This window comes from Diabrotica virgifera, chromosome 3 (assembly GCF_917563875.1).
Source record: "Diabrotica virgifera virgifera chromosome 3, PGI_DIABVI_V3a".
Taxonomy (NCBI): domain Eukaryota; kingdom Metazoa; phylum Arthropoda; class Insecta; order Coleoptera; family Chrysomelidae; genus Diabrotica; species Diabrotica virgifera.
Window position 1 is genome coordinate 175,432,795 of NC_065445.1, and position 210,858 is coordinate 175,643,652.

The window sequence follows — 210,858 nt, forward strand, 5'->3', positions numbered from 1 at the left end:
TACAGGGTGTAGATTTTGCTACGAAATTAACAAAAAAACGTAATTAACTTTTAAACTACCTCGTATAATATCACAAAAACATATATTTTAAGAAAGGAAACATCGAGGAGAATCCAAAAATGTAAAAATATACAGGGTGTTCCATTTAAAAAAACATAAGTTTGTGTCACCCTGTCAATACGGACGCCCCTGTATATTTAAAAATATTTTAAAAATCTGATACTATGTGTGCCCCAGCTTTTACCTAAATAACTTTTTTTCGTATCTCTTACGACAAACGAGTAATTGGACTTTGTCACACTAATGCCCCACCCTGTATTCAATTTTACGAGGGAATATTAAACCTTCACTACAACCACGGCCATTTCATTGATATAATAAAGCCGGGTCAAATAGCCAAGTTAATAGAAAGAGCAGGGAAGATACTACCACAAGGAGTGGAAATACGACGACAACCCATTATAGAAACGGAGGTTAGCCATGACGACAAATATATAAAGGTCATCGGCTACTTCATAGTGACAGGGAGAAATAATTACAACATGCTCAAGTTCACTGCGATACCACTTAAGGTCGAGGGGTCAGTGTTGCATTCATTTGTCGCCCCAAGAAATCTACTGATTGTAGATTATAACACTCTCCACTACTTCGAATTGACCGCAGAAGATAAAGCAAGATGCTTACAGTTGGCACGGGCACAGATAGCGTGCTCCCCAACGGCTGTAATGAACATGGATACCAAACCAAACTGTATACTGGAAGAAATTTATGAGCGATCTAAGAATAGCACATGTCCAGTGGTTACCCGGGCAATGCATCAAGCTCAGTGGAGTAAGATGGGTACACCCAACCTCTGGTTAATAATCACACCGATTCCGATACACCTGTCCATTATCTGTGATGGAAATCGAAACGAAAGAGTTCTGGAGCGAGTCACATTTCTGAAACTCTCGCCCCGATGCATCGCCCAAACGAAAAACATTACACTACTCCCAACTAGCAGTGGAGTGGAGACAGCGATAACCAGTTACCTAAAGACTCCGATCACTCCCGTAGCGCAGTTGCTGACGATGACACGACGTAGGTTAAGTACGACTCAACCCACACACATTATCACACAAGGAGATGAGTTCCGTACTATACTATTGGAAGAAGATAGTCTGGAGCAAGAAGTCGCGCATACGCCTTGGCGAAAGATACACGAATCACATTGGGCTTATTTAACGGCCACCGTGGTCATTACTTCGATAGTGGTGATTGGTCTGCTCATATTGTGGAAATACTGTCCTGTTACACGAAAATGTCGCTCAGTTAAAACACTTAGTCAGAAACCCGAACACGAGGTACCTACATTAGCTCGTAACCGGAAAGACGACTCCCCGTCGACTTCCAAAGCCGACATCCCTCTCAACACCTTTTCATCTAATAGTCCCAATTTTGATCTAAATATAGAGTCGGACGTTGAAAGCTAAGTTAACAGTTGGAGAAATATTGATTATTCTTAAACTATTTATTAATAAACTATTTATGTTGTAATATTAGAAATATACTTATTATATCTTATGTTTATGTTATACTTGTAAACTTCGAACACTGACACTTGGGACCGCTTTTCCGGCGGGCAGTATGTCCAATAACAAATATTCAGAATTCATATCCGATATTGAACAGAATAATTATACCACCCAGTAGATTGCACGAATTTATTTGTTTTTATATTCACACACGTAGATTATTAGTTTAGATCCAAATTGGTCAATTATCAACAATATAATTTGGAAATGACACGAAAGTGCTGACAAAAGTAGAATTATTTACCTTAATTAAATATACAAATCACGCGGGCATCGTGTCACCAATGACCCAATTTAAGCTTCTATAAAACCAAGATATCTGGCCTAGAGAAAGAGCATTCATCAGTCTACATCAGTCTTTAGCTAATCGCGTATCAGTAATTAGTCAGTGTTCGGAAGTACTCCCGGGGTAGAATTACCCTAGTGTCGGTTCTATCAATAAATACCTTTATCGCTATTCGGTGTTTATATCCTTAACTTTATACAAAATGCCTGGCAGCCCCCCGTAATATGTTGGATGGTTTCTTGGGCTTGACATCCATATCGGCATCTGTCGTTTTGAACCTGAGGGTCTTTGACGATATATTTCAGGTAATTTCTGGTTGGTATAACCTGATCCTGAATGGCCAGTAATGAACCCTCCGTTTCAGGGAACATCTTTCCTGATGTCAACCAATAGTTCGACGCTGTATTGTCGACATAGTCTTGGCTAACCTCATTGGGATGTCGCCCGTGCAGAGGTTTACCCATCCAGGTGCGCAGTTTTTCGTCCTTAGTAAGGTGGTTTATGCGCATTTCTGGTTCCCTCAGTTTGATCGGTGTTGTGTCATCTACTGCGCAAATTGCGCGGTGTAGAGTAGATGTCTCAGCCTGCATCTCAAAATAAGTTCTTAAATTAGCAATCTGTTTATCTAATTGCTCACCTATATCCATAAGTCCTCTTCCTCCTAAATACCGGGGTAATGTCGTTCGTTCTACGGCACTTTTAGGGTGGTGTTTTTGTGCCTTTGTGAGGTGTGTTCGTACTTTTCGCTGAAGATTTTCTATATCCGTTTTTGTCCACTTAACAATACCAAATGAATAGCTAAGCGCGAAACAAGCGTAGGTGTTCAGTGCCTTAAACAAATTTTTACTGTTAAGCTGTGAACGAAGCAGTTGTTTTACCCTTCTTATAAACTCAGTTGTTATCTCAGTTTTCATTTGCTTATGGTCAATTTTCCGCGCCTGCTTTACTCCAAGATATTTGTACATATCGTTATCGGCCATGGCCTCGATGTTCTGGCCATTTTGCATATCGAATCCACCGGGCTGTAACTTTCCTCTGACTATATTCAAAACACGGCACTTGTCTAGACCGAACTGCATACTAATATCATTAGAGAATGTTTCTACAGTTTTTAGCATCTCTTCTAGGTGTTCTCGAGTGGAAGCCATTAATTTCAAATCATCCATATACAACAGATGATTGAGCTTCGCTACTACAGTATTATTGCTTTTAATGCTAAAACCTGAGTCAGTGGAGTTTAATAGTTGGGAAAGGGGGTTCAAAGCTAAACAGAACCACAGTGGACTCAACGAGTCTCCTTGAAACAGGCCCGGTTGATTGCGATATTTTCGGTTTCGATATTGTTTTCACCAGGTATTTGGAGGTGAATTTTAGTCTTCCAATCTCTCATTATATACCTTAAAAAGGTCACTATGTTATCATCGACTTTGTATGTTTTCAATATATCTATTAGCCATTCATGCGGTACTGAATCAAAGGCCTTTTTATAGTCAATAAAAGCAGTAAAAAGGTTCCTTTTTTTAGTGAATGCCTGGTTAGAAATGACTGAGTCGATGATAAGCTGTTCTTTGCAACCCATGGAACCCTTAGCGCATCCTTTCTGTTGAGGCTCTATGATATTGTTTAGAGCACAATGTTGGTAGATACGCCGGGTTACACAGGATGTGACCAATTTATACAAAGTTGAAAGACAAGTAATTGGGCGGTACTTGGATGGATCTTGGGTGTTATTTTGATCTTTGGGTATTAAATAAGTAGTTCCCTGAGTTAGAAATGATGGTAATTCCTGCGGATTAGAAATAACATGATTAATTAATGTTGATAAGCACTCATGAATACTCCAAAACTTTTTAAGTCAAAAGTTCTGAACTCCGTCTGGTCCAGGAGATTTCCAGTTATGAAGCTCTTTGATGACATTTGAAACTTCTTCAGTCGTGAATGGTTCGTAGTTAGCAGTGACGTAGTGGTGACAGTTGTGCGTCGTATCTTCTATCCAGCCAGCATTGTTGTTAAGAGCAGCTGGTGTGGAAAGTTGATTTCCCCAAAACTCATGAATTTTTTCTTGGCTTGGGTAGACTTGTCGACACTTTCTACGGTGGAATTGAGTTTTCGGTAAAACGCCTTCTCAGAGTTCTCAAAAAGTGCATTGCCACATTTTCGGTTGTTACTAACTTTATACCTTCTTAATCGTCCTGAATAGACGGAGAGTTTTTGTTTTAATGTATCCAGACACTGTTGAGCTGTGTTATTTTCTGGATCGTATCTCGAGTGTCTTGCAGTGCTCCGCATTATTTCTTCAGCTCTCTTAATGACTTTTCTACTTGTTACACCTCTTATATATTGTGTGACTTCACCAATATCCCTACGCAGTAATTCAATTTTTCCGAGAAGTCTTTTTTCCCAGGGTGCAATTCTGTTACCAGTCCTTCCGTTATTAGTACCCCGTCGTGTTCTGATCTTAACGCCCATTACATTGGCAATTGCTGTTGCTGCACAGTAGATTAGCATATGCAGATATTCCAATGTGTGGGCTTCTACGACATAATTGGGTAGGACTTCAGTATTCACAATTTGTAACAGCGCACCTAGTTTCTTACAAGAGTTTATTCGTGGTAGCGGTGGTCTGCTAAGTGGATTTGTTCCATTAAACTCTTGTACGGCACGAGCCATTTCGCTTTCTAGACTATCGCGCAACTCGTTGTTTTCCTGCTGTGTATTGTCAGGTTGAGTTTCTGGTATGGGATTCTCAGGAATCTGCTCATCAAGGATTTCATTAGGGACTTGATCTAAAACTAGCTCTTGGTTATTAATCTCCCGTTCGACTTCGCTTTTGATCGTATTGCGTCTAGTCTCTGGGATAAGGTTGTTTCTTATGATTACCCGGTATTGATCTGATACTCTTTGCTCCGATACTTGAATATCTGGGTACTCCCTGCAAAATTCGGCATACAGCTGTTGTGTGTAGCCGATCGTTTCTTGACCGAAGTTGGTCACCTTATAATAGAAGCGCAAAATGCTTTCGTTGATGGACACAGTCCATTTCATGCGCTGCCTCGGTCGTCCCGCTTGAGTGAGCGCCGGCTGATGTTCCAGCGCAGCACCTTCAGCGAGTGGAGCTCTTGCTGTTGTTTGGCTCGCTTGTGGTTGTTGTTCTTGTTGTTGGGCTGTAGCTGTTTGTGTGACAGGAGCCCGCCTCCTCAACACCCTGCCACCGACGTCCCGCATGCTGTCACGTCCGGGGCCGGCTCCAGACGTGCCCTGGCGATCCCCAGGCAGCGATCCTAAACATAAACCATAATTCTCCATATCAATGGGTGTGCATTTTATACCTACTGCCAGGTGTCAGTTTTTGTTCCACGGCAAGTATTCCTGCTACTCTCTGGGTACTGGCGCTACGAATACCCAGAAAGTATCCCCCATTCGCAGGGGGCCGCGCCTGATAGAAGAACTGACAAAAAACTCCCACAGGAGGTTATTATTATTATTCAGATTTAGCCATACGGCTCACACTCCCTCTAAGGGGAAAATTGACTCATCCAAGATACCTACGGTATCAAAAGGATTGAGCTCTGGTGGGACTCTTTCCGTGTTATCGAGCCCTAGGTGACTTGGAATGCAGGTGTATCTCCCAAAAATTTTCGTACACTTCTGGCCGTCGCGAGTAGTACAGTAGTACAATGACTCCAGTAGTAGACATAATAATCGGTATCGTCTGGGTACTTTGCATTCTCCATTGCCTTCGTATTTGAATTTCTAGATCTCTGTACTTGGCGATCTTTTCAGTAAATTTACTACGTAGATTATTGTTGTTAGGTATCGCCACATCAATTAGTGTTGTTTGTCTTGTTAATTTATTAACTAGTACGAGATCTGGTCTATTATGTGCCACTGTTTGGTCTGTGAGCACAGTGCGGTCCCAGTATAGCTTGTAGTTGCCATCCTCAAGCATACTCTCAGGGACGTATTGCTAATACGGGAGATGGTCTGTTTGGAGAAGTCCCAGCTTGATAGCTATCTCCTGATGAAGGATTTTTCCCACTGCGTCATGCCGTTCCTTGTATTAAGTTGCAGCAAATGCCTGGCAACCCCCTGTAATATGTTGGATGGTTTCTTGGGCTTGACATCCATATCGGCATCTGTCGTTTTGAACCTGAGGGGTAATGAACCCTCCGTCTCAGAGAACATCTTTCCTGATGTCAACCAGTAGTTCGACGCTATGTTGTCGACATAATCTTGGCTGACCTCATTGGGATGTCGCCCGTGCAGAGGTTTACCCATCCAGGCGCGCACTTTTTCGTCCTTAGTAAGGTGGTTTATGCGAAGTTCTGCTTCCCTCAGTTTTATCGGTGTTGTGTCATCTACTGCGCAGATAGCGCGATGTAGAGTAGATGTTTCAGCCTGCATATGAAAATAAGATCTTAAATTAGCAATTTGTTTGTCTAATTGCTCACCTATATCCATAAGTCCTCTTCCTCCTAAATTCCGTGGTAATGTCGTTCTTTCTACTGCACTTTTTGGATGGTGTTTTTGTGCCTTTGTGAGGTGCGTTCTTACTTTTCGCTGAAGATTTTCTATGTCCGTTTTTGTCCACTTAACAATGCCAAATGAATAGCTAAGCGCGGAACATGCGTAGGTGTTTAGTGCCTTAAACAAATTTCTACTATTAAGGTGTGAGCGAAGCAGCTGTTTTACCCTTCGTATAAATTCAGTAGTTATCTCTGTTTTCATTTGTTTATGGTCAATTCTCCGCCCTTGCTTTACTCCAAGATATTTATACATATCGTATATTATTATCGTAATTATTATTATTATCCAGATTTAGCCATACGGCTCACACTCCCTCTAAGGGGAAAATTGACTCATCCCAGATACCTACGGTATCAAAAAGATTGAGCTCTGGTGGGACTCTTTCCGTGTTATCGAGCCCTAGGTGACTTGGTATGCAGGTGAATCTCCCAAAAATTTTCGTACACATCTGGCCGTTGCGAGTAGTACTGCTTTCTGCATTGTCTTATAAAGATGTTCATTAAGACCCAGCTTTTTTATGCTTTCGAGGAGGGTCCTCGGAATGACTCCAGTAGTAGACATAATAATCGGTATCGTCTGGGTACTTTGCATTCTCCATTGTCTCCGTATTTGAATTTCCAGATCTCTGTACTTGGCGATCTTTTCAGTAAATTTAGTACGTAGATTATTGTTGTTAGGAATCGCCACATCAATGAGGGTTGTTTGTCTCGTTAATTTATTGACTAATACGAGATCTGGTCTATTATGCGCCACTGTTTGGTCTGTGAGCACAGTGCGGTCCCAGTATAGCTTGTAGTTGCCATCCTCAAGCATACTCTCAGGGACGTATTGATAATATGGGAGATGGTCGGTTTGGAGAAGTCCCAGCTTGATAGCTATCTCCTGATGAAGGATTTTTCCCACTGCGTCATGCCGTTCCTTGTACTCAGTTGCAGCAAATGCCTGGCAGCCCCCTGTAAGATGTTGGATGGTTTCTTGGGCTTGACATCCATATCGGCATCTGTCGTTTTGAACATGAGGGTCTTTGATGATATATTTCAGGTAATTTCTGGTTGCTATAACCTGATCCTGAATGGCCAGTAATGAACCTTCCGTTTCAGGGAACACCTTTGCTGATGTCAACCAGTAGTTCGACGCTATATTGTCGACATAATCTTGGCTGACCTCATTGGGATGTCGCCCGTGCAGAGGTTTACCCATCCAGGCGCGCACTTTTTCGTCCTTAGTAAGGTGGTTTATGCGAAGTTCTGCTTCCCTCAGTTTTATCGGTGTTGTGGCATCTACTGCGCAGATAGCGCGATGTAGAGTAGATGTTTCAGCCTGCATATAAGATCTTAAATTAGCAATTTGTTTGTCTAATTGCTCACCTATATCCATAAGTCCTCTTCCTCCTAAATTCCGTGGTAATGTCGTTCTTTCTACTGCACTTTTTGGATGGTGTTTTTGTGCCTTTGTGAGGTGCGTTCTTACTTTTCGCTGAAGATTTTCTATGTTCGTTTTTGTTCACTTAACAATGCCAAATGAATAGCTAAGCGCGGAACATGCGTAGGTGTTTAGTGCCTTAAACAAATTTCTACTATTAAGGTGTGAGCGAAGCAGTTGTTTTACCCTTCGTATAAACTCAGTAGTTATCTCTGTTTTCATTTGTTTATGGTCAATTCTCCGCGCTTGCTTTACTCCAAGATATTTATACATATCGTTTTCACCCATGGCCTCGATGTTCTGACCATTTTGCATATCGAATCCTCCGGGCTGTACTTTTCCTCTGACTATATTTAAAATACGGCACTTGTCTAGTCCGAAGTGCATGCTAATATCATTAGAAAAAGTTTCTACAGTTTTTAGCATCTCATCGAGTTGGTTTCGAGTGGAAGCCATTAATTTCAAATCATCCATATACAATAAATGATTAAGCTTCGCCACCACATTGTTGTTATTTTTGATGCTAAAACCTGCGTCTGTAGAGTTCAATAGCTGAGATAATGGGTTCATAGCTAGACAGAACCACAGTGGACTCAACGAATCTCCTTGAAATAGGCCCCGGCTGATTGCGATATTTTCAGTTTCGATGTTATTTTCACCAGGTATTTGAAGGTGAATTCTAGTCTTCCACTCCGTAATTATATGCTCTAAAAAGCACTATATTATCATCGACTTAATATATTCTCAATATATCTATAAGCCATTCATGCGGCACTGAATCAAAGGCCTTCTTGTAATCAATGAAGGCAGTAAAAAGATTCCTCTTTTTTGAATATGCCTGGTTAGAAATGACTGAGTCGATGATGAGTTGTTCTTTGCAACCCATGGACCCCTTAGCGCATCCTTTCTGTTGAGGCTCTATGATATTGTTCAGAGCACAGTGTTGGTAGATACGCCGGGCTACACAGGATGTGACCAATTTGTACAAAGTTGGAAGACAAGTAATTGGGAGGTATTTGGCTGGATCTTGGGTGTTATTTTGATCCTTCGGAATTAAATAAGTGGTTCCCTGAGTTAGGAATGATGGTATATCCTGCGGATTAGAAATAACATGATTAATTAGTGTTGATAAGCATTCATGAACACTCCAAAACTTCTTGAGCCAAAAGTTTTGAACTCCGTCTGGCCCAGGAGATTTCCAGTTGTGAAGCTCTTTGATGGTATTTTAGACTTCTTCAGTAGTGAAGGGTTCGTAAAGGGTGGTAATGTAGTGTTGGCAGTTTTGTGTCGTTTCTTCTATCCATCCAGCATTGTTGTTAAGAGCAGCTGGCGTGGAAAGTTGATTTCCCCAAAACTCATGAATTTCTTCTTGGCTTGGGTAAGTCTTATCGACACGTTCTACAGTGGAATTGAGTTTTCGATAGAACGCCTTTTCAGAACTTTCAAAAAGAGCATTGTCGCTTTTGCGGTTGTTACTAACTTTGTACCTCCTTAGTCGTCCTGAATAAACGGAGAGCTTTTGTTTTAATGTGTCCAGACACTGATGGGCCGTGTTGTTTTCTGGATCATATCTTGAGTGTCTTGCGGTAGTCAGCATTATATCTTCAGCTCTTCTGATGACTTTTCTACTTGTTACACCTCGTATGTATTCTGTGACTATATCAATATCCTTGTGTAATAATTCGATCTTTCCGAACAGTCTTTTTTCCCAGGGTGCAATTCTGTTACCAGTTCTTTCGTTATTAGTAATCCGTCGTGTTCTGATCTTAACGCCCATTACATTAGCAATTGCTGTTGCTGCACAGTAGATTAGCATATGCAAATATTTTAACGTGTGAGCTTCTACGACATAGTTGGGTAGGACTTCAGTGTTCACAATTTGTAACAGCGCACCTAGTTTCTTACAAGAGTTTATTCGTGGTAGCGGTGGTCTGCTAAGTGGGTTTGTTCCATTAAACTCTTGTACGGCACGAGCCATTTCGTTTGTTAGACTATCGCGCAACTCGTTGTTTTCCTGCTGTGTACTATCAGGTTGAGTTTCTGGCATGGGAATCTCAGGAGTCTGCTCATCGAGGATTTCATTAGGGACTTGATCTAAAACTTGTTCTTGGTTATTAATCTCCCGTTCGACTTCGATTTTGATCGAATTGCGTCTAGTCTATGGGATAAGGTTGTTCCTTATGATTACCCGGTATTGATCTGATACTCTTTGCTCCGATACTTGAATATCTGGGTACGTCCTGCAAAATTCGGCATACAGCTGTTGTCGGTAGCCGATTGTTTCTTGACCGAGGTTTGTCACCTTGTAATAGAAGCGCAAAATGTTTTCATTAATGGACACAGTCCATTTCATGCGCTGCCTCGGTCGTCCCGCCTGAGTGAGCGCCGGCTGATGATCCAGCGCAGCACCTTCGGCGGGTGGAGCTCTTGTTGTTATTTGGCTCGCTTGTGGTTGTGGTTGGGCTGTAGCTGATTGTATGACAGGAGCCCGCCTCCTCAACACCCTGCCACCGACGTCCCGCATGCTGTCACGTCCAGCGCCGGCTCCAGACGTGCCCTGGCGATCCCCAGGCAGCGATCCTAAACATAAATTATTTATCTCCATTCTCATGGGTGTGCATTTTATACCTACTGCCAGGTGTCAGTTTTTGTTCCACGGCAAGTACCCCTGCTACTCTCTGGGTATTGGCGCTACGAATACCCAGAAAGCATCCCCCATTCGCAGGGGGCCGCGCCTGATAGAAGAACTGACAAAAAACTCCCACAGGATATTATTATCATATTTAGCCATACGGCTCACACTCCCTCTAAGGGGAAAATTGACTCGTCCCAGATACCTACGGTATCAAAAGGATTGAGCTCTGGTGGGACTCTTTCCGTGTTTTCGAGCCCTAGGTGACTTGGTATGCTGGAGTTTCTCCCAGAAATTTTCGTACGCATCTGGCTGTGGCAAGTAGTACAGCTTTCTGCATGGTCTTATAAAGGTGTTCATTTAGACCCAGCTTTTTTATGCTTTCGAGGAGGGTCTTCGGAATGACTCCAGTAGTAGACATAATAATCGGTATCGTCTGGGTACTTTGCATTCTCCATTGCCTTCGTATTTGAATTTCCACATCTCTGTACTTGGCGATCTTTTCAGTAAATTTACTACGTAGATTATTGTTGTTAGGTATCGCCACATCAATTAGTGTTGTTTGTCTTGTTAATTTATTAACTAGTACGAGATCTGGTCTATTATGTGCCACTGTTTGGTCTGTGAGCACACTGCGATCCCAGTATAGCTTGTAGTTGCCATCCTCAAGCATACTCTCAGGAACGTATTGATAATATGGGAGATGGTCCGTTTGGAGAAGTCCCAGCTTGTTAGCTATCTCTTGATGAAGGATTTTATCATTATTATTATTATTATTATTATTCTTTTTAATTATTAAACTTTTTATTATAAATTATTTATTATATTTTAAATAATTTAAACATTTTTAATTTTTAATAAAACCCCAGTTAAATTCAGCTTATCGTTATAGTCTAATTAAACACAATGAACAAGAAGTGGATAAGAATCAATATGTTTTGAATCAAATTAAAAATTTTATCTATATGGTTTTGTGGAGCTTTCCACAATAATAATTCCAAATAGAGGCATCTTTATGGAACTGTTCAATGTTAGCCGAATTAGGCAACGACTTAGGTTCATATTCAAAGTTCCAAATTTTTTAAAAGTATGTACCTCAAAACAACACAAAATGAACTCCTTCAGTGCATGTTAGATGTTTATCACGAGGAAATAAGGAAAGAAATTGAAAATTATCTTTGTGTTGCAGTGATTGCCGATGAAACGACAGACGTCGCGTCGCTGGTGAATTTCAGTTAGTTATAGTTTTCCGGTATTTGTGTAAAGGGCGACAAGTTGAGAGATTTTGGAGAATTTAATTGCTGGACGGACATGATGTCAAGTCAAATCCACTGAATGCATTTTAAATGTTTAAATTTTTTGACACCCCGGAAATGGTATAATATATACCTACATAATGTAAAAGTATCCGTACCTATTTTTTTAAATTTCTATCTTATACGTTTTTTGACAATATCGTGAACCCGCCACAAAAAATTTAGGCAGCTGCCCGAATTCTGGCACTACCGACTTAAGTGATACGAGCCGCCACTGTTTGGTCTACTATTTAAGTTATAGGCTCTTATCGTGCCTAAAATGATTAAGAAATTTCAACTACAATATAGCCGCTCTTTAAGTTCAAAAATTTTAAAATAATGAATCCTACTCCCCCACACATGGGACGTCACATGCGACATGAGATGCGCAGACCATGTGGAGTTTGCTTGCGTAAAATTTAAAACGTCAATTCCGACAATCGAATGAATTTCCTGTACAAGTACAATCGTACAGAATCGATCAGTCGACCACAAGATTTTGCAATGGCGGATGTAGTAGACGAGGTGATTATGGACTCTGATGAAAATGAGGAAATACTATCAAAAAGCCCAGAAGAGTGAGTACTTTTTATTTTTTCTTATAATGTTGCTTAAGAATAGCTCTAAGTAAAATACAAACCTCTTGTTATTCGCTGATATCCGTGAAAGTTCTAGAATAATGCTTTGTTTTGAAATTGTCTCTTTTTATGACCTATATTGAAATTTTGATAAAAATTAACTAAAACGTAAGTAATGTCGAATGTTGTCATTGATAATTATTATTCTCAATCACTTACCTGTTCCTAATTTTAAACTTTATTTATTTTTAAGGTCATGTACCCACAATCACGTTTTTGTTCCTCATTGTGAATGTTATGACAGTTGAACATGAACGTGAAAGGGGTTGGGGCAATAGCAATATAGAATTATTAATTTAAGACATGTTATATGCCACCATTGCATTTCTTCTTAAAGATTTTACAAATAAATCAGTTTACACCATAAATTTATAGTGAATATTTTTTATTTTCTTATTGACCTGCTCAGCTCAGTGTTTTTTCTGACTTGGATCCATTGAGTATGTGGTCATTGGCTCCTATGAATAAAAATGAGCATGTAGTTTATACTCCAAGTGTTGGAGTACATACTCCACTCTACAAGTTAGTAGATGAGTAGAAACTCATCAGATCAACATATTTTTATTCATATGAAATGGAGTATAAACTTACTTTATGCTCATACTTATGAGAACATACTCGGAGTTTATACTCCGTTTTTATTCATTTCACCCATTATTTTTCTAAAGGCTACTATTTGTTATATACTACTAATAAATTGAATTATATCAAATTAATTTTCTATTTTGTATAATGTCTAGAGATTTATGTACCATCTTTTTTTAGGTATAATAGTAAATACTGTCCTCTAATTCTGTCCCAATCTATGTTTTTGGTTTTTTATAATACATTGAGGTCATCGAGTTTTTTATTTTTTTGTGAATCCAATAGATTTATATTTCTTCATCTAAAAGTCTAATTTTGTCAAATATTGTCCTCTAATTTTCATATTTTGTTGGGTCTCAGTCTATGTTTTTGGCTTTTACAATGCATTGAGGTCATTAGTTTTCACTTTCAGTAGTTGTTCAATATATTTTTGTTTATACTTCAACATATTAGCCCATCTTCCATATTTTATCGGTATTTACATTTTGCTAATCTTTCCACATATCATTTTGTCTGCTCCTAGCAGAGGGAATTAACCATAATTATTTAGGCCTGGATCCCGCATACCAAAAAAAGTTGATTAATAGCAAGCTGAAAATTTGTTAATAGCTTAACAGTGTCTAGTCGGACAAACTTTGATATAGGGGAACACTGGAACAGGGGAAGTTTCAATTGTGGAACAGGTTAAAAATTTGAAACGTCAGACTACGAAAATGTCACATGTATTTTGTTGGACAGAACTTCCAATTGATTTGTTACCCTTTCATTAAAATTTCATGTAAAAATCAGACTGCTATTTATCACCAACATAATTTCTGTCATTTAACATGTTCTATGTGTCGGACTTATTAAAATGCCCAGTTGGTGATAAATACCAGTCTGCTTTTTGCATGAGAGTTTAATGAAAGGGTAACAAATCAATTGGAAGTTCTGTCCAACAAAATACATGTGACATTTTCGTAGTCTGATGTTTTAAATTTTTAACTTGTTCCACAATTAAAACTTCTCCTGTTTCAGTGTTCCCATACATCAAAGTTTGTCTGACTAGAAAACGTTAAACTATTAACAAATTTTCAGCTTGCTATTAATCACTTTTTTTTGGTACACAGGATCCAGGCCTAATTGTTTATAGTTATTTGAACAGTTCTTTTGACATACAGCATAATTATTTTTGATGCTATCAAATTTTTGAAAGCCAAATATTCAGATTCATAAATTTTGTTTCTATAGATGTTGCTTGATAACCTTAAGTACTTACAACGAATATAGACGCTAATATTAGCATCTATTTTAGTTGGTACTTATCTGGTAAATTTACATAGCCCAAAGTTCTTATTCCTCTTTACAACTTTCATCTAATTTTCTTTCTGTTTCTATAGTCTGTTGATAGCTTTTAGTTTTATTTTCTTGTCCTTTAACCTTCATAGGACAAACCTTAAAATTTTATGAAAAAGATGGACTGGGGTCCACATGGATTTTAGTGCTTAATAAGTGATATACTTACTACACAATTTCTCCAATTTATCATTCAAAAATAAGTTTTACGTTTTTATTATAATACATTAAAATCCAAATAAACAAATAATAAATGGCAATTAACTAAATAACTACAGTTATAAAGTTAAATCATAACAGATGGAACAGTGTCTAAACAGAACCTAACTTAAAGATATAAAGTTTGAACTCGAACCAGTTCTTAGACATTAATGTTTACTTTATGATTTATCAAAGAATTGAATAATTTGTAGATAGATGTGAGGGCAATGCTTAAAATTACACATATATGAGCCATTGCCGATAGTAAGTAGTATGGTATAGTTAGACCCAAACCCAGACATCCAAAGTGAAAGTTATCCTCCAACACCAAATTATTCTATATGGTCCACATAATGTTCAGAAAAAAGTCACACCATTTTGAGCGTCGGGTTTGGGGGGGGGCAGAGGGGGGAGAAATTTTCAAATTCGTAGTTTTTTACGTTTTTTGTCAATATTTCTAAAACTAAGTGGTTTAGCATGAACAACCTTCTGCACAAAATTGTTCTACATTAAATTTGAAATAAAAAAGGCCCTATGCATAACCCTTCTAAAATGAAGGGTTCCAAAGTTACGGAGGTAGTATAGTATAATTGGTCCAAAAAAAGGCCTAACCCAGACATCCAAAGTAAAAGTTTTCCTTCAACACCAAATTGTTTTATATGGTCCACATATTGTTCAGTAAAAAGTTACACCATTTTGAGCGTCCGGTTTGGAGGGGGGGGGAAAGATGGGGGAGAAATCGGTAAATTAGTAGTTTTTTTACGTTTTTCGTCAATATTTCTAGAACCATGCTTTAGCGTAAGGAATGTTCTATATAAAAATGTTCTACATGAAATTTAAAACAAAAAAGGTTCTATACATAATTGTTATAAAATCAACAGTTCCAGATTTACCAATTTCTCCCCCTCTCCCCCCCCCCCCAAACCCGACGCTCAAAATAGTGTGACTTTTTTCTGAACATTATGTGGACCATATAGAACAATTTGGTGTTGGAGGATAACTTTCACTTTGGATGTCTGGGTTTTTGGTATAGTTATATCATAAATATTGCCCAAAAAATATAAAAAGTATCGAAAACCTCGACTTTTCACCCTCCGTAACTCTGGAACCGTTGATTTTATAACAATTATGTGTAGAACATTTTTTGTTTTAAATTTCATGTAGAACATTTTTGTATATAACATTGTTTACGCCAAAGCATAGTTTTAGAAATATTGACGAAAACCGTAAAAAACCTACTAATTTACCGGCTTCTCTCCCATCTCCCTCCCAAACCGGACGCTCAAAATGGTGTAACTTTTTACTGAACAATATGTGGACCATATAGAACATTTTGGTGTTGGAGGAAAACTTTTACTTTGTATGTTTGGGTTAAGCCTTTTTTTGGACCTGTTATACTATACTACCTCCGTAACTTTGGAACCATTCATTTTAGAAAGATTATGCATAGGACCTTTTTTTATTTCAAATTTAATGTAGAACAATTTTGTATAGAGGGTTGTTCATGCTAAACCGCATAGTTTTAGAAATATTGGCGAAAAACTTAAAAAAACTATGAATTTACCGATTTCTGCCCCCTCTGCCCCCCAAACCCGACGCTCAAAATGGTGTGACTTTTTTCTGGACATTGTGTGGACCATATAGAACAATTTGGTGTTGAAGGATAACTTTCACTTTGGATGTCTGGGTTATGCCCTCTTTTGGATCAACTATACTATACTAAAGGGCGAACTCAACATTGGGTCAAAAAAAATTTTTTTGATGATACCATTTGAAATCAAATTTCCTACCTCATAGAACTGTCGAATTGTTGAGTTCGACCTTGTTTCGCTTTCAAAATAAACCTTCAAAACTTGTTTTTGTTGAGTTCGCCCTTACTATCCTCAACGACTCATATAGTAACTAATTATGTAGTGGTATCCGAAAGGACCCCTTTCAGTCCTATGAAGGTTAATAATAACTTTTTCTGGGACTAAATCTACTATATAGTTGCAGATTTATATTTAAACATAAAACTTTTAAAGTAAAAAATGGTTTTTGCTTGGTTTTGATTCAGAGGGATGCACAATCCCTGGACAACAGTTTCTGCCTTTCATGCTTCCTCAGCAGAGCTAGTGTGCACACATCTGAAGCGAAAACCAGCCAGCCCATCTACAGTCCGTCTAATTTACTTACTGTTGCACGTCATTATTTACGTTAGAGATCTAAGTTGACATTGTTGCCCAATTACAAAAAATTCTTGAATTCATTTTAAATCAAATACATCACACAATTTTTGCGGAAGTGGATTATACAGCAAAACAAATTAATATTCAATGTAAATAAATAAAATCTTTAGAAATAGAAAACAATAATTAAGTTATAATCTTACGTTAAAGTACATAATAAAAACAGTAAATATAATGAAACAAATACTTATAGTAAAGAATATAAACAAATATGAAGTGTCATCACCGCAACTGTCAAATCAAGGTTACCAATTTATGCAAAAATATCACCTTCGTTCAATTATAGTTACAGTGTATTCCGAACAAATGTGCTTCATAAAAACGCTTTATAATCCATTTATACAAATTAAATGAAACATATTGTGTATTTATTTAAGTTAACATTAATAGAAATTTTTGAATATTATTTCTACGCGTATATACTAAAATATGCCCAGTGGCTGTAACGCCAGTGTACTCGGCAAAGTGATTCTAAAAAAGAACACACCTACCGCCTAAATATTTCTTGTTGTTATCATGTGACGTCTCAGGCTATGACGCGGATGACGTGCAACGGTAAGTAAATTAGATGGAGTATAGTTAAGGTGAATTTTAAAGATCATTGAAAATGGTAAATAATAATTTAAATCTGAACCTTTTCTTTTTGGAAATTCTTTTTGGTCCTTCGTTAATCTGCGACTTTTACAATTTATAAGTAAAGTGGAACCCCGATAAGTCGGCCTCCAATAACCCGGACCGTTTTTCCTCAGACAGAACAAACATTTTTTCACTTTGAAAGTTTTTTATCAAGAAATGAACAATACTGTAGTATACAATTTACGTAATTTAAATGTACTGTGCATATGTATTTCATGTTTTTACAATTATAATGGAGTTTATCTCGAAGTAGGTATAGTGTATTTTATTAATTCTTAACATGTTCTCCGGCTAACCTGGATTTTAGATAACCCGGATCAGGCGCGGTCCCGTTTAATCCGACTTATCGAGGTTCCACTGTACATCCTTAATCTGTGTCTTTTACAATTTATAAGACCGCAGACGACGAATATAGAAAACAAAAAGGACTCCACTATATGCAGTCACATTCCATTTTCATTCGTCTAGGAAAAGGGCAGAAGTTACTAGGATGTTTCTTTCCTTCCATTTCCTAGCTAGACGAATGAAAACGGAATGTGACTGCATATATTGGAGTCCTTTTTGTTTTCTATTTTCATCGTCTGCGGTCTTATACATTGTAAATCTCTCAGATTAAGGATGTACCAGAAAGAATATCCAACAAGAAAAGTTTCAGATTTAAATTATTATTTACCATTTTAATTTTTATTAGAATGGTGGATTCTGTATCTGAGACTTTTCAGTTCATTCAGTTCATAAAACTTTTACTTCTTTTGTTTCTTTTAAGCTTCTTTACAGTCTATTTTTAACACACCAAAATCAAATTAGTATAAACAGTTAAAGAAAAATTAAATTGCACAATCTTGGCTGATGATCAACTAATGTTCTAATTTTGAACTGTATCTCATATTAATACTGTCTAGATAGAAACTTTCAATACATAATACTTTTCTTTTATTAATTCTCATATTGTTTTAAAAATATTTTTCATTATGAGAATGATCACTTAAAGTTGCCTTTAAAATATTAAAGGGAGAATTCAATAGATTCTTTATTGTATGCTTTTAGTATGGTATAACTAGACCCAAACCCAGACATCCAAAGTGAAAGTTATCCTCCAACACCAAATTGTTCTATATGGTCCACATAATGTTCAGAACAAAGTCACACCATTTTGAGCGTCGGGTTTGGGGGGTGAGGGGGAGAAATCGGTAAATTCGTAGTTTTTTACGTTTTTCGTAAATATTTCTAAAACTATACGATTTAGCATAAACAACCTTCTATACAAAAATGTTCTACATTAAATTTGAAATAAAAAAGGTCCTATGCATAATCCTTCTAAAATGAACGGTTTCACAATTACGGAGGTAGTATGGTATAATTGGTCCAAAAAAGGCCTAACCTAAACATCCAAAGTAAGTTTTCCTCCAACACCAAATTGTTCTATATGGTCCACATATTGTTCAGTAAAAAGTTACACCATTTTGAGCGTCCGGTTTTGGGGGGAGATGGGGGGAGAAATCGGTAAATCAGTAGTTATTTTACGTTTTTCGTCAATATTTCTAAAACTATGCTTTAGCGTAAACAATTTTCTATACAAAAATGTTTTACATAAAATTTAAAACAAAAAAGGTCCTATACATAATCGATATAAAATCAACGGTTCCAGAGTTACGGAGGGTGAAAAGTGGAGGTTTTTGATACTTTTTATATTTTTTGGGCAATTTCCTACTGATTTTCTTTAATAGGATTGGGTTTTATAAATCAAATTTGCTATTTCAGTGGCCGATAGTATTTTAGTGATAAGACCTTGAAGAAACGTCAACCTCACCACCCAAAATCATCAATTATCATCAATTTTTCAAAAAATATAAAAAGTATCGAAAACATCCACTTTTCACCCTCCGTAACTCTGGAACCGTTGATTTTATAACAATTATGTATAGGACCTTTTTTGTTTTAAATTTTATGTAGAACATTTTGGTATAGAATATTGTTTACGCTAAAGCATAGTTTTAGAAATATTGACGAAAAACGTAAAAATACTACTAATTTACCGACTTCTCCCCCATTTCCCCCCCAAACCGGACGCTCAAAATGGTGTAACTTTTTATTGAACCATATGTGGACCATATAGAACAATTTGGTGTTGGAGGAAAACTTTTATTTTTGATGTCTGTGTTAGGCCTTTTTTTGGACCAATTATAACTATACTACCTCTGTAACTTTGCAACCGTTCATTTTAGAAGGATTATGCATTGGACCTTTTTTTATTTCAAAGTTTTAGATTCTCTGGACCAAGCTGAGCAAAAAAGGTATCTTGTGATTTTACTATAAAATAGACTGTTGTCGAGTTACATGCAATTTCAAATTTGAAAAACGCGAAAATGGCCATTTTCAAGGCTTAATAACTCGATTAAAAATTATTATTATGAAAGTCATAAAGTGACCAACTCAAAGTTTAAAGCCCCCTGCAATAGCCTAAAGAAATTTTTGTCATTATTTTATTACTAACTATTATTTTTAATAATTAAAAATGAGCGCTAAGCATGTATTGAAGCGGCCGTCCGCGAGAGAGAGATGTACATGTACAATATCCATTGGACGTTTTAAAAAAATATCAATTGGAAGTCAAAAATACGTTTTAAAAATAAAATTTTTTTAAATTATTTGCAACTTTAAACAAAAAAAAAATAGAAAAATTGACGTTTTTGTGGGGTCATGTATTGTTGCCAGGTCCGATTTGTTTTTAATCGGTACATAAGCAAAAACAAATCGGGATTTAGGGTTGTAGATCGGGACAAATAAACAACAATAGCCCAGTAAATGACCGTTTTGGAGTGTAATTTTTAAAGTCAACTCCGAATTGCATGAAAATCTAGTTTTAGGTTCTACTTATACTTCAAAGTTGAATTTGTACTGTTGGTTGTTTTTCCCTGGGGGTGACAGTTACAGTTAACCCTTCTCGGGGGTAAAAAAAACGCACGTTTAAATAAGTCCCAAAATGTATCAACTGACTAACTCTTTTGTTCTATATAATTTTTAAACTAAGTTGATACTTTTCGAGTAATTTTATCGAAAAAAATTCTTAGCAAAAATGTAGCTTTAAAAAAAATTGTATGTTCAGAAAGTCTATAAAACCAGGTAAAGTTGTAGCTCATCAAAATTCAGGAGCGTCATTTGAAATTTTGGTGTAATTGATGTATTTTTTTTCAAAATTCCAAATCAAATTTTTCAACTTGAAATAACCAAAAAATTAAGCAATTTTCGGGCAAAACCTATTAAAATATTTAAAGTGTTAAAAAAAAATATTTAATTTTGTAAGTCTCTAGCATTAAAACTAAGCAAGTTACGCTCAAAATAAAGTTGGCTCTTTTTTGGTAAAAAAAAAATCGTGAAAATCTCTCCCTATTTAGCACCGTTAAATAAAATTAATCATTACCGCTTTATCATTTACTTTATTGTGTATTATTTATACGATCTGTAAGGTTTAGCGGTTGGGAGTGCTTAGTTTAAAAAAAATTGGTTTTATAGTAAAAACAGTTCTCCTAAAATATTGGAAAATGCCCATTTTTCAAAATAACTTAAAAAGTATTAGGGATACCTACTAAATATCTCAAGGAGTAAGGAGTAAGTAGGTAGGTTTTGTTTTTATAAATATGATAGATTTATTTTGTTTTTCTGTAAGAGAAAAATTGGTTAAAATATGGCTGTTCATATTTTGCATACACTTGTGATTAGTGACTCGTTCAGGCCCTTTCAATCGTAAAAAATACATAAGTAAAGTAAATTGTTTGTAAAGCGGCAACGATTAATTTCATCTGGAGTGCTAAGTAGGGGGAGATTTTCACGATTTTTTTACCAAAAAAAAAGGAGTCAGCTTGATTTTGAGCATAACTCGCTTAGCTTTGACGCTAGAAACATTTTTAAAAGATAAAAATAAAGCTTTATTAAAAAAGTTTTAATTGGTTTTTCCCGAAAAGTGCTTCATTTCTTGGTTATTTCACGTTGAAATATTTGATTTGGAACTTGACGAATAAGAACGTATTTTTCATGAGCTACAACTTTACTGGAAGACTTAAACGAAAACTTTTTATAGAATTTACAATTTTTTTCATTTTTTTATGTTACGTTACATTTTTGCTAAGAATATTTTTTTCGTTCAAATACTTACTTTTTCAGTTATTTGTGAAAATCGCCTGAAAACGTGATCGTTTTGTCGGAAAATAAACATTTTTCAATCGTAAATAACTCAACTAAGGTAAAATTCTATAGAACTAAAATTGCTTAGAATTAGTCAATTTATCCATCTCCTGACAGATATTTTAAACGCGCAGTTTTTCACCCCCACGTAGGGGTGACTGTCAACCCCCCCCTCCCCGAGTAAAAGCAGCGAACGGCACAAGCCCTCCAAATTTTCATGCAATTCGGAGTTGATCCTGAAAACTACACGGTATCGTCGTATTTCCCGTTTATTTACTGGACTACAAGGTGTGTCTATAATCTGTATTTAATCCTACATAATAATAATAATCAGACGAAATTACAAAAAAATCGTAGATTAAGTAAATTATTTATTTTTTATTAAAATTATATTTTTCATTAAATTTTGCCACTTTTAGGAGGGCCTGGTTTTTATAACATAGTTATAAAATTCACTGCAAGTCCTCCTGAAATTGGTTTTCGTGGGTGAAAATCGGGACATTTAGCGTCCCGATCAGGTACAAATCGGTACGCGTCCCCAGACCCCTGAAAATCGGGACGTCCCGCGCAAATCGGGACACCTGGTAACGCTAGGTCAGGGGGAGGGGGTGGTGGGCTAAAAATGCGATTAGTCTTATTTTTTTAATCACATATAACGTAAAAAAATGAAAAAAAATATTTAGGCTGTATCTATCTCAAAAAATATCATTAAGCCCGCAAAAACCCTTACATAACTTAAAAAAATATGGTTTTTGGGGGGTTTAAAGGTGTTTTGCCCAATTTTTGATAATCTTAAAATACTCATTTATTTCAAATTATACATAATCTATTAACAAAACCTTGAGTTGATCTATGTTGCAGTCTATAAAATGGAGAAAAACCCTAAAACCCCCCTAAAAAAAAAGTTTTCCGGATTTTTCAAGATGGCGCACCTGACGGAAAAATCTGAAAAAAATCAGAGAGATAGCTTTTGATAAAATACACAAAATCAAAAAAAATTGGACCTGCAGCCCCCTCCAAAAAAAAGTTATAGGTTTTAGAAAAGTAAAAAAAAAAATTTGAGGTTATGTACACTCGACCTAAGGGTCCATAAAAAATGGACATGTTTTGTAAAAGCCTCAGTTACACGTGGGAATTTTTTGAAATTTTTAGATCAATTGTAACCCAACTAAAAAAAATTAAATCTAAAAATCTACGTTTTTGCTGTGGGGGAGGGGTAAGGGGGTGGCGAGCTAAAAATCCGCGTTATCTCATTTTTTAATTGCACAGAACGTAAAAAAATTTAAAAAATTGAATTCTGAGAGTGAGGGCATTTTGCCTATCTTAACGGGGGGTACCCTTTAATGTAGAACATTTTTGTATAGAAGGTTGTTCATGCTAAACCGCATAGTTTTAGAAATATTGACGAAAAACGCAAAAAACTACGAATTTACCGATTTCTCCCCCCTCTCCCTCCCAAACCCGACGCTCAAATTGGTGTGACTTTTTTCTGAACATTATGTGGACCATATAGAACAATTTGGTGTTGGAGGAGAACTTTCACTTTGGATGTCTGGGTTATGCCATCTTTTGGGTCAATATTATCTTACTATTAATTTGTAAAAAATTGACTGCGAGAAGATTATAAACATGTAACAAATACATCATTTTATTGGGAGACAATTTAGTATTAACTCAACTTCACTTGTAAAAATTAGAGACGAATTCTGTTTCATATTTTAAAAGTTTTTAGTAGCAAAGCTTGTTTTATTTCCATACAATATTCATATTTTTGTGATGATTGGTAGTTGTCAGTATCTTGTATGTTAGTTGTTCCTATTTTGTTATATCAGATTATGACCTAATATGCTTAATCATATTTTATCCACTGCAATTCTAACCATTTCTTAATTACATTATTATTTTACCTTTCGACTTTTTATGAATTTTTCTATTGTTTCATGATTTTCTACCATTCTTTTTAGTTGACTTTGTTTTATTTTTCTGTTTTGGTTTGTTTTTAATTTATTTCCACCATCTTATAGTAATTAGATACAGAACTAAATTTTCTAGTATCATTTATGATCACACCTATTGTGGTTTCATATTATAATGTAGTTATTATGTATGGGCCATTCCACGAACATACGCCTGTTTTGGATTACTTCGACAACGAATATTTTACTGTGCAACATAAGAAGTACGAAAGTAAATGGCGCTAATAATTATTCCAATAAACAACAATGTAATTTGCAATTTACTTTCGTTCTTCTTATTTTGCACAGTGAAATATTCGTTGTCGAAGTAATCCAAAACAGGCGTATGTTCGTGGAATAGGGTATAGTATATAGTTTAGAGATGATGTTGCTGTTTATATTTCTGTGGCTTGGTTCTAAAAGGGTCAATGTCAATATTTCACTTTTTTGTACAGCTTTATTTAAAATTTAATATTGACAAAACAAAATGCAAAAAATTGACATTGGCCATTTTAACACAAAGTTACATACTGTGGCTTTTCTAAGAGGTTTTCTAAGATAACGATCATTAAGAACTGGGTCAATCCATGCCAAGTGGTCCAATATAAATTAAGTTTTTTGCTTGACTATTTTTAATATTTTTTATGTTTCTATCCTTTAAACTTCAGTCTATAGAGAGTACAAAATTGCATTCATTTTATTTTTAAAAAAATTATTTTGCCGATGACGGCCATTTTTGTTAAAGCGTATCGATCATTTTCATGGAAAACATGGCTTCGCTCTTTAGCCAATATTTTCATTGAGCTTTGTCCTAGAACAATAAATAAAAAACCAAACTTTTTAGAATAGTGTGTTCTAAAAAACGGCCTAAGTATAGAATTATTTAATTTCAAACTACCCTAAGGCCTTAAATGAACCTTAAATCAACTCCAAATTTTTACTCCTTATTCTACTTGCTAGGGGCTAACATTCATCCAAATTTCAAATTTTTTCATGCGTGCCCATCAGAGATATAAGGGATCAAACATTGATTATTTTTAAAAAATTACATTTTTGAGATTTTTTTTTGAAAAAATTTACTCAAGTCTCAAAGTTCAAACTTTTTTTATTTAAAGTACATATTTTTCCAGAACAAAATACAAACCATTATCGGCTTGCCTTATGCTGTTAACAAAATGCTGAAAATGGCCATAAGGGTAGTTTCAAATTAAATAATAGTAAATGCCGTTTTTTTATAACATACTTTTTTGAAAAGTTTGGTTTTTGATTTATTGTTCTAGGACAAACCTCAGTGAAAATATTGGCTAAAGAGAGAAGCTATGTTTTCCGTGAAAATGATCGATATGCTTTAACAGAAATGGCCGTCATTGGCAAAATAATTTTTTTAAAAATAAAATGAATACAATTTTGTACTCTCTATAGACTGAAGTTTAAGAGGTAGAAAAATACAAGATAATAAGAAACACAAATTGGTAAAGAGAACAGAGACAGAATATTGGGAGGCATGTACAAGAAGATTATAGATATTTATAACTTTTGAAAATGAAACGAAAATCCTTGCTGATAACACCACTATTAAAAAAGACCAAAAAATGCTTTGCCAGAAATACCAAGTATAACAGTAGATGAAATAACAGCTATCGCAGAACAAGGCATTAAGAAAAAAAAACTGGAAAAAACCTAAAAAACTGAAATTTACCAGGTGAAATAGAAATATTCATTAAACAACTTTAAAAAGTTGATACAGACAACATTATACAAAATAGAGTTGCTAATAAACGAAGAACACCAATAGTGTTAATGTTTTTTAAAAAAGAACACCACCTTAAAGCTAACAAACATACTAATAAATAAAATTAACAAAAGAAAAGAAAATATGGATAGGGGAACATTGAATTCTAAATTGTAATACCTTCCTTAACTAACATAGGGTTTCTGAACATTAAAGCTAACATTGGTCTAAGAGACCAACATAAAGAAATGTTTTCATTGATACACTTTCAAGCGTAGGATTTTGTTTACTCCTTGAAGGAGTAAGTTAAACAAGAATAATACCTAACTTTAATTTATTAAACCTTTTAATCATGAAGAAAACACCAAACAAAATAAAAACAATTAACCTAAAGTTTTTTTGTTATTGTAAACTGGCAATTGGATTACTACGAGTAAATTGTCAGCACAATTTCGTACGTTTTTACGTTGATCTAAATGTTTTTTCCATCGAGTGCCATCACGTCTAATGAAACAAGGTTCATGGGTCGTTTTCCTAACTGCTGAAATGGAGTCCACGTTATCGTCGGACATATCTTGTTCCGAATCACTATTCTCATTTTGAACTTCTAAGCAGTCGTCATCTAAGCTTGAATCACTATCCTCTGCTACATCAGATAAAACTTCGCCACTCTTGTTCAGATTCATAACCACACGTAGCTATTTTCTGAAGGAAAACTGTGAAATGAAGCAACTAAGCAATTTCGGCATAATTATTACATACAGAAAAAAAAGTAAATGAAAGAGCACGCCAAGAAAACCCATATAATGATTAAAAATACACAAACACTTTGCTTTTTATCAATAAAACAAATCCATCTTTCCCTGGTATCCAGACGAAATAACTAAAGATCAGGGGGCCAGCACCGATCCTTGAGGATGGCCATGGTTCAGTTTCATGTGGGTACTAGTCTTATCGCACATGATTACTTGGAAACATCTGTTGCATAGCATATTAATGTGATTTGATTTAAAGACAGACGTGAGATATAAAGATAGAAAGACCGCTTTTATTTCTAAGAAGTCCAAATGCTCAACAAAAGAGGCTGTGCTACCTACGAACATGACAGATCGCTTATTTTTTTCATTTTTGTCATCATCATTCTCTTTGCCTTATCCCTATGCGGGGTCGGCTTCCCTAATTGCATTTCTCCACACAACTCTATCTTGGGTCATAGCGATGTTAATCCCCTTTACCAACATGTCCTGCCTTATCGTCTCCCCCCAGGTCTTCTTTGGTCTTCCTCTTCTACTCCTTCCAGGAATCTGCACTTCAGCTATTCTTCATATTGGGTGATTAACGTCTCGACCTTGAACATAAGCAAACCATCTTAACCTATGCTCTCTCATTTTGGCATCAATTGGTGCCACACCTAGATTTCCCCTAATATACTTATTTCTAATTTTATCCTTCTTTGTCACTCCACTCACCCATCTAAGCATTCTCATTTCCGCCACATGCATTCGTTGTTCCTCGTTCTTCTTCACTGCCCAACATTCAGTTCCGTACATCATAGCCGGTCTTATGGCTGTTTTATAGACTTTTCCCTTCAGCTTCATTGGAATTTTTCTGTCACACAACACACCACTCGCTTCTTTCCACTTCATCCATCCAGCCCTAATTCTACTGCATGCATCTCCATTTATTTGTCCATTACTCTGTAGTACCGATCCTAAGTACTTAAAACTATTGCTTTTCACAATCATTTCACCATCCAAAGATACCATTTTATTGTTAGTAACTCCATCTTTAAATGAACATTCCAAATACTCTGTTTTTGTCCTACTAAGTTTTAAACCTTTATCCTCCAGAGCTTGTCTCCACTGTTCCAGTTTTTGTTCTAAGTCTCTTTCACTATTTCCTATTAACACTACATCATCAGCATACATTAGGCACCATGGAATACTACCCCGTAGTTTCGCTGTTATCTGGTCCCAAACTAATGAATAAATAAGGACTAAGCACCGAGCCTTGGTGCAATCCTACTTTCACCTGAAACTTATCAGTCTCTCCCACACCTGTCCTTACACTAGTCGTTACTTCCTCATACATATCTCTCACAATCTTTACATATTCGCCAGGGACTCATTTCTTATTGAGTGCCCACCACAGAATCTCTCGAGGAACTCTATCATATGCTTTCTCAAGATCAATGAATACCATATGAGCGTTGGTCTCTTTATTCCTGTATTTTTCCATCAGTTGCCTTACAATAAAAATTGCATCTGTTGTTGATTTGCCCTGCATAAAGCCAAATTGATTATCGGATATTTCGGTTTCTTCACGTATCCGTCTATCAATTACTCTCTCCCATATTTTCATGGTGTGGCTAAGTAGTTTTATAGCCCTGTAGTTTTGTATATCTCCCTTGTTTTTGTAGACAGGTACTAATATACTGCTTCTCCATTCGTCTGGCATTTGTCCAACTTCCATAATTCTATTAAATAGACCTGCTAGCCAACTTATTCCTGTCTCTCCCAATGCTCTCCATACTTCCCCAGGAATATCATCTGGTCCGACTGCTTTTCCTTTCTTTATTTTTTGAAGCGCTTGAGCCACTTCCTCGTTTGTTATTCTGGTAACCATTGCTGTTACTGTCTCCGTTAACTCCACAGGTTGTCTGTCAAATTCTTCATTAAATAAACTGTCAAAATACTTTCTCCATCTCTTTTTGACATCCTTTTCGTGAATTAGTATTTTATTATTTTCATCTCGGATACATCTAATCTGATTAAAATCTCTTGCTTTCTTTGCTCTCTGTTTTTTGCTCTCTCTTTGCTTCGCCTTCCCTGGTATCAAGTTGATCGTATAGGTTTGAATACGCTTCTGCTTTAGCTTTTGCTACTGCTACTTTCGCTTCCTTTTTGGCGACCATATAATTTTGAAGATATATTTTTTTTTTCATTTTTGTGTATTCCATAATTATGTTTATGATATCGTCATCAATTAAATGTTTTTACAAATTATACTGCGTCTTTTTGGCATAGTCTTTTGCATCAGATTATAAACCAGGAAGATGTATTACAATGCTATGACTTTATGTTCTACCAGTAGTTGGTGGATTTTTTGACTGTTTGTATCCATTTTTGCTATAAACGTACCTTGATAATTCTTAAGAACTGTCACATTCTTCATCCTCACTACTTACTAATGATACCATTAATGTAATGATAATGATGATGCTGCAGCTTGATGCATGAGCATTATTTGGGAGAACTCCCAAACGCTGTCGTTATTGGGCACTTGTGTGACCAAAATACGAAGAGAAATTTACTCAGTTGGATCCAAAATGAGCCGACGATACCATTTACGTGTTAAAATTGCAATATTTATAGTACAAAAAGTACACCCAACAATAATGGTAAAATATACAGGGTGTCCCGGAAAATAGTGCGTTCCTTTAAGGTATGGAGAGAATACACAATTTGGAACAAAAAAGTCCAATACCATTTTTTTCTAAAGTTAACCGTTTCCAAAAAAAAGTTAACATTGTTTTCCATATACCTGTATTTTAATATTTGGAAATTTTAATAAACTGGCAACATCGTACGCACTACGGAATAATAACAGATAATAAGAACTCGTTTGTGATTGTGATTAACAGTATTTAAAATAATCCAACCTAATAGTAGGTAATACTAATGTATTTACTATTTGTTTACTAAAATTATTTACTTTTGAAATGTATTGAAATACCTATTGCATAATTTTAAACGAATTACACATCTTTTAACATAAAAACACATCTTTTAACTGAACTAGTATTATGTATTTAGTAAGGTTTAAATGGGTTGAATGCTGAGTATTGCTGAGGGCTTTAACTGAATTACATAGTTTTAATAGTTTACAGTGGAACTTAAATACACCAGATAATGTCTCAGTAATTTGTTTACTTGTGAACTGAAATAACTAAGTTGTACTTACTTGAAAATAATTATTATACCGAATAGATGTTTCAAGTAACCTTTCACAAACACCATTCATAGGTAATAACATAATAGGTAATACACTCACTATTCGAAAACATTTTCGGCATTGACACTAAACAGGATTCTTTAAAACTATCTGTTTACTATATATCTTCTATCTATTTACATGGGATTGTCTATGCTTAAATTTGCGTACCGCACATAGTTGTCACATTTAAATTTGAATACCAAAATACATTTTAATTTTTTGGTCAAACGGTTGCATTTAGAAAAAAATGTTATAAGAGTTTTTTGTTCTACATGGTGCCTTCTACCTATACCTTTAAGGAACGCACTATTTTCCGGGACACCCTGTATATTATATTTAAAAAAAAACCTTTTTACCACATAGTAGTGTAAGGCAAATCATGTAACACATTGTAATTTAAGCAAGATTATAAAATTTATTCTGAAACAGCTTTCTCGTGGCATGTATTTAAGTATTATATTTATATGGGATTAAGCCAAGATTATTGGTGCAAAGAAAATTGCATTTTTAATTAACTAATATGTCATCATAAGTGACTCGACAATCCGTTGTGGATCTTGGCCTGCTCGCAAAGAAGTCACCACTTCTGTCGATTCCTGGTAAATTCCCTCTATCTTCTGACCCCTAGAATCTTTAGGTCTTCTTCCACATCATCAATCCATCTTCTTCGTGGTCGTCCTCTACTTCTTGTGCCCTCCGGTTTTGAAAAAGTTAATTTCTTAGTGTATTTGTGATCTGGCATTCTATCAATGTGTCCAGCTGATCTAAGTGTGACTTAGATGGGCTGGAGACACATTGCTAGAATGCCAGATCAAGAGTAGCACTTTAACGAATTTCACAATATCTAGATCAACTGATACAGTTCAAAGTTGTATCTTCGACGCCATAGCCCATTTTCATTTACGGCCCCAAAAATCTTTCTAAGAATTTTTTTCTCAAAAATACTTGAAAAAAGTCTTTTATCATTTTGAGATAAGGTCCACGTTTCAGCCCCATATATATCAAAACCAGTCTTATTAAGGTCTTGTATATATTGAGCACAAAAATTAACGAATGACATAACATCAACTACAAAAAAGATCTGTGGTAAAAAAATCCGAGAAAAACGAAACTTGAACAAACAACACTGGATTTAATGGAAGAAAGAAGAAGAACAGCTAAAGAATTACCAGAGTATAAGGCTATCAACAAAGTTAAAAAGAGCATAAGGTCAGACTTGCGGGCTTATAAAACAAAACAAATATTGTAAACCATCGAAAACAATAGAAACATGAGAGTATTGAAATCAAATTTAACTAAAAAGGAAAATCGAAGATAACTAAAATCAAAGACCAACAGGGGAATACGGTGACGGAAAAAACTCAAGGAAATACAAACGTTCTATAAGAATATAAGAATCTTTATACATCTACTATACAGAATAGTGATGTAACGAATGTCGTTTTTTGAACATTCGCGAATACGAATGCGAATATCTGCTACCGACATTCGCGAATGCGAATGCGAATATTCAGTTTTTATTAAATTTGTTTCTATTTTTGTAATGTTTCCTAAATTTGTAATGAAAAGTTAATTGATATTTAGTGTAAATCAATTTGAATCTTGAGCTTTATTACATAATACCAAATAATCAAAAAAAGTAAAGGCTGATAATGTGATTATACAAGGTTAAGTTCTATCTATCTATTGCCCTTCATTTGTCCAAAGTTGAACTTAGGCCTCCCCCTTATTTTTCCACTCTTCTCGGTTCAGTGCTAATGCTGTCTGGTCCTGTGTATCTTTTTAGGTCATCCGACCATCTCGTCTGTGGTCTGCCTCTTCCTCTTTTGTAGTCCTAAGGTCTTCAGTGAGTTATCGCTTCATTCCATTTTCCGTCTCTTTGTCTGCTATTGTGTCCTGCATATTTCCATTTGAGAGTAGCTGCATGCTTGAGGTTAAGTTATCTTTTCTTAATAAAAAAAGATGAGAAGTGAATAGATTTTGATTTTATTAACCTAATATTATCTTAAAATTATTTTTTTCTGGTTTTCATATTCGCAAAACATTCGCACAAATTTCGCGAATGCGGATGCGAATGCGAATATTCGCGAATGCGAATACGAATATTCGTTACATCACTAATACAGAACCCCGGACCAGACCATAGAACAATTCTAAACGTCGGTTCGGAAACTCTCCCTAAAATAAATTCTTCGGAAATTAGACATACCTTACAGCAAATGAAAAATAAAAAAGCTCCTGGCGAGGATCGCATAACGTCTGAAATGTTAAAAATGAGCGGCAACACCGTTGTAGAGGTTGTGGAAGTCTTGGTGAATAAGTGTCTAATAGAGAAAAAAATATCCAGTCTGTGGGAAAACGCCGAAATAATACTTTTACACAAGAAAGGGGACACTACTAATATTGAAAACAACATCTATAAGTTTGTTGTCACACTTATACAAATTGCTAACAAGAATAATAACCAACCGCATAACACAAAAACTTGATTTATATCAACCGGTTGAACAGGCGGGATTTAGAAAAGGGTTTGGTACTAACGATCACTTACAAACCATCAGAACATTGGTAGAAGAAACCACAGAATATAATGTACCTTTACATATGGCATTTATTGACTTTCACAAGGCTTTCGATAGTATTGAAACCTGGTCTTTTTTGTCAGCCCTAAGGGATGCTCGAAGACTCCACGGTACACTACACTAATTAAAATCATTTATGAACAGGCCACATTCCACATCAAAACCAATGAAGACGAAAAACCCGAAAAAATACGCCTTGGTAAAGGTATTAGACAAGGTGATACTATTTCACCAAAACTTTTTACCTTAACATTGGAAAATGTATTCAAACAGCTCGACTGGGAGGAAAAAGGTCTAAACATTGATGGTGTACGTATGAGTCATTTGAGGTTTGCGGACGACATAGTATTATTCAGTACAATATCAAGGAACTGGAGCAAATGATGAAGGAATTAAACCAGCAGACAAGTAAAATAGGTCTCAAAATGAATCTTCAGAAAACAAAAATAATGAGTAATTCACAAACTAATCTTGTTATTGACAACGTCAGTCTTGAAAGTGTAGACCACTATATATATCTTGGACATACCATTAAAATCAGCAAAGAAAACCAAATAGCCGAAATAAAAAGACGGATACAATTGTCTTGGGTAGCTTTCGGCAAGTTAAGCTTTACCTTGAAAAATAAAGATATACATACCAATGTGTCTAAAACGTAGAGTTTATGACAAATGTATCTTGCCTGTAACTACATATGGATTGGAGACCATGGCCTTTACAAAGAAAACCTTAGAACAGCTCAGTACAACCCAAAGAGCGATGGAGAGGGCCATGCTAGAGATTAGTTTGAGAGACAGAATTCGAAATATCGACATTCGTGAAAGAACAAAGATTACTGATGTTGCAGAACGTATAGCAAGGCTCTAGTGGCAATGGGTCGGACCTGTTGCCCGAGATAATCCCGAAAAATTAACGCAGACACTAACAAACTGGAGACCAAGAGAGAACAGGCAGACCGCAGAAGAGATGGGCAGATGATATCAAACAAGTCGCGATCAACCAGTGGATGAGAATTGCCAAGAGTAGAAATCGATGGAAGCAAATGGAAGAGGCCTATGTCCAGCAGTGGACGAACTCAGGCTAAAGAAGAAGAAAAAAGATATATTGAGCTTTACTGCACGTTTTATATTTTAAATTTTTAAATGTTTCTGGATACCGTGAACAGTTCTGTCTGCTATTGCTACGCATCTTTATTTCGTCGCTTGTCGTGTTTATTGAGTTTACTAGCGATCCAAGATATGTGAATTCCTTGACTTGCTCAAAGGTATGGTTGTTACTATGTTACTTTGAATTCTCTGTTGAATATTTTGGTAAACCAACATATATTTGGTTTTTTCCTCGTTTACCACAAGTCCTAATTTACTTGCCGCGTCCGCAAGCCTTGTAAAACACGTGTCTCTCATACTCCTGCCCACTATAACTGTATTGTCCGCGAATGCGAGAATTTGCGTCGATCTTTTAAAAATAGTGCCATTAATAGTCAAAAAAGTATTCATTAAAAAAATAACTAATTGATGTTTCAATTTCTACTTCAGAAATTGTTCTCAAATAAGATGATTTTAAGAAATTCTGAAAAGATGTATAAATCCAGTTTCATTAGGTTATGTATTTTCAAAAAAAGACATACAAAAAGACATAAAACTAATCTTTTTTTGAAAATGATTTCCGGATAGGAAATCAAAACAAACATTATTGAATTAAAAATGTAATTTTCATTAAACCAATAATTACACATAGTTTCAAAAGTTATGCATCACCCCTCGTATTCACGATGTTTACGCTTTTATAAATCCGTATCTTTATCACATATTTAATGGGCCTTTTTTATAAATAATATACTTTTTTGGTTTTTTATTTTATTTGATTACCCATTTAATTGACCTGGTTTGGCCAAGGTGTAAACATTTGAAAAATTTATTCTGGTGAAATTTTTGAAAACGTGGTTAAAAATGAATCGTACTTTAATTTCTGAGTCGGACCGTATAAGAGTTACCGATTTAGTTGAAGAAGGCCATTCACAGCGATTCGTGGAGGAAAGAGTAGGTGTTTCTCAGAGTGATGTCTCACGGATATGGAATAGGTCAGCGGTTCTCAATCTGTGGTACATGTACCACTGGTGGTACATTTCATTATTTGAGGTGGTACGCAAAACTCAAAACAGCCAAAATCAGCACCACCATTGGCACAATTACAGTTAATTAGATCACCTAGCTAGACAGGTATTTTAGTTAGGTGGTACCAAAAATAATAAAAAGTATTTGGTGGTACCTGACTCAAAAAGATTGAGAACCTCTGGAATAGGTTCCTGGAGACAAACTCGATACGGAATAGAGCTCGGTCTGGTAGACCCCGAGTTACCAACGATCGACAGAATAATATGTCAGAATTTCCATCTGTAGAAATTCTTCTATGTCTGTACCAGACCTCCAAAGAGAATTCAGGCATGCTACAGGAGTTAGAGTATCGTTGTCTACAATAAGAAGAAGAATTTTAGAATCAGGTTTGAGGAGACGCCGACCAAGAAGAGATCCTCAGCTACAACCTAGATATGTTTTGGACCGCCTCCAGTGGGCTCAAAAACACATACAGCTCCCCCAACAGTTTTGTAATTTTGTGCTTTTTTCAGACGAGATCAGAATCTGTTTAAATAGTGATAACCGGCGAATTCGTGTGTGGCGAGAGCCAACAAGAGCTGCACAACTAGCCACACACGAATTCTCCGGTTATTACTATTTAAACAGATTCCGGTCTCGTCTGAAAAAAGGACAAAATTCCAAAACTGTTGGGGGAGCTGTATGTGTTCTTGAGCCCACTGGAGGCGGTCCAAAACATGTCTAGATTGTAGCTGAGGAACTCTTATTGGTCGACGACTCCTCAAACCTGAGTCTCAAATTCTTCTTCTTATTGTAGCCAACGATACTCTGGCTCCTGTAGCATGCCTGAATTCTCTTTGGAGGTCTGGTATAGACATAGAAGAATTTCTACAGATGGAAATTCTTATATATCTATTCTGTCGATCATTGGTAACTCGGGATCTACCAGACCGAGCTCTATTCCGTATCGAATTTGTCTTCAGTGAGACATCACTCTGAGTTCTGAGAAACACCCACTCTTTCCGCCACGAATCGCTGTGAATGGCCTGCTTCAACAAAATCGATAACTCGTATACGGTCCAACTCAGAAATTAAAGAACGATTCATTTTTAATCACGTTTTCAAAAATTTCACCAGAATAAATTTTTCAAATGTTTACACCTTGGCAAAATCAGGTCAATTAAATGGGTAATCAAATAAAATAAAAAACCAAAAATGGAATATTTTTATAAAAAGGGCCCATTAAATATGTGATAAAGATACGGATTTATAAAAGCGTAAATATCGTGAATAGGAGAGGTGATGCATAACTTTGGAAACTATGTGTTTTATGGCTTAGTCCCATTTAAACATAATAATAATACTTAAAATTATAAAAGTTATCATACAATTTTAATACATATTTATGAGGTCAATGGCTTATATTATGGTGAAATATTGTGAATTGTTAAAAATATGATTCATATGAGACAATTATCATGTAAATGTAAGACCTGTAAGTAATGAAAAAGTAACGTTATACATACATGTTTATTTGGTCTGAATTGTTTTGCTAAGTATTTTTTTATTGCCTTTCATAAAATTACCTCTCATTCAGAAAAAATAATTCGTGAAACAAATTTGTTGGCCAATAATTATCCAATTCAAAGCGACGACTATGTTACTTGTACAAAAGTTTGTGGATCGAATTTTTTTTTAACTAGAATTGTATTAAGGTACTACATAGTACACTTTAGAAGACCAAAAATAAACATTTTTTCCTGAATTTTTTTCTCAGAACCTTTATTAAAAATGAACTTAAAACTTTTTTTCTACGAGCGTGCAAAAATGTCAACTTTCGCGCACGCATTTTAGTTTAGAAAGTTTCACTTTTCCGCACGCGTGTTACTTTTCCGCACGCGGTTTTTACTTTTCCGCACGCGTGTTAATTTAGATATGTTAATATGACCTTAATATATGACTATATGACCTTAAAGTAATTATAATACATGCAATAAACTAATATTTAGATATTATTTACTAATTTATTTCAAATATATCTTATTGTGTTCCTGTTTTATTAAAATTAACGCGACAATTCGATGAAATAAAGTTATTTTGGCATAATATTCGAAAGTCAAATCGGTAGACAATAACATTCGTTTTGAATCATCGTCATGGAAACCAAGATCGTCGTCATGTTAACTAATTATATTGAAAGTTTGGTTTTGACAACCTTGTCAAAGAATTAATTTGTGTATGTATTTTCATATTAATTTAATTAATTGATTAAGATTTGGTAATTTTTTAAAAACTCTTAGAAAAATTATTGTTCCTAACTCTTGCAGAAAGTCTCTTTTCCGCACTCGACTGCTTGCCGAACTCCCGCTTCGCGTCGTTCGGCAAACTGCAGTCGCGTGCGGAAAAGAATGACTTTCTGCACTTGTTAGGAAAATAACTATTGCATATTAATATCTAACCCTTAGAGAGTACAAAAAATATAAATTTTTTCATTTATGCACGTACACTAATACGAGGCCTCGAAAAAAAGTAGTTCCGATGGCGGACAGTTAATCTCAGGATTGGGATCTCTAAAACAAAAATATCGTACGGTATTTGAAAAAGGAAGGTCTCTTACGTGACAATTTACAACTGTTAGTGGAAAATTCCGCAAAAAAAATTTTTACGGAAATTTGAAAAATTTTTGTGAAAATATCGCCCTTTTTTCTTCAGTTTTTCATGGTTAAAAAATATTAATTTTTTATTTTTTGGCCAAATTGTGGTAAATTGTCACGTAAGAAACCTTCCTTTTTCAAATGCCGTACAATATTTTTGTTTCAGGGATCCCAATCCTGAGATTAACTGCCCGCCATCATTTTTCGAGGCCTCAACTTTGACGCCCTCTACAATATTTGTGTACGTGCATAAATAAAAAAAGATATATTTTTTGTACTCTCTAAGAGTTAGATATTAATATGAAAAAAGTTCTATGTTAATTTTTAATAAAGGTTCTGAGAAAAAAATTCTTGAAAAAATGCTTATTTTTGGTCTTCTAAAGTGTACTAGTACATACCTTAAATATTTGTGTGTACCGAACCCCTTTATTGGAAGAGTTCATTCAGAATTTTGATGGTAATCAGGTCATTACATATCCAGGGAACCATTTCGGATTCAGTTCTGTTTGTATACATTTTCCGACGTACTTGCTTGGCAGTAAACTTTTTGAAAGGTACGTTTGAAAGGTGAAAGTTGGTCTGGGGATTCTAAAACAGTTGGATTTCGTTTATATATCAAGCTGTTTATCCATTATTACCTACTTAAATAGGAGGGGTTAGCAGTGCCGGCGCTAGGGTATAAGGTGCCCGCCTGCAAAACTAGCACAGGCGCCCCCCCAACCCACACACAGATACTCGTACAACCCCAGCCTCGGGAACATTATGTGTGTTCAAATGGAATAGTGAGACCCACATGTCCGAAGATCAAACCGGTTACCAGTGTTCCCAGATGACTTTTTTGATAATCAGTAGGTGTCGCTTCAAAAGATCAGTAGATTTCAGTAGTATCAAGTCGCCTCAAAAATCTATCAGTTTATACATCAGTGAAAAATCAGTAGAATTCAGTAGAATTAGGGGGGAAGGCAACCAGATGCCTCAAAACATCGGTGGATTCAACCGATTTTTCGTTAAATTTACCGAATCCCTCTATTAAAATACGATGATTTTGAGTATTTTAGTAATTTTTAGTATTTCAGTAGGTTTAAGGATGCCATCCCCCAAGCCGGTTACACTGCGTAACCTGAGCCCCAAGCTGTACCACCACCCCTCCCCATCGCAGTACATAACGAATAAGAAGGCTTTGTACTGAACGTTACCCTAGATGCCCTGGGTAATGGAATATCCTCTGTATTACTTTATGTGTTAAACCCCCTGATTTTAGGGGTAGCTAGAAGAGCTTTTCTCCCTATTAATGACTTGATTTTGGACTTGTGTCCTAAAAATGTGTGTTCCGGGCAGCGACTTGAGTCGGTGTCCCGCTATTCGCAAATGTACCCGGTAAATAAAGTTCGGTAACAGTTTTATTGGACCCATCATCTGACACAACAACTTCACTTTAACTTTTTTAAGAAATTGGCTAACGGTCGGTTTTCATAATCAGTTAAAGTGGACTTTCAATTTTAAGTTGGTACCTTTATCAATGCAATTCATATGGGTAACTGTCAACTGTAAAGTGAACTTTAGTTAATGTTCACTTTAAGTTGATTATGAAACCGGGCGTAATAGAACTGACAATTACATAATTGAATGCTAATAGATTCTTTAACTGCAGAGTACAATTTACAAACTATTCTGTATTATATTCACATGAAATAATACTAAATCTAAAGAGCTCTAAACTAAATTTAAAGTAAAATCTTTTTAAATATTATGTTTATGGGATTAATACTTAACTTGATACCTATTAATAGGTACATTAAATTAGACAGGCGCGGGCGGCAAGAAAACAGTATCACAATCTTGTTTACTTTACTAGAAATTATTCATTTCCTCTCATAACTGATGATACAACACCAACAACTTGCAAGAAATTTGAAGAACATAAACAAAGCATTCTCATAGCAAAGTTGTTTGGTTGAAGTACGGTATCTTTGACCAATAAATTATATTACTACATGCTAAGAATTCTATGCGGCGTTGCATATTTTTGTATACTATTTGATATGCAAAACTAACAAACACAGATTAGGGTATTATGACGAAATTAAACCACATTAAAAAAATGATTTTTTTATTTTAGTATTTTACATAATATCAGCAGAAAAAATGCTCATTCTGGCGCCCCCCAAACAGGAGCGCCCGCCTGCAATGCATCCCTTGCAGGCCCGTCATCGCCGGCCCTAGGGGTTAGTAGTAACTGAGGTTGATTTAGCTTCTGCGTTGTCTTTCAAAATGTCTGTAATTTTCGTTGCTGATAAACGCAGGCACGTATTATATGCCATGTTTTCCCCTACTGTCGCCTTCCTTCGATTTTTTAAACTTTACTACTTATTTATTGTGGTTTGTTTACTATTGGTTTTGTTGGTGTTGACTGTCAAGTTTTTTCTACCTATTATTTTAAGAAATTGTTGTACGGCTTCATCAATGGCTTCATAATACGTGAATACTTTATCAATAATATGTGAAGAGCAAGACAGAAAATTATTTTAGAAGTTCCGAAAGTTGTAATGAGTTAAGCAGTACCGATGATGATTCTCTTCCAGTTCCTAAGAAATGAAACACCAACGAAACTGATTAAATTAAAATCATGGAAATATACGATAGTTTTTGTAACTGTTTTGAGGAAGTCGCTACAGACGACATGTAAAATGATGAGGATGCAGGGAAAAGTTGTGTTGCAAATGAGATTGATTTTTATTTGAAAATTGTTCTCCTAAATCGGACGACAGACAAGACAACATACACGTTGAATGGTAATGTTACAAGGAACACTCCCAAAAATTATGATTTACAATGTACACTAAGCGTCAAAATTATCGCTTAAAAATGGGACATTTTTAATGTCTCATATTTCCTAAACCTGTTGTTCGATTTTAGTGATTTTTTTAATATGTTATAGCTTTATTCTTCAAGAATATCGATGTAATAATATTGTTGCTAAACAGATAAGTGTCATTGTATACCGGGTATAACAATGATAGTGTGTTTTTTCCTCAAAGTTTGGAACACCCTGTGGAATATTCTAGCGTATATAAAATATTGAAATTAAAACTCAACTGTAACCTTAGGCCATCTAAACATTTTGCTTTTTGATTCATTCGGTTAGGTTGGATAATAAAAAAGTTAGGTGCTTTAACAACTAGCAACGTTCTTCATCAATACAGGGTGTTTCCAAATAAGTGCGACAAACTTTAAGGGGTAATTCTGCATGAAAAAATAATGACTGTTTACTTTATAAACATGTTTCCGCAAATGCTTCGTTTCCGAAACACGGAATGTTGAATTTTTTCCCGTATGTACGCCAATGGTGAATATAAAATTCTTATTTGTACGTCAAAAAATGCGCAATAACTACCTCTTAAAACCTACCAAACTTCATTTGCATATCTCAACCGGTTTTAGAGCAATAAATAAATCGTCAGTTTGTAAGAAAAAATTCAACATCCCGTATCTCGGAAACGAAGCATTTGCGGACATATGTGTATAAAGCAAACTGTCATTATTTTTTCATGCAGAATTGCCCCTTAAAGTTTGTCGCACTTATTTAGAAACACCCTGTATTAATGAAGAACGTTGCTAGTTGTTAAAGTACCTAACTTTTTTATTGTCCAACATAGGCGAACGAATCAAAAAGCAAAATTTTTAGATGGTCTAAGGTTACAGTTGAGTTTTAATTTCAATCTTTTATATACGTTAGAATATTCCACAGGGTGTTCCAAACTTTGAGGAAAAAACACACTATCATTGTTACACCCGGTATACAATGACACTTATCTGTTTAGCAACAATATTATTACATCGATATTCTTGAGGAATAAAGCTATAACATATTAAACATCACTAAAATCGAACAACAGGTTTAGGAAATATGAGGCATTAAAAATGTCACATTTTTAAGGTGATGCGATACTTTTTTGGCGGAGTTTGTAAATCCCAAATAATGATTTACAAATTTTATACATTGTAAATCATGATTCGGGAGTGCTCCTCGTAACATTTAACGTGTCTTGGTTTGTTTATTTCTATGCTTTGTTTTTAAACCAGGGATGTAAACTAAAAAAAATACAGATTCACATCCAAGAAAGTCACTAGAAAAATCACCAAATACATCTTCTTTTTTGATTGATCATGTAGGCCGTCAACGGTAATCCATAAATGTTATATTATACTAATACGTCGCTAAAGAGTTCTAAAAACAATTGTTTTTTTATATAAAATCAGACTAAAAATTAAAGGAATAACGCAGAAAACGCGAAAAATCACTGATATAACTTAAATAATCTATGGAATGCCAATAGTGTCAAAATTTCGTAAATATCATTAGTGTTAAACTTTCATAACAGTGGAGCAAACTTGCCTGAGGTTGGACCAATTACAAACAGACATTTAAAAGCAAACTTCTCCTAGTTTAAAAACATAGCATAGTGCATCTTTATTGTGATTTTATACACGAAGCAATAAAGCACTAAAATCGGCCTTACCTCCGAAAAAAAGGACAAGACGTATCTTAATAATTCTTTTTGCATTCGATTCGTGAATGCGCCAGGAAACTTTGTGAACCGGAGCCATATTGAAAAACTGCATACAAAAAATGCATTCTTAAGGTGCATTTCAAACAGACATAAAAAAAATTCAGAACTCGTCAATTATCGTCGGAAATGAGTTCAATGTTGTTACTCGGAGGGTTTTTGGGGTCGCTGAAAACGAATATGACGTCAAAAGTGATCTCCGGAGTACCTGGTGCCAAGGGTACCTACCGTTTACTTCGTCATTAAAATTCATTAAAAAATTAGTCAAAAATCATTACTCGGGGGTTTTTGGGGCCGCTAACGACGAATATGAAATCTGAAGTGATTTTCGAAGTACCTGGTGCCAAGGGTACCTACTGTTAAATTAGTAAAAAATAATTACTCGCTGGTTTTTGGGGTCGCTAACGACGAATATGATATCGGAAGCGATCTCCGAAATACCTGGTGCCCAGGGTACCTACTTCTTATGGAAATTTCGGCAAATTCGTTAAAAAATTACCAAAAATCATTACTCGGGGGGGGGGTTGGGTCGCTGACGACGAATATAACATCGGAAGTGATCTACGGAGTACCTGGTACCCAGGGTACCTACTGTTTACCTCGTTTTCTGGAATTTTCGGCAAATTCATTAAAGAATTAGTCAGACATCATTAGTTACGAGATAAACAGTAGGTACCCTGGCCCCAGGCATACCGGAGATCACTTCCGATGTCACATTCGTCGTCAGAGACCCCAAAAACCCCTGAGTAATGAATTTCAACTAATTTTTTAATGTATTTGCCAAAAACTCCAGAAAACGAGATAAACGGTAGGTACCCTGGATACCAGGTACTCTGTAGATCACTTCCCGATGTCATATTCGTCGTCAGCGACCCAAAAACCCCCGAGTAATGATTTTTGGCTAATTTTTTAATGAATTTGCCGAAACCTCCATAAGAAGTAGGTACCCTGGGCACCAGGTATTCCGGAGATCGCTTCCGATGTCATATTCGTCGTTAGCGACCCCAAAAACCCCCGAGTAAGTATTTTTGACTTATTTTTTTAATAAATTTTTTGCCGAAAACTCCACAAGAGAGCTAAACACCTTAGCACCAGGTACTCCGAAAATCACTTCCGATGTCATAATATTATTCGTCGTTAGCGGCCCCAAAAACCCCCCGAGTAATGATTTTTTACTAATTTTTTAATGATTTTAATGACGAGGTAAACAGTAGGTACCCTTGGCACCAGGTACTCCGGACTCCGGAGATCACTTTTAACGTCATATTCGTTTTCAGCTACCCCAAAAACCCCCGAGTAATAAAATTGAACTCATTTCCGCCGATAATTGACGAGTTCTGAATTTTTTTATTGTCTGTTTGAGATGCACTTTAAGAATGTATTTTTTGTATGCAGTTTTTCAATATATCATGGCTCCGGTTCACAAAGTTTCCTGGCGCATTCACGAATCGGATGCAAAAAGAATTATGTATTAAGATCCGTCTTGTCCTTTTTTTTCGGAGGTTCAGTGCTATTGCTTCGACTATTAGTATAGGTATTCGATTGCAAAATCAACAGTATCATGCCGATGGCCATTAGTTGTTCTCTAGGGCACTCTAGGCATTAAGCTAAATAAAAAAATTAAGAAGGAAGAGAATTAAAATGGAGACACAGCTCCATGTGTTCCGCGCTAAAGGAAGAGATATTATTTTCATACATTATTATTCGCTAACTTCCGTCGCCGGAGAGAAAGAGATATGAACAAAAATTTAAACAATAAATCCAGTACCAGTTTCTAGTAACCTTTCTACTTATTTTTTTTTAATAACAAGACATTTCGGATTTATCGACCGTTGTAAACATGTGTAGGCACAAGCCCACTTTCTTCAATTATAATTTTTAAGTTGAAGGTAATAATAGACATTGAGAAACGGTATTTTAATATTCGCAATGTCATTACAACTCATATTCATTTATACTAATAGTCCGGGAGGTAGAGTCAAGTTTGACCGGAGCATTTTAGCATGGCTGTTCTTTTTTATATAGCCAATTGTTCCAAAGCTTATTAACAAATATGATGTGTCAGCTGGCCCAAAACCGGGGATTTTAGGCAAGAAAAGATAAAATATGAAAAAACCCTACGACTTATAAATATGTCAAATAATTATCTCCGTGCCTTACATCAATAATGGCCTGGTGCTTTTAAATATCTGGCTCCTGGCTTTCACCCAGGTGAGTCGGGTTAGATTCCCGGCTACGAAAATCTTTTTTGTTTTTAAAATTGACATTTTGATTTGAAAAATAATTTTTTTTTATATGTTTTTAAATTGTGTCGTATTCGCCGGGTGCAAGTACTTGGAGGGGGTACGAGAAACGATCGTGCGCGAATAGCGGAGAAATCCTGCAACTTTCTTAAATAATTCATTGTCAATTGGAAGTGTCAAATTGACGTATATTTCATATCTACTGTTAATGAAGAAGAAAAATTATATGTTGCTCCACAATATTGATATGATATACAATTTTTATATAAAAGTAAATTTAATTAATTGTATTTTGCTTGTAGTAGTGCATTTTAATAATTAATTTTATTTACTACATACATTGTTTACCTTTTAATTACATAACCTTAATATTACTTTTTCTTCTTATAATTTTTTTGGGCTATGGCCTTGACATTTGTCCAGTAACCAGGACCAATATGATTGGCCAATATAATTAAAAGTGCGAAAAATGTTGCCGAGCTATGAAACCAGGTGTCGCTTTTCCGAACTTGCACGGTCCCAATAAATAATAAAAACTTGGTATTATAACAACAATTTTTTTTCAAATCAGAATGTCAATTTTAAAAACAAAAAGGATTTCCGTAGCCGGAAATCTAACCCGACTCGCCTGGGTGTAAACCAGGAGCTAGATATTTAAAAGCACTAGGCCATTATGGATGTAATGGCTTGATTACATGTAACGAGTACAGTGGCGAGACAGCAAACTGTTACTAGGCCGAGACAGTGGTAAGGGCGAGAGATGGTTTATGCGTATTTGGCAATTTTTGAATTTGGAGGCGGTCAGTTTAGTTTCGATTCATAAAAACAAGGAATAGTGTAAATACTTATGGATCGTAAAACTAACATTAAAAATATATCAAACGGCTATACCACTGCTTATACAAGAATTGACGGATATGTTATGAGAAGGAGATAAACGTCTTTGGACTATAGACAATGGATTTTAAGAAGACCAAATCCCGATTTCTTCGATTCATTGACTTTTTTATTTCTTGTCTATATGTCGAATTTAAATTTTGTGTTTTATTTGACTTCTTGAGTTTTAAAACCAACAATATTTATTTCTTCTACAATCGATACATATGCTGCATCACGTTTTTGTTTATTTTTATGCTCCAAATATTTGAAATTTCATAAGCACGGATGTGACTTATACAACTGAACTAAACTTTATTGTCCTATGTTAGTTCCATTTGTTAGCTATTTTTGAGAATCACAAATCACATATCACATTGATTAACACAAGTCGTCACTCTCTGATGAAGTGGTAATGTACACAGTTACACAGCGAGTGTTAAGTTGTTTACACATACTGAGTGGACTGGCGAGTACACGATTGAAGGGTGGGAGGTCGAAGACTCGGCCTAGTAAATAGGACAAGATCCGAGTGACTGTCTCGCCATATAACTGGGTCTAGTGCTCGGCCAAGTATTCGTTAGTATGTTTATACCAAACGAGCACTCGGCCGAGAACACTGTCTCGCTACAATACTCGTTACGTGTAATCAAGGTTTAAGGCACGGAGATAATTATTTTACGTATAAGTTGTAGTGTTTTTCCGTCTACTTTCATATTTTATCTTTTCTTGTCTAAAAGCCCTTGAGTCGCGCCAGCTGACAAACATTTCCGTTATCAAACAAGTACTATCTACCAAAATATATATATATATATATATATATATATATATATATATAAATTCGGGTTCAAAACGTCCTCCGACGTTGTCCGATGCCTTGTTGCCAATATCTTCTATCATTGCAGTTTTCATCTTCTAATCCTCGTACACTCATTGATCGTCTTACTCCTTGTATCCATGTCGTTCTTGGCCTTCCTCTTTTTCTGTTTTCTGTGGGTATCCATTTCATAATTTTCTTTGGCAGTCTTTCCTCCCCCATTCTCTGAACATGTCCGTACCACGTTAATTGTTTCTTCTCAATGCATTCTACAACCGTTTCTTGTAAATTCATTCTTCGCTTTACTTCCTCATTTCTAACCCGGTCCAATCTCGATGTTCCACTTGCTCTTCTTAGGGCGTCCATCTCAGTAGCTTCTAATTTTCGTTTTAGGTGTTCCTTTATTCTCCATGTTTCGGATCCGTATACCAATTAGTCCAGAGAAATAAGATTTTTCTCGTGACACATCCCCCTCCAGGCCGAAACCAAATTTTTTGAGTAGTATGGACATCTATATTATTAACCTATATGTTTCCTGCAGCCGATTTTGATGATATACATAGTTATAAACAAATGAAGATCGAAAAACGGTAAATTATGGCTTTTTTCGTCTATTACCAAAAAGTTAAGCACTTTAAACAAATTTGAGAGTAAGAAACTCATAAATCGTATAAAAAACTTCAATTTGGCATTCGCTGAATATGTCCATTAGGGTGGAGCGAAAAAATCAACTTTTAAAATTTAAAATGCCTGTATGCGGAAAAGTGGTCTGCATATTTGTTGTAATACCCTGCAAAATTTCAAATCGATCGGACTTCGTTTAGCGGTGCCCCCACTACTTCGAAATTTGAGGCTATTGGCCTCCCACTAAAGTAATGCGCCGATGCGCCCGCCTTCGTTAATACTTACTTGGTTAATTTTGGTAGTAGTTCGATTCGAGAGCAAACTGCGTTTCTTGTATTAGTATCAATTTAGATGCAATACAGTGAACCGTTGTTTTATTCTGTGTTGTTAAACTGTGTCCGTGAGATCCGTAAAAAAAGAAAACATGCCTAAAACACGAACAGACGTCGCTTGTTGTGTTTTTGGAGCACCAAGGAAGTTTAAAGACAATATGTTACCGACCTGTGCTGATGTTATCAGAAACTTTTTGTGTATTCGCCAGTTTATGAAAGAAGCTGCAGCAAATAATGCTGAACCAACTGTTAGTGACATTAATGAAATTCTTCTTGTTGAATTAAAATTGCTGTGGGTTAAAGCATCCATTCCGATAATATCCGATCAACAAATTAAATCTAAATTAAAGGAATTACATCAAAAATACAGAAATATTAAAAAACCTATGAAAAGTAGAAACTCAGCCAATATGCAAAGAAAGGTTAAAGATTTTAGAGATTTATTGGAAAAGAAATTGTTTGATATTGCATCATGCAAATGTTCTGACTATTTATTATGCAAATGCAAAAATAAAATACCGGCTCGAGAGCATGACTTCATTAAAGATCAGAGGCATGATAGAAAAATGGTAATTGGTTCGGTGGATAAAGTAATTACCAAAAAACTAGAACGCTCTATTTACCGGAAAATTGTGGAAACACAATCTCCAATAGCTACATCTTCTTCATCAAGATCCGAAACACATCTTCCAGTAGAACAAATTATAAGTGAGTCTTCAGATGAAAGTGCCACAAGTGTCTACGAGAAAAATACAAAAACCGGAACAAAAGACGATTTACCGAATACAAAAAAAACAAAACAAATGCGAATTAGTTTGCCAAACTTAGCTCAAGCATGCGATCGTACAGGAGTATCTGATAGAGTAGCATCCATAATAACAAACTCGGTGTTGCAAGATCTAAGTTTCATCTCGGTAGAAAGTCATGACAAAATCATAGATCGGAGTAAAATTAGGCGGGAGAGAAAAAAAAGGCGCAACCAGATTAAAATTGATGATACAAAAATTTTTAAATTTCTTCATGGAATCTATTTTGATGGTAGAAAAGATAGAACTCTACAAAATGAAATGAAGGATAATAAATACTACAAAACTACCATATCTGAAGAACATATTGTCTTAGTCTCTGAGCCCAAGTCAAAATATATAGGACATATTAGTGTATCGTCGGGTAGTGCAGAAGAAATCAGCAAGACAATGTTGGACTTTCTAAATAAAAATGTAGACCTTGATAATTTGGTAGCTGTTGGATGCGACGGAACTGCTGTCAATACAGGTATTCACAATGGTGTTATCCGTAAAGTAGAACTTGCAATTGGTCGATCAATGCAATGGTTTATTTGCATATTACATACCAATGAACTACCTCTGCGCCATCTAATAAAGCACTTGGATGGAGAAACTACCGGACCACGTGAGTTTTCAGGACAAATTGGAAAAGGACTACAAAACTGCGAGCATCTTCCTGTAGTTAAATTTGAGCAAATTCGATCAGTTTTACCCAAATATGATGCAAAGGAAATCGAGAAGCTTAGCACGGATCAGAAATATTTATTTGAAATTAGTAATTCAGTATCTAACGGTAAAATCTCGAGTGACTTAGCAAGAAGACAACCGGGAAAAATTTCACATGCTAGATGGCTAACAACTGCAAGCAGAATTCTTCGTCTTTACGTAGCAACAGATCCTCCTTCGGAAAACCTAAAATCTTTGGTATGCTATATACAAAACGTATATGCCCCACTGTGGTTCGAGATTAAAGCAAGACCATTTTGTTTTGATGGACCAGTACATTTATTTAATTTAGTAAAAAGGACGAGGTATTTGTCACCTGAACTGCAAAAAATAGTGGACAGGATAATACAAATTAATGGTTATTTTGCACATCCTGAAAATGTGTTGATAGCAATGCTTTGTGATGAACGGCAGCATATCAGAGAGTTAGGTTTGCGGCGAATCTTAAAATCCAGAAACTCCCATGAAATAAGAAAATTTAAAGTCCCAGAAATTAACTTTAACGCAAATGACTACATTGAAATGATTGACTGGCAACAATTAGTGATAAGCGAACCTCCAATGACAAAAAAAATTTCAACAGAAGATCTAAAACAGATGATTAAAGATGTTCCTGAAGAAATGGAGATACTACGTTTTCCCTGTCACTCCCAAGCTATAGAACGCTGCGTTAAGTTGGTAACAGAGGCATCCTTAAAAGTATGTGGGCCTGAAGCAAGAGATGGCTTCATAAGGTCCCAAATAGTTTCCCGACAAGCATTACCTAAATTTAACACAAAAGTTGAGTTTTTAGCTAATCTCAAGCATTAAATCATAAACGTTTTAAAGGTGGGTGGGTGGGTGGAACTCGAATTGCAGCCACCTCCTCGTGGTGAGTTCTGGGTTGTTTTCACGGAAAACAAGCGAAGAGCTGCAAAAAAAATCACTTTATTTTAATTTTTAGGTGGCTCGGGGCACCGGAAAAAATTATCGCATCAAATTCATTTTTTGCAAGCTACTTACACTACACGTGAGACCACTTTTCCACATACAGGCGAAAAAATTTGAGAAAAAAAAATTTTTGTTTTATTTTCACGTTATCTTAATTTTTAGGTGGCTTGGGGCACCGGAAAAAATTATCCCATCAAATTCATTTTTTGCAAGCTACTTACACTACACGTGAGACCACTTTTCCGCATACAGGCGAAAAAATTTGAGAAAAAAAAAAATTTTGTTTTATTTTCACTCCACCCTAATGTCCATCCTTATTGGTTGCTTAGAAAATTGCAAAATAAATCATAAATTTTGAGTTTTTATAAATATTCATAACTTAGGTAAAAATTAACTTAGAATCTTCTTATTACACGGAATGCCGAAACTTCTTGTACTAAAATTATATTTTAAATTTCAAAGCAATTGGTCAAATAGTTTAAAAGTTATTTAATTTGTTTATCCCAAATTCATTTTTTTTGCAACACTATAAGTCAGAAAATTACGAGGTTACAATAATACTTCAGACAGTTTATGAAAGAAGAACATTTATACTATTACCTTAATTAAAAATAAATGACAAAAAATAATTTTAAACGGTGTAAAATTATTTTGCAAAAACATGTCGATATTTTGCTTACTTATAAACAATTAGAATAACTTTTTAACCGTTACCCGTAGAAAAATTATTTTTTCATATTTAGAAAGACTGAATTTTTATACACATTTAGAAAGAAAAACAACTGTTCTAGGACATTTAGGGAAAAAGTTAGCCCCCCCATTTTTTTAATTCACATGTTTTTGCAAAATTATTTTGCAATGTTTATAATTATTTTTTGTCATTTTTTTTAAATTAAATAAATACTATAAATTTTCTTCTTTCATAAACTATCCAAAATATTACTGTAACTTCATCATTTTCTGACTTACAGTGTTGCAAAAAAAAATAATTTTGGAAAAACAAATTAAATAACTTTTAAACTATTTGACCAATTGCTTTGAAATTTAGGGTATGATTTAAGCACCATAAGTCTCAACATTCTGTGTAATAAGAAGGTTCTAAGTTAATTTTTACATAAGTTATGAATATTTATAAAAACTCAAAATTTATTATTTATTTTTACAATTTTCTAAGCAACCAATAAGGATAGACATATCCAGCGAACGCCATATTGAAGTTTTTTATACGGTTTATGAGTTTATTACTCTCAAATTTGTTTAAAATGCCCAATTTTTTAGTAATAGACGAAAAAAGCGAAAATTTACCGTTTTTTGATCTTCATTTGTTTATAACTATGTATATCATCAAAATCGGCTGCAGGAAACATATAGGTTATTATTATAGATGACCATATTACTCGAAAAATTTGGTTTTGGCCTGGAGGGGGTTGTGTCACCAACACGATATTTTTTTTCCTTATTTCTCTGAACTAAATGTGCTCTTAATCATGGTGTTGTATATTCGCATTTTTCTTTGTTTCCCTATCTCGGTACTCCATAAAACTCCGTTCAATGATTTAATTATCGTTCTTGCTTTATTTATTCTGCTCTTAATTTCTGCATCGTCAGTACCTTCCTTGTTGAAATTAATGCCCAAATACTTATATTTATCACAGCTAGTTATTTTCTGATTATTGTCCAATATCATATCAGTTGAATCTACCAAAATAACTTCATAGAATCCGTGCTAAAATCACCGTAATAATTTGACACTATCTCCCAGACTAGAACTGTTTTTCTAACAAAACAAAAGTTGATCCTGTTTTGTTTTGTTAGAAAATAGGTAATTTTTTTATCATATTTTTAAATATGTATAGTGTAAATATATTTTTATTAATATTTATATGTCTAATGGTTTGTTTGTGCGATTTGCAAATATTGACTAAATATAATGAATAAATTTCAGAAAGCGCAGTTGCTAAGAATACAATTAATATCATGTGACACAAATTAGGAAAATTATGTTATTGATAATAAACATGCACAATTTAACGTTTCACAGATCATTGTTTTGAAAGGTGATCAGAGTCTTCATAAGAAATTTGGACTTGTGCTTTAAGGGGAAAGGCGCAAAATGTCGCCGATCAAAATTTTCAATGTGTTTTAAATGTCTTCATTTTTTTCGAATCCTGAGAAAACTAACAATATTTTTGAAAAATTTAAACGCAAAATGAAAGATTACGTTACTACCGAGGGCCTTAAGTCCCTTAGAATAAATAAAAAGTTTTTTTTTAATGAAATATTTGCAATTATAAATCACACTAATTTTTTTTTATTTTCACCCCTGTAACTTATTAAAATAAACATTATAGAAGTTTTCAGGGACTTTCGGCCCTCAGTAATGATGTAATCTTTCATTCTGCGTTTAAATTTTTCAAAAATATCTATTAGTTTTCTCGGGATTCGAAAAAAATTATTCCATTTGAATTGACACATAAACACATTGAAAATTTTGACAGGCGACATTTTGCGCCTATGTCCTTAAAGCCATAAAACCGCGAAATGATAATGAATGTAACTTTTAATAGATATGTTAATTTAATTATGTATATGTAACAGATATGTTACTTTTTGTAGTAGTTACCCTCTAAAGTACATAATCAATAGCCTATTATCTTAATACATACCTCGTTTGCTGGTGTATATCCGTCTCATGTCACCAACCAAACAAATATTTCGCATTTGCAGATTATATTTTATAACAATTTGTTACTCAAAGTCTCCTGTTAATGTTGCTAATGATGTTCTTGTTTCATGTAGCCCTTCTAAATGGTATCATCGACGATTTCTATCAGTGCAAATACTTCGATCTTAAATTTTGTTGGAATTTCTTGTAAAGCAGGTAATTTCTCAGGATAAGCAGAAGATCTTAAATGTAAACCGGGATATTTAATGAGGATTTCCTCTACCTTTTTCTCTAGTTATCATCGTTCATCATCATCATAGTTTATCATCAAGCAGTTTTCTTTTAAATTGTCTTTTTCTTTATTTCTATTGCATATAATTTTTTGGTTGAAAAACTGATAAATCTTGTACACACTTGAATGAATCAATGAAGTTAAAAAAATAGTATGTCAAAGTGTGTAAAAAGTATTTATTCTAATCATGAGAGCTAGATTTACAAGCTATGGGAAAGTCAAATTTCCCCCAACCAGATCAGGTTCATAAATGGTGTTGGTACGAGAGAGGCTTTGTTTTCAATAAAAGTCTTATTCTAGAGATGCAGAGACGTCAATTGCGACGTATTCGCATATCTGCTTGATTACGAGAAAGCGTTTGATCGAGTACAGAACGCCAGGATGATGCAAATACTAAAAGAAGCAGGAATTAACAACCAAGATCTGAAAATAATTAGAAACCTTCACTGGAATCAGACTGCAACATAGGCGTAACCAGGATGATCCAAGGGGGGTTACAACTACCTGAAAGGGGGGGTTACAACTACTGGAAGGTCTCTGAGGGCTATGGTGTTAAGCGTATAGAGCTCAAAGTACATCCCAATGGGGGGGGGGGTTATAACCCCCAAACCCCCCCGGTTACGCCTATGGACTGCAAACCTCAGAGTTGAAGGTGGAAATACATGTTCGGATTATCCATGCTTTTCAATATACATGGTACAGTTCAAGTTGATTATCCAGTTAGAGAACATTTACTAGTAAAAGTAGACTCCAACTAGATATACTCTTCCTAATGCCATTTAGTAAAAGTTGATTCATACAAATAACCAATTATTCTAGAAATTAAATGTTACTGGTATTAGGCCAGGAAATTAAGCATTTTGGCTAGCAATTTTTTTATCCAGCGTGGGTTTACTTGAAATTTTCACGGAAGATACGGGGAATAGCCCAAGGATCCATTTCTATATCATGCCGCTGTACGCTAGGGATTTTTAAAGGGTTTTTTTTTGAGAATAACATTTGAAAAATATACATTTAATCAAAAAACTATAGCTTTCAAAATTGTATCTTTTAGAAACACGAACAAAATCGTTTTTTATAATTTTTCTACGACCAATACAAACTGAGATACGGCATGTTAAAGGTTAGCATTGTTCGTCAAATACATAATTTGAAATATTCAAAGCCAAATATCGGGAAAATTTGCATTTTTCGAGAAAAACTTACAAAATCTTTTTTCAAGTCTACAATTAGACTTTATTTTAACTATTTAGAATGGGAAATAAGCCACAATATTATTAAAAAATGATTTTTATTAACGTTTCGACGTCCAAATCGGGTGCCGTTGTCAAAATACAAAAAAAAAAAATTTTTGTATTTTGACAACGGCACCCGATTTGGGCGTCGAAACGTTAATAAAAATCATTTTTTAATAATATTGTGGCTTATTTCCCATTCTAAATAGTTAAAATGGTAAAAATGCCACAAGAAAATAGCTTCAGAACAACTACAATTAGACCTTCAAAAAAATGTCTAGCATAAAAATTGAGCGGCTTATGATCGAAATAAGGTCGGTATCTACTTTTTTCTACGAAAAAATCAGTGAAAACAATCCCCTAACTACCTTTTAAAATTGATCATTACCCTTCTGTAATTCTTTTTATATATGTATTATCAATACATCCAAGAAGTTTGACCTATTTAAAATTTAGAAAAATTGGAGTTTACAGATAAAATGATTTTTTGTAATTTCGTATTTTTCACCTTTTCTTCAAAATATCTCCGAAAATACTGAAGACACGAAAAAAATGACAGTACTAAATTGTAGTTTTTTTACTAGCTAAAAAATTAACCTATGCATAGATTTTCTTTACAGTGAATATTCCCCCGTAATTATTTTTTTTTTTTCATTTTTAGGTTAAAATTGGGATTTTGACAATGTTTCCCCACATAAAATTTAAAATAAACCTCATTTTCGTTTTCAGCACCATCCAAAACATAAAATAAGACCAAAATTGGCCATTCAGCCCCATGGTCGGTATCTCGAAAAATAAGCCTTATATTAGGGATGTATAAGGTCGATATTAAAAGTTGTACCATTTTTTTTTCTATAAAACATTTGATCTAAAACTTTCTAGAAAACTCTATTTTTTTAAATAAACGCAATTAAAAAGCTAAATTTTAAATTTCGGTACTCAACTTTTGCGATTAAACTTTGCAATTCACGAATCTGCACCTTTGACTTTAAAAAATTGATATAACTTTTACTAGAATAAAATTAAAAGCTTGAAACAGGTACCATTTGTCTTCAGAAAGTTGATTAATATACTGTACAAACTTTGTACTGTACAACAGAGTTGTAGCGAGTTAAAGGCAAAAAAACGTGATTTCATTTTTTTTTATTTTTATAGTAACATTGCGATTTTGACAATAACCTCCCACCTATAATTTAAAATATGTTTGATTTTCGTTTTCAGCACCATCAAAAACATAAAGTAAGACCAAAATTAGCCATTCACCACCCATTGTCTGTACTTTTACTAGAATAAAATTAAAAGCTTGAAACAGGTACCATTTGTCTTCAGAAAGTTGATTAATATACTGTACAAACTTTGTACTGTACAACAGAGTTGTAGCGAGTTAAAGGCAAAAAAACGTGATTTCATTTTTTTTTATTTTTATAGTAACATTGCGATTTTGACAATAACCTCCCACCTATAATTTAAAATATGTTTGATTTTCGTTTTCAGCACCATCAAAAACATAAAGTAAGACCAAAATTAGCCATTCACCACCCATTGTCTGTATCTCGAAAAATAAGCGTTATTTTGGGGATTTATTATGTCGATATTAAAAGTTCACTTTTTTTTCTATAAAACATTTTAATCTTAAACTTTCCAGAAAATTTCTTTGTACCCTATATTTTAACACAAGCTTGAAGCTTCACTTTTAGCTTGAAAAAATTCATATCGTTTATTAGCATAAAATACTGAAAGCTTGAAACAGGTACCATTGTCGTCAGAAAGGTGAGAACTACATACTGTAAAAATTTCAGAAAAATATATTAAAATTAAACAGAGTTGTAGCGAGGTAAACGCAAAAAAAAACGTGATTTTATTTTTTTTATATTCAGGGTAACATTGCAATTTTGACAACGATCAAAAACATAAAGTATGACTAAAATTAGCCATTCACCTCACCGTGGTCAGTACCTGGTCATTTTAGGGGTGCCTGCCGCTCGCCTATAATAAAAACCAAATGTTGATCATATTAAAGTTTAAAATATTATTTTATAATTTTTTACAATTAGGGGTAGTTTTCTTCCTTAAAAAACCAAAAGCGTACAACGGCTCAATATAGAAAATGAGCCTAATTCCAAATTTTTGTACAAATCGATGCTAGACAAAAAAATTGCGAGGTTTTGCCACTTTTCCAGCTTCATTTCCTGGTCTATATGTTCAAATCGTGATAAGTAGTTCAAACCATCACAACAAAGAGACGCACATTCATCAAAAAAGCACGTGAGATTATACGCCTATAATCAACATTTACTGAATCGATCCAGGAAGAGTCTACTTCAACTAGTAAAAGTTGAATTAAATTTTTCAAATCAACTTTTACTGCTCGTTTTAGTTGTTGACTCCAACTAGGAATAGCCAACTCTAACTGAGAATCAACTTGAACTGTAACCTGTAACATACATAATAAATACAACATGTTCGGATTGTCCGTGCCACGTGCCACCTCCGGTCCCGAGGAGCACGGATAATCGGGATTCTATATATAAGAGTGACGCACTACAACTACCTCGGCTCTATAATAAATGCAGAATGGACCAACAACCAAGATATAAGAGCGCTCATCGAAAAAGCTAGATCCACCTTCAACCGTATGGGAACTTTTTTCAAGAGCCACGACCTTTCTCTTGGTATGGTGCGATGTTACGTCTTCTCTGCCCTTTTTTATGGTGTTGAATCGTGGACCTTGAACGAAGATATTATGTGCAGAAAATTGGAAGGATTTGAGATGTGGCTATATCGGAGAATTCTTAAAATGCCGTGGACTGACCAGGTCACAGATGAATATTATGTAATTTCAATTACAGTCGGACCCGCTCATTGGAATAGTCTTAATGCCAAGCAAAAGTATTCCGATAACCGGAATATTCTAATAACCGATCATTGGTAGCTAGAAGAAACGTTTTGGTATCTTAAATTTCTATTCCTTAAATCGGGATATTCCTATAACCGGTATTGTAATAAGCGGGTTCGACTGTATTTCTTATTCGTCCTTTTCGTACTCGGTGCAATTTTGATTTTCCTAAAAATATTTTTTGTGTAATAGTTTCATGATTATATTCATCTGTAAAGAGTATTTCAACGACCGTTTTTGCTTATTTAATAATATTTTCCTATTCCTATTACAAACTAAGCTTTGTTTTTAAACCAAGAAGAGTAAACTAAAAAGACAGATTCGCACCCAAGAAAGTCACTAGAGATATCACCAAATACATTTTCTTTTTTGGTTGACCATATCGTCCTTTGACGGTAATCCATAAATATTATATTATACTAATACGTCGCTAAAGAGTTCTAAAAACAACTTTTTTTTTTATATAAAAACAGATTAAAAATCTGAAAATTAAAGAGGAAAAAGACGCAGGAATAACGCAGAAAATACAAACAATCGCTGATATAACTTAATTAACCTATGAAATGCCAATAGTGTCAAAATTTTATAAATGTCATTAGTGTCAAAATTTGATAACAGTGGAGTAAACTTGCCTGAGGTTGGACCAATTACAAACAAGCTTTACGGCGCGGGAAATTTGAAATACTCCTCCTCTTGGTTTAAAAACAGACTATAATTTTGGACGACACGGTCTTTTACCTTTTTTTATCTAATATGCTTACCGTTTCCCCAAAATGAAAAAAATTATATTACACACTGTAGTTATAGGAATATTAAATAAATCCATCACTTCACGGATTGTTTTATTGCGGAAATAATTTTTAATCACCAATTCAGAGTTTTTGCACAGATACCTACTACGCACCATTGTATCGATAATAATATTCAATAATACGGTGTATTATTGAAATAATACAGCGATTAACTCAATTTGACAGGATATTAACTGATTTTGTTTGGTTTTTAGAATGTTACTTCATACTATCCCACTATTTAGTTGCCACTAATTTTTGCATATTTTGATAATTCTTATGACATTAATAGGTTATATGAGTAAGAAATATTGATCACGTTCTGTGATTATTTATCATTTTTAAATATTACTTAGACAAAAGATATGATAAGAACCATATGCAGAATGAGATTTGACCACTGTCTTACTCCATCATATTTATTTAAAATTAATATAGCTGATAGTCCACAATGTATTTGTGGACAGTTGGGCAATCTACAACACAAAATTTTGACCTGTTCTCTTATCTCTAATAAAGTTAATATGTTTTTAAATTCACTGTATTCTTTGACTGATGTCCACCATCCCATTAATTTAAATTATTTATTAACATTAGAAAATAATGAGTTGGTATACCGACTATTGTATAAACATATTTTAGATATTAAGCTTAAATTGTAATTGTAAAATATAGAGTAAGTATTTCTTGTAAATTGTTATATGTTAAAAGAAAAAGAAAAGAAAAGAAAAAAAAAAGAAAAGAAATATAAAAAAATAATAATAAAATAAAAATAAAAAAAAATAAAAAAATAATAAAAAAAAAAAAAAAAGAAAGAAAAAATATAAAAAAAAAGATATATAAAAAAAAAATAGAAAAAAAAAATATAATAATTAAAAAAATATAAAAAAAATATGTAGATAAAAATGAATGACGAACTTGGACAGTCCATAGTAAAATAGCTTTCGAATTAAGTAGAGGGCTAAAGAAGAATGTTGCAGTTTTTACTGTGGAATTCTGAGAACATCATTTGGAAAAAAATTAATAAAAATATATATATATAAAAAATTATTAAAAAAAAATACAAAAATAATTATTTATTAGTAGAATTGTTTATTATATTAGTCTTAGTTTTAGGATAAGATACGAAAAAATGACTAATAAAATAAAAAATAGTAAAATTGGCGAATGGATTTAGTGTCCGCAGTCATATAAACCCAAACAAACAACAACAAATATTACTTATTTAGCAATATTATCATTATCATTATTGTTAAAAAATAAATAAACATTCAAATAGCTGGTTTTATTATACAGTCAAACCCGCTTATTGGAATAGCCTTCGTGTCAATCAGAAGTATTCCTATAACCGGGATATTCTAATAAACTAATAACAGATCATTAGTCGATAGTAGAAACGTTTCGGGACCTCAAATTTCTATTTCTTAAACCGGGATATTCCTTTAAGAGGTATTCTAATAAGCGGGTTTGACTGTATATTTTACTTTGTCCCAATATATACAGTAGAACCCCGTAAATCCGAACCCCGCGAATCCGAACTTTCGGCAAATCCGAACCAACGGAAAGTGAAAAAAATTGAAAAATTCAAGACAAAAACTTAAAAACATGTTTATTATACAGAGTAAAGCCAGAAAATTGGACAATGTAGGATTACTAGGACTTTGACATTTAAAATTTCTTAAAAATAAATATTATAGTTTAATATATAGGTTTATAAAGTGTTTATAAAGGTTAAACACAAACTTACTTTGGCTCTCTCATAGTCAACTTGAGTCCAAAAATATTGTCCACACTCTTGCGAGAACGTTTGGCTACTCAAAATCACAATGAAAGCTTTGAACTACTAGTTAAGGCTAACTTTCGGATAATCCGAACTTTTCGGAATCCGAACAGGCTGTCCCCCCAATTAGTTCGGATTTGCGGGGTTCTACTGTAGTTTTCAGAGCTCGTATGGTCACATCTAATCTTACCACTATTTTATATAAAAACAACAGATGTCCTTTTAGAACACATTTAACAGTTATACATACTTTGGTTAAACTCCTTGATATGAATAAACACACACTTGACCTTTCAGCCTGATAATGACAATACGCTTAATATATGGCGCACATTTCAAAAATGTTTGATAATACATACATAATATCAAATAAATCTAATGATAAAAATGCCACGATAGCAATGTTTTCATATTTTTCTTTCGGCAAACAAAATGAAAAAATAATCTATTTACTCACGGTTTTTGTTCCAAATTTTAACGTACCGATTAGCTTGACATGAAATTTGGCATTTACACATAGCTAACATGTCAAAGAAAAAAGTGATAGTGTGCCGATGTGTGCTTTTGCCCTGGTAGTGAGTATCAGCTCTTCTCGGGGGTGAAAAAATACATTTAAGATAAGTCCGGAATGGATGAAATGACTAATTCTAAGCAACTTTTGTTCAAAGTTTTTTCACCAAGTCAATACTTTTCGAGTTATTTGCGGGTGAATTTGTTCATTTTTCAACAAAAAGACCACATTTTTAGACAGGTTTTCGAAAATAACTCAAAAAGTAAGTATTTTATCGACAAAAGCACTCTTAGCAAAAATATAGCCTATAAAAAGTGAAAAAATGGTTACGGTATATGAATAAAGTGTCTAGACTAGACAGACCCAGTAGAAGCAGAGTTGTAGCTAATGAAAAATAAGCTCTTATTCACCAAATTCCAGATCGAATATTTCAACTTGAAATAACCAAAAAACGAAACACTTTCGGGGAAAACATCACAACTTTTTAAAGTGATTAGGAGAAACTTTATTTTTGTTTTTTAAAAAAGTTTCTAGCATCAACTGTAAGCAAGTTATGCTCAAAATAAAGTTGGCCCCTTTTTTTGTTAAAAATATCGTGAAGATCACCCCCTATTTAACATCCCAAATGAAATCAATCGTTACTGCTTCACTAGTTACTTTATTTATTGTATTGTTTAATATACAGGGTGTAACAAAAATACAGGTCATAAATTAAAGTACATATTCTGGGACCAAAAATAGTTCGAATGAACCTAACTTACCTTAGTACAAATATGCACATAAAAAAGTTACAGCCCTTTGAAGTTACAAAATGAAAATCGATTTTCTCGAGTATATCGAAAACTTAGATTTTTTATTGAAAATGGACATGTGGCATTCTTATGACAGGAACATCTTAAAGAAAAATTATAGTGAAATTTGTGCACCCCCTAAAAATTTAATGGGGTTTTGTTCCCTTAAACCCCCCAAACTTTTGTGTACGTGCCAATTAAATTATTATTGTGATACCATTAATTAAATTCAATATTTTCAAAACTTGTTTGCCTCTTAGTCTTTTTTCGATAAGGCAGTTTTATAGAGATGCGTTTTTTTTTATCTTTTTTAATATGTTTACGTAAAAAATTATGGGAGTTTTGTGCCTTTAAACCCCCCAAATATTTGTGCACGTTCCAATTAAACTATTACTGCGATACCATTAGTTAAACACAGTGTTTTTAAAAAATTTTTGCCTCTTTGTATTTTTTCGAAAGGTACCTTTTATCGAGATGTGGCTTCTTTTTTAATATGGTTCAAAATATACCTAAAAATGTAAATCATAAATAAATTTTCATATTACATATTACCAAGTCTCCATAATCGTACTAACTATACAAATATGTGGTGGATTTGACAAATATTCTAAATATCGTGATAAAAACTGACTTTTCGAAAAAGTACTGAGGCAAAAAAGTTTCTAAAACAACATGTTTAACTAATGGTACTACAATAATAATTAAATTGGAACGTACACAAAAGTTTGGGGGGGGGGGAGTTTAAAGGAACAAAACCCCCATAAAAATAAAGGGGTGTCCAAATTTCACTGTTTTCTTAAGATACTGCTGCCATAAGAATGCCACATGTCAATTTTCAATAAAAAATAGTTTTCGATATTATTGGAAAAAATCGATTTTCATTTTGTAACTTCAAATGGTTGTAACTTTTTTTATGTGCACATTTTTTGTACTAAGGTAAGTTAGGTTCGATCGAACTATTTTTGGTCCCAGAATATGTGATTAAATTTATGACCTGTATTTTTGTTACACCCTGTATATATGATCTGTAAGTTTCATGAGTTAAAGTGCTTATTTTTGAAAAAAAAATTGTTTAAAGTAATTTTTTTTAATTTTGAAAAAAAATGCATTTATTTCAAAATAACTGAAAAATTATTAGTGATACCAAAAATATTAAAGAGTAAACAAATGTAGGTTTTGCTTTTTTGAATATTTTGAATTTTTAATTTTTCTGGAAGACAGATGATATTTCTGTTCAAAATTGTCATACACTCGTGACTCATTCAAGCCCTTTCAATTAGAGTTCCTTCAAAAAGAAGTAATTTGACCAGACGAAACGTACGAACTTACAGATCATATAAACAACCAGGCAAATTGTTAAGCGGAAACGATTAATTCCATTTGGGATGCTAAACAAGGGGTAATTTTCACGATTTTTTTGCCAATAAAAGGGACCAACTTTATTTTGAGCGAACTTGCTTACTTTTGATACTAGAAACTAAAAAAAAAGTAAAGATTTTTTTAAACACTTTAAAAAAATTTGTGATGAGTTTTCCCCGAAAAGTGCTTCGTTTTTTGGTTATTTCACGTTGAAATATTCCCTATATGAAATATAACCTATTTTTCATTAGCTACAACTCTTCTTATACTGGGTCTACAAACCACACACATACACCGTTTTTTTCACTTTTTTAAAAGCTACATATATACAGGGTGATCAACTTCTGTGACAAAGTCCAATATATCTGTTATTATAAAATATATGAAAAAAAGTTGTTAATAAAAGTTATAGACACCTTTAATGTACACATTTTAAAATTAGTGAGAAATATACAGGGTCCTCCATATCACGGTGCCAAACCAAAGTTATGTTTTTTAAATGGAACACCCTGTATTTTATTCAAAATCTGGTTTCTCTATATTTTTCTGATTAAAAAGATATAACACTTGCCTAGGGTTATACTGAGTGTTTCAAAGTTATGGGCACTTTTATCAAAAAATCATACTGATTTGATCGCCCTGTATGATTCTAACAGTATAATATAAACTTATTTTTTTACTGCTGTTGACTGTCAATATTAAAGTAGTTTTGCAAAAACGTACAATTTTTTTTATATCTACGCAAATTGTATACAGGGTAAGTCAAAATGCAAATAAAAGATTTTCTTCATATTTTTAAATGGAACACCCTGTATTTTATACTACCATCGAAAAGTTTGTTCAATATACTTGCATATCTTTTAAAAATTCCCTATACCTAAAGTTATTAGTTTTCGAGATATTTTAGTTTTATTGCAGATACCTCATAGATACGTTTATTACAGTAAATTAATTACCCTTAATATTAGAAACCTCCAATGAGTTTGTTAATGATAATTAAAATTAGACTGCATTTCATTTTTTCTCCAAGTTTATGGTAAATTCTATACAATAACGACAATTTTATATTTACTAACAAAATGATATTAATTTTCCGAGAAGAAATGGGAACTATAAATTGCTGCAAGTTCTTGTTTAAGGTGGCTTTGAGATAATTGACACAAGAACTGTCAGATGTAAGATTTTAATTATCTGTACGTTTTTATTTTTGTTATTGATTATAATTGTTTGCCATATTGTTATAATTGTTGCCTAACAATGAATTTTAGTCGCGAAGAAATGACAGACATAATATGGATTTTAGGAGAGTGTTTCAAAAACTCATTAGTTGCCACAAGAATTTATAACGAACGGTGTCCATAGCGTCAACAACCAAATAAGAGAGCATTTGGCAACTTATTAAACAGGTTAATCGTACTGGTTCTGTTTATGTAGCAAAGGAAAAAACAAAAATCATTATTACGGATGAAAATGAATTAAATATTTTACTGCCTATTACAGAAAATCCTCATACAAGTATTCACACTGTTACAAGAGAGCAAGATATAAGTTATGGACCTATCCAAAACATACTCAAGAAAAACAACATGCACCCATATCATATACAATTACATCAGGAACTTGTTGGGGAAGATTTAGAACGAAGAGTACAATTTTGTCAATGGTCACAACAACAAATAGTTATACAGAGAGATTTTTTTGAGTTTGTTCTTTTTTTTTGGAGACGAGGCAACATTCCACAAAAATGGTAGTGTAAACAGACACAATTTTCATTATTATTCCGCAACCAATCCGTACTGTGATCAGACACATAGTCAAACTTGATGGTCCTTAAATGTTTGGGGTGGAATCATAGGCAATTACGTTATAGGTCCTTTTTTCTTTGAGGAATCGGTAAATGGTGAGGTTTATTTAAATTTTCTAGTGAATCATTTACCTATTCTACTTGAAAATGTTCCATTAAACATCCGCCAACATATGTGGTACCTTCAACGGAGCCCCTGCTCACCACAACGCACTTGTCAACGGTGAACTCGATGAAATATTTCCTGAAAGATTGATAGGAAGAGATGGGCCAGTTCACTGGCCACCCAGATCACCAGAATTAAACGAAGTTAACTTCTTTTTTTTGGGGTTATATTAAATACATAGTGTATAGGCCACCTCCAACAATAGTTGAGGATATGAAAATAAGGATTTAAAAGGCCTTTCAAAGTGTCACACAACAAATGCTTACAAACATCAGTAGGTCTTTCCAAACTCGTCTCCAGGCTTGTGTAGACGTTATGAAAGGTCATTTTAAACACCTTTTATAACATAAGAAATACGTTGGACATTTTTTTTTATTTAATTTAGTTTTTTAATAAATTTTAATAAAATAAAGTATTGTTATTAATAACTAATATAAGTACATAATACATGTTGTTATCGACAATAAAACAATAAAATATCTCGAAAACTAATAACTTTAGGTATAGGGAATATTTAAAAGGTATGTAAGTATAGTGATAGAACTTTTCGATAATAATATAAAATACAGGGTGTTCCATTTAAAATATGAAGAAAATCTTGTATTTACATTTTGACTTACTCTGTATACAATATTGTAGTTATAAAAAAATTGTACATTGTTACAAAACTACTTTAATATTGACAGTCAAAAGCATTAAAAAAATAAGTTTATATTACACCGTTAGGAACATACAAGGCGATCAAATCAGTATACTTTTTTAATAAAAGTGCTCGTACCTTTGAAACACTCAGTATAACCCTAGACAAGTGTTATATCTCTAGAAGCAGAAAAATGTACAGAAACCAGATTTTCAATAAAATACAGGGTGTTCCATTTAAAAAAACATAACTTTGGTTTGGCACCGTGATATGGAGGACCCTGTATCTTTCTCACTAATTTTAAAGTGTGTACATTAAAGGTATCTATAACTTTTATTAACAACTTTTTTTCATATATTTTATAATAACAGATATATTGGACTTTGTCACAGAAGTTGATCACCCTGTATATTATTGCTAGGAATTTTTTTTGATAAAATACTACTTACTTTTTGAGTTATTTGCGAAATACCGTCTAAAAGGTGGTTTTTTTGTTGAAAAATAAACATATTCACTCGCAAATATCTCGAAAAGTATTGATTTATAGTGAAAAAACTTTAATAGGATATAAATTATTACGCGAGTGAGTTTAGTTTAACCCTGACTGAAGGGTTAAATGAAAGTGGCTGTTATTTACTTCTTCGATCTGCTAATATCTCAACAAAATTTTATTGATCTTGAGGTTTTCGTAATTTTTCGATTTAAACATTCGAATTAGAATATGTATGTAGAATATATTGTTTATGTGACCTATTGTGTTGGATCCCGTTGTTGGAACTATAAAAATACGTAATAAAGTTTATGCAACTGTATTTTTGTCTTATGATATCTAGATAAAAAGTGAGCAAATATAATATTTAAAAATGTTGAATATATTCTTTTGATAAGTAATTTTATGCTAAAATTTCATTGAAACTAATATTAGAAACACAGTTTGCACTATACTATAATAATGCATGTATAATTTACGTCTACGTCTGATTCAATGTTTTACTTATTACTCATTATTTTCGGAATTGGCAACATTTATAATAATCGTCCTAGCCTTGTCGACATTTAAAAATAATAATTGTATAAAAAAATGAATATTCCCAACTTCCTTAATAACTGGAGATAAATTTACGTGCACAATAAAATTAGCTTCTCAGTTATTGACTAAATCCTATTTACGTCATTAACCTTGAGACATTCATTCGTTTTCGATTCAGCAAAAAAAATTTCTGCCACGCACTGTATTTACATTGCATTAATGGTTTTGAGACAAACGACAAAAAGAAACGGGATTTGAGATGTACGTGGGAGTCGTGGGATCTTAATTCCGGATGAATCAGCTAGTTGCTAGTTCCCAGTTATAAGACATGGTCAGCGACTTTATTCTTTCATTTGGTTCATTTAATACATCATATCATACATCGCCAAAATAAAAAAGTTGAAAAACATTACGAGCTTACCGAAATGATTGCATCAAATTTGTAATCAGTAATCACTTAAAATAAAGTCAGTGTGTGTCGTATTTGTATATTTAACGAATATAAAGAAAATATGTATTGTTGAAGTGTAAGTGTGTAAAATATTTTTTTAAGAATTTATAACTTAGCGCTTCTGGTCATAATACACTCACCGACACAATTAACCACCCACTTTTTATTTCTTTCAATTTGCAGAAATTATCAATCTTGGATCACATTTAAATGAAAAATACGGTGAAAATTACCTTTAAGGAAAAGAAAACAATAAATTTATTAAAAAAAGTCATTTATCAAGGGATGCTTCAAAAGTCCAATGTTTAACCCTGGAAGATCACACCTATTTTTTTTAAATAAACCGCACACATGGGTATCAGATACCCAATGATTTTTTGTCAAGAAATAAAAAAAAGTGAATATTTTATGGTTTGCAGAGACTCTCTCTCATTTTATTAAAATAAATCATTTTATTTTCTCTCTCTTAATTGTATTAACACAAAAGAATATTAAAAATACCTAAAAATAATTAACAAACATTTTCTAAAAAACCGGAAATATAATTCAAAATATTTTAATTTAATTTAACAACAAAATGGTCTTTCTAACTAAAATATAACACCTTTTGATTATAGAACTCATATTCATTATTAGCCAGGTATTTCAGTTTCACTCATTTTAGTGACTACATTCATAAGACAGTGTGGCTCTATGCTCCATTCCCATTCCACATCCATGCATTATGCTTTATAGCAAGGCGAGAATGCACGCTTTGCTTTTCCATCTTTGCCTTTGCAGAAATAACACCTAGTTTGTTTTACTAAATTTGTGGGATGTTGTATTGTTAGGTCATTAACTTGAACGCACACTTGGTCGCAAACCTCACACATGGGTGCTACATACTCTAGCCTGTATTCAATAAATTTTCGTGATTGGAAATATTGCTCAAATGAGACCGCAACTACACACCCGTCCTTGGCAGACTAGAGACTGAATTTACATAAAGCAGCATTGCCATTGAAATGCAGCTGCGCAAGCTACATGCAGTTAAGTGGCGCGATGGGTATCTCACACCCAGGTGTGAGCTTCCAGGGTTAAAGATCTTCGAAGAAAATTCAAACAAACAATTTTGAAATTTATAGTCTAATTAAAAAATTAAGACTTCTTGGAGCCGGTTTCAGCAATCCATTCATGATATCCTGGATATCCGATTGTCGGATATTGTGCCACTCCTCTATCGCAACCGTCTTAGCTCTGGCTAGTTAAAATCAGGACTGCGGGCCGGCCTTCACTCTGCAATTTGAGATGACCGCTCCATTCTCAGCATCTTGTTGAGAAATCGCTTTTGCACCGCTCCTGAAGCTAGTACTCATCTTTTAGAGTTAGAGGATAAATATTTTGTGAAATTTTATAATAAGAAAAGGTACTAAAATTTTATTGAAAAGAGAAATAGGACACTAAAACAACATAAAAAATTAACATAATAAACTCGTGGACGCACTGGGAAAATCACGAAAGTAAAGTTTTGAGAAAAACGCATTTAAACATTATTATACCTTATGGCTTACCTCTTAAGAGGCAACAGTAGCGATCAACAGGTAGCAACAAACGCGGTCCAAGATTGCGGCTGTAATTTTGAATATTTTGTCGAGATATTTCGCACACATATTCGTAATATGGTAAAGAATGGCGGTACAGAGCCCAATTTGAGAAATATGTTAGTATGTGGAAATTACTCTATAACTAAATAAAATATTGTAAAAAGTAGCCTGTACCGCCACTAAGAAGAAGAAGAAGAAAATAAACTTTCTTCAAATAAACTTTTTTATCCCATGCCTAGATTTTGTGTCATATTGGCCCTAGTAAAAATTTTTATCTCTAACAAGAAATCGAACATATATTATAACTAAATAACTGATTAGTCAATATAAAGAAAGTGTCACTGTCATTTTGACAATCCTGCGTCAGATTTCTGTTCTGTTAACATGGCGGATACGATTCGTATCGAGTGTTCGTAATTCCTTTGCAGGTAACAAAACAGAAATCTGACGCAGGTTTGTCAAAATGACAGTGACACTTTCTCTATGTTGACTAATCAGATATTCTGTTGTAATATGTTCGATTTCTTGTTAGAGATAAAAAATTTTACTAGGTCCAATATAACACAAAATCTAGGTATGGGATAAAAAAGTTTATTTGAAGAAAGTTTATTTTTTTGTTCTTCTTAATGGCGGTACAGGCTCCTTTTTGCAATATTTTATTTAGTTATAGAGTAATTTCTACATACTAACATATTTCTCAAATTGGGCTCTGTACCGCCATTCTTTATATTACGAATATGTGTGCCAAATATCTCGACAAAATATTCAAAATTACAGCCGCAATCTTGGACCGCGTTTGTTGCGGTACCTGAATATGATTTTGAACGATGTTAACCACAGGTGGTGTGCACATACATGTACATACAAATATTTGGAAAAACATTATTTTATTCATGAAAACTTAGAAAAAGATGGAGTTAGTTGATTTTCTTTGTCATTGAATGTAGCAATTTAAACACAGTGAATGGCGAATTTCGAGATATACGGTTTTTCCTATTAACATATTGATGTTTGTGGATTTAATGGTATTAGAATGTCAAAATTGAAAAAAAATGGAGTTAGTGGATTTTCCCAGTACGCCCACGAACTAATGTAATTCTAGCCAAAGTTTAGTCACCCTCTTTCATTGAGTATAAAATTTTCAACGAAAATTTTGTTTTCGTTTATAAATTCGCAAAATCCGTTCGTTAGTTCGTGCGTCGCCGTCCCTGCAATACTTGGAGCCAACCGGATACGAATGTATTCCTATGTAGTTTTATCTCCTGAATCCAAATCTGAAAACGGCATTTCGATATATCAAACCATCTTCGAGATAAACGACCTCAAAGTTAACTTGTATCTCAGGACAGCAATTTAGGGTCCTTTAGCAAATTTAGATATTGAGAGAATCCTACAATACAGACACTGCTAGAAACGCATTAAACCTAATAATGTACGTAAAAATGCAAATGAAAAATATACCACAAAAAAAAGTATAGCACATGACTTCGACTGACATTGGCTATAAACACTTGTGATCAAGATCCTAAATTGCTGTCCCGAGATGCAAGTATTTGTTTGGTTTGACACGTAAACCGTAAACGTCAAGTTCAAATGTCAAATAAATAAATTTTATTTATAGGGCTTTTAATTCACAGTCATTTGTTTCGAGCTTCTGTCATGTGTCGTATAGATATCTACGTCATACGTCTTTGGTTTGTACCATTTGGAATACCATTGGAATATACCTTTAACGTATGACGTATATAGGGTAAGGCAGATAACTGGCCTATTAGAAATATCTCGAGAACTAAAGGCAACAGAATCATAAAAATTGGAATAAAGGGATTTTGAAGGATGATCTATTAAATGAAAATATTTTCATCTCTTTGCAACTTCCGGTTATACCGGAAGTTGCTTATAACTTCGTTTTTTTAAATGGGACACCCTGTATATTTTTACATTTTTGGATTCTCTTCGATGTCTTCTTTCTTAAAATATGAGGTTTTTTAATATTATACAGGGTATTTTAAAAGATAATTACGTTTTTTTATTAATTTCATAGCAACATTCACACCCTGCAGAATTGTAGTAGTTTGACATCTAAAACTCTACTTAGTTCAAATGATTTTTAATATACTCTACTATTGTTAAGAATCATTAGTATAGCTAAATTTTTAATTTTAGTATACCGGGTTGGTCGAAAATCGGAATGAGTATTTTCTGAGCTTTCTTAAATAGAACACCCTGTATTTTTGTATTGTAATGAAATGATATTTTATAGTACTTTTTTATTTCTTAAGCATTCCCTATACCTAACTGCTTTAATTTGTGAGTTATTGGTGATAACTAGCTAAACAATAATTGCAACAAAAAATACGTAAAATTTTATTAGGTTGGCCGTGAAAAAACTCAATCCCAAATAATTTTTCAGAAATAAATACATATTAATCCAGACTGGTCCTTAAAATTACCAATAATTGTTTAGCTATCAAAATACCTACGTAGTTAAGATTGTTGGTGCGACCAACAATTAAGCACAAATTAAAGCAGTTAGGTATAGGGAATGCTTAAGAAACAAAAAAGTACCATACAATATCATTTCATTACAATACTAAAATACAGGGTGTTCCATTTAAGAAAACTCAGAAAATACTCATTCCGAGTTTCGACCAACCCTGTATACTAAAATTAAAAATTTAGCTATACTTATGATTCTTAACAATAGTAGAGTATATTAAAAATCATTTGAACGTAAGTAGAGTTTTATATGTCAAACTACTACAATTCTACAGGGTGTTAATTTTGCTACGAAATTAATAAAAAAACGTAATTATCTTTTAAAATACCCTGTATAATATTACAAAACCTCATATTTTAAGAAAGAAGACATCGAAGAGAATCCAAAAATATAAAAATATACAGGGTGTCCCATTAAAAAAACGAAGTTATAATTACGAAGTTATTCCGGTATAACCGGAAGTTGCAAAGAGATGAAAATATTTTCATTTAATAGGTCATCCTTCAAAACCCCTTTATTCAAATTTTCATGATTCTGTTGCCTTTAGTTCTCGAGATATTTCTAATAGGCCCTTTATTTGCCTCACCCTGTATATATAATATATATTAATATTAGACGACAAATGACAATCGAGGAAAAGCCCTATTAATGTGATGTACAATGTTAAATGGCAGCTTACGTACGTAATGTTAAATGGCAGCTTATTATTTTTTTATTTGAGCTGTTTATCCAATGATATGTATTATATTATTATTATATTATGTTATATACGGCGTGTCTGGGTTTCATAAGTTGGATACGTAATTTATTATGGGTAACTTTTTCAACGAAAACTTTTCGTTTATAAATTTGCAAAAGTCTGTGTGTTATTGCGTTGCCGCTCCTGCAATAGTTAGAGCAGATGTATCGATGGATTCTTATGTAGTTTTGTCTTCTGAATCCAAATCTGAAAACGGCATTTCGATATTTCTAACCGTCTTCGAGATAATCGACCTCAAAAACTAAAATGTGACATCACAATCCGGTTATTTCCTACCAGGCACTAAACGTCAGCTGAAATCTTTGATTAGGAAGTAGGCTACTTTTTTAATCTGAATTTGTTAAGCAAAGCAAATGTTATTATTTACATTTGAGTTTGACACTTCGTGAATGTCAAACTAAATTTTAAATTATTTAGCTATTAATAAAATATAAATGACATTTTATAGTGAATTTAATTATTATATAAAATAGTATGTGTAATAAATGTATAAAAATACAATTTGAGTATATTTTGAAAGCAATAATGTATTAATAACTTTCAAAAGGTTTGTACGAGTAAGTGTACGGCGTCCCCTTTAATGATAAATATACTGTTCCATAAGTACCTACTACTACAGTTCATCAGTAAAAAGTATCTTTATGTATTATATTATGTATTTCACAATATTTGAAAATTGTTCTTAAAATGTTGTTTGGAATAAAAAATTATAATATTTGACGAATTTTCTCAAATTAAGGATACCATACATCATTTTCATATGATGCAACTATCACGAATCAAATTTTATTAATTTTATACGAGGTATATAAAAAATATGAATTTCGAGTAAAGTATCTTTATACACTGCGCGTCATAGAAAACGGGCACCCCAAAAAATGGGTCATGTTTGATGTCAAGTGTCTCCTAAACCTGTCGGCCGATTTAAGTAATTTTTTCAATATCTTATAGCTTTATTCTCTAACAATATCGCTGCAATAATATTGTTGCTAAACACGTAAATTTTGATTGTATACCGGGTGTACGAATCAAACTGTGTTTTTTCCTCAAAGTTTGCAACACCCTGTGGCATATTCTAGCATTTATAAAATACTGAAATTAAAATACAACTATAGCCTCAGGTTCTCTTAAAATTCTGTTTATTGATACATTCGCTTATATTGGATAATACAAAAGTTAGGTACTTTAACAACAAGCCACGTTCTTCATCAGTACAGGGTGTTTCTAAATAAGTACGACAAACTTTAAGGGGTAATTCTGCATGAAAAAATAATGACCATTTGCTTTATAAACATATGTCCGCAAGTGCTTCGCCTCTGAGATACAGGATGTTGAATTTTTTCTTACAAACCGACTATTTATTTATTGTATTAAAACCGGTTGAGATATGCAAATGAAATTTGGTGGATTTTAAGAAATAGTTATTGCGCATTTTTTGACATGCAATTAAGAATTTTATATTCACGTATGCACGCCAATGGTGAATATAAAATTTTTAATTGTATGTCAAAAAATGTGCAATAACTACGTCATGAAACCCACCAAATTTTATTTGTATATCTCAACCAATTTTTAAGCAATAAATAAATCGTCAGTTTGTAAGAAAAAATTCAACATCCCGTATCTCGGCAACGAAGCATTTGCGGGCATACGATTGCAGAGCAAACTGTCATTATTTTTTAATGCAGAATTACCAGAAAGTTTGTCGCACTGGTTCTCGCATTTAGAAACACCCTGTACTGATAAAGACCATGTCTAATTATTAAAGTACCTAATAACTTTTGTACTATCCAACATAAACGAATGAATCATGAAACAGAATGTTAAGAAAACCTGAGGCTATTGTAGGGCTTTAATTTCAGTGTTTTATAAATACTAGAATATTTCACAGGGTGTTGCAAACTTTAAGGAAAAAACACAGTTTGATCGGTACACCCGGTAGGTATATAATGAAAATTTACTTGTTTAGCAACAACATTATTACTATTCGCGGTGTGCAAGTACTTGGAAAGGGAAACGAGAAACGACCCTGCGCGAGTCGCGGAGAAATATTGCAACTATCTTAAATAATTCATATTGTCAATTGAAATTGTCAAATTGACGTATATTTCATACCTTCTGTCAATGAAGCAGAAAAATTACATATTGCTCCACAATATTGATATGATATGCAATTATTATATAAAGGTAAATTTAATTAATTGTATTTTGCTTGCAGTACTGCATTTTAATAACTAATTTTATTTACTACATACAATTGTTGATGTTTTCATAACATAACCTGAATCTTATTTTTTCTTCTTATTATTTTTTTTGGACTATGGCCTTGACAATTATCCAGTAACCAGGACTAATATAATTGGCCAATATAATTAAAAGTGCGAATAATAGTACAGAGCGTAGAAATAGGGGTCGCTTTGCCGAACTTGCACGGTCCCAATATACAGCGATACTGTTAAAGAATAAAGCTGTAAGATATTGAAAAAATTAATTAAAGCGGACCGCAGGTTTACGAGATACGAGACATGAAAAATGACCCATTTTTGGGGTGCCCGTTTTCTATGACGCGGAGTGTAGTTCACAACATTTAAATTAGAATGATTATTTGCACATTAAGAGGATCGGTACGTATTTTCGGCTGCAATGCTATTCAAATGGGGATTCATTTTTTTCGAATCCTGAGAAAACTAATAAGTATTTTTGAAAAATTTAAATGCAGAATGAAAGATTACGTTATTAGCGAGGGCCGAAAGTCCCTGAGAACTTCTATAATGTTTATTTTAATAAGTTACAGGGGTGAAAAACTAAGGGAAAATTTAGTGTGATTTTTATTTTCAAATATCGCATTCAAAATTAACTTTTTATTTATTCTAAGGGACTTTCGGCCCTCGGTAATAATTTAGTCTTTCATTCTGCGTTTAAATTTTTCAAAAATATTTATTGGTTTTTTCAGGATTCGAAAAAAATGAACACAATGCCGTGGTAATATTTTCCAAATCTGTCTTTTGTCTTACAACGCACTCAGCCGAATATAATATTGTCAGCATATATTGTCAGTCACACATAGTGATGTGAGTTGTAAAATTACATAACTTACGTTACATAAATTACACGTAACTTACGGTAATATTACATGATACCCGTAACTTAATGTAATTTATGTAATTTTTGGAATTTACGTAATTTATGAAATTTAACGTAACTTATGATAAATTTACATAAATTACCGTAATTTATGTAATTACTGGTAAAATTACATATATTATGGCAACTTATGCGCGCGCAATTGTCGTAAGTGCGGTGCGCCGGTGCCGGCGCGCGCGAACCAGTGGGTGCTATTACGCTCGTCGCTCGTTAGTCGTTCCTTAGTCTGAGTCAGGCAGGTTATGTTTACATTTCTGTTATTGTATGTGTAATGTGTATGTATAAGTTAGTTTTCGACTGTTCTTTCTCTATTCATTCACGCAGCGTTGGTTACTTTACATTTATTTATAAGGAAGCACAGAAACTATAAGGTAAGAAATATATTATTTCTACAAACAGCAAAACACGTGCCGGTGATGTCCATAGCAACCTTAGATTGGGAAACACAGGGGCGGGCCTATCGCATATCGACTGTACGTTAAATCTAACGCGCGTCATTTTATATGTGGCTACAGTACTTAATTCTGAATTCGGTTTACCAAGTTTTATTCGATTTTTTAGATTAGTTTACTGTACAATAACTATAAGAATGATAGGAGCAACGGGGTACTTGTGCATGTAGCATGTGTAATTGAATTACACTGACATAACTTACTAAATAAAAAATTTTGATAACGTTGAGGGCAAAATAATGTAGTTGTCCGATCCAGTATTCTGCTTATTCGAATTTCATTAAATTGTTACACAGATTCAATTTTAATCTTTCTTCTATTTAAGGATGCCTAACAATTTTTTATGCCCTCGTGCCCATCAAATACTTTGAAAAATAATGTTTTTTCCCTTCTTAATGTTTAAGTCTACCTGAATATTTTTTTTAGGTCATAAAACATGGTGAAACGTAAGACAGATATCTGGCTTTATTTTGAAGTGTTACCTGCGGGTTCTTCTAATCAAAAGACCATAAATGTGAGGTGTAAATTTTGCAAGAGTGTACATGCAAAAAATGCTACAAGAATGAAATCTCATCTTCAACAATGCACTTATGTGCCGCATATGATAAAACTTAAATTCAATATTTTAACTCCAAAGTCAAAGGGGAATCACTCTAAATTTCCATTTGAAACATCCATGAAAAAGATCACATCGGCAAAATTGGATAACGATAACACTGATGCTGCTTGTACATCATCAACGGTTTCCACAGCATCAACATCTGCTTCTGATAACATTCATGTGGAAACACCTGTTTGCACAAAAATCAACAGAATACAATCATTTTGTGATCGAATGACACACGAACAAAATAACGAATTGAATATTTTGCTTGCTAGAGCTATTTACACCAGTTCAGCACCACATTCAATTACCGAGAATGAAGATTGGAAATTGTTTTTTAAAAAAATTAGACCTTCATACACCTTACCATCGAGATATATGTTATCAAATCGTCTCCTGACCGAAGAGTACGAGCGAGTTGAAGTTCAAGTTAATGATAAAATTAAGCAAGCTGACAATTTATCATTGCAATGCGATGGTTGGTCCAACTTGCGAAATGAAAGTGTAATTAATTTCATTGTTACAACACCCGAACCGTTATTTGTCAAATCAGTACTAACAAAAGCAGAGAAGCATACCGCAGAATATATAACAAAATTAATGGTTGAAGTTCTGGAGGAGTATGGACCTAAAAAATTTTTCGCTATTGTGACTGATAACGCAAAGAATATGAGGAAGGCTGTGAGACAATGTGAAGAGATGTATCCCCATCTTGTATCATACGGCTGTTTAGCGCACACATTACATTTATTGTGCAGCGATATTTTGAAATTATCTTCAATAGAGACACATTTGTCACATATTATACATATCGTTAAAACTATTAACCAGTGTCAAGTACTGAGAGCTCAATTCACAGAAATAAGAAATGAGATGAAGTGTGGAGTGTCTCTTAGCCTACCTGTAAAAACAAGATGGGGTTCACATGTAAAATGTCTTCAAGATCTGACTAAATGCAAGTCCGTCCTACAACGTCTAGCAATATCTCCAGATAAAACAATTCAAGATAGAATACGCAGCGCAAAAGCAAATTTACTTGATGAAGGATTCTGGATAAATTCTAGCGCTCTTGTTGAATTGCTTAAGCCAATTACTGAAGCAATAACACGTCTTGAAGGAGATTCTTCGTCAATTCATTTGGTTTGTGAAACTTTCGCGAAAATCGGTAGTAACATATCTACTCATTTAGAATGCGTGAAACTAACGGATTGCGAAAAAACAGAAGCGATGGATAAATTTATATCAAGGAAGGAATACGCCCTTCAACCGATCCATTTTGCCGCAGACTTACTAAACCCTCGGTCTGTTGGTGCAAATTTATCATCAGCCGAAAGGATTGAAGCGATGAAATACATTACTACTATGTCAACCACGACCACGATAGAGATTGGTGATGAAGGAGTGTCAAAGATTACTGAGGATTTAGGAAACTATTTAGCTAAAACAGACTTTTTTGGCGAAACATTTTTATGGAACATACTCGATAATGTCTCTTTGGTTACATGGTGGAAAGGATTTTGTGGACATTCATGCCTCTCCAAAGTTGCAGTCAGGATATTGACAATGCCGTGCACTTCTGCGGCAACAGAGAGAAGCTTTAGCTCCCAGAGCAGCATTCATACGAAGAGAAGAAATCGCCTAACAACTCAAAGGGCAGCAAATTTAAATTATATACAATATAATTCAAAATTGCTGAAACGTTCACGACAACATCACATACAAAGTCAATATCCTATAGAAGAGACTGTACAGAACAACGTTTCGATAGAAGGTAGAAACTTACAGAAGGAGATAGAAGTAATTGAAAACCATATTTCCGAAGAGGAAGAATTAGACGAGGTAATTTTAAATTTAGGCATTTTTTAGATATGTGATATGTGCATGTGATATATGCAGTTTGCTTCTTTTCCGATTTTCCAATGCATTCCACCGTTTTCGAATAAAAAATTATAAATCTTATGTTTTCAGACAATATCATCATGGCATTCAAATACAACAGGAAATGGAAATTCCGACGATGATTTTAATTTTGCTGACTTTGCAATGACCGATGATGAAATTGATCAAAGAATGGAAACTAGGGAACAGAGACCAGCACGCATTTTGAGACAAAGCAAAGTGAACATTTTAGAAAACGTCTTAATGAAATCGGTAAATTAGTGTAAACACATACATATTTATTGTTTATATTCCAAAATTATCAATTTCAGGGTAAAGGCACAGAACAACCCCAAAAAAAAACGGAAGTCGAGAAGGATACTTCAGATGCCGAAAACAAGGTAGTTAGATCTGTATATATTATATTATAAACCCATTATTTTTACTCTCTATGTTTACACTTTCCTATTTAATTTCAGGATGCAGTTCTGGATTTGCCGGAGATAAAAAAAATTACACAAGGCTCATTGGAAGAGCAAACAATTGAAACTTCGACGTTTTATAACAAGAAGGTCTCCAGTTGTCTGCGAAAAAGGAAGTTGTGATTTATAAAAGCCGCTTAAAACAAAACTAAAGAACCTATGTTTTCATTTCTTTATTATTTGTATGTATTTCTTATCCACTTTTCTTTATTTCATAAGTATGTAGTTACTTTGTGTTTATTATATTCAATATGAATGCAAACAATTGATTTTTTAATACAATGAACATAAATTACATAAGTTACATAAATTACATCTGGTTTGTAATTTTTGGGTAATTTTACACGTGTAACTTACAATTTCTGAAATTACACGTAATTTCACATCGCTAGTCACACACTGACAATCAGTGACAATTTTAAATATTTGACATTGCATCGGGAATATTTTGAGAAATTGATTAAATATTATTGATATATAGTGTATTTGATAAATACTTGATTAAAGACGTGAACTTAATAAAAAGTTATTTATTGTGTATTATTTGGGGAAGATCCAAGCAGAGAATACATCAGATATATCCTGTGATCCAAGTATTTTGTTGTTAGAGATGTTCAAAATTGTAAGCGTTCCATAATAACAATATATTATTAAAAAATCACTTTAACACTTTTCCTCTTTTCTCGATTGATTATTAGTTTTTGTTGTACAAATAAATTATTACAATCACTGAAAACATAGTTAGTGAAAAAATTATCACATTTATTAACTGAATTAATAATTTGCAATTATAAAAATAACAGTTATCCAAGAACATTCAAAAGCCATCTTTTTAAATTAATTATGACATTTTTCAAGTAGAATGACATTCTAGTAATGTTTACATATCCATACCAGTGTGAATTTTACTACACGCATTTGCCGTGTAAAGACAGAAAAAGTAGGGATACACGTAAAATATTTGCGAATTATGTACCCATAGCCTTAAAACATAATTTTTAATTCTAAACAACTTTTCGTAATAGCAATTTTCCATATTATGGATTTAAATACGTATATAAACAAAGTTTTCGTTATGATAATGCTCGCATTTTCAGCTTGTTATTTTTAATTTTATGAAAAAAGTTTATCTTCATAAAAAGTTTTGCATGTTCTAAAATCTAGGATTCAACCATTAGATATCAAATTGTATCTATTTTATACGAGGTATGTCAATAAATAAATATGAATTTCGCTTAAGAATAAAGCACCTTTATTTCTCACAATATTGAAAATTGTTATTATGAAAAGTTGTTTTAAATTAAAATTATGTTCTAATATATGTAATTACATCCTTCTAATGAAAAAAAAATATTTTAAAATGTTTCAACAAATTACGGTTAACTTAAATCATTTTCATTTATAACTCTTTTATTATCAATTTGACGAAGAACAGTTATTCTTCATAAAAAGCTCTTCGTGGTCTAAAACCCAAGATACAACTATCACATATGAGATATCAAATTTTATCAATTTTGTACGAGGTATGTAAAAAAATATGAATTTCGATCAAAAGTAAAGTAACTTTATAGTTTACATTATTGCAATTACAAGGATATAATTGCACAATAAAACGTAGTTTTTAATTCTAAACAACTGTTCATAAAAGCAATTTTCCGTATTATAAATTTAAATACCCAAATAAACAAATTTTTCGTTATGATAATGCTCGTATTTTCAGCTTGTTTTCTGTAAATTGGACAACGACCAGATGTGACATATCTTTCTTTACAAGACTCCAAGTAAAGTTATACATTTTGAAGATGCTTACGGTTGTATCTAAATATTGACGATTACTAGATTTTCTAACATAATGAGGAAGCATTCGAGGAAAACTCTCAATATGTTCTTTGTCAGTTTAATATTTTCTTCACTTGTTGCGTTGTCGCATTCTCTGGAAGATAAATAAGCATACCAGTTTTCGTTTTTCTAAATAGAAGCGTTCTGGAGGTACTCAAAAAAATTGATTACAAGACGTCATCTTCAAAGAACTCTAGCTCTCTTAGGAAGAATTTTCGGACTAACGGTTACGTAATATTTTGATCCCAGGAATTTGCAGTTAACATATTTCCAATTATTAATGAAATATCCTGTATCTGTCCAATGTGCTTTATAACCTCATCAATATTTTATTATTAAAATTAAGAATACTTTTATGGATAATCATAATGAAAATAATTAAGATATCGAAAGAATTTCTGTTTTTTTCGACAACATTATTTATTGGTTTGAACAGTTATTAAAAACTATATCTTGAAATGAAATATATTATGATTATATCTTACAAAAATAACTTGTTCCAGGATGGCTGAACTCAAAAAGGAAAACGGTAACCAGTTATACAAAACCAAACAGTACAGATCTGCACTCCCTCTCTATAGCGAAGCCATCAATCTTTGTCCAAATGTAGCCCCTTATTATGGAAATAGAGCTGCCTGCTACATGATGCTTTACAGGTAAGTTGTTTTAGTATGATTTAATGCAAACATTGTATCCTTTACGTGTCATTTATCCGATGCAGGTTGCAGGTTGGCAATGGTCATGGCTATCACCAATATGACATGGCCATGGTTGGCAATGATATGGTCCAATCACCATTCCCCCAAGTTAGACAGCCATTAGTTTCTTCTGCTTCCTATACTTTTGTTGATCTGGAACTTTTTTCATATATAAGAAATAACAAATTTTATATTATTTACTTCATTATTTCGAATATTTTCTCTCATACCTCATACCCCGACTATAATACTGGGCATAGACGCCATCCCCCACCGGCACCTTTAGAATCTGTGCAATGTAATCTTGTAAAAATGAGAAATAAATATTTTTAATATCACCAGGTTTACAGAAGCTTTGGAAGATGTCAGGAAAAGTGTGCAGCTGGATCCAGAATTCGTTAAAGGATACATCAGAATGTTAAAGTGTGCTATAGCAATGGGTGACACCACTACAGCTGATTTTGCCATTAAGAAGCTTCAGGACTTGAAAGTTGACCAACAAAGTAAGTACAGACTTATTGTTAAGGGATTTTTGGTATATCATCATCTTAAACTGATTAGCCCCGAATGTGGTCATTACTTATATCTTGGTTAAGTTTACGCATAAAAACTTCATCCCAGTATTTACAGTTTGCGCAGCGTGTTTCTGGTGGCCTATTCGTGGTTTCTATTACTTGTAAACCAAGCGAATGATAAATAAAAGAAGACACGGGGAGGCCTAAAAGTTGCACCTCACTACCTGCCTATACATCAAGGCCAAATTCCAATAAAAACTTGGGCCCGATACTCAGTTAGAATTAACTATTCTAATTGGGAAATAAGCCACAATTTAACTTGAAAAAATAATCTTATTAACGTTTCGAAAATATAATTTTGTATTTTGACTACGATGTCCGAAGTGGAAGTCGAAACATTAATAAAATTATTTTTTCAAGTTAAATTGTGGCTTATTTCCCAATTAGGATAGTTAATTACAAAAATGCCACAACGAAATAGCTTCAGAACATTATCAAGAAACTCAGTTAGAAGTAATACTAATACAAAAAATTCGCTGCAAAATGAAATCAAGAGACGTCTTATATTTCAGTTCGTTCATAAACGCCCTTACGTACGTTTCACTCTCATTCGAGATCCTCGAGGTAAATCTTCGGAGTGGTTAAAGAATTTAAATATCTAATAGGAGCAACAATCGCAAATGACAACAAAATAGAGCGAGAAGTTGAAACGCGAATAATGGCAGGAAACAGATCTTTCGTTGCAATGCAACATCTAATGAAGTCAAAACCTATGTCACGAGGTGCAAAAATTCAGATATACAGGGTGTTTGGTAAAGAAGTTAATAATATATAGCTTAATCTTAGATTCCTGAGGTTAAAATAGGTCGATTTAAGCTAACTTACCTTAGTACGAAAGTTGATAATAACCGAAATACAGGGTGTCATAGTTAAACTTTTATTTTATTTATTCTTGAATATTTCCTAACAGGCATAAGACATCATCATCATTATCTTTGCCTTATCCCTATGCGGGGTCGGCTTCCCTAATTGCATTTCTCCACACAATTCTATCTTGGGTCATATCAATGTTAATCCCCTTTACCAACATGTCCTGCCTTATCGTCTCCCCCAGGTCTTCTTTGGTCTTCCTCTCCTACTCCTTCCAGGAATCTGCACTTCAGCTATTCTTCGTATTGGGTGATTAACGTCTCGACGTTGAACATGACCAAACCATCTTAACCTATGCTCTCATTTTGGCATCATTTGGTGCCACGCCTAGACTTCCCCTAATATACTCATTTCTAATTGTATCCTTCTTTGTCACTCCACTCATCCATCTAAGCATTCTCATTTCCGCCACATGCATTCGTTGTTCCTCTTTGTTTTTCACTGCCCAACATTCAGTTCCGTGCATCATAGCCGGTCTTATGGCTGTTTTATAGAATTTTCCCTTCAGCTTCATTGGAATTTTTCTCACACAACACACCACTCGCTTCTTTCCACTTCATCCATCCAGCCCTAATTCTACTGCATGCATCTCCATCTATTTCTCCATTACTCTGTAATACCGATCCTAGGTACTTAAAACTATTACTTTTCACAATCATTTCACCATCCAAGGATACCATTTTATTTGTAGTAACTCCATCTTTAAATGAACATTCTAAATACTCTGTTTTTGTCCTACTAAGTTTTAAACCTTTTTCCTCCAGAGCTTGTCTCCACTGTTCCAGTTTTTGTTCTAAATCTCTTTCACTATTTCCTAGTAACACTACATCATCAGCATACATTAGGCACCATGGAATACTACAGGTTTCTCTGTTATCTGGTCCAAAACTAATGAGAATAAATAAGGACTAAGCACCGAGCCTTGGTGCAATCCTACTTTCACCTGAAATTTATCAGTCTCTCCCACACCTGTCCTAACACTAGTTGTTACTCCCTCATACATATCTCTCACAATCTTTACATATTCGCCAGGGACTCCTTTCTTATTGAGTGCCCACCACAGAATCTCTCGAGGAACTCTATCATATGCTTTCTCAAGATCAATGAATACCATTATGAGCGTTGGTCTCTTTATTCCTGTATTTTTCCATCAGTTGCCTTACAATGAAAATTACATCTGTTGTTGATCTGCCCTGCATAAAGCCAAATTGATTATCGGATATTTCGGTTTCTTCACGTATCCGTCTATCAATTACTCTCTCCCATATTTTCATGGAGTGGCTAAGTAGTTTTATAGCCCTGTAGTTTGTGCATTGTTGTATGTCTGCCTTGTTTTTGTAGACAGGTACTAATATACTGCTTCTCCATTCGTCCGGCATTTGTCCAACTTCCATCATAATTCTATTAAATAGACCTGCTAGCCAACTTGTTCCTGTCTCTTCCAATGCTCTCCATACTTCCCCAGGAATATCATCTGGTCCGACTGCTTTTCCTTTATTTATTTTTTGAAGCGCTTGAGCCACTTCCTCGTTTGTTATTCTGGTAACCATTGCTGTTACTGTCTCCGTTAACTCCACGGGCTGTCTGTCAAATTCTTCATTTGTCTAGACTGTCAAAATAATTTCTCCATCTCTTTTTGACATCCTTTTCGTGAGGGCATAAGACAATAACAGGCATGAGACAATAACACGAAATTTGGTAAGCGGAGGTTTTTTGGGACGAGAAATCTAAGTTCACCACCAAAAATGATGTATTACCCAGAGGGCGCCACATACGCTTTTCAGCGCTCATTTATTAGGTTCAATTTTTTTTTATTACCCACTCGTACATACTTTTTGAATCAAAACTTTTATTCTCTTAATGTTTTTACTTAAAAAAGGTATACTACATTCATCTTGCTAAACTTACCGATTTCGAGATAAACGCATTTAAAATCTGCGAGGCAACATCATTGTTTACATAGTATCATTGTAGTTACACCCGAAAACTAACTTAAAACCATAAAAATTTACAAAAATGTATCGCAAATTTATTCAAATGGAATTTGCGATGCACTGACATAAAATGAGAACTGTACAATTATTATGGTTTAAGTTTATTTTTCGGGTCTAACTACAATGATATTATGCAAAAAGTTATGCTGTATCGCAGATTTAAAATGCGTTTATCTCGAAAACAGTTGAGTTTAGCGAGATGAATGTAGTGTACCTTTTATAAGTAAAAATATTAAGAGAATAAAAAATTTGATTCAAAAAGTATGTAGAGTGGGGGATAAAAAAATGAACGTAATAAATAAGCGCTGAAAGACGTATGACGTAGCCCTCTGCGTAATACATCATTTCTGTTAGCGAATTTAGATTTCTCATCCGAAAAAAACCCCGCTTACCAAATTTCGTGTTGTTATCCCATGCCTGTCAGGAAATATTCGAGGATAAATAAAATAAAAGTTTAGCTTTGACACCCTGTATTTCGGTTATTATCAACTTTCGTACTAAGGTATGTTAGCTTAAATCAACCTATTTAAAGCTCAAGGTTAAGCTATGGCCCATTCTTTACCAAACACCCTGTATAAGACCATAATACGACCAGCAGTCGCGTATGGAAGCGAAATATGGACGCTAACAAAAAGAGAAGTAAATCAATTGCTGGTGTGGGAACGTAAAATCCTTCGAATGATATATGGCCTTTGCAGAGACAGCGTGACAAACGAATGGAGGCGCAGATACAATAACGAGTTAGAGTCTCTAACTCGTTATGAGTCTCTAACTAAAATACGGTAAAAATGTGCAATTTTATGTCGGTTCCCACGTCTATGATAACTAGTTTTTAAGTGATTCATTTTAGATAAATGATATTGTTCGGAAGCTCATTATTAACCGCATCTGTGTTTTTAAATCCATTATTTAGACAAGGCGGAAACGGCGGGTTCGTTGGGAAAAATATTCCCATGAGATATTTTTGCATAATCACATTCGTGAGACATCCCAGAATAAGGTTCAAGAAGTCGCCCAAGTGAAAAGTGGGCCAATTTTTTTTTTAATCAAATTGCAAAAATCAATATTTTTGGCCCGGACTAATTTTTTTTAGGTTTTTTGGACCATATTGGACAAAAAAGGTCTTATAATTTTTCTCTAGAGTTGATTTTTTTCGAGTTATAAGCAATTTCTTCTTTCTCGAAACTCCTTATGCCCCTTAGGGGCGTCGGAGGTTTTATTCATCTTCTATCCATCTCTTCCATTTCTTGCGGTCCTTTGCTAACTCTTTCATTTGTTGATGTGTTTTTCCTTTTTCTTGTCCAATTTCTATAATCTGATCGATCCATCTCTTCCTTGGCCTCCCTTTCCTTCTTTTACCATATCTTTTCGATTCCATCACCTGCTTTGGTAGTCTTCCCTGGTCCATTCTGTTAATGTGTCCATACCATTTTAATTTTCTTTTTTGTATCTTGGTTATTATCGATTCCTGTTTCAGTCTTTGTCTAATATCTTCATTTCTTATTCTGTCCAATTTCGTTTTTCCTGCTATTTTTCTTAGCTGCTTCAGCTCCGCTGCGTTTATGGTACTGTCTATTTTTGCATTGTTTACCCATGTCTCACTTGCATATATTAAAGTTGGCACAGAGATTGCGTTGTATACCTTCAGTTTTATTTCTTTATCTATTTCTTCCTTTCCAAATATTGTTTTATTTAGTGCATAGTAGATCTTATTTGCTTTTTTCGCTCTGTATGAGATTTCTTGATCTATCTTTCCATCCTCTGATATTATTACTCCAAGGTATTCAAACGTCGAGACTGTTTCTATTATTTCGTTTTTGCACCTAAATATCGTTTGGTTTATTTCTTCCCTTTTCTTTTGGGTTACTATCATGGTCTTCGTTTTCTTTAAATTTACCTCCATTTTCAAATTTTCTATTTCCTCCACCCATATATTGATTAATTTTTGCATTTTCTCTTTATTGTCTGTGGTGTGAGTTTTTATTGAATCTCACCCCACCGTGACAAAAGGGGTTTAACTTTACCTTTTGCCTAATTGGACATACGTAAATATTTTTGGACCATACGCATGTCCCCAAAGTAATGTAATTGTCCTTCGATTGTACAAAACAGTGAACTATTAGGAGAACTGGTTCGAATATTTAATTTGGTTTGGTTTTAAAGTTACTAATTAATACGACAGTAAGGGTTGTGTTTTAGCGAGAAATACAGGTATTCAGCGAACAAAACATTTATTAACAAAAAACCAACGAGTTTAACAAATAAGCGGCTTAACGATAAATTATAGTCTTAATAGCGAACGAGAGAACGTAAGAGTCTTTTTAATCTATTAATTATTGCGGAGAGAGTATTTTTACGGCGAAAAGAGACGCACAAGCGAACAGAGTGTTCATCTCTGAGAGCAGAAAGAGACTACTGAAATTCTATTCAAATCTCTGCATTATTATCTTTGATAGTTTTCCACTATTCGCCCTAAAAAGGGCCACACACATGTTACACTTCTTTGGCAAAAATGACCTGCTTACGCCGAAACGATAAAAATGCAGCCATATGTCTATTTTATGAAACACACAACGCTACACTCAAGTTTTTCAGAGAATTAAATATTTTAAACACAATACAGATTGTCCCAACAGATTTACAGAGAGATATTTTTATAAAAGCAAATTAATGTAAATAACTGTTGTTTTCACAACATACTCCCCCGCGTTGAAGCACTGGCTTTAACATAAACCTAACCTAACATAAATCAACTTACAACGTTCTTAAGCGAAAACACTAAACTTAACTTAATTTTAACAGTCATTTGGTAGAGGACACAATTTATTAATAGAGCGCTTGAAGACTCTCCATCTTTAGTTTTGACCGATGCAACTCTTACTCGGCCATCCCTTCCGGGAAAGACATCAATCACTCTTGCTAGAGCCCAGTAAAGAGGAGGAGTGTTATCTTCAATCAACAAGACGAGATCGTTGGGCTCTAGGTTCTTATGAGGAAGAAACCATTTAGGGCGATTTTGGAGTCGGTTCAAGTAGTCAATTGACCATTTTTTCCAAAACATTTGTTGGAGTTTAGAGAGATGTTGCCATAAACTTGGGAATGTGGATCACATCCCTTTCAGGAAATGACGTAAGAGATTGTCCAATCAAGAAATGTCCAGGGGTCAGATAGGTTAGATCAGAGGGATCATTTGAGAGGGAGCAGAGCGGTCGAGAGTTGAGCACAGCTTCAATTTGAGTCAGAACAGTGGTAAATTCTTCAAAAGTGAGCTTAATATCACCCATGAGTCTACGGATATGATGCTTTGCGCTCTTTATAGCGCTTTCCCAGATGCCACCATGATGAGGGGCTCGAGGAACTATGGTCTTCCAGCGAATATGCGATGATGTCAAAAAATCATTAATAGAGCGAGAGTGCTCTTTATCTTTTAAAAACTTATAAAGTTCAAACAACTGATTACGAGCTCCCAAAAAGTTCGTAGCGTTGTCACTGAATATAGTCTGAGGGAGGCCTCTACGGCTAATAAAACGTTTTAGAGCGAGAAGAAACGTCTCTGTAGAAAGGCCGGACACGACTTCGATGTGAACAGTTTGAGTCGATAGACAAACGAAAAGAGCAATATAAGATTTTATCAAGGGAGCTTTGCGGAGTTTGGAAGCTTTAATCTGAAAGGGGCCAGCAAAATCTAATCCGACATGAGCGAATACTCGAGAGGATTGCAAACGTTCCTTTGGTAAATCTGCCATAATCTGAATAGCGGGGTTGGCATTAAATCTAAAACAAACCATACATTGGTGTATGACCTTTTTAACTTCACGTAGTCCATTTAAAGGCCAATATTTAAGTCGAATTTGAGATAAAGTATTTTGAGGACCAGAGTGACAAAGTCTGATATGTTCTCTCTGAAGAATGAGACGTACTACACGATTTTTTGAGGGAAGGAGAAGAGGATATTTTTGATCAAATGTAACGTCTGAGTTACCAAGGCGACCTCCTACACGCAGCATTTCATTTTCATCCAAAAAGGGGTTTAAGCGTAAAAGAGACTTATTGGATAGAGTTTTACCTTTTTTAATCTCAGAAAGCTCAAGCGAGAAAGAAGAATACTGAAGCATCTTAACAATCTTCAGTTCGGCGTTTTGAAGTTCGCTTACTTCAAGAGAATTTGATAACTTGCGAGAAGGCAATTTGGCATTATTGGCAAACCTGAATATAAATGCTAAAGTTCTTACAAACCTTGAAAAATTAGAGAACCTATCAGAAAGAGAGGTGAAAAAATCTATTTGATCATTTCGAACGTGAAGAGTTACTTTTCTTTCTTCGGGCAACTTAGAGGTATAAACTTTTGGATTGTATTTCAACAAATCCAACCGAGATTGATTCAAAAATTAAGGACCATGAAACCACAAAGAAGATTTAAGTATTTCAGCGGGTAGCATTCCTCGGGAGAGTATGTCGGCAGGATTCTCTTTGGATCGTACGTGCCTCCAATGAGCGCTAGGAGAATTATCTAAAATTTGTGCAACCCTATTTGCTACAAATTGAGTCCAACGAGAGGGATGCGAACGAAGCCAAGCGAGAACAATTTCTGAATCCGACCACATATTTATAGAGTCTAAGCGAGAGAGTTTTTCTTCAATAATATTAGCAATCCTTGCTGTGAGCTTACTACACAATAGCGCACCCATGAGTTCCAATCTTGGGAGAGTCAAGGGTTTTAGCGGAGCGACACGACTCTTAGATGCTAAAAGTGAACAAGATACTTGTTCAGATCTATAAATCACACGTAGGTAGATGCAAGCTCCATAAGCCTTTAAACTTGCATCCGAGAATGCATGAATCTCAACACTAGTGATTTCTTGACTTGAAAAGAGACACCGAGGTATATTTAAATCCTTAAAATGAGAGAGACTGCGAACAAAATTTAGCCACTCATGCAACGTATCTGCGTCTATGATATCGTTCCAATTAATTTTAGAAATCCAAATTTTTTGCATGATTAATTTAGCGACAACTGTAACTGGGTTAATTAGGCCTTGAGGATCAAATATTTGAGCAATCATTGACAGTACTTCTCTCTTGGTGTATGAATCCTTTAGGGTAAAATTTGGGAGAGAGATTGAGAAGGTGTCAAGAATAGGATTCCAACATAAACCTAAAACCTTATTGGAGCCATTATCTGGAGCTATTACATAAGTAGTGTTCGAAGAGAGAGAAGAGATATTTTTTAAAAACAAGTCTGAGTTAGAACACCATTTATGGAGAGAGATACAAGCGGTTTCAAGCAAACTAGTTATTTCCTTATGAGCTTTAAGGAGAATCTGTACATCATTAGCGCCATAGAGAATGTCATCAATGTAACAACTATTTTGAAGAGCATCACTGGCGAGAGGATACTCAATCTGATGAGTTTGTGCCAGTTCCATTAAACAGCGAGTACTCTGAAAGCTAGCGCTTTTAGTTCCATACGTGACGGTTTGCAATTCAAGACACTCAATGTCTTTTTCAGGGGAGTCACGCCACAGAATATTTAAAAGAGAGGTTTGAGCAGGATTTATTCTAACTTGTCTATACATTTTTTGTATATCCGTTGTAAAAACGAAGGAATACAATCTAAACCGTAGCAAAATGTCAAAAAGTTCCGGTTGAAGAGTAGGACCTTTGAGTAAAATATCATTGAGCGAATAACCACTAGAGCTTTTCATCGAACCATCAAAAACAACCCTAAGCTTTGTTGTTAAAGATTCTTCCTTAAACACACAGTGATGCGGTAGAAAATATTTATTTTCTAACTTTTCGTTGGTTAGAGAGAGAGGCACTATTTTCGCATGTTCGAGAAGAAGATATTCATTAATGAAAGATTTATATTGAGCGTATGTACTTTCGTTTTTTAAGAGCCTATGTTCTAAATTCATAAATCTTTTAAAGGCCATTTTAAAGGATTCACCTAACATTTTATTAGCGTTTTCAGAGACAAATGGAAGATTTACTTGAAAGCGGCCTGAAGGTAACACAAGAGTAGTTTTGCTAAATATTTGTTCCGCTAATTCTTCATCGGGAGTTAATTTACTAACGAGGGGAACTTCTTCAATTTCGAAAAATTGTTGAAGCAACTTATCCAACTGATTTTCTTCGGGTTCGGATTGAACAAAGAGAGAAACATTTGACTGAGAGATAGCCAAATGTGAATTACGGTGAAAAACCTGAGGATTAATTGTACCAAAAATAACATAGCCTAAGTGAGTATTCTGAAGAATGGGAAGATTTTTTCCTAACCGTATAAATCCATCCGTCAATAATTCACTATAGATATCACCAGCTAGAAGCAAATCAATTTTACCCGGAACAGAATACGAGGGATCTGCGAGAGTGAGATCCTGTGGGACTTTTATTTTACTTCTATCTATAGTAGCTCTAGGAAGCCTACAAGTTATACTATCGAGTACAGCGAAAGAAGTTTTAAAGCTTCTGTCCTTTACATTATAGGGGAAAAATTCTAAGTTTAACATTTCGTTTGAGAGTGAGGTGTTTTCGGATATGGTTGATATATAGTTGTATATATGGTTGTTTAAAATAAGGGATGAGTTTTAACTTCTCAACCAAATCACGAGAGATAAACGAATGTTGGCTCCCATTATCTAGGAGCGCTCTGGCATGCATGGGTCTGCCGTCTTTCGAATAAACGGTTACTAAAGCGGTAGCCAACAATACATCAGTTTTAACTGATAAAGCTGAGAGAGATGTGGCTGCCTGAGAATCTGGAAAATTTTGCATATCTACAGGAGGTCTGGATGAGCTAGTGGAAGCTTCATTTTGGCTGCGATTATTAAAAGAATGCTGAGTAGATATGGGAGCGACAACACGAGAGGCACCTTGAGAATTTTGAGGAGTTTGAGCATTGCGCTCACGAGAGAGAGCTTGCCTATTGATGTTCCTAGAGGAAGAGACATTTTCAGAGGTTCCATGGAGGGATGAGTGATGATGACCCCCACACAAAGTACATGATCGAGTAGAGCCGCAATCTTGAGAGAAATGTTTACTACCCAAACAATTAAAACACAGTTTCTTACCTTTTACAAAATTAAATTTTTCCTGTAAAGAGAGGCATTTAAAATCATTACACTGATAAACCTTATGAGCATTACTTCTACAAAAAGTACAATTATTATCAGAGAAAGAGTGTGATGGTTGGTCAACTGATGAGAAGAAAGATGTTTTTGATTGAGACCTGTTATTAACCTTTTTATCATGATCTGAAACATTTAATTTTTCCTGAATATCACACTTTTTCTCGAGAAATTTAAAAAACTGTGAAAGGGTAGGTAAGGTCTTTGTCCCAATATCATATTCAAAGGCCCTATGTGTAGCAAAATCTAATTTTTGTAAAAATATTTCAATTAATAGTAAATCCCAATGCTCAATTGGTACGGACATATTTTTCAAAGCGAGCAGCGTCTGCTGAGCTAGAGTTAAAAATTCGCGTAATGCCTTTGAATTACTTTTAACTAGAGATGGAGCCTTTAACAATTTTTGAATGTGTAAGCTAATCACTCGCGATTTGTTTTCGTAACGATCTTTGAGAGTTTTTACAGCTATATCGAAATTTTCGTCGATAACTTCGATGTTGTCGATCAACTGGAGGGGTTCATTTCGCAGGAACGATTTAAGGTAAATAAATCGTTGCACATTATTGAGTTCTTCATTGTTCACTATTAGCGTCTCGAAGAGCTGGTAGAACGAGTTGAACTCAGAGAATGACCCGCAGAACGTTTGCATGGTGATCTCCGGAAGCCTAACCTTAGCAGTGGCCACAGTTGACTGAGTGCTATTTGATCTGAGAGGAGGGTGGCCCAACAATAACTCGTCCATCTTACGCTGTAGGCCCGCGAGAATAGAGAAATATTTTTGCTCAGTTGTTACCCTGTCTTCTGCTTCAGTACCGGCTTCATCAATCTCGTCTATCTGATCCATTATTTCTTCATATTTTAAAAAACAGGTTTTTAATTCTGTTTGCCGAAATTGAAATTGTAGCGCATCCTTTTCCGTACTAGCCTTTTGTGAGAGCCAGTTTTCAATTCTTGTAATTTTAGCCTTTAAAGGCGTCCTTTTTTTCTTGAGGTCTTCCATTTCTATCCCGAATTCGATTGAACACACGGCGAGAGAGAGTCTATCGATACGCGGCAAAATCTAAATTACACTGGAGAGTTTTTTGTCAATTAACAAGCGCGGCGAGAGAATAAGAGTCTAAGTTTCACAGAGAGATACAGCGTCTACGTTAAATGTCTACAAAAGTGTTTTTGACCGTAAAATGTCTTTGAGCAGAGTTTACCTTGGATCAGCAATTAAAGTTTTAAAAAATGGAAAAAGCTCACCAAATTAGTCCAATTGATAAAGCAACAGGCGGCAGCTACTAACCACACACAATAACTTCACTTCCTTTTACTTAGAGTTTATCGCGACGCGAACTAACAAGTCTTGTAGAGGTATTACACACAAAAATGTCCGAAAAAGCGGCACAAACGCGAAAACCAAACAAAAATCCGGGTCGATGTAGACCATCAAATGGTGTGAGTTTTTATTGAATCTCACCCCACCGTGGCAAAAGGGGTTTAACTTTACCTTTTGCCTAATTGGACATACGTAAATATTTTTGGACCATACGCATGTCCCCAAAGTAATGTAATTGTCCTTCGATTGTACAAAACAGTGAACTATTAGGAGAACTGGTTCGAATATTTAATTTGGTTTGGTTTTAAAGTTACTAATTAATACGACAGTAAGGGTTGTGTTTTAGCGAGAAATACAGGTATTCAGCGAACAAAACATTTATTAACAAAAAACCAACGAGTTTAACAAATAAGCGGCTTAACGATAAATTATAGTCTTAATAGCGAACGAGAGAACGTAAGAGTCTTTTTAATCTATTAATTATTGCGGAGAGAGTATTTTTACGGCGAAAAGAGACGCACAAGCGAACAGAGTGTTCATCTCTGAGAGCAGAAAGAGACTACTGAAATTCTATTCAAATCTCTGCATTATTATCTTTGATAGTTTTCCACTATTCGCCCTAAAAAGGGCCACACACATGTTACACTTCTTTGGCAAAAATGACCTGCTTACGCCGAAACGATAAAAATGCAGCCATATGTCTATTTTATGAAACACACAACGCTACACTCAAGTTTTTCAGAGAATTAAATATTTTAAACACAATACAGATTGTCCCAACAGATTTACAGAGAGATATTTTTATAAAAGCAAATTAATGTAAATAACTGTTGTTTTCACAACAGTCTGCTATTATTACTAAGTCATCTACATATAGTAATCCCTCCATTCTCACTGGTACTAAATTCCTGTACCCTATTATTGACTGTAATTGATAAGCAATTTAAAATTTGAAAAACGCGAAAATGGCCATTTTTAAGACTTAATAACTCGGTTAAAAATTATTATTATGAAAGTCAGAAAGTGACTAAATCAAAGTTTAAAGTCGCCGCTACATGATCCTGAAGAAATCTGTGTCATTAATTCACTACTAAGCTAAGCTGTAATTTTTAATTAATAACAATGAGCGGTTAGATCGTATTGACTCGGCTGTAAATGTGAGTGCGAGTAAGATTCACAATTGGACTGCTGGAATGGTTCTGCTTCTCTCTCGCACTCAGCATTTACAGCCGCCGCACACGTGCATGGCACTTATTATTATTTCTTAAAAATAACAGCTTAGTAATAAAATAATGACAATAATTTTTTCAGGATCTTGTAGGGGGGCTTTAAACTTTGATTTAGTCATATATTGACTTTCATAATAATAACTTTTAACCGAGTTATTAAGCCTTAAAAATCGCCATTTTTCGTTTTTTTTTTTCAATTTTAAGTTGCTTATAAGTCGAAAACGATCAACTTTAGAGAAAAATTATAGGAGATCTTTTTTGTCCAGAATGGTCCAAAAAATTAAAGAAAAAATTGTTCGGGCCAAAAATATTGATTCTTGCAATTTGATTAAAAAAAATTTGACCACTTTTCACGTGGGTGACTTCTCGAACCTTATTCTGGGATGTCTCACGAACGTAATTATGCAAAAAAATCTCATGGGAATATTTTTCCCTTCGAACCCGCCGTTTTCGCCTTGTCTAATTGCAAAAGTATTACATTATATTGTTGAATAACATTGTTTATTATCAACACACCGACTTCCATATCGGAAAATATTGTCATGTGTATGCAGTTTTAAAACAATCAAATTTGGAAGTACATACAAAAATTAATAATAAACAGTTTTATTTAACAATTGATGTGATGTTTCCCAGAATATAAATTTTAGTGAGTTAATCATATTATTATAGTAGGATGAATCATGATCTCACTATTAAAACTGAGATATAAATTGTTACCCAATATAAACTATTGGATAAAACCAAAAAATTTCGATAATTATAAAAAATCCTGTGTTCTAGAATTGACGGCTTTTCCATAATTTATAAATAAAACCTATCTTGAAATCCCATATCTCATGCTTAACCAAATTAACTCACCTACATACAAACCTACGATATTAGTCCAGAGAAATAAGGTTTTTGTCGGGACACTTGAGCATCCAGGTTGCAAATGGATTTTTGGGTACTATATACCTAATAAATTATAAATACAAAAATGCCCGTCACAGTTCGGACGAGAAACTTATTAACAAATTAGTAAGGGTCAAAAATGGCAGTTTTTTCGTTTAAATCGCTACAGGTAAAAATAAGGTAATTAAATATCTTATTTATAATATTCTTCTTTTTTTAGATGAGTCAAGGTTTAAAATGGTACTTTTTGAATTTTGGTCCGATCCTTCTTTGTTTCGGAAAGTGCAAAATAAGACTAAAATTTCAGAAATAAAAAATGTGCTATAACTTTTGCGAAAATGGCCTTATAGTACCTTAAAAACCCATTATAACTTTTTAAAAGTGTTAAAAAAAGCTTTATTTCTGTTTTTATAAAAAGTTTCTAGCATTAAATTTTAAGCAAGTTACGCTCAAAATAAAGTTGGTCCCTTTTGTTTTGGCAAAAACAAAATCGGGAAGACCACCCCTCAATTAGCAACTTAAATGAAATTAATCGTTACCGCTCCACAGATTATTTTACTTATGTTGTGTTTATATGATCTGTAAGTTTCATCGATTCAAAGTGCTTATTTTTGAAAAAATTTGGTTTCAAAGTAAAATTTTTAAAAATTTTAATTTTGAAAAATATGTTTTTTTTTAACTTAAAAATTGTTAGAGATACCAAAAATCTCGAAAAACAAAAAAAATGCCAGCATTGCTTTTCTGAATATCATGTATTTTTTTGTGTTTCTGTTAGACAAAAATTGATTAAGATTTGGTGTTTCTAAATTTGCATACATTCGTGATCAGTGACTCGTTCAACCCCTTTTTTCAGCCCTTTTAATAATAAGGACTTTAAACCGATGAAACTTACAGATCATATAAACATTACATACACGAGTCAAGAAACTTGTGAAGTCGTAACGATTAAGTCCATTTAAGATACTAATTAGGGGGTGATTTTCTCGATTTTTTTACCAAAACAAAAAAACTTTATTTTGAGCGTAACTTGTTTACTTTTGATGCTAGAAATTTTTTTTATAAAACAAAAATGAAGCTTTCTTTAAACACTTTAAATAAGTTGTAATGAGTTTTCCCCGAAATGTGCTCAATTTTTGGTTATTTCACGTTAAAGTATTCCATTTGCAATTTGACGAATATGAACCTCTTTTTCATTAGCTATAACTCTGCTTCTACAAGGTATAGAGACGTGATATATACACCATTTTTTTAAAATTTTTTACAGGCTATATTTTTGCTAAGAATGTTTTTTCGACAAAATACTTACTATTTGAGTTATTTGCGAAAAACCGTCTAAAAGCGTGGTTATTTTGTTGAAAAAATGAACATATTCACTGGGAAATAACTCGAAAAGTATTGACTTAGTGAAAAAACTCTAGAACAAAAGTTACTTAAAATTAGTCAGTTTATCCATTTCCTGACTTACTTTGGACGAATATTTTTTCACCCCCAAGAGGGGGTGAAAACCACCCCCAGGGCAAAAGCACATATCGGCACAATATCACTTTTTTTCATTGACTTGTTAGCTATGTGTATGCCAAATTTCATGTCAATCCAAGCGGTTCTTTAAAATTTAGAGGTTTTGCAATATGTTACCGTTAAAGGACGGACTATTAAGACTTTCATATTGCACTAAAAGTTGAGTCAAACATTCCATATAATGCACAAAAAATTTTAAGACGATTCGTCAATTATTTTAAATTTTATTCAATTTGTTTATAGCAAAGACTTTTTTTCGCAATGTTATTGTTCAGAAAATAATAATGACATAGCAATTCTGTGGAAACCACGTGCAAGAATAATAGTTATATTTTTAAAGTATTGAAAAAAATCATTAAAAAGTCGTTTTTATCACTCCGAAAAAAGTTTAGTAAAATAGTCATTTTTGGCTTCTAAACAATTTGCATAACTTTGTTAATATTGACTATAGAGTAAATCTACTTTAGGATTTCAAAAGCTGGTATTTTTATACGAATTTTCAGAAAAAAAAACCTAGGTTAATTAGGTTCAAAGTTAGCCACTTTTATTATTTAATTCGCAGTTACTTCTATATACATCAAATTCTCCTGTAACAATGTTAGTTACCATACTACTCCGAAACGACTTGGCCGATTTTTATAAAGTTTTACACGTTTATCCTGTAGGACGTTGAAGAGGTTTTAATCTATTTTTTATACCCATAAGTTATAAGGGGGGTTGCCCCCTGACATTATTTTTTATTTTTTTGGACAAAATTATCTACCTTAATTTTATATGATGTAGAATTAAAAAATACATACAACCCTTAATTTTCACTCTTCTATCACCAACCCCTATTTGTTAATAGCCATCTATATATTTACATCTATAAAATTCTCCTGTCACAGTGTTAGTTTCCATACTCCTCCGAGACCGCTTGACCGATTTTTATGAAATTATATATGTATATTCGGTAGGTCTTAGAATCGGTCGTAATCTATTTTTCATATCCCTGAGTGATAAGGGGAGTTCCCCTTAACATTTTGTAATGTTAGGTGGGGTTGTGTGTACATAACATAAGACTACGAGTACATACAAATTAAAAAAATTATGATCAAAATCAATCATCAAGTTCCAGCGATATTAATCGCAGCATATGTTTGCAGAATCAGTTTCATTTTTTGAGTGCACGTATTTTAGTAATTCCCCTCTACCGACCACGAATTAATTCCGTTCGGACGCCATTTTTAAAGCTCTATTAACCACTCTGTTGAGGTTCAAAGTTTACTCGAAACTTTTACACATAACCTATATATCTTTCGAGATTTTAGTTTTATTTTGCAATATCCGAAGCAACAAATAATCGGACCAAAATTCAACAAACGCTATTTTAAACTTTGGCTCATCTACTAAAAGAAAAATATTATAAATAAGACATTTAATTACCCTATTTTTACCTGTAGCGATTTAAACGAAAAAACTCTCATTTTTGACCCTTATTTGTTAGTAACTAAATTTCTCGTCCAAACTGTGACGGGCATTTTTGTATTTATATTGTATTAGGTATATATAGTAGCCAAAAAACCCATTTACAACCTGGCTGCTCAAGTGTCCCGAACATGGTATATTTTTGCCTTATTTCCCTGGTGTATATAGACATCCCTAGAAAACCTTTTATTTATTTTATATTATAATTTTACATATTTCATCAAATTTATTTGGTGTATATTTTATTCTTTTACCCAAATTTACATTCGAAAGATCATGTGAAAGCTCTTTTAGCTAATGGCAAATGGCAAGTCATTGCTTCACTTTGAATCCATAGAAAAATATTTTTCTGTGTAAATTTAGAACGAATATTAAGAGTCCCCTTAGAATTTTCGTATTCTCTCTCTTATATTTTGTGTGTTTACTATTTCCGCTGAGCTGTCAGTACTTACATCATACTGAACTCGAAAATGTACTCATTGCGAGAAGTTGAGTAAATGTAATTTTTATTGTCTGGAAGTATCTCAGATATTCTGTGGTACTGAATTATTACAAGGAAAGAGATATCTATAATATATTCCTCCAACTTACGAAATAAAACAAAACCAAACTCAACTTGTAAATATATCTGAAAACAAAAAAAGAAATGCACTAAAAAGGATGAAAAATACCAGTAATTTGCACTGGGGACATAAACTCGGTTCGCTCAACTGAGATTCATTTTGACAGATTCATAGTAGGAAACATACCAACACAAAAATTCCTACTTCGCACTATTAACAGCTCAAATAAACTTCATCATCATCATCATTTGGCTCTACAACTCTATGTGAGTCTTGGGCGCGTTTACTATTTCCCTCCATTGTTGTGGGTCCTGAGCAGCTATTTCCCATTGCTGTACTCCCATTTTGCGTAGATCACTGGCTACTGCGTCCTTCCATCTCTTTCTTGGGCGACCAACTGACCTTCTGCCATCCGGCCTTTCCCAGAACGTGGCGTTCAGAAGTCTTTCGTCACTCGATCTTAGCACGTGACCCGCCCATCTTATTCGGTTTGCTTTTATGTACCGTACTATGTTTTCATCTCCATATATTGTCTGGAGTTCATCATTGTGTCTGCTTCTCCATTCTCCGGTTGTCTCTTCTCTGCAAGGCCCATAGATAGCCCGCAGTATCTTTCTTTCAAGTACCAGTAATTTTGTTGTTTCCCGCTGGTTCAGAGTCCATGTCTCGCTTCCATACGTTATTGTGGGACTAATTATTGTCTTATATACTCTTATTTTTGCCGGTCTTGAGAGTATTTTTCATTTAAGTACGGTCATTAATGAGTAATATGCCCTGTTTCCTGCAATGATCCTGGCTGCCACGTCCTTTTCATATTTATTTTCAGATGTTATGATCGCTCCCAGGTACTTAAATTCTTTGTCGACTTCAAAGTTGTATTCATTAATTGTTACGTTTTGTCTAACCCTTGGGTCTTGGGTTCTTCGTAACCACCATGTACTTGGTCTTGTCCTCGTTGACCTTAAGACCAACTTCCTTGGCTCCGTTCTCGAATAGGGTGAAAACTTCTTTTGCATCTCTGGTGGATTGTGCAATTGTGTCCACGTCATCCGCAAAGGCCAATAGTATTTTTGATCCTTGGGCGGCAAATCCGTTTGTCAGTTGTGGCTGAGCTTTCCTTACTGCATGTTCCAGTGCGAAGATAAACAGCAGGGGGGCGAGAGGATCTCCTTGTCTAAGCCCGGTGTCGATGAGAAATTCCTCCGACTTGGTGTTGCCAATTCTGATTCGTGCGGAAGCGTTCTCGTGCTCAGCTGTGCTAATCGTACCAGCTTTCCAGGCACTCCCATTTCTACCATAGTCTCCCACAATGCTTCTCTGCTAACAGAATCGTAAGCTTGTTTAAAGTCCACGAAGATCTGGTGTACATCGCGGTTGAATTCCCAGTTTTTTTATAACACCTGGCGTAGGAGGAAGATCTGGTCTATGGTCGACCTTCCCGGTCTGAATCCGCTTTGGTAATCGCCTATTATTTCCTCTGCGTATGGAGTTAGTCTTCTAGACAGTATTATAGATATAATTTTGTATGTTGTATTGATTAACTATATTCCTCTATAGTTCCGACATATTTAAATAAACTTACTATCATTAAAAAAAGAAGAATTATTGGCAATACTGGGAATGTATACTAAAATCATACAATTTTGTGGAATTTATTTCCTCAAAATATTCTTATTTTGTACAATAAATAATTTTCTCATGTGTTATCAATACAGATGTAAATAAATAATTATTGATTGGCGTAAGATTTATGTTAATTATGTCTTTTTACCATTAATAATATTGGCTATGAGCACGTGTGTTTGGCTGTATAGTAATAAGTAATTTCCTGCCACGTCTAGTCGGTCAACATGTAACTTTTCAAAAATTTAATACTAAAATTACTATTAGACAGTTGTATCTCAGATTAGCGAACCGACTATACCTGCAAATCATCTAAAATACATCCCTTTGGCCTTAATACAAAAAATATTTAACAAAATACTTACTTGATGGAAAAATACCAAAGGAATTTAAACGGCCTACTTAAGCTCCTTCCATAAAAAGGGAAACAAAAGGACCCCAATAATTGAAAAGGAATATGCGTTATACCTTCCGTGGGCAGGTTGTAAGGGCAAATTAAAAAAAAGGATGGAGGAACAGCTACGAACTTCAGAATAGAGTGGTTTTCCACCCGAACGCTCATGTACTAATAATATATTTTCTATAAAACAGCTCATAAAAAAACAATAGCATTAAACGCTGAATTGCACATTGTATTCGTGAACCTCCAAAATGCCTATGATAGTATAGTGTCCCAGTCAACAACCTGTGGAAAGTGGAAAGCAGTGGAAAATCACGGAGTAGATGACACATAAATGCAGTCAAATCACTTTACGAAGACAATTAATGTAGCATTAAAGTCAGACAAAACTGCTTAGAACTGTTAAGCCTGGGTTTCCTCGAAAGCAGCACCGACAAACTGCGACCGTAACACTGCGATGAATTACGTCAGATTACGGTGAAAAATGGAATGTGCAAACTCAGCAAGCGGTGGCTTCCAACGCATCCTTGGAAACCACCGCTATTATTTTGCGTGGTACAGTTTTTTATGACGTCATTCATCGCAGTGTTACGCTCGCAGTTTGTCGGTGCCGCTTTCGAGGAAACCGAGGCTTTACCAGCCTTATTTAAACTTTATATAGATGAAACACTAAAAAACTGGAACACGAAGTTATAACAGATGGGAATAAAAATTGACGACAACTATATACATAGCGTTTTGTTTGCAGATGCAAAAAAAAAGCTAGAAGAATTTGAGAGCTGGTGGTTGAAACTTTTAATTATGATAGAGAAATATCTTTTTTCCCATGTTAATTTTTTATCATGTTAATTTCCCCAAAAAAACTAAATGCATGGTTATAACATCAGATCTAATAAGGTGTAAATTAGAGCTGGAGGGTCAATTAATAGAACAAGTCATGGAGTTTAAATATCTAGGCATCACACTATGCAGCTACGGAAAGCTCGAAACAGAAGTGGAAGATCAGGTGAATAAAGCAAACAGAGCCGCAGGTTGCCTGAATGAAACAATATGGAGAAATAAAAACATCGGAAAAGAAGTGAAAGGCAGAATTTACAAAACAGTCATCAGACCAATAATGACATACGCGGCAGAAACACGACCTGATACAGAAAGGACAAAAATAATGCTAGAAACAGCAGAGATGAAAACATTGCGAAAAATCGATGGTAAGACACTGTGGGATAGAGCTAGAAGTGCAGATATACGAAGGAGATGCAAGGTGGACAACATTAATAACTGGGTGAAAAGCAGAAGAGTAGAATGGAACGACCACATAAGCCGAATGACAACAAATAGAGCAGTAAGGACGGCGAGAGACGGTTCCCCAATAGGAAGACGATAAGTGGGAAGACTACGAAAAAGATGGAATGACAACTTACTGGAGGCACATTGAAAAACAGAGTAATGTCTATATAAAAAGAAGAAGAAGAAGAAATATCTTTTTTTAAGATTTTATAAAAAATGTTTCATAATAATTGCATTCCTTTAATCATACATTTCCTACTATCAGATTATCTTAACCCAATTATTATTATCTTAACTCCAATTTATTTATTTTTAATAATTTCTTATTTATTTTTATTTCTATCATTACTACTAATCAGCTCACTTTTTTCATCTTGATTAATTTGATCAGTTTAATTTTATTTTATATAGTCAATTTGTAGTTACAGTTAAAAATAATTTTTATTTTGTAAAACACATTTTTAAAAAACAATAGATTTAAATAACAGACATTTTCAGATATTAAAATCTTTACCATATCATCGTTTTGGATCATGACTTTTGTTCTAAATTCTTTTGAAAATCGACTACCTTCTTCTTCAACTGTCAATGTCACATCAAGCATTTCCTTAAAAACCTTTGACACTTGGTAGTCATTGTTGACCTAAGATGGTTGATTTGGGCCTCGGGTAGAGTATCACCATGTTCCCAGAGGTTATATCCATGAACATCGGCGTTTAGCCTTTACGATATTATTTTAACACAATGTAGATTGATTTATAATCACAATCATTGTTTGGTTCTGGGGCTTTTTTGTAAGTATTCAAGTAAGTAATCATAACCACACTTTTGTAACTTTCAAAATTTCAACCATCTTTTCAATTTTAATAGTGGGATTACTTATTTGATTTTAGATTAACTGATGATGGACCGATAGGTTCGAAAACGGTCTGATGAACAAATTTTATTCAATCCATTGGGATTTTTAAAATTTTAGTAAATATACCTTTTACATAGAAGTGGTTTTACTTCATGTTCCAGTTTGTTTATTTATAATGTATACAGCCAACCCAGGAAACTACCCCTTTTAGAGAAATATCTCTACGAGTTATATACGAAAATTAGACGCAGAAAGCAAACATTTTCGATTTTTTTTTCTCGTTTTGCTAAATAAAAAATCAATCACAATGTTTGCGACTGGCGCATCTGGTGCGACTGGTTATTAATACAAGGTAACATCCTGAAATGGTTCAAACAAAAAATAGACTCCCATGGAAAATGTCTATTATGGTCTGCTTTTCGGCAGATCCCACCTTGATTTATTATTGTCATTATTGTTTTGATACATGAAAAGTTGTAAGGCACTGTAAATAATTTTAGACATTTACTTTTAAAATGTTCCGAGTTGTTAGCTATTTAAGTACTTTTAAAAATTTGATTTTTATTATTTTTTTTTAATGTTTACATATTTTTAGCATTTGCAAATGAATTAAAATCGGTTCAGCAATTGAAGCAGTACGAGTCAGATGGAACCAAAGCGTACGATAAAAAAGATTATCGTTTGGTTGTTTTCTGTATGGACAGATGTCTCGATAATGCCCCTACTTGCTACCGATACAAAATTGCCAAAGCAGAATGCCTCACATATCTCGGCCGTTACCAAGAAGCTCAGGAAATTGCCAATAGGTAAATATGAATTTGTTTATTTTGTTTTGCGTAATACACTCAACAATGGTAGATCCATTTACTGATCAGATTTTAATGATTAAATATTTATTACTGATTTAGTATTCCTATTATTACATATTCCTAATATTACTGATGAATTTCAAGATTTGTTGGTTTGGGGTTTAGGAAATTAATGAATAAAATAAAACAATGTTTACAATCTTTTTTTTGTAAACTATGCAAATCAAAAAATTTCATGTAATCAAATAGGTGAAACATTAAATGTTAATTTTCGTATCTTTTTTAGTCAAGGCCCTTCTTACTGGATGTCTCTTACATTCAACTTTTTTTTCTGTTATAATATCTCACTCTTTCCCCATATTTTACATTAGTTTTCGAAACACTAAAAAATCTTCAAACGAAAAAAATCTACTTATTTGTGCCTTCTGAATCTATGGTCTCGCTTTCGGATTTTCAGACAATATCCCTTATCATTAGCATATCGTAAGTGATTCAGATATCATATTGTATTAATAATAGTCCTGGATCCTGCGTACCAAAAAAAAAGTTGATTAATAGCAAGCTGAAAATTTGTTAATAGCTTAACGGTGTCTAGTCGGACAAACTTTGATGTATGGGAACACTGGAACAGGGGAAGTTTTGATTGTGGAGCAGGTTAAAAATTTGGAACGTCAGACTTTAGAAAACATTCATGCATTTCATTTATGCAGTCTGGCTTTTTGCATGAGAGTTTAAATAAATTGTAACAAATCAATTGGATGTTCTGTCCGACAAAGTACATGGGACATTTTCGTAATCTGACATTCCAAATTTTTAAACTGTTTCACAATTAAAACTTCCCATGTTCCAATGTTCTCGTACATCAAAGTTTGTCCGACTAGACACCGTTAATAGTTCTTAGGCCCCCATATAAAATTATTATTTATGACCACACCGTTGAAACTTTTTGTACTTGTTATTTGGGTGGAGTCGGACAAATTTGGAGCTTAGCGCATCATGGCAGTGGGGCGTTTGTCAAGCGGTCACAAAGTTGTCAATTTTATGCAAGAAAAAAATTTATAACCACATTGGTCATTTTATTTTAATCAATGGCTTTTATCATATAAACAGCGAAAACAATTTTGTCGGACAAAAATATTGGGGCATATGACGCGTCGGACACGCTAAATATGTCAAATTTATGAAAATAATAAATTTATTACCACATGGATAATTTTAACGGTATCTATCATAAAACCTTTTTACAATCATGTGGTAACCTTGTCGGACAATTTTCACGGGGCATATGCGCAGTCGGATGCGCCGAAGATGTTAATTTCCTGGAATTTTTTTATTTATTACCACAGATGTCATTTTTATTTTGTACTGTTCTTTTACATGTGTAATGCATATTGTATCACTTGTCGGACAAAAATAATGAGGCGTTTTGGTACAATTTAAAAAAAAAATAATTTTTATACATACAGGGTGTTTGGTAAAGAATGGGCCATAGCTTAACTTCAGGTTCCTGAGGTTAAAATAGGCCGATTTAAGATAACTTTCCTTGGTACAAAGTTTATATTAACCGAGATACAGGGTGTCAAAGTTAAACTTTTTTTTTATTTATTATTGAATATTTCCTGACAGGTATGAGATAACAACATGAAATTTGGTATGTAGGGGTTTTTAGGGTCGAGAAAACTAAATTCGCTACCAAAAATTATGCATTGCCCAGAGGGCGCCACATACGCCTTTCAGCACTCATTTATTACGTTCAATTTTTTTTATCCCTCACTCTGTATAATTTTGACATTAAAATTTTAATTCTCCTCTTAGTTTTACTTAAAAAAAGTATACGTCTTTCATCTCCCTAAACTCAACCGTTTTCGAGATAAACGCATTTTAAATCTGCGATACACCATCATTTTTAGCATAATATCATTGTAGTTACACCCGAAAAATTACTTAAAACCATAAAATTATCCAAAAATGTATCGCAAATTTCTTCAAATGGAATTTGCGATGCAATGACATAAATTTGAGAACTGGCACAATTATTGAAATGTGTAAATGTGGAAGAAAAACTGTAAATTTTTTTTTGACAATACCTCTTCGTCGATCACCTAAAAGAATTAAGTTTTCTGTTCATTTGCCCCAACATTTTTGTCAGACAATTACATTTTTTGTTTAAGAATATAATTACTTGTAACTTACTACTTTTGTCCGAAAAATGGTTCTATAGATAAGGGATGCATGAACCCAGCATAGTTTAAAAGTATAGTTTATTAATAAAAATTAAATTTTTTGTCCGACTTTCGATTTGCTCCAATATTTTTGTAGGACACTTAGATTTTTTGATATAGAATATAACTACTTATAACCTGATATTTGTGTTGGAATTTTTTTTAAATTCGAGAAAGAAAAATAAAAAAAACGATGTTTGTCATTGTTCAAGGAGTATGTACACAAATTTTCAGATCATCATATTTCCAAAATTTTCCCTCCTGTCGGAATTTTTTTTTGGAAAATTTCGGGTACAACTCTACGTCACGCCCTTTTAAATGTTGTGCTTAGAGTGTGTACCAATTTCCAGCTAAATCGATTCAAAAATAACCGAGAAAACCTGTTTTAAAAAATTTTTTGACACTACCTCCTCGTCGATATCATAAAAAAATTAAGTTTTCTGTTCGTTTGCCCCAACATTTTTGTCAGACAATTACATTTTTTGTTTAAGAATATAATTATTTGTAACCTACTACCTTTGTCGGAAAAATGGTTGTAGGATAAGGGATGCACGAACCCAGCATAATTTAAAAGTATAGTTTATTAATAAAAATTAAACTTTTGTCCGACTTTGGATTTGCCCCAATACTTTTGTCGGGCACTTAGATTTTTTGATTTAGAATATAACTACTTATAACCTGATACTTGTGTCGGAAATGTTTTTTTTTAATTCGAGAAAAAAACTATAGAACAACGTTTGTCGTTGTTCAAGGAGTATGTACACAAATTATCAGATCACAATTTTTCTAATATTTTCCCTATTGTCGGAAAATTTTTTAAGAAAATTTTGGGTACAGCTCTTCGTCATACCCTTTTAAATGTTTTATTTAGTGTGTATACCTATTTTCAGCTAAATGGATTTAAATATAACCGAGAAAAACTGTTTTAAAATTTTTTTTGGTAATACCTCCTCGTCGATAGTCTAAAAGAATTAAGTTTTCTGTTCGTTTGCCCCAACATTTTTGTCAGACAATTACATTTTTTGTTTTTATGAATATAATTATTTGTAACTTACTACTGTTGTCGGAAAAATGGTTGTAAAGATAAGGGATGCACGAACCCAGCATAGTGTCAAAGTATAGTTTATTAATAAAAATTAAATTTTTTGTCCGACTTTGGATTTGCCCCAATATTTTTGTCGGACACTTAGATTTTTTGATTTAGAATATGACTAATTATAACCTGATACTTTTGTCGGAAATGTTTTTTTTAATTCGAGAAAAAACTATAGAACGACGTTTTTCCTTGTTCAAGGAGTATGTACACAAATTATCAGATCAAAATTTTTCTAAAATTTTCCCTATTGTCGGAAAATTTTTTAAGAAAATTTTGGGTACAGCTCTTCGTCATACCTTTTTAAATGTTTTACTTAGCGTGTGTACCTATTTTCAGCTAAATGGATTAAAAAATAACCGAGAAAAACTGTTTTAAATTTTTTTTTGATAATACCTCCTCGTCGATAGCCTAAAAGAATTAAGTTTTCTGTTCGTTTGCCCCAACATTTTTGTCAGACAATTACATTTTTTGTTTAAGAATATAATTACTTGTAACTTACTACTTTTGTCGGAAAAATGGTTGTAAAGATAAGGGATGCACGAACCCAGCATAATTTAAAAGTATAGTTTATTAATAAAAATTAAATTTTTTGTCCGACTTTGGATTTGCCCCAATATTTTTGTCGGACACTTAGATTTTTTGATTAAGAATATAACTACTTATAACCTGATACTTATGTCGGAAATGTTTTTTTAATTCGAGCAAAAAACTATAGAACGACGTTTGTCGTTGTTCAAGAAGTATGTACACAAATTATCAGATCCAGATCACAATTTTTCTAATATTTTCCCTATTGTCGGAAAATTTTTTAAGGCAATTTTGGGTACAGCTCTTCGTCATACCCTTTTAAATGTTTTACTTAGTGTGTGTACCTATTTTCAGCTAAATGGATTTAAAAATAACCGATAAAAACTGTTTTAAATTTTTTTTTGATATGGTTGTAAAGATAAGGGATGCACCAACCCAGCATATTTTAAAAGTATAATTTACCAATAAAAATTAAATTTTTTGTCCGACTGTCGATTTGCCCCAATATTTTTGTCCGACACTTTGATTTTTTGATTAAGAATATAATTACTTATAACCTACTAATTTTGTCGGAAAAATGGTAATAAATAAAAAAATTTCAGGAAATTGACATCTTGGCTCATCCGACTGCGCATATGCCCCGTGGAAATTGTCCGACAAGGTTACCACATTATTGTAAAAAGGTTTTATGGTAGATTCAGTTAAAATTATCCATGTGGTAATAAATTTATTATTTTCATAAATTTGACATATTTAGCGTGTCCGACGCGTCATATGCCCCAATATTTTTGTCCGACAAAATTGTTTTCGCTGTTTATATGATAAAAACCATTGATTAAAATAAAATTACCAATGTGGTTATAAATTTTTTTCTTGTATAAAATTGACAACTTCGTCACCGCTTGACAGACAAACGCCCCACTACCATAATGCGCAAAGCTCCAAATTTGTCCGACTCCACCAAAATAACAAGTACAAAAAGTTTCAACGGTGTGGTCATAAATAATAATTTTATATGTGGGCCCAAGACCTATAAGCTATTAACAAATTTTCAGCTTGCTATTAATCAACTTTTTTTTGGTACGCGGGATCCAGGCCTATAATAGAAAAAGTGAAAAATTACGAAGAATGATGGAAGAACTAGATAGAGAATCGACAAAGATAAGACTGAAGATGAATAATTACAGTGGCACAAACAAGAATAGAACTAGTAAAACAGTATGTAGGTACATATATCTAGGACAAATTAAATAAACTAAATTAAATAAACAAAATCAGACCGAAGAAATAAAGAGAAGAATAAGATTGGCCTGGGCATCATTCAGAAAACTGTCTTATATTCTAAAGAACAGAAAATACCCACAATACCTAAAAACAAGAGTCTTCACTCAATCCTGTCCTCATATATGGCTCTCAGATATGGACTTCTACAAAGGAAATTATGGAAAATATAGCAGACAGAAAGATCCATGGAAAGATAAATGCTGAACATTAACCTATCGGACAGGAGAAAAAACGAATGGATCCGTAACAAAACAGAAGTGAAAGATGTCTCGACCCAAGTAGTAAAGCTTAAATGGAAGTTCGCCGGACACATCCTAAGGCAGAAGAATGAAAGATGGACGAAGACGATTATACATTGGAGACGGTGAAACCACAAACGAAAAAGAGGAAGGCCACAAATGCGATGGTCAGATGACCTGAAGAAACATGTCGGGTCAAAATGGATGCAAATTGCCAAGATAGGAAGGCATGGAAGAAGGAAGAGGAGGCTTATATCCAAGAATGGATGTTTAAGGCTGAATAGATAGATAGATCCCTCTTGAAAACTTGAGTTCTTATTGTTGTGTTTTATTAATTTTAACTTTCGTTTTTGATTTTTGAGTGTTAAGGCGCGTTCTCGTACAAATTCGCCGGGCGCTGGTATCCGCGAATGGGTAGCTGCTACCGAGTCGCCACAACTTTGAGTGTTTTCCAATACGCCGATAACGCTACTCAGTCGTTAGCGAAAATAGAACGATGAATATTAGTAAAAAATCTGTACTTTTAATGTTATTGCATTACCAAACGGAAAAACCAATTTTTTTTCAACTAATCTAGTATAAATTATAATAGAATATATTATACGTGTTTGCATGTATATACATCAAATATAAACAATAAACAAAAATATTTACCTGTTAAACCTATTTCCATAGTCTTTAAATAAATATGCAACAAACACAAACACTATTATTCGTGGTGACAGGGGATGCTAGTCTGCTTCCCAACGAGACCTACGCATGGGCGCGGATATAAAAAATTTTAGGGGGGTCAGACGTGAAGATGTTGTACATTACATTTTGTATAGTTTGGATGACAATATATAGTTTAAAGCACCCGAAAAGCTAGGGGGCCCACGGCCTTCCCTTCCCATGGGTATGGACGCCTATGTACCTACGACTGGCGGTCGGCGACTCACGATTCAGTCGTTGGTAGCAGCGACTCGGTAGCTTCTATGACTTGGGAACAGTCCTATTTAAAAGGCATTCACGATATCTGAATCAATTGGTAACGGCTACCTATTCGCGGCTATAAGCGACCGGCGAATTTGTAGGCCCCTTCAGGAAATACTTTTACAAGTGAATTAAATTCTTATATTGTCTTATACAGTTCTCTGTTGGTTATTGACTCATATGCTTATTTGAAATCTACATCTAGTTATTCTAGTTCTTTGGTGCTAAGGCAAAACCCGATATGTCAGAAAACGTGCTTTTGCAGCAGATGAGTTTAAAAGTTCGCAGTGTTGTTGTAATAGTGGACATATCGGAAACTAATTTTATCATCTACTGGTTACATGGATGCGTTTAGCCATGTAGGGTTTTGTCATCATATTCTTCATCACTCAATATACGTATTGGTATTAAAAACGAAAAATCGTTAATTTTTGACCTATCGGGTTTTGCCTTAGTACCATAGAGCTGTTTCCAGAATTTAAATTTTTCTAGATTTTCTAACCTATTTAATTTTTCTAAATCGTTTCATGAATCCGTCCTACTTTCCATTTCTTTATACGGTTTGGGTGATATAGTATTACTTCTATTTCTTCTATTTTTTTCTACTTTCCTTTCAACGATCCCGTTTTTCTATTCCTAAAAATGACTGTTACAATCGCAGTTGAAATGTTACAATACAGTGATGTAACTAAATGTTTTGAATTTATCTCCTTATATGGCATCTTCACTTTTTCATTTATATCTATTAGTTATCTATTTTTGCCCAATTATAGACATTAAATGGATAGTTTAGGCTTTTCTCCTGTTAGTTTTTATTTGCCTTTCTGTTATTCTCTTACCCCGGACAGATATCAGTTTAGCATATGAAGAGTACAGGGGAAAACAAGGAATATCACATTTTACGTATTAAGAACAACACCAATAAAGGTTTACTTCTTGTGATATCTAAAAATTACTTAGGAGATCCTTAGCAGAATTATAATAATTCTTATTGTATAATCTTAATATAATATTAATCTATATTAACTTATTTTTAATAATGCAACAAAAAACTGCTGACATTGCTTTTTTTGTTCGGTAGCGTGTGAACAATCCTCGTTTTTCGCCTGGATACAAATTCTCAGAAAATTTATATAGACTGACCTTTGTGGTTATTGTCCTGAATCGATAGGCGAGTCGATAGTCCTCAGTTTTTGCTAACACATAGCGAGAAAAATCAAAATTCATGAAAAAGTGACATGTCTTGTTTTTCTCCTGTACTCTTCATATGCAAAGCCGTGTTTTGTGTGACTTAGTATAGAAACTTTCTGCATACAAAAAAAATAGATAATCTAATTTAACAACTAACCCAAAATTATGTAGCCATTTTTCATATATCTCGTTATTTTCATGCAGTATTCTAAACATCGACAAAGGAAACGCTGATGCCATCTACGTAAGAGGAATGTGTCTCTTCTATGACGACAATTTGGACAGTGCATTCCAACATTTTCAACAAGTGTTACGATTGGCTCCGGACCACACTAAAGCTATGAATATTTACAAGAGAGCAAGGTTATTGAAAAAGATGAAAGAAGACGGCAACGAGGCATATAAGACTGGCAAATTTCAGGTGAGATCAACTAGTTCAATATTAGTGAAAGCTTTCATTTCCTTAAGGGGGGGGGGTGTGGCTTGAAATCAACATATCAAGCACATTTTTGTGAATTTTTTTCGAAGCTGTGGTACAATTATTTTATTTTTAAATTAAATAAGCATATTAAGTACAATTCAAAGAATATTTACAAAAAAATTCAATCCAAAATATTGAAAAGTAAGCCATTGGTGACAAATTTTGACAGGCAGCTCACAAAAAAATGGATTTTGCGGTGGACATCAGAACTCATCACTAGATCATACGAAACAAAAAATTCAAAAATATTTAATTAGCCTATGAGTTTCACGAGGTCACAACGTCGAGTTTTTTATTATTAATGATTTTTGAATTTTTGGCATCACTCAGAAATCAAAAAAATGAAATTTTTGGTAAAAATTTTGTGAAAATCAACAGATTTATTATTGTTGAACAAAAAATAAGCAAAAAAGAAAAATATCTCGACGTTGTTACCTCATGAAATGACTCAAAAAAATATGTGCAAAATATCAGGTAGATCGGCCGAGTAGTTTTTCAGTTACAATGTCCACCGCATTTGAAAAAGCAGTTTTGAGAAAAATGCGTTTAAAGTTTTGACAACTGAATCTTCTCTTCTTATTTGTCTGCAAAATCGTAAAGTGATGCACATTTAAATATGTTTTTTGAATCGAGGAGTAATCTACAAAAGAGAAGGCGAACAGTTGTTTAACGTTTCTCACTTCGCTCAAGCATGCTGGCGCGAAGTCGCGGCAAAGCGAGTCGAAGGTAGGAATATTCAACACGCTGTATCTCTGGTAATTTTACTCCGATTATTTTGAAATTTTCAGAGAGTATTCTTGAAAGTATGCACTTTTATTTGAAATGAAAAAATTTATATATATTTCAAACCATACCCCCCCCCCCTTAAATACAATCATGATTAGTGAGCATATTTATTTTGAGTAGTCTTGTTGACTATTTAGCTCTCTGCTCAGGTATATGAAGCTTTGGGAACTCTGAAGGGTGATACCATTTATTTGTATGTTGGGTGTAATTAAATTACCACCATGAACAAATTTTGTTCATGGGGGTTTTTGTGGAATACCATAATTTTGGTTTTGGCAAGGTTAATGTCCAAGCCCAGCCTGTGACTTTCTTTTGATAATGTTCATCAATATTTTTAGTTGGTCTTCTGTTTCCGCTAATACTAAGGTGTCATCGGCATATCTTACATAGTTAATGACGATTCCATTGGCTCTGGTGCCTTCAGGGCAATCTTCGAGAGAATCTCTGATTAGGTGTTTAGCATATTATACATAAAGTAATAGGGGGGACAAAATGCACCCTTGAAGCACTCCTCGTTGTATGTTTATGTAATTGGTGTTTCCGTTCTCTTTTCGAACGCATCCTGTGTGGTTCCAGTATGTATTACTTATGATAGCTATGTTGTGTCTGTCCAACCCTACTTCCCTAATTAGGGGAGTGCATATAGATTTTCACTTCGGAAAAAATCAAACAAGATAGAACTTTTTGTAATTTCATTAAGAAATGTTTAATAAACAACATATCAAAAAGTTCTACTCGATAAGTGGGTGCTTCATTTTTTATTAAAGAAATGAACTACGAAATTATATGTTTTTTTTAAATAACTCCGAAAATATAAATTTTAGAAAAAAACTGACATGACCATTGAAAAATTCAGAAAATTTTACAAAAAAAAACTTATATAAAGAATTTTCTAAAATTAAATCTGTATCTTCTATAATTTTTTATTTATAATGCTAAAGTCACCCTTCTCACAAACATTGGCGCACTGTAAACTAACGTCCGGCGAAGTGCACGGTTGAGTTATTTTAATGTAATTCTTTAACTACTGGATCAAATAAAATTTTACAAATTGAACATGAAAAAAAAATCATTAAGCTATCTTATGGTTATAATAGAAAGAAATAAAATGTATGGGCATAAGTACAGTGTGTGCGGAAAGTGAGCCTTACATGAATTTTGTTTAAAAATGATTTAAAAATGTGTAACTAATACAATTTTTCCTATAAAACTCAATTTTGCACAACTTACCTTTCAAACATCTTACTAAATGATCTTTCATTCAAAAAAAATCTCAAAAATTTAATTCAAATGATATGACGTCTCAAAAAATGTAATTTTTGAAATATTCGTAGTTTTATAGAATTACCACCATTTTAAGACGGTATTACTCAAGTTTGAACAGATCTGTTACAGCTGTATAAGTGCTTTTTTAAAGTTTAGGATGTAATCTTTAAAATGCACTAAATTATTTTACTTTAGAAATGAAATAAACTATTTCTTTTTAAGAAAATTAAGAAAGATAACAAAAGTGTAATACAAAAACCGAAAATTACCAGCTAAAAAAATGTTTATACAAATTGATCAAAACTTTTTTCTGTAAAACTTATATAAAATACATTTAATAATAAGCTTCAACAATAATAAATGTTCAGCAAAAATTTTTTTTTAGCTCTTATACAGTATGTCTGCGTAACTTGGAACCTATTGATAACTTTTTTATTATCAGTTTTACGAAAAAAAAGTTATTCTTTATAAAATACTGTGCATCGCATATAATCTAAGATGCAATCATCAAATATCAAATTTAATTAATGTTGTACGAGGTATGTAAAAAATATGAATTTCACTCAAGAGTAAAGTATGGTATGTTTAACAGTAAATGGTTGAGTTCAATTAGTTACCACTATAAACATCCTGGATTAACCGATAATAGTATAAAAGGCCCGGTTTCAGGTAAAATTTATTTTAGGCTTTATTATGGGAGTACCCTCTAGTCAGTGTTAATTGCAAAAGACCAACTCTGTCTACTTCGGTGGCTTATCGCTCCGGGTGGGTCTTAACAATCGGCCAGGTCAGATAAATTTAATAATATTTACGACCGCACTAATTGAACTCAACCATTTACTGTTGAACAAACCATACCTTTACATTTCACAATATCGAAAATTGTTATTAAAAAAAGTTGTTTTGCATTAAAAAATTTGTTTTCGTGTTCAATTATATCCTTCTAATTAAAATATTGTGAATAATAAAGGCACTTAACTCTTAAGAAAAATTCATATTTTTTACATCCCTCGTATAAAATTAAAAAAGTTTGATATCTGATGGTTGTATCTTAGATTTTAGATCAGGGAGAGAATTTTATGAAGAATAACTTTTTTTCGTAAAAGTGATAATCACGCCTATTCTGTAACTCATTTCGATGATAGAAGTCAGTAAAATCGAATAGAAGTGGCCAAGTTGAATAGAAATAGTCCAAATCCGTATTCCATAACTACCTCGGAATCTCTACAATCGTAATGTGAATAGAAATCACTTCGACAGCATTTATCCTGTCGAGATGAGATTTCGATTATCGGAATTGTGGTTGACGCAAGCTCATTTTGTTTGGTTTTGACATTTATATTTTATATATAAAAATAATTAATTACTAATTATTTATAATTATTTATAGTATTTGTACCTTTTTTAGCTGCTTAACTTTTAGTCTGTGGTGTTATTTGTTTAGAGAACTATATAATACATTTCATTTAGACATGTTGTACGAGTATGAATTGGACCTAACCTTATTTATTTGCTACTTGGCGTCTGAATGTTTCCCATTCACAGTGTTGCCATATTTTGTTCGCATATTTCTTGTACAATTTCAATCAATGGTATAATGCACAAGAATAGCATACGATAGACTTCTTATGCGTTAATCGATAAATATGTTATACCAGTATACTTGTATATTTATCAGTCAACGCTCATAGTCTGAACAAATTATAGAAAAGATGCCATTTTTGGGAAAAGTTGTTTAGCAGTTATTTCAACTGGAATCAAATCTTAAAGATTGCATATTATTAGTAATATCAATTTTAAATAATTTATTAATAATAATGAACTAATAACATCAATTTAAATATCTTTGGTTTAAAAGCATTTATACTTCTTATCTTCACTTATCTTTTTTATTTATCAGTTTATCTTCTTTTTTATATCAATTTTAATTAACTCTAATTTAAAACAATTCTTTTTGCATCCAGTATTTACACTAATATTTTATTTACTTTTCAAAACTTTGAGGATAGTATGAAAACATTGAGGATATGGCAACGGTGTCATATTTCAAGTAACAAATAGGTCACAGAACCCTAAATTCGCTGGTTAATGCGCGGTTGCCACCTCCTCAGAACCGCGTGAAATAGAAGTCAGAGATTTCGATTACGATATGAGTTACAGAATACCAATCCAAACAAAAAAATGACGCGATAGATATCAAACATTCCGATTTTGGGTAATTACGATTCGACTTGGTCATTTCTATTCGATTTGTTAAAAGTTACAGAATAGGGCTGAATAAAATAGTTATCATAATTGTAATAAAATGATGATGAGTATCCGTAATTTGAGAAAAAATTGAAATTTTTTTTTTTTTTTCGGTTAAAATGATGTAATTGTATATTTAGACATAGTTTCTAATTTCAAACAACTTTTCATAATAGCATTTTTTGATATTCTGGAATATAAAAGTACTTTACTCTTTAACGAAATTCATATGTTTGACATAACTCGTATAAAATTGATAAAATTTGATATCTGATGGTTGAGTTTTAAATTTTTGACTATTCAGAGCATTTTATTAAGAATATTTTTTTTCGTAAAATTGATAATAAAAAAGTTTTCCATGTGGTTCCTAGCTACGCAGACACACTGTGTAAGAGCTTCTGTATAATAAGAATTTTTAAATTGCAATGCCATATTCGGATTCAGCATAATCAAAAACAAAATAGAAACATACTTGATCAAAGTAAAATGATCAATTTAACGATATTTTTAAAATTATTTAAACAAAACAATTGTTTTTGTTTAAACAATTAATAAACAGTTAGCGGCCAAATCTGCGAGTAGAACTTTTTACTTTAACATGTATATAATTTAACAAAAAAAGTTTTAGAAAAATATAAGCTTGTTTGAATTTTTCCGAAACAATGCATGTTTTCGTTCTAATTGCACTCCCCTAAATATTATAATATTATTTAGAAAATCTATTTCGTATTTCAGGAAGCTTACAATCTCTACACAGAAGCACTGCAAGTGGATCCTTTCAATAAAAAAACCAACGCAAAATTGTACTTCAATCGTGCCACAGTTCTAGCCAGACTAACTAAGACTCGTGAAGCTATAGAAGACTGTACGGCTGCCCTGCAATTAGATGACACTTACCTTAAAGCACTCATGAGACGAGCCAAATGTTATATGGATCTTGGGGAGTTTGAATATGCTGTGAAAGATTATGAAAAAATTTGCAAAATAGATAAGAGCAGGTACGGGTGTTTTATAATTTGATTTTGAACGTAGCTCTGGCGCTAATTATCTATTTATAATGAATTGATATAATATATCAATTCTGATGGGCAAACTCAACGGTTTCTAATGGATTTTTGGCTGTTGATTACGAATTTCGAGAGTGAATTTCGATCCGAGTGGTCGAAAAATTGTTAACAATTTAATTGTGTATAAATTAGCCGTATAAACAATTTAAACACAATTAAATTGTTTATACGGCTCCAGCTCATAAACTAAAAGAGATAAAATAAAATTTGTTCCTTAACAAACAACAAAGAAAATGGCGTTTACTAAACATAAATCCAACAATTAGAACTCTAAGATATTGTAAAATTACAAAATTATTGCATAATGCAATGCAGCTTGCAAAATATAAGTATTTTTCGATCGTAACTCGGCTTCTACGCATGCAAATGAGCTTTACAATATCTCATTTTAAAGCGTAATTCATAGACTTTCAAATAAAGTTTATTAAATTACTTTATTTTTATTTGTATAGAAGTTATACCCGTTTGAAGTTATAATTTTCTTTAAAAAATTGTACATTAATTTGTTTATCAGAGTTTTAAGCAAATTTGAGCAATAAACATTTCTACTTTAATTAACATTAATGATAGAAGAAGTCAAAAGAAACATTTTGAGCTTAGAAATATGTTCGTAGGTTTATTTTTGGAAAAGATATCGATACAGTAAAACCTGCCATATCCGGATCAATGTGGCGACAGACCGATCCGGATATCAAAAAATGCGGATATCAAGACCACTTCTTTTATAGTCTCTAAAACGTTTTCTCCTTCATACTTTCCAGTAATCAACGCCGTCAATAACTTTCGTCGATATACACGTTTTATAGATTCTATAATACATTGATCTATAGGCTTACAGAGGAATGTCACATTTGGGGGCAAAAAAGACACTTTATTTCGCCATCTTTTAGTTCTTTTGGGTCGGGATGAGAGGGTACGTTATCCAACAGCAGAAGTGGCAAAACTGCCTTTCTCGGTAGATTTCGTTAGATGCGGACGGCAGAACCGTCCGGATATGGGGAGGTCCGGATGTGGCAGGTTGTACTGTATTTTAATGGCGCGCTATGAGTGCGTTAGCGGGTACCTGTCGGCGAATAGTCGGTGACAAATTGTCAGCAAATCGCATGTGCACTTTAAAATAATATAAATAATACCATTAATAGATAAATAAAACAAGGTATATTTAGCTAGTATAATTTAATAATTAGTTATTAATATTAATTAAAAGTAAATATACCTTGTATATTTATCTATTAACGGTATTATTTATATTAGGGGAGGTTAGGATTTGTCGGCGACAAATTGTCCAGGATATCCACGAACGCATCTTATGATTTGCAAGATCGGCTCACAGCGAAAAGGTTCACGCGAAAAGGTGATACGAGGTACTGTGTAATGATTTAATTAGAAAAATTATATGATACAATTGTATTAGGATTTTAAAAAAGGAAAAATAAAGATAACGTATACACCTATAATTATAATTTGTATCGAAAGGTTCGTGCGCGAACCTTTTCGCTGTGGCCCGATCTTGCCCTCGGAGCTCTATTAAAATATCGATATCTTAGCCAAAAGTAAACCTGCTAACATTTTCTTAAGCTCGAAATGTTTCTTTTGAGTTCTTCTACCATTAACCCCTTCGGTACGGTGATGCACCCGTGTGCATCATGCTTGAGTGTCTGCTCAGTACGGTGATGCACACGGGTGCATCATGAGTTTTCGTTTGCCATAAGGCGGTGCCACCATCCTCATCATATTTCAGATATTTTTGTTTCGACCGAATTACCTTATTCAAATCTAAAAGTGGGGAAACCACGCCCAAAAGTGGGTGATGTCCAGAAGGAGATTAGATTTAGTTAATTTGATTAGTGATAAGGTTGTTTGGATGTTTGACTGATGGGATTGTGTGGGAGGTGAAGTTACTGTGCTGCTGTTTACAACTTACCTTACTATCCCTTGCAAGATAATTCGGATGGAATTCCCCAGATTAGGAGACTGGGACGATATCAAGCACAAAATAATCTGGGGAATTCTATCCGAATTATCTTGTTTATCTTTAAATGGTATTTTGTGGATAAAATTTAATTTAACTCACATACTATGTAGAATAATAAATTTAATAAAAATAGTTTTATTTCTAAAAAAGTATTATTATTACATAAACTTTAATAATTAGTTGTAGTGTGATGCTGTATTTTAACCGACTGTGCGAAGCCGCTCGGTATACGCTCGAATCCGTATATAGGAGCCGATTTGCCGAATGACGGTCCGGCACGAAGGGGTTAATGTTAATATAGTATAAATGTTTATTACTAAATTAATTTCCTTAAAACCGTTATAAACAAATGAATGTACAATTTTTTAAGAAAATTATAACTTCAAACGGGTGTACTTTAATACAAATAAAGATAAAGTAATAACAAACTTTGTTTTGAAGTCTATGAATTAAGCTTTAAAATGAGATATTGTAACGCTCATTTACGTGCACAGAAATCGAGTTACAATCGAAAAATGCATATTTTGTAATTTGCATTATGCACTAATTTTAAAATATCTTTAATTCAATTGTTAGGTTAAGTTTATTAAACGCCATTTTCTTTATTTTTTATTAAGGAACATTATCTTTTTTAGTGAGCCTTATAAACAATGTATAAAAATTTATTGTTTATAACTTAATCATCTTGAAGAAGACTACTAACTCAGTGAGAACTTTATTAGTGGACTGTTCAGCATAGGAGTGAATTTAAAATAAAAAAAAAACAGTAAAAAACCAGACCTTAAAGTAAATTGCAATAAGAATATCTCCTACCTTGTCATTTCTCGTTGCACAAGCTGGAGCAGGCCTGCTATTCCTCGTACTGCTATTGCTGAGTAGTATAAATCACTCGCGAGGACTATATTGAGTTTGTATACACTTTTCGGAATAATTGTAAGTGACTGTTAACCAAGAGAGTTGGTTGGCGAATTGTCTTTTTAAAATGATACGAGTAGGTAGGTAATTATATACAAAAAACTTTAAGGTTTTTACTTGAAAATAAAGATAAAAATTAATACATACTCACTGAATTAGGTATTGGCTACTCGTATATACGGGGTGTCCCAAAACTAATAAATAATTAGAAACAATGGAAATAATAAATTCTTTCAGTACCTGAAAAGGTTGTGGGCGAACCACAACCGCCCACCACAATACGCAGTATTGTTACGGCTCAAAAGGCAAATGACATAATTTTACTATAGAGCGTTTATATATACCACTATTAGTTTTCACTGTGGCCACTCTAACTATACCATCAGATCCAGGATGAACCTCAATTATACGGCCCAAAGGCCATTGTAGCGGGGGAATATTATTTTGGCGGATTACCACTAAGGTATTTAGTTGGACGTTTGGAGACGGAGAATTCCATTTAGCCTTTTGATGAAGAGTTTGGAGGTACTCCTTAGACCACCGCTCCCAAATCTGTTGGTGCAACTTATTTAATAATTGCCAACGATTCAACCGATTGTGCGGAACATCGAGCAACGTTTCTTCGGGCGGAGCACTCAAAGGCTCCATGGTCAAAAAATGTCCTGGAGTTAACGCACTAAGATCGTTCGGGTCTGAACTTAACGGGCATATTGGCCTCGAATTCATGATGGCCTCAATTTGAGAAAAAATAGTATATAACTCTTTAAAAGTTAGTACTTGTTCTCCAATTGTGCGAATTAAATGACCCTTTACTGTCTTAATATTAGATTCCCATAAACCTTCAAAGTGTGGAGAAGAAGGGGGAATGAGATGCCATTGAATAGATTCATGAGAAGCAGCTTGTGATGCCAATCTGTTAAGTTCTGCTCTGGCTCCAACAAAGTTAGTGCCATTGTCACTATAAACATGTTGACATCGGCCTCTACGACTGACAAATCGCTTAAACGCAGCTAAAAACGCGTCAGTGGATAAATCAGATACGAGCTCTAAATGAAGAGCTTTTGTTGAGAAACAAATGAAAAGCGACAAATACGCCTTTAAGAGTTTGAGACTTTCGAAGTTTGGAAGCTCTTATAGGAAAAGGGCCCGCAAAATCAACTCCAACATTACTGAAAGGTTTTAGTTGAGATATTTGAGCTAGCGGTAGATTTCCCATTAACGGAACTGGAGACAAAGGATTCACCTTAAAACATTTAACACATTTAGACAGTACTCTACGAATGGCTCGTTTGGAAGATATAATCCAAACACGCTGAGAAATTAGGTATTGAACAGTTTGAAGCCCGGCGTGTAGATATTGCAGATGAGTAGATTCAATAATCATATCAGTTAATTTACAACTGTTACGAAGTAATGCCGGAAATTTGCGACCATACGAAATGGGCGCATTAGCTAGGCGACTACCTACACGTAGAATTCCCTTTGCATCGATAAAAGGTGAAAGCTTTCTTAAATTTTTTGGAATCAGCTGTTTATCTTGGATAAAATTTATTAAAGTATTAAAAAAGATCTGTTGTGTTCGTTTAACAAAAACCAGTAAGGAGTTATGTTGCTCCAATAAACTTAAACAACCTATTTCCAGATTACCATATCGGTTTTTGGTTACATAATGAAAAAAAAACGAATAATGTAACACAAACATCGAACACACCTATTTAAAGACGAATGACGATCCAATAAAATATCTAAAAAATTATTGGGAATTTCAGCAATCAATGTGACAGTCCGCACTTCCAAATTTACATTAGTAGACTCATTTGAATTAAGTTCAAAGAACGTTAGTGGATCAGAATGTAAGAAGGTTGGCCCCGCCCACCATTTGGAACAGTTAATTAACTCGGAGGGTAAGCAACCCCTTGAACCAATGTCAGCAGGATTTTCTTCAAAAGGAACATAATGCCAACATGAAGAAGCTACTCGTTCCTGCACATACGCTACTCTATTGCTCACAAAAGTTTTCCACTGATGAGGGGAAGATTGTAACCAACGTAATGTAACAGCAGAATCAGAATAACAGTATATTTCCTTGATTTCTACTTTATCTTTAATAACAGAAGAAACAAAGGAGACTAGTCGAGCCACTAAAACCGCAGCAGACAATTCTAATCTTGGAATAGTAAGTCCCTTATTAATGGGTGCGACCTTAGATTTAGCTATAACAAAAGAAACAAAAGGTTGGCCTGAAGGTGATAAGCATCGAAAGTACAAGACAGCGCAGTAACCTTTCTCGCTAGCGTCACCAAAACAGTGAACTTCTAAGCGTAAAATATCGTCAATAAACGACGAGGTAAATTTAATTTACTCAAATATGCTACATCATCAATGTATTTTTTCCACAAACGTATAATTTCTTTTGATGGAGCATCATCCCAACCAATCTTTTGAGTCCATATTCTTTGAATAAGGTGTTTAATTAGAAATGTTATTGGAGATAAAAATCCAAGAGGATCAAATATTTTTGCTAAATTGGACAAAAGATGACGTTTTGTACAAGAATAGTCTAAAACTTGAACTTTAAAAGCAAATGTATCCGAAGAAGCGTCCCATTCCAACCCTAATACTTTAAGTGTTTTGGACGAAATATCATCATTAAATGTAAGAGGTTTTATTGCTAAATCTGATACAGCTAATCCTTTCAATAAATCGGGTACATTACTGGACCATTTTTTCAACTCAAAACCTCCTTTGACAAGTAAAGCAATAAGTTCGTCTCTTAGTGCTAAGGCATTTTCGAAACTAGGACAGGAAGAAACGATATCATCAACGTAGGTTCCAGTTTTAAGTGCCTCGGCTGCTAGAGGAAACGAATCCCCGTCATCATTAGCCAACTGATGTAGACATCTAATAGCAAGATAAGGAGAACAAGAGAGACCATAAACAACTCTGTTGATACGAAGATCTCGAACAGGTTCAGAATTATTAGAACGCCAAAGTACTCTTTGATAATCTGTTTGAGTAGGATTAATTAAAATTTGCCTATACATTTTAGAAATATCGGCCGTAATTACATAACCATGCAATCGAAAATTAATCAAAATTGTACAGATGTCAGTCTGAAGCTTAGGACCAGTGAATAATGTGTCATTGAGTGAGGGTTGATTTGGAAGATGCCCGGAACCATTAAAAACGACCCTTAATTTACTTGTTAGACTTTCAGGTCTTAAAACACAATGATGCGATAAATAGTAAACATAAGGTGAATCGAAGTTATTCAATGGGACAGGTTCCATGTGACCGAGCTCAACAAATTCCTTCATAAAGGTCAGGAGATTTTTGAAGCCTTCTTTCTAATGAATAAAACCTACTAAGAGCAAGTGATCTAATATTAGGAAAGACAGGATTTTCTTCCTTAAAAGGTAGATCTACTACAAAGCGTCCTGATTGTTCACGCGTATAAGTATTCATAAACATATTTTCCACTTTAGCGTCATCAGGAGCTAAGCAAAAAACTTCAGGGACTGCTTCTAATTCCCAGAATTTCTTTATTTGCTGATCCAAAGAAACCGTATCTTCAACTTGGCAAAATAAAGAAGTAAGAGTAGGTGCCTTTGAAATATTTACTTTTACCATAAGCACATAGCCAAATATAGTATTAATTGCATCAGGTTGATCTTGATTGCCGTAAATACGTCCATCCAAAAGAATTGTAGAGAATACATCAGCTCCTAAAAGAATGTCTATGGATTCTCTACGAAAGAAGTTATCATCTGCTAACTTTAAATTAGCAATATGGGGCCAAGTATTAACTTCTAAATTACATAAAGGCTGATCCTCACATATTTTTGTCAAGACACGCATCGGTTGTCAAAATAGGAGAAGATTTACGTACTGGTTTAAAAGAAATGGTAACCCGACCTAAATTAGTGTTCGACTGCATAGAACCTAATCCTTGGATGTTAGCTGAAGTTTTCATGGGACGTAAACCTAAACGCCTAAGGGTCTTTTGACAGATGAAGGACGTCATGCTTCCCGAATCTAACAGACACCCAACAGGTTGGTAGTTACCGTGACAATCAAGCACCTCAATACATGCAGTGGAAAGCAAAGTACTATCAGCGGAAGAAAAACACACAGACACGGATGATCCAGTCGTTGAATTTGAAGTGGATGCCGCCGAATCTTGAACATTCTCTTCTTTCTTAGAAGAGGAGAAGCAAAGTAGTGTATGATGTTTTTTATGGCACGAGTGACAAGTCCATGTAGGTTTGCATAGGCTAGAACGATGTGATCCAAGACAGTTAATACACATCTTGTTCTTTTTTATTAATTGAAATCGATCTACATGAGATTTTGCCAAAAAAACGGAGCATTTATAAATGGCATGGGTATCATTAGTTTTACAGATAGAACATTTTGGTTCAGGTTCTGTTTGAGCAAGCAATGATGTAGATTTGGAAGAAGTAGGTTTTTTAGAAAAGTTAGATTTTGGTTTAGTGTGAAAATCAATCAGTTTTTTATAGCTTGGGATGGTTGAATTATTATGAAAAAACTCAAAACGTGTTACTAAAGAAACAGTTAATCGTTTTAAAATCATTTGAACAAGTATAAAATCCCAATGTACTGTGGGTAATCCTAGCTTATTTAGAGATGCCACATTTTTCGAAAATGTATCTAACTTGCATAGTTCTTTTGGATCTTCTGAAGTCAGTTGTGGTGAACTTTCAAGGTTATTTCATAAATTGGCAGCGATTACCCTGACATTATTAAACCTTTCACAAAGCAGATCATAGGCAATTGGATAATTGTTTGCTGTGATGTCAATATGATCCACAGCATCGCGCGCTGCACCCTTTAAACACGATAGTAACAAATTAAATTTGTCAATTGGTTGTAAGTAAGTAAGAGTATGAACGCGAGCATCAAACTGATCTATAAAACTTCTAAATTCAGTTATTTTTCCACTGAAAGATGGCAATTCCGGTTTCGGTAAATTAAAATAATTTATAGGTAAAGGATTATGAGACTGTGAGGTTGATGTAGTTTGCTGACTTGATGTTGAGGATTTTCTAAAGGCTTGCACGTATGTTAATTTAATTTTATAATATAATTTGTCAAAATTACTACGGCAATCATCTTCGACTTAAATAGCGCGTCCTCATTATCTTGCTCAGAAACTAACAATTATTTTATTATGAAGATCATAAAAATTGTCACGAATTTTTTCCAATCCTTCATACATAACTTCCAAAACCGGGTAAAAATTCTTATCGTCTGCAGCTACCTTTAAAGCAACATCATGAATTTCAGTCATTTGTTGCACTTCAGCTTGTCTTAAAGATTGATATTTTTTAATTTTATCTGCCATTTTGTAAATTTAAATGTAGTATTAATAAATTTAGAAAAATATGAAATTTGCGTTAGGAAATAAAATAGGTTCACCACACGAAAATTAATAAAATACAACCGAACTTTGTGCTAATAAAATAGAAAACTATGTCCTCTGCTATTTGAATATTTATAGACAAAAAAAAATTGTAAAACATAAACCCTTTAAATAAAAATTACTGTGTAAAATAAACACACAGTTTCATCTATAATAGAGTCAACCTCTATAATAATTATTATAACAAAATTTGTCTATTGGCCGACGTTGACACTTTAATAATAATTACTTTTACAATAATGCGTTCCTTTTTTACTTAAAAAACAACATTAACTGAGGTGTAGGTACCACCAACGATCGGCACAAACAAAAAAACAATTTACTAATTGATACGTGATTTTAATTTTGTAAAGAATATTTTATCGCTTTATGTTAAAGAATAACAAAAAAATAAAGTCAAAGGAAATGCGGTTAAATAACCTGAATTTGATTCTGATCTTTGTAAATTAGCAAGGTATGACAATAAAATCAAACAATTCAGGTTTAAAAGAAACTTTCCCCGACTATATTACCCTCTTAGAAAAATGAAAAATGCAAGAGAAAAAAATATAGAAAATGGATCTATCAGGCTCGTAACGGATCAATAAATCATCTTGGAGAAGACTACTAACTCAGTGAGAACTTTATTAGTGGACTGTTTAGCATAGGAGTGAATTTAAAATAAAAAAAAAATAACAGTAAAAAAAACCAGACCTTAAAGTAAATTGCAATAAAAATATCGCCTACCTTGTCATTTCTCGTTGCACAAGCTGGAGCAGGCCTGCTATTCCTCGTACTGCTATTGCTGACTAGTATAAATCACTCGCGAGGACTATATTGCGTTTCTATACACTTTTCGGAATAATTGTAAGTGACTGTTAACCAAGAGAGTTGGTTGGCGAATTGTCTTTTTAAAATGATACGAGTAGGTAATTATATACAAAAAACTTTAAGGTTTTTACTTGAAAATAAAGATAAAAATTAATACATACTCACTGAATTATTTATTGGCCTACTCGTATATACGGGGTGTCCCAAAACTAATAAATAATTAGAAACAATGGAAATAATAAATTCTTTCAGTACCTAATAATTAATTATAATATTGAAAAGAAAATGAATTAAAAATATTCTTTACAACAACAAGAAAATTAAAAATTGTTATTCCTACTTGTGTGGACGAACCAATAACAATTTTTTGACGAGTCGGATCGATATCCACCCTTGAAATTCGTAATCGGCAGTCAAAAGACCATAAGGAACCGTTAAGTTAGCCCATCAGATTTGAAAAGGCCATGGTGACCTAGCTGGTGCTTACACCAAATAGCACTGTGCAGAGTGTTAGTAGCTTCATAATAGTTACATTCAGTTTGGTTTTTGTGGTCAACGAATTGTCCCTCTCTAGTGTAACTCTTATTATCTTTGCATTATTATTATTGTTATCTTAGAAAAGACTATTGCACAACACCATAGGCAAGTACGTCAAATCTCTTTTTTTTTTATAAAACAACGTCAACAACCTTTAAAACAAAACCCTTTAATCAGTGTGTTTTGCCAGTGTTGACTTACGGTGCGGAAACGTTGACCATGACAAGGAGAACAGTGCAAAATATTCCTGTGTCTCAAAGGGCGATGGAGCGTGCTATGTTGGGCGTCTCACTACGAGACAAGATCCCAAACCGCCAGCTACGACAAAGAACAGGAGTACCTGATGTAGTAGATAGAGTAGCAACACTGAAATGGAACTGGGCAGGTCACGTGGCTCGAATGACAGATAATAGATCGACAAAGCGGATACTGGAATGTAGACCAAGAGATGATGCCTACCGAAGCAGAGGTCGTCCACCAACACGTTGGACTGATGATCTAAAACGTTGTCATATTAATTGGATGATACTTACTTACTTTCCGTGTCCGGAACACCAACAACTTTAAATTCTATCACTGTTACTAATAAACCAAGTATAAAAGTTATACTGAGAATAAATCACGTATAAGCAAAATCACTACCGATAAACATGGAATAACTTAGGTATAGGTTATACTTGGTATAAGAATTTAGTCCAAGTTTATATCGACCCACACCCTTGTTTAAGTCTGGTATAACCTATTTTATGACTGTCAAAGTCATCAGAGACAAAAATATATTATTTTTTTATTTGTTTTGTGAGTTGATGTATAATAAAAAAAAATGTGTTTAAGAGGTATTGTGGCTAACGAGGAAGTTGATAATTTAATTAACATGATGGAAAATACACGAAAAAGGAAAACTGTCAAAGAAAGCATAAATTCTTTTTCAAAGAGCCCAGAATAAAAATCCGGTTACCTAAAGATGATGTAAGATTTTTAGAAAAATTAGTAGGTGATTCACTTATTGTGAACAAGCGAGGAGGAGGCTTATCCTCTACTCTACAAGAAAAATAATGTCTTTATTTTCTATAATATGTAGAAAATCTCTCACAATTTTCTTCAAAATATGCTGAAATTAACATATTTACATTGCATTTATAAGTAAAATAAATTAAGTTGTTTACTTTTTCTTCACTTTCCCATTTAATGTAACGTTCTGTTTTATTTGAAGCCATTTTATGAAATACTCAAACTCAATATACAACATACGAAATAACGATTTATTAAAATACATCAGAAAATACAAAGTTCCTTTTATTCGATGCCATTTTATGAAATGCTCAAACTCAACATACAAGATAAGAAATAACGATTTATTAAAATATAGCAGAGAATACAACGGCCATAGTCCATCAAAAAATTATGTAAACTACATATTTTTTAGTTTATACGACTCATAAAGGGAAAAGAAACTGCGGGTAGTTCATCAAAAAATGACCGAATTTGGTGTGTTAGTTGTAGAGAAAAGTCAAAATTGACATATTTCACCCAATATATCGTTGTTTTATGCATTTGTGTAGAAGATTGCGGCGTTGCCAAACTATTATTTTGGAATAAAGTGGGAATACTTATAACTAACTTATACCGAGTTTATTGGTAACAAATTATTTTCGTATTATATCTACCTTATACTTAGGATAACTATTCTCGATATAAATACGGAATAACCTTAGAATACGAGTGTTTTATTAGTAAGGCAGTATATTTACAATGGTTGGCCACATAGGTGGCCCTGTCATTTGCTATAATTAAGTCTTCTTCTGTGCAGGTCTCTCTCATCTCTGTGCATGATAGTAGAAGCCGGCTGGTCTGAACCGCGCCACAGTCGCAGGTATCGTCCTCCTGGTATCTCACATTTTTTCAGGTTACTAGCTCAACGTGAAACGCCGGTTCTTAGTCTGTTTAGCGCTTTCCAAGTCGGATACGGTAAATTGTGTCCAGCAGCCATTTCCTCTGAGGGAGGAAAATGTGTCGCGGTAGCTGACGCTTGCCATAGGTGTATTCGGCGCGTCTCTGGCGCTTCGGGGATGGATCTTGATGTTTTCAGGAAGCTTTTCCGAGATCTTAGTCTGCTTGGCTGAGTTTGGTGGTCATATAAGGGGTGTCTTCTGTCCGTCTCCTGCTTTTTTCGTTCTACCTCTGACGTGACCTTCCTCCTGATAGGTGGTGGAGCAATCCCAGCTATGGGGTATACCTCTTTGATAGGTGTCGGTTTCAGGCAACCCGATATTATACAAACCGTTTTATTTAGAGCCACGTCGACGTTCTTTGCGTGAGCAGAATTTGTCCATACTGGTGCTCCAAACTCCGCGGCCGAAAAACATAATGCTAAGGCAGAAATGTGGAGAGTGTGTGGTTGTGCTCCCCATTTTGTATTAGTTAGCTTGCGGATGATATTATTTCTGGCACTTACACTCTCTTTACCACTTGACAGTGGTATCGGTAAGACAGAGTTCTATCCAGACGGACGCCAAGGTATTTTGGCGTTTCGTTGTGTTCCAGCATCTGACCACGCCATTCCACCTCCAGCGGCCTTCGGGCATTCTTGTTTCTAAGGTGGAAAGCACATACCTGGGTTTTTGTGGGATTGGGTTTCAGATGGTTTTTATCGTAGTATAGAGCTAAGTCTCCTAGGGCATCTGTCAGTTTCACTTCGACTTCATTGAAAGTTCTCCCTTAGCTGCCACAGCTGTATCATCAGCGTAAATAAATTGCCTTGTTTGTTGGTGTATGGGTTGGTCGTTGGTGTATATGTTGTATAGAATCGGCGCGAGGACACTTCCCTGTGGTAGCCCGTTTTTTTGGTCCCTCCACCGACTGTTCTTGGACTGGAGCGTTATGTAGAAGCGTCTATTCTGGAGGAGACATTTCACTAACCTTGTTAGTCGGAAACCCTTTGCAGTTTCGTAGAGTTTTGCGAGTAGCCGTTGATGGTTAACTGTGTCATAGGCCGCAGTTAGGTCTATGCACGCTACTCCTGTTATTTCTTTCCGTTCAAAACCATCTTCAATATGTTGGGTGAAATTAAGAATTTGACTGCAGCAGCACTTTCCGGGTCTGGATCCTGCTTGTTCTGGAATAATTTTAGTCTCTACATATTCAGCGATCCGGTTCTATATCACTCTTTCAAATGCCTTGAAAAGGTGGCACAAAAGAGAGACAGGTCTAAAACTCTTTGTATCCGGCGGATCCTTCCCTAAGAGGGCTACCACTCTAGCTTTCCTCCAGATTTTGGGGATTTGTAATGTACGGATGCATCAATTCATCATTTTTACGAACCACTCTACGGTTTTTAGTCCAAAGTTCTTTATTTGTTCTGTTCGTATGTCATCCAGGCCAGTCGCTTTATTATCTTTCATTTGGTGGATCGCGCCTCTCATCTCCTCCAGACAAAAAGAGGTACCTAGAACATCTCTTTCTTCGTCGATATTCCGTTGAGCTCTCACCTTGTTCTTTCTTACCGTTCATTAGAAGACGATGGGCTACCTGATCGGGTGTGACTTCTGTCATGTTGACTGCCGAAGCAGCGGGATCGTTGCCAAGATTCCGAATCAGCTTCCAGGCACGTCTGCTGTTTTGTTTCATGTCCAGACTCGTGACCAGCTTGCTCCACCTTTCCATTCTGTTGGCGGATATCGCATGTAACATTTCCTCCCCAGCCTGTATTGTTGCTTCCGAGAAAGGGTCTTGTTCATATCTTTTAAGTAGGGGTTTAGATTCTTCATTGAGCCCCGCTATATACTCAGTTCGACAACCTCTAGGGATAAATTTCCGTGATACTTGCTTTACGATTTCTACAAATTTATCGTATGAATCAGGGCAAGGTTCTAGCTGGAAAACTTCTTGATCCAATGCTTCAGAGAATTTTTCCCATTTTGCTTTAGTAAAGTTGAACCTTCTCTTGAAAGGAACAATTTCGTATCTGATTGCCGCGTTGGAAAGACAAGTTATTGGTCTGTGCTGTGTCTTTGGGAGGGCGTTTCCAACGATTTTTGTCACCTGGTCTCCAATTCTGTCGCTAAATGTATTGTCTGGGTTGTAACTTCTAATTGGATGATGCAAGAGGCACAAGATCGAAATAGATGGAAAATTATGAGGGAGATCTATGTCCAGCAGTGGACAAGCGAAGATTGAATGATGATGAATGTCAACAACAACTTGCAGTTATCCATTTTTTTAACACAATTGCTTTTCTTTAATAATCCTTTTTTTAAACGATTTCCTCTGTGTAAATCGAAACGTCAAATATTTTTAGGTAAAAAATTTGTCATTACAATCAACTGGCTAATCCCATGTAAACATAATATTTAACTTAGACATGCCACATGAAAACAGTTTCAGAACCTTACTGAAATCTAAAGTTGACATGTAGATAAATATTTTGAACTTGTACTATGCGTGGAATATCTAAAAGTCCATTTATGTATTACAATTGCCAAATATTTTAATATTATTTGTTTTTTATATATACAGAGAGAATAAAAAATTACTTCAAGACGCCAAATTAGCACTGAAAAAATCAAAGAGGAAAGACTACTATAAAATACTCGGTGTGGAACGAACCGCAGGTGAAGATGAAATCAAAAGAGCATATAAGAAAAGAGCGCTCATCCATCATCCTGACAGACACGCCAACGCTACTGAAGATGAAAAGAAGGAACAAGAAAAGAAATTCAAGGAAGTTGGTGAGGCGTACGGTATACTTTCAGATCCCAAAAAGAAAGCAAGATATGATAGCGGTCAAGATATGGATGATTTCGATGGAGGTATGTCAGGTAAGTTTAGGGTTTTCAAGAAAATTGCCCGCTTAAAATACATATATTTCTATTGAAATCAAATTTTAATGTGATTAACCTGCACTTAGTCGTAAAGTCTCAAAATATTTTTGATCCAACTCCAAACGGCCCCTTTTGAGAATAGTGCAACAACAAAACAGATTACGGCACGGCATTCAATGTGTTAAAGTAAGGTTCCAGCTTTTTCAACTTCATTTGCTCAAATTACTTGTATGCTTGATGTTTTTAGCTCATAGGCTAAATACTGAATACTAGTAAACACTATTAAAGTAACCTTTATTACAAAACAACATTTAAACAGCCACTTTAAACATGTGTGATGCAACAAACTGATAAGCCATGAACAAAATCATATCTGTTTTTTACTGAGCTAAGTGACACACACCATACTATATTATCATTCGTAAACGACAATATCGTTCAAAATAATCAAAATACATTGGAAAATGTAGTTGGTACGATTATTTCATTCATAGAGATTCTGACCACTAGAAAGCTACAAGAATAAAAATTACAGCGGGAATTTTTTTCAATAATTTCCCAACGTCAAGTATTACGTCAGATTGATGCCCTTCGTTGCTACGCAAAAATGAACATTCAGTGATATTAATGACAATTTTCAAGAATTTTCCTGAAGCTATCCCGAATTGAATGCAAAGGTTTCATAATGATCCGTCTTACTTAAAAAAAATAGAGGTGTAATACTCTATATCCTCTCTTACCACCCTAGAGACGGTGTTACCTTTTTTGAGAAACACCCTGTAGAAAAGATGTTAAAATGTTTTATTTTTTGCATAAAAACAGCGCGTCGTAGAAAAAAAGGAAAGATGGAACTTAACGAGAAATTCAAAAATAGTTTTAATTTGAAATATCTCAGTGGCGTACTATTTTTTCCTTTAAATAAATGTGAGTACATTACCCGTATGCGCGGCAATGATAAATATAAAATTCTTATTGTAAGTCAGAAAAAGCACAATAACTACCTTTTAAAATCCACCAAAATGTGTCCAGTAGTTTCGGGAAAATCGTAAAAAATGTGTAAAATTGTTTGTTCTTCAACGCCCTGTATCTTGAAAACGGATAGCGTTCTTTTTCTGAAACACCCTGTATAATGGTCATTCGTCAAACCTTTTGAGTCTACCTGTATGTAAATAGTTTTTCCATTGCAACTTTAGTACTTTATATTCGAGTTTCCAAATCTCAAAAATAAAACATAAATGAGTTTTAGTGCTGAAGGTTTTCACCTCCGATTTCGTTGAACCTTCATCGATTTTCATGAAAATTGGTGAGTAATTAGACGATACCTCAAGAAACATAGGTGACATGATGCCAACTTGCGCTTTTACCCTGGGGGTGGATGCCACCCCTTTTCTGGGGTGAAAATTATTTTATTAAAGATAATACCATAAATCGATAGAGGGTCAAATTCTAAGCAAAGTTTGTTATATTAAGTTATTAACATAAATCAATACTTTTTGAGTTATTAAAGATCAAAGATTTTATTTTTTCGTAAAAAAATGCATGTTTTTTACGTATAACCCAAAAACTGTTAGCTTGAAACTAAGAGAACCCTTTCGAATTTTTTAGGAAAAAGTGAAAAATCAAACATACGCCATTTCTACAAAAATTAAAATTTATAGTAATCCTTAGAAAAATTTCTTTGTATTAGTTTAAATAATGATTTTAACAATTTTCACCGGTTTAGAATGGATATTTTTGAAAAACGATATAATTTAAAAAAATCAGAATTTTTAAAATTATCGTCATTTTCATTTTCTTTTGATAATAACTATAAAAATCCTCAATATACGTAAAAAATGGTAAATAACCAAATTTTTGTTTTTTCTATATCAAATATTTTACCTTTTTTACCATTTCTGTAGAGTAAAAAATAACCGAGATAGAAACGTTTAAAGCTTAAATTTTGCTGCGAGAATCATATAACCGTGGGCATTTAATCTTTGATTTTTAAAAAAGTAAGAGGTTTAAATCATTAAATTTAACGCGTTTTAATAGCCTTTGAAATTACCTTTCAAACTGTTTTTAGGTGAACCTGATATCGTAAAAATTAACGGAGTTTTAAAAAAAACGATAACATTTTTTGAAAAAATTTTTAAAAGATAAAGTTGAAAAATTTTTAGAGCATAAATTTTAATGCTATTAACTTGTTCGGGATCTCATTTAATAGATATTTCTAAGTACTTTCACAAATGCTTAATAAGCTTATGTTAGAAAATGCATCATTTTTCCGTAATTTAAGCTTGAATATTGAGATTTGGGTACTCGCCGAAAAAAATATGCATTCAATTACCTATAACTCACTTTAAGTTAATATTAAAAGGTTTTTTTAATAAGTGGTTTATTTAGTTTTTTATTAGCTTTAATTTTGGTAATAATAACTTTTTTGTAAAAACTTATAGCTTTTGAGTTATCTATGAAAAATCGGTTAAAAAAATGCATTTTTCTTACGAAAAATTAAAATTTTTGATCTTTAATAACTCAAAAACTTTTGATTTATTTTAATAACTTTATACAACAAATTTTGCTTAGAATTTGTCCCTCTATCTAATTATGGGGTTATTTTTAATAAAATAATTTTCACCCCGAGAAGGGGTGGCATCCACCCCCAGGGTAAAAGCGCAAGTTGACACCATGTCACCTTTGTTCCTTGAGATATCCTCTAACCACTCACCAATTTTCATGCAAATCCATGGAGGTTGAACGAAATCGGAGGTAATAGCTCATATCCACCTTCAGTGACTCCACTATTTACTCACATTAGAATTGTTATCAGAAATGTTTTCTGTTTAAGTAGAAATAGAGAAACTTTACGCTTACATCTTTTTGTTTCAGATATAGATCCTACTCAAGTATTCCAAACCTTCTTCGGAGGAGGTGGAGGAGGCCATCACCATGGCGGAGCTCAGGAGTTCTCCTTCGGCAATTTCCCTGGCTCGTTCACCTTCCAGTTCGGTTAAACCATCTGCAACTCGGACGTACCTCGTACATTCCAGTGGTTGTAGAGATTTTAATTCTCTTTTTGTGTTATTGAATTTTCTTTTCTCTGATTCGTGTTAGTATTTATTTTAATTTTAAAGTTTTTTATGGAAATTTTAAGATTTTCAACAGTAAGGGTGCAAAGAGTTAAGCCAGTTAACCCATCGAAGGAAGCGTGCGAAAAAGTATACAACGTTTTACCATTTAAAGTGTGGTACTTTATCCGATAAAAAGTGTCCCAGTTAATACGAGTATATCCTAACAAAAGGTGCGAAATAGTGAAGAGGCAAGTTATCAAACTCGTAAAACATAGAATGTATAAATTGGAAAGGACAATTTGGAAAAATAAGTCTGCATTAAAACGATCATTTTTTATTGAAAACATTTTTTTTGTAAACTTTGTAGTTTTTTTTGTCTTCTATGAATTAGAACTTTTGTTGTAATATTATATTTTTATCTTATTTTTTTCTTATCTTATTTTTATCTTATTTTTATATTATGTATTTCTTTATTTTGGAAATTTTTATAATTAAATGAGAGTATAAGCTTCCACGACAAGAGCCTAGTTTCAATAAGTCGTCTTTCGATAAATATATTTATTTGTATTGTAAAATGTATTGCCTGTTAATATTTAATAAATCGTTACATATGCATTCAATGTCCTTTGACATTGTCCCAACACGTTGAACGCCGCGCGAATCATATATGATTCACGCTTATTTTACTTACAAGGCTGCGCGAATCACAATTGCTTCGCAGTGACTGTTATACCGTCAGGACCACGTCTCAGTCGGCCCAGAAAATCTTTAATATTATATACATTTCGGCGTTTAACGTATCAAAATATATTACGGTATATGGTATTCTTTACTTGAGCGCCTTTTCTGGTTGATGCAGTTTTTAGCAAAAATGCTACCTTTGAGGACTTTGAGGGCTAGTTTACTTTTTGCTATTCGTATGGATAGAAATTTGAGAAAAGGGGGAAGGCGATTTATTGAATATCTATCATTCGTTTGTTTTTTGGAATGTACTTGAACTTATATTTTCATGTATTGAATTTTGTGGTATAGTTTTACTTCAAACAACTTTTAGTAATTTAGATCAGAAAAAGAATAAAAGTAGAGACAAATACTGATGTCATATTATCTTTTAAATGATCACAACTGTTCTTTATTTAAATTACCAATATTGGTACATGGCTTTTTAGACTGATTTTTTTATCTTTCATATTTCGTCACTATTAAATATTATAAAAGTTCCGCAATTGCTATCTTATTACACAGTAGAAACCGAAGTGATTTGAAGCAAGTATGCTACTTCCACAACAAATACTCATTGATTTTGGTCAAAGACATTTGTATAGAAAAACTGTCGTTCAAATATATTTCCTAAAGTCCAAGGTAAATTCTAATTTTCGTGTTTCTTATTCATCTAAATTGGACATCCGAGTGTTGTCTTTTTGTTTTCCATATAACCATAAAAACAAAAAATATATAGACTTGAAAGTACTTTATTGCTTTTCAAAATATTTCACACCAAGATCGATACAATTTTGCATACGTTTAAGTTATTCCAGTCTTCAGTTGACACCTGCAAAATCGCTGTTTTAAAGACATCGATGGCTTCCTTTGGTAACTGGGATACTGTTCACGCATTGAATTCTTGATCTTTGGGCACGTGAAGAAGTTGTAGGGACTTAAATCGGGGCTATACGGTGGTAACTATTTTAAACTGTTTAACAATTCGATGTTTGAAGCTCAAAACTCTATATTGTCTTCTGGGCAGTGTCAGCACTTGCATTGTCCTGATGTAGGATGATTCGCCGTTGTGTGTTGCTTTGTTGGAATTTCGCGATAACTTCTGGTAAACAAACGGTTATATACCAGTAAGAAGTAACCGTTTTTCGACCTTCTAAAGCAATTTTTACCACAGGACCAGATTTTGACACAAAAGTTGCGACCATTTTCTTTCGACTCAATTCGAGAACAGATCACTTTTGTTGGTTTTTCCTCGTGAAACACCTACACAGCGGATTGGCGTTTATTTTCCGGTTCGTAGGAATAAACCTAAGATTTATCGCCACTAACCATACTAGAAACGTTTTTTGAGCTTCTTTCGTTGACTCGTTCCATTTTTTTTTTACATCAATTCACACGAACCGCTTTTTGCTCTTCTGTGAGTAAATGAGGGATCCAACTGAAAACCAACTTCGTAACACCCAGTTGTAGAATCTTTTGAATCGAGGTCTTTGAAATGCTCAAAGATGCCTCTATCTCCCGGTATATTACACGGCGGTCATCCTTAATCAGCCGACGAACCCCATCAACGTTTTTCTGTGTGACTACTTTTTCGAATAGACCAGATCTGGATTCGTCGCCGAGACTGAAGCAACCACGTTGAAATTAGCAATACCAGCAGTAAATAGTTGACCGGTGTGATGCTTCATTCCCAAACACAGAAACCATTTCAGCGAGACATTGCTGTTGGGATAATCCTCTGCAAAAATTGTAAAAAATTATTGCTCGAAAATGTTCTCGATTAAGATCCATTTTTCGACCGACTGGCTAACTTCAAAAAATTCACTGTATCTACGCAACTTGTTTTATCGCAATAAAACTCTGGGTTTGTGTCAACAAAAGATTGAGGTTACATTTGTGTCGAAAGGTTTTATTGGTACTGAGCTGTTATAAGCAAAACTAAAAAGACAAACCTCGTATTGCATGTACTTACAACATTCAAGTTCTCGTTAGTCGATAACATCAGATCTACCGCATTCTAGTGCTAGACAATTGATATTCTCTAATACAAATAATAAAATGGAAATTGAGATTATGGGAGTATTTGTTGTATTAAGTAGACTGTAAGAAATATTTGCTTGCTTTTTAAAAACTGTAGATTACATTAATAGCTTAGACACCTTTTACATAATACGTATTCAAGATCTCAATCTCTAGCTTGCAGTTTAATATCTCTAGCTCGCATCCATTTAAACCAGTTAAAAATTGACAGTGCAAATGATAGGTGTCACATAAGAAAATGTATCTAACCTTGTTTTAAGAACGTCATTATAAACAAGCTCTTTCGTTGCGTTTTCCTAGATTTAGGACACTGCACAACGTTTTGTTGTACAAAACTTGTATATTTTAAATAAGAAATTACCTTAATAAAATAAAAATTTATAAATTAAGTTGTTTTATTATCTAACCATAAGCAGCAATCCAAAGTAATTATATGTGTCGTATAGTTTCCGTCAAGATATAAGAAATTTACACCTGTTAATGTTACTAATTCCTCAATTATCTTTGCGACGGGTGGCACTAGTTATGGAACAGTTTACTAGGACCGGACTTTATATTATTTACAGAACTGACTTGTCGCCAGCCAGTGCAAAGAAATTATTTAAAATTAAAATATCTACACAATGCTTCGTAGTAAAAAAAATTTTGGTGTAGACGAATTAGTTTACTCACCTGAAATTAAATTGTTTGGATAAATTATAAACGATCGTAAACAATTTTCATGTTCAATCTTCTTTTGGCATTATAACCCTGGATGGGTCTTTGCCTGTCTGGCTATGCCCTTCCAATCGGATTTCTTTTGTGCCCTTCTTCTCCATTGTCTTAGGTTTATGGTTTTCAGGTCGTCTTCCACGTCATCCAACCGTCTCGTTCTGGGCCTTCTTTGTGCTGTTTCACATTATAAGAATTTTGAACGTGCGAGGGATTTCTCGTGCGGAAGTTTTGTCGCACTTGTCCTTTTCACACAATAAGAATTGAGTCGCACGAAGATATTTTGCTGTGTTGTTTGGTATATTATTTTTATTTACACTTTGTGGCCAAGGTAGGTACATGATACGATGTCTGATATGTATCATTACAAATGGGTATGTTTTGTCCTAACGTACTGTAATGCGTATTTAATTCATTTGCAATTTCTATTTTGTCAGTTATTATTTCTTATGTTTTTAATTAAAAGTCTTAATTTGTTTTTATAATCGTTGTTGTACTAAAGTAATAAACTATTCTAAATGGGAAATAAGCCACAATTTAACTAAGAAAAAATATTTTATTAACGTTTCGACGTCCGATTTGGGCGTCGAAACGTTAATAAAATCATTTTTTTAGTTACATTGTGGCTTATTTCCCATTTAGAATAGTTTATTACAAAAATGCCACAAAGAAATAGCTTCAGGACAACATTACAATCTATGTTTTTCATATACATAACTTAAAAGACCCTCCGTCATCCACTCATTTTTAAATGTTGTTCCCCTCGTTTTAAATGTTTTTAGATAATTTCACACAAGACGTGACGGCTCCAGTCTTCACCGAGTCGTTTACCCTATAAAACTAAATATAATTTCGTAGAATAAAAGGTATAATTATACATGATGTCCCAAAAGTAGTGGAACGGTCGAATATTTCGCGAACTAAACATCGGATCGAAAAACTGAAAAATACGTGTTCAATCATTTTCAAAAATCTATCCAATGACACCAAACACCAGCCCCCACTACACCCCCTGGGGGTGGGGTGGGGGGTAACTTTAAAATCTCAAATGGAAACCCCTAGTTTTTCTTGCAGATTTGGATTCGTTACGTAAAAGTAAGCAACTTTTATTCAAGACATTTTTTCGAACTGTGGATAGATGGCGCTATAATTGAGAAAAACTATTTATCCTGATACCATAGGTAAATATAGAAACGGTCTAATATCTCGAGAAATACACTTCCAAATGAGAAACCAAAAAAAAAGTTTGTAATACTTTTCGAAAACCTATCGAATAACACTAAACATGACCCTCCAACCCACCCCCTGGAGGTGGGGTGGGGGGTAACTTTAAAATCTTAAATAGCAACCCCTACTTTTTATTACAGATTCGGATTCGTCATGAAAAATTAAGCAACATTTATTCGAAACATTTTTTAGAATTGTTGATAGATGGCGCTTTAACTGGAAAAATACGATTTATCAGCGCCATCTATCAACAATTTTAAAAAATGTTTCGAATAAATGTTGCTTAATTTTTCATGACAAATTCGAATCTGCAATAAAAAGTGGGGGTTGCTATTTAAGATTTTAAATTTACCCCCCACCCCGTCTCCAGGGGGTGGGTTGGAGGGTCATTTCTGGTGTTTTTTGCCTGTTTTTTGGTTTCTCATTTGGAAGTGTATTTCTCGAGATATTAGACCGTTTCTATAATTTACCTATGGTATCAGGATAAATCGTTTTTCCCAATTATAGCGCCATCTATCCACAGTTCGAAAAAATGTCTTGAATAAAAGTTGTTTACTTTTACGTAACGAATCCAAATCTGCAAGAAAAACTAGGGGTTTCCATTTGAGATTTTAAAGTTACCCCCCACCCCACCTCCAATGGGTGTAGTGGGGGTTGGTGTTTGGTGTCATTTGATAGATTTTTGAAAACGTATTTTTCAGTTTTTCGATCCGATGTTTAGTTCGCGAAATATTCGACCGTTCCACTACTTTTGGGACACCCTATATATGTTATATGCGAAATCAAATTATAGCGTTGTGGTTACTTTATCGTCGAAGAAAGAGAAATAAGAGGAACCGAATTCATTGAGTCCATCCTATGAACGCAAAAAGATACGATTTATATATTTTTATATTAACACATTGATGGAAGACCCTCTAAACTCGACGTTAATTGCAACTATGTAAAATATAGTTATTAAGGTACCAAGGGTATTATAAGGATAATAACGCTCGAGGTCAATGGTGTATAGACCGAGGGCCTTCGGCCCGAGTTATATACATTGACCGAAAGCGTTATTATTATAATACCCGTGTGGCCTTCGACGTTTAATGTCAGACTAAATTATTCTTTATATGCAAAAAATTTGAATGAATTTTGAATTTATTAGTTTTCAAATAAGTACATTTACCAGAAATAGTCGTAACGTAATTGTGGTACCATAGTTTTACTTAGAGTTTTATTTGCCAACTTGATAGTATTTAACTCGTTATTTAAATTTAATAGGCCCTAGGGCGTTATTTTTTAATAACACGTCATTATTTGTCAAATAATGACATTATTTCGAAGTCTATTAAGTACGATATTCGCGGTGTGCAAGTACTTGGAAGGGGAAACGAGAAACGACGCTGCGCGAGTCGCGGAGAAATATTGCAACTATCTTAAATAATTCATATTGTCAATTGAAATTGTCAAATTGACGTATATTTCATACCTTATGTCAATGAAGCAGAAAAATTATATATTGCTCGACAATATTGATATGATATGGAATTATTATATAAAGGTAAATTTAATTAATTTTATTTTGCTTGCAGTACTGTATTTTAATAACTAATTTTATTTCCTACATACAATTGTTGACGTTTTCATAACATAACCTGAATCTTATTTTTTCTTCTTATTATTTTTTTGGACTATGGCCTTGACAATTATCCAGTAACCAGGACTAATATAATTGGCCAATATAATTAAAAGTGCGAATTTTAGTATAGAGCGTAGAAATAGGGGTCGCTTTGCCGAACTTGCACGGTCCCAATAACGCCCAAGGGCGTGTTATTGAAAAATAACGCCCTATGTACCGTCTTCCTCTTGCACCTGGCCATATAATTATTCTCTTGAACGTCCTGAGTTGGTCATCATTACCCAGGTTTCACGACCATAGGTTACTACAGGTCTAATTAATGTTCTGTAGTCATTTTGGTTCTTTTGTATTTCGATGCCATCAATCTTTTATTAGCGGAGTTGGGTTCTGCATCGATAACTATAATGTTGTATTTAATATGGGCTCCGAATATTTTTAATATTAACAAAGTTTAATATAAGTTATAAATTGTGAATCTCAGTGATATATTGAAATAAACTGTAAGTGTACAAACTCTATACATAATATCCAGTTAAATTAGCATTAAAGTCAGCAAATTGCAATTATTTGTTATTGTTGTCAATAAACAAATTCAGTTTTACCAGCAAAATAACCACTTTTAGTAAAGACCGATATACCTGTTTTAGCAGGTGTACAGGGTCGGACTTATTTTTCACTTACCGTTTATCGAAATTAATTCAAACATGGAATCACACAACAGTTCTACAATTCAAGACCATCAAAGTCAAATAAACGCATCACATTCATACTCTTTGGCAGCGTCAAAAATTCAATTCCCTTTAAAGCAGCAAGGAATTATTTTTAGTGCCTTAGAAAACACCAAACTTCAAGACTACCTTCTCCCACTTGGAAATATAATTCAACCGAAAAATATAATCTTCTTTTCTAGATTATCTAATAATCGCATATGTATGTATTTATCCAATAAGCAAATGGTGGTTGATGTTATGAATAATCATGGTCAAATAGAAATACAAGGTGAAATTGTCAGAGCAAGAAGGTTAGTTACACCAGCGGAACGACTTGTACTCTCCAGCGTATGTCATTCAATACCACATGACTTGCTAATCAATGAGTTACAAAAAATCGGCATAGTTCCTGTCTCCCCCATGACATTCCTCAAAATTAGTGCTTCTATGTCTGAGTACAATCACATCCTCAGTTTTCAAAGACAAATCTATATCAGTCCTCACAGTCTAAAGGCCGCGTCCCACCATCAAATAATTTGATCAAACTGGTATGAGCAAACTGAAAGTGACAGTGACGTCACATCCTGAGTGTTCATTGTGGATAATAATGAAAAATTTTAATTTTAAATAAAGTACAAACAAGTTAGACAACTCAATACAAAAAATTTGATCAAACTAGACTGATAGTGAGAGCACAGATTTTTAGAATTTCAAAAAAACTGCAATTGTGACGTCACTTTGACGTACTTCCGGAGTTTGCTCAAACTGTTTGATCAAATTATTTGATGGTGGGACGCGGTCTTAACACTACCAGTCATTTACTCTTGTTTTTGACAACACGCTATATAGAATATTCATTTCTCAAGACAGTTCAGTTTGCTTTAGCTGCAAGAAGCCAGGTCACATTTCATCACAGTGCTCCGAACCACTAGCTCAACAAATCCCCAACCAAAACAATGAAGCATCGGTATCCAGTACAACAAATATATCTGCACGAACCCAATGATACAAACCCTTCTCAGTGTGAACAGATGTCTATTTCTAATGTCACGGAGATACCGAACAAAGTAGATGCATCAAATAAGGACAGTCACATAATTAATCACCCAAAACGTAACTTTGATGAAATTATTTCACCTGAAGCAGATCCATCTTCAAAAGAACGTAACATTTTTCAACCACCTAACGTCCAAGCAAAATCTAAAAGCTAAAATTAGTTTAGCAAGCACTTCTGAACGCTCATTTTCTCTCTTACTTGACCCTGCCAAAAACTTAATAGAAAATCACCCTCTACCTTTCCCTCTAAACTTTGATCAACTTAACATGCTCCTAACGAATATCACGGGATCAACAGATCCTATAGCCACGATTCAAGAATATACCACAAACCTACCAGCCTTGACCGATATGCTCACTGAAGTTTACCCCCATTTAAAGGAAAGATCTATAAAACGCAAATAAACACCTTGGTAGTGAGGCATCGGACTGGGAAAGTGACACCTCTTAATTAAGTCAACATTAAGATTCAAGTTTCTACTTCAAAAGAATATTGATGGGTTTTTCCATCGCCTTGCTATGCTCCAACATACCATCCCACATAGGCATAGAAGGAAATATGAACAAGCAGAATACTAGTGCGCGTAACGCTATCACTAATGATGTATCAGAAAGAGAGTGTCGGAGTGTTGCTAGCGATCTGAAAGTTCATTTCAAAAATAAAGTGTTAGTGCGTGGAATTCAATTATTGCTCCAAAGGTTTAATTGTTTACAAATTGTAATTAGTTTTTACCAGTTTTTGATTTAATATTGTTACAAATGTTACAGAAATGTCGCTAATAACCTTCGGGTGGATGCGACTTTGTCTTTTTTAAATAAAAAAAAATCTTTTATTAGCATAGTATGTACGATTCCCGCTAGAAAACGTGCATTTTTTGCTACTTACGGAATTCTTCTGATTATAGTTGTCTGTCTTTTGACAGGCATGTACTTCGTTTTTACTACATTTATTTTAAGCCCCCTTTTTCGTGGTTCAGGATCAATTTCTTTGAACGCTTACATTAGTCGTGGCTTGTTCTTACTAATCCTACATCGTCTGCATATGCAGTAATTTGTACTGCCTTGGTGTTTATGGCCGTTTACATTATGACTGACTCAAGAACTAGGTTGAATAGCATGTAAACATCTTCTTGTCTCACTCCCATGTTGATGTGAAACAGGAGGGTCAGTTCTCCATCTACGCTGACTGCGGCCTGCAACGTCATTTTTATGAGGCTGATGTATTAAATTTATTGGGTATACTATTATTTATATATATATTGGGTATATTTATTTATTGTCTCTTTTCACACTATCAAAAGCTGCTTTAAAGTCCATATACGTATTATATAGTTCTATCATTGTATAACTAGGTTCTATGTAGTATTCATAAGTTTTTTGTATCGTTCTTAGTATGAATATATTAGTAGTAGTGGCTCTATTTGGTCTGAATATATTTTGATAATCACCAATTATATTCTCGGAGTATTCCAACAGTCGATTGTAGATTACACAAGAAAGAATTTTTTATATTTTAAACGTTCGTTCTGAACCAATTTATGTAATCCATTCGGATTTTTAAGATTTTTAATTAAATTATACGGGCTACATAATAAGGAGTTTTTTTACTTCGATCTTAGAGCTTTTTAACTACATGGTATACAGCCAAGTTCCGGGAACCTTTCCGTTTTAATCTCTTTTTTGTTATAAAAAATCCAGATATTATATTTGAGCCAATTACTTTTTCGTTGAGCCAATTACATTTAGCAATGTAATTGGCAGTCCCGGCGCTTCGGTATAAGGTGCCCGCCTGCAAAACTAGCATAGGCGCCCTTCGGTTTTTTTAAATTAGTATTTTGTGTAACACCAGCAAACAAAAAGCTCATTTTAGGGGCGCCCGCCTGCAGTGCATCCCTTACAGGCCCCTTATCGCCGGGCCTGGTAATTGGCCTATAATTCTGGCATTCTCTTTAATCTCTTTTTTTATATATTGGCTAAGACCAATAAATTCTCCATTCCTCCGACATTTGTGGTCTATATTAATGTTATTAGGTAATAAATTCTTCCCCAGAGTTCAGATCCTTCATGTTTTAGTAATTCTGCTGAAATTCTGTCCGTTCCTGGCGCTTTATTATTTTTTAGTTTCTTTATTTGAACTACTTTTCATGTTTATGCCCTATTCTAGCTTATTTAATTTGTGCCTTTTTCTTGTGACGTGGTATTTTTTGTACCGCCATGTCCACATATCGTACGACGTACGATAAAGGCAGTGAGTCGCTACTGTTACGTTGGGATGTCCACGAGTTACTTCACGCAAAGATCCCTGGTTCGAAATTAAATTATAGAAAATAACTTTCGATTACAGAAAATTACCCCTATTAAAAATACGCAAGTGTAGCTTAAAACAAAGTTTTATTTGGATGTTATCCGAAGAATGTTACAAACTCGACTGACTTTAAAAACATATTACAATATCTACACATTTCTTAAAACGGCAATATATTCTTATCAAGGGTTTCAATCTGAAGTGGGCTAGTAAGCCCATCATCCCTTCACCTTAAAACAACGAAAAACAAACCATATGGCTCGCCGTATGTATAAAGCAAAAATATCTTTTAAACACGAACACTGCCATATACTGACTCGACATTCTCCCACCTTGGGGAATTTGACAAAATTTCTCAAAAAATACAGAGAGTCACGAAAAATTACAACAAAATATCAAATAAAGTGAAAAGTAAAATATCAAAAAACAGAGTCATGAAAAAATCAAGTCAAGAAAATGTCACTTGAATCTTACAGGAGTTTTAACTACCCGGCCACTTCGCGTACATCTTTCATTTAAATCGAGTGCTCTGCTTTTTGTCACTCCCGCACTTATTTCACTTGATTCTTCCTCAGCCTGGAGCTGACAACCGTTCTCTTGAGGCACTGTCTCTGGAGCCGCATCCCGTAGGGTAATACCCTGGATATTCTCGCCAGCAGTAACTGCCCCCACGACTTCCACTGGGTAAAGCCTTTGCAACGGTCTCAGAAATTGGCCTTGTGCCGTCGCAAGACGAACTAACCGCACCTGATTATCTCTACCGGGTAAAAGTTCAATAACTTTTCCTAAAGGCCACTGAAGACGCTTGATGTTGTCGTTGCCTACTAAAACGACATCCCCGATAGACACTTTTGACACTTTCGTCTTCCTCGTTCCCGCTTTGAGCTGAGCCAGATATTCAACACGAAATCTTTTTCGCAAATGATTTCTCAACTCTTGCAAACGGCGTATTTTGCGTGTGAGAGAATTCTGCTCTAGCAAATCACAATCCGGCAACTCGTAACTGACTTGCTCACGTAAAAACATACCTGGCGTCAACGCGGCTAACTCAGTAGGATCATCCGAAATATACGTCAACGGCCGCGAGTTGACTATACTCTCACAATCACACAACAATGTCAATAAGTCTTCATAATTGAGAGACGCTCGACCCAAAACTTTTCGCAAAAGTCCTTTCACAATACCTATCAATCGCTCCCAAAATCCACCCCACCATGCAGCTGTAGGGGGGTTGAAACGCCACTTAATACGTTGTGTGGAACTATATTCCGCGATCATGTTCCAGTCCAATTGCTTAAGCGCGTTCTCAAGTCCCGTAAAATTCGTTCCATTGTCACTATAAACCGTTCTCGGGCGTCCACGCCTTGCAACAAAGCGACGGAAAGCTTGAATAAATGCATTTGTTGACAAGGAGGTAACGAGTTCCAGATGAACTGCGCGATAAACGGCACAAGTGAACAAACAAATCCATGCCTTCTCGCCCGATTTCAAGTAAAGAGGCCCAGCTAAGTCCACCCCGGAAATCTCAAACACTGCAGCATCTCGAACTCTATCGGCCGGCAATGAAGGCGTTTGTACTTCGAACGATTTCCCATCTTGTCTCTTGCACACACCACATTCTTTTAAAATGGACCGCAAAATCCGTCTACCCCCTAAAGTCCAATATTTTTCGCGGAGCAAACTAAGCAATCCCTGTGTACCAACGTGACAAGAGTTTTTGTGTAAGCTCAAAATCAACTTGCGCACTACAAAATGTTCACCCGGAAGTAAGATAGGCAGACGAAAATCTTCCGTGTCAATTCTCTCGGTAACGCGAGTTTTTAAACGTATAAGTCCAAATTCATCGACAAACGTGTTTAGCGAGGAAATTCGTTTCGTATCTGAACCGAACGCTTCGTTCTGCACTAACTTCAACACAAACATTTCGGCTTTGTCGATTTCCTCCGCGACCAATTCGCCTGTAAGTTTTCCATTTGAATTTCTCGTATTGTAACAAAATCGTAGCGTCCAAGCCATCATTCTTAACAGTTTTGTGTACTGAGAAAAGTAACGCAGGTGCCAATCGTCGGACGTCATATTCAATAGTGACGAAATGGCTTTTTTCTTTTTCTCAGTGACGACTTCTTCTTCATCAACCTCTACTTTTTGTTGGGGCCAATAATTTTCGTTTCTGTACAACCATTCCGGGCCTTCCCACCATCGAGATTCGAACAATTGCCGAACACCACAGCCTCTTGATGGAAGATCGGCAGGGTTGAGAGAACCAGGCACATATTTCCAACACTCAGCATTGGCTAAATTTCTAATCTCCTGAACTCTATTAAAAACAAAAACAGACCAGTCATCCTTACGTTGAATCCAAGAAAGAACCGTAGTGGTATCACTCCAAAAATAAGACTCAACATGCTGAGAAAATTGTCTTTTGAATGACTGATAAAGTCTAGCACCAATAGTGGCTGCCAACAGTTCCAATCTAGGTATAGAAATCTTCTTCAAAGGAGCCACACGACTCTTCGCTGCTACAAGAAAAATCGAAACACCATCATTCCGAAGAACTCTCAAAAACACTACGGCTGCATAAGCTTTCTTACTTGCATCTGAAAAGGTGTGCAAACTCCAATGGTCAGCTTCAATGGGCCCAGCCTGGATCCAACGTGGAATCTCAATACTCGACAGTTCAGGAAGATGAGTAACCCATTGACAAAATTCCTCAGCCATGTCATTCTCGACTGGTGCATCCCATCCCAGGCGCTTTTCCCAAAGTTTCTGCAGCAACAGTTTAGGGAACAGAGATACTGGACAGGTAAAACCAATAGGGTCAAATATACTCTGAGCTACAGAAAGCATCAGTCTCTTAGTTATGGGTTCTTTTCCGACCACTCCCTGAAAAATTTCACCATTGATTTTTAGTGTGTCTCTTGAGGAGTCCCAGAGAAGACCAAGAACAGGGACAACTGTTTTTGTACTACCAGAAGACTCCCACCCTCTCAAATCCATCTTTGCTTCCTCCATGATGGCAGTTGCTTCTGATACGAACTTTCTCAACTCATTCTCATCAGTAACACTAGTCACACAATTATCTACATAGAACCCAATCATAAGCCTTTCAATTGTATTTTTAGAGTACGGCATGTCATTACAACACTTCTCCAGCGCCTTTATCAAATGAAATTCTATAGTAGCACCCAGAAGAAATGGACTACAGTTGACTCCAAAAACAACTCTCCTATGTCGAAATACAAATTCCTTTCCTTCATTGTTTACCCATAGGAACCTCAAAAAATCTCTGTCCTTCGAATGTACAGAAATTTGAAGAAAAGCCTTTCGAATATCCGACACAACACCTATTCTTTGTTGTCTGAACCGTAATAACACAGAAGGAATAAGTTCAATAAGATTAGGCCCTACCTCTAAACACTGGTTCAAAGAAGGACGACCCTGTTCATGAGATGATGCATCAAAGACTGGCCTAATTTTCGTGGTTTCGCTAGTATTTTTAATAACGGGCCTGTGAGGCAAATAGTGCACACAATTATTCTCTTCGGGATTATTTACTATTTCGATCACACCCTCGTTCAACCACTCATTGAATATTAAATTATACGATTCAAACAAATTGGACTTTTTCAATTTATTTAAAGTAGTATCTAACCTTCTTCTAGCGACAACTAAATTATCTGAAATTAAAGGATGCTTGTTCAACCAAGGTAACATAACCTCATACCTACCTTCGTTGTCACATCGGATAGTCTCATAGAAAAAATTCTTAGCCTCCTTGGCCGCCACCTCTCGTGTCAATTTTTCTACAGGATCGGTTATCCCAATAATATCAAGCTCCCAGAGTTTCGCCACAGAAGAACTATCAACAAACAACGCAATCGACATCATAGATGTGCTGAAATTAGAAGCAACTGCCGGCACCTTGCCCATAAGAGTCCAACCTAACAAAGTTTCAACTGCTACAAGACCACACTGTAACTGATATTTCCTCCCTGTATACAATTTGCCTACAACATCAGTTCCTAACAAAATCTCAATTGGTGCTATATGTCCGACATCGCTGAGCGAAATATTCATGCCACTAAGTTCCTCAACCCAAGGGCCGTGATAAACAGGAGAGACATCTGCACAAATTTTTGGTTGATCTAAGGCATCAAATGAACAAGAGTAAGCTCCTTCACTCGCAGTTACCTTGTATAATTTATGTCGTTGTTCAGAAGTACTTTTACCGCCAAATAACGTATGTACGATATTTTCCGTTCCTTTAGCAGAAAAACCCATTTCTTGTGCGGTACGCTGTAAAATATATGTTCTCTGCGATCCAGTGTCAATAAGTGCCCTTACTTGTTTAGTACCATGTGCACTTCTTATGTTTACTCGCAGAGTTTGTAAAAAAACCTGTGTATTATTCAAATTAGCAAGCGTCTGATCTTCAGTCCTATTCTCTTCCGAGCGACTAATACTTGAGGTCGATGTATCAATTTTGTTAACAGGTAAATCAGGACACATCAAAACAACATGGGATTTACAACACAAAATACAATTCAAACGTGCTCTACAATTCTTCGAAGAATGTCGCACCTTCAAACATCGAAAACAGGCTTTCTTTTCTGACAATGTTCGTCGTTTCTGTTCCATAGACAATTTTTGTGCTTTAAAACAATTGATACTGTCATGCTGTCCTTCGCAAAAAATACACCTGTCAACCTCATAATTTATCAACCCAGCAGCGGTCGCTGACGGCTGATCAGTTCCTTGCTTTGGTAATTTTATATTCTTCTTTTCAACCAGGTTATTGGATTTATATTTATTTTCAGTCGATAAACCAAAACCTTCCGTTGCTAAATTAATTTTTTGTTCATTTTGAACTTCATTTTGTAGAAAACTCATTAGCCCACTTAATCTTGTCTCCAAAGTTGAAACTTCTGCAGATTTTTCGACATTGTGCATGGATACGGAACCAGAAGGCCTTAAAAACTGTGAAGATCTATGCCATAGTCTGATCATATCCTCCGGTAAACATGACTTAATAAGGGGATACAATATTGCCGCATATTTGTCAGCAGTTATGCCTAAGGTCTCAAGTGAACGAAGTTGACTCTCTATCATATCATATAGTGCAGAAACATTACAAGAACTACTAGAAACTCGACTCAAAATTAACTTTAAGAGCTCCCTAATATATACTTCAATCTGGAGATCCTCTCTGCCAAACCTAGACTTCAAACTCTTTATAATTTTTGAGTAATTATCGGCTACTGCAGGAAAACTCTCCACTAAACGTCTGGCCTTACTACCGTCTACAGTGTGGCTTGTCTCAAATAAGCTATTTTGTCGTTTAAATCAATCGATGGATCATCATGCACTACTTTGAACTGCGACCAAAATGGAAGCCAATCTATCAAGTCCCCAGAATATTTCTTGAATTCGATTGGAGGTAATTTAAAACTGCGCTTACCTTTTATTGATGACTCTGAACTTACTAAACTGGGTCTGTCTTCACATTTGTACTTCAGTTCATAGTAGCGTGTGCTGTATCTATCCTTTGCCTCCATCTCACTGATTAATTCTGCTTCGGAAGCCTTTTCGACCATAGCTTCAAATACCGCGCTTTCCACGACACAAAGCTCATTGTACTTAACTTGTAAAAGTTCCCACTGTACACTAGTTTGTTGCCAGGGTCGAGTGTCCACCGTTTCAGATAACAAATTGTCCAAAACATTAGCAGCTGTCGTAAAAACAGTACGAAGCACTGTTCGGCGTTTTGTTTCTAATTCTAATGCCATATTTCTCGCTTACAAGGGTAACAACTTCGGCCGAGCCTCACGACAAACGAATTTATTCGCCGGAAAAAAATTTACACTAAATAAGCGGAAACAACTAACTTTTAAGCACACCCGTATATATTTAAGTCCTTATCGCGGTCGCCAAAATGTTACGTTGGGATGTCCACGAGTTACTTCACGCAAAGATCCCTGGTTCGAAATTAAATTATAGAAAATAACTTTCGATTACAGAAAATTACCCCTATTAAAAATACGCAAGTGTAGCTTAAAACAAAGTTTTATTTGGATGTTATCCGAAGAATGTTACAAACTCGACTGACTTTAAAAACATATTACAATATCTACACATTTCTTAAAACGGCAATATATTCTTATCAAGGGTTTCAATCTGAAGTGGGCTAGTAAGCCCATCATCCCTTCACCTTAAAACAACGAAAAACAAGCCATATGGCTCGCCGTATGTATAAAGCAAAAATATCTTTTAAACACGGACACTGCCATATACTGACTCGACACAAGCATTCGCAACAGACAGTCGCAAACAGCAGTTCCACGAGAAAGGTTCGTGCGAGTCAAAACACCACGGCCAAAGTCATAAGGGCAAAGCAATCCCGCTAGCGCGCATATCTAGTTCAAAGTGTCGTGCCGTGTTTTTCTAACTTTAGACAGTTTCAAAGTGTAATGGACTTAATCCTATATTTTGCTGTTTAAGTTATTGTTTTAGAGCCAATAAAGTCAACATCTTTTCCATACGTTGTAATTACTAGCCAGCATCTTGAAGTTTTTATCGCGTCAAATTCAACGGTCTACGAGCGTTAAAAGCATGGTCCTCCGAGTCAAATAAATATTCAACGTGAAAGAAGAAGATAAAAGACTTTTTGAACGGGCGTTTTTAAGTGCGACAAAAACATTAAACAATTACGGGCGACTGTAGTATATACTCCCTATTTAACCTTGCGAGCGGCTGACGACGCGAAGCCAGATGTTTTTAAGTGTTTATCGTATTTCTTCATTTCAAAGGTCAAGCGTGTAAATAGACATTTGCGTTATCTGTTTTGTGGTTTTGACGAAAACTGATGACAGCTCTACAGACTTGGTGAGAAACCCTTTATCCTAAATGTATGACCATACTATTGCGTGTTTTTTGTTTGTATATGCGACGAAGGAATTTGAGAGCGTTTGGTGGGAATTCTGAATAAATTACACTAGCATTATTTAATAACTATTTGAACAATTTGCCGGTTTATTTTGAACAAATTGCACTGGCATTTCATTTATTACTCATTTGCGGATTTATTTTGAGTAAGATACATTAGCATTATTTAATACTATTTGAACAATTTGCCGGTTTATCTTGAACAAATTACATTAACATTTCAGTCATTAATCATTTGAGGATTTATTTTGAATAAATTACATTGTCATTTTATTGAATGATCATTTTGGGTTTTATTTTGAATAGATTACCTTAGCAATTAGTTAAATAATCATTTGCGATATGGAGAATTTACACAGACGGAGAGGCAGTTGTAAGAGCAAGGTAACTATTTTTAACAAATATATTTCTCCATTACATGACAAAATAAAAAAGGGTGACATCATTTCCGACTTAGAAGTTTTACAGACGATCAAAATGCTAAGTAGTATTGAGAGTTTGGTTGAATTTGATGAAATTCAGGATCAGATCGAAACATCCGTCCAGGCAGATCAATTAGCTACGGAAATTCTTGAGCGGGAAGAATTTTATAACAAACATTCTTCTTTAGTAGCGATTGCGCGAAAAATCATCCGCGACTATGGGGGCGATAAAGCTAGTGAGCGCTCTAAAAATTCATACGAGGGTCACTGTATCGAGCTCAAACCAATAGAGCTCCAGAAATTTAATGGGGATACGAATAATTGGCTCGAGTATGCAAATATTTTTGAGTCATTGGTCAACAGGAATGAGTACTTAGATGATATTAGGCGTTTTCATTATTTACGAAGTCCTCTACAAGGCATACGAAATTTGGAATTCACTGCGGAAAATTACGAGATTGCATGGAAATTAGTTAGGAAAAGATACGACAATAATAGACTATTAACATCTAATCACGTTAGTGCACTATTCAATATAGAACCGATAAATAAAGAGTCATCTGGTAGATTGCGGCAACTAGTTGACATTTTTTCAAAACATTTATACGCATTAAAGCAACTAGGCCTACCTACAGAATCTTGGGATGTTCTCCTCATTCATATTATTTCGAGCAAATTTGACACATCTACTTTACGCGCGTGGGAGAACAGCAAAACGAGCAACGAAATACCTAGTTTCAACGATTTTAAGACGTTTTTAAAATCAAGAGCGGACCTCTTGGAATCAATTGAGGCAAATCAAGCGGAAAACCAGAATACGCGAAATAATTCGCAAGCGGGCGCAAATCCGCGGAATACAAAAAATTCGCAGAATACTCGCGGTCTATACTCATCGCAAGACACTCCATACAATACAGATAGTGCGAGATGTTGCCCTATGTGCAAGGGGGAACATGCTATCTATCAATGCGGCGAATTTTTAAAGCTTTCTTCGAAGGAAAGATTCGATAAAGTACGAAAGATGAACCTTTGCACGAACTGTCTCAAGCCGGGACACTACTACAAGCGTTGTAGACAATCAACGTGTAAGAGGTGTTCTTCCAAGCACCACACGTATTTGCACCCCGATAGGTCAAGGGAGCGAAACACACCTTCAATGCGACAACCTGTAGTAAAGGCGAGCGAAAATCAAGCGGTAGATGACCTACAAGGCACTCTAAATACTACCAATTTGACAGCTTCTGCTGTTAGCAGCAAGGCCAGCCCTGAACAAAGCATATTATCTACAGTATTGGTCAATATTGTCGATGGCCAGGGCAACTCATACGCGGTGCGAGCGCTACTAGACTGCGGCTCGCAGAGTTCATTTATCACGGAGAAATTATGCGATCGACTTCGAATTAAACGAAGCAGAGTGGACATCTCTGTCTTAGGAATAAACAACGCGTCATATCCCGTTCGTTTCAGGTGCGCAATAAAAGTACAATCCCGTAGCAACACGAGCTTTTGTACAATGTTAAACTGTTTCGTAATTCCGGAAATTACAGGCTTCATACCAGCGGTTAAAATAGATATTAGCGATCTAGGGATACCCAGTCATTTGCAGTTAGCGGGTGATTACTTCTATAAACCACAACGGGTCGAATTATTAATAGGAAGTGATCTGTTCTGGCAAATTCTTGGCACGAATAGAATCAGTTTAGGGAAGAATAAACCATTTATGCAGGAAACTTCATTTGGTTGGATCATAGCAGGGCCGTACTCTACCCGAAATAACTCAGCAGGAAACGGAACAACCAAGTGTAATTTTGCCAACACTATGGAAGTCACAGAGCAGTTAAGTAAGTTCTGGGAGCTAGAAGAGGTTTTTAGCGAAAAACCGGCCTTCTCAAGCGAAGAAGTTGCGTGCGAGAAACATTTCGCGAATACCGTAAACGCGATGCGGCGGGAAGGTTCTTAGTATCCTTACCGTTCAAGGAACCGATAAGTTCACTCGGAGATTCTTTTCGCCAAGCGAAATATCGTTTTTTAAATCTCGAGCGAAAATTAAGTAAAGACGCTGATTTGAGAACTCTTTATAGCACATTCATTGAGGAATATAAAGAATTAGGTCATATGAAAAGTTTGTGTAAAGTTTCGGAAGCGGTAACAGACTTAAGCGAAAAGGGCACATTTTATTTTATGCCACATCATCCAGTTCTAAAGGAAAGTTCTCTGACCACACGTTTGCGCGTCGTGTTCGATTGTAGCGCTCCAACAACAAGCGGCGTCTCATTAAATCATATTCAAATGGCTGGGCCAACCCTGCAAAATGATTTACTCTCCATTTTATTGCGGTTCCGAACCCATCTGTATGTGGTGAGTGCCGATATAGAAAAGATGTACCGCCAGGTGTTGGTTGAAGACGAGCAGAAATCTTTGCAATGCATTTTGTGGCGAAATCGTCCAGAAGAGGCTATTGAAGTTTTTCAATTGCAAACAGTGATAAAGTGTCTAATGACATTAGGTGAGGAGCTAGAAGCTAAGAATCCGGACCTTGCTAACATTATAAGGACCGATTTTTACGTGCACGATCTACTAACGGGTTTTAACTCAAAACAAAAGGCGCGCGAAACCTGTAAGCAGCTTTTTGAGGTCCTCAAGAGAGGAGGATTCACACTGCGTAAATTTTATTCAAATCAACCAGAAGTATTAAGAGATATTCAGGATACTGCTGCCACGGGCTCAGTTATTCAATTTGGCGAAAATGAAAACGCGAAAACTTTAGGTTTGTTATATTCACCTCAATCGGATATTTTATTTTATAGTATAAATTCGTCTCTATGTCGTACCGTTACGAAGCGAATTTTGTTATCGGAAATAGCTCAAATTTTCGATCCCTTGGGTCTATTAGGCGCGTGTACAATTACCGCGAAAATTATGCTGCAAAGGCTATGGCTGGAGCGTGTTTCGTGGGATGATCCCATACCCGAACATTTAGCGAAAAGTTATCTACAATTCAGGAACGCATTACGGCATTTAAATAACTTAAAAATACCGCGGCACGTCATATGCTCTCGTGAGGTCAATATTGAACTTCATGGATTTTGTGATTCATCTGAAAGAGCATACGGCGCTTGCATATACGTAAAATCTACCGATACGTTAGGTAAATCACATTCATTTTTATTATGTGCGAAGAGCAAGGTTGCGCCCGTAAAGCCCGTTGCCTTGCCACGTTTAGAGCTTTGCGGAGCAATAATTTTATCGCGTTTGACCAATAAGGTCAAAATGTCATTAAATGTAGAATTTAACGCATGTTACCTCTGGACAGACTCGTCAATTGTGATCAGCTGGTTGAAAACCCCGGCTAATTTATTGAAGACGTTTGTGAGCAATCGCGTAGCCGAGATACAAGAAACCACGTCATTTGCGCAATGGCGGCATGTTCCTGGTAAAGATAATCCTGCAGATTTAGTGTCCAGAGGCGTGGAGCCAGAAAAAATAATGGAATGCAACTTATGGTGGCATGGACCCGAGTGGCTCATGCAAGAATCTGGTAAATAGCCAAATTTACAAGTTGCGTCTACGGAAATCAGCGAAGAGCGAAAAAACATAAAGGTTTTTGTAAACAAGCTGGACACAACACACAATCGTGAAGTATTTTCGTTTGAGCGCTTTTCCAATATTTTGCGATTGAAGCGAACCGCCGCGTATGTGTTCAGATTTATTCACCTATGTAAAAGCAAAGAAAAGACTTCCGATCCCCTTTCGGTAGAAGAAATAAATTCCGCTTTTAATCGAATTTTAAAAATATGCCAGGCACAAACGTTCTTTAGCGAAATTAGTCTTTTGAGCCAGAAAAGGCCTCTGGACAAAAACAGTAAGCTCATAAACTTATCTCCATTTCTTGATGGTCAGGGCATTCTGAGAGTAGGCGGTCGTTTGAAACATTCGGAGTTTGCGTATGATAAAAAGCACTCAATCATTTTAGGGGCAGATCATGTAGTTACGGTTTTGATATGTAATAATTTTCACAAGGACTTAATGCATGTGGGTCCTCAACTTTTGCTCTCTACAATAAGAGAAACTTTTTGGCCCATATCGGGTAGAAATTTAGCACGACGTACCGTGTATAAATGTGTGAAATGTTGTCGTTTAAAATCTAAACCCATTCAGCCAGTAATGGGAAATCTACCTACGTCGTGCATCACAGGTGGTCCACCGTTCATCGTGACCGGTGTGGATTATGCGGGACCTTTCTTAATTCGCGATAGAAAGGGTCGAGGTTGCCGATTAATAAAGAGTTATATGTGTTTGTTCATTTGTTTCTGTACGAAGGCCATACATTTAGAATTAGTTACCGAATTGTCTAAGGAATCATTCCTGCTGGCTTTTAAAAGATTTATTGCGCGTAGAGGCAAGCCTCAAAAGATGGTTTCCGATAATGGGACCAATTTCATAGCAGCTAGTTCGGAATTGAGAGCTTTGAAAGAGTTTTTAGAGCAGCACACTCCAGCAATAAGAGAATCATTGCTAAAGGATAATATTTCGTGGTCTTTCATACCTCCGTATTCTCCTCATTTTGGCGGCTTATGGGAAAGCGGGGTAAGAACAGTTAAGCATCATTTACATAGAGTCTTAGGAAATGCCCACCTAACGTTCGAGGAATTTTATTCGTTCCTTGTGCAAATTGAGGCCATAATAAATTCCCGACCTATTCATCCTTTATCCTGTGATCCTAATGATCTCTCCCCCTTGACTCCTGCACATTTTCTCATCGGAAGACCACTTACTACCAATCCAGTTCCAGATCTTCGTCATATTCCAGTTAATCGTCTCTTGAAGTTTCAACATATCCAGCAGCTTTCCCAGCACATATGGGAGCGCTGTAATAAGGAATACATCTCCGGAACTACAGAAACGTACCAAGTGGACTACTACCCATGGTGAAGTGACGGAAAACGCGTTAGTGCTTATTAAAGAGGACAATTTTCCTCCATTAAGGTGGAAGTTAGGTCGCGTGATTGAACTGATACGCGGCAGCGATGGTGTAGCACGAGTTTTCAAGATAAAGACAGACAATGGTATTGTTACGCGTTCATTCGCCAAAGTGTGTCCGTTGCCTATTTCGGACTAAGTTAGTTAAGACATTTGAACAATTGTTTAGCGTTATTTTTTGGCAGTGTTTGCCAAGGCGGGGGCCATGTTTATGCTCTATTCTAGCTTATTTAATTTGTGCCTTTTTCTTGTGACGTGGCAACGTGGTATTTTTTGTACCGCCATGTCCACATATCATCGTACGATAAAGGCAGTGAGTCGCTACCAAGCATTCGCATCAGACAGTCGCAAGCAGCAGTTCCACGAGAAAGGTTCGTGCGAGTCAAAACACCACGGCCAAAGTCATAAGGACGAAACAATCCCGCTAGCGCGCATATCTACTCGTAGTTCAAAGTGTCGTGCCGTGTTTTTCTAACTTTAGACAGTTTCAAAGTGTAATGGACTTAATCCTATATTTTGCTGTTTAAGTTATTGTTTTAGAGCCAATAAAGTCAATATCTTTTTCATACATTGTAATTACTAGCCAGCATCTTGAAGTTTTTTATCGCGTCAAATTCAACGGTCTACGATCGTTAAAAGCATTTCATAACTCGGATTTTTAATGTTACTGCTCCGCCGTATAATATATTGTCCAATTTTTTCGTTGTCTGCATTTAGGTTTTCTTCGAAGTATTGTATAATATATAGATATATACAGGGTGAGGCAGATAAAGGGCCTATTAGAAATATCTCGAGAACTAAAGGCAACACACTCATGAAATTTGGCATGAAGGGGCATTGAAGAGTGATCTATTTAATAAAAACCTTTTCATCTATTTGCTACTTCCGGTTATACCGGAAGTTGCTTATAACTTCATTTTTTTAAATGGGACACCCTGTATATTTTTACATTTTTGGATTCTACTCGAAGTCTTCTTTCTTAAAATATCAGGTTTTGTATTGTTATACAGGGTAGTTTGAAAGATAATTACGTTTTTTTATTAATTTCGTAGCAACTTTCACACCCTGTAGAATTGGAGTGCTTTGACATCAAAAACTTTATTTATGTTCAAATGATTTTTAATATAGTCTACTATTGTCAGAAATTATTAGTATAGCTAATTGCTGAATTTTGGTATACAGGGTTGGTCGAAAATCGGAATGAGTATTTTCTGAGTTTTCTTAAATGGAACACCCTGTATTTTAGTATTGTAATGAAATGATATTTATGTTACTTTTTTATTTCTTAAGCATTCCCTATACCTAACTGCTTTAATTTGGGCTTAATTGTTAATCGCACCAACAATCTTAACTACATAAGTATTTTGATAGCTCAACCATTATTGGGAATTTTAATGATCAGTCTAGATTAATATGTATTTATTTTCGAAAAATTATTTGTGACTGAATATTTTCAAGGCCAACCTGATAAAATTTCACGTATTTTTTTTTGCAACTAATGTTTGGCTTGAATCACCAGTAATTCACAAATTAAAGCAGTTAGGTATAGGGAATACTTATAAAATAAAAAAGTACCATAAAATATCATTTCATTAAAACACTAAAATACAAGGTGTGCCATTTAAGAAAACTCAGAAAATATTCATTCCGTGTTTTAACCAACCCTGTACACTAAAATTCAATATATAGCGATATTAATAATGTTTTACAATAGTAGACTATATTAAAAATCATCTGAACGTAAATAGAGTTTTTGATGTCAGAGTACTACAGGGTGTGAAAGTGCTACGAAATTAATAAAAACACGTAATTATCTTTTAAACTACCCTGTATAATAATATAAAACCTAATATATTAAGAAAGGAGACATCAAGGAAAATCCAAAAATGTAAAAATATACAGGGTGTCCCATTTAAAAAAACTAAGTTATAAGCAACTTCCGGTATAACCGGAAGTAGAAAATAGATGAAAATATTTTCATTAAATAGATCACTCTTCAAAACCCCTTCATTCTAATTTTCATGATTATGTTGCCTTTAGTTCTCGAGATATTTCTAATAGGCCCTTTATCTGCCTCACCCTATATATTATCTTTAAATAAAATAAAATTAAAAAATCATTAGCCAGTGCGTTAGTTAAAGATAGAGATATACCTGTAATTATTATTCTAAAGCTTTAGGTACACATAATTCTCGTGCTAATAGGTATTTAGGTATAATTAGGTATCATATCTATTTATCTAGAAAATATAAACATTATGAAAGAGGGAACATATTTGAGTTTGTCATTTGCACATTCAGGCAGTTATTTTCTTGCATTTAGATGGGTGGTTAGGTCACGACTAGTCAAGTAAAATTTCATGAATGGATTAACCTAGTGCTAAGTGTAAAACACGTTTACATTTATCTGATGATGTCAAAGAAATTATTAGGAATATTTATCAAACAGTAAAAGAAGGTGATCCAAATCCAGAAGATGGTAAATTTCTCATCAATGTAACATCTCAATTGACAAGGATGCCATATACAACAGTGGAAAATTGTTACAAATCAAAAAACCTCGTAAAAAGCGGAGTGACGTTTCTACATAAATAAAGCAGTAAATGAAAAAGACATGGAGATACCTAATTAGAAGAGCAGTTTACAATTTCTTTTCAAAGAACCTAGTTCCAATGCTTAGTATGATCTACGATAAAGTATTTAAAGACTATTCTATTATGTATTCGCCTTCAACTTCATCAATATTTTTGAATCACATTGGTTTTCTATACAAGAAAATGATTAAGCGATCATCAATATGGATTTGTGATATCAATTGATTCCCTCGCATTTTATTAACAGGAGAAATGAATACTTGGATGCTACATCTAAATTTAGAGATATAGGAAGACCGATATTTTATCTGGATGAAATGTGATTCGATACCCGCGATACTGCTTAAAAATATTGGGCAGACGATTCTATTATAAGTGTCCACCCTTAGATTAACGAAATCGTTTCTATAATCTAAGTGTCCACCCAATTAATAGAGATCAGCGAATAATAATTATTCTGAACATTGGATCCAAAAATGGCTGGCTGAAGGAGAAAGTTTTTTACTATCGACAAAAAACATTAAAGATTCAAAGCTGAATTACTATGATTATTTCATTCATAGGAGATTCTGACCAATAGAAAGCTACATAAATATAAATTAAGCTGATAATTTTTGATAATTTCACGTCGTCAAGTATATTACGTCAGATGCCCTTCGTTGCTATGAAAAAATACATTCAGTGACATTAATGACAATTAATGTTTTAAAAATTATAAAAGTGATGACTTTCAACCGTAAAATATTTATAACAACTGTGTGTTTAATTGTACTAATTTGTACTTACATAAATAAATTACAATAAAATTTTGGTTTTGAACAGTTTTATTCATGAAATAATCGCAACAAATTGCACTCGATCTCTAAAATTAATATAGAATTTTTGCCCTCGTGACACTTTGACATAATTTCACTCGCCTTCGGCTCGTGAAATTAAAACTGTCAAAGTGTCACTCGGGAAAAATTCAATAATTTTAGAGCTCTTGTGCAATTACTACTGAAAATATGACGAGGAGCTTTTTTAAGGACTAGTTTGAAAAGAAAGTGTTGCCAAATTTGCCTCCAAAAAGTGTCATTGTAACGGATATCGCGACGTATCACAGCAAACCAATTAGAAAAATCACCGGTGTAGGCTCAAAGAAAAAACAAAAATATAATATCCTGATTTTTTATCCGTGTACCATGTAGTTAAAAGCTCTAACATCAAAGTAAAAAAAACTCCTTAGTATGTAGTACGCATAATTTAATTAAAAATCATAAAAGTCCAAATGAATTACATAAATTTGTTCAGAACTAACGTTTTCGGACTTATCAGTCCATTATCAGTAAACTCATGTACCAACTTGCAAAATAGCCCCAAAACCAAACGGTGGTTATATTATGTAGAATTCAATTTACATTCTTACATCGTAAAGTTGTAATGGCTTCAAGCCGATGTTAGCGGACACTTTCCGGGAAGATTACTAAACCCTACCCGAAATCTTAAGACAACCATCTTGGTCAACTGAAGTCTGCCAAGTCACAAGTACATGAGTTCACTGATGATGGATTGATAAGTCTGAAAACGTTCGTTCTGAACAAATTTATGTAATCCATTTGGATTTTTAATTAAAATATACCTACTACTAAGCAGAGCTGGGCCGGGTACTGATAAATTGTACTTGGGTACAGAGTACCGGGTACTTTCCATATTAACGGAACGAGTACAGAGTACTGAGCACATTGCTCCAGAAAAATACTCAGAGTACAATTATCCGAATTTCTCGGGTACTTATTTCGAGTACATTCGAATGTAAAACCCGAAAAAAGGTAAGAAGGTAATATGTAATTATCTCTGAATCTCTAAACATATTTATGAGTCATGAAAACATAAAATAATGTACAATTCCAACTGAAATAAAAAATGATTCTAAAAATTAATCATCGATTAATAATCAATATAACACGCACTCACACTCACTGATTAATTCTATTGGCTTTTAAGATAACTAATTTTTCAAAGTTATCATCAGTTAGAGCATTTCTTCGAGGGCTACTAATTATTGTAGCACAAGAGAATATTCGTTCTGTAGGCGCAGAAGAAGGCAAACATGTATTATATCTAGAGCCTAGATTGCACTAAAAAATGGTTAAAATATGCATGCAATATGCACTTAAAAAGTAACTTCTTCTTTGATATTACTATGTATTTGCAAATGCTATCTCTGAGGTTCTCCTTTTATCTTAGACTCTCTAGTTTTGTAATAGAGTTTATAATTATGTCAAAATTCGATGTTATATAGAACAGTTTATTCTGAACAGAATTCTCACTAAAATTTTTTTGACATTTAAAGGACGTTTTGCGGTAAATAGGACTTAAAAACGAATTTATTGTACCTACCTGTGCTACCTGTTAAGGCTGATTCACATAATAGCTCAGGTCACGCTCCGCTCACGGTCAGCTCAAGCCACGATCAAAATATTCTCTCGGAGAAACCACGCGGTCAAAAAAAGGGACGGAACTTGACCGTTGTGTTTAGTGCGGATAGCATGATTAAGATGGGTGTAAGAATAGTTGACCGAACCTTGAGCTGAGCGTGAGCGGACCGTGACCTGAGCTATAATGTGAATCAGCCTTTATACACTATTCTACTGATAAACAGTTCCAGATGGGTTTTCCCAAACAATACAACTTGTAATAAAGCCATTTAGTAGATACATACTTGGAATAAAGTACCTAATACAGTTATTTACTAGATACCCCAAGTATACAGGGTGTAACAAAAATACAGGTCATAAATTTAATTGCATATTCTGGGACCAAAAATAGTTGTATTGAACCTAACTTACCTTAGTAAAATGTGCACGGAAAAAAGTTACAGCCCTTTAAAGTTACAAAATGAAAATCGATTTTTTCCAATATATCGAAAACTATTAGAGATTTTTTATTGAAAATGGACATGTGGTATTCTTATCGCAGTAGTATTTTAAGAAAAAATGATAATGAAATTTGGACTGTTAATGATAATGAAATATGGTAAAGTACTATTATGGAGACTACATTTTTAAGTATATTTTGAACCATATTAAAAAAGAAGCCACATCTCGATAAAAGATGCTTTATCAAAAAAATACAAAGAGGCAAAAAAGTTTTAAAAACACTGTGTTTAACTAAAGACCGCGTCCCACCATCAAATAATTTGATCAAACTGGTTTGAGCAAACTGAAAGTGACAGTTAGTGACGTCACATCCTGAGTGTTCATTGTGGATAATAATGAAAAATTTTAATTTTAAATAAAGTACAAACAAGTTAGACAACTCAATACATAAAATTTGATCAAACTAGACTGATAGTGAGAGCACAGATTTTTAGAATTTCAAAAAAACTGCAATTGTGACGTCACTTTGACGTACTTACGTACTTCCTCAAGTACGTCAAGTTTGCTCAAACTGTTTGATCAAATTATTTGATGGTGAGACGCGGCCTTAATGGTACCGCAGTAATAGTTTAATTGGAACGTACACAAACATTTGGGGGGTTTAAAGGAACAAAACCCTCATAAATATTTTTATGTAAACATATTAAAAAAGAAGCCGCAACTCGATAAAAACTGCCTTATCTAAAAAATACTAAGAGGCAAAAAAGTTTTAAAAATATTGAATTTAACTAATGGCACCACAATAATAATTTATTTGGAACGGACACAAAAGTTTGGGAGGTTTAAGGGAACAAAACCCCCATAAAATATTTATGGGGTGCACAAATTTCACTATAATTTTTCTTTAACATGTTCTTTCCATAAGAATGCCACATGTCCATTTTCAACAAAAAATCTCTAATGGTTTTCGATATATTCAAAAAAATCGATTTTCATTTTGTAAATTCAAAGGGCTGTAACTTCTTTTGTGTGCATTTTTGTACTAAGGTAAGTTAGGTTCATTCGAACTATTTGTGGTCCCAGAATATGTGGTTTAATTTATGACCTGTATTTTTGTTACACCCTGTACCTGCTATGAATAATTTTAAGAAAGTATTACCTGTCTAAATATATATAGGAAACTATTTTATTTATGCGGTATTTTCTAATACATCAAAACATGCCGCAATATTCCCTTATTCCAGTAAATATGAATAGCATATTATTTTTCTTTCCTCTGATTCTGGCTTTGGTTTAGAACTAGAACCTTTAGCCACGTAATTGTATAACTTATCACTAAGTCAGGGGAGTAATGTGTAGTGTGTGTGTTGAGTAAGTGTCTTGTTACTTTGCAAAGTCGACGTCATTGTCTTTGCAAAGAGACGCTAATTGTTTCCGAACGTCTGCGGTCCCTCGAATAGCATATTATGCATTTAGAAAAAAACCCACAAATATGCTGCATGTTTATGCACATGCAATTTGCATATTATTATACAGGCTCTAATTATATCTTAGAAAAACTTTTTTAATTATAGAAAACTTTTTTGCCTTCTAGAAATTTAACAAGTTCTATAATTTGTTGTAGTAGTTGTATTTTAGATGTTTTGATTGTTTCATTTTCAGACGATTGAGACTGCAATGATGAGATTGGTTTCTTGTGTCTTGTTTAGGTGAATACTCTGGTTCATTGAAATCGAAAAAGCCATCTGGGGTGGTATCACTTGAATCTCCCGTATCTATAGTTTATTTTTTAACCAGGAGGAGTAAACTAAAAAACAGATTCACACCCAAGAAAGTCACTAGAATAATAACCAAATGCATCTTCTTTTTTGGTTGATCTAGTCGGCCCTCAACCAGAGATATGTCAAGAATAGATCTGGCTAGTGATATGCTACTCAATGCATCGGGGTGTACGTCGATATCAAGTACGGTGGTCTAGCTATCTTTGTCTGTCGTGCGAGTGTGAGCGTATCTATCAAGAGGTGGGAGTAACGGAACGACAGAAACACAGAGGCGGCGCCCATCATATGCTAGAGAGAGAAAGCTAAGCGCTGGTAGAGGGAGATAGATAGACCACCGACCCGAACTGCTCCGCGTTACGCTATTTTTCCGAGTTGGCCAAATCTATGCGTATAAGATCTTTGCCCTCAACGGTAATCCATAAATATTATATTAAATTAATACGTCGCTAAAGAGTTCCAGAAACAACTGCTTTTTATCTAAAAGCAAAGCAGACTAACAATCTACAAATTAAAGGAATAACACAGAAAACACAAAAATCGCTGATATAACTTAATTAACCTATGAAATGTCACTAGTGTCAAAATTTAATAAATGTCATTAGTGTCAAAATTTTATAACAGTGGAGTAAACTTGCCTGCGGTTGGACCAATTACAAGCAAGCAATACAGCGCGGTAAATTTGAATCACTCCTCTTGGTTAAAAACAAACCATAGTTCTTCGCAATAATTAAAATAAGTTAGTTTTTCAGCAGCTTCATCACTATATTTTTTAAAGCGTCCATAGAAAATTCTGCATTTTTTAAGACATTATACTGACGCAATTTAAACTTAGGATGGACAATTGCGGATATAATAACCGCTTCCGATGACAAATTAAGTATTTTACATAATCTTTTCCCCAAGCTCTGCATATATTTTTTTAGGAAAAATTCACCGCCAGTACTCAGTGTTTGAAGCTTTAACTTCTCCCATTTATTCCTCAAAGATAGCAGACTTGGCAGTACCCATAATAAACACAATCTTCCCCTTGCAGAACATCGAAGGTTGTAGCGAGAGGTTTCAAGACCTTAGAGTACTCCTTTAAGTACAGCAACTCGGTTTCTTTAAAGTTTTTTACATCAAGCCTTTGAAAAGACAGTAACAGCTGTTGATTGTAAAAATGGTAGCCATTTTTTAAAACACATTAAATGTGATTATTTTATACATTTAAGGGTTTTTACCCTGACCAGTGGTTAGATCCCTGGGTTAATTTTTAAAATTAGAAGGTGTTTGTTCAAAGTTTACTCTTCATTTGAGGTAGTTACAATATTATAAGACGATAGCTCTGATGATGGCATTAAAAATGCTGAAAGTACTTAGCTGATTTTAATAAATTTATTTACACACTATCAGTCTTTGAAAACATACGCACCAGTTACCGTTTTGATTTATATAGAAGTCAAACAGTCTGTGTCTATTCTTTGAAAAAGATACGGTAGCTTTTCTTTTTCATTTAAAATTTGCGAAACCGAGTCATAATAGGAGTGCCATCTTGTTACAGCTGGATAACTTTTGACGAATGGACTGATACTGAAAACAGCGTTTTTGCGTGTTGCGTATTGCTATTAATTTGCTCTCACACATGCAGCGACAAGTTTATACTTGCAAAAAGTACTCGGAAAATGTAATCGTATAATAAACGCGGGTACCGGGTATTTTACCCATATGCTACGGGTACGAGTACCGAGTACTTTATTGAAAATGTACTCGGGTACCGGGTAGGTACTGAGTACCCAAAATGTACTCAGAGTACAAAATTCGGGTACTTGTACCCGGGTATTGCCCAGCTCTGCTACTAAGTAATTTTTTTACTTCGATGTTAAAAAACGTTGGCAGTTCTTCACACAAAAGTGTTTGAGAAACAGATTGTTATAGACGAATCAGCCAAACGTGATCATGATGGACATATTATATTGGGATTACCTCCTTATTACTGCTGTGTTTTCAACTCTATTTAATTAATCTGGAGCCAACTTAAGGGAAGTTTAGTAGCCAATCGGTGCCACATGTACAAGAAATAAAAAAACGAGAGCGTGACACTTGTGGACTGCTGACAGAAGTGAATACTTCTTATATATTCTATTATATTCGATTCGATTTATTTTATTTAATTGTATTTATTGTAATAGAATATATATGTTTTGGGTAAAGTTACGTAAACGGGTAATTCTAGAATTACCCGGGTAAAGTGAGAAGTACTCTCCAGGTTTTGGTGAGATTATAATTTTTATATCTGCATGATTTATCGTTTTACTTTCCTTACTTTTGTAAAATGCGTTTTTTTTGAAGTTATACTTCTTTACGGGCGTAATGACGGTGAAATTTTATATGGGAAAACCTAGCGACCGGGCGCATGCGCATTATAACTTTTTTCTGATTGGATGTTCAAATGACATGACAAAAATTATCCAATATATGGCAGCTGTGGCACAGCCGTGGGACTGTGGTTTGGTTATACCTAATGTATGCTTGTTGCGTTTTAAAATTTGTAGGAAGAGAAACAACAAACAAAAAGTTAGTTAATGGTTATACTGCCTTTTTAAATAGTTTTCATATTATATTTTTGGACTTATTTACATAGAAGAGATGATTGTTGCATGCCAATGTGAAAGCTCATCAAACTGTGACTAGTATGAGTGCCGCAGATCTCGCTTATTCAAAGCTAAAGAATCTTTCACTGGTCAGTGTTTTATAAATAGTTGATCAAATTTTGTTATGATATTTGAACATAGCCACTTTGCACGACGCAAGTGATTGCGAAATTTATTAGTCGTTATACGGGCTCCGATACCTACCTTGAACCTACCAAAATACATAAGTAGTATGTAATACTTTTATTTAAATAATATTCACCTAATATATTGTTTTCTTACTCTATGTTTTGTTGTATTTTTTCAATTCTAAATCATTTCAATTCAAAATCAAAATAATTTGATTTACATAAGTTAAAAATGTCAAAAGGTTAATCTGTTTAGTTAGACGATCTTCGCACATAATGACAAGCTGTCTCTGTGGCGCAGTTTTAATGCGAGTGAATCCGAATACAACGCAAATACCAGCCGCTTGGTAAGTTGGTTCGAATCCCAATAGAAACTTTTATTTTTTTATTTTTTTTATACATTTTATGATTGTAAGTATATTTAAAATGAAAAAATAGAGAAATTGGAAAGAGAAAGAAAGAGAAAAAATGTAATAATACAAGGAATAAAAATTGATACAAATGATCAGAAAGTTTTACGAGGGGCTATGGAGAATTTTATGGAAAAAGAGCTACAAGTTTCAGTAGATGTAAATGGAGCAAGGAAAATAGGAGAAAATACTGTCATAGTGGAACTCAACAGCGTGAAAAACAAAATAGAAGTAATGAAAAATAAAAGTAAATTAAAAACCAAAAAGGACGAAAGAATCTATATTAATGATGATATGTCAAAAGAAGAAAGAATTATTCAGAAAGAAATTAGAAGCAAGGCTATGGTAGAGAGGCATAATGGAAAAAATGTAAAAATAGGATACCAGAAGCTAATCATTAATGGTGAAATATGGACATGGAATAACAGCCAACAACAACTCATAAAAGAGAAAAATATACAACCAAAAAACTAGCAATACAACGAAAGCAGACTGAAATAACGGAGACGACATGGCAAAGTACAGGTACACGAAATAGACAAAATGTACAGATTATTAATGAAAAGCAGCCCATAAAAGAACATATATTAGTAGGAACATGGAATGTAAGAGGAACATACGAAGAAGGAAAACTGAAACACCTAGTAGATGAATGTAAAAAATATAAATTCGAAATAGTAGCACTACAAGAAACGAAACAACTAGGCCAAAACTCAATGGAAATAAATGACTATTTATTTTTCAATAGCGGAGGCGAAAATAGAATGTTAGGCACAGGATTTGTAGTAAACAAAAAGCTGAAAGATCTAATCGTTGACTTTAAACCAATTTCAGAGAGAATATGCATACTAAGAATAAGAGGAAAATACCAAAAAATAACATTTATAAACATACATGCACCGACTGAAGAGAAAAACATAGAGATAAAGGAAGACTTCTACAGTCAAATAGATACAGTATTCGAAAATATTCCCAAATACGATATAAAAATAGTACTAGGTGATGCTAATGCCAAAATAGGAAAAGAAGAAATATACACACCCACCATAGAAAAATATAGTCTGCATGAAACAACGAATGAAAATGGTCACCTCTTAATAGATTTTGCAAAAGAAAAAAACATGATCGTTATGAGCACGTACTTTCAACACAAAAGAATATATCAAGGAACATGGAGATCACCAGATGGAAAAACCATAAATCAAATAGATCATGTGCTCATCGAAAAAGACATGGAAAAATGTATAAAGAACATAAGAACATATAGAGGACCGGATGCAGACACAGATCACTTTATAGTCGGAATACAACTTAAACAGGTTATACCAGTTCTTAGAAATCAACAGAAAAAAAGGTACAAAGTAACTAAACCTATTAGACTACTATCAGAAGAAGAACAAAGTAAATATGAAAGACTAGTCACTAGAGAACTGGAAAATATTGCAAAAAATGAAAACATCGAACAAAAATGGACGCAAATAAAAGTATGTATGACCAAAGCAGCGCAAGTCAGTAATAGAAATATAAAAGATGGATTCAAAGAATGGTTTGATGAAGAATGTAAAATAGAACTGGATGAAAGAAATAAGTTAAGACTCAAAATGATGCAAGTGAAAACACCAGAGATGGAGATACAATACAACGAACAAAGAAAACGAACTAAAAGAATCATAAGAGCAAAGAAAAGAAAGTACAACGAAGATAAATTGAAATGCATAGAAGAAAACTATAAAAATGGAGAAGTCAGGAACTTATATCAAGGAGTAAAAAATGAGAAAAAGGGGTTCCAAAGAAAACCTGTACACTACAAAAGCAAAAATGGAAGGAATTTAGTAAGCGACGAAGAAATACTGAGCAGATGGAGAGAATACTTCGAAGAGCTTCTAAATGAAATTCCCACAACAGAATATGCAGAAGAAGAAGAAGAAGGACCGAATGAAAATATTGATCAAGAAGAAATACAGGAAAGACCGCCTAATGAAAAAGAAATAAAAGAAATAATAGAAAAACTAAAGAAAAACAAGAGCCCAGGTAAGGATGAAATAACAGCTGAAATGTTTAAATATGGAGGACCAGTACTAATTAAGCATTTGGAAAAGCTGATAAAAGAAATTTGGGAACAAGAATACATACCAAAAGAATGGACTGAAGCCACACTGTGTCCAATTCACAAAAAAGGCGACAAAAGTTTATGCCATAATTACAGGGGAGTAGCCCTACTAAACGTTGCATATAAAATACTTGCAGTACATATAAAAGACAAGATAACACAAAAGATAGATAATGACATAGGAGAATATCAATGTGGATTCAGAAGAGGACGCAGCACGGTGGATCAAATTTTCCTGCTGCGTGAGATACAAGCGGAAAGCTACGAATACGGAAAATCTACAATGGCCCTATTCATTGACTTTAAACAAGCTTTTGACAGAGTTAAACGAAAAGAAATATACAAAGCACTATGTGAAATTGGAATTAGTAAAAAATTAATAAAGATGGTAAAAGTTACACTCAGAGAAACAGAGAACAGGGTTAAAATAAATGGAAAGGAAACAGATAAGTTTAGGGTCGGTGAAGGGGTACGACAAGGAGACCCACTGTCATCACTGTTGTTTAGTATCCTTCTTGAAATAGTCATCAGAGAAGCCGAAATTAACAGGACAGGACTTGTATACCAACGAAAACACCAATGCTTGGCATTCGCTGATGACATAGTAATGATAGCCAGAAGCAAACAAGAATTAAAAGAAATACTAAAAAGACTAGAGGCGATAGGAAGAAAGAAAGGGATATACATAAACGAAGAAAAGACTAAATATATGGAATGGACAGAACGAGAATACACACAAGGACAATACCTGACAATAAACACAGAGGCAAAAATATATAAATTCGAGGAAGTAGAGAGATTCCAATATCTAGGAGCGACATTCACTAGGAGACCAAATATAAAAGAAGAAATCCAAGCGAGAATTATGGCTGGCAATCGTTGTATCTTTGCTCTAAACAACTTATTGAGAAATAAGAACATATCTAGAGGGGCTAAGATAAGAATATACAAGACAGTGATAAGACCTATAGTCTTGTATGCCAGTGAAACATGGACGATGAACAAATCCGAGCAAGTCATGCTTAAAGTATGGGAAAGAAAAGTCCTAAGAAAAATATTTGGCGGAAAGATATGGAATGGAATGTGGATAAGAAGACCAAATGTGGAATTGGAGAGGATGTATGGTGAACCAAACATAGTAGGGATCGTAAAATCACAAAGACTGAGATGGTTGGGACATATCCAAAGGATGCCAAACACGAGACTTCCCAAAAAAATACTAACGGGAGGAATAGGAGGAAAGAAGAAGAAAGGTAGACCGAAAACCAGATGGAAGAAAGATGTTGAAAAAGACATAGAAGAACTGAAAATCACAAATTGGAAAAATAAAGCAGCAAATAGGAGAGATTGGAAAGGAATAGTAAACCAAGCCATGGGCCTTCTAGGCCTGGAGAGCTAAACTATATATATAAGTATATTTATTATATAATTTTATTTTCAGAAAATACGTATTTAGTTAAAAAATTTTCCGACAATTAATGTTCAGAAATCATTTGTGGCATTTTTAATGTACTTGTGTGTGTTTTATTTTTTTATTATTTTAATTTTTGGCACTGTTTTAATAAAAATGTTTGAGAAGTAGTAAGTATAAATTAATTTAATATTTAAATAAAATATAAATAAAAAGTATATTAATTTCGTTTATAATCATATAATCATATAATAGAAGTATAACTTCTTACGTGCGTACAAAGTACACACACATTCTTTTTTTTATCTTAAATTAAGGTATCTCTCAAACAGTTACGGCATTGCCATTACTTGTATACCCAATCAAGCATTTAGCCAAGAGGCAGCAGGTAGAATGTGTAAAAACTCTAGTAAAGCCCGAAATTTGAACTATTTAAATAATATTTCGGACTTACTATCGGATATTACCGATACCTCTCGAGTATTTTGCATTTTACCCTCGTATTCCTAGAATTACCCGTTTACCGAAATTTACCCGTAGCATATATACAGAGTACAGAGTGAGTTTTGTGTTTGGAACGCCTCAATTATCTCGGAAACGGCCTGTTTACGATTTAAATTAATTTCTAATATATTATTTAATATTTGTTTAAATCCCGCTGCGGCGGGCCTGGACTATTTTTATAGCAACACGTAGATATAAAATCTAATGCCAAACCAGCTGGTTTTCATACCTGTATTTTTATGTATAACTTTACTTTTGCCTCGAGTCTGCGAAGAGTAAACACGCTCTTTGTCTAGCAATGTCAATTATTGTACTGTAGTCAGTTCTTCAATAAAAAACTGTTATCTACATTTGTCATTCAACTGACGTGAAAGAGATTAGTTCTCATCAACCAATGGTCCATCGAGCTGGATAAGTACATAAGATTATTAAAATTCAGCGTCAATAATAAATTACCAGTTTTCGAGACGGCCTATCATTACGGCAAAAGTTATAGTCCATTCTTTCACGGTTTTTGCTCTAAATTTTAAAGAACCGTTTGTATTGACATGAAATTTGGCACGCGTATAGCTTACATGTCAAAGAAAAAAAGTGATATTGTGCCGATGTGTGCTTTTGCCCTGGGGGTGACTTTCACCCCCTCTTGAAGGTGAAAAAAATATGTCCAAAATAAGTCCGGAAATGGGTAAACAAGTTTAAGTAACTTTTGTTCTTTAGAGCTTTTTCGCCAAGTCAACACTTTTCGAGTTATTTGCGAGTGAATATGTTTATTTTTCAACAAAACAACCACATTTTTAGACGGCCATTCGCAAATAACTCAAATAGTAAGTATTTTGTCGAAAAAAACGTTCTTAGCAAAAATATAGCCTATAAAAAAGTAAAAAAAATGGTGTACGCGTTAGGTCTCTGGATCTCGTAAAACCAGAGTTATAGCCAATGAAAAATAGATTCATATTCACCAAATTTCAAATAGAATATTTCGACGTGAAATATCCAAAAAATTAAGCACTTTTTGGGGAAAACTCATTTTAACTTTTTTAAAGTGTTTAAAAAAGCTTTATTTCTGTTATTACAAAAAGTTTCTAGCATTAAATTTAAGCAAGTTACGCTCAAAATAAAGTTGGTTCCTTTTGTTTTTCCAAAAAAAATCGGGAAGACCAACCCCTAATTAGCAACTTAAATGAAATTAATCGTTACCGCTCCACAAATTATTTTACTTATGTTGTGTTTATATGATCTGTAAGTTTCATCGATTCAAAGTGCTTATTTTTGAAAAAATTTGGTTTCAAAGTAAAATTTTTAAAAATGAAAATTTTGAAAAATAACCTTTTTTTCAAAATAGCTTAAAAATTGTTCGAGATACCAAAAATCTCGAAAAACAAAAAAAGTCAGATTTGCTTTTCTGAATATCATGTATTTTTTTGTTTTTCTTTTAGACAAAAATTGATTAAGATTTGGTGTTTCTAAATTTGCATACATTCGTGATCAGTGACTCGTTCAACCCCTTTTAACTACAGCCCTTTCAATAATAAGGACTTTGAACCGATGAAACTTACAGATCATATAAACAATATATACACGAGTCAAGAAACTTGTGAAGTCGTAACGATTAAGTTCATCTAAGATACTAATTAGGGGGTGATTTTCTTGATTTTTTTACCAAAACCAAAAGGGACTAACATTATTTTGAGCGTAACTTGTTTAATTTTGATGTTAGAAATTTTTTTTATAAAACAAAAATGAAGCTTTTTTTAAACACTTTAAATAAGTTGTCATGAGTTTTCCCCGAAATGTGCTTTATTTTTGGTTATTTCACGTTAAAGTATTCCATTTGGAATTTGACGAATATGAACCTAATTTTCATTAGCTATAACTCTGCTTCTACTAGGTGTAGAGACGTAATGTATACACCATTTTTTCAAATTTTTTACAGGCTATATTTTTGCTAAGAATGTTTTTTCGACAAAATACTTACTATTTGAGTTATTTGCGAAAAACCGTCTAAAAGTGTGGTTATTTTGTTGAAAAAATGAACATATTCACTGCCAAATAACTCGAAAAGTATTGACTTAATGAAAAAACTCTATAGGACAAAAGTTACTTAAAATTAGCCAGTTTATCCATTTCCTGACTTTCTTTGGACGAATATTTTTTCACCCCCAGGAGGGGGTGAAAATCACCCCCAGGGCAAAAGCACATATCGGCACAGTATCACTTTTTTTCTTTGACTTGTTAGCTATGTGTATGCCAAATTTCATGTCAATCCAAGCGGTTCTTTAAAATTTAGAGGTTTTGCAATATTTTACCGTTAAAGAACGGACTATTTTCGATCGTCGACAACCGGCAGGTTTTATAACAAGTTTGTTGCCGCTACAAATGTGAGTTTTTACCGTTTTATTGATTTATTCCTATCCTAACCAATATTTTTAAATATTTCGTTCTTTCGCTTTGTGTGAGCTAGTTTTTATTCAAATTTATATTTGATGATATTTGAACTTTACATTTTTAAATAAGATTGCCAATTTTGTTTGTAATAAACTGATATCTGAATTATTTTAAGATTAGAATCGGTTTTTGGTATAAATTGCTTTCATTTAATTAATAGTATTTAAATTATTTCAAAATTAGGATCGGTATTAAGCATGAATTTCATTCATTCAAACGAAAGAAACCGAAAGGTTGTGCAAAAGTAGAGAATCTGTTAGAAATCGTCTCGGTCCCTTCGCGAAATACATTCATAAAATAGCTATAACGGGGTAGTCGGATAATTTGCCGGTCACCGAACTTTAAAGTCGTGTTCTCACTATCGAATAATTTGATCAAACTGGTTTGAGCAAACTGAAAGTGACAGTTAGTGACGTCACATCCTGAGTTTTCATTGTGGATAATAATGAAACATTTTAATTTTAAATAAAATACAAACAAGTTACACAACTCAATACAACAAATTTGATCAAACTAGACTGATAGTGAGAACACACATTTTTAGAATTTCAACAAACTGCAATTGTGACGTCACTTTGACGTACTTCCGGAGTTTGCTCAAACTGTTTTATCAAATTATTTGATAGTGAGAACACGACTTTAGTCAGATTAGATCGAGCTGAAAAATTAATAGAGGAATTTGAAGTTGTTCAGGATAAAATAGACGCGTTAGTAGATGATGTATCAGATGAAATAAAATATCGTGAAGATTTTGAAAATTCTTATTTTTCTACTATAGCAAAGGCAAAAGAGCTTCTGCGGCCTAAGCCTATTATATCTAGCAACGATAATGCAAATCAAAGGTCATTTTCTGATCGTAATAGCTCATTCAATTCAGGTATAAGGCCCCCAACCCTTCATTTGCGACAATTTAGCGGGAACTGTTCAAACTGGTTAGATTTTCATGATTGTTTCGACACAATAATCGTTAAAAATAATGATATAAGTGACATTCAGAAATTTCATTATTTAAAATCATCCCTATCTGGGACAACTGAAAAGATCATAAATTCTTATTAAGGTTTCTGCAGCTAATTTTACAGTGGCGTGGCAGCTTCTTTGTGACAGGTATTTTAATGAGTCTTTACTAATCCATAAGCACATCAAGTCCATTTTTAATCTAAAAGTAGTTACTTGGGACAGTTCTAAGTGTCTCCAAAAGCTAATGGATGGATTAACTAGCAATCTGCGATATCTAGAGTCCTTAGGGGAGCCAGTAAGCACTTGGGACTCAATTATGATTTTTATAATTCTAGAAAAACTTGATCCTGAAACTGTCAAAGATTTTGACAAGAAGAGTCGAGGTAATGCTTCTATGTCGGTAAAGCCTACTCTCGACGACCTTCTAAAATTTTTGCAGCATCGAGCTGATACTTTAGAAAAGTTAGAAGCAAGATCTATCAAAGGAGGTTCTAGTTCCAAAGATTATTCTCATTCTTCATCTCACAGGTCTAAAACTCAGACAACTCCATTCGTCAATAATGTAGCTTCCTCAGATCTGTGTCCACATTGTAATGGTCCTCATAAAATGTCAACTTGTACTTCTCTTCAAAATTTAGATGCGCATGCTTGAGGTCAAAAGGGTACGAGCGTGTTTTAATTGTTTATTTATAGGACACCAAAATACCAGTTGCAAGTATGGTAAGTGCAAGAAATGAGGAAGGAGGCATCATACGCTTCTCCACATTAATTCAGAAAATAGCAATTCTCCAAATGATACTCAATCCGTTTCTTCGGATAATCAAACTTTATAAACATTATCATGTCATGCAGTTCAGAATTCGTTTGCACTGCTGTCAACCACCACAGTCCAAATTCCAGATCGGTCTGGAGTTAAAGATAATTGTAGAGCCCTTCTGAACAGTGGTTCTCAGTCACATTTTGTCATTTATAGTTTGGTTTCCAAATTGGGTCTCTCCAAGAAACCTGCCGACATTTCCGTGGTAGGTGTCACTCAAATATCTTCAAGGATATAGCACAAAAGCAAGTTGTCAGTGTATCCGTTAAAATCTGCCTTTTCGACAACCTTAAACTGTCTTGTTAATTCTTCAATTTGTGGTCACGTTCTAAGTATTCCGATCGACGTAGACTCAGAGCCTATTTTACTTCAAATCGGGCCCGAGGCACTACACTATTTTCAGGCCCCTAATATAATTTATTAATAATAACTTTTTTAAATGCATTAATTATTAATAGAAATAAAGTTGCACCAGAAATTTAAATTTTTATTAACAATAAATATAAATTTTTAAACATGATTAAACATTGAATAGGTAATTACATTATATCGCTCATGTTGAATATCTGTCAAGTTAGAAGAACAATTTTCGTGGAAAACAGCTTACAAACGTAAGAATAAACACGACTACATTTTTAGAATGTACACTAGTCTATCTTTATGATCGAGAGAGTAAATTATGCTATAAAATTATAGTTAGTTATGCTCTCTCTCGATTGTAAAGATAGACTTATAACCACTCGCGAAGAGTTTTTCCCGATTAGCTTTCGTTTTATAAAAAATCGCACTTTACAAATGTCTGGTTTTATTATTATCTAATTGTGTAATACACTCACTAATTTTGTCAATATTTTTATTCAGTTGATTTTTTATAAAATATTGTTGAACTTCCAGATTTATGTTTTTAGACAAGGCGAAAACGGCGGGTTCGTTGGAAGAAATATTCCCATGAGATTTTTTTGCATAATCACATTCGTGAGACACCCCAGAATAAGGTTCAAGAAGTCGCCCATGCGAAAAGTGGTCCAATTTTTTTTTAATCAAATTGCAAAAATCAATATTTTCTGCCCGGACAATTTTTTTTTTAGATTTTTCGGACCATTCTGGACAGAAAAGTTCTCTTGTAATTTTTCTTTAAAGTTGATCGTGTTCGAGTTATAAGCAATTTAAAATTTGAAAAACGCGAAAATGGCCATTTTTAGACTTAATAACTCGGTTAAAGATTATTATTATGAAAGTCAGAACGTGACTAAATCAAATTTAAAGCCCCCCTTCATGATCCTGAAGAAATTTGTGTCATTAGTTTATTACTAAGCTGTTATTTTTATTTATTAATAATGAGCGGTAAGATCGTATCGACACGGCTGTAAATGTGAGTGCGAGTGAGATTCGCCATTGGACTGCCTGAATGGCATCTCTTTCGCACTTATCATGGACGGCCGCCTAATACGTGCATGGCGCTGATTATTTTTAGTTAAAAATAACAGCTTTGTAATCAAATAATGACAAAAATTTCTTCAGGATGTTGTAGGGGGGGCTTTAAACTTTGATTTAGTTACTTTCTGACTTTCATAGTAATAACTTTTAACCGAGTTATTAAGCCTTAAAAATCGCCATTTTTCGTTTTTTTTTTTCAATTTTAAAATGCTTTTACCTCGAAAACTATTAGTCCAGGGCGCATCTGTTTTGAGATGGACGTTGAGAGGTGACTCAAATTTTTTTGCAGAAATTGCTTGAAAATAAATCAAATAATAATATTTGAGTTATCCTCCCTCTCAAAAAGGTCCGGAACATTGTTTAAATAATCAAAATGTCAAAAATTGAAGGAAAAATTCGATTTTTTTCTTCGTTTTTTGATTATAACTTTAAAAGTATTCATTTCCAAGAAAAGTTGTACTGACGCAAAAGTTGCGTAATTAAATTTCCTACAATATAGAATTGGGTAAAAATTTAAAAAATAGTTACCCTAGTTGCAAAATAGCAATAATTGCGAAAAAACCATACAAAAACAAGTATTCGCATTTTACGTTTTTCAACCATTTATGCTACACTTAGGACCTTGATATTTCATTCAGAAAAACTTTATGATACAGTAAAACAATACTGTAAATTTCATTAAGATCGGCTCAATAGATTTTGCAAAATAAATTTTGCAATCCAGCTTTCGCACAAAAAATTCATTTTTTCAAAACGTTACAGGACTGAAAATAAAGCAGATAGCAAGTTGAAATTTTTTTTGCTTATAGAAGTGTACTGTACCTTTCATTTGCAATTTTCAAAATTAAAATCGAATAATTACCACGGCGTCAGAAAATTTTTGAAATAAACAATAATTTTTGTTGCTACGCGCAGGACAGCGGTGTTCGATTCACACAAGTTGATTTCCAACAAAAATTTCTTCCAATCTTTATCGAATATATTATTTTCTTACTCTATATTTTGTTGTATTTTAATATTTTAATTCCACAAAAATCAAACTAATTTTATAATTGTTTGTGAAATATTGTTTAAACAATTGCATATGTTTAAAAATAATAAACTTTTATTATTTAAGTTAAAATATATGAACAAAGAAAGTTTTTGCTAATAAAAGTGTTATTTCAAAGGATAGAGTATGTGTTTTTATTTTGCAATAAACAAATTTATTTATATATATATCGAAATGTAATAAAGATTAAAATGTATCAATCATTATCAAAGGTCATTGGAATGTCCAATCAGAGCAAACTATCCGCTGTCCTGCGCGTAGCACTAATAATTAATGTTTATTTAAAAAAATTCCTGACGCCGCCGTGGTGTTATTCGATTTTAATTTTGCAAAATTGCAGATGAAAGGTAAAGTACACTTCTATATGCAAAAAAAATTTTTAACTTGCTATCTGCTTTATTTTCAGTCCTGTAACATTTTGAAAAAATGGATTTTTTTTACGAAAGCTGGATTTCAAAATTTATTTTGCAAAATCTGTTGAACCGATCTTAATGAAATTTACAGTATTGTTTTACTGTATCATAAAGTTTTTTAAGGTGAAATATGAAGGTCCTAAGTGTAGCATAAATGGTTGAAAAACGTAAAATGCGAATACTTGTTTTTGTATGTTTTTTTCACAATTATTGCTATTTTGCAACAAGGGTGACTATTTTTTAAATTTTTAGTCAATTTTATATTGTAGTAAATTTAATTACGCAACTTTTATGTCAGTACAACTTTTCTCGGAAATGAATACTTTTAAAGTTATAATCAAAAAACCAAGAAAAAATTCGAATTTTTCCTTAATTTTTTGACATTTTGATTATTTAAACAATGTTCCGGACCTTTTTGAGAGGGAGGATAACTCAAATATTATTTGATTTATTTTCAAGCAATTTCTGCAAAAAAATTTGAGTCACCTCTCAACGTCCAAATGTACTAATATTTTTACAGATGCGCCCCTGGTCTATATCAACTTTAGAGAAAAATTATAAGAGACCTTTTTTATCCAGAATAGTCCAAAAAACCTAAAAAAAATTGTCCGGGCCAAAAAAATTGATTTTTGCAATTTGATTAAAAAAAATTGTTAAAAAAAAATTGGACCACTTAAAAAAAAATAAAAAAAAGTTCTTCGAAAATAACCATCCTTGAAAGAGAAATAACTCAGTCGTTATTGGGTTTACCTAGGTCTTCCTGACACGAATCTCTTTGTTTTTTTATTAGCCACAACTTTGTTCTTACTGATTTTTTCTATAAAATTATTATTTTTTATTTATTTATGAAAAACGGTTATAAAACGTGAGTTTTTTCAACGAAAAATGCATAGTTTCAATCGCAAATAACTTAGAAAGTGTCAATTTTACAACAAAAATTTTATAGGACAAAATTTTCTCATAATTGGTCGCTCTATCAATTTCCATAGTTATTTTGATTAAAACATTTTCATCCCCTAGATGGGGTTGTTTTCACCCCCAAGGCAAAAGGGCAGTTCGGCATAGGGTAGATTTTGAAGAAGAGTGTCAACAGAGCTTAAACACAAATTTTCATTAAAATCGGTGTTGATTCTCAAAATTCCACGGTTAAAAGGGGACAGCCCTGGCATTAAGGCTATCTGCTCCCGGTGAGGGTGGTTATCCCTTATCCGAGGGGTGGAATAATTGATACGCTTTTACTTGTTGAGTTGTTTTATTTACACTCGCATGAGCATAAGCTGGTAGCACCGCACCCAAAGAACGTCTCGTGTAGAAAAAGAGACACTATCTTTAATGTGGAAATATTACGTCTGATCACAAAATAGAATGACGAATGTCTAATATAATAATAAGAATTCCCTTGTTATAGTTTTGCTGTTTATATATTTAGAAATGCCTATTCAGCATCGACCATGAAAAGTGTTTATAATTGACTCTGCAATTATTAGTGAATCGTGATCTAGGATAACAATATTTGTATAATCGAATGAAGGTTGTAATATTGTTATGATGACATAAATAACTGAAAGTAATTATCGTAGATAATTACAGGGTGTTTTTAAGATATATCTACTGAGTACAGATGAATTCTTGTACACCTTCCCTTTTTAGGAATTTTCCGACTACGGGAAGGGAAATTTGCAAGTCGTGCTACCAACCCATACTGTGTTGTAATCAATACAAAAAATCTATTTTATATACAAACTTCCTAAGCCTACGCAAATACATAAATAATATAAAATGTTCGTTTAACAACATTGTTTCGTAACACTTGTCACTCACTGTGTTTTCGGATTGTAAGCATATAATCTATTCTTATGTATTTCCTTGATTTTATTGTTTTCTATTCTGATTTTACAATTAACGTTATTTACTTCTGTTATCGTGAAAGGACCTACATAAAGACTATCAAACTTACCATTCTCTTCCCTTTTTACAAGGACTAGGTCTCCTATTTTAAAGTGTTGTGGTGTTGCTTTGAGCTTATTCTTTTCTTGCCGCTCTTTTTTGTGTTTTAATAAGAAGGTTCTGGCTCTCTCGTGTGCGCTTTGTAGTTTGTATCGTAACTCATTGTAGTAGGCATCTATATTGTAACATGGTTGAATCTCATGTGTAAGGTCTTCCGGCAGGTTAACCTTCCTGCCATATAACAGTTCGAACGGTGTGTATCCATGATACGCGTTAGGGGTTGCATTGTAGCAGTATGTGAACATTCTGCAACACACATCCCAATTTTCTCTGTCTTCGTCTATGAATGCTCTTACGTACTCGTTCAACGTTCTGTGTAGTTTTTCGCAACTTCCAATGGACTGTGGGTGGTATGCCGTTGAAAAGTTGTGTTCTATTTTTAATAGCTTTGTTAATTCCTGCATTACTTCGTTCTTATACTCTGTGCCTTGGTCTGTTCTTATTTGCTTCATGAGTCCGTATGTTGGTATGAAATGATCAAAGATTCCTCTTGCTATTGTCTCTGCTTCTTTATTGCACACTGGTATGCTGACCGCGTATTTTGTCAGTTCACACAACATTGTGATACAGTATTTATTACCTTCATTACTTCTCGTGAATGGACCTATTGTATCTATGTATACTATGTCCCATGGTTTGGAAGATGTGTCCGATATCACGAACTCTTCGACATGTGTTCTTTTCGGTTTGTTAATTTGACATTTGTGGCATTGTTTTACGTATTTTTTTACGTCTTTTTCCAAATTTTTCCATCGGAATCTTGCCTTTAGCTTCTTAATTAGTCTGTTATTCCCTACGTGTCCTCCGAACATCGGGTGATTATGGTATTCTCCTATTAATCTGTGTTTTTCTTTGTCATCTTTTATTGTTTCTGGTACTTCACATATGTATATTTCTATATTCTTCAATTTTTTATTTCCTTCTTTAATAAATTCATCAATTGTGCACATTTTAAAAATAATATCATTTACGTATATTTTTACTTTACGTACTGCATTCTCTACCGCCAGTTTATCAAGCTGTACTAACGCTTGGTTTAAATCGAAACGATTCAATCCTGTGGCTATGCTTTTGCTGCATTTTATTTTGTTTTTGGCCCTAATGCTCAGTCTTGGTGAGATTAGTTCTGCTCCAAAGGACAAAATTGGTAGTCTATGCGCCTCTAAATTATTTAGTACCTTCCTTACTGTCTGTTTGGTGGCTTCTGGCTGTAGTGCGAGTTCACTTTCAGCCTTTGTTTGTCTTGCTTCTTTCTCCTTTTCTTTTGCTTGAGCTCTTGTTATAGCTAGTATATGGGCGTTGTCTATGTATAGGTTTTTTAGTTGATGCAATGTTATTCTTGAAAGGCTGTCTGCGTAGTTACTTTTCCCTGTTATATACTCTATTTCGAAGTCATATTCTTCTAGGTCTAATCTGATCCTCGTGAGTTTTGAGGTTGGTTCTTTCATTGCAAATAGGTGTGTCAAAGGTTTATGGTCTGTTTTTACTTTGAATGTTGGTGCTCCATATAGATAACATTTAAAATAATTAATTCCCCAATGAATCGCTAGTAATTCCTTAACGATTATAGGTTTATTACATTCTCCTTTACTAAAACTTCTCGATGCATATGCTATAGGTAGGTCAATTCCGTTATAATCTTGACTTAGGATTGCTGAACAACTCTCATTGGATGCGTCTGTTGTTAAGATAAGCTGTTTGTTGAAATCAGGATATTTTAAAATTGGTGGTTTCGTCAGAGATGCTTTAAGCTTTTTGAATGCTTTTTCACACTCCTCGGTCCACGAAAATTCTACTCCTTTCCTCGATAATTTGTTGAGTGGTCTGCATATTTCCGCAAAATTTTTAATAAAACGTCTGTAATAGTTGCAAAATGCTACAAATCTCTTTGTTTCTTCCGCTGTCTTAGGTGTCGGATATTGTTCAATTGCTGCATACTTCGCTTTGTCTGGTGATACTCCCTCTTGAGAAAGATCATGTCCTAAATATGTTACTTCCCTTCTAAAGAATTGACATTTTCCTGGGTTAAGTTTCAAATTGAATTTTCGACATGTCTCGAATGTCTTTTTCAGGTTGTCTAAGTGATGTTTTTCGGATATTCCAATTACTACGATATCGTCCATGTAAAGAAATGCTTTGTCTGGTGTTAATCCTGAAAATGCTATTGACATCATTCTTGAAAAGCTATTTGGGCTTACATTTAATCCAAAAGGTAATCTGGTAAATTGAAATGCTCCATTTTCTGTGCTGAACGATGTGTATTTTCTCGATGATTTTTCTAATGGTATCTGGTGAAAGCCTGACATTAAGTCTATAACTGAAAACCATTTTGCTCTTCCTAGTTGATCTAATATCGAATCTATTCTTGGTAATGGAAATTTGTCTGTAACTATCTTCTTGTTCAGTTGTCTAAAATCTATGCATAATCTCCATGCTTTTCCTCCATCTATAGCTTTTTTCGGTACCAGTACTACTGGGCTGTTGTACTCGGATGTAGATGGTTCTATGATTCCTTGGTCTGTTAGGTTTTGTACTTGTCGATTTAATTCCTCTGTTTGCGCATGAGGTGTCCTATAATTCTTGATATATACCGGAGTTTGGTCTTTAACTCTTAGTTTTTGTTCGTAGAAATTGTTACAGGTTAACATATCATGCCTTAGGGCGAATATGTCTGAATATTCCTCGCATAACGATACTAAGTTGTCTCGTATGTATTCTGGTATGTCTAATTTCAGTGATTCTCGTAATTCTTTTTTTCTGTCCTTGCTGTCGTTGACTAGCCTATATATATTGAATAGTTTAATATCCAACGTCCTGATTGTGCTTGCGTCTACATTTACTGTTTCGTACGTTGTGTTCAAAATTTTGATGTATGGATTATTACTTGAAATAATTGCTCTTGCTATGAATATTCCTGGTTGTATTTCTTGCTGTTCCACTATCCTGTCTTTCTTTAACGTTTGAAAAATTTTTACGATTCTGTAAATTTCACATCTAGGCGGTATTATTATGGTGTCATTGTCTATATTATCCAGAATTTTCGTACTAATGTAACAATCGTTGTCCTCTTTAATGTGCATTTTAAGGTTTGCGTAATCTAGTATACATTGAAAGTTAGAAATAAAGTCTCTCCCAATGATTCCGTCTGTTGGAATTGGAAAGTTAGGTTCTACCAATTGAAAGATGTGTTCGAATCGAGTTCCTTTCACTTCGAGTGTTGTCTCAACTTCTCCCATTGTTTGCAACTCTCCTTTAGTGACTCCTTTTATTTTCGCCTTTGTGTTTGGTTTCACCTGTTCCTTCATAAAATCTTGTGAACATTTTAGTATTGAAATGTCAGCTCCTGTGTCTATGATAAAAGTGCTTGTGTTTTCAAGAATTCCTGTTTTCATTCGTACAAAGTTCGTTAGGTTTAGGTCGAAGTTGTAAGTGTTATATTTTATTTCTGCCTGTGTGCTTCCAACTTCTTGTTCATTCAAAACCCCAACTGCTGGTTTTCTTGCTCTTCTTGACTGTCCTCTATTTCTAGTAACCTTACGTTCCTGTTACGTCCGCCTCTCTGGTTTCCTCTGTATGTTTGATTGTTAAATTGTCTGTATCCTCTGTTCGAATAATTTCGTTGATTGTCCGTTGCTTCTCCTTCGTTCCGTTGTCCGAAGTTATTTCTTCTTCCTCTGTCATATTTGTTATGGTATCCTCTTCTGTATTGCTGCTGTCCTCTCCTATTCTCGTAGTTTGTCCTATAATTTAAGACTCTTCCTTGTGCATTTTCTTCAGTCGTATCGATCGACAAAAATTTAGATACTACTTCCTGCGGTGATGTAAAGTTACCTGCTTCCAGTATTAGCTTAGCTTTCTCTGCATTAGCGTTTCGTTTCATTGTTGTTACTACTGCTTCCGTCGTATATTTCTTTGCTAAGTCAAGTGGCATTCCTTCCGCTATGTATGCTACTTTTAATTGTTCTGCTAACTCTTCCACTTCAGATGCGTACACTGCTGCATCTCTATGCCCTTGCCTTTTTTTGGCTAATTTGGCTATTAAATTCTTCGGATTATCACCTTTTAATTCTTTCTTTAGTGCTTCAGCTATCCGTGGAATCGTATCTTCTGTGGTTATTAGGTTCCTAGCCTTATTGGTGAGTCGCGTTTTTATTAGCGTTACAGCTGTGTCTTCATGACCTTCTGCCAATTTTCCAAGTAGTTCTAATGCGTCTAAAAATGGTTGTAATTTCCCTGCGCTTCCATCGAACTCGTTGGGCAATATCTTGCTTGCGATATTCAAAAATTCATTGATTGTCAAAGCCATGTTTAATATTGTTATATCTTGTTTTATGTCACCTTTTTCCTCTTTTATTCCGTCGTTAATTATTTCTTCTTCTCCTTCCTCGTCGCTTTTTCCTTCTTCTATTTCCTCATCGCTTTGTTCCTCTTCAACTTCCTTGTCGATTGGTTGATGTATTGAACTTGGAACCACTGTTCTCACATTTACTGCTTGAAATGATCGTATAACTTTGTCTCTGATTTTTCCAAAATATTTGTTGCACGATTCCCTTTGTTTGTCCGAAAGTGCTTCCCAGTTTTTCCTAGTCAATTGCGTGAACTTGTTATAAGCTTTAATTAGCTGTGTCGTCACTTCTTCCTTTATGTCCTTAGATTTCGGAACTTTTTTCTTTAAGACTCTTCTGCTTTGCCTGTCTATTTCTTGTGCAATTTCCTCAACTATTTTGACAAAATCTTCCCAAGTAACTTTGTTGCTACTCATTTATACATAATTTTTTTTTCAGCTTCTGCACTTCTTAGCGAAAATATAAATTCGATAGCCTTACGGTGTATATAGATATGTAGTATATAGATATATAGTAAAAAAATATGGAGATAAAATAATACGTCAATATATGGTAAAAATATGTAAAAATTGCAGTGGTAATAAAAAATTCAAAAATAAATAACGTTATATTAACCCTTGTAAATAAGTAGTTAGAATAATAATTTAAATGTATTATGCATATAGCGTATATTTGTTATATATCGTATATTTATTTTGATAGGTATATTTACGATAGCAAATATTAAAATCATAAAAAATTGCAAAAATGTACTAAACATCAGTAGTCAAATAATAAATGAATAAAAGTCAGCAAGGATAAAGTATACGTTGATAAATATGTAAAAAAAATCATATAAAATTGTATCATTGCGTCCTATAATAACTTAATATGAGGGTAAAAAAAAATCTTTGTATATTGATAAATATTGGTAATAGAATAGAATAATTAAGTAAAAATAGGTAAACTTGAAACATATATTAATGTAATTAAGGTAGCACATAATGTTTATACTTTATACTTTATATTAATCAGGAAATACCATAAAAATAGCTAATATGGACTTACCACTTTTACACGTCAATGTTCGCTGTTGATCTCGCCAGTCCACGATGAATGTTCCTTTTGAGGTTCCTCCTGTGGGCCTTCCATAACGACCACGCCAATCTAAGAATCAGAACAGCCGTAATTACGTAAAGCAGCACCTTCAGCTCCGTATCGGGTTCGACGTCCTTATTCATGACGATAAAGTTGCTGTTCACCACTCCGTTCTCCTGGAGTTCATCCTTGGATGACTTTCCTCCCATCCTTGATCCATCAGGTCACGTCTGGTCTGGATCGCCATATGACAGCCCTGGCATTAAGGCTATCTGCTCCCGGTGAGGGTGGTTATCCCTTATCCGAGGGGTGGAATAATTGATACGCTTTTACTTGTTGAGTTGTTTTATTTACACTCGCATGAGCATAAGCTGGTAGCACCGCACCCAAAGAACGTCTCGTGTAGAAAAAGAGACACTATCTTTAATGTGGAAATATTACGTCTGATCACAAAATAGAATGACGAATGTCTAATATAATAATAAGAATTCCCTTGTTATAGTTTTGCTGTTTATATATTTAGAAATGCCTATTCAGCATCGACCATGAAAAGTGTTTATAATTGACTCTGCAATTATTAGTGAATCGTGATCTAGGATAACAATATTTGTATAATCGAATGAAGGTTGTAATATTGTTATGATGACATAAATAACTGAAAGTAATTATCGTAGATAATTACAGGGTGTTTTTAAGATATATCTACTGAGTACAGATGAATTCTTGTACAAGCTGTTATAAATGTAAACATTGTAACCTTTTTAACGTAAGTAAAACTATACTCAAGTTGTATTTTTAAACATCTTATTTATTTTTTATAATAATTAAATTCACTATCCAAAATGATATTAATAATTTAAAATTTAGTTTGCCTCTGACGTATCTGTCAAACTCGAACGTAAACAACATATACAGTCGAAAAAATGAAAGAACAGGGCTTTTCATTCACAGTCATTTGTTTCGAGCTTCTGTCATGTGTCACATAATATTAATTTATCTACGTCGTACGTTATTGGTATGTACCAATGATACAAACCAAAGACGTATGACGTAGATATATTAATATTATGTGACACATGACAGAAGCTCGAAACAAATGACAATCGATGAAAAGCCCTATAGGTACCTACCCATGAACGATCACATCAATCAATTATTTTGTATTTGCTATCTTTTTCTATGACAAACGTTTGTTATTTATACAGGGTGTCCAGAAACTCTACCGACAAACGAAGACAGGAGATTCCTCATATAATTTTAAGACAATTTAACCCAATTCACCTAGTCCGAAAATGCTTCCTAAGGGAGCTAGAGCTCTTTGAAGATGGCGCCATGTAATTAGTTTTTCTTAAATACCTCCAGAACGCTTCCATCTAGAAAAACGAAAATTTGTATACATATTTACTTTCTAGAAATGAATCGATTCCATCCATTGCGAATTTCTAGTACTGGTCATAGGCGTCCGTTTTGGGTAGGGCAACGGTTATTTTATCGCTAACTTTTTGGTCTTCTACTTTTAAGCATTTTTAATACTGGATTATTAAATTGTGAGGTATTCTAGTACTAAAAGGTACTCTTACTTTAAGTCGGTAGGACACACCGTTTTCTAGAAAAATCGATTTGAAGGTTTTTAGTTTTGGAAATTTGAAAAAAAAAATTGAAAAAACTTAAAAAAAAACGATGTATTTTACCAACTTAAAGCAAGAGTAACTTTTAGTACTCGAATATCTCATAATTGAATAATCTAGTGTCAAAAATACTTAAAAATTAAATACAATAAAGTTATGCTACAAAATAACTGTTGACCTACCCAAAACGGACGCCTATGACCGTTTCTAGAAATTTGCCATTAATGAAATCGATTAATCTCTGGAATATAAATAATTTTACCAGTTTTCATCTTTCTAAACAGTTTTTTTTTAATCTTTTTTTTTTAAATTCAAAGAACGAAAAATTTTCAAATCGATTTTTCTAGAAAACGGTATATTCTATCGACTTAAAGTAAGAGTACCTTTTAGTACTAGACTACCTCACAATTTAATAATCCAGACTCAAAAATGCTTAAAAGTTAAATATAAAAAAGTTAGGCGATAAAATAACCAATGCCCTACCCAAAACGGACGCCTATGACCAGTACTAGAAATTCGCAATCGATGGAATCGATTCATTTCTGGAAAGTAAATACGCATACCAATTTTCGTTTTTCTAAATAGAAGCGTTCTGGAGGTATTTAAGAAAAACTAATTACATGACGCCATCTTCAAAGAGCTCTAGCTCCCTTAGGAAGCATTTTCGGACTAGGTGAATTGAGTTAAATTGTCTTAAAATTATCTGATGAATCTCCTGTCTTCGTTTGTCGGTAGAGTTTCTGGACACCCTGTATAAAAAGACAGCAAATACAAAATAAGTGATTGATGTGATCGTTCATGGGTATAGGGCTTTTCATTCACAGTCATTTGTTTCGAGCTTCTGTCACATGTCGTATAATCCGTATATATTAATATTATACACAGATTATACAAATATGACAGAAGCTCGAAACTTAAATGACAATCGATGAAAAGCCCTATTCTTTTATTTTTCCGACTGTATGCGTTTTTGATACATACAAATAGTCCAGAGAAATAAGATTTTTATGTCGGTAAAGTCAGCAGCACCACTTCATAAGACCAAATTTAGACTAAGCCTATATTTTATTGCTAATTTATTGCTAATTTATTACGCAAAGGAAAAATTTATTGCTGTAGCCGTTTCCGAGAAACAGTGGGTGCTGCTAGTTTTACGGTAAAGCTAGAAGCACCCACTCTATATCTCGGCAATGAAAAGGAGTACAGGGATCATTTTAACGGCATATTTTATTGCTATTTAATTGCTCTTGATTGGTATATTAACCAATCCTGAAAAGCTATCCCATCATCCCCTAGCGTAAAACTCACCCCCAAAAAGATGATGAAAATCGAAAATTCAACACCAAAGAATTAATTGCTAATTTATTTCTAATTTATTACGGAAAGAAAAAATTTATTGCTGTAGCCGTTTCCGAGAAACAGTGGGTGCTGCTAGCTTTACGGTAAAGCTAGCAGCACCCACTCTATATCTCGGAAACGAAAAGGAGTACGGGGATCATTTTAACGGCATATTTTATTGCTATTTAATTGCTCTTGATTGGTATATTAACCAAACCCAAAAAACTACCCCATCATCCCCTAGCGTAAAACTCACCCCCAAAAAGATGATGAAAATCGAAAATGCAACCCCAAGGAATTAATTGCTAATTTATTGCTAATTTATTACGGAAAGAAAAAATTTATTGCTGTAGCCGTTTCCGAGAAACAGTGGGTGCTGCTAGCTTTACGGTAAAGCTAGCAGCACCCACTCTATATCTCGGCAATGAAAAGGAGTACGGGGATCATTTTAACGGCATATTTTATTGCTATTTAATTGCTCTTGATCGGTATATTAACCAAACCCAAAAAACTTCCCCATCATCCCCTAGCGTAAAACTCACCCCCAAAAAGATGATGAAAATCGAAAATTCAACCCCAAGGAATTAATTGCTAATTTATTGCTAATTTATTACGGAAAGAAAAAATTTATTGCTGTAGCCGTTTCCGAGCAACAGTGGGTGCTGCTAGCTTTACGGTAAAGCTAGCAGCACCCACTCTATATCTCGGCAATGAAAAGGAGTACGGGGATCATTTTAACGGCATATTTTATTGCTATTTAATTGCTCTTGATTGGTATATTAACCAAACCCAAAAAACTACCCCATCATCCCCTAGCGTAAAACTCACCCCCAAAAAGATGATGAAAATTGAAAATTCAACTCCAAAGAATTAATTGCTAATTTATTGCTAATTTATTACGGAAAGAAAAAATTTATTGCTGTAGCCGTTTCCGAGAAACAGTGGGTGCTGCTAGCTTTACGGTAAAGCTAGCAGCACCCACTCTATATCTCGGCACTGAAAAGGAGTACAGGGATAATTTTAACGGCATATTTTATTGCTATTTAATTGCTCTTGATTGGTATATTAACCAATCCTGAACATCTACCCCATCATCCCCTAGCGCGAAACTCACCCCCGAAAAAATTATGAAAATCGAAAATTCAACCCCAAGGAATTAATTACTAATTTATTGCTAATTTATTACAAAAAGAAAAAATTTATTGCTGTAGCCATTTCCGAGAAACAGTGTGTGCTGCTAGCTTTACGGTTAAAGCTATATCTCGGCAAGAAAAATGGGTACAGGGTCCATCTTGGCGACCAATTTTATTGCTAATTATTTTTAATAATTCTGTCAAAATTCCGTCCTGTCAATTCTGTAAATATTCTGGACGCTACCGGAGAAGCCCCTGGAACGAAAATAATAAACAAAAACCAAAAGTGGTCAACGAAAACACCATGGTTTACACTAGAGGTTAAATAAAACTGTCACCAAAAAAAGAAAGCTTTCCTAAAATATAGGTCAGAAAAAACGAATGAATCATATGAAAACTATAAAAGAGTAAGAACTGAAACTCATCAATTGGTAAGAAAAACAATAACAGATTATACTGGGAAAGATTCACAAAAGGACTAGAGATGGATTTCTATGGACAACAGAAACAAGGCGCTTCATAAGACAACAAAGAAGCGAAATGAAAGAACTAGTTGAAATAGAACACATAAAAGAGGATACGTGGGTGGCCTTCCTGACAGAAATTTTTAAAAAAGAAAACGAAAAATCTTTACCAGAAACACCAAATAAAATCAAATACCAAATGAACTCTTATAATATGGTGGTGTACAACAACTACAACTTCTTATTCATAAAATAATCGCCACGAACAGAATACCAGATGAATGGAGAAGAGCGATCATGCTGAGGCTCTTCAAGAAAGGAGATAAGAAGGACCCCAATAACTATCGAGCAATAAATCTTTTAAATACAACACTCAAATTGACAACAAGAATTATAGCGACAAAGATAAACGAACGAATAACTCTGCAAGAGGAGCAGCAAGGATTTCGGACAGGAAGATCATAATGCACGGATGCAGTTTTTGTAATGACAAATAAAAGAAAAGTCGCTGGAATATAATAAATCAGCATATATTATGTGGCTGATAGATTTGGAGAAAGCGCTTGATAGAGTGAGAATTCGGAACGCGACACATTTATTATATGAAAAGGGAATATCAGTGGATTTAGTAAAAACCATTGAGAATATAATATATACGAAGATAGCATAGCAATATGTCTGTAAACCTGTATTGCCGCAGTTCCCAATATATCTTTTCATAACTGTAGCAGTTAGTGCTAGGTTTGTTCTAGTTTGTTCTGTAAGTTTGAAGTTTGTTCTAAAAAAATAAAAGAGTTATTCAATATACAATATGGCGCTCCAAGTTTACGTAAAGTTGTATTGCCCATATAGAACCCAAACGATTAGAGAAAATCTGAATAAACCACAAGTTAGTGCTAGGTTTGTTCTGCAGTTTTGCCAAAGCGTGTAATTTGTTCTGTATAAACAAAAAAGATATACAAGATATAATGTGGCGCTCCAAGTTTACGTAAAGCTGTATTGCCCATATAGAATCCAAACGATTAGAGAAAATCTGAATAAACCACAAGTTAGTGCTAGGTTTGTTCTGCATTTTAGCCAAAGAGTGTAATTTGTTCTGCATAAACAAAAAAGATATACGAGATATAATGTGGCGCTCCAAGTTTACGTAAAGCTGTACTGCCCATATAGAATCAAAACGATCAGAGAAAATCTGAATAAACGATAAGTTAGTGCTAGGTTTGTTCTGCATTTTTGCCAAAGCGTGTAATTTTTTCTGCATAAACAAAAAAGATATACAAGATATAATGTGGCGCTCCAAGTTTGCGTAAAGCTGTACTGCCCATATAGAATCAAAACGATCAGAGAAAATCTGAATAAACCACAAGTTAGTGCTAGGTTTGTTCTGCATTTTTGCCAAAGCGTGTAATTTGTTCTTCATAAACAAAAAAGATATACAAGATATAATGTGGCGCTCCAAGTTTACGTAAAGCTGTATTGCCCATATAGAATCCAAACGATTAGAGAAAATCTGAATAAACCACAAGTTAGTGCTAGGTTTGTTCTGCATTGTTGCCAAGGAGTGTAATTTGTTCTGCATAAACAAAAAAGATATACAAGATATAATGTGGCGCTCCAAGTTTACGTAAAGCTGTACTGCCCATATAAAATCAAAACGATCAGAGAAAATCTGAATAAACCACAAGTTAGTGCTAGGTTTGTTCTGCATTTTTACCAAAGCGTGTAATATGTTCTGCATAAACAAAAAAGTTATACAAGATATACATATGTATAATGTTTCGCTACAATTTTGCGTAAAGCAGTACTGTCCCATATTATAGAATTAAAACCATTGAAGACATTTTGAATATACGTCATTCCACGAATATACGACTGTTTTGGATTATCGAGACAACGAATATTTTACTGTGCAACATAAGCAGTACGAAAGTAAATTGCTCTAATAATTATTTCAATAAGCAACAATGTAATTTGCAATTTAGTTTTGTTCTTCATATTTTGCACAGTAAAATATTCGTTGTTAAGATAATCCAAAACAGTCGTATATTCGTGAAATGGATAAACCTAAATATACCATATTATAATAAGTTAGTGCTGGGTTTGTTCTGCATTTCTGTCAAAGCGTGAAATTTGCTCAAAAACAGTTACACAAGATATTATGCGTTGCTCCAATTCTACCTAAATGTACTACCCCATAATATAAAATCCAAAAAAAAATTGAATAGGCTAACTTTGTTATAAAGCTCATTCACAATAATTCTAAGAATTGACTTATGCAGAATTTAAGAGTAACCCGCTGATAAAGTCGAAGCAATAAAGGGATTTCACGTAAATATAAGTATTGAAATGGGCCGGCTTAAGAAATTTTATATTTCATTTGGTATTAACTTAACATTACATATTTATTTTAAATAAATATCTAGATAAATAAGGGAAAAATACAGAAACTGATAGAGTATTAGAATTAACTAATTATTGTATTTTTCTGTGTGGATTCTTTATTAAATATATCCCAATTTTGAAAGTAATTAACAATTTTTGTTATGTTATAGGTATTTTCCTAAGAAGTGCGGAAAGTAATACTTTTCTGCACGCGATTGCGCGAAGCGGAGTTCGGCAATCAGTCGAGTGCGGAAAATAGACTTTCCGCAAGAGTTAGGAACAATATTTTTTCTACGAGCGTTTAAAAAATGACCAAATCTTAATCAATTAATTGGGTCTATTGAATAAAAAGAAGCATTTTCTTTTACTTCCTCGTATTTAAGTATATACTTAACGGTAATTGAATAAAGCATTAAAGGAATAACTTTATTCAATTAGTATTAAGTAAATACTTAAATACTTGTAAGTAAAAGCAAATACTTCTTTTTATTCAATAGACCCATTGAATTAATTGCACATTCTGAACAAATGCACCTGCTAGGTTTGTTCAAACAAATGCAGAAAGTCATACTTTTCCGCACGCGACTGCAGTTTGCCGAACGACGCGAAGCGGGAGTTCGGCAAGCAGTCGAGTGCGGAAAAGAGACTTTTTGCAAGCGTTAGGAACAATATTTTTTCTACGAGTCTTTAAAAAATAACCAAATCTTAATCAACTAATTTAATTAATGTGAAAATTCCACACCTGTAATTTTGAACCAATCAAAATACGTTATTTTGACAGATCACCATGGCAACGGAGGTATTTTATCGGAAATTTTTTGCTCGTGGGGTACCCAACAGCGAATTATAGTGGAAATTTTTTGACGTTTACAATAACAGAACATTTTTGACAGACTGGTTTTTATTTGTTTAGGTACATAATTTAGTTTTGATTAATTTTCTATCACTTGTAGTTACTCAAAACTTATGTAAAATTGAAGAATATACTATTTTCTATCTTGAAATGGTATTCCCATGCAACTACAATGAGTAGAAATTACGAATTTGAAAGCCTAAATAATTGCTGACAAAGCTATGGCGCGCTATTAATCTGTTCATGCAGCTTTGGATTTTCAAATGCAAATTTGGTGTGGAATTTTCTTACCGAATACCACGCGAAGTCAAATTAATATCCGGAATTTTTTTTTTGATCATGAATATTTTTAGAAAATTTTCAAAATATTCATGATCTCAAAAAAATTTCCGGAAATAATTTGACCTCTAGTGGTATTACTAGTGAAAATACATACACAAATTAATTCTTTGACAAGGTTGTCAAAACCAAAGTTTCAGCATAATTGGTTAGCATGACGACGATCTTGGTTTCCATGACGACGATTCAAAACCACTGTTATTGTCTACTGATTTGACTTTCGAATATTATGTCAAAATTATTTTATTTCATCGAATTCTCGCGTTAATTTCATTAAAACATAAACACAATAAGATATATTTGAAATAAATTAGTAAATAATATCTATATATTAGTTTATTGCATGTATTATAATTACTTTAAGGCCATATTAACATATCTAAATTAACACGCGTGCGGAAAAGTAAAACGCGTGCGGAAAAGTAAAACGCGTGCGGAAAAGTAAAACGCGTGCGGAAAAGTAAAACGTGTGCGGAAAAGTAAAACGCGTGCGGAAAAGTAACACGCGTGCGGAAAAGTAAAACTTTCTAAACTAAAATGCGTGCGCGAAAGTAGACATTTTTGCACGCTCGTAGAAAAAATAAATTGCAAGTGAAATAATAAAATAGTGAAATGAAAATTAAAATACAGACCGGACCTGATTCCGAACCACAAAGCGTGTTTAATTTCAGCTCCGATATACTCGCAATTTTATACCAGTATTTTCACAATAGTAAATTAACAAAAGTGATATACCTGTTCAATAAAGTTAGAGTTATAAGAAGTCCCAAAAACGTGAGTAGAAGAACATTAATTAGATTGAAATAATATATTCATTTGGAAATCTATCTATATAAAATCTTCATATCAACACTACACCGGACTGGTTTTTTATTAACAACAATTAAAACCAGGGCTGTACTTGAATATGTTTATAATAAATCGTTCAAGTAAAATTAAATGATGAATAATACTTTATTAACAATGGAAACTCCTACCACTTCTCAAAACACTCAAATGTACTCTACTATTGCATCTCAACAAACTACTCCAAAATTACCAGTGAAAGAACAAGCCATCATCTTCAGTTCAATTAATGGCGCAAAATTGCAAGATTATCTTTTGCAACTAGGACCACTCGTTCAACCAAAAAATATTATTTATTCATCAAGAATCTCTAATAACCGAGTATGCGTTTATCTTTCAAGTAAAGCTGTAGTTGATGACTTTCTAAATAAAGCAGGATCCATAAAAATAAATAATGAAGTACTTCTAGCACGTAGATTAGTCACTCCATCGGAACGTCTTCTCTTATCTAATGTTCATCCAACAATACCGCAGGAAATGTTAATTAATATTCTCCAGAACCTAGGCTTGAAATTAATGTCACCAATAACATGTTTGAGAATTGGAGCTACAAATCCTGAATATAGCCACATACTCAGTTTTAGGCGTCAAGTATACATAGAACCCCTAGATAATATAACCATACCTGATTTTGTCATGGTTAATCATGATAATGTTAGCTACAAAATATTTTTGTCCAACGACCAATCGCTTTGTTTCAAATGCAAACAAAATGGCCATCTTGCCTCACAATGCTCATCAGAAACCTCTTCCCTAATCAATTCTAATATGCCGAATACTATTCCAACTTTTAATCCACCTCACAGTATCACCTCGCAGATTCCCACAACAGATAACCAAACAAATAATTCATCAAGTCCTCTTCTTCCAATAAATTCTATGGAGGTGTCAAATATATCCCTTTCAACAACAGAAACATCAACATCAACCAAAAGACATTTATCAGAAACCCCATCTCCAACAGAAGAACCAGCATCTAATATATTTAACGAAGCATGTAATAAAAGTAGTCCTATATCCAAAAAATAAGAGCCGACAACAATTCTGAACCCGAAAAAAACATAATACCACCCACTCAAGACTCACCCCAAAAACAACAGATACAAGTTGATCAGAAATTACAAAATCACATTCACACAATATCCAAGGAAACAATAGAAACCGAAGAAGCTGCTAAAAGATTTATCAATAAACATTCAAAATCATATGTCTTAAATTACGATGAATTTCGGGAGTTACTAAATGAGACATGCGGAGCTATAGATGTCTATAATATTGTTAAGGATTATATACCAGATTTACCATTACTTATTAAAATGCTTGTAGACACTCATCCTCATTTTACTGACTCAAAATTAAAAAATCGAATCACACGACTACGCAAAAAGCTAGAAAGACTATTACAACATGAAGTATCTGAACCCGATAGTGATTCATGTGCTTCAACTAAACAATAAATCACTTTCAATAGTATATTACAATGGAATTTAAATGGGTATTACACCCATTTAACAATGTTACAGCTTCTTATCTCAGAATATGCACCAGATTTTATTTCGTTGCAAGAAACTCACTTCAAAAATAACTCAACACACAACCTGAAAGGTTACACAGGATTTTGCACCAATCCACCCAATCAGAACTACGCTAGTGGAGGAGTAGCTCTATATATAAAGTCAAATATACCTGTTCAAAATATAAACCTCACAACTAATATCGAAGCAGTTGCTGTAACAATACTTGCCCCTCTAAAGTTAAATATTTGCAGCATTTATGTTCCACCAGACAAGACTCTGACTAAACCCGAACTACTTAATCTTCTCCAACAAATTCCTTCCCCTTGAATAATCACGGGAGATTTTAATTGCCATAATATTACATGGGGATCAAATAAAACAACAACGAGGGGAAATATGTTAGAAAACGTTTTGAACACTATGAACTTATGCCTACTTAACGACGGCTCGCCAACAAGATTCAATATGGCTACGGGAACTTCTTCCGCCATTGATCTCTCCATATGTGAACCCTCATTGATCACCCAACTAGACTGGACAGCATTAAAAGATTTATATAGTAGCGACCACTTCCCAATCTTAATAAAGCACACAGTAAATTTAAACAGAAATACAATACCAACTCAAAAATGGAAATTAAAAAAGGCAAATTGGATTGAATTTGAGAGAATTGTATCAAACAGAATGGATCAGATTAAAATTTCAGACTCCATTGATGACACACTTAGGAGCTTCAATCAGCTTATACTGGATGCGGCTAATATAGCCATAGGTAAATCTCAACTTTTAAAAAAACGCAAACCAGTTCCCTGGTGGAATTCACAATGTGAAGCCGCTATTAAATTAAGTAAAACAATTTGGAACCGCTACAAAAAATACAAAAATATTGATCTATTAACAGAGTACAAAAAACGTAGAGCTGAAGCAAGAAGAATAATTAAAAAAAGCAAACAAGAATCATGGCAGACATACATATCTAGCATAAACAGTAGTACAAATATATCATCAGTTTGGAAAAAAGTTAAAAAAATAACAGGGCAGCATACCTACCAACAAATTGTGAGCCTGCAAAAAGAAAAAAAGATATTTATGGTAGCAAAATTTTGTACAGGGTGGTCAAAATATTATATTGTTCTATTAACAAATTCAGCTGTAATAACGCATTTATTTTAAATTAAACGCCCTACATTTTATTAGTTTATCGTATGGAAAATTTACTTAGCTTTTAATCTTTTTAAGGGTTCCTATACCTATCTTTGTACATGGTGGTTAGAATTTTAGATTGTTCTATTAACAAATTCAAGCTGTAATAACCTACTTATTTTAAATGAAACACCCTAGGGATTTATAGATTGTTCGTATATCTCAGAATTTAAGACGTTTAGGGCATCTTAAATAAAGTTTTCTTCTTAAAATAAACCCAAACAAACGCCCCCTTAAATATTTTACCATACTTTTGAAACGGTGTGTATATAAGGATTACAGTGGAACCTCGATAAGTCGGATTAATCGAGAATGCGGGCAATCCGGGTTATCGAAAATCCGTGTTAGCCGTAGAATATAGTAAAAATTAATCAAATACCAGATAGCTCCATTATAATTGCAAAATCATGAAATACATTATGCACAGTACATGTGAATTACGTACAGTTATATACAGTATTGTTCATTCCTTGGTAAAAATTTAAGTCAGTTTTGGTTGTCAAGAGTACAGTTATATACAGTATTGTTCATTCCTTGGTAAAAATTTAAGTCAGTTTCGGTTGTCAAGATTACGTTTTTATTGTTGAAATGTTTGTCTGGTAAAAATCGGTCCCGGTTAGCCGGACTTCCGGGTTATCGGAGGCCGACTTAACGGGGTTCCACTGTACCATTTATTTTTTTTATTTCTTTATTATTTATTTAATTTTAATATTATATTTTTTTATATAATATTAAATATTTCGAGTATCTTATATGGTCGCCTAAGTGCACATTCAGAAATTGGAGAATATAAAATTGGTTTAACCCTTAAATGCATGATTTTTTTTGTTGATGTTACATATCAAAAAAAGGCCTTTAGCGGAAGCTTAGAAATGATGAAAAAATAATAAAAAAAAATTAAGTTTAATTTTAAACACTTGTTTTTGACAATAACAAGTTTGTTGCCAAAATTCTACATTGTGCATACAAGGTCAAGTAAGGATATAAAATCTACATTGTTAATTTACATGAAAATTATAAAAACAATTAAGTATTATTTCTATTGAAACACAGTGCCACACCACATTTCTGACATTTTGTATGTGTAAACAAACCCTTTGATAAAGTTCGCCATGAAAAAATGCTACATATTCTCAAAACTACCGGTCTGGACGGTAGGGACATTAGAATAATCGCAAATTTGTATTGGGTGGCCAGGCTGAATGTGTTAGGGTTGCGAATCAGTGCTCTGAAGAAGTAAAAATCAAGCGTGGAGTTCGACAAGGCTGTATATTGTCACCAATGTTGTTTAATCTTTACGCTGAAACAATCTTAAATGGAAAACGCAAAAGAGGGAATACTCATTAATGGTATGCTTATGAACAATATCAGATACGCAGATGACACCTTGTTGCTGACTGGATCAATTGAACATCTTCAAGCGTTATTGAAACGAATGGTGGCATTCTGCGCGATATATGGACTCAAACTCAACGCAAGAAAAACAAAGTTTATGGTTATTAGTAAACAGGCAGCCGTAAATAATAATAACTATAACGTAACAATCGGTAATGACTCAATTGAACGAGTAAGTAATATTGTATATTATCTGGGTACTCATATTAATGAAAGCTGGAACCCTAGTACAGATTATTTGATGTGATGATAATATTATGTACCTACAGTTGACTTGGAAGCCGGTCCTGACGTCTTGGGTAATTCTGAAAACTATACAACAATAGAGTAGTATTATATTTACAAGGGATTATTCAGCTTTACAGCTGTTATTAAAATAACTTTTATAATGAGACACTAAATTTCTGGATACAGATAAATTTTTCCATAAGCGTTATAATAACAAAATGAAAACTGAAACAATGAGAAATTTCAAATACAGCAGCAATACATGATTTTTTTTCAGCATAAATAAAAAATCGGTTTATCAATAGCACACAGTATTTGTCAAGGAAGGGAATCAAGAATTTTTAAAATGCATTAAATGTAACCATATCTATGTGTTCCGTTTGTGGAAGAGACATTAATTGTTACTAAGTTTTCAAGCAATTTTTTTGCTCCCATTCATGTTTTTGTCTTGAAAATTGTACATTAGTCGAGTTAACCGACATTCCAGCAACAGTTAGTTAGATACCTTAAAAAACAAAACATACCAAATGAAAGGCATTGTTGAGTTTGTTCCTCCTGAAAACGAAATAACAATTGGACATTATATTTCCCACTGCCGACGAAATAACAATAAATGCGAAATTTACGATGATCTTAAAACTTCGGTGGGGTCAAACAAGACAAAAAGCAAATCTTTTGTTTTATTCTTGATTATAGACTATTTTTTCTAACAAGTTTTCTTCAAATGATCAGTGCTATACGAGTCCCGAATCATATCGTTTCCATAAACGTTTGTGGGGCACTACAGTTTTAGGCAAAATTGTAACGCAACATTATATCTTGTATAACCTATTTTGTTTATGCAGAACATATTACACGCTTTGGCAAAAATGCAGAACAAACCTAGCACTAACTTGTGGTTTATTCAGATTTTCTCTAATCGTTTGGATTCTATATGGGCAGTACAGCTTTACGCAAACTTGGAGCGCCACATTATATCTTGTATATCTTTTTTGTTTATGCAGAAAAAATTACACGCTTTGGCGAAAATGCAGAACAAACCTAGCACCGGTTTATTCAGATTTTCTCTAATCGTTTGGATTCTATATGGGCAATACAGCTTTACGTAAACTTGGAGCGCCACATTATATCTTATATATATTTTTTGTTTATACAGAAACGGCTACAGCAATAATTTTTTTCTTTTCGTAATAAATTAGCAATAAATTAGTAATTAATTCCTTGGGGTTGAATTTTCGATTTTCATAATTTTTTCGGGGGTGAGTTTCGCGCTAGGGGATGATGGGGTAGTTTTCGAGATTGGTTAATATATCAATCAAGAGCAATTAATTAGCAACAAAATATGTCGTTGAAATGGGCCCTGTGCCCCTTTTCATTATCAAGATATAGGGTGGGTGCTGCTGGCTTTACCGTAAAGCTAGCAGCACCCACTGTTTCTCGGAAACGGCTACAGCAATACATTTTTTTGTTTTCGTATTAAATTAGCAATAAATTAGTAATTAATTCCTTGGGGTTGAATTTTCGATTTTCATCATTTTTTCGGGGGTGAGTTTCGCGCTAGGGGATGATGGGGTAGTTGTTCAGGATTGGTTAATATACCAATCAAGAGCAATTAAATAGCAATAAAATATGCCGTTAAAATGATCCCCGTACTCCTTTTCATTGCCGAGATATAGAGTGGGTGCTGCTAGCTTTACCGTAAAGCTAGCAGCACCCACTGTTTCTCGGAAACGGCTACAGCAATAAATTTTTTCTTTCCGTAATAAATTAGCAATAAATTAGCAATTAATTCCTTGGGATTGAATTTTCGATTTTCATCATCTTTTTGGGGGTGAGTTTTACGCTACGGGATGATGGGGTAGTTTTTTGGGTTTGGTTAAGATACCAATCAAGAGCAATTAAATAGCAATAAAATATGCCGTTAAAATGATCCCCGTACTCCTTTTCATTGCCGAGATATAGAGTGGGTGCTGCTAGCTTTACCGTAAAGCTAGCAGCACCCACTGTTTCTCGGAAACGGCTACAGCAATAAATTTTTTCTTTCCGTAATAAATTAGCAATAAATTAGCAATTAATTCCTTGGGGTTGAACTTTCGATTTTCATCATCTTTTTGGGGGTGAGTTTTACGCTAGAGGATGATGGGGTAGTTTTTTGGGTTTGGTTAATATACCAATCAAGAGCAATTAAATAGCAATAAAATATGCCGTTAAAATGATCCCCGTACTCCTTTTCATTGCCGAGATATAGAGTGGGTGCTGCTAGCTTTACCGTAAAGCTAGCAGCACCCATTGTTTCTCGGAAACGGCTACAGCAATAAATTTTTTCTTTCCGTAATTAATTAGCAATAAATTAGCAATTAATTCCTTGGGGTTGAATTTTCGATTTTCATCATCTTTTTGGGGGTGAGTTTTACGCTAGGGGATGATGGGATAGCTTTTCAGGATTGGTTAATATACCAATCAAGAGCAATTAAATAGCAATAAAATATGCCGTTAAAATGATCCCTGTACTCCTTTTCATTGCCGAGATATAGAGTGGGTGCTGCTAGCTTTACCGTAAAGCTAGCAGCACCCACTGTTTCTCGGAAACGGCTACAGCAATAAATTTTTCCTTTGCGTAATAAATTAGCAATAAATTAGCAATAAAATATAGTCTTAGTCTGAATTTGGTCTTATGAAGTGGTGCTGCTGACTTTACCGACATAAGATTTTTCTCGTGACACATACCCTCCATGCCGAAACCAAATCTTTTGAGTAGTATGGACATATGGATATACATGGTTATAAACAAATAAAGATCAAAAAACGGTAAATTTTCGCTTCTTTCGCCTATTGGTAAAAACAAAAGCATTTTAAAGAAATTTAAGAGTAAGAAACTCATAAATCCTTATTTATTGCTATTGTCTATCCTTATTTATTGCTTAGAAAATTGCAAAATAAGCCATAAATTTTGAGATTTTATAAATGTTCATAACTTATGTAAAAATTAAGTTAGAACCTTCTTTTTACACGGAATGCTGAGACTTCTGGTGCTTAAATTATATTATAAATTTCAAAGCAATTGGTCAAATAGTTTAAAAGTTGTTTAATTTGTTTATCCCAAATTAATTTTTTTGCAACTAGAAAATGATGAGGTTACAGTAATACTTTGGACAGTTTATGAAAGAAGAAGATTTATACTATTAACCTAATTAAAAAAAAATGACAAAAAATAATTTTAAATAGTGTAAAATTATTTTGCAATAACATGTCGATTTTTCGCTTATAAACAATTAGAATAACTTTTTAACCGTTACCTATAGAAAAATTATTTTTTCATATTTATAAAGACTGAATTTTTATACACATTTAGAAAGAAAAACAATTGCCCTAGGACAATTAGGAACGAAGTTAGCCTTCATTTTTTAATTCACAGCAGCTTTGTTTATGGAATGCGTATCAACTCTCTCTGTTCATGTGATAACTACTCTACTGCAGATTTAAATCATATAATCTTTAAAATTGTGAACTTAATAAATACCATACGAAAGCACTAATTGCTAGACTTCAGGAGCGGAATGTAAGTTTACCGCTGAATATTTCACACCTACTAAGCTTCAACACCAAAACTATTAATGATATTATCATACAATTTCTTAAAGATTCTAAAATAAAAATTTAATATGACATCTTCAATCTTCAACTTTCAAATAACTGTGGCAAAAAGTTTATCCAATGCCATCCCCTCTTTGTGAACACACACACACAGCTTATTATGAAATAAAATTAGCCGCATTTGAAAGAACATACTTCAAAGTTTTAATGTACCATATACAAAAAAGATTTCCTTTCAAGGAAATCGTCCACAAAGCTTAAAAATGTGGCCCTTAAAATCGGCCGGCCTTGAAACTTGGGATAGCGATGAGAAGAGGGAAGGAGCTGTTAACTGTAGCTCTGTTTCTCGATTATTTATTTCGACGTTTCTTTTTTTAGTTTGCATGTACTTTTTACATATGCTTCTTCTCATGAGGATCTTTCAGTGCGTCACAGTTTTTCGGTTTCTTCCTAACGCATTAAATTGTATGTGACAGAAAAAAACGCACGTCGGTGATTACATTTGTCGGTGATTACATTTCGTTGGTGACATTTATAACATTTATTCTAGTTGTCAATAGATTTTACGAATTATTTACTATATCTACGAATATAATCTGTACAATTTATAAGACTATACAAATCAAAGAAAATACCATTTTATAAATGCAATAAACTCAATTGATTTGTTTTTATGCCAAATTGCAAATAAAATGCGACAACTGTCAGATTTAACTAAAATGTCACGTTAGAATAAATGTCATAAATGTGTATTATCACGGACTTACCTTTTTTTCTATCATTTGTGACGCACTGAAAAATGCTCATGAAAAGAAGCATACATTACAAATATGCATTATTTAAATAAATTTATTGTTATATACACCATCAAATGTGTTTAAACATTTTTTAAAATTTTTTAAATAATATTTTATGTAACTTTTATTGTAAAAGCTACTATTATTTATAATTAATATATCCTAATCCTATCCAATTATTCCTAAGACTAACATTGGTTTATAATATTGAATTGAAAATAAAAAATCTCAAATAAACTAGGTTTTATTTCTTGACAAACATGCTACATACTAGATAAATGAAAAATGAAATGTAACAAAATTAGAGAGAGGACAAAAAGAACAAAATTATTTGCAGACGTTTTCTACAATATTGTAATAATTGTATCTTACAACATTGAAAGTTATAATTTTAAGATTGCAAGAAAAAAACAAAAATTAAGATATTTCATACATTTTGGTATGATAACAAGACTATTAAAATAAAAGGAGATTTATCTAGGATTACTTGTATTTTTATGAAAAACGTAGGTAACAATTATCAGTTACCTATTTATTATAAGTTATTGTAAATTCAAGTGCATATGAGCCACTCCTTTGCCAATAAAGTCATCCTAAAAATATCGCTAAAAGAATTTCCTAAAATTGTTTACACAATTTACATAGTTAAGTAAATAACCACTTTATTAACAAAAAACCTATCCGTAACGTACGCAAATAGTACATACAGATGAAAAAAAGAAACTTCAAAATAGATAATAGAGAAAGATAGAGGATTTGGTTATCGATATGCATAAAATATTTATATCTCTGTACTAACAAGTACTCGGTGCAACCAGTTTTTCAAGAGCAGGTAGTTTATTTTAATAAAATGTCTGGTATAAAGAAGATCTGTTGATCGGATCGGTACTAACTGTTCTTAGCTGAATTTCCAACCCCAATCAATTACGTTTATCTCTTGTTTGGTGGTACTGTAACTTCAGTTTTTCATTCATCTAATAGCATGTTTAGCAAAAAAATAAAATCTAGTTCATTTGAGATTTTTTGATTTTCATAGACCAGTACTACTTTTAGAAACAATTGAACGGGATTTGTTTTTTTTATACTTTAAATTATTACTAAGTTTAATGAAAAACTATGTATTATTATATTATTCATCAATATTTATGTTTTGTGATTAAAATTATTTCAATTATTAAAAAAAATGTTTAAACAAATTTGATGGTGTATATAACAATTAATTTATTTAAATAATGCATATTCGTACTGTACGCAAAAAGTACATATAAATTAAAAAAAGAAACATCGAAATCCATAGGCGAGAACCAGAGATACAGCTAACAGTTCCTTCCTCCTTCTCATCGATCTCCCAAGTTTCAAGGCCGGCCGATTTTAATGGTCACATTTTGAAGCTTTGTGGACGATTTGTTTGAAAGTATACAGGGTGTAACAAAAATACAGATGGAAATACAGATGGAACCTAACTCACCTTAATACAAATGTGCACATAAAAAAAGTTGTAGCCCCTTGAAGTTACAAAATAAAAATCGATTTTTTCCAATATATTGAAAACTATTAGAGATTTTTTATTGAAAATAGACATTTGGCATTATTATGGCAGGTGCATCTTTAAAAAAAATAATGGTGAAATTTGTGCACCCCATACAAATTTTATGGGGGTTTTGTTCCCTTAAACCCCCAAATATTTGTGTACGTTCCAATTAAATTATTATTGTGGTACCATTAGTTAAACAAAATTTTTGTCAACAGTTTTTATCGAGATATTTTGAATATTTGTAAAATCCAACACAAATTTTTTACATGGTAAGTAAGATTATAGAGACCTGGTAATAATATGAAAATTTATTGTGAATTTACATTTTTAGGTATATTTTGAAACATATATTATTAATATCTCAATAAAAAATCCTTTAATCGAAAAAATACTAACAGGCAAAAAAGTTTTAAAAACAATGTGTTTGACTAATGGTACCACAATATTAATTTAATTGTAACGTACACAAACATTTGGGGCATTTAAGGGAACAAAACCGCCATAAAATTTTTATGTAAACATATTAAAAAGGAGGCCGCATCTCGATAAAAATTGGTTTATCGAAAAAATGCTGAGGCAAAAAAGGATTAAAAATATTGTGTTTAACTAACAGTACAGCAGTAATAATTTACTTGGATCGTACAAACAAGTTTGGGGGAGTTTAAGGGAACAAAATCCTCATAAAATTTCTATGGGGTGTACAAATTTCACTGCTATTATTTTTTTGAGATGTCCCTACCACAACAATACCAGATGTCCATTTTCAATAAAAAATCTCTAATAGTTTTCGATATATTGGAAAAAATAGATTTTTATTTTGTAACTTCAAGGGGCTATTACTTTTTTTATGTGCACATTTGCACCAAGGTAAATTAGGTTTAATCGATAAAGTCTGTTCTTTCAAATGTGACTGATTTGATTTCGTAATTGTTATAAAGACAGCTGCTGTGAATTAAAGAAAAGGTGGGGGGCCAACTTCGTCCCTAATTGTCCTAGGACAATTTTTTCTTTTTTTTAAATTTGTATAAAAATTCAGTCTTTCTAAATATGAAAAAATAATTTTACTAGGGGTAATGGTTAAAAAGTTATTCTACTTGTTTATAAGCAAAAAATCGACATGTTCTTGCAAAATAATTTTGCAATATTTAGAATTATTTTTTGTCATTTTTTTAAATTAAATTAATAGTATAAATCTTCTTCTTTCATAAACTGTCCAAAGTATTACTGTAACCTCACCATTTTCTGACTTAATGTTGCAAAAAAAATTAATTTGGGACAAACAAATTAAATAACTTTTAACTATTCGACCAGTTGCTTTAAAATTTAGGATATAATTTAAGCACCAGAAGTCTCGGTATCTAGAGGAGTAAACCTCAATAAAATAATCCCCACTATCACGGTGGAAGGCATCGTGCCAAAGATATGAGAGATGCGAGGGTTAGAGCATCACAAACGATCCCTTCGGGATACCTGGCGACCTCCCGATGTAACCTAGCCTTAACGCGGTAAGGGCGCACTGCCGCGTCGGACGTGTAGCACGTCCCGACTCGTGGGAACTACATGGATAGACCAACACAAAAAATACCGATGGGGGACAAAGATGACGAACACAGGCAAAACATACAGGAAAATGAGAAGGAAAACGATTCAAAACCGAATGGGGGAGAACAGTCGCTAGACGACTTTAGAAAGGATGAAGAAGAAGAAATGACCAGTTTCGAAAAAGAACTCTTAAGCACACACAACGAACGAAGGAGAATGAATAGGTCGACTGTCCAAAAGCAGTCAACATTAGTCGGGGAGACAATCGATTTAGAAGACAGCGAGAACGACAAGGAAGATATAGGAGAGGAAAAATCGCAGGCGGATGCAGAAGAAATGGAGGAAGGATGGCGAAATGCCCTTCAACAGAGTGTGCTAGCCACCATCTTGCTTGAAGAAGAAAGAGATGGAGGGAGTATAAACACAAAAAAAAAGAAAGGGGGACAGCATAGAGAGGATAAATGACCTCAAGAGGGAAAGACTAGAGGAAAGTATAAAATTCCCGAACGAAACAAAAAAAGAAAAAATAAATAGAAAATTGCAGGAACTATTCGAGAAAGTAAGCGATAAACTAGGGGAGGGAATGGATACTGAAATAAGAAAGCTGTTTGGGATTATAAAATCTACCAACAATAAAATAGACGACAGCATAGACGAAATCAACAAAACCCATGAAGACACAAAATGTGAACAATGTAAACTAAAAGTTGAAAGAAAAAAACAGAAAGAAGAACAAGAAAGAATTACAAAGGCACTACATATGGGGGAGGGAAAAGAATATTCCTAAGCATATACGATAGTAAATGGGAGGAAAAGGTATTTAAGAAAACAAAATGGGAACAAGGGGGGCTACTGGAGTCAGTTGAAAAGAAAACAAGCTTGATAATAATCCAACAAAACGCTAAAGATAAAGGGGTCGAAAACATTTTAAAGGAGACAGGGGAGGACCTAGCAGATATGTTAGAAAAAGGTGAAGAAGGAGAAATAGAGCACTTAGAGACCTCCAAGAAAAGAGATAACAAAAAGACAACCTGGTACACCTTTGTGGCCAGGATAGGGAAAGAGAGGGGAGGAAGCCTATACGACATGGCAGAGAAGGCAATAAAAGCAGTGAAACGTGTAAGCGAAATCCCAACGGTCGTACGAGTGGTAATTGGAAACGATCTGAACAAAGAAACAGTAAGAAAAGCACTCGAGTACGCAGGACAAAGCGAGGATATTTCCTGGGAAATAATTATAAGAGGTAAGGAAATAGGTGTAGAGAGGAAAGGAGAGCAAGAGGAAGCCCTCCTAATAAAGATGGGAGGGAGGAAGTACACTGAAGTCTTAACGGAGATGAGAGAAAAAATTGATATAGGGAAAATGGGCCTACAGGTAGAGAAATTAAAGAAAACAAACGGAGGAGATTTACTAGTAAAACTAAAGGGGAGGGGGGCAGCACAAAAATTAAGAACGGAGTTGGATCAAAAAATGACTGGTATGGACACCGCAATACGTAGAAAAGAAACGTATTTCACGATAACGCGTTTAGATCCGGGGGTTAGTGAAAAAAGCCTAAAAAAATCCATAAGAAGCTACACGGGCATCCCAGAGGAGGAAGTTGATGTAAGAGTCCTTAGAACAAATAAATATGGGGAGCAAGTAGCCACAATAACCGTACGACCCTCCAAAGCAGAGGAGTTGAGGAAGTACGGCTCGATAAAGGTAGGTTGGGTGATATGCCCAGTCATGGAGAGGCACAACCCGATACGGTGCTACAAGTGTCTTAAGTTCGGTCATAATACATATGACTGCAAAGAAGAAAGTAGAGCAGCTTGTTGTTACAACTGCCTGAAAAATGGACACACGGCAGTAAATTGCACAAAGCCTTTTGTTTAGTGTGCAAGGAGGAGGGGCACAGGATGGACAGGATGGCCTGTCCAGCCTACAGAGCCCTAGTTTACGGAAGGAGAGGAGAGGGAGAACCCCCCTTAAAAAACGAATAATAAAGAAACAACAGATTTTTTGGAAAACAAAGGTGGGCCCATATACAGCCCACCTAGGGTATATATTTTATTTATTTATTTATATTATTAACTATTTTATCTATATTTTTATTTATTTATATTTATTTATTAGTCAATTTTATTTATACTTTTTTATCTATTTATTCATTTTATTTATATCAAATTTTAATAATTTTAAATTTATTAAAAATGGAGAATCCGATGTAGGGGCGACTCTCTGGAACTGAACCAAACGGACCTCAAGGATCAACCTGGTATACGGATATTGCAGTTGAATGTGGGCAGGGCTCGAAGAGCACATGACCTTGTCAACGCAAAAGCCTGCATGCTAGAATCTGACCTGCTCATCGTCCCCGAACCGAACAAAAAGATAACCTCGGAAGGTGGATGGGTACAAGACAACGGAAAAAATGTGGCGGTGCTCATTAGAAATAGGGATCTAGGAGTGCGGGGTATTGTCAGGGGCGGAAATCATATCATTAAACTGAGGGACTTCAGCCTTCTGGCATGCTACGTATCTCCGAACATCCCTATGCAGAGATACCAAAGCATAGTAGACGAAATAATGAGTGCCGCTACAAACGAAAAAGACGTGATCGTTGCCGGGGACATCAACGCGAAGTCAAGGTTGTGGGGTTCCCCCATAAATGATAAAAAGGGGGAACTCTGGAATGAATGGATAGCCCAGGCTGGCCTCCAAGTTCTGAACAACAACAAACCAACTTTTGTGAGAGGGGCCAGCCAGACACACATCGATGTAACATTAGCAAGTGAAGGGCTATCCCGCAGAATACACGACTGGGATGTCCTCGACGACCAGCTGTTTACCCACCACCGATACATTAGGTACGAAATTAAGGTGAAGGGGGGAATAAGACGGTCGATAGGACACACTGACATCTATTTTAACAAAACCACGTACCTATCGGAGGTCAGAAAGATCAACGAGGAAGAGATTTCTGACCTTGGCCAACTAAAAAGAGCACTAAAAGATGCAGCAAAGTTGGCCACCGTGAAGAAAAAGAATGATAAAAAATCCCCCTATTGGTGGACGGATGAGATTGAAGGTCTACGGGAGAGATGCCTCAGAGCTCGCAGGAATTATACGAGAAGCCAGGGCAGCCTCGAGCTCAAAGAAATATACAAGGAATTAAAGAAAGAATTAAATAAAAAAATAAAACAGGAAAAAAAGGAAAAGTGGCAGGCCCTTATAAAAGCGTTGGACGAAGATGTATGGGGCGATGCCTACAAGATAACCATGAAGGCCCTAAAAATAATCGCCCCATATAAATTGGATGAGGACCAGCGGATGGAATCGGCTGAACTCCTCTTTCCAACCAAAGACATCCAGAATTTTATAAAAATATTTCCAAATATGGTGGAGGAGTTTACAGAAGAGGAAATAAAAACCGCTGGTCAAGAGATGAAGACAGGGAAAGCTCCCGGCCCTGACGGGCTGCCACCAGAGGCAATCAAGATAGTAGCAACGGAGAAACCAGGTTTGATCAGAAGAATATGCAACGACCTACTGCAGAAACAAGAGTTTCCCAAAGACCTAAAGGAAGCGAACCTAGTTCTGCTCCTAAAACCTGGGAAACCCCCCGATTCGGCATCCTCTTATCGGCCAATATGCCTCCTAGACTGCCTTGGTAAGTTCTATGAGGTGCTTATCAAGAAGAGGCTGGAAGGCGTGTTGGAAGATGAGAGAGTGCTATCAAACCAGCAATATGGATTTAGAAAAGGCCGATCGGCAGTCGATGCCGCGGCCTGGATAAGGGACACGACTAGAGTAAGCAAAAAAAAGTGGGTGGTCCTTGTTCTATTGGACATTAAAAACGCTTTCAACTCGGCAAACTGGGGCCTTATTATAGACAGAATAGTCGAGAGTGGGGCTCCGGAGTATGTGTCCAACATAATAAAGGACTACCTATCTGAAAGAACCGTATGTATATCCAAGAAAAAGAAGTTGAAAATGACCGCGGGTGTACCCCAGGGGTCAGTCCTGGGACCCTCACTGTGGAATATATTATATAACGGGGTACTAGAAGTAAACACGGAGAGAGGAGTAAGGGCGATTGCATACGCGGACGACCTGGCCTTACTAGTCGAAAATGATTGGGGCATAATAGAAAAAGTAAACCGAGCAATAAAAAGAACCGCGGAATGGATAGAAGAAAATGATCTAAAACTAGCAGTAGAGAAAACGGAAGCGATAATCTTGAGGGGACCGAGATATAGAGAAAATATATTATTCCAGTACAAAGACTCTGTAATAAGACCCCAGAAAACAGTTAAATACTTAGGAATAACTTTTGATGACAAAATGAAATTCGGACCACACATAGAAGAGGCATGTCGGAAGGCGGAAGAAAGGACCTCCACACTAAACAAATTAATGCCAAATATAGGGGGTCCTGGATCACAAAAACGAGTAGTAATGTTACAATCAATCATGTCCATCTTACTATACGGGGCCCCAGTGTGGCACGAGGTTCTAGAGATGGCCAAATACAGAGACATGCTTCTTAGAGCACAGAGGAAACCTCTGATCAGGGTGTGCAGCGCGTACAGAACCGTTTCAACCATTGTCTTACAAGTGGTGGCTGGGTCTGTGCCGGTGCACATCCTGGCCAGAGAAAGGGTCCGAATGCATCAGAGGGGCAACGGGGCAATTGGTTCAGGGACACAAGAAAGAAAGAGGAGCTTGGAGATGTGGCAGAGGGAATGGGCAACTGAAGTCGGAAAGGCTGCCTGGACGAGATGTCTGATTCCGGATGTAGTGAAGTGGTACGAGTGCCGACATCGTCGCGTCAACTACTACTTCGCACAGTTCTTGACGGGACATGGATCGTTCAGGAATTACACCTTCCGTATAAGGAAAACGGTGGATGATCTATGTCCTGAGTGTGGGGTGGTGGATGACGCGCGGCATGTCGTATTCGTGTGCCCTGCATATCGTGCGGGGAGAACTGAGCTGCAGCTGGATCTGGGGTCTCCTCTAGGTGAGCCACAAGAGCTCATGGATAGAATTATCGGAAGCAAGAGGGACTTCGACTTGTTCATTGCTTTTGTCACAAAAACCATGAAGCACAAAGAAGAAAAAGAGAGACGACTACAAGCGGGATGACCCATATTACATATCATATTATTTATTTACAAATAAAATCGTTTGTGTTGTGGTTGGTAGTCAGCGGGGGAGGACCCTATACACCCTAACTACGCTGACTGCCTATTTAATTTTATCTATTTTACTTTTTAGCTGATTTTATCTGTTTATTATTATTTTATCGGATTTTATTAATTAATTTATTTAATTTTATTTTTAACTCTTACCGTTCTTTTATTTTCACTTTCTACTTTTTCCTGTTCATGTTCTCTATCTTTTTCTTCTATTCTCTGTTTCTCTTTCTTTTATTTTCTCTTTTTCTCCCTCAGCTCTTTTATTCTTGTTTCTTTTTCTTATGTTATATTTGTTCGTATAGTTGTGGGGCAGTCAGTGGGGAAGGACCTTTTACATCCGACCTACACAGACTGTCCCATCTTAATATCAGAGTGAGTGACTGAATGGGTGGATGAGAAGGCGTGCATAGATGAAAGCATGAATGATTGGAGTTGCTCGTAGCTGTCAACTGGCATTCTTTGGTTGGTTCCATCTTGGTTTGGGTGGCGTCCTGGCTGCCCCACTACCCCGCGCGCGGCGACCAGTCTGGTTAGGCGCGCGGGGGCGGGGGGCGGCCAGGCGGCCGGCTAATCCGTGGGATACATGCTGGGAGTGCCGGAGGGGAGCTATGAGTAAGGTCGACGGGTCAGATATGCTCGCTAAGAGCGGTTCCGGACCCGCCGGCTGGAGAAAGAGGAGGTGGGTTTAGTCGGTAGGCGGCCCGGCAAGATAGAGATAGGACGGGCTGAATCCGACACACCTGGGACACCTTCCCAGACGGTCTTAAGAAGATTTCCACCTCCCAAAAAAAAAAAAAAAAAAGAAGTCTCGGTATGCCTTGTAATAAGAAGGTTCTAAGTTAATTTTTACATAAGTTATGAATATTTATAAAAACTCAAAATGTATGA

The 210,858-nt window shown here is 34.2% G+C and overlaps 2 protein-coding genes and 1 long non-coding RNA gene across 5 annotated transcripts; 1 reads left to right on the plus strand and 2 right to left on the minus strand.

The window, feature by feature from the left end:
- Positions 1-12,151: 12,151 nt before the first annotated feature.
- Positions 12,152-135,421, plus strand: LOC114344671 (dnaJ homolog subfamily C member 7). Of its 2 annotated transcripts, none has more exons than XM_050645668.1 (8): positions 12,152-12,314; positions 78,614-78,766; positions 79,151-79,311; positions 101,131-101,341; positions 109,081-109,297; positions 114,392-114,654; positions 128,919-129,211; positions 132,095-135,421. In XM_050645668.1, exons 1-8 carry the CDS (start codon positions 12,181-12,183, stop codon positions 132,217-132,219), a joined length of 1,557 nt encoding a protein of 518 aa, XP_050501625.1. In that variant the 5' UTR covers positions 12,152-12,180; the 3' UTR covers positions 132,220-135,421. The 2 variants fall into 2 exon arrangements, with proteins under 2 accessions (XP_050501625.1, XP_050501624.1); XM_050645667.1 differs by having other exon boundaries at positions 12,153-12,314; positions 128,919-129,220.
- Positions 25,892-58,465, minus strand: LOC126881407 (uncharacterized). 2 transcript variants are annotated; one of them, XR_007696836.1, is made up of 3 exons: positions 58,367-58,465; positions 51,124-51,364; positions 25,892-25,944 (listed from the first exon to the last, which is right to left on the minus strand). It is a non-coding gene; the product is annotated as an uncharacterized LOC126881407 (long non-coding RNA). The 2 variants fall into 2 exon arrangements; XR_007696837.1 differs by lacking the exon at positions 58,367-58,465 and adding an exon at positions 58,084-58,300.
- Positions 135,422-141,443: 6,022 nt separating the features above from the next.
- On the minus strand, positions 141,444-147,778 carry LOC126882635 (uncharacterized). The gene is made up of 2 exons (XM_050647609.1): positions 145,653-147,778; positions 141,444-141,579 (listed from the first exon to the last, which is right to left on the minus strand). The coding sequence occupies exons 1-2, from the start codon at positions 147,776-147,778 to the stop codon at positions 141,444-141,446; spliced, it is 2,262 nt and encodes a 753-aa protein (XP_050503566.1).
- Positions 147,779-210,858: the final 63,080 nt, after the last annotated feature.

Bases quoted from the DNA above. Each gene is read 5' to 3' on its own strand.
- LOC114344671 (XM_050645667.1), top strand. From the start codon at position 12,181: ATGAATTTCCTGTACAAGTACAATCGTACAGAATCGATCAGTCGACCA. The intron at 78,767-79,150 runs GTAAGTTGTTTT...TAATATCACCAG, and splicing joins TGCTACATGATGCTTTACAG to GTTTACAGAAGCTTTGGAAG. The intron at 79,312-101,130 runs GTAAGTACAGAC...ACATATTTTTAG, and splicing joins CTTGAAAGTTGACCAACAAA to CATTTGCAAATGAATTAAAA.
- LOC126882635 (XM_050647609.1), bottom strand. From the start codon at position 147,778: ATGATAGAGAGTCAACTTCGTTCACTTGAGACCTTAGGCATAACTGCT. The intron at 141,580-145,652 runs GTGGGAGTCTTC...TTAATACATCAG, and splicing joins GCAAAGATGGATTTGAGAGG to CCTCATAAAAATGACGTTGC.